Source organism: Ovis aries, chromosome 26, assembly GCF_016772045.2.
Source record: "Ovis aries strain OAR_USU_Benz2616 breed Rambouillet chromosome 26, ARS-UI_Ramb_v3.0, whole genome shotgun sequence".
Classification (NCBI taxonomy): Eukaryota; Metazoa; Chordata; class Mammalia; order Artiodactyla; family Bovidae; genus Ovis; species Ovis aries.
Window position 1 is genome coordinate 26205521 of NC_056079.1, and position 288358 is coordinate 26493878.

General features: G+C 39.4%; 2 protein-coding genes across 18 annotated transcripts; one reads left to right on the forward strand and one right to left on the reverse strand.

Moving 5' to 3' along the window:
* Positions 1 to 15118: 15118 nt before the first annotated feature.
* Positions 15119 to 55175, reverse strand: PURG (purine rich element binding protein G). Of its 2 annotated transcripts, XM_027962499.3 has the most exons (3): positions 55079 to 55175; positions 53881 to 54762; positions 15119 to 16016 (listed from the first exon to the last, which is right to left on the reverse strand). In XM_027962499.3, the coding sequence occupies exons 2-3, from the start codon at positions 54754 to 54756 to the stop codon at positions 15912 to 15914; spliced, it is 981 nt and encodes a 326-aa protein (XP_027818300.1). In that variant the 5' UTR covers positions 54757 to 54762; positions 55079 to 55175; the 3' UTR covers positions 15119 to 15911. The 2 variants fall into 2 exon arrangements, with proteins under 2 accessions (XP_027818300.1, XP_042097386.1); XM_042241452.2 differs by lacking the exon at positions 15119 to 16016 and having other exon boundaries at positions 45975 to 54762.
* A 196-nt stretch (positions 55176 to 55371) lies between these two features.
* WRN (WRN RecQ like helicase) lies at positions 55372 to 168416 on the forward strand. 16 transcript variants are annotated; one of them, XM_042241444.2, is made up of 35 exons: positions 55794 to 55949; positions 56390 to 56552; positions 73655 to 73756; positions 74410 to 74522; positions 78822 to 78967; positions 79501 to 79649; positions 80410 to 80559; positions 82574 to 82643; positions 89206 to 89320; positions 91378 to 91798; positions 93824 to 93904; positions 96333 to 96474; positions 98760 to 98835; positions 100508 to 100575; positions 100851 to 100959; positions 101546 to 101614; positions 105887 to 105969; positions 110760 to 110866; positions 116675 to 116862; positions 122206 to 122380; positions 127054 to 127235; positions 131670 to 131771; positions 132049 to 132144; positions 139790 to 139931; positions 144876 to 145046; positions 145124 to 145218; positions 146277 to 146349; positions 147133 to 147209; positions 153439 to 153514; positions 153747 to 153859; positions 157016 to 157130; positions 158042 to 158173; positions 160769 to 160931; positions 164306 to 164520; positions 167651 to 168416. In XM_042241444.2, exons 1-35 carry the CDS (start codon positions 55834 to 55836, stop codon positions 167768 to 167770), a joined length of 4515 nt encoding a protein of 1504 aa, XP_042097378.1. In that variant the 5' UTR covers positions 55794 to 55833; the 3' UTR covers positions 167771 to 168416. The 16 variants fall into 16 exon arrangements, with proteins under 16 accessions (XP_060263105.1, XP_042097378.1, XP_060263095.1 ...); XM_060407112.1 differs by having other exon boundaries at positions 160772 to 160931; XM_042241446.2 differs by having other exon boundaries at positions 147136 to 147209.
* Positions 168417 to 288358: the final 119942 nt, after the last annotated feature.

Genomic DNA, 288358 nt, shown 5'->3' on the forward strand with positions numbered 1-288358 from the left:
TCTAGACTATTGGACCACCAGGGAAGTCCCCCAAAGATGAAATAAAATCACGGAGATCCCTAGATATTCGCATACTCAGCTGAGATAGATCTGCGATACCAAGATCAGAGTCCAGGAAAAGCCTAGAGCCCTGAAACCTGGGAGGAGAACATGTAGGTAGATCCCCCGAGTGCGTTGAGTCTGCAGGACTACCTCCGCCCCCATCATTTAGGTTTGGAGAGCTGTCCATCCTTTCCTGGGAAGAGTGAGTACTTCCATCACAACGGAAGGTGCTCCAGAAACGTCTCCCTCAGGGAGGAACCCAGGCTCCCCTCAGTAGCTGCTCTCACCTCCTCCTGTCTGATGACCAAGGTTCACTCCCAGCATCTCTTGGGTGGTTATGTTGCTGGCCAAAATTGGCTTTCTCTGCCCACCGATGTGGAATAAAACATACAGAGACAGAGTTTGGAGGAAATAGATGGCTTTAATTCCCAGCTGGCGGAAAGGGGAACATAGTAGGCTCATGCCTCAAGAACTGTTGTCCCCCTTCCCCCATGAGGGGTCTAGGGGCTTCTACAGATGAGGGCTCGAAGTCATTAGTTGGTGATGAGGAACCAAGGTGTTACGATCTTGACTTCTTTCTCAAAGACAGTCACAGGCTGACGTCATAGCCCAGTCGTCGAGTCAGGCAGTTTGGGTGGCTCTGTGTCCTTCTTTCTGATACATAACTACAAGAGGAAGGGTGTTGGAAGGGTAAACACCAGATAGGGGATGTATTTAGCACAGAGTCAGAGGAAAATGGGTGTGAAGCGTAGCTCCTGCAGAGTTAGAGGGCAGAAAAGCAAATTTCGTTACAGACATTCAGAGTTAGGAGTGGTTAAAGTTAAAAACAAACTATGAATGTTCATGGTTTTCTTTATCTTCTTTGTTCTCAAGAATGGGAAAGAAGAAAACCTCATTCCTCTTTTTTTTTTTTTTCTTAAATCCTTTTCACTGCAACAGATACATGTTAGGAATGATTAAGATGCAAGGAGGGAATTCCCTGATGGCCCAATGGCTAAGATTTCTTCACTCCCAATGCAGGTGGTGTGGGTTGATCCCTGTTTAGGGAACTAGATCCCACATGCAGCATCTAATACTCAATGCAGCCATATAAATACGTATTCTAAAAAAAGGAAGGAGACCATACCCCAGAAGAACTGAGAGAATTAGCTGGTATGTAAAAGCAGGAGCAGAGGTGCACCCCCAGGGCTGTATTTTGAGGGTGATTGGTAAGGGGCTTAAATGTAACTTTCTCAGGACCGGAAATTCAACACGTTTGCGAGGACCCCAGGGAACGGGGCAAATTCACTGCCAGGGTGGTTCTTGGAAGTTTGGGCAAAGCAATGACAGCACTCAGTGAAGTGGAAATTTCCAAGCTGCACTCAGGAGGAAAGGATTCCACAGCAGGTCCAGGCTGCGGTGCCACGATGCAGCTCATTGGTCCAGGGGATCAGAGGAAGGAATAAGGAGGCTGAAGGAAGTGTGTACGCCAGCCTGCACCCCGTGGAACATGCAGACTCCTGCCTCTTCGGTGACGTTTTTAGGGGGTTCAACGATCAAGAGCGTGCCAGGATATCTCCTCAAAGTAAAAGGCATATGGGTACATCTTGCGTTCCCACTACGTAAGGAAGCCCCACCCACTTACGTAGCTTTTTTGGTGGTTCAGGAGACAACACACTCGGCAGATGAAAATGTGGCTCTGGCCCATAGATAAACTGCTTAGATAAACGCCAGCTTTGAGAGAGCAGAGCAGGAAATGCTCTATGGCAGGTACGGCAGCACTGCTTGCGTGGTCCTCGGGTGAACCCGAGGCTTTGGAACTGTCAGTGTTGGAGAAAGATGCAGGGGGAAAGAGAACTCAAGCCACCACTGGCTGCCTCAGAACTGACGTGATGGAACGGGGTGGCCATGGTAAAGAGACAACTAACCAGGGGACCCACTTCACCCTGAAGGAGGTGGATGGAGTTGGCCTACGGCATGAACATCACACCATCTAGAAGAAGGCAGCTTCGAAGAATGCAGAAAGGCTTCTAAAGGCACAGGTGAAGTGCCTGCTTGAGGCAATCCTCTGCAGGCATACGGTACAGTAGGGCCTCCCAGGTGGCCCTACTTTACAAAGAATCTGCCTGACAATGCAGGAGACCTAAGAGACGCAGGTTCGGTTCCTGGATGGGGAAGATTCCCTGGAGGAGGGAATGGCAACTCACTCCAGTATTCTTGCTTGGAGAATCCAATGGACAGAGGGCTCTAGTCTAGTCTAGTCTAGTCTAGTCTAGGGTCTGACTCGACTGAAGTGACTTAGAAGCCTGGATGAGAATCAGGAGTCCTAGCCACCAGGCCGGCAAGGGCTAGAGGCTAGAAGCTATTTCCCCCTGATCTTTGCCCCCAGTGAAAAATATACTTCTCATGGAGGCAAAAGCTGCAAATGCAGGTATGAAGTTTATTGTTAGAAACACAGCACAAGTGGGAGAGCACACAGAGAAACAGTTTATTTAGCTAGGACAGAAGCAAGGCAGAGATGGACACCTGGAGAGAAAGAGTGTGGGCATCCCCTCTAGTGAAGAGGAGCGCAGTAAAGAGGCAGGTAGTCACTTATATAGGGCAGTTCTTCAGGTGTGTGTTTACCTTTAGCCAATTATCTGGTTTCTTTTCCCACACCTGACCTACCCCTAGGACCCTCCTCAACATGCCATGCCTGCACAACTTTTTTCCAAGATCAGTTCCAGCCCAGAGACTTATGGGATCACATTTTGACCCTCCAAAAGGAAGGTACGTGTGAAATGTCTTATTGCCCCAAGGATGGGACTATATGACCTTCTGAACATTTAGTCAAACAAGGTTTAGCCCCGTTCTCCTCCGGCCATGACTGTTGCCTTAAGGTGTCCACAGGAGACAGCCTGTTATCCTTGTTTCAGCTGTTACTTCCATTTCAGAGAGCAAACAGGAGGCTGGCCATAAACGTCTAACCTGGAGTTTACCTACCTCCTGTTTCAGGAAATGCAAACAGGAGGGCAGTTGTGAATGCTTAGCCTGGGGCCCATCTAAGTCCCTCAGAATCAAAGGCCTCCATATAGCAACTGGGCACTCAATAGGACGAATCCGCGAATCTTCCTGGGAAGAAGTGGGAATCGAGGGGTGGAAGCAGGAAAACTGTAGGGGAGGAAAACTTCTCCTTTCTTCCCTCCTAGGGAACCAAAAAGCTGTCTGGTCATATCTGGTTCTTTTCTAATCACAGCCTTGGTAATATAACCAGTGTTTCCATCTGTGTCCTGTTATAACGAGAACAGATTCTTTTCAACTATGTAAACAATTATTGTGCCATAAAAATAAGAATGCTCACTAAGAGTTTTTGGATTCTGAAGAAATTGGGTCGGGAGAAAAAGATAAATATTTTTCATCTCTGTTCACAAAGGTGTATTTTCCCAAATCTCTGATTAATTAAGAGAAAAATATCCTTAAATCTGGGAAAACAAAATATAAAAGAATCAAAAATATTTCAAATACTGGGACTTCCCCCACGGCCCAGTGGTTAAGCCTCTACGTTTCCACTGCAGAGGGCCCAGGGTTCAATCCCTGGCCAGGGAACGAAAGTTCCACATACTGCTGGGTGCAGCCAAAAAGAAAAAAATAGAAAAGAAATTTTTGAAAAAAAAAAATTCAAATAAATAAAACCATGACAATTATAATCATCCTCATTGGTTCATGCAGCCCCATGTAATTAATTCTTCTTCATCTTGATCCTCTTTTAGCAGTTTTACAAAGCCATTTGTTTCTCCATTCTGTAAATTCTCACTGAATTCACCAGTAGGAAAATTATTAGTAATCTGTATTCCAGAGTATTTGTCCTTTTCGTGAGGTTCTCTGAAGATGAAACACTTTTGCAAAAACATCAGAGTAAAACAATAACTTGTGTAAATAAAAGACTTTAACATGACCTTGGGTAAAAATCTGATGAGAGCTCTCATTTCGATGTTGTTGAAAGCACGTTTGGCTATTTCCATGACATACATCTTAGGATAACAGCTAGAATTACAAGTGATGACATTATATTAGGACATATCAGATTTCTAGGAACTTCATAAAATTTCTGGAACACTTATACACCTCTACAAGTAAAACATAAAGCAGGCTTAGTATTAACTCCTTATTTGATAATGTTTCCCATGTACCAACATATAAAATAAAGCTTATTAGTTTAACCCCTCCATGTAGTTTAACATATCAAATAAAGTTAATTAGTTTAACCCCTCCCTCTCTCTCTTTTTTTTTTTTTTCCACAAGGAGAGGGAGCAAATTTTGTTTTTGAGATGTTCCAGAGTCTCCTGGAAATAAATCCCTGTAGTTTGAGGTCAGAAAAACTTCATTTAGAATTTAACTGGGGGGAGGGGGAGTGTGGGAAGTTTGCTAAGGTTTTTTTTATAAAAAAGTTTTAAAACACTTAAATGGATGGGTTCATTGATTACTGTGAAACAATACTTTATTACCCATTTAACCAAAGTGACAGAGACAAAATCAGAAAGTTACATAGTTGTCAAAAAACCTTAGCTCTTTTAATGGAGAAGACTTGGTTTTAGATAATCAAAGACCTGATAAAGACAATGTGAAGCACAGTCAATTTTTTCAGTAAGACAAAATCTTTGCTTTTCAAGCAGATTACTTAAAAGGTAAAGAAAACCTTTCTAATCTTATCAAGAGCTGACCAGGGGTCCAAGAAAACGTTGAGTTTTTAGTAGATGAAAGAAAATTAAGTTTTAGCTTTATGTAAGCATAAGTACACTATTTAAAATCTATGATAATAAATTTATTACATTTTTAGACAGCTTGAGTTACACGAAGTAAAATGCCCTTTCTTTCTCTCCTGCCAAGTTTTTCTATCAACTTAGTTTGTCCTTTACTTTCCTCTTTCTCATTCAGAAATAACCAGTTTGACTTTGGGGCAAATTAATTTCTTTCATCTTTACAAAAATGCACCTCCATACCTCATACCTTTCTTACCCCCAAACACATCCTATTTCCTTTGCATACAGTGTTGCTTCCCTTATTATTTCTAGTATGTGCGTTAGTCGCTCAGCTATGTCTCTTTGCAGCCCATGACTATTATTAATACATCTTATCCCTTAAAACCTTAATTTCTATTGAAAACTAAGAAATAAGCAACTGTGAACTGTGCTACAAAAACATTCTTTACACTGACAAATTTGTGAATGCATTTCATAATTTCTAGATGCATATACTTTCTCATAGTATAATTTTTCAATGTGGAACAAGACATGTTTACTAATGAGTCCAAGTCTCTTTTGTTTGGGCTTCCCTCATAGCTCAGTTGGTAAAGAATTTGCCTGCAGTGCAGGAGACCTGGGTTAAATTCCTAGGTCGGGAAAATCCCCTGGAGGAGGAAATGGAATCCATTGCAGTATTCTTGCCTGGAAAATCCCACGGACAGAGGAGCCTGGTGGGCTACAGTCCATGGGGTTGCAAGAGTCGGACACGACTTAGCGACTAAACTACCACCATGAATTTTTGTTTCTCTGTAATAGGCAACCAAAACCAAAAATCATGTTTAACATAATTAATGTACCTGTGTTTTATCTTACCTGGAAGTGATCTAGATATTCAATAATTTCTAGCATTTAACTTAGCAAAACTACATTATCATAGAGATTTGGGAAACTATTTCAGTAGACATACCATAAAACACTTATTGTTGAAAACTTCACTTAAAATTTTTAATCCTACTTCCATTTATTTAATTTACTTGCTCCCACCAATCTTCCTACTAATCAAACTTGTTCCCACCAATCAAAACAGTTTTTGATCAAACTTGTTCCCATCAATTAAAACAATTTCCACCAATCAAAACTTGTTCCCACCACTACCTTCATGAGACAACAAAGCACTAGTCATCACCTTAAGTTATTTTTTTGCTGATAAATTTGACAACAGAGTTAATATGAACTTTCAGTAAACCTAGGCAGAATAAAAGTATTATATTTAATGATAACTGTAAAAATATGCCCATTTTTATAAACTAAACAAGGTAACTTTTATTTAACAAAATTTATTCTAGATCATGTGAACTTGAAAACATTTGGGTTAGTTTGTATATTTCTGAGGATATACTTAATTTATATAGCACTTCATTGTCTTTAAGCCAGTTAAACAGAACTCTTCAGAAATTAATTTTGGCAATACCCTTCAGAGGTAGAAAAATATCCCATATATAAAACCTATATCCATAGATACAAAAACATATAGACAGACACAGAGACCCTATAGCTTTCATTCCCAAATTTTAGCTATGAATCAGGTCCAACAATATAAAACTCACTAGTTTATAAATAACAGTTGGAATATGTTAAGATTACCCACTCAGATGACTAAAGCTTTTACTATTTGTGGACAAGACTTTTAAGATTTGGATTTTCCCATGACAAATCCTGTAGTAGCTAGGGACCAGAGTTTGGGCAAAGGAGACTTTATGGCAGTGTGCCTATTTCAAATCCTTTTTTCCCCCTTCTGTCTCAGGTGTTCGTGTGCAATGTTTTAATTATCTCCTGGGGTGTTTATATTTCACAGACATGGTAAGATAGATGTCTTCAATGCATAGAGAGAATGTAAGTTTTCTTTTCTTTTTTTTTTTTTTTTTCTGAGAGTTTTGGAGTCATCAGAAGTCGAGAGTAAATCCTATTTAAAAATTTCCTTCTTTTCCTTATGTGCAGGACAACTGGACTTCCAATGTCCTATTTTTTTTTTTTAAATTTTATAATATGTGCAGATGTCTGAATGCAAAAAAGAAAGGGTCTGAGTGGACTTCGTGCTATTCTCAGAGTTGGACTTTTGTTTCTCTAAAGATTCAGTTGGCAATTCAAGGATTTTTTATTTTAACTTCTGTTTTCTCTTGCATTCCTGCAAGCTATCTTCAACTGGGTGGCTGCTTTCATGACCATGATAACAGTTTGACTTGCCCACTCAACCACACTATTTTGAATTTGTCTTTTTATACTTTGGAGAAAATTTCCTACTATAGCAGAAACGAAAAGATTTCTATGTTCTGGAGCTTCACGGTTTAGTGCAGTACGCCTTTGAATGGTCTGTACAAAGCATTCAACAAAGACTTTTGGATGTTCTTTCTGAGCACATAATTCAACCTTAGACCAGCTCACCTTAGGGGGGAAAGCCTTTTTTATGGCTTCTATTAGCCCCTGAACCTCTAGCTGATCCATTTCCTGATAATTTGTAGGAAGGCCTGGGAGAAACTTTGGTCATCGGTCTCCTCTGTGAAAGGGCTTTTGAATGACCACTAATTTTTCTAATTCCCCTAAGTTTGGTAGGATCTTCTGAAACTGGAGGTAAAAGGGCTTTATAATTTAAAAGGTCTGTCACTGTCCAACCAGGGTATATAAATTCTTGATGGTGGGGGGTCAAAGATACATCCGTAAAGGATATTGCATGGAAAGGACTGATGCTTGCAGAACCAGATTTAGAGCCCAGGAGGGCAGGAGCTGTACAAGACAGCAAAAGCAAGCTTTACTGATCTTCCCAGGTGCTTTTACTTAATTCACTTTCTGATTTTAAGCATTTACACTTGGCGCCTGAATACCCTGGGTGTAAAGAGCAGGCTGAAGGGCTACCTATAAATCTTGTAGAGAAAGGAAATTAACAGACAGCTGGGTGTTTAAGGGATTTTCTGGGGAAGATGGGGTAGTTTTGAGAATTTGCTAATAGATGATGCTGGAATTTATTTTGGATGTCAACTTTGATTTTTGTTCTAAATCTAATTTCTGTTCTTTCAGCTTGTGAAGGGATTCCCTCAAGTTAGCCTTTATAGTCTTTTCTGAACTCTTTTTAATTTGGTCTTTCCATAAGTAATTGTTGAGGATGAGCACTCTCAAAATCTTTTTTTCTTTCAAATATAGCCAATTCAAAGGATTCATCAGCCTGTCATTGATGAGCAGGATCTTACAGTAATCTCCATAGTGACTCAAACCAATAAGCCTTTTTATAGCTCAACCATGAACACAAGAGCCGTCCCAAAGGAGAGTGCAAAACATGCAGTCCTTGCAAGATCCAGAAAACTCCTTCCCAGACTTAGCCCAAGGAATCTAAAACCTCCCTTGTTATAGGCAGTAAGACAGATGGAGACCAAACAGGGTCTTGAGTCTCGCATGAGAATGTGAGACATCCGACCACAAAGCTGCTACTCTGTGACCCTGGACAGGAGCTACTGGAATGGGGCTTTTCCAGAAACAACAAGACAATGAAGGGTGAAATGACCACGGTCCCGTCAACTACAAATTGGCACTTGCCATCTACCTCTACAAGGATTAAATTATGAATCCACTGCCACGGCTGGTCTTCAACACCCCCTGAAAGGAGTTGATGGTGAAGATCAGGAATAAGGCACTCTGTGCTCTGGGAAAAACCACTGAAGACTGGTTGTCTTCAGATAGATATTTTCAGGAGATGATTTTATGAGCCCCGTTCTTGCATCTCCTCGTATCTAGAGAAGCACTAAAATCCTTTGTGGTGACATGTGCTCCTTATGATTAGCAGTGACATCCATGAGACTAGCAGAAACTTGTGCAAAAAAAAAAAAAAAAGTGCTTGATTGCACTTATATACTCCCTCTTCACCAAAATCGCGTGTATACTGACCTCCCACCACCTCTTTGGAGCAGTTTCTAAGAGCTATAGTCCTCATTTACTCCCAAATAAAACTTAACTCACAACTCTGACACTGTGGTTTTTTTTAAAGCTGACAGTCCCTTTGGGTCTGGGACCCCTTCTGACAAATTCCCCTTTGAGTTGGCACAACGAGAACGCTGCTTGCAACCTTGTGTCTCAGAATCCCAGTGTGTTTGGCCACCAAAGCCAAGCCAGCACCGCACCTTCCAGCTGATGGAGACCAGAAAGTATATCCTCATTGGTCACAAAGCCAAGCTCTCAGGACAGAGACCAAAATGAAAGGAAAATCTCTGGTTTTTATAGAGGTGACCCACAGCCAAGTTTGTCTAAGTAGATGCTGGTCGGATGCCACCTGTGAACTCACCCGCCCATGAGGCCGCCTTGAGTAACAGACTTATAGGACCTACACCTGTGTTCCACTCTATGGTTTTCCTCCTTACAACAAACGACACAAAAGAGAGAAAAGAAAACAGTGGCCATCTCTGGGGAGGAAAGGGATCCATAGAAATCAGGTGTACCCATCACAAATCTCAACCAGAGTTGCTGGACCCAAGTAACCAATTCACACAAATATTTTCTCCTGCTCATCTAAATTTAAGAGAATGAAAACGACTCTCACATGCTCACTTCCAACACACCCTTAGGCACAGATCCAGGAGACTGATGTGTTAAGAATTCTTACCTTCTGCCGGCATTTTTCAGAGGTCCCAGGATCTCTCAGTAGGCCCAGAGCAAATACAACCAGTCTGTGGAGAGTCCCACATTGGGCACCAAAACTTGCTGTTCAGTCGCGTCCAACTGTTTGTGACCTCATGGACTGCAGCACGCCAGGCTTCCCTGTCCTTCACTATCTCCCGGAGTTTGCTCAAGCTCGTCCATTGAGTGGGTAATGCCATCCAACCATTTCATTCTGTCTTCCCCTTCTCCTCCTGCCCTCAGTCTTTCTCAGGATCAGGGTCTTTAGGGAAAGAAAAACTTTCCCTTCTTCCCTTCCAGGTTCTTTGACTAGTCTGATAATTAAATTGACACAGGACAGATTAGCAGGAAAAAAAATGAACTGAATTTCATACATTTCAGAGTCCATAAAAATAGAAGACTCCAAAAAGTGACCAAAGCAGGTAACTTTTATTCCTTTTAAATAAAGAATCCATTTATGATAAATTGACTGAACAAAGGGGTTTGTACTTGGGGTAGCACATTACTGAAGAAGTGACAAGATATACAGCCTTTTGTGCCTTGAATTCCCTACTCTGATGATAAAGATGCCTGCTGTCTTGGTGCAGAGAGTAACTTCACATGAGATTGATTTCTTACTTTCAGGGGACAAAGGAGGATCAGAATGTCCTTTGTGTGCTGGCTGTTTTTAAAATAACTTTAATTCAAAATAATTCATATGCCAAAATGGTACATTTTGGGGGTGATGTACTCTGCTCTCTTTCATCATTACTGCCAGGGACCCACTGGGGAGTTTGTCTCCCTGTCCTCAAATTTCTGGACTCTGCAGAGTTGGAGGCTCTCCTCTCCAAATGAGGCAATTCCTGCCAAGAAACACAGCTAGGAGCCATTGAATTACAATGTAACTACAAGTTACAGCTGCTGTAGGGGGCACCCTGGATTCCTTTTGCTAAGGAACCAGCAGGTTGGAAGAGGAGTTGCCACCTGAGGACATAATTACAGATAATTGACTGATCAGTAGGAGATGGTGCTGCTTTAAACAAGGTGGCAAGGAGGGAGGAATTGTGTTAAGGAACCTACATGATCTACTCCAGCCACCTTTGGGTGCCCCCTTGCCCCACTGTATCTGCTCTCAAATGTCTGTAGCAACCACAACCTGAGAAAGGAATGCTGCTGGGTTTGATCTCAGGGCCACAACTGGAATGCATCCTGTTCCTCCATCATCCATTCTAAATTACCGCTCACCCCTGCTCTCACCTTGGCAGGAATCAGTGGCTTACCTGGTGGTATGATTCAAACCTTCACTCCCAAGTGGTCTGATCTCTTGGTAATCATACCTTTCTTAAGGCTGGAGGATCACTTGAGCCTAGGAGTTATTGGCTGTAGTGAGCAATGCCGAGCCTGTGTCCACACTACGTTGGTCATCAATATGGTGACCTCCAGGGAGTGGGGGTCTTCCAGGTTGCCTAGGCAGGGTGAACCTGCCCAGGTCAGAAACAGAGGAGGTCAAAACTCCAGTGCTGATCAGTAGTGGGATCACGCCTGTGAATAGCCCTGCTCTCCAGCCTGGGCAACATAGCGAGACCCCCGTCTCAAAAAAAAAAAAAAGAACAAAGAAGCAGATTTTCCTATGGAGAACTGCCAACCAGTTGATACAGATATTCTAATCTATCTAGAGTTCATTTCCTTCCTTTAAATAATCATTTTTAAAATTATAAAAATAATGATTACCACAAAATAATTTTAAAAGTATAAAAGCAAAATTTGAAGTCTACTTCTTGTGCAGTTTCCATTGAAGCAACACTATTTTCTGTTGGAAATTGTTTTCTCCGTTGGATATTGATGCTCAAGGTATGATTTTAATGATCTTGTTTGAAAGGACTCTCTTGTGTATTTACCCAGAATGAACTAACAAGACTGAATTTTTAAACACACAAAACTGAGGGCCAACTCTTTCATGCAGAGTCGTTTTTAATTTTCACATGCCAATCTTTCATTAAGTCTTTTATAATGGCAAACACTATGCTTTACAAAAAGTATAAACTTCAGTTACTACTTAGAATATGAGAGATTGTTTAGGGAGAGTATGTGTAGTGCTGTGCTTACTGCATTTTAATTTTTATTTACTCTTATGAACTGTGACTTTTTTTTCTAATTACTTAGATTAAAAAAATTTTTTTTAACTTTCTATTTTGTACTGAGGTTTACCCGATTAACAATGTTATGGTAGTTTCAGGTGAACAGAGAAAGGACTCAGTCATACATATACATGTATCCATTCTCCTGACTCATTTGTTTTTGTGTTAATTTCCCCCCTTATTTTATAGAAGTCTCCCCCTAGAGGGTAAGAAAAGTAACTGTAGTTTCGGTGTGAACTCAGTATGCACTTACTTCTGTAGTTTTAAAAAGAATGTGTGATTGTCTTTACTCCATTGTATATTCTTGCCTCCTTTGTCAAAGATAAGGTGTCCATATGTGTGTGGATTTATCTCTGGGCTTTCTATTTTGTTCCATTGATCTATATGTCTGTCTTTGTGCCAGTACCATACTGTCTTGATGACTGTGGCTTTGTAGTAGAGCCTGAAGTCAGGCAAGTTGATTCCTCCAGTTCCATTCTTCTTTCTCAAGATTGCTTTGGCTATTCGAGGTTTTTGTATTTCCATACAAATCTTGAAATTATTTGTTCTAGTTCTGTGAAAAATGTGCCTGGTAGCTTGATAGGGATTGCATTGAATTTGTAAATTGCTTTGGGTAGTATACTCATTTTCACTATATTGATTCTTCCAATCCATGAACATGGTATATTTCTCCATCTATTAGTGTCCTCTTTGATTTCTTTCATCAGTGTTTTATAGTTTTCTATATATAGGTCTTTAGTTTCTTTAGGTAGATATATTCCTAAGTATTTTATTCTTTTCGTTGCAATGGTGAATGGAATTGTTTCCTTAATTTCTTTTTCTACTTTCTCATTATTCGTGTATAGGAATGCAAGGGATTTCTGTGTGTTGATTTTATATCCTGCAACTTTACTATATTCATTGATTAGCTCTAGTAATTTTCTGGTGCTGGTGCATGGGGATGACCCAGAAAGATGTTATGGGGAGGGAGGTGGGAGGGGGGTTCATGTTTGGGAATGCATGTAAGAATTAAAGATTTTAAAATTTTAAAAAATAAAAACTAAAAAAAAAAAAAATAAAATAAAATAAAAAAATAAAAAGAATGTGTGAAGACAAGTTTGAAATAATTTAGGTTATAGATTGACTTTATAAAAAAGAAGGTCAGAGAATTCCCTGGAAGTCCACGTTGTTAGGACTCTATACTTCCAGTGCAGGTAAGCATGGGGTTTGATCCCTCGTCAGGGAACTAGGATCCCCCCCACCGCCACACACACACACAAAACTGAAAAACTAAGAAGAAGGTCAATATTATCATTTTCAAATTCAAAAAAATTCTTAATGAGAAAAACCAGTTCCCTAAGATGAGTGAGGTTAGGCTGTTAGTGTACACAAAATTTAGCTTTAACAATGTTCCTCAGTGGAAAACATTTGGATCTTTATTTAAGTTTTCATTCAAGAATTTACAAATGACACTTGAGCTTAAGATCTCCAAGGGAAATTATTGTTTAGGGAACAAAAAATGCAACTTAACAAAATAACGTTGATAAAACTGTAGAGGCAAATATAATTTTGTACCTTTTAAAAAACTTCAATGTTTTCATTCAATGAGGGAGGGACTACTTTATTTTCATAAACAACTAAACTTACAAAGTATAGTCATTGTATTACTTTTTAGTTATAAAAGGCAGGTGAGATTTTAAAAGTAATTTCATACTAAAAAAGATGATAAAGAATTTATGAGAATAATTTTTTAGGTGGGACAGACAAACTATGGTCAACTGTAATTTTAAATATGGTTGACCATGGGAATAAAAATTAGAGATCTTTCCATGTAGATTAAAAAGTAGATTGCTTTTTCCAAAATCAACTTATTCTCTTATTCTTTCATAAAGTTAGAATTTTCTTTCAATTTACAGGTAAAATATTATCACAGAGATAAAAATACTCTAAAATTTTCATACATTTTTCTCTTTTTGATGAAAGAAAACCTGGAACTATTTTGTAGTACATTTATTAGTTGCCAGTTTTCAAGAGATGAAATCTTGTAAAGGTAGTTATAAAAATATACAGTAGAAATGTCTTTGGGGAGAGCCTGTGATTTAGTACATATCGCATTTGTTCAAGATAGTCATGGAGATGAGCCTTCCCTGGTGTCTCAGTAATAAAGAATCTGCCTGCCAATGCAAAAGACATGGGTTTGATCCCTGGGTCAGGAAGATCCTCTGAAGGAGGGCATGGCAACCCACTCCAGTATCCTTGCCTGGAGAATCCCATGGACAGAGGAGCCTAGCAGGCTACATACAGTCCATGGGGTCGTACACAATTGAACACAACTTATTGACTAACATCAACCAAGTCATGGACATGCAAACCCAGTGTTCACATGGGCTCTGTTCTCTAAACTTCATTTCCTGACATTAGAAGTTAGACGTGATTTAATAAGTATTTGAAGCAAAATAACTGTAGCTTACACTTTTTATGTAATGAAGAGCCACAGTAGTATGGGAATGTCATTTCAGTCATGGACCCATTGGATTAGGTTAATAGGTTTGATCATCTTCTATTTGAGATCAATAATTGTTGCTTGAGGAGTTTTATAGATTTAGCTGGATCTTTTCTTTTTACTTATTTAAAATTAATTTATTTATTCTAATTGGAGGCTAATTACTTTACAATATTGTAGTGGTTTTTGCCATACATTGATATGAATCAGCCATGGGTGTACATGTGTCCCCCACCCTGAATGCCCCCTCCCACCTCCCTCCCCCGTGGTACATATACACAATGGAATATTACTCAGCTATTAAAAAGAATGCATTTGAATCAGTTCTAATGAGGTGGATGAAACGAGCCTATTACACAGAGTGAAGTAAGTCAGAAAGAAAAACACCGATACAGTATATTAACACACATATATAGATCTTTTCTTTTTAAATTTAAGGTTATCCTTGAGTTAGGAAAAATACCAAGCTCAGCATAAGAATTCACACTTTGCCATAATACTGAATTTATCTCTAGTTGAAGAGAGACAGCCCTCTGCCGTCATGAAGAAAGGGAAGCAACTTCATTTGTCCTAACGCTGTGATTCTTAGTGCAAATACTAAAGTTAAAAATCCAGTGAACCCCCTGCACCCCTGCATGGAGTTATTTATTATGCCATTCTGGCACATGATATTGGCTTTGTTTTGGAAAGTTCCAATTTGATTTTTTTTTGGTCCTATTTCATACTCATGGGGAGCAACTTTAAATATCATTTAGGAATGGTCTTTACAATGTTTTTGCATTGTACTAAAGATTTTGAAGGCCTACTTGCTTCTATATAAATGTTATCTCATGGACCAGGTGATAAAATTTTATTAATAAAATATTAAAATAGATACTCAGAACAGTTGTGTTCTTCTCAACTTACTTATTTCCACATTTGATCAGTCTAAGTTTTATAGCTCTGATCTAAACTTGATTTTAGAAGCCAGGCCAACTGTATTTAAATTCTTGAAGATACCATAGATTTGGGGGCACAAATAACATAATACACACTTCTAGTAAGATCTACTTTGAGTTGATATGAGGGCTCAGGAGAACTAATCTGCTTTCTGAAAAATAACCGAGAATCCAAACTAATCACACATATAAACCAGTTTATTAGATTGTCAGTGATACTTTGAGACAAATTCAAGTTATTTTTATTGTACTTTATATAAACAGAGGAAGGGAGGAAAGTTTTAAACTTCAAGCTTTGTTCAGCATGTGTGCAGTTAGCATCCACAGAAGCACCATCGGATATGGAAGAATTAGCACCACAGAATTTTCGGACCTAACTGTTAACATGCATCACTGAAAAATTTGGAACATGAAAACTGAAGTAGTACGTGGTATGGTCTATTAGAAACAATACAAGGCAATTTATGACTTGTTTTCATACAGTACAATACAATCACCAATCAATGAGAACCTTTTAAGTACAATAAAGGACAAGAAACACTTTGTACCCTGTTAACACTAAAGCAGTTACAGATTTAAAAACATGTTTTCTTGGAAGAGGCGGTGGATTGAAATGATCCCTCCTCCTCAATTTTTAAATTCAGAGTTATATGGTTACATGATCTCTTAAGAAAGTATTTTCAAATCTGTATCTCTCTACCAATGCCAACAATTTTATTTTTTTTGAAAACAGAAAGGTTTGATGAATTAAAACAAGACAAACAAACAAACAAAATAGAGTCTAGAAGTACTCCAGTGTGGTGGAAGATATTCCACATCAGATCGGTTTGAAAAGGATGCCAATGGTGCTGACACTTGTCTTTCCTTCCGTGGAGGAATGTCAAGTACAGAAGCCTCGCATTCACGATGAACTTCGGTTCATTTCTTTCACCGAATGCCTTTATTCTGGAGTGTAACATGAGAGATTTATTCTTTATTCCTCTACTGTTTTTGTAGTGTCATGGGGCTGTTCCTTTTGCTGGATTTGACAACAGTGAAAAGGGTTGATATTCTCTCTGGATTTAGGGTAATTTGTGAGCTAAAGAAAAAATATTAATTTAAATTTAGCACAGATGAAATTTTAAAGGGACTTTCACTATTTTCACAGTACAAACCCATAATGAATATCATTGAAAACCTTTCTGTTAGAAAACATGTAACAAACCCTCAATTTTAAGTCTAGGCCAATTTTGGCATATTTGAAGATACTGTATAAGAAATGTGAAATAAGAATAGATACAGGTATATTCAGATCTCAATGCGTTGATGCCAAGGAAAAAATATTTTTACTCACCAAGAGAAGAATATACCTTGAAGCATCTATGCAGACACATGAATCAATCATATATCTGCCCAACTTCTAATTCTGGAATAGTGATAACAGGGTCATTTAGGAAAAAGTACTCAATTACAGTACGGCAGCAATTTTATGTTGTATATATTTAACAGCAAAAACATCTCTGAAAATAGAATCAGTACTATACGGTAAGTTTACAATTCACCATTTCTATACTTGTAATACATGCATTTGTTTTCCCAGTTTTTAAAAATCTCACTAGGACCAACATCTTTCTGAACAACAATCTAACATGAAACAAAAACCTTCTAAGGAAAATATTTAGCATCACAGAGACTTGAGGAAAGTCGGTTACTCAGCATCACAAAATACTCCATAGATCTACATTTAAGATTGTTCATGCCATGACATTAACACACCTTTGGGTTAATATATCTTATTTAGAAAAACAAAACAAAACGAAGAAACAAACCAAAGAATTGACATGGAATTTATCTTTAGTCTCTTCTTGGTAAGAGTAGACTTCTAATAAACTTGACTCCTTTCTGTACCATGTAATGATGATTGCATCTATGAAGCAGCATTTACATGTAGTAAAACATTTAAGACTAGTGACAGGAAAATGGCCACTACAGAGGAAGAATTAAAAATAAGTAAAATTATGGAAAAATGATTTTTTTTTCTTAAGTGAACTGCCCTCAAACTAAACAAACAAACAAAAAATCACGAAGTCTGTTTGCTTTGAAATATTCTTGTGTTGAAAAACATATTTGGATACAAGTTAGTCTATCCTTACAAATATCAGAGAGATGTAAGGTGTACCTTGAGAAAAAAAATTAGCTTTTGAAAAAAAAAATCCTGTTTTTTTTTTTCTGCTGAATCAAATCTATTGTTTAAATCAAGTATTAATGTTCTAACGAGGAAGCACGTATACACGGCAGCACATCCACGTTACTGATTTAAAGCTGGTAATTCGCCAGGCATGGTTGATTTGAGCAGAGATGCAACACTGATTTCTTAATGTGTTAGGGTTACATTAAAAAAAAAAAAAACTCAACTAAAAATTGAGTAATGACATGCTGGCTTAATAGTTTTGATTGGCCTTATCTTTGATCAACATTTCAAAACAAGGTAGTACCAATTAAAAATAAGATTAAAAAAATACAAGCTGTCTAAAAATTGTTCAATGAAAAAGCCTTCAAATTTTATAACATTTTAACCTCAAATGATTGTAGACTAACTCAGACTAACAGTTTTGCCATCATCACAAACACTTCTGTTACACTTGAGTTTTTTCCTGTAGTGTTCATTGGTTGTACTATGTAATGCAATTTTGTTACATTAAAATAGTTTGAATTATTATATTTTATTATAAGAAGCTTTAGAAAAACACATAAGTAGGATAAATTTATAAAAGGATAAATAATATTTTATGGGATTTTAGACAAGTTCTATACAGACATATAGCTAGTTCAAGGTAATAAAGTGCCTTCATTTCCAGGTAATTACTTTTTCATTAAAATATTTTAAGGCTTTACAAGAAACTTAATGTTATCAGAAGTTTGATAGCATATGGGGTTATGCTATTAATTAGCATTCTTTCATAGTTTTCATTTCATTTAATCTTTTGATCCACATTAGGTAATTTTTAATATTTAACAGCTTAAAATGATAAAATTTGAATTGTGAATTCTGAATTCATTTTGTGAGGGAAAGGAAAGATGTATAATTTCTAAATGCTGTGATTTGAACATAAGATTCACATGTTTCTTGTGACTGATCCGTTTATATCTTAATATATAACGGCCGATGCCCCCCCAAATCCAACAGAATACTTCATTTCATGGCAAACAGGGCCAAGACTTCATTCATTCATATGTTCTGTTGTCTGTACATTTAAAATGATTGTGCAGCCTTAAATGAAAAAGGCCACAGAAAATCTAAGATAATATCTTCAAATACAGGCACAATTAATTTTATTGCAATAGCTTATGCATAATCTATATTGATGCCAATGCCTAATGTTAAAGCATTTATATTTGTTTTCATTTTGCTTCTAATACCCACAGATGTATCAGAATAAAATACTGGTAAGCTAATCGAAATATATACAATAGCCATAATCATACAGAATTCTATTTCTTCTTGTCATTTTTCTTTGGAGGATATGGGGGTATTTTAAACACAGCTGTGTCCTTAGTTCTCTTGGCAGCTCCAGATCTTAAGATAAATTATGTCTATATGGACATCAACTACTTGATTTTGCTCTAATGAATTAAAATGTTTAAATATTCTTTTCAGGCGTTTTGGTTATTTTTATCAGAAAATTGCTAAAGTCAGGCACCAGATTAAAGAGCCATGATATCTAAAATGCTTTCTTAATTACCACTGTATTAATTTAAACTGTTCCTTAAAGATTTTTGAGATTAGATATAAGAGGAAAGGTAAAACGCATTGCAAAAAATGGTTTAAGTTAATGCTCCATACAATTAGAAAAACAGGAACTACCAGTAGGACCAAAGTGCTAGTTTTAAAACTGGGTTTGGTTTCTAATTTAAAGCCTCGTAAGAGTCATTCCTGGGAATTAAAAAAAAATTACAATGGCATAAACTTTTATAATTGCACATTCCTTTACCAAAGTGCCACAAGTTACCAAAACATTTAAAAAATGTACATGATGCTACTTTTCAAAATCTAAGTATATATAAATTTACCGTTATTTTTAATAGTATAGTACAGACAAACAGCACAAATATAAGCAGGAAGATGAATTATAACTTTCTAGAAACAGTATAGTGTATTTAAAAAAAATAACTATTAAGAACTTTTGTCATTATGAAGATTCAAACCCAAGTATAGCCAAAGCATTTCCATAAAATCTGAAAACATCATGAGAATTTATGTAGGCAAATTTTAGTCACACCCTGTCATGCAATGCAGAGACATTAAGTGCTTTTTTTTTAAACACTGTTTTTTTTAAAAAAATTTGACTACATATTATACTTACTTTCTTCAAATGTTGAAGGGACAATATATGCAATAACTGAGCTTTGGAGACAGTACGAAACATAAGGTTTCTAGCCTTAAGTGTTTGTTCCTATTAAGCACAGCAAAAAAGGTTTGATGCATGGGTTATTAATTTTCATGCTTCTATCTCTTTATTCTAAATAGAAATGTAGAGAGATCATATAAGAAGGACAAAAGGTCATTAGAGACCAAAGCACAAACATTTGGAACAAACGTGGTGGAACCTCTCCATATGATTAAATTTGGTGAATTGGGGGAAGACAATAAAATAAATGATTTCTTTACCATGTAATAATTATATTAATATATATTTTAAAATAAATGCCCCCCACATAATATTAGAGTTTTAATAGTTTTGTAGTTTGAACATGATGACATTAAACTAAGGAGGTGTCTCTTTATAAATTGTGACCCCCCCAAAAGTTATATTGTTCAAAGGAGAGAACATGGGATTGTGATTGTCAACGACAGCCTCTTGTTTATTGTTATGCTGCAGGTTAAACACTGTGGTGGAGCGTCTCATTTAATTAGGGTGAAAATGCTCGGAAAAACATACAATAACTTATGTTAAAATGAGGATTAGTTCACAGTCGTGGAATATTAAATGACTAGCAAAAAAGGACCCCTTCCTTTTTCTACAGTTTGAGAATCTCCCTTGGATGTAAAAATGACCACATAAAAGCATATGAAAGAAGTGCCCAATTCAATAAGTTCTTTATCTTCTGAGGATATAGAATGGGATACAAATTGAGATTTGTATCCTCTGAAAAATCCTCTGAGAAAAGTCACAAACTTTAAAATCAAGTAAAATCAGAAAGGATCAATCATGATAAATCACTGATAACGACTCTCTCCAACCCAACATACAATAGATAAGTCAGAGAAACAACAAATATCCTTCCTATATAATTTAAAGGATCTTCTTGTGGTTTTTGAGTATGAAGATATACTCTCTTATTGGTAAGTAATAGTCTTGGATAGTGGTAGCATTTAAAAATTACTAGACAAATACTTCAAATAATGGAAATGCATAATATTTCTAATAGAAATTATAGATGTGTGGAAATTCCACACTATGTATGATAATCCAACTATATATTACCTCATGTAATACCCAGTATAAGATTCCACAATCTTTTTTGCTGACACATACACATATTTTTTTTCTTGAAAAACAGTTGTATTTACCTAATTTAGCTTTTCCCTGGGAGCAGTGCTATTGTGATGACGTAAGTACTGAAAATACCTATGAGAACCATTCCTACCATATACTTTAATCTTGCTTTCTGTTTCTACCGTATTTTCTACTTAGTATTTCAATATCATTCAGCTGTTGTACAGCACTTTTGATTTCCAAATGCCTTACAAATGATTAGAACAGCCACTTCTCACTTCATTCCTATGAGGAAAGGAAAGTTCATAAACTGCTTGAGCAGTGGTGTAACTATTCAGACTTTAGGTTTCTTCTCCAAGCCAAAAGCAGTTGTCCAATTCTATGTATCTATACCATACGATCCCTGGGGTTAAAGGCAAGAGCTTCTCTGCTCTACAGACCTAGCAACCTGTTGAGGTCATGCTGTATGCAAAATAAATATTTGTTGACTTAATGAAGGAGAAATGAGATTGGAAAAAAACAGAAGAAAGAACCTCGACCCCACCCCCAACTGAAACTGTGCGCTTGCCCATTCTTCCTCCTCTGCTACCAGAGGGTTGATAGTATTATGCGTCTTAAAGTGATGAAGTGGTATTACTCACTCACAATGGCAAAACCATGTTGTATATGCTCACCAGAATATCAATGACACAACCGTTATTACAATCACTCCTAAAACTTTGAATGAATCACCTTGCCTTTTGCCAAATATTTAAATGAGAAGTTGTACTTTCATGTACAGTAGACTATTCTTTTCCTAAGCTAATTCAGGCACAAAACAATCAAGGAAGTAATCCTTCCAGTGCAATCATTATCTTGAATATGGAGAATAACAGAAGGGAGTGGAAAGACAGCTACACAGACAGTGTGAAAGGAATCGGGGACTACTGGTTCTTCAGTGTTTTGGAAGTAAATGCAGGAAAGTTAATGTCCTTGAGAAGATAGAGATTTTAGTGAGCTAGGTGAATGGTGAGGTTCAACTAGATGATGTCAGGCTTTTCCAGCTCTAAAATTCTATGTTGTGCTGTGCTTCCTTCTCTGATATGATGGGAATGCGTATGGTAACCAAAATAAATTTTATTTTTAAGAAAAAAGAATAACTTTGTAACATTTAATATCCTGGATCTCTTGAACAACTGAGTATTAAGTTTTTTCTTTAAACCATCACTAGGCCTTGTTGACTGAAAAAAAAAAAAAAGCACAATGTGAGAGTTGTGAGTATAGTTTTATTTGGGGCAAAATGAGGACTGCAGCCAAGGAGACAGCACCTCAGATGGCTCTGAGAAACTGCCCCAAACAGGTAGGGTGGAAGGTCAGTATATTTGTGATTTTGCAGAAGGGGGAATATATGCATCAAGCAAATATTTTTTCCAAAGGTTTCTGCTAGTCTCATGACGGTCAATGCCAGTCCCAAGGAGCTGACATCACCATGAAGGACGTTAGTTCTTTTCTAAATATGAGGAGATACAAGAACTGGGCTTATACACCATTCTCCTGAAACTATCTTACTATCTGAAAACCTGTTCTGGCAGTTTCTCCCAGAGCACAGAATGCCTCATTCCTGATCTCCACCCTGAACTCCTTTTAGAGGATGTTGAAGGTCGATAGTTGCAGTGGCTCATGTTTTAATCCTTGTAGAGGTAGATGGCAAGTGCCAATTTGTAGGTGACAGCCTTCTTTTGCAACATGCCATGTCAAGCCTTTTAAATCCTAAATAAACCTACTTAAATTATGTCAACCCACTGTGGATATTATAATACTTTATATTATCAGCAAAATTAGCAGCTAAGAGCTTGCTCCTACTTCCACAACTTTACATGAATGTCTCTGAATAGGTCTTACCCACTAAGTGCGACTCATGACCTCATGTTCAATTTCAAAGAGAGAAAGGTGAAATTATTTTTTGTAAAAATGAAGACTTTTGGTTTTAAATCACAAATGATAATCATACTGAGCATGAATCTCTAAGCTGCTGTACATGTTAATAAAAACAGCACTCTACAATAGCTAGATTAATTGACAGAGAAGCAAAAACATTATTTATCCAAAATTAGGAAGCAAAAATCTAATTGTTATTAGCCAGAACATAAATACATGGGTGGAGGAAAGATGATTTACTATGAACTTTAATTTCTGCTAAGCTAGGACTTCCAAAACTCTTTAAACTGCATGTACTCACTGAGAAATCAGGCATATAACTTTTTATTTCACAACCTAAGACCACTCTACACTTTGAACATTAAAATCATGTCCTTGCACATACCAAAATGGGAACCAGGGCTATATCCTCACTTCTCCACATGGCAACAAACATATTGACAGTTAATTAAAATTACTTACTACAACCAAAAAAAAATGATGAACTGCTTAGAGAATTCATGCATACTGCTCAAAAGTGGTTAACCATCTTCAGAGTGTAGAATATATATCCTTGAAGCTGAGTATGATAGCACTTCAAATCCTCTGTATAGGTTAAATTACAGTAATAAGATTCTTTTGGTAATTTAAATGTAACTGCCTTTTTATGAGAAATAAGACTTGGGCCAAATTCTACATTAAAGTAGGTCATGTTAAAGGGGAGTTTCATTTCAGTATTTCTGGAATAATCAGAATGAAATATGAATGTGGTAAAATAATTTAGGAACCATAAGGAGAAAAATAGCTATCAGAGACAAGAAGGAAAGTATGTGTATTTAGTGGCAGGCAGAAAGGCAAAGGAAATGAGAAAATAAGTAGATGAGAGGGATTCAGAGACTGGGAACAGATGAAATGTTATTAATACTCTCTCATGATCTGGCAAATATTTCCTGTGAGTGTGTTTTTCCATAGAACTGATGCAACACTGTAGTACCATATGGTTTCTCTTTCCCTTGCTGAATAGTTGTATAAACTATTGTTGAAAATGACCTCCTACCTTCCCATAAAGTTAGGAGAGCACCCGTTGGGGGTGCTCCTCGTATAACTGTGTTCTGCAACCTCTTTGTGGTTCTGCTGCTCCCCATTTCAGAATCTTAAGGCGGGGGGGGGGTATGGCATGGATAGGTAAGGACTAAGACAAAGGCCAGCTCAAGCCCCTCCTTTTTCTAGTTACATCTGAATTCAGACTCCTCTTTGGCAAGAATAGGATTCTCTTAAAAAAGACAAAAGCAGATCTATTGGTACACAATTGACTATGCCACACCAGAATCACAGTATCATTTTTGCTTAAATATATTGCTGCTCCCCACAATCTCAGTGACTCTTTGCTTAAAATGGTAAAATTTAGGAATTTCCTAAATTTTTTCCTGGTGGTCCAGCAGTTAAGACTCCATGCTTCCAATGCAGGGGACACAGGTTTGATCCTTGCTGGGGGAACTAAGATCCCACATGCTAAGCAACCAAAAAACAAAAAAATCTCTATTTAAGAGGTGATAGTTATACAACTCTCTAAATATACCAAAGATAACTGAATTGTGCAAGTAAAGCAAGTGAATTGTATGGTATGTAAATTATAATTTAAAAAATTAAACAACAAATAAAATGGCAAAATTTTGGTAAATTCAATTAGAACTTTCAGAAAAACAAAAATGCAATCTGGTATTGCTTTCATTGTATCCATTCTCCTTTCATTACATAAAACATGGACCAATGTGAGTTTCCAGTACTAAAACTGAGTTTATAAGGTTTATATAATTTAAAAAGTATGTATAAGCAACTGAGGCATCACCATACTGGTAAACAATGAAAGCATTCCTTCCTGCATGTTTTGATAAGAGATATATAGAGATATCATAAGAAGTATCTCCTAGCCTGGAATTATTTTTCACATTACTTTCTGAGCTCAAAACAGAGCTATAACGTAAAAAAAAAAAAAAATAGTAACCGTTCATTGGCTATTGAATTGTTGAACTGCACAAGCCCATTACCTCTGTTTTTAATATAACAATAGCATAATTTAGGGTTTCTCAAAAGAGGACGAATATAACTAAGATAGAGTTGCCTGAATGTTAGGAGCACGATCATTTAATATTAATATTAATATTAGCAGATATTTTGTCCCTCCATCCTTACTACAGGGGTTGCTGCCATGATTCAGTTAAGATACTCAGAAAAGATCTGTGCTTATTTTTTGCCTGTTTAGCATCATTAGCAATAAAAAGGAAACATAAATTCAACAACAGGGATGTACCCGAAACTACTAGACTGAGTGAAGGAAGTCAAACACAAAAAATACTTGTCAACTTATATGAAATTCCAGAATAGATGAAAGTGACTTATGGGGTGAGAAATCAGACTGGTGACTGCTTCTGGAAGTCAGGATGGCGGGACGGTGTGTGTGGTGACTAGGAAGGGATACATGGGAACTGGCGTGAGAAAAATGTTCTATGTCTTGATACTTGCCCAAACCGACTGACTGGTATAAGAAGAACTGTATGTAAATTAAACTTGAATATAAAACATTCAACAGCATTCAGTTCAGTTCAGTCACTCAGTCGTGTCCGACTCTTTGTGACCCCATGAATCGCAACACGCCAGGCCTCCCTGTCCATCACCAACTCCTGGAGTTCACTCAGACTCACATCCATCGAGTCCGTGATGCCGTCCAGCCATCTCATCCTCTGTCGTCCCCTTCTCCTCCTGCCCCCAATCCCTCCCAGCATCAGAGTCTTTTCCAATGAGTCAACTCTTTGCATGAGGTGGCCAAAGTAGTGGAGTTTCAGCTTTACCATCATTCCTTCCAAAGAAATACCAGGGCAACCGCATTACGACTAAGCAAAATATACCCACTGAAGAACCATCATGAAGGTTGGTGTCATCTCTCTTTTTTCATGTCAAAACTTCTACCCTCACTGTGCCCCATAGAGAGCAACATATCCCAGAATGGGGTCTATGATATACTCTGTAGACAACATGGATTTTGTATCAGTGCACTAAACCCAAAGAGGCTCTTTGTAACTGGAGAAAAATTAAGACACATTCTTTTATGGACCATAGTAAATGTGTCTTTATATCTAAGAAAATATATAAAACATCTGTTTCAAATATACCATAGAATTGGGACTTCCCTGGCAGTCCCGTGGTCAAAATTCCATGCTTCCCATGCAGAGGGCAGGGGTTTGATTCCTGGTCAGGGAACTAAGATCCAGGATGCCCCGCCTGGTATGGCCAAGCAAACAAAAAAACCCCTAGAATGTGAAAGGTTTTCCAAGTCAGATTTATTCATGTGAAAATACTATACACACAGAAAAAAAATCAATTAAAATTTTGGCTCAAATGCTTAAAAGTAATCATGGCAGTATGGCCTTCAATCCTGTTTTGGCTCCCCAAGGAAGTGTGAATGCAGGTGCAGCAGTAGTGACCACTAGTATCTAAAGCAGGTCGATGAACTTAAAACATTTAGGTGGGAAGGAAACAAAATTTTATCTCATGTTGTGGTGGCAGTGAAGTTGCTAAGTCGCGTCAGACTCTGCGACCCTATGGACTGTAGCCTTCCAGGCTCCTTTGTCCACGGGGTTTCCCGGGCAAGAATACTGGAGTGGATTGCCATTTCCTCCTCCATTACCTTGTGCAACCTGGTGTGTAACCAAGCGTATACAGTATGCCGCATTTTAAAACTATTTAAATGCCACTGGTTGGGGCCTAATTTTTAATGATTAGCTCACCACTTCAAATCTAAGGGGCCAAGATCGTTGACTTTAAAGACAATCAGAGGTAAAATATTCAAGGAATTCCCAATTTCCTATAAAAATAATCTTATTACACTACTGGACAATTCTAAAAATAAAGTGAAGAAGTTCTACTGGTTCTGAGAAGAAAATAGTAATACCCGGACATATCCTGAAGAGAATTTATGTGCAAGTGACGCCAAGTATTCATAGGCAAAATTAAGACCATAATGAAAACCAGATACTTATTTCTCCAAATTATTTCTTGTTTTAATTCCATTTCTAACCCACCAAAGGCTTATGCTGTCCTAAACTGACGTGTTATACAAAGGCATCTAACATATCTAATTTAAGTGCTATTCATCATTTCCACCGGAGTAGAGGGAAGAAATGGAAAAAGTAAGCCATTTCCCTAGCACAATGCCTTGTCTGTAAGAGGGACTCAATAAGGATTCGTGGAAACAATGAATGAATGCTTTCATTTCCTGGAATTGTCATTTCTTACCTCACACAATGACTTCTTACTATACATTAAAACTTCAGTGTGATTGAAAAGGAAAAACATAGGCACATACTTAGTAAAAAAAAAAAAAATGTAATGCTCTGGGGGTTGCCCTGGCGGTCCAGTGGTTAGGACACCATGCTTCTACTGCAAGGGGCATAGGTTCAATCCTGGCTGGGGAACTAAGACCCCACATGCCACACAGTGCAGCCAAATAAGTTTAAAAAATTAAATAAAATGAAAGCAGTGCTCTGAAACCACATCATTATTGCTGCTATTGCTATTTTTGACCCCAAAAGTTGTATAAATATACATTAATGTAACTGGAAAACCACAACAATAAATTGATACATGATAACCTAGATGCTTAGCTATAAAAAATTTCCTTTTAAAAACTCAGTTGACATAAAGGACACCATTTGCTTTTCTAGAGGCAATGGTAAAAACTTATATAATTAATGGCCTGGGTAGTTGTATGATGCTTCAGATAAATATTTTCTGAGATAGTGAGAGGTTTAAAGGTTCATAAGCACCAAAGAAAAATAGAATGCCAGGTGCCAGAAGATAGAAGAAATATAGTCCAAGACGATATAAAATGAGGAAAAGCTCAGTATTAGAATGACGGTCTATGGGAGCCTCTTCATAACGGTAACTGGGACCTCAATTATAATGGTTACTTTCTGGTTAAATAAGGGTTAGAGTGTGTGTCAACTATCAAACAGCTATTTTTCAGAAGAAAAAAATGACTCACAAACATGATCTTGTCTGTAATAGCTTTCAACTTTAAAATAAATGAGTGAGAGAACTCTTGTAGCTGAGAGAAAACAAACACATATTCTAAATGAATCACATATACCATCCCCAACAGATTTTGAAGCAAAATAATAGAGAAGTAGGTATTAGGTAGTGGGAAGACCATTTAATAAGGTCTAGCTCAAGTTCTGAAATGACTAGTTAAGTGATTTTGAACAAGATACATAACATCTCTAATGTTTTTCCTATCTGGTATAAGAGACTCGGGTTCAATCCCTGGGTCGGGAAGTTTCCCTGGAGTAGGAAACGTCCACCCACTCCAGTATTCTTGCCTGGAGAATCCATGGACAGAGGAGCCTGATGGACTATAGTCCATGGGGTTGCAGAGTGGGACACAACTGAAGTGACTTGGCACAGCATAGCACATAAAATGAAGGTGTTATACTACTGCAAAGATTCCTTTGTTGGTTGGGGGTGAGGTGGGGGGAAGTTGAGGCAGATTAAGACAAGAAAATCCTAGGTTGTCAAGTCACTAAGGATACTTACACGAATACTAGGAAACAGGTGATTATAATCCTTTTAGCTGTGGGGCAATTGGCCCCAAATTATGCAAACTGCCAAATGATCATCTTTTAAAAAAAGTCAAGCAAAGCATTTCTGTTTTCCTCCAGCAATTAAACCATGCTTTGATACTTCCTTGTCTGCAGATAGATTATTCACTTTCTTAATAGTGTCTTTTGATGAGCAGAAAATTTTAATTTTGGTGAAGTCTAGTTTTTTTTTTCTTTTATAAAGTGCTTTTTGTTTCCTGTCCAAGAAATTTCTGCCTACACAGTTGTTGGCGTTTATATTTTACTGAAAACAGCTTCAACAGATTTTAACTAACCCAACTGCCTTGTTGCAGCTGTACCTGACTGAGAGTTACTCTGGTAAAAGGAAACTTCCACTTCCTTCCAATTTTACATACTTTTGTTCTACTTTCTGGAGAACCATCCACTTTAAGTGTTGGAAAGAGTTAATAATGAGGTTATTAAGTTTATTAAACGCTTATTATGTGACAGAAACTTTGCTAACTGCTTTATGTATGTTGAAAGTAAAGGTGAAGTCACCCCATTGTGTCCAACTCTTTGTGACCTTATGGACTGTAGCCTACCAGGCTTCTCCATCCATGGAATTTTCCAGGCAAGAATACTGGAGTGGGTTGCCATTTCCTTCTCCAGGATATCTTCCTGACCCAGGGATTGAACCTGGGTCGCCGTCATTGCAAGCAGACAGATGCTTTACCATCTGAGCCACCAGGGAAGCTCAGCTTAGCCACCTAAGCTTATGTATCTTAGGACGCTAAATTTTCTTGAAGAGCATTTTGGCTGACTATAGGTTCTGTGAGGCAAGGAACCTTATCTGTTTTGTTATTGATACATCCTTTGGCCCAGCACATAGTGAGTCATTATAAATGGAAAGCTGATTGAATAAATTCTCACAATGATTCTAAAAAGGTATAAAATTTGTCCCAAATTACACAGTATGTGACAAAATTTGATCTTGAACCCAGGACTGGCTGACATGAAAGTCTGTTCTATACTCTTTACCATTCTCTACTAGACTACTGATACTGCCTGATACCTCTGTGGGGAACCAGTACCTAGAAATACAGCTGAAACTATTGCCATAGTTTAAGGGGGTGGACAAAATGCACTGAAATTATTTTATTCCTCTGAAAACAAAAACCAAACATGGATTTTCTACTAAGTTCCTTCATGATAATCCTAGGTGTATAGACCTTCTTATATTTATAGCTATGTGATTATTCAAACAGATTGAGCCACATGATAGTTTTATGGTCACAGAAATATATGCAGAGATAAATTCAATCTCCAGGTGAGAATTTAGAATTCAGCCTGCTAATTCCTCAGTGAGGCTACAAGTGAGAGTGAAAGTCACTCAGTCACGTACAACTCTTTGCAACCCCAAGGACTATACAGTCCACGGAATTCTTCAGGCCAGAATACTGGTGTGGGTAGCCTTTCCCTTCTCCAGAGAATCTTCCCAACCCAGGAATCAAACCCAGGTTTCCCACATTGCAGGCGGATTCTTTACCAGCTGAGCCACAAGGGAAGGCCAAGAGTACTGGAGTGGGTAGCCTATCCCTTCTCCAGGGGATCTTCCCAACCCAGGAATCGAACCAGGGTCTCCTGCTTTGCAGGCAGAATCTTTACCAACTGAGCTATGAGGGAAGCCCCTGTGAAGCTACAAAACCATGGTTAACTGGGAATGCTAGGAACAATTCATTTATTCAATGGAACTTCCTAGTCAACAGTTTTAACCACAATGCTCTTGAGCCTGTTGAAATTCAAATATTCCTACTACTACTACTGCTAAGTTGCTTCAGTTGTGTCCGACTCTGTGCAACCCCATAGACGGCAGCCCACCAGGCTCCCCCGCCCCTGGGATTCTCCAGGCAAGAACACTGGAGTGGGTTGCCATTCCTTCTCCAATGCATGAAAGTGAAAAGTGAAAGGGAAGTCGCTCAGTCGTGTCCGACTCTTAGTGACCCCATGGACTGCAGCCTACCAGGCTCCGCTGTCCGTGGGATTTTCCAGGCAAGAGTACTGGAGTGGGGTGCCATTGCCTTCTCCGCAAATATTCCTAGTATGTATGATTGTTTTGATTTTCTGCTTCAATAAATATAACAGTGAACATGACAAAATTTTGTGTGTGGGTGAAGAAGATTACTGCACTGTTAACTATTATAATGATATAATGGAAGAAGATGTGGGTTCTTGAGTTAATTTGCTAAAAACTTGGAACATCTGTTTCAAATGGGTTTCCGAAAAAGCCTGCTTCCAACTTATTATGTGGTCATTTATCTCTTGTTCATGAGCTTGTAGGGGAAAAAAAAATCACTGGTTGACTTTTAATTATTAATTGAATTTACTGTGCAAATGAAGTAGTTTTCTCTCTTAAATTCTCCAAATAACATTGTTTGAAGTCTACAATGCAACGCAGTGCCATGACAGGACTCATGTCTACAGGAGGGGATTTGTATTCTAGTCAATAGGATCCAGTTCTGGGAGGTTCACTAAGGTGGGAAGCTCAGGAAAGAGAGTCAAATTCTCAGTAACTAGCGGTTGAATCTAGGCAGGTGCAGCAATATAATGATTTGACATGCCTTCCCCCAGGGCCAAAATAGATCAAAGATTCAGTGCAGAATTGCACCTAAAGATGTAACAAAAACAGGAAAAGTAACTAGAATGCGTTAAAAAATATTTTATTTAGCTATAAAAAACATGTACTTAATTTGAACAAATTTTAAGTTTACCATTTAAAATTTCTATAGTTTTATTATGAAGCCTTCTAACAAGCCGTGGGCTCCTTATAAACCTTGGTTATTTTAGTAGATCGCTAAGTGATTTACAGCAAACTGTTTAACCCGCCTGGACCTGTTTTCTTCATCTGTTAAGTGAGGTTAGTGATACTGATCTAAACTCATCTGAATTAGTATTTTCATCAGGATGAAATGAGATCCAATATGTGAAAGAACTTTGAAAAATGTCAAATTACATGAATATTATTATAATTTTAAAATCTCGTAATTCTTTTTTAACATTTAATTAGAAAATATTTTGGCAGCAATGACCATTTATAGAAAAACTTTCAAGATAAATGAATCTTTTATACCAAAAAATAATTGAATTTATCCATTAACGGCTCTTCATTGCAATGAGTCTACAGTGAAAATGGTTACAGATTGTGAGTTACACAGACACAGTTGAATTCAGCTAAGATATTGGTGAGTAATTCATAGTTGAGAACATGAATGGATTTTGTATATCAATCCAGACATACGGAGAGAAAAGGAGTGCATGAAGATATCGTATACATGATGAAAATGAAATTAAATTAAAGTGAGATGAATACAAAGATCTGGGGCAGGGAGGACAAATATTTGACATGAATGTTACTACTCCTTGCCTTCCTCATCCTCCCCCCAGCTCAAGCCCATGGACACACAGAAGTCACAGCAGTCTTAGGATGAGCCTGCCTGGGACTCCACAATCTCCAGCCTTAGAGCTCAGGAAGTCATCACCATTTGAACACAGCACATGAGATGAATCAGACTCATTATTTTCATCTGAGGACATAAAAAGAGACTTGGAATGGAAAACTGAAAAAGACACATGTATCCCATTGTTCACTGCAGCACTATTTACAATAGCTAGAACATGGAAGCAACCTAGATGTCCATCGACAGATGAATGGATAAAGTAGTTCTGGTACATATACATAATAGAATATTACTCAGCCATAAAAGGAATGCATCTGAGTCAGTTCTAATGAGATGGATGAACCTAGAACCTATTATACAGAGTGAAGTAAGTCAGAAAGAGAAAGTTAAATATCGTATTCTAATGCATATATATGGAATCTAGAAAAATGGTACAGAAGAATTTATTTTCAGGGCAGCAGCGGAGAAACAGACATAGAGAATAGACTTATGGACACAGGGAGAGGGGAGGAGAGGGTGAGATGTATGGAAAGAGTAACATGGAAACTTACATTACCACACGTAAAATAGATAGTCAACAAGAATCTGCTGTACGATTCAGGAAACTCAAACAGGGGCTCCTGTATCAATCTAGAGGGGTGGAATGGGGAGGGAGACAGGAGGGAAGTTCAAAATGGAGGGGATATGTGTACACCTATGGCTGATTCATGTTGAGGTTTGACAGAAAACAACAAAATTCTGTAAAGCAATTATCCTTCAATAAAAAAATAAATTAATTAAAAGAGAGACTTGGAATGGAGAAGACAGAGATATTGTTTAAAGTAGTATCATTGTAGTTCTCTAAATTGGCATCAATGAAATATATCCTAAATACCACAACAGATGCAGATCATTCATCACATTTAGAGAATAAACTGTTCAAGGGAAAAGTACATACAACTTTTACAACAGCTCCAAACATACTTACATTTACCAACACATGGCCAGGCCTGTGGCAGATAATCAGATGAGTATCCAGTGAATGGAAAAAAATGACAGATTGATTAGGCTCCAACAGATGCTTTGAATCAAATAACTTTGGACATGGCCCACTTCAAGCTAACGGTGGTGGAATATTATTCTTTCATAAATCACTGTATCTTGAGTTCTTAGCGAAAGGGCTGGCACAGAGTAGCCACTTAATACTCACTGAGTGAATATAAGAACAGGATCATTTATCTATTAAGCAAGGGACAAAATATTTCTGAAGTAAAATTTAGGATGGGCAGGAAACCAAAGATCTCATATGCTACAAAATTTGTGAGTCAGTTTTTGGAATAAGATGACATAGTATTTCTTATCAGGTTTTTAAACGATCACTTTCATTCCCACTTGTCATCATTCTGATTTGTCTGTTAAGTACTGTGATCTTCAGGCAACAAGATTTCAAAGGCAAGACAGGAAAAGGAACGCTTGTGATTAAATGAAGAGGGATGATTTTAGTCATCAGCCCAGGGCAAGGTGTAGAGGGGAATAAAAAAGAGGAAGAAAAAACAGCCTCTGGTTTTAAACTTAAATTCAAGTTAAGGAGATGGGATTTCTGTACAGGAAAGTTAAGTTTAAAGTTTTAAATATATTTAATCATGTTCTAGGCTGTGTCTAACAAAAAAAACCTTTTGGAACTAGAATGGCCTGTTGAAAGGTTTTAGTATACAGAACCAAAAGGTAAGTATACACTTTATTAAAGCAACTGTAACTAAACATGAAGGATGCAAGAAAGAAAAGATGATCAGTTAATGTCAGATGAAATGGATAAGACGTGGAGAAAATAAGAAAGGACCACAGAATGAAGTTGAAGGGAACTTTAGAAGTTCCATGACTCCATGGATATTGAAATTGAAAGGTTCTTCTGATTCAATGCCCACACTGATGGATAAACAAGCTGGGGTCCACAGCAGTGAAATGACCTGCATTAAGCCTACCTTGGAGAAGGAAATGGCAACCCACTCCAGTATTCTTGCCTGGAGAATCCCAGGGACAGGCGAGCCGGGTGGGCTGCCGTTGATGGGGTCACACAAAGTCGGACACGACCGAAGGGACTTAGCAGCAGTAGCAGCAGCAAGCCTACTGAGGGGCTTCCCAGGTGGCTCAGTGGTAAAGAATCCACCTGCAAGCAGGAGACTCAGGGTTCAATCCCTGGACTAGGAAGGTCCCCTGGAGAATCCAATATTCTGCCTGAAAAATCCCATGGACAGAGGAGCCTGGTGGGCTACAATCCATGAGGTCACAGAGTCAGACATGACTTAGCATCTAAACAACAAGCCTATCTTGAAAACACCAGAGCTGGGGCTTTAGAATGATAATATACAACACCGCACGCTCAGCCTCTGCACCACACCTCTGCATACCAGGAGAGCAAAGGCGAGACCTTAGGATTCTTTAAAGTCCATGAATGCTTAAAATAATAGTCCCAATAATACACACTTGAAAATTTTTTTTGCTTTATAAATTATAGCACAGATATAGTAATTTGGCACCACAGTCATTTTACAGTTATTTTTGAACAAAATCATTAAAATAAACCTGTCAGTCAGAACTGAACTATTAAAATCTAATAATCAAATTTCATGTTTATCTAAAATTAATTTTTCCATATAAATCATAAGTTTCCATCAAAGTGTAGATTTTCTATAATATGCCTCACATCAGAAGCAAATTACCTAATAATCAAATTTCATGTTTATCTAAGATTAATTTTTTCCACATAAATCATAAGTTTACATCAAAGTGTAGATTTTCTATGTCTCAGATCAGAAGCAAATTACCTAATGGAAGGTACTGCTTGGATCCCACCTTGGCACATCAGTAAATGTAATATTGGGAGTCTTTTTCCAAAAATGAGTCAAACAGTAAATGGTAGTGGTTAACAAACCAAATTGCACATAGTTACTTAATAACCCAAAAGACCCTTAAATAGAAGTACTGTTCAGCATGTTTAAAGAATATTAGAAATTAGTTTTAATTATTATAAGTCACACAGGCAGTACTAATTCTAAGTAAGTTTAATCTTATAATTGATAGAGTAAACAGCTGTCAAAAAATAAAAAAAGGCTCAGAACTTGGGGGAATTTTCAGACTGGAGTTTACTACATTAAAGATTCCCAACTGGCAAAACATTAATGCCTAGCTTATGTTAGAGACTTCGAAGAGAGGAGAGATTAACTTCTAGGTCATTAACAGCATGTGCCCTGAGGGTTACATGACACCAAGAGAAGTTCTGAGGGGTGACAATGGTGGGCAATAGAGAAAGATCATAAATAGTGATGGGAGGGAGTTCCCTGGCAGGCCAGTGGTTAGGACACAGCACTTTCACTCCTGAGGGTCCAAGTTCAATCCCTGGTGGGGGAACTAAAATTCCACAAGGTGCACAGGCTGGCCAAATTATATATACAGTGATGAGAGCACTGCAAAGAAAAAAAATAACTGCTTAGTATGTTACTGAACCAGATGCACTCCAACTCTTTCATTAAATCTTTTTAACTCAAAAATTTTTTCCCCTTACTGAGAAAACATTTTTGATTTTTAATAGAAATCAAAGGAGTAACAAAATTCAATTTTAAGGAATTTTCTTTGAAATATTATCACTCTTCTTGTAATGTCATTAAAGAAAAATCTAGGTGCTACAAAAAGTATGGAGATAAAACTCATGATACATTGATATTATAAATTAGTAAAATGAAGATTCAGTTATCATTATTCAAGAATCATGATCAATTAGTTTTTGTGCCAGTTCCAAGATATTTATTTATTTATTTTTATGGCTGCCCTGCACAGTATGTGGTATTAGTTTTCAATCAGGGATTGAATCCACATCCCCTGCATTGGAAGTGTGAAGTCTTAACCACTAGACACTACATAAGTCCCAGTTCCAAGATAATTTAAGCCAAAAAAATTGACTTTTTTCCTTATGTCAAGAACATAAGCATAATTCTTATAATTACAGCATTTTTGGTTATTTAGATGGATACTGCTTTATTGAATTCTTGAAAAACTTTAAGAACAGAGTAAGAGAAACTTTTTGAGGAAAAACTTAAAGCGTTTTGAAAATGTTTCTTGGGATTTTTCTCAACTGCCAATGATTTTGAAAATAGCATATCAAACACTTTACTTGCAGAAAATGTATTTTTACTTATGGCTATTCCTCCCAAATTATGTTTCTAATAAAGCTACTTAAAGCTAAACAGTTTTGTACTGTTCTAAGCAAAGATTCTGAAATCACCTAGTGAACATCAACACTGTCAAACACCAGAAAAATTTCCAGTCTATTGTAAGTAAAATTTCAATCTATTATATATACAAGTATATATTATAAAAGTAATCTATTATATTATACAAGAATTGTCTAGAAGAAGACAATTCTAGGATGTACATAGGAAAAGTCTAGGAAATTCCAGGATTTAGCCGAACTGCACTGGTAAATAACTGTAACTTCAAACTTCCAACAAACAGGCACAAAGATTCCATTGGAATCCTCTCAGTCTCAGGAAGAATAAAGGGTTACCTTTCCCTGTAAATCAAGATTCCAGAATAAAATATCCTCATTCATAGTCACTCAAAGATTATAAGGGGCTCTTAATAGAAGCATAATTGTCCTGTAATCATAAATCTTTTTGCAGGATAATTCTAACAATATAGAATATATAAGGATTCTACTAAGAGAACTAAGTAGCAATAATTATAAACCCATTATTGATGGAAGAGCAGTTAAGGAAATATCTTGCTTATTGAGAAAAAAGGTTGAGAAGACAGTAGAATGGGGGTTGCCAGAAGATGGGGATGGTAGGATGAGGAATGTTTAATGGGTACAGAGTTTCAGATTTGGAAGACGAAAAAGTTTCAGAGATTGGTTGTATAACAAGCTGAATATATTTAAACACCAATGAACTATATACTTAGAAGTCGTTAAGGTAGTACATTTCTTGTTATGTACTCTTTTAAACACACATAAACACAAGTTGAGTAAGATCAGAAGTGAGGCATTCAGATTGATTAAGAATATGTTTTTCTACTTCTAATAAATTGTAAGTTATAGCTGAAAAAAATAAGGCTGAGGAAAGTTATTCAAGACTTGGTCAACTTGTGAGAAGACAAATTACCTATGGATTTGATTTGGGCTGGAAAGACTCAGAGTATCTTGGTTGTCAAATCTGGGGAGAATGTAACCGGTAGGTACATGTCAAGAAGTCTGAACCTGAATTTCAGAGGAGGGGGAATTGACATTCCCAGTGATCACTGCCCAGAAAGCTAGCCAATGAATACTGAAGTGGGGAGCCATTCCCTCCTCCAGGGGATCTTCCCGACTCAGGGATTGAGCCCGAGGAACCCAGGTCTCCTCACTGCAGGCAGACTCTACCATCTGAGCCACCAGGGAAGCCCCTAATGTGACAGCACAAAGTCTTAAACACTTGGGTTTGTGTATTAAGCCTCTCTTAGAGAGCTACAGATATCACCTGTCAATAAGATAACCAAAAAAATCATCTTCCATTGTGTCATGGCTGACAGTATTAAAATTTAAGCAATTCCAGCTACAAAAATGATATGGAAGAAAGACTGTAAGTCTAAGACAACAAATGGCCTCCAGACCATCTGTATCAGAATGAAAAAAGCCAATCTCAAACTCTACTCTGGACCAACAAAATCAGAATCTCCAGGGATGGGGACAGAACCTGCATTTTAAATTGCTATATACGCTCATGTTTGAGAATGTCTAGGCTGAATTTTGGCTTCAATGCATAGTACGTGGAATCTTAGTTTACCAACCAGGAAGCAAACCCACATCCCCCACATTGGAAGGTAGATTCTCAACCACTGGACCACCAGGGAGGTTCTGGGCTGATTTAAAGGCAGAAAATGTTGTCATTTTAATGGAAGTTAGGATTCATTAAAGGCAAATATAAAGTTTAATACCGAAGGATATTCTTGATGACATCATCATGACCATGGTCCTTTGAGCTCTTCAGAGACACAGAAGAGATTCTCTGCTGTGTTAAAGGAGGGACCCTTAGATTAACAAAAAATTCTCTTGAAGCATTAGAAGAGACACATTTCTAGGTGAGTCACACGACACTTTTCTGCTCCAAGGGCCAGTTGTCTGGCTAAGTTTGAAATTTTCAGAACTACAATGAGAACTTTATAGCTCTAAAGCAGAGATGACTTTAGCCAAAATGCAAATATTTGGCATGAATGCTGTTCTCTCTTTCCCTCTAGATGCAAATATCAAATTCTCAATGCAGCACTTTAGGGCAGCCAACCAATTGTAGTAGCAAACAAGATGAAGCCAATTTGCCCTTACTTCTCCAAGGCATGGAAGGGGATGCAGAAAGAACTGGTCTCTCTTTATAATTTTATATACACACACACAATAATCTTGTAGAGTAAAATTTAGTTAGCTAAATAGTTATAAATATATAATACATATACAGTTTATAGACATTGGCATAATATATTTAATTGTATTCAGGTCTCTCTCTTAAAGGTATTAGTATGTGTCCTTTTGAAATCTGGATATGTTATAGTATCACAGAAAGCACAAATGGCTTAAGAAGTGACCAGAAAAAAGCGGACTCTCCAAGTGAGAACTGAGTTTCATATTGGTTTACACTAGATCCCTGAATTTAGATATTATTGCCACTAATATCCTTCAGCCTTTTGTAAAGCCTTGAAATTCTCCAAGAGAGAATCACACATATTATTTGCAACAATAATCAACTTTCTCGGAAGCCTAATCTCTAATACAGACTATCTGAGCTGAAATTAGCAAACTTCACGGCTTCTTTCCATCTTAAATTAGTAGTGCAAAAAAAAAAAAGAGAGAAGTGAAAATATTATTTTATAGCTTCAACCTTTAAACAGAATTTAATCCAGATTTCTATAAAGAAAACATTTGATAACATCCAATAATTTGGTTTTCCAATTTACCATACTGTTATGGCTTTCCAAATAAGTCTTTATAAGTGTTTTCAAAAAAGCAAAAATAAATATTAAATTTATTCCTTTAAAAAATCCTTTCTGAAAAGAATGATTAAAAATAAAAAATTTCTCATGAAAATTCAAGTTGGATTTCATTTTGAAGGGCAAATTTCACGAAACCTGTCTTAACTAATTCATCTAAGTAGTAAAGCTCATGAAAATTTGAAAGCTGGTTCTTGTTTTGCAATAACAAGTGGTGGGAGGAAGTGACAAAGTTCCTCTTTTTTCAGAGTAATATTAGAAAAATTGAAATCACACTTCTTTATCCTACCTGTTAAATTAACAGAGGACCTGACTACAAAAGTTCTAACCATTACTTCTGAGAAATTCACTCTAAGCAGAAAAGTTATCAAAGTTACAACAGTCCAGTTATTTTTCTGATTTATTAATTACCTTTATGCATCATGTGTGAGGGGATCTTCTCGACCCAGGGATCAAACCCAGGTCTCCTGCACTGCAGGCAGATTCTTTACCAGCTGATCCACTAGGGAAGCCCATCTCTGCTAGATCAGCAGTTAATCTTTTTCACAATTAGAAATTCCCTCATTGTGAATTCACTCATTCGCTCATTGTGAATTCACTCATTCACTCATTGTGAATTCACTCATTCACTTACTAATCACTGAAGCTGGAAAGAGAAGTCAATGAACTTGCAGAACCACCAAGTGAATACATATGAATTTTCTATTTCTAATAGGATGTGATCCACTAAATGACAGCTGCTAAGAGTTTATATACAGTCATATTTATTAATTATATTTATATATAAAATAGCTATTAATTTTGATCAACATGCTAATTATAGAATGTCAAGTTGGTAAACCTAAGATGAATTATTCTTAAATGTTAGTTATATTTCCAAATAATATTCCCAGTGAGTATTTAGGTGAAGTATCTCTAAATTTAAATCAGTGGGTCCAGTTGTTAATCTGAAAAAGTACTATAGTGTGTATTTCCTCTATCCTCTGCATATAGATAGGACTCAGGAAGATGGTGAAAATATTAGTCTTTCAAAAGAAATTATACTGTATCTCTTACCACTTTATGTATCTTGAGAGCTAAGGAGCATTTTAAGTTTTAACCTTTATTATCTGTTTACCTAGCCTATTTTAGTAATTATGAACCTCTGAAGTACATGGAAAGTGAAAGCGAAAGTGAAGTCGCTCAGTCGTGTCCAACTCTTTGCGACCCCGTGGACTGTTGCCCATTGAGCTCCTCTGTCCATGGGATTCTCCAGGCAAGAGTACTGGAGTGGGTTGCCATTTCCTTCTCCAGGGGATCTTCCCGACCCAGGGATCGAACCCAGGTCTCCCGCATTGCAGGCAGATGCTTTAACCTCTGAGCCACCATAGAGTATATCACAAAATGTAAATTTAAGGGACCAAACTAATTGCAAGGTCCCTTCAAGTCCTAATACTTAGTATTCACTAAAACTTGTATTAACAATTCTTGAGTATAGAAATTATTCACTCTCCTTTAGTAAGACTTGTCTAGCAGTTATTAATAAGTCAAAAATATGTTACAGTCTCCATAAATCTGAAAGCTAAGCTTTTCATATAAGGATTCATAATGGTTAATTCCAATCAGAATTATCTCAAGATAGCTGTCAAATAATCAGAGGGAACTAATAAGTTCTTAAATGTAATGAAAGGGTAAAAGGGGAAGAAAATAATTCTTTACCTAACCTCTAGTCAATTTATTCAAAAAGGTTAAGATATGAAAGTGAATGGCATAAAGCAGAAAGAGTAGGATGGCAGAAAAAGTTGCGAACAACCATCTTTTTGTCAACTTTGAGATTTGTAAACTTCTCAAAGCAGAAGGAATAATACTGGATCTTTTTCCCAGCAAGATGCTACAGTTGTCTTGACCCCAGTTTCTGCTTCAGCATCTTGTGTAGCTAAGGTAGAATCGTATCAGCCTAGAGTACTGGTTCTTAAGTGTGGTCCCCAGATTGGCCGCATGGGGTCACCTGTAAATGTATTAGAAACACAAATTCTTGGTCCTCTCTTCACTCCCCAAAGCTAAGGAACAGAAACTCTGGGGGTAAGGGCCACTAAACTGGTTTAACAAACCCCCTAGGTGATTCTAATTCTCATAAAGTTTGAAAACCACTGGATCTGTAAACAGGGCAGGCATCACAATTTATCCTTTTGGAGTTCAGAAGAAAAAGAGGAAACTTGGCAATTAAAATATGAAAATGAATGGAATAATGCAGAAAGAGTAGGATGACAGGAACAGCTGCCAAAAAAAAAAAAAAAAAAAGCCCAGTGAAACTCTAATATTGTTAAGACCTGTTTGACATAACCAGTTGACTTTGGATCATGAAAATTAAATTGCAGACCCACAGTTGCCAACAAAGCTTTGTCTAGTCAAGGCTATGGTTTTTCCAGTGGTCATGTATGGATGTGAGAGTTGGACTAGAAAGAAAGCTGAGTGCTGAAGAATTGATGCTTTTGAAGTGTGGTGTTGGAGAAGACTCTTGAGAGTCCCTTGGACTGCAAGGAGATGCAACCAGTCCATCCTAAAGGAAATCAGTCCTGGGTGTTCATTGGAAGGACTGATGCTGAAGTTGAAACTCCAATACTTTGGCCACCTGATGCGAAAAGACCCTGATGCTGGGAAAGATTGAGGGCAAGAGGAGAAGGGGACGACAGAGCATGAGATGGTTGGATGGCATCACCAACTCAATGGACATGGGTTTGAGTGACTTCCGGGAGATGGTGGTAAAGAGGGAGGCCTGGTGTGCTGCGGTTCATGAGGTTGCAAAGAGTCGGACATGACTGAGTGACTGAACTGAACTGACCCACAGTGAATAGTAATTTGTTTCTTCTGTGCACTTTGGGTAGAACTGGGGTGATCATCTACATTTTCATCATCTGCTCCCTTTAAAAAATTATTCACATTTATTTGAAATAATTCATCAAGATGAGAGGTTCAATCTATAATCTACACCAAAAATCAAGTAAGTTAGATTAGCATCATACTTTAACCAGCTAGATAAATGTTCATGCAAGTAAGTGTCTTTCGGTGGTACCAGCCCCAGGCGTAGGGAATAGTTTTGAATTAAAATTAATTCCCAGTAATGGGAGGCAGATTTATTGACAGTGGTGGCTGGGGTAGATTGTGCTTTATTAGTTGGGGGTTAAATCTCAGAGTAAGTCTAAAATGCAGTCTGGCCTAACTGAGCATACTCTTTGGCTTTGTGTCAATAAGGATCAAATATATTCTGAACCAGTTTCTAAGCCTCTGGAAAATTATATTAAAATGAGGATAACTGTAGAAGGTCAGGAAGCAACAGTTAGAACTGGACATGGAACAACAGACTGGTTCCAAATAGGAAAAGGAGTATGTCAAGGCTGTGTATTGTCACCCTGCTTATTTAACTTATATGCAGAGTACATCATGAGAAATGCTGGGCTGGAGGAAGCACAAGCTGGAATCAAGATTGCCAGGAGAAATATCAATAACCTCAGATATGCAAGATGATACCACCCTTATGGCAGAAAATGAAGAACTAAAGAGCCTCTTGATGAAAGTGAAAGAGGAGAGTGAAAAAGTTGGCTTAAAGCTCAACATTCAAAAAACTAAGATCATGGCATCTGGTCCCATCAATTCATGGCAGATAGATGGGGAAACAGGGCTGATTTTATTTTCTGGGCTCCAAAATCACTGCAGATGGCGATTGCAGCCATGAAATTAAAAGACGCTTACTCCTTGGAAGGAAAGTTATGACCAACCTTTTTAAGCATATTAAAAAGCAGAGACATTACTTCGCCAACAAAGGTCCGTCTAGTCAAGGCTATGGTTTTTCCAGTGGTCATGTATGGATGTGAGAGTTGGACTGTGAAGAAAGCTGAGTGCCGAATAATTGATGCTTTTGAACTGTGGTGTTGGAGAAGCCTCTTGAGAGTCCCTTGGACTGCAAGGAGGTCCATCCTAAAGGAGATCAGTCATTGGTGTTCATTGGAAGGACTGATGTTGAAGCTGAAACTCCAATACTTTGACTACCTGATGCAAAGAGCTGACTCACTTGAAAAGACCCTGATGCTGGGAAAGATTGAGGGCAGGAGGAGAAGGGGACAACAGAGGATGAGATGGCTGTGGCAACACTGACTCGATGGACATGGGTTTGGGTGGACCCTGTGAGTTGGTGATGGACAGGGAGTCCTGGCGTGTTGTGGTTCATGGGGTCGCAAAGAGTCGGACACGACTGAACGACTGAACAGTAGAAGATGTCTAGCAAAGCCTAGAGCATGGAAGACAATAGTTATTAGTACTTCCTAGAACATGGTACTAGTAGTTATTAGTACTGATAAATCTTATTTGACTCTCCCTTTTGTTAACACCTTCTGTTTGAAAATGGTCATGGTACAATTTTCCTAGAGGCTAAATTCATTTCTGAAATTACCTGTCAATCATGCTAGTCAAAATATTTTCTGAAGACCTTCTGGGTACTGAAAAGTGGGAGTAACTGACCCTTCAGGCTGTATCATCCCAAGTAAAATGTTTTCTCATCTTAAACTGTTATACAGAAGTTCTAATCAGTGTTGAAATTAGTTAAGTGAAGCAGCAGCCCTTCTTTGAGTCTAAAGTCAAGTTCATAGGGCCATTAGTATATTTTCAAAATGAGCTTTAGCCTTTCTTTGTGGTGTTTCAGTAGTCATTGGAACAAATAAATAGGATAGAGAGGGGCCACGGTGATAGTGAGAGAAAATGAGTCCTTAACCACTTTCAAGGAAATCAACACTGGATATTCATTGGAAGGACTAACGTTGAAGCTGAAGCTCCAATACTTTGGTCACCTGATGCGAAGAGCTGACTCACTGGAAAAGACTATTGCTGGGAAAGATGGAGGGCAGGAGGAGAAGGGAATGACAGAGGATGAGATGGTTGGATGGCAACACTGACTCAATGCACATGAGTTTGGGTAAACTCTGGGAGATGGTGAAGGACAGGGAAGCCTGGCATGATGCAGACCATGGGGTTGTGAACAGTCAGACATGAGTTAGCAATTGAACAACCACCACCACTTTCAATGGGGTAAAATGTACAGACGGGATGGGGAAAATAAGAAAGGTTATTTATAAGTGACAGAACTTAAAATTCTATTTTTATGCCTGATGATAACATGGTTTACCTTTATGAGGGAATTTACTAAACAGTGATTGATCTGTTTATGTGCTCTCAGTTGCTCAATTGTGTCTGATGCAAAAGTGTCTGACTCTTTGCAACCCTGTGGACTGACTGTAGCCTACTAGGCTCCTCTGTCCATGGGATTTTCCAGGCCAGAATACTGGAGTGGGGTGCCATTTCCTCCTCCAGGGGGCCAGGGATCTTCCTGACTCAGGAAGAGTCCTTGTGAGTCTAGAACCCGAGTCTCTTGCATCTCTTGCATTGGCAGGCAGATTCTTTGCCACTGAGCCACTTGGTAAGCCCTTTATGCATCCTACCCAATAGATAAAACCCCATAATAAATGCAACTGAAACTTCAGACTATTCTACTTATTGAAATTCTAGACTGACAATCATTGGTATAAATCATATTGCTAAAGGACCTAGATGTAAAATATAGCTGTTTCTGAAGTAAATTAGCAAATGGTAAGAAAAGTTCTGTATGTTTTGTACAAAAGTTCTGTACATACAAGGTGTTTTGTACGTATCCATATCTTTATTCCTAAGCCATTAGCTCAAGATTTCGTTGTTTCATTTGCTGGGTAATTCTGTCACTTAGGTGTGTTCTTTTGGTGAAGCTGCTTGGAGGGTTTGAAATGGGAAACTGAGAAAAATTTCTACAAAATGGCTAGGGTAAAGAACTGCCAAACTATTCTTTTTCATCTGAGTTAGATTTCAAACTACACTGAAGAAGAAGCAATCATGAATCTAAAATGGATCTGCTATTTTGAGGAGAGAAAAAAAAAACAAACAAACTTCTACAACAGCCAATTCACTCTACAGAATCTGTTGATCAGATTACTAGCGTGAACCACCACCAGGCTTTCATTAAATGCTTCTGCAATGGAATTTTATGTGAACAGGTATTTTTGAAATTGACAGATCACATATGTGTATATGCACTTCAAAATACACTTTCCTTGCTCTAAAATGCTGTCTTTGATAAAGAAATAGGCCTTCAAAAGATGGGTTTAGAGAGAAAGGTGTCACTTTTTGTGATTGCTGTTGTTTAGTCGCTAAGTCATGCCTGACTCTGCGATCCCATGGACTCTGGCCCTCTAGGTTCCTCTGTCCATGAGATTCTTCCATGCAAGAGTACTGGAGTGGGTTGCCCTTTTTTTCTCCAGGGGATCTTCCCAAGCCAAGGATCAAACCTGTATCTCCTGCATTGGCAGGCGGATTCCTTAAAGCTGAGCTACCTGGGAGGCCAGTCACTCTTTTTAACTTTTTAACTCCCCTCTATTGGCAGTGATGGTGGCAGTGCACAGTGGAGGACTGGGATGCCCAAATAAAAGCCTTTGAGACAAAAACCTGTGTGATGCTTCTTGTCTCTCCAATCACCAACCTCTGTAGTTTCTCAAGGCTAAAAACAAAAATAAAACAAACTTATTATGTTTTATCTTGGCACACGCTAGTAGTTACAGTCCTCTACAGCAGAACAATACTGTTGGAAGTTCAGCGTTCTTGATATTCTCTGTTAAAGGTCATGACTTGTAATATAGGACATTCAATAGGACCAAGGATATTGGGGTCAAAGAAGTATCTGATTGTCTAGAACAAATGTGATGATAATTGTAGTATATCATTTAGCAGTATAATTTATGGTCAATTCTAGAACAATGGCATTTCAAAAACTGATGTTAACTTTAATAATTCTTAATATAAAAAAAATGACTACGGTATATATAGATCTAGTGATGCTGCTTTCCACAAAGCAGACCTTGAATAGACAACAAAAATATTTGGTAAAAAATTTAAAGCCTAGGATAGTTACAGAGTAAGTATTCAACAATTTGGTTCTAAAGAAGACTAGGAACAAAATTTTCTCTTGTGTGGTTACAGGGATACACACATTCTACAACTGACACTTCTGCTGGTCTTTCGGGCATCCTCTCAGGTTGTTACATTATTACAGTTTTTAATATAAAGAGAGCATCTCTTACACTTTCTAGTTCAGGTATTATTCATCTATTTTTTTCTCTCACTCTCCTTCAATACAGAATTTTAAAAGTTTAGAGCAGGAGGGAACCCTAGCTTCTAGGACAAAATTGTTCATGTTTCACATAAAGAAACGATTGAACCAAACTTAAATGATTTGCTCAGGGTTCAGGCCATACACTGGCAGAATTGCTGCTGCTGCTAAGTCACTTCAGTCGTCTCCGACTCTGTGCGACCCTATAGACGGCAGCCCACCAGGCTGCTCTGTCTCTGGGACTCTCCAGGCAAGAACACTGGAGTGGGTTGCCATTTCCTTCTCCAATGCATGAAAGTGAAAAGTGAAAGTGAAACTGGCAGAATTAGGTCTTATTATTCTTTCTCAAATGCTCTTTCACAGGTTAAATAAACAGATTTCGTTCTAAGAAGGACTTATTTATCTCAGTTCTATTAGACTGACTTCTTTTGTTATAGTCAAGCAAAATAATCAGCCACCACCTTTCTCTTCTCTATTTCTTTTATATTTGTGACCTCTAGACAACAACTTCATCAAACCCACAACAAACCATAAATAAAATCCTGAATTATCCTACACAATTATTTGTTCTAAAAGAACCCAAATACTGAATATTTCAAAATATAGGTGTCTCAGATTAAGACATTCTGCCTCTACCCATATTAAATAATCAGATTTCTATTGCTACCTTGATAAAGACTTATCAAAAGATCTTCCCAACCCAGGGATTAAACCTGGGTCTCCTGCACTGCAGGTAGATTCTTTACAATCTAAGTAATTAGTATTAGTCGCTCAGTCCATTGTGACCCCGTGGACTGCAGCCCACCAGGCTCCACTGTCCATGAGATTCTCCAGGCAAGGATACTGGAGTGGGGTGCCACTGCCTTCTCCAGGGGATTTTCCCAACCCAGGGTTCAAACCCGGGTCTCCTACACTGCAGGCAGATCCATTACTGACTGAGCTACAAGGTAATCCCTTGATAAAGACTCAAACCAACAAAAGCATTTTTTCCACAATCTTACACTTTCAGTGACTTTAAAATTTTTAAATACCGTAAACTCTTTTCTTAGGGATTACTTTCCTTTTTCTTTACTCCTAGTATTTCCTGGGAACAATGAATAGTTTGAGTAGAATAATATGGAAACTAAGTATAAAGAGGTAAAAATCAAAGTACAGACAATGGCTATTCAATCTCAGAAAAAAGTCAACAACACTCAAGAAGAAATCGTATATCTCATTTAAAAGAGTATTCTCTCCATATTCACATTACAAACTACTTTCACTACAGCAGCACTAATTCATTTCCAGTAAGTTTATTTACTAGATGTTATTGGCCTCAATAAGGCTAAGCAATTTTTCACAAGGGATATTGCAAAGAAGGTAAAGTTTGGAAAAAAATTTACCAGAAAACATCAACATGGGACACTCTTTAATGAAGGATGTGCGTTAGTTGCTCAGCTGTGCCCGATTCTTTGCGACCCCATGGGCTGCAGCCCATCAGGCTCCTCTGTCCATGAGATTTTCCAGGCAAGGATACTGGAGTGGGTTGCCATTTCCTTCTCCAGGGGATATTCCCAACCCAGGGATCGAACCTGGGTCTCCTGCACTGCAGGCAGATTCTTTACTGACTGAGCTACAAGGATGGAAAATTATTAATATTTTTAGCCTAAACGTGAGCAAAACTCTTTCCAAAGGTGAATTTACCTTCCTTTTGATCCCTCTTTTTAAAAAAGGAACAATACCAACACACCATTTTAAGCTTAAACAAGTAAATACCTGGAAATCTTAACCAATGTTTTAGATTCTGCAAAGGATAGTGAGTTATTCACTAAAATGAAAGAAGCAAACTATTAAGCTTTAAAAATATACGTTTAAGACAATCTTGCTTTCTAACAACACCTTTCTCATGTTACAAACAGAAAATCATACCATCAATTATGATTATTCTAAAGATGAATTAAAGTGCTTTAATTTTCTAAGTCTTTAAACATTTTCATAAAGTTTACATATACTAATCCATAAAAAAATTCTTTCTCAACCCATATACTCTTTAAGATATTTCTAATAGTATTGGAGTTTTTACTTTGGTTGCTTTAAATCATAACTAGATAGGATCCTTCATGGTTCAAGTATGGGACATTAATCTTTCAGATCATAATCTTTTCCTATTGGCTATTAGAAAAGTGACCTTAAAATGCCTCCTTGATGCAACTAAAAAGAGAAATAAGACTTTTTGCAAGGAGGGGTTGGGGAACTATTAAAGCAACTTTGTTTATATTTTCAGGAATAGTAACTATGCTACATTTTTAAACAATTATATGTGCTATTTTATATTCTTCTGGCAGAGAATAGAAATGGTTTAGTTGTATTTTTAACCACATAGCCCTAAGGTATTTAATCTTTTTCCAAATCATCATAGTACCTTTTGGTCTCAAGGATGTCTGATAGACTCGGTCCAGGGACCCAATGCTTTAAATAATCAAAACTAGCATTTTCTGTTTTTTGTTTAGTCTTGGATTTGACTAAGTGCTAACTGAATGATTCATTAATAACTATACATTTCTTATTATACATATATAAACGCTCATGTTATTAAATCAACAATCTTCAACAGGGTTGTAACCTTTTGTGGTGGTTCTAGTATTGATTTTCTCTAATAATGGTAAGGGCTTTGTATAAAAATAATAGTAACATAATCAGTAAAAACTGATTAAAAGTGATAATTTATTAAAGCTTTTAAATATGGGTATTTTTCATGAGGACACAGTTAATTTAAAATAATCTTTGGATAAACAATTTCACATCCTGAACTGTATTACATCAAGAAAAAGAACACCACTTTTTTGAGGGGCAGAAGAGGGAGAGATATGAGCACAAGGTAGTTTCAAATAAGGACGGAGAACTGAATTTAAATACATTTAAAAATTGATATGTACATATATTTGCACTTTGAGTAAATTCCAATGGGAGTCATTTGAAATTTCCTTGGGGTTCCCTTGGTGTCATAAATAGCTCAAATTAAGTGCTATAGTAACTAGATCAAACATGGCATCTAAAGGAGAAGGGGAAAAATACACTTGTAATGATAGATCTAATATTGATACTACTGGGTACAAGAGAGTGTCTATATATTTTTAATTGTATGTTTGAAAAGAATATGTATATATATACATACGTGTATATGCAGAGTAACTCTAGAAGGATACACAAGAAATTGGTAACACTAGCTGCTACCTTTCAGTGTCTATCAATCTGGAGCATCTAAATTTTGTACTATATGCAGGTTTTCCCTATTAAAAAATATTGATCAAATAAATTTAAATTACTTAAAAAACCATGTCAAATTAAGAAGAAAAGATTAATTTTTGACATTACTCAAGAAAATACACTAACATATAAACTGTTTTTCTACATAAATTTGAGTATGACAGAGTAACTGTGATCTAAAAACTCAATTTTCACAAGACATTAAATTGGGAAAAACACATTTCCCTGTACCTCATTTCTACAGCATTGTGGACTATAGATTGTCTTAACAGCATGCGAACATCTCTCCTCTCTTCCTCTGATGGGCTAGCCATGAGCCATTATTTCTCTATGAAATTCAAAGAATCTTGAAGGAAACTCCAGAAAGATTTTAAGAATCTGAATTTGGCAGGGATAAATATTACATCTGTATTATTCTGTTGGCATAGAGTCAATTTTAAATTCTCTTTGTGGTTTACTTTAGATTTTTATCCTGCCAAAGATGTTTGGTGTTTTGGTAAAAGACAGACTTCAAACTATGTGGTGACTAAGCAAAGTTCTTATATAAAGCTTGGAATAAGATTTTATAAATAGTTTCAATGAAAGATACTTGGAAATAAGCAGGAAAAAAGAAACTCATACTTATGAAAAAATTACTTTCAGTACACTACTTCAAGTTTCCAATCAAGTCCTATTTAAATATTAAAATAAACATAAAATCTAAAGGAATGATAGTACATATATCAACTTTCCATGGCAGCTGCTTATTAAAACTGAATGTCTGAGGGTATATTCCAATTTCATCCTCTTCAGATTGTGCAGCTCAGATAAATGTTTATTTTACTGAAAATATTTGCAAAATTACAATATAAATACATGAGTATATTAAGATAGGATCACTCTATATAATGTATTCTTATCCACATATATAAAATGAATGCAGTAAATATAGTATACTCTTGATGAATCGTTAGTACACAGTGTTTCTTAGTAAAGTACATACAACCTATTATTAAGCAACAATTATCTACTTTTCAAATGTACATCTTAGGAAGTTTTCAGGATGGAAGGATACACTAAATCCCCTAATACCCTTTTCGGTTGGTGAAAGTTAATTCTTCTGCAAATTTTGAAATAATGTCATATTTATTTTGGCAATTGTTCTTAGTTTCTTTGCATTTCCTTAATTTGAACTTTATGTCTCGAGTCTGGTTATTTTCTTAATGATGCCATATCAGCCAATCATACTTTGAATTCTAATACAGTACCAGGTACTGTCTTTTCATTAGTAAGTGAAACATGCATCAAAAATGAAACGGAATCATTAAAAGGTTTTTTTTTTTTTTTGCACAAATTCCCAAAATTCATTTTCAGGGTATTATGGGGAGTGTCAATTAGATATAATCTCAACTGTAATACTAGTCTGGGCTAGAAAGAGTTTTATTAATTGATTCTAGTCCTTAAGAATACAAATATGAACTCTAAAATTCTTTGTTAGGTGTCTTGGGATTTACTTCAGAGGTATCTTCTAGCCTTCTCCATGACACTGGTTGAATGGAAACTTGTTACTACAGCAGTTCCAACACAAACATATGCATGCAAGAGCTCACCCTACAGATTCTAAACTACACAGTTTTTGAAACACGTCCCACCAGTCAAGTGGCATAAATGTACATCTTTTATATACAAAAGGTAAAGTGCATTATTAAATTAGTGAACTGACAGATTGTCTGCCTGGACCATATAGCTTTCAAATAGACAAATGTGAAATTCCCCCATTAGAACCCATTATTTCAAGAGGTTCCAACTAGCTTTTCCACCCTGTCATTTATTTTTTGGCCATGCTCTTTAGTGCAAATAAGCTTGTGTTTGACTCAAGTTTAAGGGACATGGCAGTTTGGGGCTTTAACAAGGAAAATTATAAAATGTGGCAGAAGTTGAATACTTTTATAATACATTGCATCTCTTGCATATAAGCAACAGATTAGTGCTGCTTTCAATTGGTAGGAGCACACTGCCAACAATGAAGAGGAACCCGTTTCCAGATTTCGTACTATCAGCTTATATGATTACAGTTTTGAGTCTGTACCACATTATGCTTGGATTATTATGTGCAAACATCATCAGTGTTTTAGAATTATATAGTGAAAGAGTAATTTTGGTTACTAACTTAAATGCTCACTTTTTGATTGCTAACATCCAGTTGCCTTAAGAGTTTTATATCTTTAAGGCAGGGATCCTAGTATTTTGAAGAATACCATGTACACTTGCAGCTCCATTTGTGATACAAATGACAATAAATAAAATGTATATTGCACAGATAAGAGTAGTAGCTTATTTTATAAGATACATGGCAATACATGTCCTAATACCAGAGTTTTGGACTGGATCTTACTGGATTATGGCTAATGAATGATTGGAAATTTTAAGTATCAAAAAATCATAGCATCATTTCCTTTTTCAGTGAACATTAACTTTGGGAAAAAAAGAAACTAAAGGACTGGCAGAAGGCTTAATGATTTTAAAGTATATTCAACTGCCGGTATATATGCATCTATGCAATCTATAGCTTTGAGATGGTAAAAACTTTGAAGTATATTTTCTACATATCACGTAGAAAATTTGGCTGCTTAACCCATTTTTAACTTAAATTGTTAATGAAAAATTAAACTAATAATATTTATATACAATGAGTTAAAGATATTTACGTCTGACATAGTAGTGTGTGTCTATATATATAACACATATATACATACACACACACACACATATATATATATATATATATATAGACACACACACTCAAATCTTACCAGAGTAAAATCCAAAAAGGAAATTATTTAGACTTAACGGATATAAATATATTAGAAGAGAAGGTTTTAAGAGAGAGTACACAGTCACAGCAATGGTGATAGGAATGCTCAAATAGTGGAATATTCACAGCTCCAGTTTGCCAAAATCTGACAGGTTAATTATTATTCATAGGCACTATGATGGGCAGCAAAGCAATCAGTAGTGTTGTAATTCAAGGGCACACCATTCCTTCCTAGACCCCAAAGCTACTTTTTATCAAGCCTATAATAGTTACTTTACAGTGAGGACTGTTTAAAGATCCTTGCTACTTTTAGAGTCTCAACACCCACCATGTGCTATTAACTCTAGTACTAACATCATCTTCTAACCTTCAGCTGTTCCACAGTGATCCAGATGGTCCACAATTATAACGAACTAGTGAGATTCCTTCACACTGTTTGAGGAAACCGGAAATACAATCCGTAAGCCAACACCAGCATATACGTCTGAGTTACTGACTGCTTGTTTTTAAGTAACATGAATTAGTGAAACTCATTTTCTTAATTCATCTCGTTTAGTGACCTTTCGGGGGACATCCTCTGGAGGGAAAACAACTGCTAAAATAATTGTGAATTACTTATAGCATATAGAAGAAGAGCTACATTCTGATCTCAATCCGTGCAGTCAGCTCTCATCAATGAGAGCTATATTTAGGGGTTGAAATCAGTGTTTGGCTCCTAAACATGATTATATGGACTTATTGTGTGGGAGGTGAGTAAAGCCAAGAGAAAAGACAGTAATTTCATTCAGAATAAAATGCAGCTCAACAGATAAAATTTCAGTCAGTTAATACAGGGTGGGTTGGTACACATATACATTATATCCACTTGTTTAAAAAAACTGCTTAGGTGTTGGAAAATTGCAGTGGCACTTTCTGGAAAGTAATTTTTCATACAAGTAAATGGGTGAGTCTTGTGTAAACTTTTTTAAGTATCATAAAGAGCACCTTGGAAAATGCCTGAATTTTCTTTTCAAATATGCTTATAACCAATCTTCAAATAGTATTTTTTCAGGCTGAAATTTTATGTTTATTCTAAACGCTTTTTAGAAAAGAGAAAACTTCTCCTGGAATTAAAACACCTGTAAAAGTCAGGTTTATACTGGAAGTGTTGAAATGGTCTTAAGGTGCTAAAAGTGCTACTAAAATATATTATTATAGATGTATTTTTATATATCAGATAACTGGTGCACCAACCCCTCTGAAATAGTGTTAAAGCAGCAGCAAAAAATGTAACACCTTGAGTCTATGATATATTTTGGGAAAGAACCTCTTACAACCTTCAAATTAGTATGAAAAGGTAAAATATCAAGATTTCCATAGCAAAGCCATAGGATGAAGCCTCCCACGCAACAGTGACATAAAAAGTAATTCCTGAAACTTTGGAAAGCCACTAATAATGTATGGTACAATCATCAGAGGTGAAGATAGGATTGTAACTAGCTTAGAATAACCAATAAAAACTTTCATGGCGTTGGTATAGCAACTATAAACTGTAGGGTTACCACAAAATTTGAAATTATAGCATACTATAGTAACTAAGATTTGATTCTTTAATGGGACTGTTTAATATTCAGCTATCCAGTGGACAATGAATATATTTCAACTTGTCCTTTTATAAATAAATAAATATAATTAGAATAGAAGTCAATTTCTGTTTCTGTGGTAACCGTCCTACAGGTAATCCTAGCAGCTTTTAATGAAGTAGGCATGGAATCCTTTTTGGGGGGAACTTATTAAGTAGAAATTCACACTTCCATATTAGGTATATGTATTTTTTTCAGGCTTATGTCATAGTGCAATGTAAATCTTAGCTAGGGTACTTAGAAGGTCAGAATGTCATACTTTGTGCTGATTTGCATACTTCAATAGTCTGGAGCAGTTGAAGCAGCTAAACTATTTAGCTTTGGGAAGGCAGGAGTTCCCATAAGAATTAAGAGTGTTCTACCGGTAACATAACATGAGAATCAGACTCCTTGAAGTATAAACTACTAGAGGTATTACTGATAACAAAGGGCCCCCAAAGAGGAGAAATTTCTTCAAATGAGTATGGATCAGTTCTTTTAGCCAATCTATGATTTTAACTTTTGCCTGATGGAGTTCATTTTCATCTTAGTCGAGGCATACTTGTTCTTCACCACTGGCCCTTCTGCCATCCATGCTCTTTTCTTTATGGCTGTTGCAAATTTTCCTCATCTCTTCTTCATACTTGATAAAATTCTCCCCAAACCTTGTCCAAGCTTTGAACGGAACGGTAATAGTATTACGGTAAGGTGGTCTCACCTCACTTACCTTCAGGAAAATTCCATATTTATTAGAGCCCACATCAAAGTAGAACCTTTTATTGTCCACTCTGAAAGAAGTCCCCTCAGGGAGTTCCACGGGGTCGTCGTCTCCACCTCTGCGTTCTTCGATGTCTCCTTCGCCATAGTCTTCGATGAGCTGAACCAAGGCGTCGCGGAACTCGATCATTCCTTGAGCTGGGAGGACAATAGTCTGCTCTAGGCCCAAAGTGTGGCCAAAATAACCTATCATGCCAGTCCCCCGCATCATGGTTTGTCTAATCCTTAGGAAGCGACCCCGCTGGTTTTCCTTCAGGTCTAGATAGTATTTCCTGTTGTCCCTCTCGATGTAGTCTGTTTTGAGGACACTGTGAGGGTGCTCTTCGGACCCCACCGAGACCGGCGGGGAGGGCGCTGAGTGCTTCTGTCTCCTCCTGGAGCTCTGCTCTTTGCCGTGACCGTGCTCTTGCCGGTGGCCTTTCAGGCCCAGGTGGGCATAGTGCTCGATGAAGTCCCCTAGACAGTCCTTCAGCTCCGCTGCCACCGACAGGGAGAGGGTCAGTTTACTCTTTCTGATATTGTCTTGCCGGCCTCTCCCTATCCAGACTTCGGCTATCTTGAGGAACCGGCCCCGCGAGCTCTGCTTCACGTCTAGGTAAAACCTCTTTTTCTGGATGTCCACTCGTTTGGAGGCCAGCTCCTGGATTTCGGCTGCGCCCCCAGCCTGATTAGGGGTGGCTGAAGCCGCGTAGTGGGGGTAGTGGGAGTGCTGGGCCTGGGGGTACAGTCTACTCTTGCTTAGGCCAGAGCCCCCTACATTCTTGCCGCCGCGGCCACGGCCGCCGCCGCCGCCGCCGCCGCCTCCCCTTCGCCTGGCTCTTTCCATCTTCAGCTGCAAGTGACAAACAGACACACGGGGTGGGGTGGGGGAGGGGGTGTTGAGAACAATCGCAGACGCCCCTCGGCCTGCGCTGCCCCAGCCTCTGCCCGGGACCCCCACATCGGGCCGCCGCAGCGCCGGGCTCCCCGCCTCTCCCGGACGGGCTGCGGCGGCCGGGCGAGCGGACTGGCGGGCGGGCGGCGTCTCCCGGGTCCGCACTGGGCGCTCAGCATCCCTCCGCCGCCCCTGGCCTCCCGCTCCCGCTCTGCGCCGGGCCGCCCGCCTCGGGCTCGGCAGCCCCCGGGTCCCCCAGTCAGCAGACACTCACATCAGCACTACCATCATCGCCGCCGCCGGTGCCCTTCACGACCGCCGCCGCCGCCAGTTCTCGGCCCCTCTGTGGCAGCCGCCGCCCCCTGCCTGCTCCCCCGCCGCCGCCGCCGCCGCCGCCGCCGCTCGCACCGCCCCGCGCCGGAGCAGCCGGGCAGGGGCATCGCCCGCGGCGCCCACCGCCGCCGCCGCCCCTCCAGCGGCCGCTGCGGGGGCCGCCGCCGCTCTCCGGGCACCGGCCCGACGCCCGCCAGGGAGGAGGGGAGGGGGCGGGGAGGGGGGCGGCGGGAGGCAGGCAGTGGACCCCGCCTCCTCCAGCACAGCCCGCTGAAGCGAAGATCGGGTCTCTGGCTCTCCTCTGTGGCCCGCTTTGACGGAAGCCCAGCGCGTGGGACTGGGGAGTGAGCGTGAGGTGACCGGACAGGTGTGAAGATGGAGACGAGGACCCGGCTGAGGCGAGGCTCTTCTGACTTCTCCAGGTACAGCTGAGATGTAGGACTCGGGCGGCCCACCGGCTCCCGCGCGGAGACTACACTTCCCATAGTGCTTAGCGGCGGGGAGGGCCCCCTCCGCTCATGCGCGCCGCCTAGCCAGCTGGGCTAGGGTGGGAGGGACTGCAGCTCGGCGCTCCGCGAGCGGAGGACTTGGGGGCGTGGCGGAGCCCGGCCGGGGGGGTGGGGAAGGTCTGTGTCCCAGGAGTGACGCGTTTTTGCGTGCGCCGTGATCCTCCCGTGTGGGCTCCGCAGCGCGGGAATGAGGTCTGTTGAATCGGTATCGAACCCGGATACCTGGTTCGAGGCTGTGGTGTTGGGTCGCTGCACAGGTCATCCAGCTGATGGACGAGTCCCGTTGAACTGGCTCATCTCAGGGTAACGTGTCCCTCCAACCTTACTTCAGGCTCCACGCCCTGGGGTATCTTTCTAGCCTTCTCCGACCAGGAGGTTCTCACTACCACAGAGTAGGTCTCTGGACTTTGGGTGGGAGGTTCCTTAAGGATGGACATTTTCGTTCTCCTTTTCCGCCTCCCTTTTGTGTAATGTAACAAATCATGTTGCATTTTTGAATTCAAAATATTCAGTCTTTAATTTTTTTTTTCCTGGTTAAAATTGAGTTGTTTTCTGGTTATGTGTCAGTATGTAAATATTCTCCCTACAGAAGCGGATATTAACATCCGTAAGATGCTAATTTAGTAGTGTTTTAAGTCAGAGTACTTAGGCATGTTAATTTTTAGGGAGTTGAAGTCTATGGGTAGGGCATTATTAGATTTTCATGCTATTGAACAGTGATCTCCCCTTTCTTAATTACACAGATATTTACCGAGCGCCGCTCTAGGTCCATCAGTGAACAAAACAAACACAAATCGCTCTGTTTTGGCAAGTTTGCATTTTGGAGAGAGAGAGGCTGTAAGTCAAATGCCTGATATGTCAGAAGGTGAAAATTCCGTGGAGAACAATAAAGGAAAGAGAGATGAGGTGTGTGGATGAGGGTAGGGAACTGAAATTTTACGGTAAGGTGGTCAGGCAAGGCCTGGCTGAGAATGTAGTTTTTTTGAATTAGTGTTTATTGGAGTATAGTAGCTTTGCAATGTTGTGATAGTTTCTACTGTACAGCAAAGTGAATCGGCTACATGTATACATATATCCTCTCTTTTTGGACTTCCTTCCCATTTAGGTCACCACAGGGTACTGAGTAGAGTTCTTCCTGCTGTATGGTAGGTTCTCATTAGTTATCTATTTTATACATAGTATCAGTAGTATAGTTGTGTTAATCCCAGTCTGGCAGTTAATCCCCACCTTCTCCCCACCTTAGTGTCCATACGCTTGTTCTCCGCGTTATGTTTCTGTTTCTGTTTTGCAAATAAGATCATCTGTGCCGTTTGAAAAGGAACTAAAAAGCCTCTTGATGAAAGTGAAAGAGGGGGGTGAAAAAATTGGCTTAAAGCGCAACATTCAGAAAACGAAGATCATGGCATCTGGTCCCATCACTTCATGGTAAATAGATGGGGAAACAGTGGAAACAGTGTCAGACTTTATTTTTTGGGGCACTGCGGATGGTGACTGCAGCCATGAAATTAAAAGACGCTTACTCCTTGGAAGGAAAGTTATGACCAACCTAGACAGCATATTCAAAAGCAGAGATATTACTTTGCCAACAAAGGTCTATCTAGTCAAGGCTATGGTTTTTCCAGTAGTTGGACTGTGAGAGTTGGACTGTGAAGAAGGCTGGGCGCCGAAGAATTGATGCTTTTGAACTGTGGTGTTGGAGAAGACTCTTGAGAGTCAGTCCCTTGGACTGCAAGGAGATCCAACCAGTCCATTCTGAAGGAGATCAGTCCTGATGCTAAAGCTGAAACTCCAGTACTTTGGCCACCTCATGAGAAGAGTTGACTCACTGGAAAAGACTCTGATGCTGCGAAGAATTGGGGGCAGGAGGAGAAGGGGACAACAGGATGAGATGGCTGGATGGCATCACGGACTCGATGGACGTGAGTTTGAGTGAACTCCGGGAGTTGGTGATGGACAGGGAGGCCTGGCGTGCTGCGATTCATGGGGTCACAAAGTCGGACACAACTGAGCGACTAAACTGAACTGAATGCCGTTTGTCTAGATTCCACATATATGCGTTACTATATGATATTTGTTTTTCTCTTTCTGACTTACTTCACTCTTTGTTAGTGTTAGTTGCGCAGTCGTGTCCGACTCTGTGTGACCCCACGGACTGTGGCCTGCCAGGCCCCTCTGTCCATGGGATTCTCCAGGCAAGAATACTGGAGTGGGTAGCCATTCCCTTCTCCAAGGGATCTTCCTTACCCAGGGATCAAACCCGGGTCTCCTGCATTGCAGGAGGATTCTTCATCCTTTTTGCCACCTGGGTAATTTTTGAGTAAAGAGCTGAAGGAAGTGAGAGAGCTAGTTTTGTGGCTATCTGAAGTAAACGAAAGTGCAAAGGCCCTGAGGGAGCCTGCTTGGTGTATTTGAAGAGCAGAACTCTATAACTGGTTAATTAAGCAACAACTTTCCATTGCCCTTCTGTCCAGCCCCAGGTAACCTCTCATATGCTCACTCTCTATGAATTTGCTTATTCTAGATAGTATATACAAGTGGAATCATATTTATTTTTTTGCATCTGACTTATTTCACTTGTCATAATGTTCTCAAGGTTCATCCACGTCATACCATGTATTAGAACTTAATTTCTTTCTATGGCTGAATGTGTTTCCGTTGTGTGTACATACTATATTTTGTTTATCCATTCATATGTTGACAGACAGTTGGGTTTTCCCCCCTTTTGGTTATTGTGAATAATGGTGCGCTGAACATTGGCTTACAAGGATCTACCTGAGTCCCTGTTTCCAGTTCTTGTTTCTTTTGGGTCTGTACCTAGGAGTGGACTTGCTGGATCATATGATAATTATGTGTTTAGCTTTTTGAGGAACTGTTTTCTATAGTGGCAGAACCATTTTACGTATGAAATTTTTTTTTTTTTTTGGCTGTGCTTGGTGACTGGTGAGATTTTAGTTCCCTGGCCAGGGATTTAGTCTGGGCCACAGCAGTTAAAGAGGAGTCCTAATCACTGCTACCAGGGAACTCTCAATTCCATATGAATTTGAGGATTACCTTTTCCATTTCTGCAAAAAAAGGCCTTTGGAATTTTGATAGAGATTGTGTTGAATCTGTAGATAGAAAGTCTTTCTTTCCATGAACACAGGTGGCATTCCATTTGTTGTGGTGGAACTTGTCTTCTTTGTGAATGAAATGTCTTCTTTAATTGGCAGCAATGTTTTGTAGGTTTTGATGTACAGGTTTTTCATTTCACCTTCTGGGTATTTTATTTTTTTAGATGCTATTGTAAATGAGATTGCTTTTTAAGTTTCCTCTCAGATTGCTCATTGCTGTTGTCTAGAAACTCAGCTGATTTTTGTGTCTTGATCATGTACCCTGTAACTTTGCTGAATTTGCTTATTAGATTTAGTAGGTTTCTTTGGGATTTTTTTTTTTTAATAGACACAGTCATGTCATCTGTGAATAGAGTTTTACTTCTTTCCAATTTATTGCCTTTTATTTCTTATTTATATCTAATTTCTCTGGGGCTAGAAATTTCAGTACTCTGTTCAGTAGCATTGGTGGAAGGAGTATCTTTGTCTTGGTCTTGATTTTAGGGGAAAAGATCTTCAGTCTTTTACTGTTGAGTATGATGTTAACTGCGTTTCTCGTAAGTGCCCTTTATTGTGTGGAGGAAATTCCCTTCTTTCCCTAGTTTTCTGACTTTATATCATGAAAGAATATTTGATTTTGTCAAATGCCCATGTCAGTTGAGATGGTCAGGTGTATTTCCTTCATTCTGTAAAAGTTACATATTACATTGATTGATTCTCTTATATTGAGCCATCTTTACATTCCTGGGATAAATCTCACTTGGTTATGGTATATAATTCTTTAAATTGAAACATTTTTTAACAGAATCACTCTGACTTCTGTTTTGAGAAGACAGTGGAGGTGACGGAAGTAAGAGGTAATGTGGCTTGAACCAGGGTTTTTCTGTGCAGGTGGTCAAAGATGAGAAGTGCCTCCTTTATCTTATGTCAAGTTTCTGTATTTACATGGCTCTGTTTCTGAACATGATATATTTTGTTCCATTGATTTATATCTATTTTTATACCAATTCCACACTATTTTAATTTCTGTTTTTGTGTACTGCATATGTTTAATAGAGGAATTCCCTGGGGCTTCCTTTGTGGCTCAGCTGGTAAAGAATCCGCCTGCAATGTGGGAGACCTAGGTTCAATACCTGGGTTGAGAAGGTCCCCTGGAGAAGGGAAAGGCTCCTCACACCAGTATTCTGGCCTGGAGAATTCCATGGACTATACAGCTCATGGGGTCGAAAAGAATTGGACAGGACTGAGTGACTTCCCTTTCCCTGGTGGCTCAGACTGGAAAGAGTCTGCCTGCAATGTGGGAGACCCAGGTTCGATCCCTGGGTTGGGAAGATCCCCTGAAGAAGGAAATGGCAACCCACTCCAGTATTCTTGCCTGGAAAATCCCATGGATGGAGGAGCCTGATGGGCTACAGTCCACAGGGTCTCAAAGAGTTGGACACGACTGAGCGACTTCACTTTAGGAGTTCTCAAACTGTTTTTTATGTTTAATAGAGTGAATTTTTCGTTATTGGTCTTATTTTCTCAAAAAATACATTTTTTTGAACGCTCTTGACTATTTTCTTCTCTTAGTGAGCTTTAATATAAGCTTGTGTGGTTTGTTGAAAAATCCTGCTGATATCTTTTCTTGCTGTTGCTTCTGGAGTGTATTGATTTAATTAAAGTTTTGAGTCTTAACTGTCCAGGAACTCGGTATGTCTTCTCTAGACCTTTTTTGATGTTTTACTAAGCTTGCCTAGTTGTCTTTAAAATGGGTCTTAGGTAGTTTACTTTAAGTTTATTCCCTGGCAGATTGTCATTTTTGCTGTTATTGAGTTTAGATATAAATTATACTTTTTAATTGATTCTTACTCATATATAGATAAGTCCCTTCATTTGGATATGCCCATCTTGAATCTGGTCATCTCCGGAGTATTTCAGTCTTTTAATCAAATCGATAAAGTTTTATAAAATCAGATTACCTCAAAGTGGTACTGGGGGACAAGTATTTCAGAGACTTTAGCCCTTTGATAGGAGTTAAGCTTACCTCTTGTGAAAACTGGTTAGTAATAGCAGTCAGGCGCTTACCCCCGCCTCTCGCCTTAAAATGATCGTCATCAGCATTATCATCAACACCATCATTCTTCTGCGCTACTTCCCTTAGGGATCATATAGGTTTACCCTGTATCCTCCTTCACCTGCAGAGCAGTCAGCTTCTTTTAAAGGTGATTTGCTTTCTTTTTTGATAAATGTTTTATATATGGGAGGATTAAAACAGAGGATGGTTTTGGAATAATTTCTTCACTGGGAAATAAGTGATTAGAATAATTTCACATTATCTCCCGATAAGTGGAACCAGTGACCTTCCCTTCCTTCCCTTCAAGCCTTTGCTTCTTTCAAACTCCAGTGTCTTGTCTGAATTTTATGATCTTCCACCTTTAGTCTGATAGGCTGGCTTTTCGGGGCAGGGCAGAGATTCACCCACTCTTTAGGTCTCTCTGAGGCCAAGAAGGTAGAGGTGTGGGATCTCCCTAGTGTATTGTAGGAATAGTAGAAGCCATTAGGAAAAATGTCAAAGGTTTGTTTCGTCTTCTCATTTTGATCTGTAGCGTGAGACATCACCTGTGGTCACGTGATCTACTTCAGCTATTCATTTTTGAAGTGAGGGCACCGGAGTGCGGTGGTAAGATCACTGGACTAGAAGATAACTTTTGCCTTCTGTACCATCACAGAATTGCTCGTTTTTCCTTTTACTCATTTTATATAAACTTTCCCTGTGTGAAGAAGTTAATCTGAAGTTCTTGGCATTGGATAAACTTATGGTTGCTTTCAGAATTTTATATTAATTTTCCAATTTCTTTTTTACTCTGTCTCTATTTTTACCTTTTGCTCTTCCTTCCACACTTAAATTGATCTTATTGTAAAATACTGCATTTTTCTTTCTATCTGAAAATCCTGCATTTCAGCCCAACGCAGAGCTGTGCATCCTAAAGTTCAATATCACCCCCGTTTATTTATTTAAGTTCTGATTTTCTGTTAATTGCTTTTTAATGTTATTTTAATTCTTATTTTGATTTAAAGATGATATGAGGCTCTGTTTATGAAATTTTGAAACTTTCAGTCTGTATACTTTGTGTGGCTAATATATATGTGTGTTTGTCTGGGGCTAGTATTTTTATACTTATAATTTATTTTTATTTAAGATAAGGGTTTAAAGAAAAGAATTGGCCACATACTCTTATTTTCAATTATATTTGTGTGTTAGTTACAACACAAGCACAGAAAACTTGATTCAAACAGGCTTAACAAATCAGGAAACTTATTTTTAAAATGAACCTTGAAGGCTAGGGGAGGACTGACTTGAAGACTAGTTTAGTGCATTGACTGTAGCTTCGTTTCTCATCTTTTCCATCTGCTGTGTGTTGGCTGCATCCTCCTGCTAATTTCCATCACTGTGGCAAATTGGCTGTTGAAGGCCCAGGCTTCCCATTCTCAAACAAGACATCTCTTGTGGTACTGTCATATAAGAAAAAAAAAATATTATTCTCAGAAGCCCCATAAACATCTCTTGTATCTCATTGGTCTCTCTTAGGTTGCAGTTTTTATTCTTAACCCAAAGCTAGGAGAATGCCTTGGGTTCAGGCCTGAGTTTCTGAATCATTGTAACTGGGGGAATGGGATTTATTTTAGATCAGTTGGATTTTCTATGGGAGCTGGCAGTTGGGGGCAGCTTCCTTGAAGCACATTGGCTTTACGAATAACTGGTCATTATCTGAATTAAATTTACAGCACTGTGCAAAAGGTGCAGGGTGGAATGGATGCTGGGTAGCCAACCGTCAATGTCCTTTTGATAATGAGTCTTATAAAATTTCATCTTAGCCCATATGAAGTGACAGGGAAAAATAAAAAGAAAAAATAGGCAGCCTAAGAAAGTTTTAAATTGACTTACCTGAAAACTTTCTCTGCAGTTTCCCAGTTTATAGTGGCTGATTTTAGCTGACTGGCTATAGCTACTTACAGAACAGAGGAAATTCATTAAAAATAATGAATTATTCAGTTGGATAGTGAAATTCAGTTATAAAGCACTTCGCTGTGCCATGGACTCAGTTCAGGTCAAGTCATGTTCCTGGTTTATGGGCAGTGCGGCTTCTCACAATGACACAGCATTATTCTTTTTCCCCTGTTGCTAGCATTTTAATGACATTTTATTGTATTTATTTGGTTCTATTTATACTTTATTTCAATTGACTTTATTAACGCAAGCTTTAACTTACACTTTAAAAATATAAATTATATATTACATGATGTTTGACAGTTATGAATATTTAGTAGATACCTATAAAGAAATAGGTCTCTCAAAAGAAAAATTTAAAATTGCTGTGATTTACTGTAGCTGAAGGAAATGCTAATGGTGGTTTTATTTACATTTGTAGTTTGTTTGCCTGGGTTATTTGGAGGGAAATTAAGATTCAATAGATTAATGAAAGCCTCTTTAATTAGGGAATTTAATGAGGGCTTTTTCATGGATTCTGTGGTTCTTTTTCCTTTGCCCCTTCCTATTCTTATTAGTGCACTGAAAAGTAGAAAAGAATTCTCAAAAACAATACAGAAAGATACCTTATAAGTTATATCCTCTCTGGTAGTTATAGATCGTGCATGCTTGTGTATAAATATGTGTGTACATGTGTCTCTATGGGGACTTCCCAGGTGGCTCAGTGGTAAAGAATGTGCCTGCCAATGCAGGAGACGAAAGTGCATTCCCTGGATCGGCAAGATTCCCTGGAGAAGGAAATGGCAACCAACTTCTGTATTCTTGCCTGGGAAACTCCATAGACAGAGGAGCCTGGCAGGCTACAGTCCTTGGGGTTGCAAAAGAGTTGGACACAACTAAAACAACAGTGTGCCTCTATATGTATCTGTGTGTGTGTGTATATATATATATATAATTTATTATTGTTAGTCTCTCTGTCATGTCTGACTCAAAGTGTCTAACCAAAATTTGGACATTGATAACCAGAGTGAATTGCTGAATCATTTAAGCTGCTTTGGTTTTATATTATGTATAACAAGGATGACTGTACTTGTATATAAATCTTTCTGGAGAATGCTAGTTATTTTTGTAAGATTAATTTTTAAAAATGTAACTATAGGTAAAATGGTGTGAGAAGTAGAGAAGTATTCTGAGCAGAAATCTTAGTATTGTGTGAAGAAATTTCCTTGGCCTGCCTTCATGAAGATGGCTTATCTTTCATTTTCCCTAGGCTCTATGTAGACATTCATTTTCACACTAGACCATCAAACTAGTCCTTTTAATGATTTGACTATTGAAGCATTTGATTGATGTTGATAGTTAATGGACTGGAAGAGCTGAGCTCGTGCCCCCTCTGGGTTCATTGTTTTCAGTCCCAGTTTTACAGATGAGAAGATAAATGACGGGCTCTGTGGGTGCTGCTCGAGCCATTGCGGAATCCATAGGGTGAAGTAATGCGCCAGGCCAGTGTGAGTTGACAAAGACTCAGAAATGGGGAGAAAAGGAGACTTGCTCCAGTCTTCGGATAACTTCCCTCCTACTCTACCCTGATTAAGTACGTGTCCCAGACTACAACCCTCTCTCCTGTTTTGGCATATTTCTACTGCTTCTCAACTACTCATTCTATAGTGTACCTCCAAAAATGTACCCAAGTATTTCACTCAAAGAATGTTTCATAAAGGGATACTGACTCTTAACATTTCGAGAGATACTCACACCAGCTCTGGTATTGATTTGTCTACAGCCGAAGTTAGAATTAAGAGGCCTACAGGAAACTGGGTCTTGGAAATTGGTATCAAATGGGAGATTGAGTAGCACATCCATTTCTTTTAGAAAATTGGAAGGTCTGGCAAAACTGGGACCATACTGACCATTGGCAAGAGTTAGCTGAAGCAAGGTTAGTGCCTTTCAGTTTGTGCTGCAGCATAATGATATAGGTTATGGGTAATGCACGATTTTGATGGTTGCATATTTTTTATAATTTTCAAACATAAAAGCTTTTTATAAGGCAAACATTCAAAGATTTGCAATAGGTTCAATTATGTTTGAACGTTCTTTATGTAGATCGTTTTGTAAACTACTTGAGATCTATAACGTGTATAGTTATGCACAGTAAACTTGGTTGAAAAGGGCTGTGTTGTGGCTGTATCCTTCTGTCTTAACTGTTAAATAATTTCCTATCTGTTAATCACTTTAATTGGGTATGTGTATGTTATTTATTCATTGGGAAAGTTATATGTGTTCTTTGAATTTTCTTTCCTAATTCTCATAGTTTTACTGGAAACAGAAAAGAGCATTAGTTATTATTACTATTATTAATTGATTGAACATATGCAACTCAATTGATTCAATAAAATATGTCTTTGTATCTTCAGAAACTCATTTAAAAATATATTTGATTACCCTGAAGTATTTTTTGTTTACTTTAAAATTTTTTAATTATTAAAATAAATGCAAATAAGTATTTCAGTACACTTAGTTTTTGTTTAATCTCCTTAATTAAAAAAAATTGTTTTTTTGGATAGGACTTGTTTAGAAATGTTCATAAGAATACAGATAGGCTAAACAACAGAAAACTTTTCCTGAGGAATTAAAGACCTGTAGTATTTTAAGTACTTTTTATGCAAATAGATTTAATTTCCTTAGTTACTTACTTTCCCAGTTTTGATGTGTAAGACTGATTAAAGCTGGAATGTCATCCAGTTTATGAGTTGAACATAATAGTAAATATTTATTAGCCAATAACTAAGTAGTAAAGGATTATCTCAGAATTGGATTTGGTATTCCCAGAATTCTTCACTTTTCAGCCTAAATCAAATGGAGTAGGGGTGTCAGGTAGAATATTCTGATACCTTTTCATAAAACATATATTTTACTAAACAAAAGATCTGATCGTTTGAAAGTGTCTATGAGCAAAAAATAAGAACAAATTTAAGAGACTGATAAAAGAAATAATCAGATTGAACTCAAGAAGCTAGTTACAGGATTGAACAGTTAATAGAGCCCAGATTACCTCACTAGTTTGCTAAATCTGCTTTTTTCCCTCCTGCCTATGTGGAATACTATGTTTGGGACCAGTGAGGCAAAGGAAGTAGAAAAGTTGCCATTTTTCAGTTATCTTTTAGAAGACAATGTTGAAGGTTTATGCTGAAGACAACATTAGAAGAAGATTAATGAAAAAAGTGTTCATTGCAGTTATGAATTCGTAAATACTGGCAGTGGTCCTCAGCAGGCTTTATAGAAACTTTGAAAAACGCCTGGAAGGACATTATTTGCTTGGCGCAGAAGTTCCAGAACCAACTGGAGATGAAAAATGAAGTGAAAAATGAATATTTTGAAACATATGAGAAATTATAGAAACTGGAAATGTGGGGCTGGTAACAATAGGAACATAGAAAGGCTTTATGTTAAGTTCAACGTAAAAAACCTGATATTCCTAGTTATATGTTGTTTTATTCACAGAGACTCTCTTGTATATTAAAATTTACCTGTAGTTCTGAATTCTCCATTAAATGATGTCATAAGAACGGTGAATCTACTGAAATCCAAGCGGCTACAATGCCATCCTTTCAGCTTTAGGTGAAGAAATCTGATTAGCTATTTCATTACTGAAATAGGTTGACAGTCCAAAGGAAGATTTATAAGCTAAAGGGAAAATTTCAAATTATTCTGTGTGAATGACTCTTACTTTGCAGATTTTTTGAAGTCTAATTACTGGCTTCAAAAAATGGTATCCTTAACTGACATTTTGGGCACTTGAATTAACTTAATCATCACTATAGTGATCATGTGGAAAATATATTAATGTGTACTGACAAAATTTATGGATCAGAGTAGAAATTAAGGTTTGGCGGAGTGAAGTTAAAATAACTTTTAGAAGTGATTGTTTAATTGGTGGTATTTGAATCCTAAAGAAGGATTAATATTATTAGAGAAAAGCCAGTGTGTGCCTGATAGAACTTTAGCATTGCAATTCTTGATATAGAAACATTCATTTGTATTTGAAGCTGATTTAACATCATCGGAAGAAATTAACATATTTCTCAGTAGAGAAACAGGAGAAGCATTAAAGACTTCCACCAGGCTTGAAGTTCAGTTTAAGGAGATTGAATTGTTGGAGTGCTGGTTAACAGTGAAAAAGGAGATTTCAGTATGTCAGAGCAAAGCTTCCCCTTTTGTCATTTGCTGCTGCCATTGGTGCTAACAAAGCTTGTTTGTGATGGTTGCTCTACAGAGTATTAAGAATATGTTGTTTAAAGATCTAAATCAAGAATTTTGTGTAACCATGCTAAACATAAAACCTAATATACAGAAGTATTTCTTCTAAATAATTTCAAGTTTGTTATTTTAAAAGTTTGAAAATTTTAATTTTATAAAGAAGGTAGAAGTTTCACAGTATATTCACATTCCCAGATCCCATACCCAGCATGCCATGAAAACAGTTTCATTTTCTGAATGTGCCATGAACTTGAAAATGTTGTCCACTTCTGATGTAGAACTTCATTTATAAATGAATCGGACAACTAAGAGTCATCATGTATTTGAGTAAAATCAACAGATATCAAATCACTTAGCTGAACAGTTGACTCTTGATAAAAAAAGAATTTTCACACAAAAAATAACTTAGAGTCCTTGTAAAAATGGATTCAGTGGATTCAATAGAAAATGTATTAAAGAACTAGAAATGGTGTAAAAGGAATATTGGAGGTTAGGAGAGGAATTAAAACATTGTTTCCTAAATAAAGTACTCTTTAGAATTACTGTGGTAAAACCAATGTGGCTGAAAATTAAATTGGTATTGAATGTACTGAAGAACCAATTGGACTTAGGAAGCCTACTTGATATTTCCCGTCTTACAGGACTTAGAGGAGTTGCACTGGTGGGTTCTATGTGCTGGTGAGCTAGAGCTTGAGATTACAGCTCTGGATACCTGTGAACCAAGGTATCCAGACTATATTAAGAAGACTTCATATAGTCTCTTGGTGCTCATTTTGCAGCTTTCTGATGGACCCTAAGAGCTGAGACTGCTGATGGTAAATAGAGTTACATGGGTAAAGTAAAATAACATTTTACCCAAGGAATTCAGCATGAGGAACGTCCAGAATAGGAAACTCCTGTTGAAACAGGTCTTTGAAATAATTAAATCATAACTTTTACTAAAGAAAGAAATTATAAGCACATTTGGGGAGACTCAACTAGAGTGCAAAGGAACTTTCTGAAATTAATAGTCCAAATCTTAACATTGTAAAAGTTTAGTAATGCAAATTATCAAAGGACTTTGAAATGAAAGGGAGAATATTGAGAAGGAAATTAGCATCTTGGAGATCAAGTAGAAGAGATGTCTTGTAACACTGAACAAAGTTAAGGACGTCATCATCAGGTAGAAAAAAATAGACACTAACAGAAGAAATTCAGGCACGTTTTCACTGGAATGTGAATAAGTGGTATAGAAGGAAAAAAAGAATAGGTTATAACAATTAATAACTAAACCAGTAATAGGAGTGTATTAGTTTGTTATAGCTGCTGTGATTAAGTACCACAAACTGGAAGACTCAACAGAAATTTAATATTCTGCAGTTTTGGAAGCTAGAAGTTCAAAATCACGTTGTTGGCAGAGGTTTTTTTTTTTTTCCGCCCTGAGGGCTGTGAGGGAAAGGTTTGCTTCTGGCCTGCCTTTGTGGCTTGTAGATGACTTTTTCCCTACACAGTGTGTTTTTTCACATCGTATTCTATGTATGCATGTCTTGTCTCTGTGTCTAGATTTGCCCTTTTTTATAAAGACATCACTCATTTTGGATTAAGGACGGCTCTAATAACTTTATTTAAATTTGGTTACCTCTGTAATGACCCTGTTTCCAAACAAAGTGGCATTCTGAGGTACTTGGAGATTAGGACCCCAACCTGTCTTATACTGGAGAGGCATACGGTTCAGTCGCCCAGTCGTGTCCGGCTCTTTGCGACCCCGTGAATCGCAGCACGCCAGGCCTCCCTGTCCATCACCAACTCCCGGAGTTCACTCAGACTCACGTCCATCGAGTCAGTGATGCCATCCAGCCATCTCATCCTCTGTCGTCCCCTTCTCCTCCTGCCCCCAATCCCTCCCAGCATCAGAGTCTTTTCCAGTGAGTCAACTCTTCACATGAGTTGGCCAGAGTACTGGAGCTTCAGCTTTAGCATCATTCCTTCCAAAGAAATCCCAGGGTTGATCTCCTTCAGAATGGACTGGTTGGATCTCCTTGCAGTCCAAGGGACTCTCAAGAGCCTTCTCCAGCACCACAGTTCAAAAGCATCAATTCTTCGGCGCTCAGCCTTCTTCACAGTCCAACTCTCACATCCATACATGACCACAGGAAAAACTATAGCCTTGACTAGACAGACCTTAATCGGCAAAGAAATGTCTCTGCTTTTGAATATGTTCATCCTATAACAAGAGGCAAATTTTCTTAAGACTTGGAATCCTTTCCACGGACTCTCTGATCCCAGGAAGAATAGAGTGAAGCGCTTTAAAATATAAAAATCCTGTAAAGTGTCTAAGGCTCCCAGATGGGAAAAATGTTACTCATAATTGAAGAAAGCCGCAGAAAAGCAATGGACTTCTTACTTGTGATGTTAAATGACAGAAGACTGTAAGAGAACATCTACAAACTGCTGAAAGACTGTTAGATGCTCCGTCAACACATCATTCTCTTATCTGTCTGAAAAAATAGGTTTTTATATATGCAAGGGATCAGCGCTTATCCCGTACATATTCTGCCTGAGGAAAGCAATTGAAAAGAACCTCTGAGCAAACAATTGAATTCAGAACAGAGATCCAGGATAGGGCAGGATGAATTGAAAAGGAAACCATAGTAAGCAATCTAAACACTTACATATCCTGGTGGCTCAGAGGTTAAAGTGTCTGCCTGCAATGCGGGAGACCTGGGTTCGATCCCTGGATCGGGAAGATCCCCTGGAGAAGGAAATGGCAACCCACTCCAGTATTCTTGCCTGGAGAATCTCATGGATGGAGGAGCCTGGTGGGCTACAGTCCACAGGGTTGCAAAGAGTTGGACCCTACTGAGCGACTTCAGTTCAGTTCAAACATTAAAATGGATGATGAAATTTGTAACAAAAATGTTCAGAAAACAGTAAGGATTCTTGAAATAGAAAAGTAGTACTAGAAAGCCAACAGGCTGTAATAGCCAAAACTGTATCAGCAAAAGACAGTGGTTAAGGGTGGGGAAGTCAAAACATTCTAAGAGTTTTCCGTTACTGGATGGAGAGACAGTGTAAATGGCAGGTCTTGATGGGGAAGGGATATAGTTTTATTATTTTGCCTAGAGAGTGGAGTAATAGTGGGATGTGTAAAAAGTGAAGTTTTAACACTGACAATGGTGAAAAAGAGTATGAATGGTAACTTCACCCAGTTGGGAAAAATGGACGAAGAGTAAGAGGAAACCGAAGAGAGGAAGATAAATATTAATCAAAAATGAAAGGGAAAGCACAAGTTCTTATACTAACTGTGAATGAGATGAATCTCTTATTGAAAGACAGCATGTTCAGGTTGGCGCTGTTAAAAACCAAAACCAGAAAGGTAAACCACAACAAAAATCCCAGGTGTATGTTGTTTAAAGCCAACCTTTAAAAAAGTGATAAAGGTGAAAAGTGGTAGATAGTGGTGGATAGATAAGTGAGATTATTCTAGAAAAATCCAAACCAAAGCAAATCAAAATACATTATTGATTTTAAAGAGGGACTTGGGATCCTTTAATGGCTCAAATAAGAAATGATAAGATTTGATTTTGGAAAAAGATGTGTGAACATTGTTCATACCTAACAAGGTAACAGCTCAGTATATAGTTTAAAAATTCTATTATTCAATGACTTAGATCCTTTCCAAGAATAACCTTTATCTGATCAATGATTAAAAGCCGCATGTATGCAGAAGAATTTCTCTACTGGGAATTATTCTCCAACTTTCCTTTTCTGTGTGCTTTTTATCTGGCCCAAGATTTAAGTATGACTAAGTTTGATAAAAATGTTAGGTTTGTAAACACGTTTATTTTCAAATTCTTAGCCTGGAGGCATCTAGACAGAATTTTCTGTGCAAAAAAGAGTATGTACATCTAAAGATTAGACATTTTAAATTAAAATGATTTCAGTCATATAGCTGGCTATAGTGAAGAGTTACTGAGGTTTATTTCTGTTCTGGCAGTATGAATAATTACTTACAGAATTACAAGATTTTATAGCTGTTTTAATAGAGTTGTTTATTATTTGCAGAAAACAATTTTCTGGCAGTTTTGCAAATGATCTACTCTGTATATAGCAAAACTTGTTTTCCAGTTTAATAAAAATGTTTTTAAGATTAAGAATAGATTCTTTTCCTATGTGTGTTGTGTGTATATACACATACTTTCGGATTAGCTTTCAACTTTCCTATTAAAGCCTTTGGATTTATGGCAAATCAGTTCAGTTCAGTCGCTCAGTCGTGTCCGACCCTTTGTGACCCCATGGACTGCAGCATGCCAGGCTTCCCTGTCCATCACCAACTCCTGGAGCCTACTCAAACTCATGTCCATTGAGTCAGTGATGCCATCCAACTATCTCATCCTCTGTCATCCCCTTCTCCCACCTTCAATCTTTCCCAGCATCGGGGTCTTTTCCGATGAGTCAGCTCTTTGCATCCGGTGGCCAAAGTATTAGAGTTTCAGCTTCAGCATCAGTCCTTCCAATGAGTGTTTAGGACTGATTTCCTTTAAGATTGACTGGTTGGAGCTTCTTGCAGTCCAAGGGACTCTCAAGAGTCTTCTCCCACACCACAGTTCAAAAGCATCAATTCTTTGGTGCTGAGCTTTCTTTATAGACCAACTCTCACACCCATACATGACCACTGGAAAAACTGTAGCTTTGACTCGACGGACTTTTGATGGCAAAGTAATGTCTCTGGTTTTTAATATGCTGTCTAGGTTGGTCATAACTTTTCTTTCAAGGAACAAGCCTCTTTTCATTTCACGGCTGCAGTCACCATCTGCAGTGATTTTGGAGCTCTAGAAAGTAGTCTGTCACTGTTTCCGTCGTTTTAGCATCTATTTGCCGTGAAGTGATTAGACCGGATGCCGTGATCTTAGTTTTTTGATCTTAGTTTTAAGCCAACTTTTTCACTCTCCTCTTTCAGTTTCATCAGGAGGCTCTTTATTTCTTCTTCACTCTCTGCTTTAAGAGTGGTGTCATCTGCATATCTGAGGTTATTGATATTTCTCCCGTCAATCTTGATTCCAGCTTGTGTTTCATCCAGCATATATTTTATCTTAGGACATATAATACAGGTGGTAGTGCTAACATTCGAGTTGTTAGTTGATTGACTGAATCATAGATCTTCCCCAATGCCAGACTTCGCTAATGACTCAAAGAGTACAGGCAGGCATGAAGTGCAGATGGAATATTATTTTCTTTTTGTTTTTTGGAGGATCCCCAAACTCTCACACACAGATTCCAAAAATGTCCTTTTCTTCTGCATTAGTACATGTTATGGTTTTGGATTAGCAGAATAGTTTTGAGTAGTTAAAAAAAAATTGCACAAAGGAAGTTGTCTTCATTTTGGAACTCTTCTGTTTTATATTATGTTAATTGTGCAGCTTGCTGACTACCTCCCATTTTCCAGACATGAATTAATAAATCCATCATTCCAAGCTTATTTGTGAGAAGCAATCTAGATAGGTTAGTTATAGCTGGCTAACAACATTTTCTAGATAGATGCTCTTTGGTATTTTTTGGCTAGTAGATACCATTGATAGGTGAGCCCTGGTGGCTGAGTGATTGAGGTCTTTCATTCCCATTTCCTCAATAGAGTGAGTGAGTTACCTTCTACTACTGTTAACTGTTTCCTTCTCAAGGTTTAAGAGTGAGTTTGTTCTGTATGACAGATTTGTTTGCCAAAGTAATCTTTAAAATTTTTCTTTCATACATAATTAGTGTTATCAGTTTTGGGGGTTTATGCTTGGGAAAATGAGAACTTAATGGATACTTGCTGGATGTTGTTTAATTTCAGCGTTTATAATATCAGTAGGGATGACAAGTTAACCCATAATCATAAATAGTTGCTTTGATTATTTTATGTTAATATCATCTTTCATCATAAGAATCTTCAGGTATGTATTAAAATCTGCTGTGCATTTACTAGAAATTTGAGATGTCAGGAAGTAAGGTTGGGGTTTGAAGAGCTTTATTAAGAACTTAAGGCCACTTCAGTTTATTGTATAAAGTGACATGAGGAGATGGCTCTGTTTTACCTTTAACAGAGTATGTCATAGTGTTTCTAGTCTTTGTATTTCTGTAACCATTCTTGAAGTGCAGTTTACGTTGAGGAGAGCCCTCAAAGCTCATAACAGATTTTTAAAAAAATGCTCCCAACGAAACTAGAGAGACTAGTTCACTTGATAGGTCAAGAGTGTAATAAAAACCCTTAATATAGAAAAGCTTTTCTGTCTTTTCAGGTAGATTTGTGAACAATTTAACAGTTTTGTGAGTTTACTTAGATCTTAGGAAATATGATAAGAAAATTCAAGTTATCAGAAATGTATAGAAATTTATATACCCAGAGATTCTCAATGTGAATGAGATAAAGATTATTTTTTGACGTGCTCAGAGAATAATAGAATTTTGAAACTGCTAGAAGCTTAGAATTTAGAACTCTATTAAACTGCCTCATTTTTTTTTTAAAAGAAGAAATACTAAATGAATGGCTTGTCGAGCTAGCATGTTGTTCTTTTGTGATTATGGCTCTTACATCCTGTATTTGGGTCCAGATGCCATAGCTTACTTTAAATGTGTGTGTTTGGCTCCTCAGTCATGTTGATTGGTCTGTCTGGATTTTCTTACAAAGACTGAGTTTATTCACAGAATAATTGTTCTTTGGGTTTTGCAACTAGGACCTTTTAAAGATGAGTGAACACACATTGGAAAGAGGACAGCAGCGGAAACTTCCTGAATGGATGTCTATGCAGAAGAGCTATACAGTAAAAGAAGAAAAGGTATGCAGTTCATCAGTAATTCTTTCAGATGGAAAATTTAATGTATATTTGACTGTAAACTGAGTTCATTCTCACACTTATAAACTTCAAGCCATTATTTACTTTTAGAGATGTTGTGAATGAACCAGGATCTAGTCATTGAATGGATGAGTGGGATTAAATTTTAATTGGATTTACAGTATAAGAATTCTTATTCTGTTTTCTCTTTTTATCTAGTTCACATGGCTGGCCTTGCCAGTTTGTTCCATTTCAGATTGTAATTTAGACAGTATTTATTTTTGTGAATTTTTTTATGGTCAAGTGAATTTTAAGCCCTGATAGATTTAAGCTTCACCAACCAACCAGTCTTCAGCATTTTAAGGCAACATTATTACATCTAGAATACTAATCTAATTGCAGAAAAGCATTAAAAAAATAAATGCTTTTATGAAAATAGAGTAGAAGTTTGCAAGTAAATTTGTTAGAAAAATATTTACAGTAGATAGCTTCATCTTTGTTAAATTGTCCATATGACTCATTAGTCTATAAAGCTTTAGTTGATAAAACTTAGAGCTATAATTTCCCATATTTCAGTGAATTTTATTATTTCAATGAACATTTACTACTTAATGTGACTTTTATTTGTGCCTTTTTGGAATTTCGTTTAACTCAAGGCATCTGTTCAGAAGAGTGTTTTGGAAGATCACCTGCCCTTCTTAGAATTCACTGGATCCATTGTGTACAGTTATGAAGCTAATGATTGTTCTTTGCTCTCAGAAGATATTAGGTAAAGATTTAAATTTCCAACTTTGATTTGAATTTGGACCCTTAGACTATAAGCCTTATAGTAGTATTTGTAAGTGTACTGAGTTTTATAGAGGAGGTGTGTTTAGTACATAGTTATACATGTAAAACATCACTAATTCTACATTTTAAATAAAAACTTAAAATTTCTGAATTAAATATGTAATGTCCCTGTTTGTTCATTCATAAACCTTTGTATTACTTTAGCTAATTTTTAATATTTTCAATACTTAAGATATTATATATAGAATACTGAACACACCAGTTTAGGAAAAACATGCAAAAGTTATTCAACCTCTAAAACGTCCCTTTCTATTTCATTAAAAATACCAAATTGTAATATTGAATAGTGACTGTGACCGTCTCTGTTGCATTTAATTAGCAACAATTATAGCAAATGATCCTTTAAGAGAACTTTAAAAATGATTATTCATATTTTTTAGTTTGCCAAATTAGTTTTCCGTAATAATCCAGTCTAAGGCTCTTCAAGCATTTTACAAGGAGAAGTAGTAGGAGATCCATTCAAATCTTTGACGTTACTATACTTGTCCTTTTTTTTTTTTTTTAATTACTGTTTACACATTGGACCTTCCTGGTGTCTCAGATGGTAAAGAACCTACCTGTAATGTGGGAGACCTAGGTTCAGTCCCTGGGTTGGAAAGATCCCCTGGAGAAGGGAATGGCTTCCCACTCCAGTATTCTTGCCTGGAGAATCCCCATGGACAGTGGAGCCTGGTGGACTACAATCCATGGGGTTGCAGAGTCAGACATGACTGAGTTTAGGACTCAAGCGATAGCACACATTGGCTTGAAAGAAGCAGAAGTAAGTTAAGCTGTTTATTAATGGTCTCCTGGTGGATATATTATAGAAAGAGTGGTCAGTTGAGCTCACTTCCACTGTAGTTCATTGGCTTTTTTTGGGTCTCTTCAAATAGAACTAAGTTTGTCTTACAGAGAAAATAAAATCTGTTGTTTATGTATTAACTCTACCATCTTACCTTTAACAATGCTACAATATGTCCTATCTGAAGGTAATAAGCCCAAGTGTCTTGAAGGGTGTAGTTCTGATGAATTGTGTTTTATGGAAGGTAAGCAAGTAGTTTGGGTTTGGTTTTTTTTTTTGGTCACCTCATTTCAGGTTTTCAGCAATTTGATTATGATGTGCCTTTGTGTAGTGTGGTTTGTGTTTGTCTTGCTTGGGTGTTCAGTGAGCTTTTTGGATCTGTAGATTTATAGTTTCATCATGTTTGAATAATTTCTTCAAATGTGTTTTCTCTCACATCCTGTTTTTCTCTTCTGCCACTCTGTATGTGTGTAGGTTACATTGCTTAATTCAGCAACTGTGTTCTTGGTCATGAGGCTCTTTGTCTTGAAAATTTTTGATTCTTTTTACTCTCTGTGCTTGGGCTCTGTCTGTAAGTTCCCTTGTTTTTTTATTCTGTAGTATCTGATCAGCTATTATGCCATCCTGTGAATTTAAAATCTTGTATTTTTCATGTCTGGAAGCTCTATTTGTTTCTTTTAAAAAATACCTTCTATTTTGGCTCTTACCATATTCGTATTCATAAAAAGCAGAGACATTACTTTGCCAGCAAAGGTCCATCTAGTCCAGGCTATGATTTTTCCAGTAGTCATGTGTGGAGGTGAGAGTTGGACTATAAAGAAAGCTAAGCACTGAAGAATTGATGCTTTTGAACTGTGGTGTTGGAGAAGACTCTTGAGAGTCCTTTGGACTGCAAAGAGATCCAACCAGTCCTTCCTAAAGGAGATCAGTCCTGAGTGTTCATTGGAAGGACTGATGTTGAAGCTGAAACTCCAATACTTTGGCCACCTGATGCGAAGAGCTGATTCACTGGAAAAAACCCTGATGCTGGGAAAGAATTAGTGCAGGAGAAGAAGAGGACAGAGGATGAGGTGGTTGGATGGCATCACTGACTCAATGGACATGAGTTTGGGTAAACTCCGGGAGTTGGTGATGGACAGGGAGGCCTGGTGTGCTGTGGTCCATGGGGTCGCAAAGAGTTGGACACGACTGAGCAACTGAACTGAACTGATATTCATATTTTCTTTTAAATCTTTGGACATATTCAGCATATTTATAATAGCTGTGTTAATATACTCTTCTGTTAATTCCATTATACTAATTATTTTTCTATTAAATGACTGTTATCCTGCTTATAAGTCATGTTTTCCTGTTTCTTTTCTCATGACTGACAATTTTTGATTAGATGTTATGAGCTTACCTCGTTGAATGTTAGATTTTGTTGTCTTCCTTCAAAGAAAGGAGCTTTGCTGTGTTGGGCAGTAAAGTCACCTGAAAATCAGTTTTACACTTTGAGGCTTAGTTTTAACTTTTTTTTGGCCAGATGTCAGTAGCCTTTATTCTGGGCATGATTTAGTCAGTAATGGGTGTGACCTTTCTGGAGTCTTTGCTGACTGCACCAGGTGATCAAAACGAATCTCTCTACTCCAGTTTTGCAGAACTCAATGCCTCTTACCTCTGTGTAAGCCGTAGGAGTTGTCCAGATTGCAGTTCCCTGGTTTTTCTTTGTCCAGCCTCATAGTTTCTCTCTGTGCTTGCATGTCCTTTCCTGCCTAGCTCCCTCCTCCCCAGGACTCTGCCCACGCCTTCCAGCTGCTTCCCCTCTCTGGCTCTGAACTCTGTCCTCCCAATTCAGTGCTCTGTTTTGGACTCTCCTTCCTCTTTGTTGTCCAGAATGTTCCAGGCAGAAACCTGGGGCAGTTTTTGGGCTTACTCTTGATTTCCTCCCCTCAGAGAGTACAGTCCTGTAGTGCCTGTTGTCCAGTGTCTGGAAACTCTTATTTATGCATTTTGTTTAATCTTCTCTATTTGTTCATGGGAGAAAGTTATGACTGATCAGTGTTATTTCATCTTAGCCCAAAACAGAGGTTGAGTTTTTTAAAATTTATGAAATAGGTTTTTCACTTTCAAAAACTATGAAGCAGGCAAATATAAGCAATAATTTAACACATACCCATAGTCCTTCCACTAACTTTGTCAAACTTTAATCTTCCTTTTCTTCAAATCTTTATTAAGAGAAAACAATAAAATACAGCTGACGCCTCGTGTGTGCTCTTTCTGATTCTCTTTTGCAGTCCTCTGAGCTAACTTCTATCGTGAGTTCAGTGTTTAGTATTCCCTCACATATTTTCTATAATTTTCATAATTTAGTGTCCCCCTCAATATCATATACTATTACTTGCCCATTAAGAAACTTTAAAAATAATGCTATCAAACTCTGTGTATTCTTCCACTTGTCTTTTTCATTCAACACTTTATATTCTTGTGAATTTTTCTTTTTGGTTTGGTATGTGAAGTTCTGTTTAAACTTTTATATAGTATTACATTGTCTCAGTATATCATAATTTATTCACTCTTGTTAGTGAATAAATGTAGTGCTTCCATTTTTGCTAGTTGGAATAGTATTGCAATGAACATTCTTAAATATTTCTAATTATGCACATGTAAGTTTCATATATTTATGAGAAAATCTTGTCAGGTCATACAGTTCATACATCTTTAGCTAGATATTGTCAGAGTTTTTCCAAGAGGATTATCAGTTTAAAAATTCACCAGTATGTTAGTGGTCCCACTGGCAGTTTTCTTTATCAGCATTCGGTATTGTGGAGCTTTAATTTTTGTTAGTCAGATAGATGTGAAATTGTAAAGGTTCAATTTACACTTCTCTGACTTCAGAGGAGATCTTGTATCTTCATGTATATATTTGAATGTATTGGCCATTTGGATTTCCTTTGGGGAATTATGTGGTTAGTCGGTCAGTCATGTCTGACTCTCTATGACCCCATGGACAGTAGCCACCAGGCTTCTCTGTCTATGGAATTTTCCAGGCCAGAATAGTGGAGCAGGTTGCTGTTTGCTGCTCCAGGGGATGATCTTCCCAGCCCAGGGATTGAACCCCCATCTCTCGCATTTCCTGCATTGGCAGTCAGATTCTTTTCCACTGGACCACCTGGGAAACCCTCCTTTGGGGAATTACCTGTTCATATTCCCCCCCCGCCCCCGCTTTTGAAAACTGGATTATTAATCTTTTGTATTGACTTTTCAAGGAATTTTTTAGTATTGGGTTGGTGAAAAAGTTCATTGTTTGGCTAACCCAATATTTTCTGACTATTCATTATCAGTTGTATGTATTACGATATGCTGTACAGTCTGTGGCTTGTATTTTAACATGTTGAATGCTGTCTTCAATGATGCAGAAATTAGAATTTTAATTAATTTATTTTATTTGCCCCCCTTTAGCATGAGCCTCTCTGATGGAGATGTGGTAGGATTTGACATCGAGTGGCCACCAGTGTACAAGAAAGGGACACTGGGCAGAGTGGCCCTCATTCAGCTGTGTGTGTCAGAGAGCAAGTGCTACTTGTTTCATATTTCTTCTATGTTAGGTTGGTATCTCTTGTATCTGTTTCATTTTTATATGGTAGATAATTGTATTATGTCAACTTTGTCCACATGAAATTAAGCTCTTGAATTAATGGGTGCCTCTCTCATCACCTTATATTTAAGTATTTATATTTTAATTTATATTTTATATTTATATTTTATTCACTCATAGCCCTGTTTTATTTAATTTTCATGTCATATCTGTCAGTCAATGATATTATTATTCCTGTTTCACAGGGTAGAGGACTGAAGTGTAGAGGGGCTAAATGTTAGTGATAATACAGTTATTAGCATGTAAATTAGCTGTTTTTCGTATCATTTATCTATCAGTCAGGACTTCTTGCTTTAGGTGAAAAAAAAAAAAGCTCTCAAAAACAGTCAAGGTAAGTGTTGGTTTCTGAATTTAAGCTTAAACACAAATTTAAATATAAACATGGAATGTGTATGAAGTAGAACATAAATCTGTCGTGTTTGATAGAACCTATGGAAATAAATATTATACATTATTATATAAATATTAATATAAAAATTATAGTTTTCCCTCAGGGACTAAAAATGTTGCTTGAAAATGAAGCAATTAAAAAGGCAGGTGTGGGAATTGAACAAGATCAGTGGAAACTTCTACGTGACTTTGATGTCAAGTTGAAGAGTATTGTGGAGCTGACAGATGTTGCCAATGAAAAGGTAGATATAATACATATATTATTTTCAGAATAAAAACAAAATAGATTTGTGTTTTACAGAATGTCCCTTCTGAGTGTTAGATTTTTTTTTTGAGAGAATATTTTAAGCTACGTAATGTTTTTATAAAAAAAGAAGTTCCTAATGCATGTCTCATAATGACAACTTTCAGTTCTAATCAGTTGCCTTAGCGGATAGTTTCTTTCAGCAGGCACCCTCTCCCATATTTGGTACTGTGTTACTTTGTTTTCTATATTTGCGAATTTAATTATTATATTTAAAGTTTTTCTCTTTAACCCATCTATATCAATATCCCCCCTGTTTTTTTTTTTGACGTGAACATAACACAGCTCTTGTGGTATGATCCTCTTAGTGGAAGTTTGACCATCATTTCCATGGCCCATATTTCACATATTTTATTAATGTAGTCATTTAAGTTACATTCTCACATTAGCCAAGTATTCATTTGGCTGAGAAGTAGGAAAATCACCAACTTATTCAACTTTTGTCCATGAATGATACTTTGACAGTCCAAGAATTGTAATACCTACCTTGAGGAAATGATAGAATTACATTCTTGTAAGGTAGACTGCAAATGAGGTTTTTAGTGACTGGAAATCTACTAAGGACTATCTCTGCCTTATATTTTGGTGTAACATTTTCAACTTTATGTGTGACATGGTCATTTGGTATCAGTTAGAAATGTCTAAGAATAAAAGGAAAGAAATCACTTTTGCTGAGTTGATTTTTCCATTATTTTTAGCTGAAATGTATAGAGACCTGGAGCCTCAATGGTTTGGTTAAATACCTCTTTGGTAAACAGCTTCTGAAAGACCGGTCTGTCCGCTGTAGCAACTGGAGTAAGTTTCCCCTCACTGAGGACCAGAAAGTGTATGCAGCCACTGATGCTTATGTATGTACCAAAGATCTTTTTCAAAAATTAATTTTTATTAGAATATAGTTGCTTTACAATGTTGTGTTAGTTCCTACTGTATAGCAAATGAATCAGCCATACATATACACATATCCCCTCTTTTTTGGATTTCCCTCCCATTTAGGTCATCACAGAGCACTGAGTAGAGTTTCCTGTGCTATACAGTAGGCTCTCATTAGTCATCTGTTTTATACATAGTAACCATGAAATTAAAAGACGTGTGCTCTGTGGAAGAAAAGCTATGACGGACTTAGAAAGTGTATTAAAATGCAGAGATATCACTTTGCCAACAAAGGTTCATGTAGTCAAAGCTATGGTTTTTCCAAAATAGTCATGTATGGATGTGAGAGTTGGACCATAAAGAAGGCTGAGCACTGAAGAATTGATGCTTTTGAACTGTGGTGCTGGAGAAGACTCTTGAGAGTCTCTTGGATAGTGAGGAGATGAACCCAGTTAGTCCTAAAGGAAATCAGTCCTGAATATTTATTGCAAGGACAGATGCTGAAGCTGAAGCTCTAGTACATTGGCAACTTGATGCAAACGGCCAACTTGCTGGAAAAGGCCCTGATGCTGGGAAAGATTGAGGGTAGGAGGAGAAGGGGACGACAGAGGGCAAGATGTTTGGATGGCATCACTGACTCAATGGACATGAGTTTGAACAAACTCTGGAAGATAGGGAAGCCTGGCATGCTGTAGTCCATGGGGTCACAAACAGTCAGACACGACTTAGCAACTGAGCAACAACAAATCAATACTGTATATGTGTCAGTCCAAATCTTCCAATTCATCCCATCCCCCTCCTAAGATCTTTAGACTACAATCTATTTTCTAAACTTTATAATAAATTATAGAATTTTTATTGTGTAAACTAAAATGTTTTAAGTCAGTTGGGCATTAAAAATGCTTAGGTAGAAATTTAGTGAAACTGTTAATTCTAAATATTATTAGCAAGTATCAATAGATTGTAATGCTAGTTATTTTTATCATCATGAAGCAAAAATAATGTCCAATTTTTATGTGAAAAAAAAAAATGAGTTCTTTGAAAACATGAGAGGACAGTAAGCTCAGACTGAACAAGCACAAATGGTGTTGATGATGTATTTGATTATAAGCCACTTCAGAATAAAAATAACTACAATGCAGTTTCTGTATCGAAACTGGCCTTATTTCTTATGTTTATATTTAAAATGTGGTAAAAATTTAGAAAATTGGCTCCACAATTAGCTCACCACTGCTGTTAGTCAGATGATTTTTATAGTTACCTATTTGTACATAGTGAAATTAGGGCTTATCTATCTATCTATACATACATATGTATATATAGCACTCTTTTCTTTTTCCCAAAAGTCTTATTTTATGTCCTAATAGACTTTTTCCCTCCAGCTTGTACTTTTATTTGTAGATTAGTATCTTGTTTCTTTTCTTTGCATCTTTTTTTAGAAATGGGAGCTTATTTTATTTATAACCAGAAGAAAATTCATCTGTGTGGGGAAATAAAAAGATAATTTTCCTTTATGTTTTGTTTAAGATAGAAACCTTGTTGAGAACTAATCCAAGTCTTGTAGCATTTTTTAGTCATGAGAAATCTGAACGACTTGATTGTTCCTGTTTACAGTAGCTAGCTGGAGGGCTGTCTATACACTGACTAACAGCTAATAAAGAGATGATGGGAAATGGATATCTGTAGCATACAGTTTTCTCTTACTTGATTATATTTTGTTAGATTCCATTTATGAGGTATTTGATTTTGGTACTTGGTCATAATATTGGCTGTTAAAATGAGAAAGTTTTTATTTTAAAGGTGTGCCACTTTCTCCATTCTCACAATAGGTGTGGTGAATTAATGAAGACAGATCTTTGTTTAACTTAAAGGGTTGCATTCAGCTTCTTGGGTGCTTTGGGAATCATTGTTTTTGATTTTTGTAAAGGTGAGGCATTGGATTTTATTCTGGTGATTTTAGCATACTGTTTTCACCTTTCTGTTTTCCTACAGGCTGGTTTCATCATTTATCAAAAATTAGCAAATTTGAGGGATCCTGTACAAATATTTGTCAAGAATAAAGGTATGTTACGGTCTGAAAATAAAAGGTAAAATTTGAATTTGCTCATTTGTGAGTTACGCTCCAAAAGCACAAATTTTCACACATGTGTATTTAGCATTATTACCGTGTGTTGGTTGTCTGAGAATTAGGATGAGGTCTACTTGGCCAAAGCTTAGTGTTTCAAGCTTGTTACTGTGTCAAAGCAGGACTTACTACTTATCCTTTGTGGCATTGCTGTTCACTAGGGTTCTAGAGTTGGAGCTTGGAGAACATCAGTGATACAAACAGCCGCCTCGCAGCCTGGAGATTATACATCTTTGCTATAAATATTTGGACTCCGTGGGTGGCACAGTTGGTAAAGATCTGCCTGAGCATGCAGGAGATGGGGGATTCGATCCCTTGGTTGAGAAGATGCCCTCGAGAGACGGCAATGGCAGAAGGAAATGACAACACACTCTAGTATTTTTGTCTGGAAGATTCCATGGACAGAGGAGTCTGGTGGGCTACAGTCTGTGGGGTCACAGAGAATCAGACGTGACTGAGTGACTGAGCACAGAGTACCCTGGTTTAAATTTCTAAGTTTTCCCCAGGATGCGATAATTCTGCTGTTTTTCTGCTAAAAGAATGGCCACTTGCAGCTTTCAAGTTCAGCTCTCAGATCTCTTGCTAGGTCAGTGATGGCAGATCTGCGTGTAGTGTCACATAGGCCAGTGGTGGAATCCCAGCCATGTGACCTGGAATTTACTTGTTTCCTGTGTTTGGGAAGTGAGTGATGGTGTAATAACCTGTTTCATAGAGTAGCGGTTGAACTCATGATATACTGAGCACCCATACTGGTCTCTGTATAGTTGTTACTCTTGTAGCTTCCTTTTAGAGATTTTAAATAATTGTGTTTGTTAAGGTGTTAGTTAAGGTGATTTTGCCAAATTTTTAAAAATATGGCATGACCTCCTTATAAAAAATTATATAATATCCTTTATAGCTGTTATTGAGAAGGAATCCATACCCTCTGTGGGTGATCCTCCTTTACACGTTAAGGAAGATTTCTTATACTTTGTCTCATTGGAAGGCCACATCTGTTGAGTGCCTGCTGGCTCTCTGTTGGCAATCATATGGTGGCTGGAAATTACCTTGATAACTGAGGCAGATGATATGTTTTTGAAGCTGGTGTGGAGAACAATATATAAGAGCTTATGTAACTCAGAATTCAACAGAGGGATTCGTGATTTTTTGATTTTGTGGTTTACAAGATTCCTTGTAGGTTATACTTGCTATTTTGTCTCTGATGAAAATACTTCTGAGGGCTGTAAGATGTTTCTCAAGTAAAGTAGCGTATGTTTTATAAGTTTTTATGCAAGTCCTGATACCTGTCATTGCAATATTGCATTCTTTGACCCTCACTTTTATTTTCTGTTATGTTATTTGTTTAAGTGTGTTGTGACATCTGAAGGGAAATAACTTGACTAGGATTCTAGTGAATTGTAACTAACATTACCATTCCTTTTTTTTCTACCTCCTTTCATCCCTCTTTCTTTCTTTCCTTTCTTCCTCCCTCCCTCCCTCCTTCTCTTCTTGTTACTAAACCAGCAGTGTCAACCTCACCTTTCTCAAATATAGATGTGTATATAGATGACATTTTCAAATGATATTTTTAAAACTTTTGGTTTTTATTACATTTGTTTTTTTTTCTTTTACTAAAACATAAAAGAAGATTAGAACGTAGTATTATTCAGCCCACTATAAATGGAGAGCCAGCAGTGAACAAGACAGGCATGATCTGTCTTCTGGGGAGGGGGAAACCTACAGCTTTATGGGGGATATAGGTGAATAACAGAAAAAAAGGGCACTGTAGGAAGATGAGGCTTATGATGTAGGGGGAGAAAGGTGTTATGGCCAGCATATAGAGCACCCAGTGAATATTCGGAGGTGTTAGAGAATATTTTCTGGAAAAAGTGCTGTTTATGGCAAGATCTTAAATATGAGCAGGAGTTAGTTGGCGGAAGAGTAGAGGAAGAGTGTCGAGAGGCACAGGCAATGGCAGGTGCCCAGTTCCAGAAGGAAGAGGTGTCTATAGGCAGTTGAAAGCAGTTTGGTATAGTCAGCTGTTGAACATGACAGGGTAAGGGATAGAGAAGAGGCAGGGGTTTTCATTTCCTCCTAAGAGCTGTTGAGAGTTTTAAACAAGAATGACATGCATTACATTAAAAAAAGTAGAACTTGAGCAGAATGTTGATTCTGGAGGGCAAGGGTCACAGTGTGAGACCTGTTGGGGTGATGTGCCCACAATCCAAGTGAAAGGTGATGGTGACCTGGCTTGGCTGGTTGCATTGTGAGAGGAGAGAAGTGGATAATGCAAAGTACCTTTAACAGAGCAGTAGAATCCACAGGATTTAATGTGACAGTGTGAGCCATGTGCACGGATCAGTCCTGTGTTGTCAGCGTGAGCAGCAGGGATGAGAGACATTGAGGGCAAGGAGCCAGATTTGGGGTCAAGGGTTTGTACAGTTGATTCTAGACACATTGATGGAAGGAAGCCTGCGAGATAGCAAAGTGGAGGTGGTGGCCAGTAGGCTCTTAGATATACAGCCTGTTAACTCAGGGGATGATTGGAGTTAAAGAATTAAGGGTTCTAGGTAGAGAAAAGGGGCTGAGTCTCAAGGAACTCTGAGTATTCCATGTTTGCGTGGGGAGGGGACCCTAGAGGAGTTGCCATGGGCATGGAGGGAAATGAGGAGGTGGACATGAGACAGGTCAAGTAAAGGACACGTGTTACAGAGGAGGGCATTACCCACTGTTTAAATTTTCTTGCAAGTTTGAGAAACTGAGGACTTAGAGTTAGTTCTTGGGTTTGGCAATGTGGCAGTCGTTGGTAACCTTTTACTACAGCCGCTTTGGTAGACTGGGTGATAAAAGACTGTATTGGGGAGACAGTGGTCATTGGGACACAAAGACAGGGTTGCAGGCTTGGATACTGTGCAGATCCCATAACTGGAGCCAGAATAGAGTAGTGGAAGGCGTGGGTGGAAATCGCATTAGCGTGAATAGAGGCCTGAGATCTAAGGAAAGTGAGAAAGCACCTGTAAACATTTTTTTTTTTGTAAAGAAGCTTGGTTCAGAAAGGGACTATTTATTCATCTAACAGAATTATTGGGGGTTTGCTAGGCATCAGGCACTGTACCTCTTGCTGAGGAAAGTGCACTGAACCAAACAGACCAAACCGCGACTTTGTTTATCTGAGTGATGGAATGAGCCACACGGATGCCTGAAGGGAGAACATAGAAGGCGTGAGGGGAAGAGAGAGCAAAGCTGTGAGGGGCAGTGCGTGTAACCGAGATGAAATGAACAAGGGTGAGAGGAGTCGGAAATGAGGCCAGAAAGGTAGCTTGGGCCAGATCATTTGGGGCTTATAGGCTGTGAATCTGACTTCATATTTTATTAGTTAAATACAAGGATGAGTGATGGGAAATACTTAGGATTTGGAGTAGCAGCATGATGTGATTAAATATTTATCTCAAAAGGATTTTTCTGGCTGCTACAGGAGGGTAAGTATTTAGGCGGGGAAATCGATTTGGAGGCTATTGTAATAATCCAAGCAAGAGCTGATTGGATTGAGCTGGTGGCAGCAGAGGGGGTGAGAAGCGATAGATATGTATATATTTGCTGATGAATTCTCTGTGGGGAGTGAGATGTAGAGGTGTTTTGGTTGGATCCACTGAGTGAATGCAAGGGTCAGTCACAGTGAAAGATAATGAGAAGAGCAGGTTTGGGTAAGAAAAATCTGGATTCCAGTTTTGGTCACTTCCCAGATGGCTCAGCAGTAAAAGAAACCCGCAATGCAGGAGATGCCGGTTCGACCCCTGGGTCGGGAAGATGCCCTGGAGGGGAAAATGGCAACCAGATCTCATGGACAGAGGAGCCTGACGGGCTATGGTCCATGAGGTCGCAAAGAGTTGGACATGACTGAGAGACTGAGAACACATGCATGCCAAGTTTTAGATGTTTATTGTCATACAAGGAGATATCTTAGGTGGGAACATAATTCTGGAGTTTGGAGGGAAGACAGGTTGGAGCTGTAACTTTGAGGGTCGTCAGTATACAGATAGTAGTTAAGCTTAAGAAGATAAAATAGAAGATAAAATAGGAAGTAAGTGGAATGAAGAATAGACGAGGCCCACATATTGACGTCAAGGGCACACCAGCCTCTATAGGTCAGGAAGACATGGAGTGTATAGTGAAGAGGCCTGTGAAGGGGCAGTGATGACGGAGGAAGTATAGCAGGGGTGGTGTTCAGAAGCCAGCCAATGTTGTGAGCTGGAGCAAGTTATCAACTATTTTAAATGCCTCTGAGAGTTTGAGATGTTGTTGTTCAGTCACTCAAGTTGTGTCCAACCCTTTTCAACCCCATGGGCTTCAGCATGCCAGGCTTCCCTGTCCTTCACTATCTCCCGGAGTTTGCTCAAGCTCAAGTCCATTGAGAAGGTGATGCTATCCAGCCATCTCATCCTCTGTCGTCCCCTTCTCTTGCCCTCAGTCTTTCCCGTCATCAGGATCTTTTCCAGTGAGTCAGCTGTTCACATCAGGTGGCTAAAGTATTGGAGCTTCAGCTTCAGCATCAGTCCTTCCAGTGAATATTCCAATGAAAGAGTGAGATGAACAACTTGGATGAACAGATTTGGCTATGTGAAGGCCATTGGTAGCCTTTCCACAAACAGCTTTTGGAAAAAGCTCAGTGGCAGGCAGTCAGCGTAGGAGAAATTGGCACTAGAAAGTTGAAGACAGTGAGTGTGGACAGCTCTTTCTTTCAAGGAATTTTGCTGTAAATGGGAGTTGTGATATGAATTAGCAATTAGCAGATTGGTGGCGGGAAGATAAGATAGTTCTCCTTTTGTTTCTGTTTCCTTAGTGAAGTAAGAGATGAAGTTGTTCTCTGACTAAGGAGGGACAAGTGTTGGAAGTGTTGGAAGCATGAAGAGAAAGAAAGAAGTACGATATAGTCCTCTTGAGAGTCAGAGAGTGGGAAATGTAGAATAATAATGAACAGTCATTACTGAGAGTTCATGGGGTGTGTGCATGAATTGAAAGCAAAATATCACCCTCATAATTGTGTTTTATTTTCGACTGTAGTCAACTGCTTGGGTATAGGCATCCAGTATGTGCCATGGAAGAAGGAAGGAACAAAAGAGTTGAGTCCACAGGAGCGAAGGATTAATATGGCTAAGGGAGGAGAGTAAGGCATGGGGGTATGGGGAGCGGTGAGAAGAGTAATGGGTAAGGAAAAGGCAGGAGGTCAGTGGGCTTGGTTCTGAAAGTGTGCAAGAATGGTTTTATTGCAGAAGTCATGCTGGTGTTCAGAGGATGGCATGCTTGCAGTTGGCGTTTGGAAGTGACGACTTTATTGACAATTTTAAGATCAAGGGTATGGTTATGGGCTTCCCTGGTAGCTCAGATGAGATATAAAGAATCCACCTGCAATGTAGGAGACCCTGGTTTGATTCCTGGGTCGGAAGATCCTCTGGAGGAGGGCAGGACAACCCACTCCAGTATTCTTGAGCTTCCTTGGTGGCTCAGATGGTAAAGCATTCGCCTGCAATGCAGGAGACCTGGGTTCGATCCCTGGGTTGGGAAGATCCCCTGGAGGAGGGCGTGGCAACCCACTCCAGTTTTCTTGCCTGGAGAGACCCTATGGGCAGAGGAGCTCGGCCGTCTACAGTCCATGGGGTTGCAAAGAGTCAGACACAACTGAGCGACTAAGCACAGCACACAGTTATGGGAAGGGTGGCTGAGATCAGTTGAGGAAAAGATGGCTGGAAATGGAGGGATTGAGGAACTGAAAAGCCCGCATTCTTAGGCAGAGAGTTTCTGTGAATGTTGAAATCACTAGGAGTTATCACAGAAGTAGAGGGAAGAAAGAGACAGTGAACCAAGTGCTGAAATCTTAAGTGATGTGATTTTGAAATCACAAGATAACTGCAACTAGTAGGAATAGCTGATGACATAATCCAATGTCCAGTGCTTCAGAGGAGCTGGACTTGTTGAAGGATACAAGAAGTGGTGATGAAGGGTAGAAATTGTAAGGGGTTTGGGAAAGGTGGGCAAGTTGGGTGGTGTTGGCGGAGACACTATCAGACAGAATGAAGCTGAAAGTTCGGAAGGTGATCACTTATGAATGAGAAAGGCTTGCATTTTATTTTGTGATGACTGGTAATGAGGACAGTGAGGAGTGTCTGTCGGGTAAGGTTATGTTTACCAAGCTGTTTTAGTAAGTAGTGTCCCATATGATATTCTGTTGGTTTCTGATGTTGAAACAGTGCAGGTGAGGTCACAGTCTCATTTCTACCTTCACCTTCTGCCAAGGTTGAGAACCACTGGGTTGTAATATGTATGAATGTAGATTAGTTAGAATTTAGTCTAAAATTTTAAAGCACAGAAATTTGGAAGGGATTGAGGTGATTTTGGGATAGGTTAAGGAAGTCTTTTTGTTGTAGTTCATTTAAAGAAACAATGAAAATTTAAGCCCTAATAGTGTTTAAATAAATATCTCTGCTTTGTAATTTGAAAATTAGTACTGATTCTTTTATTCCAGAGGAGGAAATACTACCTAGTGATGTGAAGAAACAATTGACTTCCATCTCCAAGGAGATAATGGATTTGGCTGAGTCTCTTCCTGATACTTTTGGAAAACTGGAAAATCCACAGAGGTTAAATGTTTCTTTCTTTTTTTTTTTTTTTTAATATAAAATCAATTCTGTTTGTTCTTATTGCATTTTTCTAAATACATTAAAGAAGTTCATTAGGGTGGACTCATAAATTTGCTTGAATACATGCACACAGACTGATGTATAAATTTAAGAAATATCTTCTAATTGTGAAATTGTGCACAAAAGTTGGAGGCTTCTCTGCTTTGTAGGATGCTTTACGAAGCAAAGCCAAATAAAACTCTTAAGTCCACTTGAACAAAACGTTGAAGATTCACAGTGTTCTTTTTCTTTCTGTTTATGGGCATTTTTCATTTAATTATCTTTATAGTTTGGTTACTTGAAATCAGTAAATAGCAACTTTTAAACCTATAACCTCATTTTTCTGTTTATTAAGTGAGTATTATATGAGAATTCTGCCTAATCAGTAGACTATTAAAACAAGAGGCATGTAGATTTTAAAGAATGTTTTATATAGCTGAAGCATTGAAAAAAAAAGTGAAAGTGTTAGTTGCTCAGTCACGTCCACATGGACTGTAGCCCACCATGCTCCTCTGTCCATGGAATTCTCCAGGCAAGAATACTGAAGTGGATTGCCATTCCCTTCTCTAGGGAGTCTTCCTGACCCAGGGATCCAACCCAGGTCTCCTGCATTTCAGGCAGATTCTTTACGGTCTGAGCCAAGCAGTAGATAACTTTGATATTTGAATTAACAGGTATTGGACTACTGGTTGTTGTTTAGTTACTCAGTTGTGTCTGACTCTTTTGCGACTCCGTGGACTGTAGCTCCCAGTAGCTGCTTCTTGGAATCTGGCTTTGCTCTGTCCTTAATGGATGAATGACTCCCTTATAAAACCTCTAAAAATAGGAGTACTCTTGAACAGTGATTGAGTATAACATGGTAATACAATTTTGAGGCTAAAATCCTTTGTAGAAATGTGAAGCAGTTAATTGAGATAGAATTCTGACTGAAAAAATGTAATGTTAATGTATTCTTTTTTGGATGAGATTTGTGATATATTTTGATAGATTTCAAAGTATGAGATAGAAATTCAGCTCTTTTTCAAAGTCATTTTCCTCCTGGCAATTTGTTTTAGTAGTTGCTATGTAACTTTGAGAATATCTGAAAGAAATAACTGTCAAATGGGGAAAGGTACTAATAAAGCTATTTCATATTCATTTTTACATTTTTCCCTCCATGAAAGAAGAAAATAACCATTTATATGAAAAATCACTATTCACATTTCAGGTTTTTTTCTAGGAATTAAAATAACTATTGAGTATAAATTATATGTGCTTAATACTTTGCTTTATAATATCAAAGCTAAGTAGGTTTTCTTAAATTTTGAGAATGGGCAACATTGGATTCATTTTTTAAGAAATTGGAATATAATTGTTTTACAATGTTGTATTAGTTTCTGCTATACAACAGCATGAGTCAGCTGTATGTATACATCTATCTCCTCCCTCTTGAGCTTCCCTCCCACGTCCCTGGATGCATTTTTAATAAAGGTAGATCTTATGAACTTTTAGTGGGTCAATACAAGAACTAGTTAAGATCTTTTATTTCAGATTCTTTGTAACAAGTCTATGCTCCACTTATTTAGATACATCTCTGAACTGGGGGAGAACAAGAGAACTGTGAATAGCTAAAATACATACCATAAGCATGAATTCACGTCCACTTAACTGAAGTTCCAGTGGAGTGCATGAGGCCACATTCAGGGCATATTTGCTTTGCAGTTTTGACACAGTTTGGCAAGCTTGGATGTATGCTTAACATGAAAATCAGGAATGGATAAGGAGTGACACCATAAACAAATTAGTTTGGGGCCAAACACTTCTGACACTTAGTAAGCATGCAAGTTAGGTGTTGAGTGTAGAAGTACCTTGCTGTACTAGCGAGGAGCCCAGAAACTATAAGCATGAAGGGCATGAAGAGCGAGTGTAATCCAGTGTGTCCTTTAAGTGAAGGTCTTCTTATTAAAAAGCATTAAAACTTGTCCTTAGAGTTAACACAATTAAAGTTGAATTCACCTTTCTTAAATATTTTTTTTTAGGGTTTCCCTGCTGTTGAAGGATATTTCAGAAAATCTGTATTCATTGAGGATGATGATGTTTGGCTCTACTGAGAAGGAACTGAGACCCAGCAGTGATTTTCACTTGTTACCACTGGAGGAGCCAACTGCTGGAGAAGCACAAGAGAAACAAATTAGAGCACATAACATTTTTCCTGAAGTTCAAGATGAGGCATGGGATGCCACACCTGATGATTTAATTGAACAAGATGGAGAACAGGCACTTGGAAATCAAATGAAACAAGAAGATGGATTGGAAGATGCACTGGAAGGCAATAACTTGAAAGAGAATACAGAAAGAAATTGTTTCATGTCATTAGATATTACAGAAGAGGAACTCCAACTTTTGGAACAACAGGCTCAGGAAAAGGATCTTATTGATGTTACTAGCACATCTCCCGAGGTACTGACTACAGTAAAGAGCAAACAGTTTTCATTCATGAAGGTGGTTGGCTGATTTTTGCTATAGATGGGCAGATAGTAAATATTTTAGGCTTTGCAGACCACCTGGTTTCTGCCCAGTTTTGCCAGTTTGGTGTGGAAGCAGCTGTAGACCAGCAGCCTGTCTGTATTTTAATAAAACTTGATTTACAAAAGCAAAAAAGTGGGCTAGGTTTGGCTTGTGAGCTGTTGTTTGCTACTCCTGACTTAGTATGATCAACAGCGTTTTATAGTGGAAAGATTTTTAGTGTCAGTACACATTTGTTTTCGTTTGCTAAGCATATAATATTTCTCCTGCTTTTTTACCTAGTATATACCTCTTCTTTTTGTAGATCCCTGTATACCTACTAGAGTTTACTTTTCCAAATGTGATTCTTAAGGGTAGTTTTGTCTCTTCATATGGGTTTTCTTTACTTGATATTCTGAGAAGGTTTCTAATAAACTCATATTTTTACTTGACATTCACCTATACTGTCATCTGGAGTCAGAAACGTCATTTTGGTCTTGATAGATTATTGTTAAACATTGTCTATTTTTTCTCAACTTCATGTTTAGGTTTCTAATCATGTTCTGATTTGATTAATTTATGAGATTATGTTTTTTTGTTTGCTAATAACTTAGGCATATTTTTTGAAATAGTGAAGTTGTTATTAGCGGAATTACAGTGTTTCTTTAAGATAAAAGAGACATATAGCGGTAAACTTTTTATCTCATTTGTTTTTCATTAATTAAAAAATTATCTGTATTGCCCATATTTGGCAGAATTGTACACATTTTAAAAATAATAACTGCATTTTAAAGTTTTAAAATTAGATTTGAAAGTCATTTAATAGGATTATTTCCTCAGTTTTCTAAGGACAGATTCTCAGTATTTCTTTGTATTTGGTAACTATACTAGTAATCACTTCTATCAGTATACAAATGGATTTTAGCATTGTTTTCAAACTATTTTCATACCAACCATTTGTAAAGTGGACTCCACTTTTGGGAAATATCTTTTGCTAATTCTGTAGTACCTTCTGATTTTCTAGAAATTTCATATTACATATTCACTTTAAAGTGATAGGTTTCATATAATGATATAGAATTATGATCAGGATTTCATGATCTGACTCACATCTTTTACCCCACTTATTGCCATTTTTTATTGTGTAATAATTAGCATTTAAAAAATTCATGAGACCCCATTAAAAAAATAAAAGTATATGACTTATTTTAAGATCTTTTTTAAAGGTTAATTTTTGTGGTTAATGAAGTCTGTACTTCCTTTTCCTATTTCCAATTTAAATTTTAGACTTTTTTGGGGTCCTTCTGTATTTCTTTGGTGGGTTTCTTTCATACAGGTTACTATCATTGGACATTTGCTTTGAAAGGATTGCCAGATTATTGTAGTTTTGTCATATCTCCACATTGGCAATAGCTAATTAAATAACTTATCTGACACTATTTTTCACATACCTGTAGGTGCTATTTGTAAAATATCAATTTATTTAAAGGTATTATTAATCATTGTAACTTTTTGTGATCTTTAAAAAATCGATGTCTATAAGAGAACAAGTATAGTTCCTGGCTTTGTACAGAATTTCTCAATATTGCGAAGAGGTTCCTGTACTCAAAAAGTTTGGGAACCACAGTTTGGGCTTTTTTTAAACTATAAATGAATTTGTCATTTGTATTCTCATTTAGAGAGTGTATACTATTGCAAGCTTGTTTATCTATCTTGTTTATTAGGTAAACAGATTAGTTTTTTTATTTGCTTCTTTGTTTCTATATTTATTCCTCCTTCTCTTTTTCCTTCCTCCCATCCTGTTTCCCTTCCTTTCTATCTACTTGTCACATAAACCTATAAATATATGTTGTAAATTTATTAGCGAAGAATAGGAGATGGTCTAAAGATATTTAATGTAAAAGAACTTTATTTTTAGAAAAGAGGGTATTGAGTCAATTATACTGGAAACTAATGTTTGACAAACTTTTTTTTTTAAAGCATTCATCTTCCAAGGATAATGAAGAGGATCTATCTTACATAATTGAGAGTGATGAAGATTTAGAAATGGAGATGCTTAAGGTATGTTTGCCATTACGGAAAATTACTTCTAGTTCTTTACAATGGACATTAATTAAGTAAAATATTGCCTGATTCTAAACTGGTCCTACCACAATGAGATTGCTGTCACTTATGTAGCATTAGATTTTGTTTTCCTTTTCATATTTCTTTATGTCTTTGTATGGCCTATGCATAATTTATTAGCAGTAGTGATGTAGAAGTTGTTAGGCAGTTAGTGTAGGAACTCTGAGACCTCCACCTGTTTTAATAAGCATCCCGCTCCATTAAACTAAGCCTATCTCCTTTGTCCTGAATTCCTGGCTCTTAGAGGAATGTGTCCTTGGTCTGATAAATTATCATCACTCAGACCCAGGAAGGGTAGTAATTAACTTGTGTTCCATATGCCTGAGGGAAAAACAACTGGTGATCATTAATCTTTAGTGCATACATCTGGTCCATTGTAAAATGGCTGGGAGTCATGAGAAATGGTTGCGGGTGGTAACTTAACATCTAAGAAGACTAAGAATCCAAGGATCAAAAGAAGCCATAAAGATGTCAAGTCAAACGTTGTGGTCTTTAAGCTGATTGGTTAGAAACAACATATGTTAAAAGTAAGAACCAATCAAAAGTGTACAAATCATTAAGAGTAAGGCTATAAACTGCTGTTAAGTCCCACCTTTGCGGGAACTTTACCCCCTCTCAGTGTCTATCCTGAGAGATTTGTACTTTTCTTTCTGAAATAAATCCTGTTTGCTCGCTCCTGTGAGTGTGCTGAGTGTTCACGAAGTTCATTCTTTGGCTCTGTGAATAGGAACTCGGATTCTCATTTCCTTAGTAACTAATTAGGTCACTTTCTTTTAATCTTTTCCTGGAATGTGGGTAGTGGTTCAGCTCTCCAGTATTAAAACAGGTTTCTCTTTCCTCCCATCCATGTGTGTCCACTTTTATTTGGAAGTTCTGTTTTTATACATTCCATCTTCTTTATTTCGGTTTTATTTGCTGTGGATGTTTTCTTTTATACATAATTTTCTAATGTTTTAAGTGATTCAGTTTCCCCCTATTACCAAGTTGAAAATAGTATTTTATAATTTATGTATATTCTACTTCACCTGACCTCCAGTTCCTTCATCAAATCTTATGAATCAAGGATGGACAATTAGAAAGAAAAGCCTAAACTTAGCTAAATTAAGGGAAAATGAAGAAAAACATGGAAGTTCACCATTATGCATACTCTTTAATTCTCGTCTTTAGGTCGATGTGATTTTTCTTTGTGAGAGGAATGTGGATTCTGAATGTTAATGTGGGTTTAAAGTCTTAACTTCTCCCTTAATTAGCTGTGTGACTTTGGGCATGTTTCTTAGCTTTTTGATACTCCATTAACAGTTGTATTTATTATTAAGGTGTTACTTGTGAAGGGTTTAACTAAAGAGTCTGGCGTTTCCTAAGTGTAATAAATATTAGCTAACAGTAATAAAAGGATATAAATACTAAATCATATGCCTTTATTGATGAACCATTTCTCTGAAGAGTCTTATTAAAGTAGTGGATTTATAGGATACTTGTGGACTTCTACAAATTTATGTTATATATTGAACCTCTTAGAAGGCAACTTGGGTGCACAGATAAAAGTACTTTTTTTTACAAGTATATTTGTTGACTGGAATAAAAAAATATGAAAGACAATATCTTTTTTCCCTTTTGAAGGCCTGAAATGAATACTTTTTAAAAAACCTTTTAAGTCAAACTTACTGAATAGAAGTTTTAATATAAAGAGAAAATGACAACTGTGGTTTAATAATTCTTCCTGTTATTTCTCATTAAGAAATTTTTACAGATGAAACAATTTTGAAATACCTGCAGATTCATTAAGCAGATAATCTTCATTTAGGGGAGGAAATCAGATACCAAGCTGACATGAAAGCATTTGTTTTGCATTTGTAATATTCCTTTCCTAAAATTATTTCAGTGTTTTTGTTGTTGCTTTGACAACTCCAGAGACACATTTATTGTTGACTTATAGTTTAAACTTTATGCTTCCTCAAAAAATACTGTCGCTGACACATGATACAGAGAAACTCATTACAAGAATCACATTAAAGCCCACAGTTACCACTTGGGAATTGGAAGCATTGAAGTATGATAAAGAAAAAAATGTTTTAAATAATCTAAATGCAAAATTTATGAAAACTTTCCCTAGGGCCAGTTCATCGTATGCTATTAATGAACCCTGTTTGTGCTGGCAGTATTCCATCTTTGGCCTTATGCCTGAGAAACCATTCTTGAGCACATATTTAAGCGGGAGCACACATGTTCTTTTGTGGTATTGCTTGCGCATCTGCCAGCTTTGAACAAAATTGTAGGCTCTGTTAATAATACTCCTTTTGTGTTTGCTGAAAAAGATACAGCACTCTCAATGCTTTTGCTTTGAAAAATTCTTTTAAATGTTCAGTCTTTAGAAAACCTCAAAAGTGGCATGGTAGATCCAAATCATTCAGAATGCATAGAAATGGAAAAAAATCTGGATCTTCCTTCCGAAGAAGATGATGAAGATGAGAACGAAGCTATTGAAGAGGAAAAAGAAGTTGAGGAAGGTAAGCACTGTTGTGTGTTTGAACTGACTCGTCTCTGATACCTATCACTGATTTTAATTTAGGTTTTAATTTTAAACATTTTGGACATCAAGGATTCTGTGGCATGTAGTTAATTAGGCCCTGAAAACTTGTCATTAAATCCTATAGTGCTTTGGTCTTCATAAAGGACAGTCATACTACTTAGAAAAGTAAGTGATAAGAGTGTTGTGTCATTTGGTGAACATGGCGACGTGAAACTTTTTCATCCTGAATTTTATACTTTGTCAAAAATGATAAAAAATCATTTAATAAGAAGCAGGGACTTGCCCAATGGCTCAGCGGTAAAGAATGTACCTGCGATGATGGAGACAGAGGAGACATGGGTTCAGTCCTTGGGTTGGGAAGATCCGCTGGAGGAGGAAATGGCAACCCATTCCATTACCCCAGTAATCTTGCCTGGAAAATCCCATGGACAGAGGAACCTGGTGGACTACAGTCCATAGGGTTGCCAAGAGTCAAACATGACTGAGCACAGTACAGAAATAAGAAATAATAAATTAATTACTTATATTAAACATTATTATAAATGGCATTGATAAATATCTGTTCTTCAGGTGCTTATTACTTAAAATAAATGGCAAAGTGTCAAATAGCAAAATGGACTAATTTTCATCTTGTATGTGCAAATTCTAGTAAAGAATCTGCTAAAAGAATCTTCTATCATTTAAGTATAAGTGATGATACTCATTATGGCAAGCTGTAGGCATCTCCTCAGAGAATAGAATGCTCTCTGGAGCTAGATTTCTTCAATGTTGTAATATGGAAAATTTAAAATACATTTCATAAATGGAAAGTATATGAAAATGTTAAAGTTTTTTCCCTTTGTTTTCTTGTATTAAAAATGGACAAATATTCATTTGTTTAGAGGTAGGTTTTCTTGACTCTTTGCTATTCTCTTTCTTGGCAACTCATGAATCCTTCAACTTGAGGGAAAAATGAAAATCAATGGGGTGAAGTTAACATAACTCCATTCTGCTTTGCAGTTGGATTTTTGATCAGAGATTTTTGGTGGAATGGTAATTAAAATGAAGGTTTTACCTATGGATTTTATTTGTGACAGTAATTAATTCCTGCTTACTGTTGACTGAAAATTGGTTATATTATAAAATTTGGATTGCTATTTTGTTGGCCATGGTTGGCTCTAAACGTTAGTTTTTAGAAGTATAACAAACTCTAAAACATTGTATTTATATGAAGCTGGCAAAAGTGTGAATCGTAGCAAAGTTCTTATCCTTAGTATTAAGAAATTAATCAAACAGTTTATCTGGAGTTGTGCCTGGTACCCAAAGGAAAAATAAGTGTCAGTTCAGTTCAGTACAGTCATTCAGTCATGTCCGACTCTTTGCGACCCCATGAATCGCAGCACGCCAGTCCTCGCTGCCCATCACCAACTCCCGGAATTTACCCAAACTCATGTGCTTCGAGTTGGTGATGCCATCTAGCCATCTCATCCTCTGTCGTCCCCTTCTCCTCCTGCCCCTAATCCCTTCCAGCATCAGTCTTTTCCAATGAGTCAGCTCTTCGGATCAGGTGGCCAAGGTGTTGGAGTTTCAGCTTTAGCATCATTCCTTCCAATGAACACCCAGGACTGATCTCCTTTAGGATGGACTGGTTGGAGCTCCTTGCAGTCCAAGGGACTCTCAAGAGTCTTCTCCAACACCACAGTTCAAAAGCATCAATTCTTCGGTGCTCAGCTTTCTTCATAGTCCAACTCTCACATTCATACATGACCACTGGAAAAACCATAGCCTTGACTAGATGGACCTTTGTTGGCAAAATAATGACTCTACTTTTTAATATGCTATCTAGGTTGGTCATAACTTTTCTTCCAAGGAGTAAGCGTCTTTTAATTTCAAGGCTGCAGTCACCATCTGCAGTGATTTTGGAGCCCAGAAAAATTAAGTCAGCCACTATTTCCCCATCTATTTCCCATGAAGTGATGGGACCAGATGCCATGATCTTCATTTTCTGAATGTTGAGCTTTAAGCCAACTTTTTCACTGTCCTGTTTCACTTCCATCAAGAGGGTCTTTAGTTCTTCTTCACTTTCTGCCATTGAGCAAACTCTGGGATATGGTGAAGGACAGGAAAGCCTGGAATGCTGCAGTCCTTGAGGTCGCAAAGAGTCAGACATGACTGACTGAACAACAACACAGTAACTAGGTTCTTTAAAAGAAGTCAATAAAATAAAACTTTCTCTCACTTTGTGTACCTTTATTTTAACATAAATGCCCATTTTATTTTAAGACTATCTGTTTCCAAGACCTACTGAAAAGCAAATTAACTGCCTCAAGACCTACTTTGGCCATTCTAGTTTTAAGCCGTGAGTATAGTCTCAGTTAATTAAATTACTTATTTACTGTTTTTTTTTACAAACTTAAAAAGACAAATAATCCATCCATTGAACAGTAAAAGTACAACTTCATTATAGTTTATACGTGCTACACTGTAATTTTTCTAAGTGCAGAATTGTTTTGAAGTAATATTTATATAAAATTCATATCTTCATATTGTTTTTATAAGTAAGGAAAATGGTTTTCCTTAATATAGAGTTCTGAGTTTAAATACATTAATAAATTCATCTTAAGTTAATCCTGAATTTTATTTTATTACAAAAGTATCTGTGTGCCTGTTTTGTGCATCTTACTGTCTAATGCATATTGATGTAATAGAAATTCATAAGACAGTAGTTTGAGAAACAGTGATAATCATATCTGTTTCTACATGCTGCTGCTGCTGTTTTTACATAGTCAAATGTATTTACATCCAAGGGAGCACAGTTATAAGTTTTAAAATGAGAGGAATACAAATGAGATGAAGAACAAGTGAATTTGAATAAAACTGTTGGTAATAGGAATGTAAAAATCTATACTGTTTTTTTTTCTATTCTGATCTTAAAACATTTTTCTTAGATTAAGCTGTGTCCTACGCATAGTACACATCAATGTACATATCTATGAATTTTCACAAACCAGACACGCTGTGTATCCAGCTTTCCGAAAAGAAAGATCAGATCATTATCAGCATACCAGAAGATCACCTTTCTAGTTGTTTTTCCCTCAAAATTTTATTAAAAGAAATTTCAAAGATACTGTAGTTTTTTTTTTTTTTACAATGAATACCTGTATATTCACTGTTAATTCACTATTAGGATTTTAGTATACTTGCTTTATCACATATTGATTATCTGTCTATCCACTTTTTAATCTATTCAATTTTATTAATAAAATGCATCTCAAAGTAAATTGTAGTCATCTTTTCACTCCACCCTAACTTCTTCAGCATGTAAATCATTAATATAGTTAAATATTTATTTTACTTTTTAGCTAAAATTTGCATGTAAGGAAATGGTTAAACTTAAGTGTTTAACATTGGCAAGTCTTAAGTGTACATGCACACCCACATGTAACCTAAACCCTTTAAAAAATATGTTACATTACAATCACTCCAAAAGGTTCCCTCATTTCCCTTCTTACTCAGTCCTTGCACCTAGAGCATTTCTCTTATTATTTAAATGAGTGACTCTGTTGGATATCTAGATTGAAGCTTGGAATTTATTTTATATTTTAGATAATTAATAAAATTTAATGCAGATATAAATGGAAATACTAGTTGTTCAGTCACCTTGAATGGGAAGTTGGTCAAGCAGGAGTTCTGTTTTAAAGCTCCAGAATTCACGTATTTTTACTGAAACTTGGAAATGTAAAAGGAATTCTGGAGGAAATGAAAAAATAAAATGGCTTTATCACATATCAATTATCTGTCTATCCATTTTTTAATCCATTCAATTTTTATTAATAAAGTGCATCGGCATAAATTGTAGACATCCTTACATTCCCTTCTAATTACTTCAGCAGGTAAATCTGTAGTTAAATGTTTATTTATTTATTTTACTTTTAAGTTAAAATTTACATGTAAGGAAATGGTTAGACTTAACTTGTCTCTTCCATTTCGTATTAGTAAAACAGTGCAGCCTTCTGCTTTTCATCCTCCAGGGTTCAGTGGAAAGTGATTCATTCTGTACTGGAAGAAAGAAAAGATAATGTTGTTGTCATGGCAACTGGTAAGTTGTACTTAAGCAAATAACTTATTCTTTAAAAAATAAAGCTTCAAGATTTTGAAATACTTGATCTTTCCATAAGGTATGTATGTATACAAATGGTGTAAATTGTAGAAGAGAATGAGCTGAGGGTAGATGCTTGAATTTTGCACGAATTAACTCTTAGGAAGGTAGCACATTAGTAGTGACTGTTCATCTCATGCAAGTACATTGTAAGAAGAAATCAGAATACCAACAATCTAATTTTATTTCTCTGAGTGTATTATTTTTATTTTAAGGGTATGGAAAGAGTCTATGCTTCCAGTATCCACCTGTTTATGTAGGTGGGATTGGCCTTGTCATCTCTCCCCTTATTTCTTTGATGGAAGACCAAGTACTTCAGCTTGAGTGAGTAAGGCTTTCAGAGCCACATTGCCACCCTTTTTTTTTTTTTTAACTCCTGTGAAGGAAATACTTGATTTATCATGTATGTTAAAATCTAGTTCCTATTAACACATTTCTATAAATGTTGCTTTGTCTTCACTAGTAATATATGACACTTTAGTGGAACAGCTTATCTTCTTTCTTGAGTTCTCTGTAATTTAGAGCTACCAGATGACCCCCCGCCCCCAAATTTTTTTAAAAAGCAAATTTTATGCTGGTTAACACTACATATCACAAAATTCTTCTCTCTGTTGGTTACCCTTCTTCTTTAGCTTGGTATGAAGTGTATACATACAGGTGTAGTTTTCATTTATGAAAACCATTTAAATTCCTTCAACTTGTGCTTGCAGTCTTTTTGGAAAATCCACCTTAACAACCAGTCTTCTAATATAGCCATTGAAGGAATTTATTTACCACGTTAGTGAGTTACAGAAAGAGATTGCAAAGAAGAGAAATGTACATCATAACTTTTTGTTTCTTCTCATTTAAAAATGAAGTTGATATTTGTAGTGTGTACATGCTTCCAGGATATTTGTTTTTCTTCTTACAGAATATCCAGTATTCCAGCTTGTTTTCTTGGATCAGCGCAGTCAAAAAATGTTGTAGAGGATATTAAATTGTAAGTTATTTATATGATTCCTGATCATGTTGTCAAGTGTCTGTGGTGTTTTTCTCAGTGGAAAAACCTGACTGAACTTATTAGCCTACCCAGTATATTGAGATTCATCCATATTGTTACATGTACCAATAGTTCATTCTTTTTTATTAGATTACATTATGTGGATATGCCATAATTTGTTTATCTGTTCACCTGTTGATAGACATTTGGATTGTTTCCAGTTTGGGGATTTCACACATAAAGATGCTGTGAGCATTTGTATGTGTTGTTGTGTTTAGTCCTGCGACCCTGTGGACTGCAGCCTACAATGTTCCTCTGTCCATGGGATTCTCCAGGCAAGAATACTAGAGTGGGTTGCTATGCCCTACTCCAGGAGATCTTCCTGACACAGGGATCAAACCAGGGTCTCCTGCATTGCAGGAGGATTCTTTACCCACTGAGCTCCAAGGGAAGGCCTGTGCTGAATTACATAGTTATTCTCTGTTAAGTTTTTGAGAAACTGCCAGAATTTTTGAGTGGTTGTACCATTTTACATTCCTACTAGCAGTGTCTTAGAATTCTAATTTCTCCTCATCTCGGCCATCACTTGGTATGGCCAAGGTTTTAATTTTAGCCATTTTAATACAATGTCAGTGTTTGTTTAAAATTTTTTTAATTTAGTTTCATCTGTGCTGGGTCTCTGCTGCTCTGCAGGCTTTTCTCTAGTTGCAGAAGAGGGGCTACTCTCTAGTGGCAGTGTGTTGGGTTCTCATTGCAGTACAGTGCAGTGCAGTTGGGTTCTCTCTTGTGGCTGAGCACAGGCTTCATGGTGCGGGGGCTTCAGTAGTTGTGGCACGTGGGCTCAGTCATTGCTGCTCCCAGGCTCTGAGCACAGGCTCAGCAATTTCAGCACGTGGCATGTGGAATCCCCCAGTACCAGGTATTGAAGCTGTGTTTCCTGCATTGACAGGCAAATTCTTTACCACTGAGCCACCAGGGAAGCCCCTCAATGTGTTTTTCATTTGGATTTCCCTATGAGTACGTTCGGAGAAGGCAATGGCACCCCACTCCAGTACTCTTGCCTGGAAAATCCCAGGGACAGTGGAGCCTGGTGGGCTGCCGTCTATGGGGTCGCACAGAGTCGGACACGACTGAAGCGACTTAGTAGTAGTAGTAGTATGAGTACGTTAAGGCTGTTTATTGTCACCCTGCTTATTTAACTTATATGCAGAGTACGTCATGTGAAATGCCAGGCTGGGTGAAGCGCAAGCTGGAATCGAGATTGCCAGGAGAAATATCAATAACCTCAGATATGCAGATGACACCACTGTTATGGCAGAAAGTGAAGAAGAACTAAAGAGCCTCTTGATGAAACTGAAAGAGGAGAGTGAAAAAGTTGGCTTAAAGCTCAGCATTCAGAAAACGAAGATCATGGGATCTGGTCCCATCACTTCATGGCAAATAGATGGCAAATAGATGGGGAAACAGTGGAAACTGAGAGATTTTATTTTGAGGGGCTCCAAAATCACTTTAGTTGATGACTGCAGCCATGAAATTAAAAGATACTTGCTCCTTGGAAGAAAAGCTATGAACAACCTAGACAGCATATTAAAAAGCAGAGACGTTACTTGGCTATCAAAGGTCTGTCTAGTCAAAGCTATGGTTTTTCCAGTAGTTACGTATGGTTGTGAGAGGTGGACCATAAAGAAAGATGAGTGCTGGAGAATTGATGCTTTTAAACTGTGGTGTTGGAGAAGACTCTTGAGAGTCCCTTGGATTGCAAGGAGATCCAGTCAGTCAATCCTAAAGGAAATCAGTCTAACACTTTGGCCACCTGATGTGAAGAACTGACTTATTGGGAAAGACTCTGATGCTGGGAAAGATTGAAGGCAGAGGAGAAGGGGACGACAGAGGATGAGATAGTTGGATCGTGTCACCTACTCAATGGACATGAGTTTGAGCAAGCTCCGGAAGTTGGTGATGGACAGGTGTGCTGCAGTATGTGGGATCGCAAAGAGTCGGATGTGACTGAACTGAACTGAAAGACTAATTATGTTGAGCATCTTTTTATATACTTATTAGCCATCTGTTTATGTTTTTTTTAATCTGTGTATCTTTGATGAAGTGCTTATATCCATCTTTTGCTTATTTTTTTTCCTCTTTTGAATTTTGATAGTTTATATTATACATTCTGAATATAAATCCTTCACTTGCTATGTGGTTACCAAACATTTTCTCTTAGTTTATGACTCCATTTTTCATTCTCCTAAGAGATTTGTGTGTGTGCGTTTGTGTGTGCTAAGTTTTATTTGGGGCAAAATGAGGACTGCAGCATGGGAGGCAGCATCTCAGATAGTTCTTAGAAACTGCTCCAAAGAGGCAGTGGAAGGAAGATCAACATACAAATTTTGGTGAAGGCGGACCATTCTCCTAACAGTTAGTTTGGAAAGTATCAGGTTTTCATTTGTACAACGTCCAGTTTGTCAGTTTGTTTTTTTATGGATTTTGCTTTTACTGTTGCTTTTGGTGCCTCACTTAAGGTCACAAAGACTTTCCTTTATATTTTCTTCAAAAAATGTTATAGTTCTGTGTTTTACATGTAGATCTATGACCCATTTTGTATAAACCTTGTATGTTATATCAGGTATTGACTGCAGTTCTTTTTTTGTTTAATCTAGGCACATCCATTTCTTCCAGCTCCATTTGTTGGAAAGATTATCTTTTCTCCACTGTGTTGCTTTTGCACCTTTGTAAAAACTAAATTGACTAAATATACATGGGTTTATTGTTACAGTGTTTAGTTTCTATTTTGTCACTCCGTTTGTCTGTCTTGATTGGTGTCTTGATTCCTATAGCTTTATAATAAGTTTTGAAATCAGGTAGTACAGGTCTTCCACTTTTGTTTTCTTGTTCTTTCAAAGTAGGGTTTGTTTTTTTTTTTTTTCCCAGTGTTTTGGGATCTATTCTAGCTCCTTTGTATTTCAATATCACCTTTTTAACTAAATTGCCAGTTGGGATTTGATTAGGTTTACTTTGAATCTAGATATCTAAAGAGTCAGCTGTCTTTATAGTTCTTATCACTGTTTTACCCTGAAGAACTGATGCACATTGAAGTTAAATACTTGCCTAAGATTACTTAGCTTGTAAGAAGTAGAACTGAGATTCAAACCGAGATAGTTCTGGCATCAGAACTAATTATACAGTTCCCTGTGTTAATTAGACTACTGAGTTAGTTTTTAATGATATGAAAAGCATAACTTTTTTTCTTAGTTGTTTTCTACCCATTCCTAGTGAAAGCACCATGCCTAGCACACAGTAGATTAAATATTTTGAAGTGGTTTCATAAAGAATATTATTTCATTTTATTTAATTTGATTTACGTCTTCATTTGGTAGAATGGAAAAGAGACTCTACCTATTTTGCCCTAGCCCTAACCTTCATTGCAAACATTGTCTTAATTAGGATTCAGTCTGCACAGAATAGAAATCAATCAAACTAGTTTAAACGAATATGAAATTTTATAGTAAGGATATAGGAATGGCTTGTAGATCCCTATGAAAAGAAATTAGCCAGCCCTCAGGAAGAGACTGGAATCAGTATTGAAAATACAATAGGGCATTTTTTAAAAAATCTAAATTCTCTGTGTGTCTTCCTCTTTCTTTCTCTCAGAAGGTAAGCATTCTGTGCTGTTCTAGTCACAAAATAGATTGCAGATATTTTTCATTTACATGTTACAGATCTTGCTGCTTGGAGGCTGACTGGTTGTTACTTGGTTAGACCCCCAAATTCTAGGATGGAGACTGACTAACTTGACCTTAGTATGCTTTGCATCACTGGCCCAAGAAGATGTGGGCAATAGAGCAGAATATACAGGAGAAACGTGGGCGTTGCGGGTTTCATTGTGGAGATGGGATCAATTGTGTAGGGTAATGGGGTTGTCGTTCTGCAAGGAAGGTGGCATGTAGGTGGATTGCTAACGTATAGAAGGTTTACTGTAGGCTCGATCAGTTAACTCAAGCGCTGCGATTTGGGGGCTAGACTGCTGGAAATCAGAATCTGGCTTCTAATGGCATCTTATACTGAGTACTTTCTGACTGGTGTTGCCATGTTTGTTTTGATGAATTGAAATGAAATCAGAGAACAAATATATGTGCATATGTCCACACATATAATATGCATTTTGTTTTTATTAAGTGGTGTAATGCATTATTTTAAAAAATTATACTGTGTTATGGTTTTCAGTTATATTCACTGGGTGATTGTTTTTACATTTCCTATTTCTTTGTTTTACAGAGGCAAATACCGGATTGTATACCTAACTCCAGAATTCTGTTCAGGTAACTTGAACCTGCTTCAGCAGCTTGAGGCTAATATTGGTAAGTGGGATGATAGAATCTTTATAAGTACTTGTTAAAGTGAGATATTCTTTAAACTTGTGGATGGATCCGGGAAATCTCTGCCTCTCCTGTCCTGTCCCACAATTCCTTTTGCCCTAGAAATTAAGCTCCTGGATTATAATTGCCTGTTTGTATACCTGTTTTCTTCTACTGGACTATAAACTTTTTAGGGGAAAATGCTCTTCTTATTTATTTATATTTTCTTAAATGGCACTCCAGTACTCTTGCCTGGAAAATCCCATGGACGGAGGAGCCTGGTGGGCTGCAGTCCATGGGGTGGCAAAGAGTTGGACACAACTAAGCAACTTCACTTTCACTTTTCATTCTCATGCATTGGAGAAGGAAATGGCAACCCACTCCAGTGTTCTTACCTGGAGAATCCCAGGGACAGGGGAGCCTGGTAGGCTGCCGTCTCTGGGGTCGCACAGAGTCAGACACGACTGACGTGACTTAGCACTAGCAGTAGCAGTATGTTGCTGGCACATAGTAGGCATTTAAATATGTTATTGAATAAATGTTGAATCTTGGATTCTATGATATTATAATTTCCTTTTTTTGGTATTCTGAATCTTAATCAATGTAGTGGTTCTTTACTCTTATTGTTCATGGGAATCACCTTTCAAACTTTAGAAAATTTCCGATCCTCCAACGTTGAAAATTGTGATTTAATGTACCTGCTATGAGGTTGTGGCAGCTGTAGTCTTCTCACTGGTGATTCTGATGTGTGATTTTCAGGTTGGAGACCACAGTACCTTTGATTATTTGTTGTCAATGAGTACGATTAATTTTAAAAATTATATAATATGTCTTAGCCTATTTCCTAGAAAATGGAAATAAAAAATTAGTCAAAAGCTGGTATCGTCTTTGATGTGTATGCTAAAAACATTCATTATGTCTTGTTTTTTCCCTTCTTGGTGGTCAGGCTCAGCTATCTAACAGCTACAATCACAGATTCTATTGCAATTGTTCATGTTTCAAACATTAAGTTAAACCAGACAATCTTTGCTTTCTAATGTAATATGATCACACTTTATATTTATATGTTAAGATAATTCCTAGCACGTAAAGTTTTTTTAAACATTGTGGCGTCTCATTTAATGGTTACTTGCAGATAACTCTGGGAAAGCATTTAACAGTTATTCTAATAATATAATGAAAACAAGTATTTATTTTTTCATATGTGTTGCTGCTGCTAAGTCACTTCAGTCGTGTCCGACTCTGTGCAGCCCCATAGACGGCAGCCCACCAGGCTCCCCCGTCCCTGGGATTCTCCAGGCAAGAACACTGGAGTGGGTTGCCATTTCCTTCTCCAAGGCGTGAAAGTGAAAAGTGAAAGTGAAGTTGCTCAGTCGTGTCCGACCCTCAGCGACCCCATGGATTGCAGCCTACCAGGCTCCTCCATCCATGGGATTCTCCAGGCAAGAGTACTGGAGTGGGGTGTCATTGCCTTCTCCTTTAATATGTGTTAAGTATCAACAAAAGAATGAGGGCAGAAATTAGCATTTGATAAATATATTATCAAAACTGTTAAACTCCCATATTGGCATGTTATATTTTTACCATTAAAACAAATTTAGTGTGTATCCTATTAGGTTGTATAAAGTTCTTATGAATATTTCAATTCAGATTAAAATCAACAACTCTAGGTATATAAACTCCATGGTTTTATTGCAAAAGTTAGGGTCTTTGTACCTAGTGGTCTGGGTATGTTTTGTTCCATTTTAACATTTGCTTTGTTTCTGTGATGGATTTAATCCAATATTTACTTAGAGCCTCTTGATAGGTTGTTCTAATTCTCTATTTTAATTTTTTGTAAAGGAATAAATTATGAACACTGCAATGATTAGAGCTGAGTATCTGCATAAGATGGATGAAAATGCTCTTTTTGGGTGGCTGTCAATGTTGAACAAAATACGATAAATTCTCTCAAGTATTTTTATTTAACTTTCATTTTTTAATGCTTGCAGCAGTGAATATACTCAGAATTTCATTGGTACAGTAGTTTTGACATTTAGCTATTCTGATTTATGATTTTTATGAAATGTTATTATTTAAGTAGTGTGGGTTTTTTAACAAAAGCAGCAAGCAGAATTTTATATAGAGACGCCTTAAAGGCAGATGTACCTGTAATTGTCTTGTAAATTTGGGAATAAGGCTTTAATGACTGGTATGCCAAAATGAAATATATCCTGGACCTGGGCAGACACCTGGACTTGCACATTTAATGGGAAAGTTGGCAGAAGCTTGCATCAGCTGGTTGTGAGGGACAAAGTTTAACTCCATTAAAAAATAGTAGTTGTTGTTGTTTTAGTTGCTCAGTTCTGTCTGAGTCTTTTCTTATACCTGCCTACCAGGCTAATCTGTCCATGGGATTTCGCAGGCGAGAATACTGGAGCGGGTTGCCATTTCCTCCTTCAGGGGATCTTCCTGACCCAGGCATCTTCCACGTCTCCTCCATTGCAGGTGGATTCTTTACCACTGAGCCACTGGGGAAGTGCAAAAGCTAGTTAATCAAACCTGTGATTTTAAGGAGGGTTTTAAAATGAAGGAGCTGTCATTCTTTGTTTTAACCTATTTAATTTAAAATCTGGGTCATATAGTTTCGAAAGCCAAATAAGTATAGTGGTAATACTGAATTTTTCCCACTCATCAGTTAATAGAATTTTGATGTGAATCAACCTGGATTTGCTCAGATTTAGCAGGGTTTTCTTTTTTTCTTTCCTTTTTCTTCTCCAACCCTGTTGTAATCGGTAATCTCAATGAATTGCAGTTATATGCATGTTTCTCTGTCTCTTCCTTTAGAAATGTGAGCTCCTCAAGATCATGAATTGCATTTTACTATTTTATTCCTAGGAAAGTGTCTGGAACATAGTATGTATTTCCCCAGGTGGCGCTAGTGTTAAAGAACTTGCCTGCCAATACAGGAGACAGAAGAGACACAGGTTCGATTCCTGGGCTGGGAAGATCCCCTGGAGAAGGAAATGACAACGTACTCCAGTGTTCTTATCTCAAGAACCCCATGGACAGAGAAACCTGGTGGGCTACAGTCCATGGGGTTGCAGAGAGTTGACTGAGCGACTAGCACAATAACTATAATAATAATATATATATTTTTAAATTGAGCAGTCTTTTAATGCCAGCCCCTATCTTAGCATTTTATGTGAATGATCTTAATCTTCAGAGTAACTAAAAAAATGTTAGCTACTTTTATTATCTACCGTATACTTAGGAGAAGCTGACGCTTGAAAGCTTAAGTAACATGCTTAAAGTAATATAAATGGTAAGCCAAGTTATGCATCTAGGTAGTCTGACTTATGTTTTTAAATAGGCCCCAGTGGCAAAACTTCCCCTGGGCCAGGAAGATCCCCTGGAAGAGGGAATCACAATTTACTCCAGTGTTCTTGCCTGGGGGCTTCCCTGGTGGCTCAGAGGTTAAAGCATCTGCCTGCAATGCGGGAGACCAGGGTTCAATCCCTGGGTTGGGAAGATCCCCTGGAGAAGGAAATGGCCACCCACTCCAGTACTCTTGCCTGGAGAATCCCATGGAGGGAGGAGCCTGGTGGGCTACAGTCCATGGGGTTGCAAAGAGTTGGACACAACTGAGCAGCTAACACACAGTGGCAAAACATAAATATGCAGATAAACATTAAATTGTGATCATCCCCGTTGAGAGGAAAAATTATTTTTTTCTTAAATATTAATTTGGTGAAAGTGAAGTCGCTCAGTCGTGTCCAAGCGATTAATTTGGTAATCAAGGGCAAAAGCTCTGCTGTCATTACTTTGAAATATCTGAAGACATTTTCATGGATGGTTATATAGTAAAGCCCTTTTCTGAGAGACATTACTATACATTATTGATTCTGATTCAGTGTGGGGATGGGGGTGGGGGCTGAGCAAAGGGGTTGCTAGGTGAAGAAGGAACAATTTGCCTTCCTTCTTACCTACTTTGTACAAAATGAGATATAGTTCTTCCCTTCCCTTTTTATATTAGAAACTGTGGATGTCATCCTGTCTTTCAGAACTGGCATTTCAGAAGAATTCTGTAGTGATCATTCACAGACAGTGATGAATGTAATCTCAGTAGAAATATGCTGACTTTTTCTCTTTGGATAGCTAATCCATGAGATAAAATTAAAAGTATTATGAATGAGAATTAGAACAGCTCTTCTTTTTAAGGTATTATCATTGCAGATGAGTGATAGCTTTGAGGACAGAGTAGTAATTAATTTCTCTGAGAAATAATGATGAAAACCAAAATTGAATAAATATATTATTTGAAAAATAGATATTAAATATTTCTTTCTTTTATCCATCTGCCTTTTATCCATATATCTCCTTTGCTTATTCTCAGTAATAATTTTTGGTGTACGTGCTAAGTCATTTCAGTCGTGTCTGACTCTTTGTGACCCCATGGACTGTAGCCCTCGAGGCCCCTTTGACCATGGGATTCTCCAGGCAAGAATGCTGGGGTGCGTTGCCATTTCCTCCTGAAGGGGATCTTCCTGACCCAGGGATCAAACCTCTGTTTCTTAGGTCTCTTGCATTGGTCTATTTGTTCTTTACCACTGGCACCACCTGGGAAGCCCAGTTTTTGGCGTTATCTGCTATTATTTATGCTTATATTTTTATATGACTCAATACTTTGAATTATTTTTCTCCTTTCTGTTATATTTACATATTCAAAGTGAAATTGGTGGTAAAACTTTCGATGAGTTTATTACTTTTTTGAGCTTTATCTTCTCCATTTACATATTTTTCTGTTTTGATAGGTATCACACTTATTGCTGTGGATGAGGCTCACTGTATTTCTGAGTGGGGACATGATTTTAGAAGTTCATTCAGGGCTTTGTGTTCCCTAAAGGCAGTACTCCCACAGGTAAGCTTTGCCAAGTACAATGTCTTGAAATGACTTGCTTAGCAAGGGAGGATCCAGGATTGGGGAATGGCCAAAAATCTGAAAATGTTTTTATGAAAGGGCAAATCATTGATTTTTAAGCAGGGGAAAGATTTTTTTACAGCATGGTGTATCTTTTACTTCTCTCAAGTCTTTGCTGAAAGAGTACTTTTTCATTTAGGCCTCCTGTCCACTGTAGTCAGATTTTCAAATTAACCCCCTTCCCACAACTCTCAGCATTCCTCATATTCCTTTGCTGTCTTTTAAATAACACTTATTTAGCAGTGTTAATGTACTTTAATATATTTTGTCTGTTGCCTGTGGGTCCCTACCAGAATATTCTTTGTGAGGAGGGATTTTTGCTGGTTTAGTTGATAAAATCTACAACAGTGCCTGTCACATAGTGAGTGTTCCGTAAATAATTGGGTAAATGAATAAGTGAATTCAGATGAGAAAGCTGAGACCCTGAGAAGTAACTTTACCGCACAGGCAGTGAGTGGTAGAGCTGGGCAGTGCCACAGTGGGATACTATATGGCTTCCAGAGTAAATGACTTGAAAGAAGTTTAAAACAGTTTCTGCCCCAAAGTAGCACAGAGTCCAGTCAAGGAGTTTAGATTCAGAATTACCCATAAAAGTGGAAGTAGTAGTACCAAATGAAGTGCATGGAACAGTATGAATAATATAGAAAGATTAGTAGTGTTAATAGTACCTGTAATACTAATTGAAAAAGAAGATTGATATGGTGAAATCCAGGAGGCTCAGATTCCTTGAGGACTGCTTTTCATTAATGTAGAACGGTTTAAAGTAAGCTTTTGGAAATTAGGAAGATTGCTGTCTGTAATCCTTTCCTGGCCCTTTGATTCTAGAGGGATTGTGTTAGAGGAGTTTTAAGTGTTTTATGCAGTTTGGAAATGCTTCTCAACATTGAATTAGTCTTTTATTGTGTCAGGCTGTGGATGCCATTGGATTCTTTTCATTTCTTGGGATGATTCACTGAGCCCAGGATGTTCGACAAGCAGTGGCTGAGAAACTTTTTCCCTGGTGTTTTCATGAAATCTCTTTGTTAGCTAGTGGTGAGAAATGCCCCCTGGTGGCTGTAGGGCTCTCATTTTCCTCACTGTTCTCAGTGCTTTTTTTTCTTTTAATCGCAGTTATAGCTGACTGTCACCAGTGCTTCACACTGAACTATTTTAATAAGTTCAAAAATAGCAAAAAAAAAAATCACTGACTTATTCCCATTTGGAGAGAATCTGACAAAATGAGTCTCCAAAGAACAACTTTGTTGTTGAAAGCTTTGTTGTTGTTGATTTGCTCAGCTGTGTGTGACTCTTTGCGACCCCATGAACTGTAGTCCACCAGGCTCCTCTGTCCATGGAATTTTCCAGGCAAGAATACTGAAGTGGGTAGCCATTTCCTTCTCCAGGCGATCTTCCCTACACAAGGATCAAACCTGGGTCTCCTGCAATGCAAGTGGATTCTTTACTGCTGAGTCACCAGGGAAGCCCTGGAGAGCTTTACATCAACCTTAAAGTTCTATAAAATTCAAGTAAGAGGAACTGTAAGAATGAGACATTTTGGATCTTTCCATGACATTCCTCCCAGCCCTTTTACAAAGATCAGCACATTGTAGACAGTAACTATTTGGAGTAAGTGAGTGAATGAATGAATGAAGCATATTATGGAGTATGTAGATTAACTGCACCACCCAATGGAGAAGGCAGTGGCACCCCACTCCAGTACCCTAACCTGGAAACTGCCATGGACGAGGAGCCTGGTAGGCTGCAGTCCATGGGGTCGCTAAGTGTTGGACACGACTGAGTGACTTCACTTTCACTTTTCACTTTCATGTATTGGAGAAGGAAATGGCAACCCACTCCAGTGTTCTTGCCTGGAGAATCCCAGGGACAGTGGAGCCTGGTGGGCTGCCGTCTATGGGGTCGCATAGAGTCGGACACGACTGAAGCGACTTAGCAGCAGCAGCAGGAGCAGCACCACCCAGATTCAGAGGCAAATGGAATAGTAACAGTTCTTGGAATTTGTAGTGGTAGCTCCATTGAAGTATATGTCTAAGGCATTCCCAGATTTATAGTCACAAGATTAATTTACATTTTATTGCTTTTTTCACCAAAACTTTGTACTTATTACCAAAGAAACCAAGATTTGCCAATTTAAAGAACAAGTTTCATGAGTTGTGAACTTGATAAAACTGAGTGACAAGGTAATTTATCAACCATACTAGTTTGCTTTTAAAAATTAAAAGGTTGAAGCTATTAAGAACTATGCTGTAATATAAAGAACAGACTTTGGACTCTATGGGAGAAGGCAAAGGTGAGATGATTTGAGAGAACAGCATTGAAACATGTATATTACCATATGTGAAATAGATCACTAGTCCAAGTTCAATGCTTGAAACAGGGCATTCAAAGCTGGTATACTGGAATGACCCAGAGGGATGGGATGGGGAGGGAGGTTCAGGATGGTGGGCACATGTACACCCATGGTTGATTCATGTCATTGTATGGCAAAAGCCACTACAATGTTGTAAAGTAATTAGCCTCCAATTAAAAAAAAAGAACTATGCTGTGATGACCAGATAAACTGAGAGCTTCCTAGTAAACCAGGATGTATGGACACACTGTTCTCCTAGCCAACCTGAGTGTTATTTCTAAGCTTTACCCTAGTTTACATCTTTTAAATATCATAAAGCACCAGACTTTCTAAGCAGAAATATTCTGTTCATTTCTGAAGTGAGAGTAAACATTGTTCCTTTAAATTTAATGCATTCCATTACTTTACTGTGTTTTCTAAGTTACGGAAGCAACATTCTTAACTTTGACTTTCTAGGATATCGGCAAAGGAATGAATCATTTATAGTGATTTTCTCTGTTAGCTAGTCACTAGAATAAGGAGTTCCTCGTGGCAAAGTGGGAATTTTTAAGTTAGAAGAGAGGTTAACATCCAGTAGCCCTCTCCATCTCATATTTTGATGAAAAAACAGAGGCCGAGAGAAGTTAGCTCTTGCCAAAGTGAATGGCAAATCTGAGAGAAGTGGCCGTGTCTCTGGAGTTCTTGTGTAGAATTCTTTTCAGATGTTGCCTTAATAATATCAGTAATAGCTGACACTTCTCACGTGCTTTCTGTGTACTGTGCCGTTATATTCGGCATAGTAGACCTTTTATCCCATTTGCTCTTCACGGTGACTTTCTGAGGTTGTTGCTGTTATTGTAGCCATCTTATAGATGAGGAAACCAAAGTTTAGAATATGAAGTAAATAACTCATGGGAATTCCCAGGCAATTCAGTGGTTAAGACTCTGCACTTCCACTTTGAGGGGCATGGGTTTGATCGTTGTACAGTGCAGCCAATATATCTAAAATAAGCAGCTCAGAATCTCACATCTCGTTAGTGGCGAAAGCTGGCTTTGAACTGAGGCAGCTGTTTGTAAGCCAGATTTTTATACTACTGTGCTGCTGTTTTGCCCGATTTTTCTACTAACGTCTTCAAAATGTGTCAGGTTCATGCTTATTTCCTTTTTTTTCACAAAGGCATTGCTTTTCTACTCTTACATGATACTGCATAGAAACAAACGAGGACCTCTTTTCTTATAGTTGCCATCCTGAAAATGTCTGTCTTTATATGTTCAGTTCAGTTCAGTTCAGTCGCTCAGTTGTGTCCGACTCTTTGCGACCCCATGAACCACAGCACGCCAGGACTCGCTGTCCATCACCAACTCCCGGAGTTCACTCAGACTCACGTCCATCGAGTCAGTGATGCCATCCAGCCATCTCATCCTCTGTCGTCCCCTTCTCCTCCTGCCCCCAATCCCTCCCAGCATCAGAGTCTTTTCCAATGAGTCAACTCTTTGCATGAGGTGCCCAAAGTACTGGAGTTTCAGCTTTAGCATCATTCCTTCCAAAGAAATCCCAGGGCTGATCTGCTTCAGAATGGACTGGTTGGATCTCCTTGCAGTCCAAGCGACTCTCAAGAGTCTTCCCCAACACTACAGTTCAAAAGCATCAATTCTTCGGCGCTCAGCCTTCTTCACAGTCCAACTCTCACATCCATACATGACCACTGGAAAACCATAGCCTTGACTAGACGGACCTTAGTCGGCCAAGTAATGTCTCTGCTTTTGAATCTGCTATCTAGGTTGGTCATAACTTTCCTTCCAAGGAGTAAGCGTCTTTTAATTTCATGGCTGCAGTCACCATCTGCAGTGATTTTGGAGCCCCAAAAAATAAAGTCTGACACTGTTTCCACTGTTTCCCCATCTTTTTCCCATGAAGCGATGGGGCTGGATGCCATGATCTTCATTTTCTTAATGTTGAGCTTTAAGCCAACTTTTTCAGTCTCCTCTTTCACTTTCATCAAGAGGCTCTTTAGTTCCTCTTCACTTTCTGCCATAAGGGTGGTGTCATCTGCATATCTGAGGTTATTGATATTTCTCCCAGCAATCTTGATTCCAGCTTATGTTTCTTCCAGCCCAGCGTTTCTCACGATGTACTCTGCATAGAAGTTAAATAAGCAGGGTGACAATATACAGTCTTGACGTACTCCTTTTCCTATTTGGAACCAGTCTGTTGTTCCATGTCCAGTTCTAACTGTTGCTTCCTGACCTGCATACAGATTTCTCAAGAGGCAGGTCAGGTGGTCTGTATTCCCATCTCTCTCAGAATTTTCCACAGTTTATTGTGATCCACACAGAATTTATGGATAGAGAATATCAAAATGTCAGTTAACTGGTCACATTGATTTTGGTATCATTTTTTTTTCTATTTAAAAACTGCTCCCAGACTTAATTGATTTTTCTTTGCATGAACTTTGAGATAGTTTTCAGTTCAGTAAAGCTATATTGATTATAAAAATAGTTTACAGTTTTTAATAAATTGTATCTTTTTCAAATTCTGTATTTGATTTTTACAGATTACACTTAAATTTTCACTTATGTACAGTAATTGCTTCAACTGATTTGCAGGGCAAATGTATTGCATCTGAAGAGCTGTGTTATGAGCATATTATTTACCATATTTTATAATAAGCCAAAATGTATTCAGAAAGTTGTAATTTTGGATATCAAGCAGCTAATTATATAGGAACAATTTTTCTGATTATGAGATGATTGCATAGTTGATTAATATACCCAATGATAATAGTGATGAAAAAATTAAATCTAGAAGTCTACTGTACTGAAAATAGAACATGACTTGGTTGCTCAAGGAATCAGTTAATACTAGATGTCTTATTTTCTGCATTTTTCTTTTATATTGTATGCTATAATTAACCATTTAAAACTGTTGATAGGTTATCCAGGTAATTGAGAGCTGTTATTTTAGATCTGAAAAGCCATATAGCAATGTATTTAATATAGGAGTAAAAAAAGAGCCATGCTTGGGCTTTGTATGGCTAAATTTTCAGTGATTGCTGGGTTTATAATTTGTGAATTATCATTATCAAAGATAAGACATAACTTACCCTCATTTGTTCCAGCACTGTTATAAATGTATAAATAATAAATGGAGAGGTAGATAGCTAATAAGTGGATTTAGCTTAAGACAGGAATTGCCTTAGAAATCTTATGAGTTTAGTGTTTGAATGATTTCTTAGAAGGCTGAGAAACAAGTAAGAAGAAAGTGTTTTTCTTCTTTGAAAGAATAATTTTAAAGTTTCATTTTTATCACTGTTCTCTACTCTTCCTGTAATTGTCTTCCAGTGTCTTTCTAAGAAGGTAGTAGAAATGTTGGGAATTAACAACCTCTCTCCTTTGTTAAAAATCGCTTTTACTTATTTCAGGTTCCAATTGTTGCAGTGACTGCTACGGCAGGTTCTTCGGTCCGAGAAGACATTGTACGTTGCTTAAAACTGAAGGATCCTCAGATAACCTGTACTGGTTTTGATCGACCAAACTTGTATTTAGAAGTTGGACGAAAAACAGGAAGCATCCTGGAGGATCTGAAGCAGTTTCTCGTCTGTAAGTCAAGGTGAGTCAAGGCCTGGAATGTTGCCGTCCATGGGGTCACAAAGAGTCAGATGCGACTGAGCGTATGACTGAAGTGACCCCAGGATGAAAAAGCTAATCCGACCACTGAGATATCTCATAGGTGCGACTTCCAGTCACCCAGGATCAGGGAGAATGTGTCCTCCCAGGCAAGTGGCAAATGGCAAAACACAGTCAGAGTGCGCATGCCCTCTCTTTAACTGATTCAGCAGAGTGCAAACAAAGACTGGGCCAGTTTTCTGAAAACCCTAGTAGGTTTACTGAAGGATTTCAGGCCCTAACCCTGGCATTTGATTTAGCCTGGAAGGACGGCCAACTAATATTCTCTACCTGTGAGGAGAAGCAGAGGGTTTGGACGGCAGCCTCGGGGCACACTGAGCAGCTTGCTGGGGCCCAACCTAGCGCTTGTGATACTGTGGGGATGCAGAATCCTGCTTGGGATGATAATTTCCTGGTGGGCATGAGGGCCAGGAACCACATGATTCAGGAATGCATTAGAAAACCAGTCAGCTATGAAAGGGTCAAGGAAGTGACCCAAGAGAAAGAAGAAAATCCAGCCCTCTTTTGGGGACAACTTGTGGAGGCTTTTAGAACGTTTACTAACATAGACACCTCCACTCCTGAGGGTCAGTCCCTACTGGGACTACCTTTTATCATTCAGTTCGCCTCTATGACATTAGGCGAAAACTTCAAATGTTACAATCAGGGCCACAAACACTGATGCCCCACCTGCTAGAGGTGGCTTTTGGGGTAAAAAAATCAAGCTGAGGATAAGGAAAGAACAAGCTCAGCTGATAACAGTTGCTGTCGGACACGCTTTGCAACTTCAGGGCCACCGAGAGGGTACAGCAGGTACCAACATCAGTCCAGAGGTAAGACAAACAAGGGGGAGTGCTTTGAAGGCAAGTCAACTGACCACTGGGCCTATGAATGCTGGAAGGAGCCTCCCAGGCCATGCCTAGTCTGCAGACAGACTGATCATTGGGACTACTCTTGGTCCTGAAGAGGAAGAGGGACTCCTGCTTCTGAGATGACCATGCTGGGCTCCTGAGGTGTCCCGGCAGCTTCCCCCACACCCACCCTGAGATGTCTATGTCCATCAAGGAGCCCCGGGTCATCTCTGATGTGGCAGAAAGAAGATCGATTTTTTAATTGATACAGAAGCCACTGTCTCTGGCCTGACTTCTTACTCTGGACCTTTTTTCTCTAAAAGCTGCACAGTGACGGGTGTCAGTGAAATGCCTCACACCTGTTACTTCACTAGAATCACACTTGCCAGTTTGAACAGTGTTTGGTCTCATCATTTCACATGGTAGCAAAGAAATGCTCAAAATTCTCTAAGCGAGGCTTCGACTAAACATGAACAGAGAACTTCTAGATGTTCAAACTGGATTTAGAAAAGGCAGATAAACCAGAGATCAAATTGCCAGCATCTGTTGGATCATAGAAAAAGCAGGAGAGTTCCAGCAAAACATGTACTTCTGCTTTAAAGACTACGCCAAAGCTTTTGACTGTGTGGATCACAACAAACGGTGGGAAATTCTTCAAGAGATAGGAATACCAGACCACCTGACCTGCCTCCTGAAAAATCTGTATGCAGGTCAGGAAGCAACAATTAGAACCAGACATGAAACAACAGACTGGTTCCAAATTGGGAAAGGAGTACATCAAGGCTGTATATTATCACCCTGCTTATTTAACTTATATGCAGAGTACATCATGAGAAATGCCAGACTGGATGAAGCACAAGCTGGAATCAAGATTGCCGGGAGAAATATCAATAACCTCAGATATGCAGATGACACAACCCTTACGGCAGAAAGTGAGGAGGAACTAAAGAGCTTCTTGATGAAAATGAAAGAGGAGAGTGAAAAAGTTGGCTTAAAGCTCAACATTAAGAAAACGAAGATCATGGCATCTGGTCCCATCACCTCATGGCAAATAAATGGGGAAACAATGGAAACAGTGTGAGACTTTATTTTCTTGGGCTCCAAAATCACTTCTGATGGTGACTGCAGTCATGAAATCAAAAGTCACTTGCTCCTTGGAAGAAAAGCTATGAATAACCTAGACAGCATACTAAAAAGCAGAGACATTACTTTACCATCAAAGGTCTGTATAGTCAAAGCTATGGTTTTTCCAGTAGTCATGTATGGACATGAGAGTTGGACCATAAAGAAGGCTGAGTATCAAAGAATTGATGCTTTTGAACTGTGGTGTTGGCGAAGACTCTTGAGAGTCCCTTGGACTGATCAAGGAGATCCAGCCAGTCCATCCTAAAGGAAATCAGTCTTTAATATTCATTGGAAGGACTGATGCTGAAGCTGAAGCTCCAGTACTTTGGCCACCTGATGCGAAGAGCTAACTCATTAGAAAAGACCCTGATGCTGGGAAAGATTGAAGGCAGGAGAAGAAGGGGACAACAGAGAATGAGATGGTTAGATGGCATCACTGACTCAATATACCTGGACAGTGTTGCCTTAGGGGTTTTGAGAGAGCCCACAGTTGCTCACCCAGGCCCTAGGAAAGGAACTGCAGGAAATATGCCTAAAAGAAGGGCCTGTTCTACAGTATATAGATATATTAATATGTAGCCCCTCCATGGAGACCTCAGATCAGAACACCATTGAAATTCTTAATTTCCTTGGGACTTGAGGTTATAGGGTCTCCCAGAAAAAGGCACAGATCTCAAATCAACAAGTTAAATACATGGAATATATTATAAATCCTGGAAGTAGACAGCTACGTCCAGATAGAAAATAAGCTGTATTAGGCCTAGATACTTCAAAGACAAAAAGACATCTCTATACCTTGGGCTTCCTAGGTGGCGCTAGTAGTAAAGAACCCACCTGCCAATGTAGGAGACATAAGAGATGCAGGCTCGATCCCTGGGCTGGGGAGATCCATCAGAGCTCCTGCTCTGAGTCTTCCCAGTTGACAAAAGCCGTGCATCTGGTATGTTAAGTTTCTTTCTTTGAGGTAGCAGCAGTTCCATGTCAAGATGATCGTGATGCAGGGATCCTAGCCACTCCCTGAGACAGATTCTTCTGGACCAACAGCAGAGGTCTCCCTGGGGCTCCGCGGCAAGGCAGGATGAGAATTCTGTGGCCCCAGTTAGGTAGGGTCCATGAGCCCAGTGCCAGCCTGAAGGAGCCACAGAAGGTGGACCTCTGCCCTGCACCTCCCAATAAAAGTTCCCTGGGGTCCAGGAACCTCAGAGGGGATATGAGGTAGGCAATAGACGGGCCCCAGGCTGAGCTGCTGCAGTCTCTTGTTGACACTTTGAGAGAAGATGCCATCATGAGCACTGGGCCCTGAGACCGCAATTTCCTCTTGCTGTGGTCAAGGGGATTTCTCATCCTGATGTGTGCAGAGAATGTCCTCAGTTGTCCTCTAAGGAATTCTGCATAATGCAACTCTAGGGGAGGGGAAAAGAAAGGAAGAGATGCCAGCCCATAATATGTCCTGCCAACCTCCCAGAAACCTTCAAGCTGACCAAGGAAGAACCCTGAGACAGGCCAAATATGGGAACAAGCAAGAAGACTGGCCAGACATAACCTGGAAGAGTGCCCTCATATAAGCAGTCTAAGCCACCCCTGTTGGGTGCAGCTCACTCCGCAAGTTTGCCTTTGTTTTCTTCCGCATGTGCTTTGCCTCCAATAAATGCTGTGTCTGCTGGTCTCCGATGAATTCTTTTGGCAGAGAAGACAAAGACCAAGGCCCTTTTACCAGTCATTTCACTGCCATAGTCAATAGGAATGTTCACTGCTTTGATTTTTTGGTTCTATAAATTCAGATTTTTATATTTTCTACTTTTTGTTAATGTAAAAAGTGATCCATATTGTTAGTATCATTTTGAACAGTACAGATGCATGTAAACTGAAGAGTACTTAGATTTCTCCAATCCCGTTCCTCAGTTTTCATTGTTGATATTTTTGCATTTAGCTTTATAGGCTTCTATTCTTTGTCTTAGACTGCAAATATGTGCTCTCCGTTGTTTTTGTTGTTGTTAGCTTGCCATAGAAATGGTGTTGTAGTATATCCGTTTGTCTTCAATTTTCTTCCTTTTGTATCTCTGTTATCTTTCTGTATATTGTGTTTTCTTAAATTAGGCCTTAATGTTTTAAGATGTTACAGTATTCACGTTTTGGTGCACAGTTCTTCCTTCTTTGAAAAATATTTTTTTAAATGAGATTCTTGTACATTAAAAAGATGATTTGCATGTTTCTTCACTCCATGGAGTTATCTACTATTAAATTTTGACATGGAAGCGCCTTGGGTCACTCTCAAAAATTACTTTGGGTAGTTTATTTAGTAAGACTCTTAGAGTAAAATTGCTGCATTATTTTTCTAAGTTTTCTATGATTTTTACTGTAGTCTTTCTTAAAGGTTTTTATACATTTACTTTTTAAACATTTGATTCACTTTCATAGTATGTGTATGATCATGAATATTTAGATAATTTTTCATTATCATAGTTTTGCCATGAATATTTGTATGTATCTTTTGGCTGATCTTTAAGTATACTTGTAAAATAGATTCCTAAAATTAAAATGGTATCAACTTTCTAAATCTAAGTGGTACATTCTTTTTATATTCATTGGATCAGCATAAATGAATGTATTTATGTAAATGAATATATTGAGGAATTAAATATTCTACGAAATCATCATTTAAACTTTTAATAAGTGCAGGTTTCTAAAATAGACTTTTAACATGTTATTTTCTATTAACATAGCCTTAAGATTACCAGTAAATGCTTCTTTGAACTATATAAATGATCTTTTATTATTACATGAAAGTTCTTGCTTTTTTGGTAAACATATAGATATTCAATTTTACAATCATAAGAGAGATAAGAATAATGTAAAAATTTTATTCTCCTATGTAAATATTACATTTCTTGTATAAATGAAGAGTAATTGTTAAACTAGTGTTCTGTATTTCCAAAAGGGTAATTGTATTGTATTTCCATTAGTCTGTCGGTTTTTAGCAAGGCTTCTGCATCAATAAATAAACCTGTCTTTGGTTTTAATTTTTTAAATTTGAACAAAAAAATGAAGTCAGTGGTGTTTGTGTTTAACATAATTTATTTCCACATCTGAGTGTCCAAAATGTTTTAGATTTTTGTTAAATATGTCATTGTTTTTTATATGCTTTCTCCTTTGAGTTTTTTACTAAAAGGAAAATGTAAATTAAAATTTAAAAATGAAATGAAATTAAAAATTTTAAAAGAAGGGGAAATTAAATTACATAAAACTCAAACATATATATATATATATATATATATATATATATTTGTTCTTTTGTTCTTCTTTTTCTTTAGTTCTGCTTGGGAATTTGAAGGTCCAACTATCATCTATTGTCCTTCCAGGAAAATGACAGAGCAAGTTACAGCTGAACTTAAAAAACTGAATTTAGCCTGTGGAACATACCATGCGGGACTGAGTATTAACTTAAGGAAACAAGTTCATCATAGGTTCATGAGAGATGAAATTCAGGTGTGAAGATGGATCATGATTACTGTCTTTTCCCCATGCTGGAAACACATGTTTCTATAATAGCTATTTATGAAGTCTTTATTGAATATCTTCTTTGTGTTCCCTAACTTCCTTGCCCCCACCTCCCCAGGGAGGGATAATGTTTTTTGTTTTCTAATTTAAATTTTTTTTTCATTTTTAAAGTGTGTCTTATAGTTGATTTACAATGTTCTGTTAATTTCAGGTATACATACTATATATAAAATAGGAACTAATAGGAACCTATGGTACAGCACAAGTAACTATTTAGTACTCTGTAGTGACCTATATGGGAATGGAATCTGAAAAAGAGTGGATGTATGTATTCCTGATTCACTTTACTGTACAGCAGAAACTAATACATTGTAAAAAAACATTGTAAGTCAACTATATTAAAAATTAAAAATTTCGTTAAAGTTGGAATTGAACTTCATAATTTAATCCTGAAATATTATTTGTTTAAAATTGCAGTGGTAAAGAATTCCCCTTGCCGATGCAGTAGATGTAAGAGATGTGGGTTCGATCCCTGGGTTGGGAAGATCCCCTGGAGTAGGAAATGGCAATCCACTCCAGTATTGTTGCCTGGAAGATTCCATGGACAGAGGAGCCTGGTGGGCTACAGTTCATGGGGTCGAGTTTGACATGACTGAGCACGAGCACAAAAATGGAAAAACAGCAATGTATATTAAAAAATTTTAGGTGTACATCCAGGTAATTCATTCATGCATATACATTTGAGTACCGTTTTGATGAACATAAAGCAGTCACTCTGATAGAATCAGTGTAGAATATGGGAGATAGATAGGGAAGAAAACTGTTGCAGGCTAATATAAATGGCAGCCTAGACATAGAATGGTGTTTAGGTTCACAGAGGAGGGAAAACTAGCTGTTAAGTTAGATTGTCAAATGGAGTTGTACACCCAGGAATAAGCAGTTTGAGTAGAATCTGAACAAGTGAATAGAAGTTCATCAGGTATGCATGGCTAGGGGGTGATGAAGGATAAGGAATTGATTATAGAAAAGGACTGATGTGTGCAAGGCACTTTGACATAAGAGAGCATACTGGGTTCAAGGAATTGTGAGTAGTTTGCAGTGGTTGGAGAAAAGGGAAGTATAGAGTAGGAGGGACACAAAGTACAGGTAAAATGGCAGGAACTGGTGGAGACTTAGGAAGAGAGTTGAATTGGTTGGTTGGCCAGGTTATAGAGGATCTTAAAACTTGCAGAAAGGCAAGCTGGAGTTGGTGTGAAGTTCCCTTATTTTTTCCAGACAAGCTGTAGGACTTTTTATTTAAATGACATTCCATCTAACAGGTAAAGCAGATTAAAGTAGAAATGGCCTTGTTGAAGTTGATGTGATGGAGAACCAAGTCCAGGAATGTCCCTGTCTCCATGTCAGTGTCTTGGGGGTTAGAATCTTAGAATCTTCAAAATTCTGCAGAACAGAACTTGAAAACCACCGTGACAGACTGCTCCGTGAGCAAGATAATAGTATTATAGAAACATTAGACTGGGAGCACTAAGTAGGATTGATCTGAAGGAGAGAAGAAAGGTATTGATGAAGTTCACAAGAGGTGCTGCATCTGAGATTCTTATGGTTAGGATCCTGGTTCAGTGGGTGTCACACGGATTATTTTGGAGGATTTCAATTCAAACATGTAAGTAGGTTTAAATCAACACTATCAACATATCCACCCCCTGTCAGTATATGCCTGGAATAGTCCTCATCTCAAATTGAGAGGAACTTAACTTCCGTTTTGCATTTTCTGTCCAATAGATCATCCATTTCCTATATATCTAGAACTCTGCATATGCAGCTCACTGTACATTGTCATGCTGCAGTGCATATCTGCCTGAAGGGTATCTGTTCTCTTTCTTCATCTTCTTTCCAAAGGCAAGAACAGCTGCCTGGAATAGAGGTTTTATCCAAATTCTTAAATGCTTGTATGTTTATTCTATTATCTCTGAAGCTTGAAAATTATCAGATAAAGTTCATTAGCTGCTGCTTACTAAATCTTAACAATTGATCTTTGAGTCAATAATTGATCATTGGTTTCTTCTGTCTTGTTGTATGATTACTAATTATTTATTTAGATAGAAACATCTCCCAGAGACATGAGGAAGACTAAGATTTTTTTCTTTCCTATTTTTCATGATGAAATCTAACCACATTTGGTTGTAGATTTGTGTTTTGAGTCTGTAATCAGTCTTTTAATCCTAACTTTTAATTTTATGCCCTTTGTATTTTATTTGCCTTTTCAAGATGGCTTGAATTCCTTTCCTTTCTGGGATGAGGTTATGAGTAAATTATTTGATAAAGTATTTTCATTTACACCTGAGAGGTTATAATGATATTTTGAAAATCATATCTGTAGAATAGGTTGATCTCTTTTAAAGACAAGATCATGAAAAAATTAGATCTTAAAAATTTTCATCATACAAACACACAGACACATACATTACACAGATTAATCATGTGAGGTGATGGAGGTATTAACCTTACTGAGGTTATCGATCATGTCACAGTATATATCAAATCATGTTATATATGGTAAACTTACACAATGTTATAATTCAGTTATATCAATAAAGTTGGAAAAATTAAGAAATAACATTTAAAAAATAAATATTGGAATTATTATTAAATTGCTTTTTTAGTCAAATATAGCAAAGCTGACTAGTTGTATTCACACAAAGCTTTTTTCTTAATATTGTTTCCATTCCTATGTTAATTTTTCTCTCATATTTCTCATACTTCCATTTATTTGTCCTTCCTTCCTTTCTTTTTTTTCTTTTTTTTTCTGCTCTTGGTACATCTTAACACGTGTTTTGTTTCAAATGGCACTTTATTATTTACCACTTATACACACACATAGTTTAACAAACTAAAATAGTTCTCCGGTGCTTAAAATGAAACGTGTAAGCCATCATTCCTTCCTGCTGCTTTTTCCTACTCTCAGCTTTTTTAGCTTATTCCTTTGGTGTTTGCCACTGTATCTTGCAGTAATTTCCTTGTACTGCTACTACTTAGTTTACTTATTATTTGCCTGTTAGATTTAGGCATTATCTCTCAATTCCCCACTATGAAAGGTGAACGCATAGCTCTTTGACATCCCTTCCTGCCCTTCTCATTGTGTCTAGAAGTTTCTACCCCCTCTTTTCCCAATATATTAATATCATAATTTTGATTAGATCAATATACTCAAATATTATGTGTATATATTCTTTATAAATGCTTTGTATATGTAAGGCATGTAGTATATTTAGAGTTACTTGTACATTTTTTTATATTCTAATTACTACTTTTCAAGGAATGTGGTTAGCTTTTTTTGGCAATTATCACTAATTTTCCCCTAAAATTTCCCCTAGTCATGTCAATCTCACCTCTGTATATTCATTCCTGTTATACCAATTTTATCCTTTTAAATTTGCAGAGAGAAATTCATATTTCATTCTATCTCTTTAATGAGCAGCTTCCTTCTACCTTTGGGCTTCCCTGGTGGCTCAGATGGTAAAGAATCTTCCTGTAATGCAGGAGACCCAGGGTTCGACCCCTGGGTTGGGAAGCTCCTCTGGAGGAGGGAATGGTTACCTGCTCCAGGATCGTTGCCTGAAGAATCCTATAGACAGAGAAGCCTGGTGGGCTATAGTCATGGGGTCACAAAGAATTGGACACAACTGAGCATGCCCCACACCTGTCTTTCTACCTTAGAATACTGCTAGAAAAATTAAGATGCAGTCTTGAAACTTCAGAATAACCCAAAGGCTCATTTAATGTAATAAAGATTTTAAGAGTCTCTTTTGTATCTTATATTTATATACATTCAGAAGAACCATGATATTTGCTCCTTTTTGTAGAGAGGGAACAAATCCTATTTGATGGTCACCAGTCCTAAATCTGTAAATCGGGCAGATAATCTCTTAAGCTGTAAGTGATTTGTCAAAATTATATTAAATTCCCTGGTGGTTCAGACCATAAAGAGTCTGCCTGCAATGCAGGAGACCCAGGTTTGATCCCTGGGTCAGGAAGACTCTCTGGAGAAGGAAATGGCAACGCACTCCAGTATTCTTGCCTAGAAAATCCCATGGATGGAGGAGCCTGGTGGGCTGCAGTCCATGGGGTTGTAAAGAGTCGGACACGACTGAGTGACTCACTTCCACTTTCTTTTTTTTTTTTTCAGTTTTTTAAAATTTATTTATTTTCTTTACAGTGTTGTAGTGGTTTTTGTCATACATCTGAGTCTGCCACAGGTGTACATGTGTTCCCCATCCTGAACCCCCCTCCCACCTCCTTCCCCATCCCATCCCTCTGGGTCATCCCAGCGCACCAGCCCCGAGCACCCTGTATCTTGCATCGAACCTGGACTGGCGATTCATTTCACATATGGTAGTTTACATGTTTCAGTGCCATTCTCCCACATCATCCCACCCTTGCCCTCTCCCATAGAGTCCAAAAGACTGTTCTATACATCTTTGTCTCTTTTGCTGTCTTGCATACAGGGTTATTGTTATCATCTTTCTAAATTCACTTTCATATTAAATTCAGTAGCATGCCAGGGACTGTAATGAATGAACTAATTGTACTTACCAAAGGGAAACATGTAAGGTTTTAATTCTGCTAAATGTTTGTCAAACTGTGTTGTTATTTATTCTCAGTGTGTCATAGCTACCGTAGCTTTTGGAATGGGCATTAATAAAGCTGACATTCGCCAAGTCATTCATTATGGTGCTCCTAAGGAAATGGAATCCTATTACCAGGAGATTGGTAGAGCTGGCCGAGATGGACTTCAAAGTTCTTGTCATGTTCTCTGGGCTCCAGCAGACATGAACCTAAATAGGTAAAAATACTCATTGCTTTCACCCTTACAGATTTCTTTCTTTCCATATAAACTTCAAAAGTATTTGAGGCAACATTCAAAATTTAAATTAATACGTGTAAGTGCATTTAAAACCAAAAGAAAACCCAAGACGTTCTTAAGATTTGTGGTGAGTTGCCACCCAGAGGAGATGAACTAATTTCATCTATACTCCTTTTAGTGTGAAGATTTAACTAAACCAGCACTACACTGGGAATGTAACGTAGATCTTGTGGAACACTTTCAAAGTATCATTTGTTGATGATTTGTTTTTTCACTCCCGTTCTCAAGTTTTGATATGTCTTCAGCCATAGTTACTTTAGAATCCATTTATTTTGTTTTTGTTTTTTTCTTCTCATGCTGCCATGGTGCTTATTCCAAATGACTTCTGTCAATTCCAGTTTGGCTCTAATTACCACTTTTGTTTCTTTTGTTTGTTCTGTGAGAGCATGTCCTCTCTCCTTGCCCATCTGAGTGATCATGTTGCTCTGTACTGACTGCCTGCCATGGAAAAATATTGTGCTTAGTGTTTAGAGGCAGGAAAGCCTTACTACTTAAATACTAAACAGGTGTTTTGTTGGCACTTATGTCCTGTGAGATTGATGTCGAAAGGAAAACTTCATCTTGCAGAATTTTAGTGGTAGGATTTACCAATTTATCCCTTCACCCATAGGGAAAAAAGTTAAGAAACATGTATATGGTGGACTTACTAGCTCATTTTATTAAAATGGTGAGAGTGCCTATCTAATACAGTTTTTATTTTTATTTATTACTCAGCAATTTTTTTTTAACACTGTGTCCCAAGCATTATGCTCTGTGCTGAGTATCCAATGGTAAATAAAAGCAGATATAAATAGTACCTGTTTTTTAATAGAGTTTACTATGTAATGGGAATGACAGATCTTAATCACAGAATCGTACAACTGTAGGTACATAGGGTTCGTTTTACTGCTCTCTTTGTGTTTGAAAATTTCAGTAACCAAAAGTTATTTTGGAAAGGATCATGCAAATACATGTAGTGGTATAGCTATTACATGCTATGAAAGAAATTTGCCTTGAGTAGCCAGTGTAATATTGGGTGTGTGTTTACCCATTTATAAAGATCAGATAAGGCTTCCTTGAGGAACTAATGAGTTAACTTGAGGTATGAGAGAAGAATAGGGATTAATTAGGTAAGAATGTTTGCTATAAATTTTAAGCTTCTTTTAGGAGCAGTCAGTAGCTTTTGTTTCTTCTTGTTGTGCTTTTGACACTAGTGTCTTTGTAAAGCTTTTTATAAACTAATTTAAAATAATTGGGGTAGAACACAGCTTTGTATACCACTATTAAATTTGGGGTTGTTAAAAACATTTGGGATTGTATCAGACATAAGTTGATTCCTACCAGTTCTGATTTTATTTATGCATTGTGTTAAAGATGCTGAAGACTTAACACTTAAGTTTTGTATCGTGGCTTGGCAGGTTCATCAGTGGATATAGTTTCTGTTTATCTGAGTCTCCAAAATATTTTAAATGGTTATCTCATAAAGATTTAACAGAGGTAAACAGTGAGTAGTAATCAAATAGTGTTGCCAGAAAACCCATACTTGAATCTTTAATACAGACAGGTTGTTCTTTGTATCCATACTAAAGGAAATAAAACTATAGGGTTAATCAGCATAAAAAAATATTTCAGCAATGGTTGAGGCCCAAATCTGTGCTATCCTATGACAAACCTCTTCTATTAGAGAAAAGAGAGTTTTAGAATAAATGGAATAGCTGATTTTCAAATGAAAAGATCACTGTAATTCATGAAATGTTTAGAGTCTGTCTTATGCTAGAATCCTGTGACTAAGAGAAGAAACTTGTCTGGTCGTCAGTGTAAATATGCAACTAAAATTTTTTTTATCGTAGAAGCTGTACCGTTGGCAAAGTCTCAATGTCTACAGTTGCTAGTCATTATTTGAAACAGTCAAAACCCAGATAGTTACTGTAATCTTTGTTTAAAGGGAATAATTTGCAAATTAATCTCAGTTTAATAAGTCTTCCACTGGCTTCAGCTGATTTCTAGTTAGGGTATTGCTTTCAGAATATTTATTCTTTTTCAACTTCTTTTTATTCTGTGGAATGTTATACTTTAACTATTTTGATGGTCCCAGAAGAACAAATATTCACTTGATATGTTGTTAGAAACTTGTTATTTTATTTCCTTCAATTTGTTAGCAAAACTGATGTGTTAAATATTGGTCATTGGAACCAAAAATAAGGGATCTTGTTCTCAGAGTGTGGGCATTTGCTTCCTTTGCTCTTTCTGAGGAAAAGGAGGTGACTTAAACAGACAAATCATTGCAAAATAGGGACCGAATTTTTAGCCCAGGAGCTAGGAATGAGATTGGATGGCTGAACTAGGAACTAGAGTCAGTTGTTGGAAGAGACTTTTTAGAGAAATTACGTGGAAGGGCACGGTGGTTGGTGGTGTCAAAGGATAAGAATGTTTTTGAATCAGAGGTCATTTATGTGTTCAGACTTCTAGAACTCTCTTAACTGGATTCCCTCTTGGTATCATCCTTAAGAATTGTACTTCTATCAGTACTTTTATCAGTCAGAAGGTTGTATAGTCAAAATATGAGTGAGTCATTTCCCTTTTGATGAGAAGTATTATCACCTAGATCTTGTAGGTTGTGTTGTTTTCTTTTGAAGTATTTGTAACCTGTTTAACCCAGACTTCTATTTATTCTTGGAAAGATATACAAAGACTATTTGGGAGATTCTCATCATCTAATATGTGATAGTCATGGAATTTCTTCACAGAAGGGTAAATTAAGAGAGTCAGCATAAGGTATAGCAACAGTACTTTAAAAAAAAGTCTTCCGTGTTATTTTAAAAGTTTATATAAATTGAGCATTATGGGGAAAGAAGTTTGAGGAAGGAACTTAATTTTGATAATTTTCTGATGTCTGGTCATTCAGTTCAGTTCAGTGGCTCAGTCTTGTGCAACTCTTTACAACCCCATGGACTGCAGCACGCCAAGCTTCCCTGTCCATCACCAACTCCTGGAGCCTACTCAAACGCATGTCCATCGAGTCGGTGATGCCATCCTACCATCTCATTTTCTGTCGTCCCCTTCTCCTTCCATCTTCAATCTTTCCCAGCATCAGGGTCTTTTCCAAAGAGTCACTTCTTTGCATCAGGTGGCCAAAGTTTTGGAGTTTCAGCTTCAGCATCAGTCCTTCCAGTGAGTATTCAGGACTGATTTCCTTTAGGATTGACTGGTTGGATCTCCTTGCTATCCATAGGACTCTCAAGAGTCTTCTCCAACACCACTGTTCAAAAGCATCAATTCTTTGGCGCTCAGCTTTCTTTATGGTTCAACTCTCACATCCATACATGACTACTGGAGAAACCATAGATTTGACTAGATGGACCTTTGTCGGCAAAGTAATGAATGTCTCTGCTTTTCAATATGCTGTCTAGGTTGGTCATAGCTTTTCTTCCAAGGAGCAAATGTCTTTTAATTTCATGGCTGCAGTCACCATCTGTAGTGATTTTGGAGCCCCCCAAAATAAAGTCTCTCACTGTTTCCCCATCTGTTTGCCATGAAGTGACGGGACCAGATGCCATGATCTTAGTTTTTTAAATGTTGAGTTTTAAGTCAAATTTTTCACTCTCCTCTTTCACTTTCATCAAGAGGCTTTTTAGTTCTTCTTTGCTTTCTGCCATAAGGGTGGTGTCATCTGCGTATAAGGTTATTGATATTTCTCCTGGCAATCTTGATTCCAGCTGTGCTTCATCCAGCCCAGCATTTCACATGATGTACTCTGCATTTAAGTTAAATAAGCAGGGTGACAGTATACAGCCTTGATGTACTCCTTTCCCAATTTGAAACCAGTCTGTTGTTCCATGTGCAATGATGTCCGGTAAAACCCCATAATACAAAGGGGAAGTTTTTAGAAGGCTGAGAAGTTTTCTGAAGAGCTGAAGTGGTGAAGGCTCATATTTGGATCATGAGTGTTTTCAGTATTCCTTATATAGATTAGATGCCTTAGTTTCTCATGTAAAATAACTTTAAGAATAATCTTTTACTGGAAAAATGTAAAAATTCATGAACAGTAGAATGATTGCCAAAAACGGAAGTAGCATATAGGCTAAAATGAAAAACTTGAGAGTGTTAACCAGTTTTTAATAGGCAATGAAGCTGTTGATATTCGGACATAGGTGACATTCTTTTAAAGGCAGTTTTCATAAAAATCAGAAAAATACCTAGCTTTTGTAGGGGCATTGACTGGAAAGGGATCCAATAACTTTCTGAGATGATAGAAATATTTTTTATCTTGTTAGTGGTGTGGATATTTTAGGTTACAAAAATTAAGCAGTAATAAATAAATGAAATAAACTGCTAATACAATTTTAATATTACTGTGATATTTTTAATTGACAGGCACCTCCTTGGTGAAATACGCAATAAAGAGTTTCAATTATACAAATTAAAGATGTTGGCGAAGATGGAAAAATATCTTTATTCCAGCAAGTGTAGGCGACAGTAAGTATTGTTTATTTTATATCGTTTAATAACAAGGATATATAGATGATACTTTTAAGAAAAATGTTTTACAGAATAATTAGAAATACTTAGAAAATATTTGCTGGTGTTACATATGCGCTGAATTTTTAAGGCAACTTTCTTTGTACCTCAATAAAGTGAAGCCAAATAATGAGATCCCAGCTGAGTCAGTTAATGTTGATTTCTCATTATTTTCAACAATGAATTTAACATATATGTTTTTGTGCTTTTATTTAATTTTAAATTTTCTCGTGAGTAGAATCATCTTGTCTCATTTTGAAGATAAACAACTACGAAAGGCCTCCGTAGGAATTATGGGAACTGAAAACTGCTGTGATAATTGCAAGTCCAGGTACCTTTTTCTTCTAGATGGACATTCTAAAAATCTTCCTTTGTTTCTTTCTTTTCCTTTTCAAATGATTTTAAATGGATTTTTTTATTGAGGGATATGTATTACAGTTTTTTTTAAAAAAATAAGTAATGAATTTATGTATTTAAAAAGAGGACAAAGCAAGCACTATTACAACAGTTTACTTTTATAAAGAGGTAAACCAATAAGATGGTAGACCTAAATCTAAACATATCAATAGTTACATTAAATGTAAATGGTCTAAAAACTCCATTTAAAGAAATTGTTGGAATTGGTTTAAAAATATGACCCAACCATATGCAGTCCACAAGAAATTCATTACAGATATAATTATATAAGTTGATGAAAAAAAAAGGGTATATACATTGTAAAGCAGTTAAACTCCAATTAAAAAATCAATAAGAATTTTTTAAAAAAGATAAAAAACTGTGTACCATGAAGATATGAATCAAAAGAAAGCTGGAGTTATTTTTAATGTCAGATAATGAAGATTTTGGAGAAAAAATATTACCAGGGTTATAGAAAGATGTTACATGATGATAAAATGGTCAGTTTATGAATGTGTCTGTCAGGGTTCTCCAGAGAAACACATCACATTTGTGTACACACAGATACTCGCACATACACACAGAGAATGAGAATAAATGAGAGAGAGAGGTTGATTTTAAGGAATTGGCTCATGCTGTTTGTAAGGATTAACAGGTCTGAAATCTAGATCTAACTGACTTTTATAGACCATTTGTCAACAGGAACTACACATCCTTTTCAGGTGCAAGTGTAATTTTCATGAAAACAGACTGTCTTTTGGGTCATAAAACCAGTATTAACACATTTAAAAGATTTGTATTTATACAGAATATATTTTCTAACTAAAATAGAATGAAACTACAAATCAATAGAAAGAAAGAGGCAAGTCTCCAAATACTTGGAAATTAAGCAACACACTACTAAATAATCTGTTAGTCAAAGAGAAAGTCACAAGTTAAGTCGGGAAATATTTTGAACTGAATGAAATGAAAATGCAAAATGTATGGGATAGAACTAAAGTGATAATGAAATGGAAAATAAGAGTATTAAATACTTACAATAGAAGAAAGATTTCAAATTAGTAATTAAGCTTCTACCTTAAGAAACTAGCACATAGGGGTAAAGTAAGCTTATAGGAAACAAAAAAAGGTGGAGGGAGAGTAAAGATAAGGGACTAAATCAGTGAAATAGAAAACAGGAAAACAATTGAGAAAAGAACTGAACTCAAAAGCTCATTCTTTGAAAAGGTCAATAAAATTGATACAGACTCCTAAAAAGGGGGTGGGGGAAGAGACAGATTACCAATATCTGGAATGAAAGAAGAATTTCACAGACATTGAAAGGGTAACGAGAAAACACTATGAATAATTCAGTAATTTAGATGAAATGGACCAGTTCCTTGAAAATTCTTATTGGCACCTTTAACAAGAAAACCCCTACAAATATGTAAAGCACCCAACTGACATAATAGCTGGAAAAAAATCAACAAATTTACCATCAAAGTAGGAGTTTAGTTCAGATCAGTTTAGTCACTCAGTCATGCGCGACTCTTTGCGACCCCGTGGACTGCAGCACGCCAGGATTCCCTGTCCATCACTAACTCCCGGAGCTTGCTCAGAATCATGCCCATTGAATCGGTGATGCCATCCAACCATCTCATCCTCTGTTGTCCCCTTCTCCTCCTGCCTTCAATCTTTCCCAGCATCAGGGTGTTTTCCAGTGAGTTAGTTCTTTGCATCAGCTGGCTATAGTATTGGAACTTCAACTTCAGCATCAGGCCTTCCAATGAATATTCAGGACTGATTTCCTTTAGGATTTGATCTCCTTACAGTCCAAGGGACTCTCAAGAGTCTTTTCCAGCACCACAGTTCAAAACCATCAATTCTTCAGTGCTTAGCTTTCCTTATGGTCCAACTCTCACATCCATATATAACTACTGGAAGAATCATAGCTTTGACTAGATGAACATTTATCGGCAAATTAATGTCTCTGCTTTTTAATATGCTGTCTAGGTTGGTCATAACTTTTCTTCCAAGGAGCAAGTGTCTTTTAATTTCATGGCTACAGTCACCATCTGCAGTGATTTTGGAGCTCCCCCAAAATAAAGTCTGTCACTGTTTCCTCTGTTTCCCCATCTGTTTGCCATGAAGTGATGGGACCAGATGCCATGATCTTAGTTTTTTGAATGTTGAGTTTTAAGCCAGCTTTTTCTTTTCTTTTCTTTTTTTTAAAGCCAGCTTTTTTACTCTCCTCATTTTAATCAAGTGGTTCTTGAGTTCTTCACTTTCTGCCATAAGGGTGGTGTCATCTGCATGTCTGAGGTTATCGATATTTTTGCCAGCAATCTTGATTCTAGCTGTGCTTCATCCAGCCCAGCATTTCGCATGATGTACTCTGCATATAAGTTAAATACACAGGATGACAATATACAGGCTTGATGTACTCCTTTTCCAATTTGGAACCAGTCTGTTGATCCATGTCTGGTTCTAACTGTTGCTTCTTGACCAGCATACAGATTTCTCAGGAGGCAGGTCAGGTGATCTGGTATTCCCATCTTTTTAAGAATTTTCCAGTTTGTTGTGATCCACACAGTCAAAGGCTTTTGCATAGTCAATAAAGCAGAAGTAGATGTTTTGGTGGAATTCTCTTGTTTTTTCCTGCAGTCCAACGGATGATGGCAATTTGATCTATGGTTCCTCTGCGTTTTCTAAATCCAGCTTGAATATCTGGACGTTCTCAGTTCATGTACTCTTGAAGCCTAGTTTGGAGAATTTTGAGCATTACTTTGCTAGCGTGTGAGATGAGTGCAGTTGTGCAGTAGTTTGAGCATTCTCTGGCATTTCGTTTCTTTGGGATTGGAATGAAAGCTCACCTTTTCCCATCCTGTGACCACTGTTGAGTTTTCCAAATTTGTTGGCATATTGAGTGCAGCACTTTCACAGCATCATCTTTCAGGATTTGAAATAGCTCAGGCGGAATTCCATCACTTCCCCTAACTTTGTTCATAGTGATGTTTCCTAAGGCTCGCTTATGCTATTCTTTTAACTCTGCATTCAGATGTATATATATTTCCTTTTCTCCTTTGCTTTTCACTTCTCTTTTCTCAGCTATTTGTAAAGCCTCCTCAGATAACCATTTTGCCTTTTGCATTTCTTTTTCTTGGGGATGTTCTTGATCACTCCCTCCTATACAGCATCACAAACCTCTGTCCATAGTTCTTCAGGCACTCAGTCAGCTCTAATCCCTTGAATCTATTTGCCACATCCACTGTATAATTGTAAAGGATTTGATTTAGGTTATACTTGAATGGTTTTCCCTACCAGTTAAAGTCTGAATTTTACGTTAAGGAACTCATGATCAGAGCCATGGTCAGCTCCCAGTGTTGTTTTTGCTGACTGTATATAGCTTCTCTGTCTTCGACTGTGAAGAATGTAATCAGTCTGATTTCAGCATTGACTGTCTGGTGATGTCCATGTGTAGAGTCTTCTCTTGTGTTGTTGGAAGAGGGTGTTTGCTATGACCAGTGTGTCCTCTTGGCAAAATTCTATTAGCCTTTGCCCTGTTTCATTCTGTACTCCAAGGCCAAACTTGCCTATTACTCCAGATATCTCTTGACTTCCTACTTTTGCATTCCAGTCCCTTGTGATGAAAAGGACATCGTTTTTGGTATTAATTTTAGAAGGTCTTATAGTGGAGGTGATGGAATTCCAGTTGAGATATTTCAAATCCTGAAAGATGATGCTGTGAAAATGCTGCACTCAATATGCCAACAAATTTGGAAAACTCAGCAGTGGCCACAGGACTGGAAAAGGTCCATTTTCATTCCAATCCCAAAGAAAGGCAATGCCAAAGAATGCTCAAACTACCGCACAATTGCACTCATCTCACATGCTAGTAAAGTAATGCTCAAAATTCTCCAAGCCAGGCTTCAGCAATACGTGAGCCGTGAACTTCAAGATGTTCAAGCTGGTTTTAGAAAAGGCAGAGGAACCACAGATCAAATTGCCAACATCTGCTGGATCATGGAAAAAGCAAGAGAGTTCCAGAAAAACATCTTCTTCTGCTTTATTGACTATGCCAAAGCCTTTGACTGTGTGGATCACAATAAACTGTGGGAAATTCTGAAAGAGATGGAAATACCAGACCACCTGACCTGCCTCTTGGGAAATCTGTATGCAGGTTAGGAAGCAACAGTTAGAACTGGACATGGAACAACAGACTGGTTCCAAATAGGAAAAGGAGTATATTAAGGCTGTATATTGTCACCCTGCTTATTTAACTTCTATGCAGAGTACATCATGAGAAACGCTGGACTGGAAGAAACACAAGCTGGAATCAAGATTGCTGGGAGAAATATCAATAACCTCAGATATACAGATGACACCACCCTTATGGCAGAAAGTGAAGAGGAACTAAAAAGCCTCTTGAGGAAAGTGAAAGAGGAGGTGAAAAAGTTGACTTAAAGCTCAACATTCAGAAAACGAAAATCATGGCATCCGATCCCATCACTTCATGGGAAATAGATGGGGAAACAGTGGAATCAGTGTCAGACTTTATTTTTGGGGGCTCCAAAATCACTGCAGATGGTGATTGCAGCCATGAAATTAAAAGACGCTTACTCCTTGGAAGAAAAGTTATTACCAACCTAGATAGCATATTCAAAAGCAGAGATATTACTTTGCCGACTAAGGTCCATCTAGTCAAGGCTATGGTTTTTTCAGTAGTCATGTATGGATGTGAGAGTTGGACTGTGAAGAAGGCTGAGCACCGACGAATTGATGCTTTTGAACTGTGGTGTTGGAGAAGACTCTTGAGAGTCCCTTGGACTGCAAGGAGATCCAACCAGTCCATTCTGAAGGAGATCAGCCCTGGGATTTCTTTTGGAAGGAATGATGCTAAAGCTGAAACTCCAGTACTTTGGCCACCTCATGCAAAGAGTTGACTCATTGGAAAAGACTTTGATGCTGGGAGGGATTTGGGACAGGAGGAGAAGGGGACAACAGAGGATGAGATGGCTGGATGGCATCAGTGACTCGATGGACGTGAGTCTGAGTGAACTCCGGGAGTTGGTGATGGACAGGGAGGCCTGGCGTGCTGCGATTCATGGTGTCGCAAAGAGTTGGACACGACTGAGCGACTGTACTGAACTGAACTGATAGGTCTTCGTAGAACCATTCAATTTCACCTTCTTGAGCATTTGTGGATGGCATATATACTTGGATTACACAGAAAACTAACCAGCTTTATCACATGGATCACTGCCTTCTCTAACTGAATACAACTATGAGCCCTGCTGTGTAGGGCCATCTAAGACGGACGGGTCATGGTGGAGAGTTCTGACAAAATGTGGTCCACTGGAGAAGGGAATGGCAAACCACTTTCGTATTCTTGTCTTGAGAGCCCCATGAGCAATATGAAAAGACCGAAAGATAATGACACTGAAAGATGAACTCCCCAGGTCAATAGAGCCCAATATGCTACTGGAAAAGTGCAGAGAAACAGCTCCAGAAAGACTGAAGAGGCTGAGCCAAAGCAAAAACAACCCTCTGTTGTGGCTGTGACTGGTGATGGAAGTAAAGTCCAATGCTGTAAAGAACATTGTTGCATAGGAACCTGGAATGTTAGGTCCATGAGTCAAGGTAAATTGGAAGTGGTCAAGTAGATGGCAGGAGTGAACTTTGACATTTTAGGAATCAGTGAACTAAAATGGACCGGAATGGGCGAAATTTAATTCAGATGACCATTACGTCTACTACTGTGGGCAAAAATCCCTTAGAAGAAATGGAGTAGCCCTCATAGTCAATGAAAGAGTTCAAAATGCAGTACTTTGCAATCTCAAAAATGACAGAATGATCTCTGTTCTTCTCCAAAGCAAACCACTCGATATCACGATAATCCAAGTCTATGCCCCAAAGTAGGAGAGGTTGATGTAATTTTTAGTTTTTGGTAGGCTAAGAAATAAAAAAGTAGGAAGCAGTAGGTAATCTGGTCAATACAGTAAGAAGTTTGATTTATCGATTTGTGGTATATAGAGAAGCTTGTATTAAGCAGTTAGAGTAATGTGTCTCAGACATTTTTACTTCATGACCCACGTAGTTAATGATAATACTTACATCACACATGAGGCTACTTGAGTCTAGATTGTGTTCAGAACCCTACGGTCTGAAGGGATTAGCCTTCAGCACAGCTATAATCCATTTGCAACATCATTGCTGGGGAGCACTGAATTAAAGACTACTTCTCACACATAGGTAGCATATTTATAAGCAGTGGTTGGCAAGCTGTGGCCCCTGGACCAAGGGCATTTGCAGCCGGTTTTCGTAAATAAAGTTTTCTTGGAACACAGACGTGTACTTTTACTTATGTGTTATCTGTGACTGTTTTGCAAAGTTGAGCTAAGTAGTTGTGACACAGAGCTCATATGGTTGACAAAGCCTAAGCTATTGACTGTCTGACCATTTATAGGAAAAGTTTTCTGACCTCTGTGTTAGACTGTTTCAAATTTTTAGTGTCTTGATATCAAACACACTATATTTTCTGGCCAGAATGCCACTGAATTAGAAGTAAACAGAGAGCAAGCAGAAAAATTCTCATTCATTTGGAAATTTAAAATACTGTTTTACAGTAACTCATCAATCAAGGGAAAACTCAAACTGGAAATTAAAACATTTTTAGAGCTTAGTGATCATTACAGTAATATACACTACAACTTGTATGCTGCAGCATAGGTGATACTTTATGGAAATTTGATAACTTTAAATACTCATAACAGAAAAGAAAATTAATGAGCTAAGTATCTTGCTAAAATAGTTATTGTAGAGAATAAACCTAAGCATAGCCTCTTTCCCTCAAATATATCTAGAATACTGACTATATTCTTACTGTTATTTCGAAGATATTTATTATAAAGAAAGCAACTGAATTAGATAGTTGAGCCGTGTTAGATTTTCTCTTAAGTTCTTTTGTTCTCAATGTGCTCTAAAGAATTTTCGTTTGTATTAATGATAATTTCAAATCTGCTTGAAGGATGGCTTAAGAATTTAACTTCTAAATGGTCTTAAATGAACAGTTTATCATCTTTGGTCATATTTTACAGTGGTTAGAGTTTAAACTAATGATTGATAGCACATGAGATTTGTTTGTTCAGTTCAAAACGTTTTGGGGGAGTGAGGGCAATAACCCTTTTTCTTCCACCAAAACCTAACGCAAAAATCCAGCGTTTATACAATCGATCAAGTGAAGCGCTTCAAGCGATAACCCTGCATTTCTGCCTGCTTGAACCTTTTTCTCTTCTGTTTTTGGGCTGAAGTACCTCCTGTGAAACTTGGGTTCTGGGGCGCTAGGGTTTGAGAAACATCAACATGACATAGCTGTGGTGCTGTATTACAGCTTATATTTCATGTTCTACATACTTCACATGCTCTTTGCTGTGTTGAATTTTATTTGTAGTTTCTGAAGCAGTTGGCACATTTGAAATATTTTTTACTGGAATCTTGTTTTTTTTTTTTTACAGTTTACTTATTTAATTATTATACTAACTCTTTAATTTCTAAAGGTACATGGCTTGACTAAACTTTCTTAACATATTGTTTTTATTTAGATTGGATCACTGCTTTTCCCTTGAAGACTCAGATGATATGTTACAGGACTTTGGTCCACAAGCATTCCAGCTCTTATCTGCTGTGACCATCTTAGGAGGAAGGTTTGGCATTGGGATTCCAATTTTGTTTCTCCGAGGATCTGTAAGTCTTCTTTTACTCCCATTGTACTTATCTTCAGAGGTTTGCTGTTTTGTGATTATAGCTTTGGCTTTAGTTATCAGAAACTCAGAGTCATACTAAGTTCCAGGTCAGCACTGCTTTAATTACTTTTGACAAAACCTGGGTGTATCATTAAGAATGCTTCCAGGCTGTCTGTCTTAGTTTATTACATTGCAGTCGGATGAATCCCTAGGCTGGTCTTTTTTCGGGATAATTAAGAATAAGTTAACTTTCATTGTGTCAAGGGACAAGTAGAACAAATTTGTGTTTTTTGGTACCCTGAAAAGTAGTAAAATTTTTGAGCATAACTTAAAATTTTAGTGATCTTTTGTAAATGTCTCAGTTTACTTATGATATTTTGTTATATGTTTTTTCTTTCCTTCTGCTTTTTTTTATAAGAAGCATTTAAAATTCCTAGAAAGTTTTCTGTTTCTTAACTAATGAAAAAAATAGTTAACTCAGCTACTTGTTTTCTTTTGAGTGATTAGTGTGCCAGCATTATGCTAACAGCTGCAGGTACAAATATGAGTAGGTCATGACCCTTATAGCCAAGGAGCTTTTTCTGTAGTCCTTTTGTTTATGTGATTTTATTCCTGATTTACAAGTCTGTAAAGTTAAGTTTTATATATTGATATTGGTTGAAAAAAAAATAAGTGGGAGATAGAATCCTTTGCAATTGTATATAATTATTAAAAATATATTAAGAGTAGAGATTAAAATTCTCGCTTTGTATGTAGAATTCTGAAAATAATTTAGGTCAGCATTTATTTGTTAAATTCTTAAATACCTCATGTAAATATTTACTTTCTGAGTTTTTGTTCTGTTTGGAAAGAGAATTTTGAAGGTAGTCAGTTGTAAAATATTTTTAATGAAAGATTGAAAGCATGTTACCTTCAGGTACTGATATTTTTAGATTCTGAATGGAGTTTAAAATTTGATTTGATTTGATTTGAAATCTCATGGTAGAAGTGTTGCCTGAGGAGCTTGGACTAGCAACTATGAGTGCTGCAGTATTTTTTTATATAAAAGAATTCAAGTTGCAAGGAACAGATTAAATATAATTGAGATCTATGAAAATTTTTTGTCTCTGTCATCCTCAAATCCTGTGTATCCCAGCTGAATGTATAATTTATAAAAATTAGCCTTGTTTTAATTTGGTATAACCCAGCAGTATCCAGTATCAACAGATAAGTGGAAGTGGGCTCCTAGACAAACTTGAACCGGTCACAAGAGGGATCAGATTTCACCTATTATTTAAAAACCAAGTCAGACCACTTACACTGACAGTCTCTTCTGGGAGTCTACAAATTAAGAAGTTTATTCTTTGTGAAATTTTATATTACCCTTGCTAGATAAAGGTGTAAAACTTTTTCAAAAGTACCACTTAACGAAAATTTGTACACATTAACTACAGTGAAAATAAGGCAAGTTTTTTTTCTGTCTTATTTCAGAGATCTTGGCATCTACTGGGATATTATTTAAAAAATTATAATTGTATCTCCTTTGAGAATTTCGTGAATTGTCCACCTTACCTAATTTAGGAAAAATTGATATCTTTATAGATAATTTTTATCTCTGTGATAATTAAACACCTTAAAATTGAAACTCTTTGAGTTTATTTAAAGAGATATTTGTACATGTAAAACAAGTATTTCAGCTATACATGATTTTCCTCTGTTACCTAAGATGTTTACAAATAGTATAAATGATTTTTTGGGCCATCCAGGTGTTTGTGAATAGTTTGAAATTTTTAAAATTAATTTATTTATTCTAATTGGAGGCTAATTACTTTACAATACTGTAGTGGTTTTTGCCATACATTGACATGAATCAGCCATGGCAGTACATGTGTCCCCCATCCTGAACCCCCCTCCCACCTCCCTCCCCATCCCATCCTTTAGGGTTGTCCCAGTGCACTGGGAAATTTTGTTTTTAAAGCATAAGTTTTGTTGGAAAATGAATAGTAGAGATGTTGCCTAAGGAAATTTGTTTTAGGGGTCTAGCTCACCACATAAAGAGATTTCCAAAAATCTTTAAACACTTTGTGAATAGTATTAAGATATGCAGTTATCTTAATTTTACAGATTAGAAAACAGATACAGTGATTAATTTGCATAATTAGGAGATTAAGTGAAACCTCTTTCCTATTAAAGTGCTGAACCATATCATGGCTCCAGAATTCGAGAACACTTGATAAAAGATGCTTTGACTATATGCGGCCATTGAAAAACTATTGGTAGTTTTAATCACCCTTTTTAATTTTCAAGCTTTCTAGCAGGAGAGGGTTATCCATTTAATTTTCTGGACAGGTTATTTTATCAGATTGATATATATGCCTAGAGATAATTATCTTTATATTTTGGTTTGATTGTTCACATAGAATAGCAGTTCCAGAAATGACTTTTTTAAGACCTGAAATGGTAGCTGTGAACTTTGACTTGAAGGGACTGGAAAAGAAGCAAAAGGAAAAAATTAGTTAATATAGACAGAGACTATGAACTTTGTACTTTAAGAACACAGGAAATTAAAACCTCAGGAGTGAAGAGTTTATAATTTTTTTTTCTGCTAGTTATTAAACATCTTTGGTGTGTGTGTGTGTGTGTGTGTGTGTGTGTGTGTGTGTGTGTGTGTGTGGCTGTGCCTCAGGGGCGTGAGAGATCTTAGTTCCTCAACCAGGGATTGAACCTGTGCCCCAGGCAACACAAGTGCGGAGTCCTAGCCACTGGACCATCATGGAAGAACCTAAACATCTATTTTTGTGTGAGGCACTGTACTCTGTTTTGTGGGGAGTTCAAAGTGAAATCAGATGAAACTTATCATCCAGTATGGAAGATGTTACTTGAGAAGAAATAAGTATATTGCAGCATAGAAAGAGATGAGGAGCAAAGGGATAGGTTAAAGTATTATTCAGATTCTGAAGAGAGAGTGGTTGTTCATAGCTGCAAAACTAGAGTAGTTTTTCCATTTTGTGGACGCTAAGAGTAGATTGGTGTGCTCAGAGATGGATCAGGGGAAGAAGGCATGGAGGGGAATGTGGCATTCCTAGCAAGAAGAACCTCCACAACAAGCAACTGTGATTTTTTTAAAAGACGTTAATTCAGAGAAGTGGCAAGTTTGTTCTCTGTATCATGATAGCACGTGTGTGTGTTCAGTTACTCAGTCGTGTCTGACTCTTTATGACCCCATGGACTGTGGCCCACCAGGCTCCTCTGTCCGTGGGATTTCTCAGGCAAGAGTACGGGAGTGGTTTGACATTTTCTCCTCCAAGGGATCTTCCCAACCCAGGGGTCGAAAACTGTGTCTTCTGAGTCTCCTTTCATTGGCAGGTGGATCCTTTACCACTGAGCCACTTGGGAAGCCTGATAGTGGTTTAAAGATTGGGGATATGATTCTCTTTATTCTAACACACATCCATCTGTTAGTAGGTTTCCACATTCCTTGATGCATCATTTGGTACCCTGATTTTTCCAACCTGCTTTTTAAAGGGCAAGAATGGGTTGATAATTTCCATTTTTGAGATGTTGCCCCATAGACGTAAAGACTCTTATTGGAGAAAAACGATTGTTTAACTCTACCACCTTTTACACAATGGCTGATACAAAATCCCAGAAGTTAAATGAGCTGCCTCAGGTCTGCTTTGTATCAGAAGCAGGATGAATGACAGCTTTCCTAACTGCTGTTCTAGGGCTGTTTCTGTTTTATTATGCTGTTCACATGCAGTTTTAAATTTGTATTTTTAAGTTGAATGATCTAGAGGTACTGGAAGAAAGGTTTATGATTGGTTAGAATGTGTGTGTAAAATTGTGTGCTCTGTAAAAATCAGTGCCCAAGTCCCCATGTCCTCTATAGCAACTTTCTCATCCTTAGCAGTTTCCTTTGTCTGTGGGTTAACCTGGAAAATTAAGTTAACTCGAACATATACGTAATAAATGGAAGATGCCTTGCACAGAGGAAAAAACTGTTAGATATTTGTTGCTGAAAAGTATTCTGACTTTTCAGAAATGTTACTTGGGTAAGTTTGGATTTCTAGTTGAAAAAGGAATATGGTTCCTTTAAGACAAAATGCTCCGTGTGGAAGAGCAGAAATATTTTCTGTGTGGGGATTGCCATGGAAACAAGGCAGTGTAAATTTATTCCCACCATACACAGTATTCACAGTGATTATTGCTCATGAAAGGGGAAGAGACAGTTACCCCTACTGATGAGAAGAGCATCTTCTTACTTCATACTAGTAAATGTGTTCATTCACTTCACGCGTTCTGCTTATGAAAGGGAAGACTAGAGGAATGATTTTTAGAGTCCAGATTGCTAATAAGTACTAGTCAGGCAACTTAATACCTTTGGTGTTATTAGTTTGCAAGCAATAGAGTCTCCTACTATAAAAGTAAGCCCCCAGCAAGTGTAGAATGCCATTATAAGTGTTCCAGGAAAACTGACTAGATACTGAGTCAGGGCTTTTACTTTTATGTTAAGGAATGCAGGTTAAGTTAAAGGATCAGCTGTTAGCTCATAAAAAGAAAGTTAGTATTATGGAGCCAGGCTCTGTCCTGTCCTGGTTACTGACTTAATCTTCACAACATCCCCAAGAGATCGGAATTATTATTATATAGCAGCCAAGGAAATAGAAACACAGATAAGTAACCAACTTGCCCCATATCAAAAAGCTAGTAAGTACCTATGCATTGGGAAATGCTTGTGATTTTTATATGAAATTTCCTGCCATTTTCTTTTAAAGTAGAAAAGGAACACTCTTTGAAGTGTATTTTTTGTGAGTTAGGTATTCAGAGCAAGCAGGATGGGTATAAAAATTCGTGGGTTTTTAAAGCTGAAACTTAAGTATTAAAGCCAAAGAATCAGTATATGGTTTTGTGTTTTACTTCTCCTGTTTAATTAAATAAACACTTTAAGTTTTATTCCCAATTTCAGAATTCCCAGCGTCTTGAAGATAGATACCGCAGTCACAGTGTCTTTGGTACGGGCAAGGACCACACAGAGAATTGGTGGAAGGCTCTTTCCCGTCAACTCATCATTGAGGGATTCTTGGCAGAAGTTCCTGGGCATAGAAAATACGTAAAGATTTGCACCCTTACAGAAAAGGTAAACCATGCAGAAGTCTGCCTGTTTGATTTAATGTTCTCACTGTGCATTAAAAAGAGTCTTCTTGTGTTCAATAGGGTAGAAACTGGTTTGCTAAAGCCAAAACAGAATCTCCTCAGAGGCTTTTACTTCAAGCCAATGAACAGTTGTGTCCAAGGACATTTCTACCAAGGTTCATTTTTCATTTTTTCTTTTAAACTTTCAGGTTTTTATGATTCATTTTATGCCAGTTTGCAGGCACTGCATGGGGTAAAATGAATAAAGAGAATGATTTTTGCATGCCTCTTTTAGTCAGTTTGGAGGTGGCCATCAGTAGGGAGAATAAATCATAGAACACTCAGAAGGTATTCTTAGTGTATAGAAAGTAGTTGACTATAATATTTAGAAAGCTGCTTTCCTATTGATTAAAGAAGTATATAGCAAAGGGAACTATATTTGATATCTTGTAATAAAATGTAATGGTAAAGAATCAGGAAAGAAAAAGAATGTAGACATATACATATATATATATATACATATATATGTATGTATAACAGAATCACTTCACTTTACACCTGAAACTAACACAGTCTGGTAAATCAACTGTAATTAAAAATAAATAAAGAAACAGCATTGAGATCAGTATGAAAGAATCCATATCCCTTATTGCCTTCTTCTATACAGAAGATGGGAAAGGAATACATGTGTTTTTGCCTACTTACTTTTATACATTATTTATACATTTTTATAATTTTTATACATTATTGATCATACTTTTATACATTATATACTTTTATACATTATTAATCATTTTTCAGTTTTTTTTTCTTTTTTTAAAGAAATGAGATATAATTGACATGTAACACTGTGTAAGTTTGAGGTGTACAAGTATTGGTTTGATACATTTACATATTACACTATGATTATGGCAATAGTACATAACTCATTACTTGAACATAAATTTTCTGTGTAGAGAGCAAGTAAGATTTAGTCTCTTAGTGACTCTGAAGTTTATAATACAGTATTACTGACTAATCACAATGTAATATATTAGATTATCAGTTTTACTTTTAAAACTTAAAAAATTTAAAAAGCTTAAGCTCTCTTGGGGTGGCGGGGAATTGATTTAAAGAAATCATCAGTCCTAAAAGAGTAATATAATCTCATCTGCCTCTCTAAGAGTAGAGGTGTGATGATTCATGTATTAAATAATTACATTTTAACATTTGAGAAAATTTTATTACTTTTCAGTTCTAAAGCTGTGTCTTCAGGCACTGAGGAACATGTCTCTGATCAAGTACCAGTTGAATTAACTTCAGAGAAGGTTTGTTTTTGTTAAAGAGATGGTTCTTATTTATTTCATTCTTCATTGGTGCAATTTCTATTTTAATTTTTATTTCCATTTTATTTCCACTCAAAGAGGAAAACACCATATAGAGTAAGAGATAAAATTTGGAGAGAGAAATTATATGAACAGAATAAAATATGCAATATATGATTTCTGGAATTAATAGAAGTATTTGAGCAAGTAACTTTCTTTTTCTTTTACACCTACTTCATAACTCATTTGGTTTGGAGTCTTTTTTTTGTTAACGATTATGATACTTTTAGTTGATGGAAAAACAAGCTTGATTCCTGAATGTTCTCATTAAAGTTACACACACACACATTTTCTTGCTTTGTTTTGGATCTTAGGTAACTATTACAGATTAAATACTTATCCACAGGCAGACTTCCACTAATTAGAATACTAGGGTGATGGGGTGATGGACAAATGAATTAAATTTTCTGGTGAATTTTTTCTGCTTTCTTAAAGTATGCAGAATGTAATTAGATCATTTTTATGACTCTGGCTCTTTCTATGTCTCTAAGAATTCTTTAGATCACATGTTCTCTAGATTTGGAAGGAATAGGATATTACACTGTATTCCAACTGCCTTTAGAACATTAGAAATTGATAATTCATGAGCTTATTTTCAGCTGATTTCTTTGATGAGGTGTTTAGTCAGAGGAAAAATTATCATTGTAATATTTTGTATTTTATTTTCTGCATATTTAAAAGATTTTTTGAAACTTTTTTTTTAATGGATCTTTATATGTTTAAAAGCAGTTTAACTTGGATCAGATGTATTCTTACAAAGCACATGATAAAATTTCTTCTGGGAGAAACAGTCCTAAAAACAGGTACAGAATTCACATTTTTATTCTCTATAATCACTGTGTTAGCACTTTTTCTTTTCAAGAGAGAAAGCTCTATCAGATGTTGGGTTATTTCATTGGCAGAAGGAAGTTTAAACATAAGCCTCCAGTAATACAATTATTAAGGCAGACTTATAAAATTATAGTTTTAATATTAAGAGCTAACACTTCTGGGTATTATTGTTTGCCAGGCTTGTGCTAAATGCTAGTCTTTATAGAAGTAATATCTCATTTAATGCCTACAACAACCTATGAGTTAGCTACTATTATTTGTCCCTATTTTACAGTTGAAGAGACTTAAGGGTTAAGTTAACTAACTTGTCAGGAGCATAAATTAATAACAGAGGTGACTTTCAAATCTATATTTGTTAACCTTTAGCATCTATACACTATTTAATTATAATTTGTATGAAATATATATATTCCCACTTCATTTTCAAGAAAGATCTTATGGCAACATACAATGGTGGATATTAAGGTGATACACCTACTGTGCTTTCAAGCTTAATATTTGTCTTTTGACTTAATAAAAGTATGGAGAATGTACCGAATTATAGAAGGTCTGAAAATAGAGAATTTAAAAACTTGTGAGGACATGCGCACCAGTTAAGTGGACTACATTTGCATACATATTAAGTGAGAGAAAATGGTTTATTCTTTCAATGGTGTGCTCACTTCAATAATATTGCTTTGGAGCGTATAGAAACATTTACTGTATATAATACCAGTCTTCCACACCAAATGATTTCTTTTTAATTGGATATATGTCATATGTGATTACTGTGTTTCATGTAAGCAAAAGGTTTAAGGAGTGTGCAGAACAATAAACCCATTCAGTATGCTGAAGCATTTCTTTACTTAAACATTCCCTGTGACTTCTTGGTGCCACGGACTACCTTAGGCACTGGGGTTGGGTGGAGATTAATAGAGACGTAGTTGCTGGCCCTCTCAGAGTTTGTATTCTAGTGGGATATACAGATGAGGGAACAGAAAATTACAATCCAGAGCTGTGGCACTTTGGAAACACACTTTGGAAGTGACACTTGAGGCTTAAATAGAAGTTAAGTGAAATGAGGACATGCTCTCTAAGCAGTGGAATGGCTCACACATTAAAACCTGAAAGCAGGAGAGGATGACATGATTGAGGAGCTCAGGAGTTTGCTAGCAGTTCCCTGGGAGAGGGAAGCAAGGGAGTGGTGACATTTAAGACTGGAAAATTGAACAGGGTCTCGACTATCTGGTGGGCTTCCCAGGTGGCACAGTGGTGAAAATATCTGCCTGCCTATCAGGAGACGCGGGCTCGATCCCTGGGTCGGGAAGATCCCCTGGAGAAGGAAATGTCAACCTCCTCCAGTATTTTTGCCTGGAAAAGCCCTGGTAGGCTACAGTCAGTGGGGTTGAATAGATTTGGACACAACTGAGCGACTAAACTGGAGAAGGCGATGGCACCCCACTCCAGTGTTCTTGCCTGGAGAATCCCAGGGACGGGGAAGCCCGGTGGGCTGCCGTCTATGGGGTCACAGAGAGTCGGACACAACTGAAGCGACTTAGCAGCAGCTTAGCGGCACAGCGACTTAACAACAACAACAATAACAACAAGAATATCCAGTTCCTTTCAAGCACTCCATTTGATCATAAAGGCAGTTGGAGCCAAGGAAGGGTTTTAAGCAGGACAGTGACATAATCAAATATATGACTGAGAACAGGTGTTGACAAACATTTTCTATGAAGGATCAGATAAGAAGTATTTTAGGCTTTGAGGGCCAGGTGGGCTTCCCTGGTAGCTCAGCTGGTAAAGAATTTGCCTGCAATGCAAGAGACCCTGGTTTGATTCCTGAGTCGGGAAGAGCCCCTGGAGAAGGGATAGGCTACCCACTCCAGTATTCTTGGGCTTCCCTGGTGGCTCAGCTGGTAAAGAATCTCCCTGGAATGTGGGAGACCTGGGTTTGATCCCTGCGTTGGGAAGATCCCCTGGAGAAGGGAAAGGCTACCTACTCCAGTATTCTGGCCTGGAGAATTCCATGGACTGTATAGTGCATGGGGCTGCAAAGAGTCAGACACGATTGAGTGACTTTAACTTTTCACTTGGTCTCCGTCTCAACTACACAACTTTGCCATTATGGCTTCAAAGCAGCCATGGATGATATGAAAATGAATGAGCAGGGTTCTTTTCCAATAAAACTTTATTTAGGGACACCGAAATTTGAATTTCATTTAATTTTCACATGTCACAAAATGTTCTTCTTTTGATTTTTTTTTTAACCTTTAAAAATATGTACAGAAGCCATTCTTAGCTACAAACTTGGCCAGAACAGACAGATTTGGCCCGAGCACCCTAGCGTGTCGACCTGTGGTTGATGACTCTGGCTGTGGATGGTATGGATTGCAGGAGGAGCAGCATTGTAGAGACAAATAGAAAGCCTGTTGGTGTGCCGTTTGCAGGAGGTGATGGTAGATTAGTCGAGGGAAGTGGCAGTAGGCGTGGAGAGAAGAGATCTGTGAGATATTTAGGAGATGGAATTGTTAGGACTCAGCGACTGAAGATACGGGTTGATAAAAATAGAGGACTTGACTGTGATGCTTGGATTTCTGTCTTTGAGAGTAGGTTAAGTGCTGCCATTTCCTTCACTGAGCCTTGTAAGAGGAAGCCCTTCATGTGACATGAAGGGTTGTATGTTAGGGGATGAGGTTAACTTAGGAGTTCTAGTGATAGACAAACCCAGCTTTGAGATACCTGTGGAGTGGTCCAGTAGTTAATTTTAATGGACAGGCTTAGTGTACAGAATAACTATTATTTTAAATTTCATTTGAATTTTCATTAAAATAATACATGTGAATTTTTAAAAAGTCGATTGGCACTTAAAGACATATAACAAAGCATAAGTTCACACCCTTCTCAAACCCATGTTCTGTTTTATAGAAGCAATTGGCCTCCATATTTCTTTTTTTTTAAAAATGCCTTTTCAACATATATTTTATTTTTATTGTACATTTCTCTTTGAAAGGCTGAAAAAGTGGGGAAAAGGCTAAGATAGGGGGCTATTGTTTTCAGTCACTCATCTTTCCTTTTTTATAAAATGGATGTATTGTTGATTTACAATATAATTTGGAGAATTCCATGGACTGTATAGTCCATGGGGTCCCAAAGAGTCAGATACGGCTAAGCGACTTTCACTTTCACTTCCTTCAGGTGTACAGCATAGTGATTCTGTATTTTTACTGATTATACTCCATTAAAGTTATTACAAGATAATGGCTACAATTCCTTGTGCTTTACAATATATCCTTGTTGCTTATTTATTTTTAAACATAGTAGTTTGTAACTTTTAATCCCATTCTCCTAAATTAGCCCCTCCTCGCCTCCCTCTTCCCTTTGGTGTAAAACCTGTGACTTTTCCATATACATTCATTTTGTTAGTTTTTAGATTCCACATATAAGTGATATCATGGCTTCCCAGGTGGCACTAGTGGTAAGAACCCACCTGCCAATGCAGGGGACGTAAGAGACATGGGTTCAATTCCTGGGTTGGGAAGATTCCCTGGAGGAGGAAATGGCAACCCACTCCAGAGAATCCCATGGACAGAGGAGCCTGGCAAGCTTAGCACATAAGTGATATCATCCAGTATTTGCCTTTCTCTTCCTGACTTACTTCACCACAGATACTATCCTCTAGGTCCATCCATGCTGTTGCAGATAGCAGAATTTCCTTCTTTTTATGGCTGAGTAATAGTCCATTGTATATCTGTACACCACATCTTTTTTATCCATTCATCTGTTGATGAATGCACTTGGGTTGCTTCCATATCTTGGCTGTTATAAATAGTGAACACTGGCATCTATGTAGCTTTGAATTAGTGTGTTTGCTTTTTTCTGGCTGTGTACCTAGTCGTGGAATTGCTGGATCATATGGCAACTCTTAAGTTTTTTGAGTGACCTCCATACCGTTTTCCGTAGTGGCTGCACCAGTTTACATTCTCACCAGCATTATACAAGGATTTCCTTTTCTCTGCATCCTCTTCAACATGTGTTATTCATAGACTTTTGATGATAGCCATTCTGACAGGTGTGAGGTTGCCTGCATGTTTCTGACATGCCTGGATTACTGTTTTTTGACTTAATTAATTTTAGAAATTTTCTGTTTATATTCTGTAATGGTAAACTAAAGGCTTGTTTCCCATTTCCACTTCCCTCGTTTCCTTACTTTCAATCCCTTTGCCTCCCTGGAACAAAATTATATTTCAAGTTTTGGTCATATAAATAATTTGTTTTTATTATATATGCTCAAATACAGTATAGTAAGGCAAACTGTGTTATTATGACCACCGCTCCCTTAATTATCTTCTTTGTTTTCTTGATTTTCAATGTTCCTATTACTAATTTTTAATTTATCCTATTTTCAGCCTGTTTTCATTTGTTTATTTTCTTGGAGAGTTCCTCGCCTTTGTATCCTTTCCTATCTAATGAGAAGCTTCTCTGTTGGGTCATTTGGTAAAGAATCTGCCTGCAATATGGAAGACCTGGGTTTGATCTCTGGGTTGGGAAGATCCCCTGGAGAAGGGAAAGGCTGCCCATTCCAGTATTCTTGCCTTTGGAGAATCCCATGGACAAAGGAGCCTGGTGGACTGCAGTCCATGGGCTCATAAAGAGTCAGACACGACTGAGCAACTAACGCATCTAGTGAGATTTTAGTTTTAGTTATCAAAATTTTAATTTCTAAGAACCATTTCTCATTCTCTGTCTTCTTTGTTGATCCATGTGTAGCAGTCTTTTCTTGATTCACAGGTATAGGATCTTCAGTTACCTCTTTGATGATATTCATCATATATTTTGAATTTTCTTCTGTGCACTTTCTTTTTCTAATTTTATTAACTTTTGGCTGTGCTAGGTCTTTGTTGCTGCAGAGGCTTTTCTCTTGCTGCAGCGAGTGGGGGCTTCTCTCTAGTTGTGGTGTGCGAGCATCTCGTTGCAGAGCACGGGCTCTGCACTAGAGCATAGGCCCAATTAGCTGTGGCACATGGGCTTAGTTGTTCCACGTCATGTGAGACCTTCTCAGACCAGGGATCAAACCCATGACACCTGCCTTGGCAGGCAGATTCTTTAACACTGAGCCACCAGGGAAGCCCTTCTGTACACTTGTTATAGCATTCATAGGGAAAATGTCTTCTATCAAATATTTTCCACATATATTTCTGCTTCCGGGGTATATTAGCCAGAATTTTGCCAGTGTATATGATAATAACATTTTTCTGAGAATTATTTTAAAGTAACAGTTTTCAAATAGTCCATTAGTATAAAGATTTCCATAAATACTAAGATAAAAGTAAATATATTACTTCAAACAAATTTATAATTGTCTTGAGTAATCTGATATGACTAATTCTTTGAACTGGAGTTGTCTTTCCTCATGTTCAAATCTGTTTTAGTGATAGGATCTGATAATTATAAAATTGTAGATATTGAGCCCTTGCAACTGGGAAATTTATAAGCATTTCTTAAATATCAAGCGTGTTCTTCTCTTTCACCCCTAAAAGCAGAAATTTGTTTAACTTTGACATCTTTTACGTATGCTATTCTATACAATTTCATTTTTATAACTTTTCCTCTTTATAAGTAATTTATCAGTGAGAAATGCCTCTTGTAGAAGTTGGTGTTCTGTCTAATGTGCTGCCTAACACCTTTCATATATTTGCTAATTGGGTGTTTTGAAGTCTTCTTTTAAGGAGTCAAAGGCAAAATTACACCTTCTGGCTTATTTTTGTTAGTTTGATTTTGAAGAAAATTGTCAATAATTAAATCCATGCTAATTTTCCTCAGCAACCAAAAATTATTATAATTTATTAACAGTGCTATCACAAGAAGGATTATAGATTGTATTCCTCTTGGTTTAAAAACATCTTATTTTACTTTGATGTAGATAAGGAGTATTTTCTTTCAAAGAATTTGATTGAGGAGGAGGAGGAGGCAAATGCTATTCTTAATTATACCAATTTTGTGATGAACTCAGATTACAGTTTTATCTTTACCTTTTTGTATGTATTTGATCCGGAATGTTTAAAATCTAGGCTGTCATTTAAGTAACAGTCACTTTACTGGTATTACGACATACAAGTGTTAATAGTGATTTGGAAAGATATTCTCATTTGGAAGGCAAAATAGAAAGTGAACTTGGAGAAAGAAAACCTTTTGTTATTAATTTTCTTTTCATTGTTTTAGCACCATAGTGTCATCACCAGGAAAATATTACAAGTCCTCAGAACCTGTTACTTCCACTCAAGAGCAGGAGACTCAGGTATGGCTTTTGTAGAGACACAGTTAGTTTTTGAGAAGATAGTTATGAATCTAAGGATGCTTTAAATTCTCTTGCCAGTATTTTAAAAATTGTTCTTTAACAAAGAGGCTAAGATACAGTTCAGTTTATTTTTTCATCCTAGGAGGAAATGTAATATCTGAAACTCTGAAATAAGGGACTGGATATTTCTAAGCTCATTTGAACAGATGTTGTTTATTTGCTTTTTGTTCAGACTGCATTATATGGCGAATTGGTAGCAGCTAGGCAGAAACATGCCAATACAATGGATGTTCCTCCGGCTATTCTGGCAACAAATAAAATATTGGTGGATATGGCCAAAATCAGGTAAACTATCTACATATTTTAACTTATTTTCTTCTAACATAATAGATTTGTAAAATATATCATTAAGTGATATCATGACTATGGCTCCAGCAGTCACACCTGAGAAGTGGTTCCCAAATCTCCCATGTTGATGCCAGTGATCTCTTCACTGAGCTTTAGTCCTACATTTCTACATGAAACCAGCTGTTTTCAGCAGTCAGATCCAGGATATATTATAAAATCTTAACACATTACCCACCAACCCCCCATATGTACGTGCATTTCATGCAAATACCAGAACTCTACTTTCTGAATTCCTTAATTTTGTTAGTCATACTATCATGTTCCTCATCACGCCTCTTTAATACCTCTGATATTACTTTTACTCTTCTAATATATAGCCCCGACTTTTATTATATAGTATTTAGACTTTTTCGCTTAATTGTTCCTTGTGTAACCCGTTTATGCTTTTCTTCATTTTTTTCAGTGACAGCATGGTAGTTCAGACCATTACCCTTGTACTATTGCAAAAGCCTCTAATTAGTTTCTCTTTCATCAGTCTCTCTCTCTATCTCATCTGATATATGAATAACAAATTAATCTTTCTTTACCATGCTTTACTTTTGTTTAACTAGTTTCTCAGTCTTAACTTAAAAGAAAGTGAAAGTGAAGTCACTCAGTCGTGTCTGACTCTTTGCGACCCCATGGACTGTAGCCCGCCAGGCTCCTCCATCCATGGGATGTTCTAGGCAAGAATACTGGACTGGGTTGCCATTTCCTTCTCCAGGGGGTCTTCCTGACCCAGGATCAAACCCAGGTCTCCCGCATTGCAGGCATACTCTTTACCATCTGAGCCACCAGGGGAATTTAATATAATTTCAACAAATCACTTACAGCTTAAAGGATTATCTGCGCAATTTACAGATTTAGGATTGGTGACCATCAAGTAGGATTTGTTCCCTCTCTACAAAAAAGAAGCAAATATCATGGTTCTTCTGAAAGCATATAAATACAGTTCACAAAAGAGGCTCTTAAAATATTTACTGTATTAAATGAGCCTTTGGGTTATTTTGAAGTTTCAAGGCTGCATCTTAACTTATTTAACTCACAATTCAAGGCCTTTCATTTATAGACTTAAACCTACTTTTCCATCTGAGTCACAGAATTTTGATGCTTTAACTTACCTAGGTTGTTCAGCATTTGTTTAAGTCTCCTTTTTAGCTTCCATATACATATTTACAGTGTTGCTTCTGCTTTGTAGTTCCCTTGATTCCCCAAAACTCCTTTTAGGAAATCCTTTAAGATCTGACAGTATTATTTACTCCATGAAGCCCTCTATGTTCTTATCATCAAAGTGATTCTTCTCTCTGGAATTCATAAAGGACTTTTAAATGTAAATTTAAAAGATGATTCTGTGGCACTTACTATATCATGCTTTATTTATGGTTTTGTTTTTATTGGTATTCATGTATTGTGTCCTCTAGCTTTTAAACTCTGATAAAGGTGTTACATTCTTCATCTTTTTGTGTTTTCCAAAGCAACTAGTGCAATGCTTAATAATCAGGTGGTCAATAAATGTTTAGAAGAAATTATTTCCAAAGAATCTCGTTGCTTGGTAATTGTACTCATCTTTTAGTCTTCCTTTTCAAAAATTGTTTCTGTTTCTAAATTTCATCCAAGAGATGTTACTTTAGGGAAGAATTTTCTAATAATATTACATAGTACATGTATTATATAATAATTATTTCATTAAAAATACATACTCAAAGGCCACATTGTAATATTAAGTAAAGATATTTAAAGGAAAAATAGTCATCATTAGATTGGCAGATTTTTAGAGAGAAGACATCAGACAGTTTCTTCATATTGGACACAATAAGAAGTATTGAAAGCCTGAAGTAGTTAGCAAGTTTATTGCTACAGGTAAAAACTTTGGAAATAATGAATGAAATTTTCTTCTGAGTTTCTTAGCCTTCTCAGTTCAGTTCAGTCCAGTCCCGTCCCTCAGTCGCGTCCAACTCTTTGCGACCCCATGAATCGCAGCACGCCTGGCCTCCCTGTCCATCACCAATTCCCAGAGTTCACTCAGACTCAGGTCCATTGAGTCAGTGATGCCATCCAGCCATCTCATCCTCTGTTGTCCCCTTCTTCTCCTGCCCGCAATCCCTCCCAGCATCAGAGTCTTTTCCAATGAGTCAGCTCTTCACATGAGGTGGCCAAAGTACTGGAGTTTCAGCTTTAGCATCATTCCTTCCAAAGAAATCCCAGGGCTGATCTTTAGAATGGACTGGTTGGATCTCCTTGCAGTCCAAGGGACTCTCAAGAGTCTTCTCCAACACCACAGTTCAAAAGCATCAATTCTTTAGAACTCAGCTTTCTTCACAGTCCAACTCTTACATCCATACATGATTACTGGAAAACCATAGCCTTGACTAGATGGACCTTTGTTGGCAAAGTAATGTCTTTGCTTTTGAATATGCTATCTACGTTGGTCATAACTTTCCTTTCAAGGAGTAAGCGTCTTTTAATTTCATGGCTGCAGTCACCATCTGCAGTGATTTTGGAGCCCCCAAAATAAAGTCTGACACTGTTTCCACTGTTTCCCATCTATTTCCCATGAAGTGATGGGATCGGATGCCATGATCTTCGTTTTCTGAATGTTGAGCTTTAAGCCAACTTTTTCCACTCTCCTCTTTCACTTTCCTCAAAAGGCTTTTTAGTTCCTCTTCACTTTCTGCCATAAGGGTGGTGTCATTTGCATATCTGAGGTTATTGATATTTCTCCCAGCAATCTTGATTCCAGCTTGTGCTTCTTCCAGCCCAGCGTTTCTCATGATGTACTCTGCATATAAGTTAATAAGCAGGGTGACAATATACAGCCTTGACATACTCCTTTTCCTATTTGGAACCAGTCTGTTGTTCCATGTCCAGTTATAACTGTTGCTTCCTGACCTGCATATAGGTTTCTCAAGAGGCAGGTCAGGTGGTCTTAGCCTTTTAGTTGTCCTCTAAGACTCAAAACCTGATTACTTGTTTTATACATAGTTTTTGGTTTCTGGAACAAACATTAATACATGTTTAATGAATGTCAGTATGAAGCTAAATATCTATCAGCTTTGTTGCTGGTGTAGTAATGTTTCAGTGGTTTCTTGACTTTTTAATTTTTTAAAATGATAGACCTACTACAGTTGAAAATGTGAAAAGGATTGATGGTGTTTCTGAAGGCAAAGCTGTGATGTTGGCCCCTCTGTTGGAAGTCATCAGACGTTTCTGTCAAATAAATAGTGTTCAGGTAAAATACTGTGGTTTGCTGGAGCTCTGAGAGAATAAACTTGTTTTGATGATTTCAAAACATGCTGCAAAAGCAGCATTTTCTCCCTTCATTTTAATTTCTGGACACTTAGAAAATGAATTTGGAGAGTTTCTTTATGAAATCAGTTATAAAAACATTAGTTACCAGTTTTTAAAAATTAAGTATAGTTGACTTACAGTATTAGTTTCATATGTACAACATAGTGATTCAATATTTTTATATATGATACTCCAAAGTTATAAAATACTGGCTATTTGCCCTGTGCTGTATGTTACATCCTTGTAACTTATTTTATACCCAGTACTTTGTACCTCTTAATCCCCTTTTCCTATCATGCCCCTTCCCCCATACCTCTCCCTGCTGATAATCACTAGTTACATCATTAAGATACTAAAGTAGTTATCAAGGCTGCTAGTGTCTGTTTATTTTGTTGTGAGGTTTTGTTTTAAAACTTGAATAAATACTGTATTTTAGATTAATAAATTATTTTACTTTCAAATGTACATAGAAATTAAAGCTTCATTTATTTATTCACTACTCACTTTCAGGGGATTTAGGGGACTAATTTAGAAGCAGAGTGGTCAACATTATAGTTCATCTGTATTCTCTCCTTTTGGCTTAAGGAGAAGACTAGGAATTTTTAGTTCTGTAACCATGTTTGCTATTATGAATACTTAATTCAAAGTTTATTCACTGTAGCCTATTTTACTTTTAAAAATCAATGTGTAAAAAAAAAAGTTCTTTTTTGAGCTTCTCATAAAAAGAGAATTTGGGGCTGTTCCTTGAAGTTTATGTTATCTTTTTTCCTTAATAGTTAATGATCATGTTTATATTCTGTCATTATATTGATATTATTTTTGATTATTTGTGCTATGTTTCAAATTGTGTAGACAGACCTCTTTTCAAGCACAGAACTACAGGAAGAACAGAGGAAAAGTTTGGTCCTGGAAAATAAAGCAAACTCACTTTCACCATCTGTGGCTGTCACGTATTCTTTTTTCCAAGAAAAGAAAATGTCTTTGGTAAGTGTTACTTTCAAGTTAGAGGGAATTTTTAAATTTATCTAAACATATTTTATCAGCTTTTCAGTATTAATTGGGATACATTTCTTATAATCATACAGTGTTTCACATTGGTTCATTTTATAATTAATTTTAGAACAAGGTCATTTTCTTTTTCTAAGCCTACTTCTAGTAAAATCAGCAAGTATAGTTTGAGCATGATTATCTTACAGAGGTTGTATCAGAGGTACTGATTAACACATTTATAGCTTAGGGATGTTGAAGCAGCCATATTTTGAAGCTTTTTTTTTTAATGGGTTTAATAGTTAAAAAACTATTACAGTATGTACTGATAATAGATAATCTCTAAGATACATTGTTAAGTAGAAAAAGGAAGGTGCCTAGTGGTGTGAAAAATTTACATAAATGTGTATATATATGTATGTATTTGCATGCTTATATATTTATAAATGGGTTTCCCTGGTGGCTCAGATGGTAAAGAATCTGCATGCAGTGCAGGAGATGGGGGTTCAGTGCCTGGATCAGGAAGATCCCCTGGAGAAGGAAATGGCAACCCACTCCAGTATTCTTGCCTGGGAAATCCTACAGACAGAGGAGCCTGGTGGGCTACAGTCCGTGGGGATACCAAGAGTCGGGCACGACTGAGTAATTCTTTCTTTCACTTTTACACATATTCATATATGTGTATGTATATGTATATAAAAGTGTAGGTATATACAAGTGCATAAATATCTCTGGAAGGATGTCCAGGAAGCTAGAAATAAGTTTTAAAAAAGCAACAAACTTGCTTTTCACTCTCCCCTCTAGTGTCGTGTTCTTTTTTTTTTTCCTTAACCGTATCTACTTGATGCTCTTTGAAAGAAATCTGACTGCTGTGAAAAATGGCCATACTTCCTGTTTCTTCATCATTATGGCAGAAGTCTTTAAGATTGTGGAGATTTTTAAAATACACAAAATGAAGAGGGTATCTTAGTGGCAGAAGGGCAGAATGAGGCTTCCCCATGAGTTTCACTGATTTGCATTCCTGTCCTCTCTGGTGTTAAATTGATTTAGATCAGGCTGTATGGTGCAGGGCCTCTTTTTCCTGTTCTCTGTGGCTCATGCTTTAGGCTCCATTACACACTTTGTATTCTGTTTAAGATTCAGTACAAATAAAAATAAATAGTCCTTAGCTTGTCTCAGTCATTAATAGATGTTCTACTCAGATAGCCAAACTCCTTAATTAAGTTTGAAAGCCATTACACAAAGAACCAAATAATTCCACTGTACTCTTTTTGAAACAAAGTACATGATAAAGAGGAATTATAAGTTCAGTCTCTTATTTAAACAGTTACTTACATATACATGTTAAACATGCTTGTATATATATAATTGGACCAAATATGTATGGCAAAACTGTATGTAATTACTAAGAAAATATGGAATAGCCTCTAAATTTTTTGAATAAATTATATTCTCATACTCAGCCAGGATATGAAGTTTCATATATTACATATTCATGGTTAAAAATATGAGGAGTGGTATATCTTCATTTGGGTCTTTTGCTATTATTTGGTTGTATATTATTGTGAAAAACTGTAGTGTAATTATCTGTGCCTCCTGGGAGCCTGAGGGGGGTCTTGCTAGTTAAGCACAAAATTAAACATGCCTAAGGACTAATTAATCAGGAGTTATAATACAATTAGTTTTCGGTAATATGATGCCTGGTATCAAATAACCCTGATATTAGGCAGACATGGCAGTAACTAAAAACCTTCCTTTGAGTGATGAAGAATATTGCTTTACATGCCCTGTTCTGTGAAAATATCAGCATTCATACAAATACAGTCCAAATTTAGACTTTCAAGGTGTGTTAAAAAAGAGTATCATGAAATAATTTAGAGCTGAGTGATTGAACTTCCTGAATGTTGAGAAGAATATTTTATCTAACAGACACCTTAACTGGATTTGGAGCTGCATTTGTTTAAAAACTACATAAATACGTAGCAATGTCCTTAACAATTCATGTTAAGTTTAGTAGTAGGCAAATGATGACAGCCACTTGTAAATTATGTTTGTTCTTATTTTATGAATAAAGTCCACTTAAAGCACTTTTTAAAGTCTTTTTGAGAACCTTTTATAGAATACATTCAGAACCTGATTTTATCACTAAGCATTTTGGCATTTGTCTTCCTGGAAGTTCATGTAACTGAAATGCCATGTGTTATTTCAAGTGTACAGTTTATTGAGTTATAGTTTACTGTATTTTTAAAAGGTCGTGGCAGCTATTAGACTTATGTAGAATGACTGTTCTCTGTTACTAATGGGTTTTTAAGGTGAATAATTGCAGAAGGGTGAGTACTGATCTCTTAGCTACAGCTGGGTGATTTTGCTTCATTCAATATAGTAAGTATACAAAGCAGCAGCACCTGTGGAGTTCTAGCATGTGAGTCATTTTGAAGAATTAGTTAAAATGAGAAATTTACATGAAGGTTCAGTCTACTGTTCTACTTCTCAGGGAACACTTGCTACCTGAAGGTTTTGGACCTTGTGTTTCTATACAGCACAGTGGAAGCTTAAAAAATCTCACTGGTGGTTTTGCTGCCTTTGCTCTAGAAGGATACAGCTGAGAAGAGGACTCTGCCTCTCACAACAGTTGGCATGCACTTATCCCAAGCGATGAAAGCTGGCTACCCAGTTGATACGGAGCGCGCAGGCCTGACTCCAGAGATTCGAAAGGTTATTGCTGATGTTATCCGAAACCCTCCCATCAACTCAGGTGATAACCGTGAGCCTTGTCTGCAGCCTTAATGACTTGAGTCGTTGAACCCAGATGAAGTAAACAAGCAATCTGCTGATATTTTCCACTCTGATCACATTAACCCTTTATGCTACTATGAAAACTTCACTTTTCGAATGCTTTGTCTTGTTTTAGAAATACAATCTTTCTTCCCATCATCACTCAAAGGAAAGTCTGAATCAGAGGAATTCTTTTTTTGTTTGTTTGTGTCAGCTTCTGATTACACCTTCAACACCCATCTCCAAAACAGAGCTCTTTTATCCTTCTCTGATTTCCAGTTCATCACTTGGAAAAAACATCCTTCCCCATAGCTTACTGACTCTTAGTTTCTTCCTACATCTTTTTGATTCCCTGTCATTGGTTTCACTGAACTAGCCTTTCTCGTCCAGGCAGTCGTGTCAGGCACTGTGAAGTTGAAGGGATGGACTTGGGTCTCTTGGGCCCTTTGTGGAAGGGTTTTCTCCTGTCATTATGCTGTGGAACCTCAACTGTGGTCAAGCCCCTTTGTCTGCCTTACAGAAAATGTTAAAATCTGCCTATTTTAAAATTATGATCCCTTTCTTACAGAAGTAAAGACGAAGTGCATTAGAAGGGTTTTCCTCCTCTAAATGTACAAACGTAAACTAGATGTATCATAATAATCCAGTAAATCTGATGAATTTTTTTGGGTTGTTAGGACAGAGCAGAGGACATAGCAAAAGCCTCATCTCCAGAGCTGCAGTGCAAATAGTTAATTAAGCTTTTTACTACGTCAGACTATTTCCCGCTCAGGAATAAGGATACAGTTCTCCCCCCAAGGTTAGAAATAAGGTGAAAAAGATCACAATTAATACTATACTTAATTGATAAGAACAAAAGTATTTAAGTTACCTTCAATGGCAGCCTTCATTCTAGGCCTGAAGAAGACTTGACTGAAGAACACCTCCATCTCTTCTGCTGATCAACCTAAGAGGCCAGGGGAGGGACAAACACAGGTTTGAGCAGGGAAACCTGCTCAAGGTTAGTTCCAGGGAAAAGTTTCCCTCTTTAGGGAACCTAAGTTAGTTCCAGGGAACCTGTTTCCCTCTTTAGGGTTAGGGTTAGGGTTGTTCTGCCAACTTTTATTTAAAGGAAAGACATACGCAATTTCTAATCCTGGTCGATGAGACCTTCAAGTATTTTAAGGGTTTGTTGATAAATTATGTCAAGATCTTATTGGAGGGAGGGGACACCTTAACAACTAATTCTGCTTCTATGTCACAGCTCTCTGGTCATGTTTTGATGTCCCATTTAGGGCAGTCTCTATAGGGAAAATATGTGCTAGGCTTGCTAATCTGTATAATAGTTGTGAGTTCATAACTGGAAATTAATGAATTGGCATTGTGTGAACTTGGTTCACATGGCTCTGTTAAGGTTAATACTGGTTTGTAAATCTGAAAACCTGAGGGCCAAATCCTGTCCTGTGATAAAATATCCAAGGTCACTTAGCTGTGAGTATCTTGTGAGGAAGCTAGCCATCTTAGCCGGTCACCCTCCAGTCTTTCTCACTTCAGCTGCCATTTTACTAGAAGTTAAGGCAGAGAAAGGACAATGGTAATTACTTGTGGGGTTAGAATCATGATTGTATAACATCTTTCTTTCTTCAGTGCAGAAGGAAATAGTATTTCAGAGGAAGTCAAATGCCTTCTTGCTCACATGCCTGCTTGATATTAACACCCTAGAATTACTTTTTTCCTTATATATGTATTGTCTCTTAGGATTTAGAGAAAGATGTGTCTCTGATAAGCAGTTTGATAGTATACAATATCATCTTAAAGAGCTTGTGCAGTTTCCCCCCCCCCTTTTCCTATTTTCTTTACTACTACATATTGAGTATAGCAAATTTTCATTGAGTTAAATATTAAATTGAAATTAATATTTCAATTGAATTAATAAATTCAATAAATTGAATTAATAAAGATATTAGCATAAACTGAAATTCCAAAGAACAATGAAATTTAAATTATACTTATTAAACACTTCATCTTTCTGTCCAAACATTATATATATATTATACAGATAATATGAAAATATATATTATTGTAGTTTACTTCCAAAGCCAAAATTAAGAACGTTAAGATTCATGTGCTCTATCTAAACTTTATTTCTTTCGATTGTACATTTATAGTCTGTAATATGTCATTTATTGATGTGACATTTTATTTTTGAATTCTTATTTTTCCATAATAAAATACTGGTTGTTATCTCACTGGAGGAAACACTGTTGAGTTATAAACTATAATAAGAAATGAAGATATCCATGTCACACTAATGATTCAGATAGGTTATTTCATCTTTTACTTAGCTGTAGCCATATCACATAATTTGGTGTTTTAATGAACCAGTTTGTTGGCATTTAAATTCTGCACAATCTTGAATTGATAATTTTCTATATTTTATTATGGCATAATCTTATACTTAAACATAAGAGTATTTGAGAACTGAGAAATTGTCTTATTATTTTCATGCTTATTTACTAAATAGATTTTGTCCTTGTAACTTAATATTTTAAGGAATTCTGCACTTTTTTATTCTTTTTTTTTCATATTTACATAATTTTAAGCTGCTTCTTTTATGGAGTTGAGATTGTAACTATGCCTACTAATAAATAAAGCAATGTATTTAATGATGTACCTGGATAATATTTTGAAGAATTTTGTTCTTTCATTCTTAATGTACATGTCCCTGGAAAATTAAGGGTGGCTTCCAAGGGACATGCCACAAAAATAAGGGTAATTTGATCTCTTTAACCACTGAAGGAGTACAGGCAGTGTTCATTGTTTCACTTGATTTTTCAGCCCTTATTTGTGTGGAAAGTTAGGGCAAATAAGATCTTAAAATAAAATCTATCTTTCTCAGAAAACATATTAAATTAATAGACATTTTAAATAGTTGATATGTTTTGTTATGCTTCAATATCTACTGAAAGAATCCTTTTTATTAGCATCTTATTTACAAGTATGATTAGCTTCTATTTTAAGAATAGATTATTTTCAAAAAAATTAGCTTATAATTGATATTTGGGGTTTGAAGCATAATTCCTTTAGAAACAGTTCTATGGATGGTGGTTTTGATTCTCAGTTTGAAACAGAAGTTCTGCAGAGTGGATGAGCTGACCTGATTCTGGCTCTTAGAGGCAGGGGTGCAGGAGTGAGGGGGGCATGTGCTTACTCCATTTCCGATCTGTGAGGGGGTAGGCATTTGCAAGAGGAACATCTTCTCTAACCACCTTCCTCCTTCCTCTCTACAAAATATTTCATTATTTCCAGCTCATAGATTTTTCTGTAGTGATCTATGTAATTTACTTTTAAATCTTTTTAAAAATTCTTTTACAGATACAAATAAAATTAACCTAATTAGAATATATGTTCCTGAAAACATTGACATGTACCTTATCCACATGGCAATCAAGATCCTGGAAAAAGATGGTGACCACAGAATGCGATGCCACTCTTCATGTGATCCCATCAAAAAGCGATGTTTCCCCAACCCTGAAGAGAGCTCTTCAAATTCTAAGAGAAGCAAGGAAGAAGTAGACACCAAGACCAAGGTGTTAATTATGTGTAGAATTTTCATATACTGTCAGTGTTCAATTTCCGTATCCTAATACCAGAATGTTGTAGTTTTTGATGTGTTATAAATTCTGATAGGTTACTTTTTTTAAAAAAAATCTCTGGGCTATGTTTCCTTTGGTTTCATAAATCTGATCTAAGAGATTTTTTTTTTAATGACAAGAAAGTGAAGTGAAGTGAATTGAAGTCGCTCAGTCGTGTCCGACTCTTTGTGACCCCATGGACTGTAGCCTACCGGGCTCCTCTGTCCATGGGATTTTCCAGGCAGTAGTACTGGAGTGGATTGCCATTTAGAATATAATCCCATCTATTCTAGCTTATTGTGTGGGAATGTCAGCTTAAATTTTACATCTACTTTATAATGACTGTATAACCTGGAAATTCCCTTTCTTTCAGGGACTTCCCTAAAATTTGGGAGTCCAATGGTTAAGACTCTGTTCTTCCAATGCAGGGGGCACAGAGTCAGTCCTTGTTCAGAGAACTAAGATCCCACATGCCTTGTAGCATGGTCAAAAAACAAAACCCAACTTCTGTTATAAATACCTCTTTAGATACTGGAATTTGTCTATCATTCTGCTACTCTTCATGCTCTGTTCCTGTTACACTGAATCTCTCAGGTACAAGGGTAGTTGTTTCTCATGGTCCTGGGCATATCCCAGTGCACTTTTGCATGATCAGAGAACGACCATGAGTTTAGTAGTATTTTACATGGTATATTTTATTAAAATCACATGCTTTGAAAATTATTGTTCTATGATTTATCTGAGATAAATTGTAATTAGAGAATAACTATTCTTTGACACTGTGACTCTACCAAATGATTACAAAGACTTGAAAATTTGACATTTAATTTCTTCTGGGCCTGAAGTTTGTGAGAATCATAATTAACTCATAAATTACTTTAGTTCCTGGATGATAAATTCAGCATAGCGGTAGGTGGTTGCTACTATTTATATTAGAGAATTAGGAACTTTATTTCAGTTGTAATCTTTACAAGATTTCCAACAGTTAAACTCTTTTTCTCTCAATAGCTTAAAAATAAGAGGGACTGGTTTTTTAAAACTGTCCTTCAGTTAGATGTGTATATATTCATGTCCCAGATAACCTAATGAAATTTGTTTACCTGGAATTCTTTACATTATTTTGGCAATTGATTAGCTATAAGAAGGACATTAAAGAAGATATATGTTGGGCAGTGGTAGTGAAATTTGGCTGCTATTCCCAGCCTTTTATTTCTGAAATCTGTATACCGAGTGCCTAAGACCTAATTTTTTCCCCAGCTGTATCTGTCAATACAGGAAAAAGTGTAACTTGTCATTTTTCCTGAATATTGAAGCACATTTAGAGTGAAATATTGTTTCAACCACACATTAACATTTTTGCTTCCCTCCTGTTCTAATATCATATTCTGACAACAGAGTGGAGGTATTTTTTTTAATCGGGACATAACTGCTTTGTGGTATTGTGTTAGTTTCTGCTCTGCAACATGAATCAACCACATGTGGATATGTAGAATGGAGCTATTGTGGAGACGGTGGGTAAGTGGGTGGAAATCATACTCAGCTTACTGCATTTAGCCTTTTCTTTTTCCCCATTTAGGGGAACAAGAATATTGAGGCTGGGAAGTAGATTATGAGATGAGTGAGCCAGCCAGACTGTTTTTCTTCCATCCGCCTTCCAGTATAGAAAGCTACTCTGAGCGCTGTAGAGTCTGTTGGAGGCCAGGTTTCAAGATCCTTCATGTGTTAACATTCGTCTTCTCTACCGCCCTGGGTTGTATTCCTGAGTCCCTTTCATTTTACGATTATGAGGCTTCTAATAAAAGCTAACATCAAAACAAATTCTCTTTATTAGCTGATGCACCATTAGGTTCACATCTGTTGTGACTGCTGTTTACTGGAGGAAGATTATGTCTTGATAATGGTAGTTCTGATTAATATACTGAGGCACACAGTAGATTCTTCAAATATGTTTTTTTCTTTCAGATAAGTTTTTTTCAAATAAGATTCTTCAAATAAGTTTTTTAAAAATTGATGGCAAGTTTTCATAAATTGAAGCTTTTAAATTTTTGTTTATTTCAGGATGTTTAAAAGATTTTTGCCTTTTACTATTTTTGTCCCATTGGTTTTTATTTCTTCTTAAGGGAGAAGAAATTTCTGCCCTCTATTGGATCTGCTTGTGCAAATCATATAGTAGGCAACCACTGCCTCTGGGTTTAATTTTTTCCCCTAAAAGTTAGAGACTTTTAACTTAGAATTCTGAGGCTTCATTTGGTGCACAGGACGCCCTAGAATTAGACAGAATATTGTGCCTGTGTACATTTGTCTTTTTTTCCTAAGTGGATCCCTCGTTTCAGCAGATCCTCAAAAGAGTCTACAAAACAAAGATCGTTTTTTTCCCTGTGTACGGAGCAAATATTTTTTGAGTACGTGTGATGTCTCAGCAATTCTGCAAGGTCCTGATGATACCTGAACTACTCCAAGTTTGTCCACCAGCGTAGATGTACACGTTGTACGCTTTTTTAATCGCTACTATAACTGTGTGTGTGTGTGTACACATGCTCAAGCAGATGCCTTCCTCCGAACATTAAATTCACCATTTTGGCCTACCCAAAGTTAATATGGATCTGGAATAATATCCAGTTCTTTCCTTCCCAAATGAGAGTCTTTTAGACACTTGAGTGTCTAAAAATACATAACAGGGTGGCAGGTAATTGCCTAAACAAATGATATAGTGATTTTGTCTCTCATGTGTGTACTTTTGAATCAGAACTAAACTCTATAGATATCATTATTTTGTTTTATTGAAAAGGGAATGATGATGGGTGTATATTTAGTAACTTAATGCAGGATATATAAGAGATGTGGGTTCGATCCCTGGGTTGGGAAGATCCCCTGGAGGAGGGCATGGCATCCCACTCCAGTATTCTTGTCTGGGAAATCCCATGAACAGAGGATCTTGGTGGGCTACAGTCCATGGGATCTCAAAGAGTCGGACATGACTGAAATGACCTAGCACACGGCACAGCACATGTTACTTGCCAGCAGTACAAATATATATATACATATATATAATATAGATACTTTTTTTGTTGTTTCTTTCCTACAGACTTCGTCTGAAACCTCCAAGAGAAAATTACCTGGGTGGTTTGCCAGAGGAAATGAGATCTTACCTGATAGCAGCAAGAAATCAGTGGCCAAAACCAAAACGAAGGGTCTTTTTAGTTAAACTGGCAGCTGTCAGAGGAGTTATGTGTCCTGCTGTATTATGAGAAGGAAGCTGTATATCATTTCTGAAAAGAGTAGGCAGTGTTTGTTTAAAAATTATTCTAATTTTGAAGTAAAACTCACCTATTTATTGAACAGCTGGCATTTTAAAACAGCCTTGGGCAAGCCACGTAAAGTTGAGTCTTCTGAGAGTCTGAGTGAGTACGTCCTAGGACAGAATCTTAAGTTACCTTCCTATGAGATTGCTTTAAGAAATCATGTCATTGCCTGTTTTCTAATCTCTTCACTTATTTCCATAGTATGTTTGGAATATGTAATGTGCAATGATTTAATACAGGTAACACATTAGGAGTTGTACAGTGATTATGTGTGTGATATGAAATATTCCTGTATTACCAAAATTCTGTCTTATATATGAAGAATGTGTAGTTATTTTACAATTTTTTTTTTTTAGGAGAAACTTGTGTGCATTTTAAAATGGTGCTAGTGGGCCAGACCAGTGAAAATGAAACGTTTAGGGTTCTGTGTAAATAGAGAAAAGAATAGCATAAAGGAGACCAAATGCACTAGGCAGCTATGCACTTTGTATCTTACATATGATTTCTATTATTTTTCAAATAATAATAAAAAGTCTTTCCTACTGAAAATTATAAAGGTATGTATTTTCTTAAACTTTCATTTATTTAATTATCACCGTGAACAAAGCTAGTGGAGGTGATGGAATTCCAATTGAGCTATTTCAGATCCTAAAAGATGATGGTGTGAAAGTGCTGCACTCAACACACCAGCAGATTGGAAAACTCAACAGTGGTCACCGGATGGGAAAAGGTCGGTTTTCATTCCAATCCCAAAGATGGGCAATGCCAAAGAATGTTCAAACTACCACATAATTGTACTCATCTCACACGCTAGCAAAGTAATGCTTAAAATTCTCCAAGCGAGGCTTCAACAGTATGTGAACCGTGAACTTCCAGATGTTGAAGCTGGATTTAGAAAAGGTGGAGAAACCAGAGATCAAATTGCCAACATCCATTGTATCATAGAAAAAGCAAGAGAATTCCAGAAAAACATCTCCTATTTTATTGATTATGCCAAAGCCTTTGACTGTGTAGATCATAACAAAGTGATCACTGTGATCAGTTTTCAACAAAGTGGAAAGTTCTTCAAGAGATGGGAATACTAGACCACCTGACCTGCCTCCTGAGAAATCTGTATGCAGGTCAAGAAGCAACTGGACATGGAACAACAGACTGGTTCCAAATTGGGAAAGGATTACATCAAGGCTGTATATTGTCACCCTGCTTATTTAACTTAAATGCAGAATACATCATGAGAAATGCTGGGCTGGAGGAAGCACAAGCTGGAATCAGGATTGCTGGGAGACATATCAATAGACTCAGATACGCAGATGACACCACCCTTATGGCAGAAAGTGAAGAGGAACTACAGAGACTCTTGGTGAAAGTGAAAGACGAGAGTGAGAAAACTGGCTTATAACTCAACATTCAAAACACGAAGATCATGGCATCTAGTCCCATCACTTCATGGCAAATAGATGGGGAAACAATGGAAACAGTGAGAGACTTTATTTTGGGGGACTCTAAAATCACTACCGATGGTGACTGCAGCCATGAAATTAAAAGACGCTTGCTCCTGGGAAGAAAAGCTATGACCAACCTAGACAGTAGATTAAAAAGCAGAGATATTACTTTGCTGACAAAGGTCCGTCTAGTCAAGGCCATGGCTTTTCCATTAGTCATGTATGGATGTGAGAATTGGACTATAAAGAAACTTGAGTGCTGAAGAATTGGTGCTTTTGAACTGTGGTGTTGGAGAAGACTCTTGACTGCAGGGAGATCCAACCAGTTCATCCTAAAGGAATCAGTCCTGAATATTCATTGGAAGGACTGATGTTGAAGCTGAAACTCCAGTAGGTTAATCTACCATTAATCTAGGGTTGTTAACCCTTTTCATATATCTGGCCAAGTCGTTTTATATTCACTTCTTTTCTTCATTACATGAGTCATACATGAATGAATATTCTTTGTGAAACATTCAAGCTACACTTAGAACATGAAAGTCCCCATATTCCCTTTTCCCTGCATCCCAGTACCAGCCCTTTTCCAGATAACCCCTATCAAATATGTGACATATAGTTCTCCATAATCATGTCTTTTGCACTATGTGCTTCTGCTACAATGGCAACCCACTCCAGTGTTCTTACCTGGAGAATCCCAGGGACGGGGGAGCCTGGTGGGCTGCCGTCTATGGGGTCGCACAGAGTCGGACACAACTGAAGCGATTTAGCAGTACCAGCTTAGCAGCTACATATGTACCAGACATGTGTAGCTACACATACATTCTTGTTTTCACTTTTATTTTTATATTGAAGTACAGTTGACTTAAAATTTATATTTGTTTCAGGTGTATAAAATAGTGATGCAATAGTTTTATAGATTATATTCCATTTACAGTTATTGTAAAATGTTGACTATATTCCCTGTGCTGTACAGTATGTTCTTGCAGCTCATTTATTTTATATATAGTAGTTTGTACCTCTTAATTCCCTAGTCCTATCTCACCCCTCCCCATCACTCTACAATTTTCTGCAACACAGGGTTTTTTTACTTGGTTTATTGTGAAGATCTTTGTATGTCAGTATATGTATCAATCTTGTTTTTTTTTTACAGCTATATACTATGTTATTTGGTGAATATACTATTATTTATATAATCACTGCCTATTAGTGAATTTGTTATTTTTTTCTATTTCAGATTATTTCAAGAAGCATAATTAGTATCAAATACAAACATGCTCTGTATTATATTTCACTTGGTGTAATATGAACATGTTTTTCCATGTCGTTAAATAGTCTTCCACACAGTCTTTTTTGAGGCCTTCTACAGTGCGGTGATTCTCGAAGTGTGGTCTGCAGACCGTTAGGAGTCCCTGAGACCCTTCTGGGGATCTGCAGAAGGGAAACTATTTTTATAATACCAGGAGGTTATTCACCTTTTGTAGCATGTTGATATTTGCATTGAGGGTGCATAGCCATGTGAGTAAAATCACTGGTACTTTACTGCAAATCAAGGCAATGGCAGCAAATTACTGGTCTGATTAATTCTCATTTCTTGAACACATTTTTCCAATATTCTGTGTGATAAAAAGGCAAATTCACACCTAACACCTGTGCTATATACCAAGGTATGATGGTTGATTTCCAGGAAAGCCCCCGTTTGGTTGTTTAGTTGTGGATTAGCTGCTTTTCTTCTGTGGGATATCGTTTTTACTGAAAAGAATGACCAAGAGAAAACACCATTGGTTACTGCTCCTAGTTGGAGGCATAGGAGTTCCTAGATCCCCCAGTTCTCCGCTTTCTGTGAGTACCTTCTGGGTTGGTTTCTTTTGTTTTGTTTTGTTTTAAATCCTCCCTGCCTCCCTCCTCCTGTCTCCTGACTCCTTGCCAGAGTGTGTTTTGGAAGCCGTCCCATACATATCTGCCTCATCACCGCGTATGAATAACTGCTTCAAAATGACCCTCGCACATTACAAAGTCTTTACCATAAGAACAGATGGACTGAACTGTAATTTCCTGGATGAAACATCTTTCTTCAGCAGGCTCAGGCCTGAAGTTGGCCTCAGGTTCATTCTTAGAAACAGGGAATTTCTTTTCTTTATTTACTTCTTTTTCGGCCATGTTCTGGGACTTGTGGGATCTTAGTTCCCCGACCAGGGGTTGAAGCTGGGCCATGGGAGTGGAAGTGCCGAGTCACAAACACTGGCCTTCCAGGGATGCCCCTGAGGAATTTCTTCAAGAATTCTGCTATGCTGTCTCCCCCCAAAACATGAATTGCTTTTTCTTCTGTGTTCTTTGTCACTGGACCTTAGGACTGTGATAACAGAGTCAAGTAAATCACTGACAGTTATTTAGAATTCAACAGAGCTGTGGTCTAGATAAAAGAAAAGAATAGAGAATTCTTCCTATTCAAATGGGTTGCTTTAGAATCAGCTGAGAGCATGAAAGATTCAATGGAATGACCTTAAAGTCGTTGTAGAGTTATCATTTATCTTATGAGAAGCAAAGAAATGCAAAGCCATCAAAAACTGAAGAAACTCAGCTAGTCTTGATGGCAGCTGTGAACCATGGCCATCTCAGCTGTCTGAGAAGACATTCCCATCATTCTGCTTGGAACGGCAGTCTAAAAATTACTTGGGATAATGTATTAACTTCCTTACTGGTTACATGTGCTTAAACCCTGGAAAAGGTGAGAAATAAGTAGAATGCAGAGTAAATTAAACCTTTGGTTATATTAGAGTTAATAAGTGCATATTTGATATCGTAAGCATTTGTAATAGTTGAGATATTTTACCTTATTAAAATAATAGATTATTCTTGTAAGTTAAAATCCTACCAAGTCAAAACATTATTGGATTATTTAATAAGTCCTTAAGTTTGTTATTGCATAGAAATAGTATCATCAACAAATTTCCTTTATATGAGTAGAAAAAAATCTAATATTATGCTTAGTATTAATATTAAGGTTAATACTAATATCTGCTCATTAAACCCAAAGCTTTCATTGTTTTTTATAAAAATTAGTAAAACTTCAGCCTCACATCCAGCTTCATTTTCTAACTCAACTTAAAAGGATTACTGAGAAGTACGTACTTATTATGTCTTCATTCAATAAACATTTGCATCTATAGTTTCCAAGACCATTTGCTGACTTCATAAGAGATGGAACAAAAAAGAGAAGAAAAAGCAACATGGATCCCATGCTTCCAAGATGGGAAGGTTTACTCTGTAGAGAGTTAATAGAAGAGAACATCTCACAAAAGTATTTTCTTACAGGAAACACAACAGTTTTAGGAAAATATTTACTTCGCATGCTCAGTAAGATGTAAGAAAAAAGTGTATGAAAGACATTTTCCTCTGTGAAGGAAAAAAGGAGCTCCTAGGAAGGGATCATAGTGATCGCATTCATAAGTAATAATTTACCAGGCATTTGCGACGTGTCACAGTGTGTACATTAACCTTTGGGATAACCTGTAGAGCTGGAGTCGTGTACTGGCCTTTCGTGTACGTAGAATATACAAACTGGGAAGGAGATCACGGTCTGTGGGCATGTTACCAGGTAGGTTAGAGACCAAGTGGGTCTTTCCCTGTTTTCAGATGGAACTTTCCTTTCCCCCCAACCCCTCCCCCCTGACTTTTGACTCAACCTAGAACTGATAACAGTTCAGTTCAGTCACTCAGTTGTGTCCGACTCTTTGCGACCCCATGAATCGCAGCACGCCAGGCCTCCCTGTCCATTACCAACTCCCGGAGTTCACTCAGACTCATGTCCATCGAGTCAGTGATGCCATCATCTCATCCTCAGTCGTCCCCTTCTCCTCCTGCCCCCAATCCTTCCCAGCATCAGAGTCTTTTCCAATGAGTCAACTCTTCCCATGAGGTGGCCAGAGTACTGGAGTTTCAGCTTTAGCATCATTCCTTCCAATGAATAACCAGGACTAATCTCCTTTAGAATGGACTGGTTGGATTTCCTTGCAGTCCAAGGGACTCTCAAGAGTCTTCTCCAGCACCACATTTCAAAAGCATCAATTCTTCGGCGCTCAGCCTTCTTCACAGTCCAACTCTCACATCCATACATGACTACTGGGAAAACCATAGCCTTGTTTAATGTCTCTGCTTTTGAATATGTTATCTAGGTTGGTCATAACTTTTCTTCCAAGGAGTAAGCGTCTTTTAATTTCATGGCTGCAGTCACCATCTGCAGTGATTTGGAGCCCCCCAAAATAAAGTCAGCCACTGTTTCCACTGTTTCTCCATCTATTTCCCATGAAGTGATGGGACCAGATGCCATGATCTTCGTTTTCTGAATGTTGAGCTTTTAAGCCAACTTTTTCACTCTCCTCTTTCACTTTCACCAAGAGGCTTTTTAGTTCCTCTTCACTTTCTGCCATAAGGGTGGTATCATCTGCATATCTGAGGTTATTGAGATTTCTCCCGCCAATCTTGATTCCAGCTTGTGCTTCTTCCAGCCCAGTGATTCTCACGATGTACTCTGCATTTAAGTTAAATAAGCAGGGTGACAATATGCAGCCTTGACGCACTCCTTTTCCTATTTGGAACCAGTCTGTTCCATGTCCAGTTCTAACAAAGGTACTAAAGATAAAGGTACTAAATTCTAAATTCGAGCAGTAGAATTCTAGCTGTTCAAGTGATAGTGTCTTTTTAGCAAAAATGGCCCCACTGTTTCTCATCGCTACTTTGAGAAAGAGGAGTATTGGGTGAGAGAGAGAACTTGCTTTGCAAAGGGACATGGAGAGCAAGACACCTTCCAACTTTCCTTTATTGTGAGGAAGGAGGCTTTTCACTTGGACCTCCATACTCATTTCTGGAAGACTGAAGGCATTGGAACTGGGCACTATATCGAGTGTGATGGTCTCTTTCTGAAAGTTCTGACCTGCTAGTCCAGCAGAGGACCTGGTGTTCCTGGAGCTTGCAAATACCTGGGGCTGAGAGTCCAGATGGAGCCCGCCCTCCACCATGCAATAACAGCAAGAATGTGTGTTTCCCAAGGGTGGAGTGGACCCCTTGGAGGGAGCTGGGTTTAAAGGCCATCCCTCTGGTACCCTCAGAAGAAGGCAACCTGAGCAGTGAGGGCAACCGAGCAGCAAGAACACACTTGGCAGGAGATAGAGAGGTGAACCCCCTTGAGCCCCTGGAAGGACCAACTAGCAAACCCCGAAGAGAGCCAACATTCAGGTGATCAGCCAGCAGACTGAGCGGCCGCTAGTCAACTAGCCAGAGAGGCAGCCCCAGCCAGAAGATGGAATAAACCATCCTGCTGGGCAGTGACATGCTCTTACTTTTCCCTGTCTTCCCAACTTTGAACTCCAGAGGCTAAGTGCGTGTAAGAGGGAGGGGGTGTGAAAGAGACAGCTGGAACCGTCGGTCTAGTGGGAGGTAGATGTGAGGAGAGCTGGGAATCAGACACACGACTGCAGACTCAACCTGAACGGACATTGTTCAGACATCCCGAAATGATAGAAAACTCTGAGATTGGACTGAATAAGCAAAGGGAGCCACCACCCAAGGGGGATGGGCGATTGGATACTTGGTAGAAGTTAGAAGAAGTACAAGTTTATACCCCAACGCGTGCACTTGTTATATGTTTGGAGGAGCAAAAACAAGCTGTGGACTGAAGCACTCCTCATTACTGAGCCAGTGGCCGGGTGTCCAGAGGCAGGCAGTCTACCTCCCTAGACAATGTTTGGAGGATGCTACTTGAACTCACTGGGGTCCTGCGTATGTTCCTTACTGTGTGTGCTCAGAAATCTGGGTGTCAACACCCCATAGTGTCTCCTCCTCTCAATGGCAGATTCAGCTTCTCATCCAAGTTGACGGAGATGGAAGTAAATATTCAACAAAGATCTACTGAGAGCTGGCTATGTGCCACAGTCCTAGATGCTGAGGGTACGACAATGGCCAAGAAAAAAGATGTTCTGTCCTGAAGGTGGCAAGGGGGTGGAGAGCAGAGCAGCTGGGAAGGGGTAGAGGGTTGATTCACATGGGGTCAGGTGGTTTCACAGCCTTGGTGAGCTTTGGAATTAGCCCGAGTGACAGTTTGTCACGGCAACCTTGAGCAGATCAGTCCCATCTGAGCCTCATTTATCAACGTTGTATAGAAGAGGAAACAGGCTTAGAGTGTTTGTGGAATTAAATGAAGCACAGCCTTTTTCATAGTTCTTGGCACACGGTAGGAATAATAAACGTTAGCTCTTCTCATTCGTTGCCTCTGGGAAAGCTATAGGGGAATCCCCATTAGATATAATCAGAAGCTGCTTAGTGGTTTGGTCAAAGAAAGGGGAGTTAGGTGATTTTAATATTTAAGGACACCGGATAGAGGGTACCAAAGTAAGTATTTGTCATTTGTTAAATGTTAGTCGCTCAGTTGTGCCCGACTCTTTGCAACCCCATGGACTGCAGCCCACCAGCCTCCTGTGTCCATGAGATTTCCAGACAAGGATACTGGAGTGGGTTGCCATTTGTCATTTAACAGAAGATAAAAAGGGATGGATATTCCAGAACTTTTAAGAAAATAATTGTAATAATAAAATATTTGGAAGTCGATGAAATACTCTGGTTCATGAATTGGTTATCCAAGGCCTTGTCTTAACATTTCGGAATATAAACCATTTTAAATGGTAGGGGTATTTAAGCTGGGGAGAGCAGAGTACCGAAGATGGGGAGGAACAAGAGGGGAGAAACAGGCTTTGCGAACTCTAAGCCTTGAAGGAGATTTGGGACTTGACAAGGCCTGCAAACCTCCTTTTGTTTTAGGTCCTAAGAGGATCAGGTTATTATTTTTACTGACTCCTTTGAATTACACAGTTTTAAGCACCAAAAACCCATCTGTGTCTTTTATCTTGCACCTTCATTTCATTCTGGGGAGTAACCAAAGGAACATTGATCTCAGTGGTTCAAGAGCACCACCAAGTGGTCAAATATGGTAATGTTAGGTGATAGGGTACACAGAAAAATCAGATGATTTCTTTGGGTTTTATCTTCATGGGGCTTCCCTGTGGCTCAGCTGGTAAAGAATCCACCTGCAGTGCAGGAGACCTGAGTTGGGAAGATCCCCTGGAGAAGGAAATGGCTACCCACTCCAGTATTGCCTGGAGAATTCCATGGACTGTATAGTCCATGGGGTCGCAAAGAGTTGAACTCGACTGAGCGACTCCACTTTATCCTCATGTGGGCTTCCCAGAGGGCGTCCCTGATGACTCAGTGGTAAAGAATCCACCTGCCAGTACAGGAGATGCAGGTTTGATCCTTAGGTCAGAAAGATCCCCTGGAGGAGTGAGTGGAAACCCATCCCAGTATTCTTGCCAGGAGAATTCCATGGACAGAGGAGCCTGGCGGGCAACAGTCCCAAGGGTTGCAAAGGGTAAGATGCAACTGAGCACTACGACTGTCTTCAGGTGGTGCTCAGCTAGTTTGTCAAGATTTGGAGGGAAAGGTGTTTACTCTGAGCCAGTTTTTATGAGCCACAGAGAAACTGGAATCTGTTTATTCATTTATGGAGCAGCCAGGATTTGAATCCAAGTCTGTTGGTCCGTTCTAAGGTCTAAGTTCATTGGTTCAAGGGATAATAAGATTTACTTTTCTACTCTCAACTGGAAATCTTCCTTGACCTGTATTGAGAAAATCTTGTGACTTCCCACAGTCTAGAAAGGGGCTTCTTAAATCTTTTCTCACATACTCCACCATCACCATAGAGAACTCAACTCACAGTTTCCTATACATAACAAGAGCAATGTGTAACCATCATTTAATGAATCTTTATGTATAGTCTCCAAACCTAGATTCTAGGTCTTGAAGGTGGAACTTCACTCTTTTAGAGAGGACCTGGGAAGCCTAGGGCTTAGCACTTCCATCTCCCCTCTCCTACTGACACCAAGAAGTGCATCACCCAGCCATTCCCTTTCAAGGACTCTAGATTAATTTCAAGGGGCAAGGTGATGGTGGTTATGATGGAAGGGCCTGAGAAGGATTGGAGAAGTGATTCCAACAGTACAGCAAGATCAGCAAAATGGAATCTAGAGGGATTAATGAGCAGCTGGGCTTAAAACCTGCTGGGGTAAACAAAATCTGAAATTCTTAGTTCTCCTGGATAACTGTCAAGTCCCAGAATTGCTCTAGGTTTCCTTCGTAATTTTCTCATTAATCAGGAGAACTCTGCCTTTTAAAAATGTTATGAAAGGCAGATTTTTATATCCTTACTAGTTAATCCTGCTGTGTACGCTGGCACGCACATCTCCATAATTCATATGCCAGGGTCCCCAGCCTGCTGGTCCTTCAATAAGTCTGTGCAGAGTTCTGTCAAGTGAACTGAGATATTTATAAATAAAACAATGTGCCATCTGACTTTAATGATCTTAAAAAGGTAACTAATTTTTCAAGTGTGCTAATTCAACATAACAGTAAAATTGCCTTGCATTTAGAAATATGTTATTTTAGAACCCACCAAATTAGCCTGCTTTCAAAAGTTCAATTTCCCTAATGGAGAAGAGCTTATTTAACTCAGCTCCAACCCTGACTTCTGGTGATAAAATGCCATGGGTATATTCATAAGCCACTAGTTTTATGGGCATTTTTTAAAGCGAAAAAAATGATCTGAGATGAGAAATAAAGTCAAGTGATCTTTATTATTTTTGCTGAGATCCAGTGTAGTGAAGAGGAATTAAAAAGCCTCTTGATGAAAGTAAAAGAGGAGAATAAAAAAGTTGGCTTAAAGCTCAACATTCAGAAAATGAAGATCATGGTATCTGGTCCCATCACTCCATGGGAAATAGATGGGAAACAGTGGAAACAGTGACAGACTATTTTTCTGGGCCCCAAAATCACTGCAGATGGTGATTGCAGCCATGAAATTAAAAGACGCTTACTCCTTGGAAGAAAAGTGATGACCAACCTAGATAGCATATTCAAAAGCAGAGACATTACTTGGCCGACTAAGGTCCGTCTAGTCAAGGCTATGGTTTTTCCAGTAGTCATGTACGGATGTGAAGAAGGCTGAGTTCTGAAGAATTGATGCTTTTGAACTGTGGTGTTGGAGAAGACTCTTGAGAGTCCCTTGGACTGCAAGGAGATCCAACCAGTCCATTCTAAAGGAGATCAGCCCTGGGATTTCTTTGGAAGGAATGATGCTAAAGCTGAAACTCCAGTACTTTGGCCACCTCATGCAAAGATTTGACTCATTGGAGAAGACTTTGATTCTGGGAGGGATTGGGGGCAGGAGGAGAAGGGGACGACCCAGGATGAGATGGCTGGATGGCATCACTGACGTGATGGACGTGACTCTGAGTGAACTCCGGGAGTTGGTGATGAACAGGGAGGCCTGGCGTGCTGCGATTCATGGGGTCGCAAAGAGTCGGACACGACTGAGCGACTGAACTGAACTGGACTGTGTGTGTGTGTGCACGCACGTGCGTGTGTTTGTTCGTGTACACAACTATACAGATTCCTATAAATCAAAATCCTCAATGTGAGCCAACCATGAATGCCAAAGCTGAACCATCCAGGTTAATTTCCTGAATAATGTATTGAATTGTACCTTCATAACGATTTCTTAAGCCCTAAGCCAATCCAATTGTAAACAAACATAGAAGTCCTAGTTTGATTTTAAGTGTATTTCTGCTTTGTTTTTCCTTTTCCTTCTCTTCTCCTTTTACCTCCATAACTTCCCAACATTGAATGCCTGAAGACAATGGCACAATATCCACAAAATTCTGAAGGAACGGAATTTTGATCTGAGACTATTATAGCCAATGAAGATGTCCTTCAGATAAAGATTTCTGGTATTTCTTGCCTAATACAAAGCATGTAAGACATGCAACACTCAAGAAAATTAAATTGCCAGTGAATGTAGAAAAGTAAGAGTTGACTCAAAGGACGTAAGAATAGAGACCCTGCGTTGAATCTATTTAAATGCAGATCTCACATTAAAACCGATAAGAATCATCATTACAGAATACAAAACAAATGATACAAATCTGAACAACGTAAAACAATATGTAAAACTAAGAAAAATGAAGCAGTTGGAAGAAGGGACATGGAAGAAAATGTTCTTTCATAGCAGAGAGTCAAGTCCGACTAAAACTTTTTTTATATATAAATTTATTTATTATAATTGGCGGTTAATTACTTTACAATATTGTATTGGTTTTGCCATACATTGGCATGAATCCGCCACAGGTATACACGTGTTCCCCATCCTGAACCTCCCTCCCTCGTAAGTCTGTCTAAAACTTAAGCACAGGAGAAAAGAAAAAACTAAATTTTCCTTATCCTTAGAAGAATATTTTACGAAACAATATCTCTTGAGAGAAAAAGAACATTGATTTGATATTGACAATTTTCTGTCCATTAAACTCAAGTGAAATTAAATTTAGTATATTTATAACAGTGGTGTGATGCCAGTTAAATAAATGTCATTTATTCTATGTTTTCATCCATCCATTGTCCATCAGTTAGATGAACATGTATGCACAGACACTTTCCGCCTTTGGAAACTTCGTGTTAGTCGCTCAGTTGTGTCTGCCTCTTTGTGGCCCCATGGACTCTTGCCTGCCAGTCTCTGTCCATGGGATTCTCCAGCCAGGAATACTGGAGTGGGTTGCCATTTCCTTCTCCAGGGTGTCTTCCCGACCCAGGGATCAAACCCGGGTCTCCTCCGTTGCAGGCGGATGCTTTACCATCTGAGCTGACAAAATCTTTTTTCTAATTCTCAATTTGCAAGGGCTTCCAGGGAGCCCGCTGGACAGGTCTGCGCTGTGTTCCCGGCAGCTGGGAGACACAGGGAGCTGGGGTCTGACCACCAAAGGGCAGCTCCAGAGAGTGGGAGAAGGACTCCCAGCTGCCCTGGTGGCAGAGCCGGGAGCGGCGCTTGCTCTGCAGGGAGCAGCCTGCTCTCCTAAGGTGCATCTGGGTGAGCGGTGTGCGCTTGTTTCGTGCGGACCAAGCGGGAGCGATGCCTGGTGTGGGCTCTCCTGGGAGCCAGTGGTCTAGTGTGGCCTGATAGACCGAGGACAGCTCAGCACGAGGAGTCTGGTCACACCCCTCTGGATGCCCAAAGGTTTTCTTTCTGGAGCATGGGAAATTCAGGGACATTCTGATGAGCCCTGAAAAGTACCACCACAATCTATGTGAAGTTAACAGCCAGACCCATCTGGAAATACCAGTTGAGCAAGAACCTCAGTTGACTGTAGCTTCACCGAAAGAGAGAAAGTAGTTAGGAGACGGTAGATGGCAGAAGAAGCCCCTCTTCTGAATTGAAGGCAATGAAATCTGAAGGATGGAGAAAATGTAACACTAAGTCAGGGTTGGGGACTTTCCACGTTATTATGTGACTAGGTATCTTAACTTTTGAATTGAGGCTTTTCCTATGACCAGAAGTCACTGGAGGATATTTTGTTATCTTCCAGGAGTTAAGAAAATTCTGTGTACCTGCATCCAGCCATATGTTTACCACAGTGTCTGGCATGTTTATGCTGCTCTGTCTTTCTCGAATGTTCTCCATCAATTGAAACTCTGCTCTCCCTTGAAAGCCCAGTTCCAATGTCACCTTTACCAGGAAACCTTCAGGGATCTACTGAAATGAAACTTCTGCTGACTCCTCTATACTCTCTGAGCACGTTCTTCTTTTTTTTCTCTTTCCTTGATTTAGCACCAAACAGACCCTCCCTAGAATTTCACCCACTGTCTAGACTAAGCTGCAGTAATTTGCTAACACTGAAACAAACCGGTTCTCTCTTTGGCATCTGTATTGGTCTCTCTATGCTCGTGGGAAAAGGAGAGCAGTTATCACTTCAAAACTTGATGGAAAAGCAAATTAAATTCTTAGCCCTGAGGCCGGTGAAATCATGAACCGCCACCTTCACCAGCCCAGCAAGGGTCCTCACTCCACGAGACTGGCATTCAGGAAACAGGAGCACAGCTGAAGTGATCATGTTTGATTTACCCTTTTCACCTGGGACAGGCTGCGCGCATCAGTGCAGCCCTGCCTTTTCTGTGGACTTTCGCCTTCCCTGTAATACGGCCCTTGGTTCTGTGCTGAGAGCCCCTTCCCACCAAGTGATGTCGCCCAGGGGCTACATGAAACTGCGGAAGATGAAACGAGTGCTAGAAACGGGTCATATACAATTTCAGGACCTTGTTGAAGTGAGAAGTCGCTAAATTAGAGACACGGAGACTAGAATAGCGATGGGACTGGGGTTTTACTTTGTGTGATATTTTATGGTGACTGGGAAATGGCTGCCTCAGTGAACCCAACTTTTAATATCTACAGGAACAGTGACAGTCCTGTCGGCTAACACTAAGTAGAGAAATGAGATGTGCCGCATTTGGAGATGATGGTGTGTTCTCCCCAGGATGGGCAGACTTGATGATGGCGTTAGAAACAGTTTGGTAAGAAGGAAAGGCAATGAGGAACTGTCCCCCTGCACCCCACCCCCAGGAAAATTTAGAGCAAATTCTCAAATGGTTCAACCTGATGAATTGCTTCAGTGAAATGTTCAGTTTAAGTATGTTAAAGACAAACAAAAACCTTCAGTGGCTTGATACAAAAATGGCAGCTTCCCTGTACAAGGGAAGGAGGCTCTTCTAATACCAAAATGAAGAGAAACAAAAGGAAACAAGAATCTTCTCTTCAGAAGTGACTACAAAGAATTTCATGCAACTAAGTAATATTTAATTGACTCCCAAATACCTATAAGCCTAAATATTTTGCTAGGTGACATGTGAAAAAATGAAGAAGTCCAAATCACTAATGATTGTACTTTCGGAAGAAATGTATGTTTAATATCCTGAGGGGATCTTTCAGTGCAATAAAGAAATGGACTTTCTATGCAGATATTTGGAAACTCTAGAAGATGCATTTAGAGGGCTTGCGAACACTTGAAAAATCCTGTTTTCTCCCATAAATGGTATAGTTTTTTGGTAGGTGAAGCATTTTAATAAAATACTCTCATATATGAATTTTCAAAGCTGTTTTCTGAGCTAGTAAGCATTATCCTTTTCTGCATTGAAAACTTTGTTGTAAAGAACAGACTGCTTGAAAAACAGGTGATTCCTTTTTATAGTCTTACTTTTAGTGTGAGTAGAAAAGATTGCTTTCAGCTTTCCCGACTCAGTGATGGGATGTTACTTTTCCTGGCTTTATCTCTCACCCACTTTATTCTAACTAGGGAGGGTTCGGTTGCAAGATTTGTGTCTTTCTATACATTATTTGCTAAAAGTGATGGGAAGAAAACATTATAACCTGATCATAAAAAGTCTCCTTTCCTAGTCTTATCAGGGGAGACAATCACAAACAGAACTAAAAAAAAAAACCAATTATTTAATTGGTTACCAATGTAACAATACACTACATAGTCTTGTCCTTTAGCATGCTGAAGCCAAGCTGTCATCTTTGGTTGAGCTGCAAAAATGGGTGGGTAGGAGCCCCAAACAACTGGGTGGAAGAACAGAGATCTAAACTTTTTCACAGAAATTTCCAGAAAGACCCCAACAGCAAGATGGCAACATTGGAGGCAGCTACCTGCCAGGCTATGGGCATAGACTGTAGACAGGGTGCCTTAGTTTGTATTCTTGGCTCTGCCGTTAACTAAGTGCGTTCCTGCATCATACTCACCTCATTTGTAAAATGAGAATAATAATAATGATTGTTGTTATTGTTCAGTCGCTTAGTCGTGTCCGACTCTGTGACCCCATGGACTGCAGGACGCCAGTCCTCCCTGCCCCTCACCATCTTACTAATAATAACCTACACTGTAAGGTTGCGAGAGACAATCAATATACAAACAGACCATATATAAGACCAGAACTCTGACCCATGATCCACAGCACCTGGCCGAGGAAACCAACCTGTTATCTACAAGAAGACAGCCTACCATCTCCAAGTCAGACTGGTGAGTATCAGATCACTTTTTCTAGCAAGGACTCCAGGAAGCCAAACAGTAAGCCCTGTAACAATTGGCCCCGAAGAGCCTGGACTTGATTGCTAACCTAATTTTTGGCCCTGCTTCCAACTGAGGACCATCCAGAGAAAAGCAAACAAACCCCTTGCCCATCACCTAGGATAACCCCATTCTAGTCTTCCTACAGCTGCCGCCCCTCCACTCCCCACCTTGCTCAGCCAGTAGCCTTGGATCAGGGCGTACTGGAAGCTGGCCCTTTTCCCACTGTCAACCCTTCCCACTCCTCTCCCTGCCTTCAAGCCTCCGCCAAACGCAGTTGACGCTGGCTGCCTGCCTTGCTCCACGGGATCCGGATAAAGAGTCTCTGCTTGCTCTGCTTTGGGTGGTCTTGGTTTATCTCTCAGCTCTCCTGAAGTCCCTCAGAACCTGGCTTGTCCTGTCCCTGCAGACCCCTGGCTTCACCAGGAGCAGAACCACCCACAGCGGCCCCATCCCTTCTGCTGGAGGCTTGTCCAATCCGGGAGGACACGGTCAGTGAAGAGCTGGGTCTTAATTCCGCTCTCTTTGCACTGAGTTTATTTATTCTCAGTTTGGTACCAGGTTTCGTACCAAACTGAGAACACATCGGCTCCCGTTTGTTTGGCGTCCTTGGTGGAGTCAGATCATCCCTTTGCGCCACTTGCTGCCCTTTGCATCGCTGTGTTGTGTTATGCTGTGCTGTTAAAACATTGTTCTAAGGAGACTCAGGTTAAAACAGGGGCACAAGCTCCGAAAGCCTGTTTGGACCTGCCTCATGGATTTTGCAGTTCTCACTGGACAGGCATCTGCTTGGACAAACTTCGCTGTGAATTTCATGAATAAAACCTTCCATGTCAGTTTTGTGTCCAGAGGGCTTGGCTTTCATGGAGAGAGAACATTCTCTGGTTTGCCATCTGAGGTCACCGGGAGGGGTATAGATAGGTCTATGTTTTCACTTTGCTGTGCTATTAGTTAACTTGGGGTCAACCTCGAGCAGAACATATTAAAAGAAAAATCCTATTAGTCTTAAATTGCAAGCTGTTGTGATTAGCTTGATGAAATCTTGCCAGATCCCACTTGGTCCTGCCTAGACGTGTCCTGCTGTTTGCCGTTTGTCCCTTCATAGCCCCCCTGGGTTATCAGAATGCCCGTTGTGGCATCGTGGTGCTCGCGTTCAAGTGACTTTGAAAGTGAAAAATGAAAGGCGCTCAGTTGTGTCCGACTTTTTGTGACCCCATGGGCTATACAGTCCATAGAATTCTCCAGGCCAGAATACTGGAGTGGGTAGCCGTTCCCTTCTCCAGGGGATCTTCTCAACCCAGGGATCGAACCCAGGTCTCCCACATTGTAGGCAGATTCTTTACAAGCTGAGCCACAAGGGAAGCCCTCAAGTGACTTAGTAATAGCCCCAAATGCCAGAGTCAGTGATGCTGGCAATTCGGATATGCTGAAAAGAAGCTGTAAGGTGCTTCTTCAAAGCAGAAAGATGAAAGTTCTCGACTTAATAAGGAAAGACAAATCCTATGCTGAGGTCACTGAGATCTACCGTAAGAAAGGATCTTCTGTCTGTAAAACTGTGAAAGGAAAAAGAAATTCATGAAGTTACAGCCACAATGCATGATGCATGCTTAGTTAAGATGGAAAAGGCATAAATTTGTACAGTACGATGTTTCCAGAGAGACCAGATTTATGTAACTTATTACAGTATATTGTTATAATTGTCCTATTTTATGGTTAGTGATTGTTGTTAGTCTTATTCTGCCTAATCAATAAATTACACTTTATCATAGGTATGTGCATACAGGAAAAATCATGATATATTTAGGGTTCAGTACTACCCATGGTTTGGGGCATCCACGGGGGTCTGGGGATGTATCCATCATGATAAGGGGAGACCGCTGCCTGTTCATGCCCACCGCTGCCAGATTTCTTGGGTTAGTCTAGGTCCACATCTGCTCCTCTGCCTGGAAAAACTCCTGCATCTTCCTGTACCCTTCTCGAAATACTGATTCTCATGCCTGTCTTCCTAGATGGCATAAATTTACCAAGGTTAAGTTGGGCTTTCAGTGGCCACTCAGAGAGCATTTGACTTGAACAAAATTGTTCATTTGAGAGATGCTTTAGAAAAGAAACAGGAAAAGTTTTTGAAAGCCCAGAAGGCAGTGTTGTTTGGATTGGTAAGGAGAGACCTCCAAAAAAAAAAATGGTTCTGAGTCAAACATTGCTTCATTATAAGATTCTTTGGTCAAGGCTAACAAGCAGTTGGACAAACGTCAGCAAGAACAAACTAGACTCACTCTCCTAGTTACGCCCTCACTCCTGTTTTCCAGTTGCCTCCCTGGATCAGCTCTCCTTCCCCCCCAGTCCTTCTGATCTCTCTTCCCTTCCCCATGTCCAGACCCTTCGTTTTTTCAACAATGCTCCTAAAATCCCCAAATGTCCATAACTTGTAAAGGTTCATCCTTCCCATGAGCCAGGTCTGAAAATAACCATAGAATTTAAGCTTTGGATCTGAGTTGAGGTAAGAGCTGTAATGAAAGATTTCCCCAAACCCAAACAAGACCAGAAAATATTCATAGAAGAATTTAGAATTCCTTTGAGTTCATAGGATCTAGGGTTATCTGACTTGCATCAACTTATATACATACATGTTAGCTGGAGCGTCAGATGCTAAATTCTGAATGTTGGAAGCTGATTGGACTAACTCAGAACCCCAGCCTGGTAGGGATCATAGGATTCCTCTTTTCACAATAAACCTTGAGGTCAAAACTGGGCTAGAAAATGAGGTCAAAATCTCTTAAAAGCTATCCCTGAAACATTTCCAATAAAAGATGATTGAACCACAAATCAGTCATGCAAACAAAAAGATGAAATTGCAAAAGAAGAGTTTGGCCATAGACTAGGAAGTAACTTCCAACAATATTTGGAAGCTACAAAATGTGCTGACGTCACAGCATCCTTTCTTCTCATTTTGTTAGGAGTTAAACCTAAAATTGGAGACTTCGTTCAAGAACAGAAATTAGAAAGTGTGATGGCTAATTTTATGTGTCAGCTTGACCAGGCCATGGGGTGCTCCGTTATTAATCATTGCTCCGGGTGTGTCTACACGGGTGTTTCTGGATTAGATGAAGATTTGAATTGATGGGCTAAGTAAATCAGATGATCCTCCTAGAGTGAGTGGCCTCACCCAGTGAAGAGCCTGAGTAGAATCAGGGGCTTCCCTGGTGGCTCAGGAGTAAAGAATCCTCCTGTAATGCAGGAGACACAGGTTCGATCCCTGGGTTGCGAAGATCCCCTGGAGAAGGAAATGGCAACCCACTCCAGTGCTCTTGCCTAGGAAATCCCATGGACGGAGGAGCCTTGAGGGCTACAGTCCACAGGGTCACAAGAGTCAGACACAGTTAGCAAGTAAACCACCACCACCACCACCATAATCAAGTTAAGAGCCTGAATAGAACTGAAAGACTTCCCTCGTCCCCCTCCAAGTAGGAGGGAATGTCTTCTGCCTGCCTGCCTTCAAAGTGGGACATTATTTCTTTCTCTCCTTTAAACTTGGACTGGAACACTGGCTCTTTGGGGACTTGCTGGCGTTTGAAATGGAACGGTACTGCCAGCTTTCCTGGTCCTCCGGTGTACTGACGGCAGATCTGAGGACTTGTCAGCCTCCATAGCCACACATGCCAATTCTTTACTGTGAACTTTCTCTCTCCTCGTGTTTATCTAATAGCTCCAGAAGGTCTGGTATCTCACCTTTCCCAAGGTACAGTTAATCGCTTAAGTGGCTGTAAGCACCTCTAGGGAATCCCAGAGGGGTGATTTATGATGAGTATCTGTGACCCCATTACAGGATCCTTCCCCAGAGTTCTGGGTGTTTGAACTTGTTTAGATGTGGGAGCTTGTTTAGATGTGGTTAACTCCTCACTCCAGCAACTGGAGTTAGGTGTCTTCCCAGTAGACCTGGGATTTTTCTACCTATAAATGCAAAGCAGCTGTGTAGGCTGCCCATCCACTCCATTTCTGGGGATTTCATGATTAATCAGACGATCCTGCAGAATCCTGTGACTCTAAACCCTGTGAGAACTACTCAGCCCTTGTGGCTGACTGTGGTAATCATGCCCACCTTGCCTGTGTGGGTGAAGACCACCGCCTGTCCTCTTCTATTCAGGGATCCCCTTATTTCCACTGAAACCAGGGCGCCCAGTTCCACTGTGGCATCTCCCCCTGTCATTGGCTTGTACAGGGTAGCTGCCACAGGCTTCTCAAGCATGCTGGATACCTCCTTCCCACCATCAAATAACTCCCTAGTGCCTTGGTGAAGGGAGTGTCCTCAGGTCCTTTTAGAGACTGAGATTAGGTTAGGGGTGGCTGAGTAGGTCAGTCCTAATAGATCTGGTCCAACATTTCCATCTCATTGAGGCTTTGATTTCCTTCTCCTGTAAACCAGAGAATTGGGAACATTTTAACCTCGCTGACTACCAGTCACTGTTGAATCCAGGCTTCAGTTAACCAAGAAGTAGATAGTTTTTTAGATTTTATAACGATTTTACTTTATATTGAAGTGTGGTTGATTCAGTGTTGCGTTTCAGGTGTATAGCAGAGTGATTCACTTATTCATATACACGTATATATTCTTTTTCAAACTCTTTTCCCATTTAGGTTATTACATAACGCTGAGCAGAGTTCCCTGTGCTATATAGTAGATCCTTGTTGGTTATCTATTTTAAATACAGCAGTGTGTACATGTCCATCCCAAACTCCCTAACTACCCATCCGCCCCATCCTTCCCCCTGGTAACTGTTAAGTTTGCTAAGTCTGTGAGTGTGTTTTCTAATCAGGTAGGTGGTTAACACTATTCCTGGGCACTGAAGCCAGTTCCTTCTATCCTAATTCCTGGGGAAGTGTACGGTTGTCAATACGTGCAGTCCAGTCCAGCTTTATATTTCAGTTTTCCTATGTCACTCTGTTCAGATCACAGGTGTTTGTGCTATTCAGAATCCTGTAGCAAACGTGCGCTTTGTCTGAGCTCTGTTAGTACTGAACTCTTGTTAGGAACACGAAGGCAAGAAAAAGTGGAAGGGCTGGGTCCTGAGTAGAAGAAACGTCCGTTTTTAAAGCGGGGACAGGAATGGCCACTGGAATTTCTTTCCCCCCAGAAGGCTGTATCCTTTGAATGGAGAGTGGGGAGGCATTGACCCCGCTCTTCAGGACGTTTCAACGTCTCAGCTTCATTTCCAACTACTCAGGGGACCCCTCTCTTGTATCTGCGGTCCCTGCTCCTTCACCACCAGCCCTGTCTTGCTGCGGAGGCATGGTGGGGTGGAGACCTCTTAGGTTTTATAACTGGCGTCTCCTAAGATCAGGCTTGCTCTCAGTCCTCAGTCCCATTTTCTGTCTGACTGCACAAGACAAGACACCCTGTAAATCCGGCTCTGATTTTCCACTTGTGTTTTGAGTTGAGTCACCACAAACTCCAATTTCTTCTTTTCCCTGGGTATGTGCTCCAGGGCCCTCAGAAGCCAGCTGGCCGGGCAGGTTCTTATAACCAACCCCTCACATTTTATGAGCACGGTGATTGCCACAGCAGTGACAGGTCCCATGCATTTTCCTTCTCAATAACTTGCCAACCTGTAGGGCATCCCATGCCTTGTTATAATTTGTGTAACTGTGATGCCAAAGCTGGCCATGGATTATTTGAATTCCATTTTCTCTGAAAGAAGTTTTCTGTGAACTTTTTGAATCCCAGAATTCCACTGTACGGCCTTTTTCCTAGGACCACTCCAGGCAACAATTACTGTATCAGTCAGGGTCCTGTGAGAAGACACAGGGTACCTCAAAATACTTATTTTGAGGAGGCTTTAATAAGTGGGTATTTGCAAAGGGGTAGGTAAGATTTAAGAGAATCGACAGAGGATAATGTCGCCTGGCAGGTGAGTAACTGTGGGGTGCTGATGCCATCCTGGCCTGGGGAGGCAAGGGGAGGAAATGGCTACTGGAAGCCCAAGAGGGGTGCTCCCTGAGGAGGCTGCCAGGCCTCTGGGCGGAGGAGGAGGAGGCAGCCGTCAGAGCAGCCAGGAAGGGAGGGAGTCAGGGGCAGGAGGAGAGATCGCACTTCTTCTCTCCTCTAATCTCAGTTGGCTCAGTCCTGCTGGAAGCCAGAAGGCAACCAACAAGGTCTGATTTAGTGAGTGTATGTAAATGCCAAGGGCTTCCCTGGGAGCTCAGCTGGTAAAGAATCCGCCTACAATGCAGGAGATCTTGGTTTGATTCCTGGGTCGGGAAGACCCCCTGGAGAAGGGATAGGCTACCCACTCCAGTCTTCTTGGGCTTCCCTGGTGGCTCAGAGGGTAAAGAATCTGCCTGTAGTGCAGGAGACCTGGGTCAGTCCCTGGGTTGGGAAGATCCCCTGGAGGAGGGCGTGGCAACCCACTCCAGTATTCTGGCCTGGAGAATTCCATGGACAGAGGAGCCTGGTGGGTTACAGTCCGTGGAGTTGCAAAGAGTCGGGCATGAGTGAGCGACTAAGCACAGCATAGCACATAAATGTCACGAATCATTTTCTGTTTCAGTTGACATATGTCCCTTGAAGAAGTTCTATAAGAAAGTAGTGTTCCTGTTTCTCAAGAGTTCCAGATGAAGCTTCACTAATTCCACTTTTAACAGAGAAATGATTAACGTCCAAAACAAAAATAATTAACCTTTAATTCTTCCAAATAGCAAAACCCCAAAATGGTAATACTGAGTTGGCCAAAAATTTCATTTGAGTTTTTCCAGAACATCATACGGAAAAACCCAAACAAGCTTTTTGGTCAACCCGATAATAATAATCACAGCTAAAGGGAATTACTTTAATTTTGTAATCTGAAAGATTCTCAGTAATGAGGTGATGGGGTTAAAGAGAAGAGATACATTTTAAAGCTATTACGACGCTATGATTGTTAGGCTTTGGGGACTGGATTGAGGCGAGTTTGGTGAAGGAAAAAATTTCCCTCCACTCTTTCTAGGTTCTTCTGGCTGGCATAAGAATTAAGTTGACTTGAGATAATTTAACAGGAGAAAAATCAGATTTAATTATGTAGGTATGGAAAATCTGCACAAACATTGGAGATCCCAAACATAGTCAGGCAAAATGAGGTGTATATGTCATTCTAGACTAAGGAAGAGGGCTTCCCAGGTGGCTCAGTGGTAAAGAATTTGCCCACCAATGCAGGAGATGCAAGAGACGCGGGTTCGATTCCTGGGCCAGAAAGATCCCCTGGAGCAGAAAATGGTTGACCTACTCCAGTAATCTTGCCTGGGAAATCCCATGGACAGAGGAGCTTGGAGGGGCTACAAAGGGTCCATAGGGCTGCAAAGAGTCAGACACAACCTAGCCGCTAAGTACGCATAGACCAAGGAATAAGGCAGCAGGGGTCTGAGACTTCAAAGAGAAGAAAGGCAAGTCACAGGAAGATTAAAAAAAAAGAACAACTGTCCGGTCAACAAATGTTTGCTGGGCCATGTAGAAACGAGGGGACACGGGGAAAATTTCACCATGCACAGTGTGCTAGGCTCTTCTCTGTCTGCAACACCTAATTCCTGTACTTTGGATGCTCTCTGATCCTCCATCTGAAATTTTCTAGGCAGTTAAAATGGAAGAGGTAAGAGTTGTTCCTGAGCCTCCCGCTTTTTTTCCTTTAAAACAATCAGTTCAAAATAGTCCTCATGCTAAAGAGACACATTTTGGAATGACGAATGTTACTTTCCTATAGAAGGAAATCTTCCTTGGTAAGAAGTTGGACGATGTTTTAACCAAGGCAGGGAGTTCTGGAGATGTTGTGGAGTTGGATTGGGGAGATATTCATTTGTGTCCAGGCTGAGTTTAGAGGTACTTCCGAGACCTACAGATAATAACGCAAAAGAGACAGACTATGGGGACACAGGAGAGAGTTCCAGCATGGAGACGCCGATTTGGGTCTCAGGCGTGCGTCTGTGACCCGGATAGAGGTGGTCCTGATGCTGATTCTCTTCTAAGCATCTTAGCGATGATGCAGAAAAACTGACAAAGCAGAAAAATCACGTTGTGTTCAGCTTCTGCTCGGGAGCCAAAAGGGGCTGGAAAAGAGGATGTTGGGAGGAGACTGGGACACCCTCATCTGGCTCCCAGTTTTGTCTTGGACTGGTCCAGGTAGTGGTTCCTGAACAAATGTAGTTTGGGGGGGGGGGGCTCTGAGCTGGGTTCAGCGTGACTCATTCTCTGCAGTGACAACATGGGCATGGAGACCAGGGAGTTCTGGCCACCTGCCTCCGTCCAGGCTGTAATTGGCTGAGGCTTTTCTGCCTTTCGTCATGTTCAGTGGTGCTGCATATCCAGGAAGCTGGTGCGTAATCTGGGAGAGAGAAGAGGGACTCCCCTGCCTTTCCAAGGCTGCTCTTAAAGAACTCAAGCCTTCCTAAATGGACCCCAGGGGAACTCCTCCCAGCTTCATCTGAAATTCACCTTCATTTCTGACTTACTCACTTCTTTCAAACTAGTTCCCATTTCCTGGAGACAGGCAGAGCCTTGCCTGTTTGATGTGTATTTCATGGTGGCGGGTGGTGGGGGATGTCCTCTGTGGATTTCTTCCGTTTGTTAGGGCTCTTCTTACACTCTGCAAGCTGAAGTTCTCTAGCTCTTGGTAAACAGCCAGCCTCCACATCTTTTACACTCACCAGCTGTTTAGTAGCCAGTTTATATCAAGCCAGCCTCCCAGCACTCCCAGGATGACGGCCACGGGGAATGGACTGAGAAGAGTCCACCTGTAGAACAAACGTCCATCTCAGTGACCACTAAGAGTCACCAGAAGGTTCGCTTTCTGAGGGCTTGGGGACCTATCTCTCCTTGGACGTACACTTTGGTCTCCAAGCTGGTTAGCCAGAAGAGCCTCACGAGCTCTGATACTGCTCAGGCATCTGCTTTGTGTACGCCTTACAGGGGACTTCCCTGGTGGCTCAGCAGTAAAGAATCCCCTTGCCAAGGCAGGAGATGCAGGCTCAATCCTTAGGTCGGGAAGATCCCCTGGAGAAGGAAATGGCAACCTGCTCCAGTATACTTGCCTGGAAAATCCCATGGACAAAGGAGCCTGGGGGGCTACAGTACATGGGGTCACAAACAGTCAGGCATGAGTTGGTGACTAAACTACAACCATGCCTTACAGAACCGGAATCTGTGATCTTTCGCTCTGCAGGGCTTGGGTCACCTTGTTTGAGAGTCAAGAGCAGAAAAGACAATAGCCTTGTTCCCTAGGCCCATGATCAAAAATAGCTTAATAACACTGACAATGCAAAAGCCTTCAATTGGACAGATTTCCTAAGGAGCCTCTTTTTAAGAGACAGGAATCCCACAGGATCCTCTGGGGCCTGCTAGAAGAGGCCTTCCCGCATATCCTCTGCTTTAGCTCCTCTCTGAAGTACCTGTTGAGTAGATAACAGTATTTGATGCTCATTTCCTGAGTTGTTTGGCAGATGTGAAAAAGCCCCACCAAACAAAAGATCTTGACTGCTTGATGACCACGAGCACGTGGCCCGAGGCCTCCTGGAGCCTAAGAAGGACTGATGACGTTCACCCCCGTGTACCACCTGTTGTCTTACCATCAGCCGGTCAGAGAACTGGGGTCCCATACCCTTGGATGCCCCACTCCTACCTGCCCTTTAAAGATGCTCTGCCGAAACCCTCTGGCGAGCAAGAGGCTTCTCAGGGCGTGAGCCACCCCGTTTCCTTACAGGGCCCTGCGATAAACCTTTCTCTGCTCCCAACTCCGATGTTTCAGTTTGTTTAGCCTCACTGTGTGTTGAGCACACGTACTTGCATTAACAAGACGACAGAAAGAAATGAGGGACTGTGCAATCTGGAACCTTCCTTTCTTAAGCCTCTGCTAGCAAGGTGATGGAGGTCTTTCCTTCAGGCCTTTCCCCGTTTCCCTATGGCTCAGAAAGGCTGCATTTCTGCCCGTGGAGAGTTACCGCAATGGGCTTTCTAGAGGCAGTTCCTGTGGCAACTTTAGTTGTAGGTAGAGTCTCCTGTGTTCTCTCACTCCCCAAATCCATCTACGTTTTCTCTGAGGTGATGGCCAGGAGCATGATAGAGGTGGGGTTCCCTTTGTCGTCAGAAGCTCTGGTTCATGATTAGTCACTGCTTTTTTAGGTAATACAAGCAGGCTTGACTTTAATAAAATGTTTTCACAAATAAACATGGAAATTTACCAAAGGTATAAATTAGGGGCATGACTTACCACAATTTTTGAGTTTTTGTTTTACAAAGTAAGTTTCCCTTGTGACGTCCCCTAAAATAGTTGAATTATTTGAATACAAAGAGTTATTTCAAATTTGATGTGTCTTGTAAAAACAGGTATATACTTTTAAGCCAAAAAATAAACAGAAAAGCGGTCTATTTGTAATTTTAAGGGTGTCAGTATTAAAGCAGTAGTTTCATGATTTATGCCCAGTTTTCTGATGTCTAAAACATCAGTTTTATGTTAACTAGCTAACAAATTGTAAAGGAAATTACTTTTCCTAGGTTCCTCCAACAATCATAGCTTGAACTCTGGTTTGGGTTTTTTGTTTGTTTTTTTTTTTTTTTCCATGAGCAGGCCTAAAGGTCCTATTTCCATTGTGTGATTGACTTCCTAGGAAGTAGCTGAAGCCAGGGACTGAGCGCATTTGCACTGATCTTGTTAGGGACCAAACGACGGTCTCTAGGACCTGAGTCATGTTTACCAGAAAGAGACAGGATATGCGCTCATCCTGCCTGGCCAATCATGTAACACCAGCTACTCCTGTAACTGAGAAAAAGAACTGCCTGTATATAAGTCGCCATACTCCTTTGTTCGCGGCTCTTGTCAGATTCCCTTGTGTGGGATGAGACTTGGGCCCTAGCGTGCTAGGAATAAACAAACTCCCTTCTTGCGTTTGCAATACTGTGGTGGACTTGCTCTCTCAGTCTGTTTGGAGATACGGGCTCAGAGCATAACAATCTGTAGTGGATGAGGGGGTTGCCTGTACATAGCTGATGTCTGTGTGTCCATTCATGGAACACGTGGGAAGAAGCCAGCTGCGCAAAGACACTTGGAAGGACAAAGATCACAACTGTCTTCTTGGTCTTATGACAGCCGCTTCTGTGCAACTTACTGGGAAATAAGGAGGGTGTTGAGTTTGTGGATGGACCTGCTGTTGGTGAGTTGGTAGATATTTATGCCTGTGTCTATTTAGGATTTGTTCACAGGGTCATGTGACTTGATTACAGAGGGTCTGTTGCTCTGAGTGGCTGTCAGAATACCTTTTGTCCTATGTCACAGGACAGGCCCCCATGAGAAGACTCCCACCTAACGTATGCCCCTTAGAAATGACCTCATCTCCCGCATGAAAGGAGACATTTTATATTTGTCCTAGAATTCCCAGTAGAGTCCTAGAAAAACTCTGAAACTCACGGAAACCTCCTCTCTTGAGAAGTTTTGCTTATGATAAAGGGTTATGTAGGGCAACAAGTTGAGCAGCCATTGCTTATATGGAAAAAAATCTAGTCTGATGTATTGAGGAAGAAGAGAATTATAAAAAGTGTTGAGTAAGGTTAAAAAAAAGCACATGGTATACTCAGTGCTGGAAGAAGAAATAGAATAACGTGAAAACACAGTGCATTTCTCACAATGATAATTAAATGAAATGCTGCTGATGATAATGAAATATTGATAGGCAGTGTAATGATATAGATGAAGTTGTTGGTGGGGTTTAAATATTTGCAACTGTGCATGTATGTGAATGTGTGTGCATGTGTGTGTATGTGATTGTGTGTGGTGAGTAGGGTGGGTAGAGTTTGCAACAGGTTAAAAAAAAAAAAAGCCACTGGATTTTCTCCCTAGGGAACTTTGCCCATGTGATTGAAGAATTGATTTATTTTTCCCTTCTCAGTGGTGGTACCCAGTTTTCTTTAAACATGATTCAGTTTCTACCTGCTGTTCTTATAGAGAATTAAGGTTTAATTCCTGATCTTAGCGGTTGGATAAATGTGCTGTTAATCCTGCTGTTTTATAGAGTCAGGCCCACCAGCAGCCCCTAACAGCTTTTATCCCTAACTGCTCTTTTGATGTCTTGAACTCACAGAGTGCTGTGTGTGTTCAGGACCCACATTCTGCAGTGCGGTAATAACTGGTCAGTTATTGAGGGAGAGAGCTGTTATCTGTCCCCACCAGGTCAGTGACCCCTTCAGTGGGTCCTTTGCCTAGAGTTGAGAATGCCCATCACATAAAACTAGGTTCCATAAATCAGAGCAGAAACTTTATTCATTGATCAAGGAATAGAGAAAGGAGAGTTGGTGTTCTAAAAACACCTTCCCTCTGAAGGGAGGGCAGTGAGGGAATTTTAAGGTTTAGGGGGATGACACATCAGTAAAGCTCCAGGAAAGGGGTGAAGATTTCCAGGGGCAGCTGGGCCCACGCAGTCTTCCAAGCTTCTTTGCACACGGCACTAGTTTTGACACTTTCTAACTGCTCTGTGATGGGACGATCAGTAAATGAATTCTCCTAACATGTTAATTACCTAGTTATTTACATTCTTTCCACAAGTATAATATCTTAACACAGTGAAAATGCACACTTCATCCTAAAAAGCTGGAAGGGATGTTGTTGGCGATGGGTTCCATCCAGTGCTAATGCTAGGTGTCTCTTTTATGCTATTTACTCTGATTCTTTGGACAAGCGGTTTAAGGCAGAGATGTGAGGCTGGTTAATTCAACTTGGAGGTGTTGAAGGAACCCATTCTGTGAAAGTTAGCCTATAGCTACTGAATCAGGAGCCTGAATCCACCAGGAGGTGAGATTCTCTAAGACAAAGCAGACTGAAAGTGTGGGAGGGGAACAGATTTGGGGACTGATTTTTTTTGGCTGTCATACATAAGAGGATTTTATTTCTAGAGTCCAATTTCTTTCTCAGCACTCACTCTGAGGGGATTCATATTGTTGAAATTTGGTGCATGTTTGTATTGCTGCTGAAGGATCTGGGGATTAAGAGACGTCCACTTTGTTCCCTGTTTCCTTCTGGGGAGCTATTACAGCACAGCCTGGCATCATTTGAGATGGAAACAGGTAGGAAGTGAGTTTAGGCTCAGGGTGCGGTTGGGCATTGAAGTTAATTCAGTAAATGTTCTGTTTCGGCCATTTCAGAGCCTTTAGGTACAAAAATCCTCTCCATGTGAACCCAAGGAAGATAAAGAGCAGTGATAGGTGTGAACTGAGTTGCTCATGGAAGTGGAAGCAAAACTACGCGGGTACGCTGCAGGCTTTCTTCCTTGAGAGAGGGGGAGTGCGAACCGTGTTCCCAGTTCATTGTGAATGCGGTTGTTCCAGCACAGTAAAGGCAGTGTGTGTGTGCGTGTGTGCGTGTGTGTGTGTGTGCGTGTGTGTGTTACCGGAGTTACTGGCCGTGGTAAAGAGGGAAGGCTTATCCATTATTATTTGTGCTTACTGTGAAGGGACTTTCTCCACCATGATTCCTGCTTTCAGGGTGTGATAAATATGCCAGAGGTCACTGATCTTGCGCCACGAGTTTCCTTGTCCCGCATCCTGTAAGATATTCCCATCAGGCACTGCACTCCTTGGCTTCCTCTAGTAGGTCTCCCAGCTCTGGGCTCCCCTAGTTCTCTGATTTCTCACGTTAAGTCAGCGGCTGGTTGAGTCAGGTCAGACCTGTGCTGGGGCCATCAGGCATCGTGGGGAGGTGATTACTAAACTTGATAATTTGGTACCTGCATCAGGAGACTTTGCTGGAAAATCCTGCACATCCAGGTGAAGACTCCTGCTCTGCCTTTTACGTCTGACATTCTTTCTTCCACCTGGAGACACAGGGGCCTGATAGGCTGTGACTTTTGTTCTCAGAACAAGGCCTGAGGACTTTCATCACCAAAAGTGGATTTATCCAAGTTGCAAGAAGAGAAAGGAACAGAAGAACGAAATACATTCTAAGTTTCTTCTGTCTTTTGCTCTTTGAGAAAGTGACCCAAATAAGAAAAGTTATAATTTCATCTCATCATTCTCATCAATTTGGATATAAAAGGGCACCAGGTAGCTTCAGTCCTGGGTTAGAGGAAGCAGTTCTCATACTTGGGGCTTGTTGGTGGACAAACTTGTCAGTTGATCCTTCCTAAAAACAGGTGGGTGAAGGTCTACACCATTTAGACATTTGAATGAAAGGAAACACCCCCTACCAGTGGTGGTCTGAGAAAGCAGATCTTGTGATACTTGATTACTACATAACGATTTGAGTGGATATTAATCATTTGAGTAGTAGATTCTGACTGATATCTGTCTTTTGGAATTCTGAATTTTCCCATCACAGGTTATATTTGTATTTGTTTAAAATGTGCCAAAGGAAGGGGATGCTCCCTGATCTTTGGTCAAGAAAGCCCCCAAACATTTATTGCATTATTTTTCTTTATCAAAACTTTAAGCTTGTCTGTAGTCAAATTAATCTTTTCCATGTGACTTATGGATTTTGTATTATTTTTAGAAAGATCTCCTCTTTGATGTATCTATGTATGTCTGTGTGTATTTATGCACTGTAAGTATATTTATATAAATATACATTCATACTCATATTTATCATCTACATTAATTTTGTTCTTTGGTTTAGCTTACATTTATTATAAGGAATCTTCTTAAATTATGCCTAGCTGCACTGTCTAATATAGCGCTCCAAAAATGCATGCGAAGAGTACAAGTTTGTAGAGTTTTTTTTGGCAGCGACATGGAGAATGGGTTGGAGGGATGCAGATAGGACATGAATGGGGACAGAAGAATCAATTCAGGCTGTAGTGATCATCACAACACAGAAGGCAGGAGAGCCGGAAACAGTCAAGTCCAGAAGGGGTTTTTGATCTGGGAGGTGGAAGTGGTAATTAGCAGTGACTCTGTTGTACTGTTGGATGCAAAGCTCTCCTTTGCGCTGTATATGCGGCGTGTCTGCAATTTCCACATTAGCCACTGGGTGGCGCGCTCAATCCACAGAAACACTCCTATCAGCTCCTCAGAAGTTTCTATCGCTGTTGACAAACGGAAGATCATTAGTAGAAGCCAAGACTGGCTGCTCTGTAGAAATGAGAGGTTAGAAACTTAAACAAACAAACAAAATTATCCTTTTATTGAATAATCCGTTTGAGCATTGACTGCTTGCTATGTGTCTTACAAAAGCTTATTGCTTTTTCATTCCTTCTTCCTCCAGGACGCTGAATTTGAGGAAGCAATCAAGCAACATTAGTTCAGACAGCCACAATCACATAGTGAGCGCATCCTGTTCCTTAACCAGACAGGTTGCTTCTTATTCCCAAACCCCACCTCTCTAATGTGTTCCGTAGTCCTCCCTGTGGGCTGAATTGGGTTCCCTCCCCACCCCCATTATGACTGTATTTGGAGATATGACTTATAGGAGATAATTAAGGTTAAATGAAGTTGTAAGGGTATGGGTACTAGTCTTGTACGACTCATGCCCTTAAGAGGATTTAACATTTCAGGATTATTTTAATGATAAGTACCAGGGAGCTGAAGAAACCCTAGATTTTTCTCATTCTCCCCAACTGTCTTAAACAAGACAAAACTCCCTCAGACTTGTCATATGTATTATTACATGGCATATGTAAAAGTTTCTATTTAGGAAATGATCAGATGTCCAATTGCACAGAGCCAGAGGAAAGCTGATAATCTGTGGCAAAACTTCTAGAATCTCTCCTGCAATTTTCCTGTTTGCTCAGGTTCCTTAACTGGGACGAGACCTTTGATTCTGCAGTTTGGAATGAGACTTAAAAGTGCGTGTCCCCAGAAAGTTAAAGTATTGTCTTATATTCCTTCCAAGGTATAAACCATGGATGCCTTTTACATGTAGCTGCTTCAAGGATAGTAGAGTGGTTGGTGGTCCGAAAGAAAAGGAGAAAGGTGGGAGCTTCTCTGGCTGTCCAGTGGTTAAGACTTCAAGTTTCCGATGCAGGGTACACAGGTTCAATCCCTCCCCAGGGAACTGAGATCCCATATGCCACACAGTGTGGCCAAAAAATTAAAGAAAAGAAAAGGGGAAAGGTGAGAAAAGGTATGGAGAAACACAGGGATACGGGTGCAAATTATTTTGTTCGGAAATAGCAAGGCTCTGATCTGCCAATTAAAAAGCAGAGACATTACTTTGCCAACAAAGGTCCATCTAGTCAAGGCTATGGTTTTCCAGTAGTCATGTATGGATGTGAGAGTTGGACTATAAAGAAAGCTGAGGGCTGAAGAATGATGCTTTTGAACTGTGGTGTTGGAGAAGACTCTTGAGAGTCCCTTGGACTGCAAGGAGATCCAACTAGTCCATCCTAAAGGAGATCAGTCCTGAATATTCATTGGAAGGGCTGATGCTGAAGCTGAAGCTCCAATACTTTGGCTACCTGATGGGAAGAACGGACTCATTTGAAAGGATCCTGATGCTGGGGAAGATTGAAGGTGGGAGGAGAAGGGGCCAACAGAGGATGAGATGGTTGGATAGCATCACCTACTCAATGGGCATGAGTTTGAGCAAGCTCCAGGAGTTGGTGATGGACAGGGAGGCCTGTTGTGCTGCAGTCCATAGGGTCACAGAGAGTCAGACAGAGCTGAGCGACTGAACTTAACTGAACTGAACTGATCTGCAAGTTAGCCTCCAGGTTTGTTATTTTTTTGTTCACTCACAAAAGGGATACACTTATAACATTTAAATTCTCCAGACTTCACTTTGAATCAGAATCTGAGGTCCACTGCTGACACTTAGGCCTTTAGGCAAGGTGCTATCTAATGCCTTTTCCTGATGTATAAAACAAAGCTAATGCCTACCCATGGAGGTGTCTGAAGATGAAAATGAGGTGATGCCTACAAAGCTACTGGCCTTGTGTGGTGCAGAACTGGGGCTTAGGATTGTTTGGTGAGGGATTCTCATCAGAGTTAAGAGTATGGCCTTTGAGGTCAGACCTTTTGGTCTAAATCCAGCTTGACCACTTCCTCGCTAGGGAATTTGAACACTTTGCCTTACAAGTTTCCTCATCTTGTAAGATGAGCCTGTATGCTCATCTGCGGCGACTGAGCACGCATGCGCCAAGCTGAAGGTTGGATTTCCCTCCTTTTTGTGAGAGTAGGACCACTTGCCTCAAGCTCTGTGTGTAGTGAGGGCTCCTTAGCAGGAGCTCCATGACCAGCAACTGACCCTGTCCCCCCATTAGGCTGCCACTGCACACGGGCCTGGGGGAGATACGCGGGGCAGCTGCTTCTGCTCAGGCTTCTCTCTTTCTCTTTTTTTAAGGTCTCCTGGGGATAAATGCTTCCAGCTTTAGTTTGAAAACGAGTCCAGCCAATTTTCACTTTGAAAAAGTATTGTTACTTTATATATAGGTGCTTCCCTGGTGGCTCAGCAGTGAAAAGAATCTGCCTGCAATGCAGGAGACACAGGAGCCCCAGGCTCAGTCCCTGAGTCTGAAAGATTCCCCGGGGGAGGGCATGGCCACCCACTCCAGTATCCTTGCCTGAGAATCCCATGGACAGAGGAGCCTGGTGGGCTACGGTCCACAGGGTCTCAAAGAATCACAAAGTGTGGACGTGACTGAATCAACTGAGCATACACGCACACTATGTATAGAATTTCAGGCTAAAATTCTTTGAAGATATTATTTCATCATCTTCTGGCTTTCATTATTTCTCTTGAAAAGTTATCCTCTGTCTTAACGTCATACCATTTACCCTTTAAAAGTAATCTTTTTCTTTTTTTAAAAAAATTTCTCTCTCTCTCTTTTTTTTTTTTTTAAGCACTTTTAGCTCTGTAAATAAATCTTACTCTGATGTACCTAGGGATTTTCTTTGTATTTTTCCTGCTTTGGGTTTGAATCTATGAATCTGTGTATTTCATTATCTTGGGAAAAATTGTATCGTTATTACTCCAAATATGGCTTTTTCCTCATTCTCTATTTCTTCTTCTAGGAGCCTGATTACATATGTTGCACATTTTTATTATATTCTGTTGGTCTCAAACTCTTTGCATTTTCCATGATTCACTCCAGATATTTTCTTTTTAAAAAAAGACATTTTGGGGGGGAGCAGTTTTAGGGTCATAGCAAAATCGAGCAAAAGGTATAGAGATTTCTTATGTATTCCCTACCCCTGTGGATGCTTAGCCTCCATCGTTATCAACATCCTCTGCCAGAGGGATTACATTTGTTACAGTTAATGAGAATAACCATCTGAAGTCCATAGGTGACTCTTGGGGCTGTGGGTTTGGATAAACGTATTATGACATGTATCCATCATTATAATATCATGCAGAGTATTTTTATTGTACCCCCATCCTCTGTGTTCCATTTATTCATTCTTCCCCCCCAACTGCCACCCCTATCCCACCCCGTGGCAACCATCTATTTTTTTACTATCTCCATAATTTTGCCTTTTCTAGAATGTCATATGGTTGGAATTGTACAGAAGGTAGGCCTTTTCATATTGGCTTTATTCACTTAGTAATAAACATTTAACTTTCCTCCATGTCTTTTCATGGCTTGATAGCTCATTTCTTTTTAGCACCGAACAATATTTCACAGTTTATCTATTTTCTCACGTAGTGGAGATTGTTGGTTGCTTCCAAATTTTGACAATTATGGATAGAGCTGCTATAAACATCCATGTGTAGGTTTTTATGTGGGCATAAGTTTTCAGCTTCTTTGGGTAAATACCAAGAAGTGCAATTGCTGGATTGTATGATAAGAGTGTGGTTAGTTTTGTAAGAAAACTGCCAAGCTGTCTTCCTCAGTGGCTGTGCCGTTTTGCGTTCCCACCAGCAATGAAGCGGTTTCTGTTGTTCTACATTCTCACTAGCTTTTGAAGTTGTCCGTGTTGCAGATTTTGGCCATTCTTAATAGGGCTTTCCAGGTAGCGCTAGTGGTAAAGAACCCTCCTGCCAATGTAGGAGACGTGAGAGAAGATGATTCGATCCCTGGGTCAGGAAGATCCCCTGGAGGAGGAAGTGGCAACCCGCTCTTGTATTCTCGCCTGGAAAATTCCATGGACAGAGGAGCCTGGTGGGCTACAGTCCACGGGGTCTCAAAGAGTCGGATACAACTGAGCACACACGAGGCATGCTGTGTTTCCTTTCACAGCACATGTTTCACTGTTGCTTTAATTTGTGTTTCCTGGTGTCATATGTTGGGAGTATCTTTTCACATGCTTATTTGCCACGTGTGTATCTTATTTAGTGAGGTAGCTCCTAAGACCATTGGTCCATTTTTCAGTCAAGTTGTTTTCTTATTGTTAAACTTTAAGAATTCCTTGTTTATTTTGGATAGCAAGGCTTTATAAGATGTGTCTTTTGCAAATATTTCCTCGCAGTGTGTGGTTTGTATTCTCATTTTTGAACATTTTTTGATGTCTTTTGCAGAGCAGAAATTTTAGTGAAGTCCAGCTGATCTATTGTTTCTTCTTTCATACCTCTGATGTTATCTGCAAAAAGTCATCCTCATGCTTAAGGTCATCTAAGATTTATCCTGTCTTATCTTCTAGGAGTTTTATAGTTTTGAATTTTACATTTAGGTCTCTGATCCATTTTGAGTTATTTTTTTGTGAAGGGTAAAGAGTTTGTGTCTAGATTTATTTGCTTGTGAATGTCTAATTGTTTTTTTTTTGTCATTTATGAAAAGATAATCTTCTCTATTGTGTGTGTCTTTGCTATTTTGTCAAAGACCAGTTGACTGTATTTATGTGGGTCTACTTCTGAGCTCTCTGCTCTGTTCCATTGATCTCTTCTTCTATTATTTGGCCAATGCCATGCTTCCTTGGTTACTGTAGCTAAAAGTAAGTCTTGACATTGTGTAATATCAGTCTTCCAACTTCTTTCTCCCTCAATATTGCGTTGACTATTCTGGATCTTTTGCTTGTTTATGCAGACTTTAGAAGTAGTTTGTTGGTATCCACAAAACAACTTGCTGGGTATTGATCAGGCTCACACTGAATCTCTAGATCAAGTTGGGAAGAACCCACATCCTATTAATGTTGAATCTTCCTATCCACTTGATACTTTCTTTTGAATTCCAGTCAGTCTTCCATATTGCGGATTCTGCATCTATGCATTCAACCAATTATGAATTGTAAATATTCAGAAAAAATTTTTTCAGAAAGTTTCAGAAAGCAAAACTTGAATTTGAGGCATGTCAGCAACTATTTGCATAATATTTACATTGTATTTACAACTATTTACATAGAATTAGCATTGTATTAGGTGTTATAAGTAATTGCTAGATGATTTATAGGAGGATGTATGTAGGTCATATGCAAATACTACTACATTTTATATAAGGGACTTGAACACTCATGGAAATTTAGTGTCTGCAGGGAGTCCTGGAACCAATCCCACCCCACCACCATGCATACCAAGAGAAGACTGTATCTTCTTGTCATTAATTCTATTTTCAATTGATTAATAATTGTGTTTTTCAGGTCCAGAATTTCTATTTGATTTTTTAAAAAGTTTACAGTTTTGAAATTTTCCATCTTGCTTGTTTAAGTTAAATATATCATCCAGGGTTATTTTAATTCATGTCTGACAAATTCCTGTCGTTTGTTGTTTTCCTTAATTTTTAGACAATTTTTATCTTTTTGATACCTGATAATTTTAGATTGTAAGCTCTACATTGTTGTAGTTGTTCAGTTGGTAAGTCATGTCTGTCTCTTTGTGACCCCTGGACTGCAGCACGCCAGGCTCCTCTGTCCTTCACTATCTCTGGAGTTTGCTCAAATTCATGTTCATTGAGTCAGTGATGCTATCTAACTGTTAGGTATTTAGAATAGGGAAAAGGAGTCCAAAATGGTGGTGGCTAAAGACAAGGAAGAGAAAAGCCCATGAAAATAGAACAGAGGAAGGTCAAAGGAAGGTCCGAGGACCAGAGTGAGGACTTCAGGTAGAACAGCACTCCCGACTCAGCCCAATTTGCATAGGGCAGGCCCAGGGGGAAGGAAAAATCATAAAAGCAGGAGCCAAAGGGCTCGTTCTCTCTCTCCTGGGTGCTGGGGTGCTCTTCTCTTCGCATCTTTGTTACAAGCGACCTGCCCTTGTGCCTCAAAGATGGATTTTCCTGCTATCTTCTAAATAAAATAGAGCTGTAACACTGAGCTGTAACACTGACTTGTCTAAGAGCTATAACACGGTCCGTTCGAGACCTGAGAGCTATAACACGATCTGTCCAAGACCCGAGAGCTGTCACACGCTGAGGGGGCTTTAATGTCCGTCACTCCAAATCTTTGTTGTGATGAGACAGAACCGAGGAGCATACACTCGCCTTACATAACCATCTCATTCTCTGCTACTCCCTTCTCCTTTTGCCTTTAATCTTTCTCAGCATCAGAGTCTTTTCCAGTGAGTCTGCTCTTTGCTTCAAGTGGCCAAAGTACTGCAGCTTCAGCCTCAGCATCAGTCCTTCCAATGAATATTTAGGGTTAATTTCCTTTGAAATTAACCTTTGAATTGAAATTGAAAGGAATTGAAATGACTGGCTTGATCTCCTTGCAGTCCAAAGTACTCTCAAGAGTCTTCTCCAGCACCACAGTTCAAAAGCCTCAATTCTTAGGTGTTTAGCCTTCTTTATAGTCCAACTCTCACATTTGTACATGACTACCAAGAAAACCATAACTTTGATCAGGTGGACCTTTGTTGGCAAAGTGATGTCTCTGCTTTTTAATACACTGTCTCGATTTATCATAGCCTTCCTTCCAAGGAGCAAACATCTTTTAATTTCATGGCTGCAGTTATAGTGTATGAAAAATTATGATGAGAAGTTGAGGATCTGGACAGTGTTATTTTTCTACAGTGATGATATACTTTTGCTTCTGGAAGGCAGTTAGGTCAGGGACTGATTACCTCAATTCACTCAGATTCTGAGATGTTTCAAAGGCTAACATCAATCTTTGTGAAGACTGGCTTCTATTGACTCTCTCAAAGGACTGCTGCTGCTGCTGCTGGCTTCTAAGTCACTTCAGTCATGTCCAACTCTGTGCGACCCCATAGATGGCAGCCCACCAGGCTCTCCTGTCCCTGGGATTCTCCAGGCAAGAACACCTCAAAGGATTGAGGGATCTTCATCTGTAGTAATGTCCCCCTCCCTCCCCCCAAACTAAATGGCCCGAATTGGGCCAGATGCTCATTTCTGAAGCAATCACTTTGATTTAGCAAGAAAACAGGGACCTCAGTCTTGCAACCCAAAGAACCTGAATTCTGCCACCACCACGTGAGCTTGAAGGATGCATTCATCTGCCAGCACTGCTATCGCAAGATCCCACAGACAGAGTGGCTTAAACCACAGACATTTATTTCCTAATAGTTCTGAAAACCAAGCTATTGTCATGGTTAGTTTCTGATGAGAACTCTCTAGCTTGCAAATAGCTGCCTTCTAGCTGTGTTGTCTTACGGCTTTTCTCTGCGTACACTCAGGGTGACAGAGAGAGATTTCTGTTGTCTCTTCCTCTCCTTACAAAAGGACATTAGTTCTCTTAATGGGGAGGGATAAACTGGGAGATTGAGGCTGACACATCACACCACTATATATAAAATAGACAGCTAAGAAGGACCTGCAGTGCAGCACAGGCAATGCTACTCAGTCTTCTGTAATGGCCTGTATGGGCAAAGAATCTACTAATAGAAAAGAGTGGAGATATGTGTGTGTGTGTGTGTGTGTGTGTATGCATGCATGTATAACACACTCTTATATATATATATATATTTCTGATTTACTTTGCTGTATACCTGAAACTAACAAAACATTGTAAATCAACTATAGTTCAGTTTAAAAAAAAGGCCAAAGATAGCCTAGAAATGTTGCACCAGCAGTTATGAGCCTGCTGCTGCTGCTGCTAAGTTGCTTCAGTCGTGTCCGACTCTGTGCAACCCCATAGACAGCAGCCCACCAGGCTCCCCTGTCCCTGGGATTCTCCAGGTAAGAACACTGGAGTGGGTTGCCATTTCCTTCTCCAATGCATGAAAGTGAAAAGTGAAAGTGAAGTCGCTCAGTTGTGTCCAACTCTTTGCGACCCTATGGACTGCAGCCCACGAGGCTCCTCCATCCATGGGATTTTCCAGGCAAGAGTACTGGAGTGGGGTGCCATTGCCTTCTCCAGTTATAAGCCTAGGGGGCAGCATAAGCTAATAAAATTGTAAGTGAACAAAAAAAGGGCACTAACCCTCTCAGATTAGAGCCCCACCCCTATAATCTCATTTAACCCTAATTACTTCCTAAAGGCCCTATCCCAAAATACAGTCACACTGGGGAGTTAGAGCGCCATGAGTTTTGTGGGCACACATTTCAGTCCATAACAGAAGAAGCCTCCAAACTCTAGATGAGAAACGCAGCCCAAGCTGACACTTGGATGTTAGCCCAGTGAGGCTCTGGGCAGAGAATCCAGCCTTGCCAAGCCTGGCCTTCTGGCCTCCAGAAACTGAAGTAACACACTTGTTTCCTTTCAAGCCACTAAGTTTCTGCAATTTGTTACAAAGCAATAGAAAACTAAGGACACCTAGAAATTCTAGGCTAATGTCACTTTTTTCATGAAGAAAATCATGCCCAGTGAACTACAAAGAGTGAAGCAACATGGTGACGTTTACTCTGCCCGTGTATGTTGAGGAGAGGCAAACACTCAACCATGTTAGGCTCCGTTGGACCTCTTTCCACTCTGGTTTTCACTTCCTGACCTCCTGCCGATGCAGCCAAAGAGATTTTATTCTTAAACACAGAACATTTTGGCCTCAAAATCCCCTCCCTCCTGCTTACCAGGACATGAGTCACTAGGAAAGCAGGCTCCCCTGTGCTACTTCTTTGGGAATTCCCACCATCTTACTCCAGAGATTTAGTTCCCAGCTTCTAGAAAGTTCTTCCTTCAACTGAGTTCATGTGCAGAATTTACATAAATATGGTCCGTCAGCCTCCTCTGTGTGAATCCCCTGTGGTGCTGGCTAAGAATGCAAGTTGTTCCCCCTCCCCCGGGACAGTCTGCTTCAGTAGGTGATGCTGATAAGCATGAAGTTGCAGAAACACTGTTACCTTCTTGACGCTGCGGTGTGTGCCCTCTCCCACTTGTTGGCTCCTCAGAGGAGATGGAAAACATCTGTTCATCATTCTGTGCATAATAAGCCAGAGCATAATTTTGATTACCTCATTCCCACAAGACTCCGGTGAGATGGGTTTATCTTATCACACTGGCACGTATCCAGTGTTAGGAGCCTCATATTCTTACCTCAGCACTTTGCCTGTTTTTCCCAGGCTGCCGGCCTGTCATCTTTCCCTTTGTTCTGCTCGCTCCAGCCAAACCATGACGACCGAAGGAGAAGGGCTCTGAGGAAGCACCTGCACGACTCCAAGAGCTTAAGTCTCTCCTATTGAACATTTGCAGTTTATAGAGAGACCCTGCTGGTTTGCTTTTCTATCTTATTTATTTATTTTAGCCATGCCTTGCAAACTGTGGGATCTTAATTCCCCTCCCAGGGATCGAACATGCGCCCCATGCATTGGAAGCGTGAAGTCCGCCATGGAAGTCCCATGCTTTTTGAGTGTTGTTGTTATCAGGACATTTGTATTTCTGAACAGAATATTTTTTAACATCATTGCTTAGACAAATAAACAGGTGCCTATGACACACTGAAATTAAAAAAAAAAGCTGAGATCATGTTAGTTAAGCACAGTAAGAGATAAATAGCAAATACATGGAAAACACATGAGTTCCAGAATGGAGATAAACCCTGTTCCCCACTGGAGAATGAAGCACTAAAAACAGCACTGAAAAATGCTGGAAAAGAAATATAATGAGACAGAAACAGTCATACTGGATTCTACTTAAAATATTTGCCATCACTTATTATAAAGCTATACCCTTTATATTCGTACAGTGCTGGTAAGTGAATAAATAGATAATTCAGAAAAATAACTTGATATAAAAGATTTAATGTTAAATAAAGGAAGTAAAATAAATCAATGAAAAGTACACCTTGGGGAGAAGTGGAAGGGATGAAGGAAGAGGGATAAGTTCCTCAACCCGCCTCTGCTCTACTGCCCCTCAGAGCCTCGGAGGTGAAGGATTCCAGGGGAAGGGGCTGACATAAAAGGGAAGTTGACATCCATGGGAACCACACAGCAAGAAGGTGCTACATGTAACTCGTGGGCTGAATACTTTGCTTGGGAACAGAGGTGGACTCAGAAATGTTTTAGGCTAGGGTCATCCCAGTGGAGAAGGCAATGGCACCCCACTCCAGTACTCTTGCCGGAAAATCCCATGGACGGAGGAGCCTGGTAGGCTGCAGTCCATGAGGTCGCTAAGAGTCAGGCATGACTGAGCAGCTTCACTTTCACTTTTCACTTTCATGCATTGGAGAAGGCAATGGCAACCCACTCCAGTGTTCTTGCCTGGAGAATCCCAGGGACAGGGGAGCCTGGTGGGCTGCTGTCTATGGGGTCACACAGAGTCGGACATGACTGAAGCAACTTAGCAGCAGCAGCAGCAGGGTCATCCCAGAGTTAAGGGCAGTGATGCTTGTTGGTAATAAGGGCACTCTGCTAATTTTATATTCTTATAATCATTACAAATCCTTTAGAATGGGTCATGACTGCAGTATAGTGGACTCCTGGAGGGAGAAGGCTGGTGGGCAGTGGACTGGTGAGGGTGGGTATTTAACGTTGTTGATCCAGGGAAAGGATGGACCACTGAGGTGGGGGGGGGGGTGGAGAGTGTCATTGTAAGTATCTTTTATATTAAAAGTCATTTATTATTTTTAGTGTACAGAATTACAGGACCAAGACAAAATGCAATATAATTATAAAATAGAATATAATTTAGTATATGACATAATGCAGATAAATCAAACAATATACTAAGGCCTGAAAGAGGAACAGAACATCCCTTCCCACTTCACCCTCAGTCTCTCTCTTTCTCACAAGGTTACCACTTAGGTATTTCTTCTGTATCCGATCAGGAAAAGTCTACACATATATTAGCACGTATTCATGCATTCACTCATGCATTTACCAAATGACTTCTCTATGTCTAACCTTGTTCTAGAATGGATGCTAGGAATAGAAGAGTGAACAAAATAATCACTGCTGCTGCTAAGTCACTTCAGTTGTGTCCGACTCTGTGTGACCCCATAGATGGCCTCCTACCAGGCTCTTCTGTCCCATCAGCTGATCTTCTGTTCTAATGGGGGGAGACACACAGTAAGCACATAGCATATTGATGGTGATGAGTGCTACAGAGGAACACTGGACAGGTTAAGGTGTGTGCGTGTGCGTGTGTTTATGTCCGGGCTGGGACATGGGGACTATTTATTGTATAAATTGGCTTCCTATGAATATTAAGAAGGCACTAGAACAGAAATTTAAGGGAAGTGACAAAATTATCCCTGGGAATATCGAAAGGGAGAGCATTCCAGACAGAGGGTTTAGCAAGTGCAAAGACCCTGAGGCAGCATTGTACCTTGTGTGCTTAACAAACAGGGAGGCGAGGCTGGAGGGGTGTAGGCAGCAGGGAAAGTGGTGGGATGTGGTAGCCAGATACGTGTGGTCTGTAGGCTTTTGCTCTGAGAAAGATGGGGATCCAGAGGAAAGTTCTGAGCACAGAAGTGACATGATCTGACTGAAATGTTGGAAGGATTGTTCTGACTGTTGAGACGAGACGACAAGAAGGGAATTTTTTGGTTTCTTTTTCTGTAATTTATATAATTTCCCCCAGTTTTATTGAGATACAGTTGGCATATAATGTATAAGTGTAAGGGGTACAACATGATGATTTGATATGTGTATGTATGGTGAAATGATTACCACAATAAGTTTGGATAACATCCGTCACCTCACATAATAACACATTTCTTTCCCTTGTGCTGGGAACTTTCGCAATCTACTCTCTTTCAGTATTGTTACCGACAGTCATCATGTACATTACATCCCAAGAACTTGTTTAGCTTGTAGCTGGAAATTTGGACCTTTTAACCACCTTCACCCAATGCCCCCAAGTCTGGTAACCACCAATCTGATCTCCCTTTATATGAGCTTAGGCTTTTGTTTTTATGCCACAGGTAAGTGAGATCATATAGTATTTTTCTCTGATTGGATTTTTTCACCCAGCATAATGCCCTGAAAATGCCGTCTGTGTTGTCAGAAGTGGCAGTATAGCCTTCATTTTTGTGGCTGAGTAGTCTTCCATTGTGTATATCTGTCAATGTGAGTGTGTGTGTTTATGTGTCTACACAGACATGGTTTAAATTCATTTGATTACAAGCCACTTAGTTGGCTTGGGCAGCTGGAAAGATGGAGTCGCAATTTACTCAGATGTGAAGATTATGAGAGGAACAAGCCGGAGGAAATGTGTTGGAGCTGAAGGCTTGGTGTTGGTCGAGTTAGACAACCAAGTAGCAATGCGGAGTAGAGAGCTGGACATGTATCTTGAGGCCAGAACTTACATGTGTGAACCAGCAGCACAGAAGGTTTTGAAAGCCAGAAGCTGTGTGAGAACTCCTGGGGAGTGAGTGTAGCTCCTAACTTGGTACCAGGTCATGTGCTTACCCAAAGAAACTTCCAGGAATTCCGGTTTGATATTTGATGGGATTAGAATACTGTCCTAAAGCAGCAAGAAATTTCAGAGAATTACAGAAAAGTTTACAGGCTTCAGTGCTCTGTTAAACAGCTAGAATGGAAAAAGTGAGAATCCATGGAAGTAGTTACCATGGAGACCTGAACATTCCAGGAATGATAAACTAACTGGACCTGAGTGTGTCCCGGGAGATGAGGGAATGGGCAGGCAGCGTGGGCAGACTAGCTCCCTAGAACTTTGACAGCAAGCCTCTTCTCAAGGGAAGGAGTCAGCTGATTTCTCAGAAAGCAACCACCAAATTCTAGAACATACTTAACATTTCTGTCTAGTCTGTTCTTAATCTGAATCTAGGTCCACTCAAAGAGGTTAGCAGGCGATCAAGATGGGAAGGATGAGGAAAGAATGGAGGTGGAGAGTTGACCATATGGGCTGGAAGGGAACCTCGTAGGAATACAGGCAGCTGGGGGAAGAACTGCAAGAATAAGTTCTTAGAGAAGGAGACGGTTAAAAAGGTAGGGATAAAAGTGCTGTGAAATGATGGATGGAAGCCATTACCTTTCTGCCCCTCTCAATTCACACTTAATGGATAGTAAAATGAGTAAAACCCTAAGACTTTAGGGCATGGGAGAAGAACTGACAATGGACAGATGTCAACACATTTCTGGAAGGCTGAAAACAAGACAGGGGAAGATGGGAACCAAATGCTGTGATGAGAATGCAGATATGTTCAGGATTTGCCAGCAACAGGTACCACGAGGATGAGCTTGGGTCAAGGGGCTAAACACAGGAATGGAGGGTTCCCTGAAGTCTCTATGTTATACAATCTAACCGCATCTCTTCTCCAACCTGAAAAGTCAGGCCTAATAAACTCCAGAGAATTTAAAATGGTGAGGGTTTGCTTTAAGGGACAAAGGTTGTATATATATGTATACAGTTGACCCTTGAACAAAATGGGTTTGAACTGTTTGGGTCCACTAAAACACATATTTTTTCAATAGAAAATGCTATAGCACTGCATGACCATGGTTGGCTGAATCTGTGGATGTGGATGCTCAGATACAAGTACATGGAATGGATACGGAGGGCTGACTCTAATAATAAGTTATATGTGGATTTTTGACCAGAGAGTCAGTGTCCCTAACCCTCCAGTTGTTCAATGTTCAACTGTATATATGATATCTTTTGTCTGAATTATGCATTTATCATATACTCCCCTAGACTATTTTATTATCTGGGAGGAGGAAGTCTAGGACAGATTTCCTAAGAGTATCCACAATACTGCCTGAATGGGTCAGTCATAAGTGAAGCATTGATCAACTGGACCACATTAAAATTAAGAATGTGCTAAAAAAAAATAATTAAGGTCATGAAAGGGCAAGCCTCAACTGGGACTTCTATCTGTAAAGTATATTGTATTGGCCAAAAAGTTCGTTTGGGGTTTCCCATAGCCTCTTACAGAAAAACTCTAATGAACTTTTTGGCCAACCCAATAATAGCGTCTACAGATTAATAAGAAAAAGGCAAAATGACTAGTAGAAAATGGAAGAAATATTCAAACCTAAAAGAGAATATCGATATGGCAAGAAACATGAAATAGAGGTAGAATTCACTAGCCATCAGGGAAATCCAAATTAAGAATCACAATGTGATACATACGTATACACACATATAGAACAGCTAAATTGAGAAAAGCTGTAAAAGTCAAGTGTTGTCCAGAATGAGAAGGGAGATGGCCAGCAGAATTCTCATACTCTGCTGATGGGAGTGTAAATTGGTATGACCACTTTGGAAATTATTTGAAAGTATCTACTAGCGTTGATCGCTGAGGAAGGCTTTCTTATCTCTCCCTGCTATTCTTTGGAACTCTGCATTCAGATGCTTATATCTTTCCTTTTCTCCTTTGCTTTTCACTTCTCTTCTTTTCACAGCTATTAGTAAGGCCTCCCTAGACAGCCATTTTGCTTTTTTGCATTTCTTTTCCATGAGGATGGTCTCCTGTACAATGTCATGAACCTCAGTCCATTGTTCATCAGGTACTCTATCTATCAGATCTAATCCCTTAAATCTATTTATCACTTCCACTGTATAATCATAAGGGATTTGATTTAGGTCATACCTGAATGGTCTAGTGGTTTTCCCTACTTTCTTCAATTTAAGTCTGAATTTGGCAATAAGGAGCTCATGATCTGAGCCACAGTCAGCTCTGGTCTTGTTTTTGCTGACTGTATAGTGCTTCTCCAACTTTAGCTGCAAAGAATATAAGCAATCTGATTTTGGTATTGACCATCTGGTGATGTCCATGTGTAGAGTCTTCTCTTGTGTTGTTGGAAGAGGGTGTTTGCTATGACCAGTGCGTTCTCTTGGCAAAACGCTATTAGCCTTTGCCCTGCTTCATTCCGTATTCCAAGGCCAAACTTGCCTGTTACTCCAGGTGTTTCTTGACTTCCTACTTTTGCATTCCAGTCCCCTATAATGAAAAGGACATCTGCTGGATCATGGAAAAAGCAAGAGAGTTCCAGAAAAACATCTATTTCTGACTTATTGACTATGCCAAAGCCTTTGACTGTGTGGATCACAATAAACTGTAGAAAATTCTGAAAGAGATGGGAATACAGACCACCTGACCTGCCTCTTGAGAAACCTATATGCAGGTCAGGAAGCAACAGTTAGAACTGGACATGGAACAACAGACTGGTTCCAAATAGGAAAAGGAGTACGTCAAGGCTGTATATTGTCACCCTGCTTATTTAACTTCTATGCAGAGTACATCATGAGAAACTGGGCTGGAGGAAGCACAAGCTGGAATCCAGATTGCTGGGAGAAATCTCAATAACCTCAGATATGCAGATAACACCACCCTTATGGCAGAAAGTGAAGAGGAACTAAAAAGCCTCTTGATGAAAGTGAAAGAGGAGAGTGAAGAAGTTGGTCTAAAGCTCAACATTCAGAAAACTAAGGTCATGGCATCCAGTCCCATTACTTCATGGGAAATAGATGGGGAAACAGTGGAAACAGTGTCACACTTTATTTTTTGGGGGCTCCAAAATCACTGCAGATGGTGACTATAGCCATGAAATTAAAAGACTCCTTGGAAGGAAAGTTATGACCAACCTAGATAGCGTATTCAAAAGCAGAGACATTACTTTGCCAACCAATTCCATCTAGTCAAGGCTATGGTTTTTCCAGTAGTCATGTATGGATGTGAGAGTTGGACTGTGAAGAAAGCTGAGGGCTGAAGAACTGATGCTTTTGAACTGTGGTGTTGGAGAAGACTCTTGAGAGTCCCTTGGACTGCAAGGAGATCCAACCAGTCCATTCTGAAGGAGATCAGCCCTGGGTATTCTTTGGAAGGAGTGATGCTAAACCTGAAACTCCAATACTTTGGCCACCTCATGTGAAGAGTTGACTCACTGGAAAAGACTCTGATGCTGGGAGGAATTGGGGACAGAAGGAAAAGGAGACGACAGAGGATGAGATGGCTGGATGGCATCACGGACTCGATGGACGTGAGTCTGAGTGAACTCCGGGAGTTGGTGATGGACAGGGAGGCCTGGCGAGCTGTGATTCATGGGGTTGCAAAGAGTCGGACATGACTGAGTGACTGAACTGAACTGAACTAGTGTTGAGTAGGCACATATCCTATGCCCCAATGGTTGGTGTAAATCCCCAAAATGCACACATATTTTTATCAGAAGACATGAAAATAATAGTAATAAAATAAATGATAAAAAGAAAACCGATGAGTAGATAATTCATTTCCCAGTGAATTCTCAGATGGAATTCTAGACCCCCATTGATCCATCTCCTCCATCTCATCCCACTACATTTTCATCACATTTTTCCTCTCTAGTTTTTTAAAATTTATTTTGACCATGCCTTGCAGCTTGCAGGATCTTACTTCCTTGACCAGGGATTGAACCGGTGCCCCTTGTATTGGAAACGTGGAGTCTTAACCACTGGACTGCCATCTTTAATTTTTTTTCTCTTCTGTCATGAGCACTAGCAGGTAGTTTTCCTTGGGGCACTACTTTTGTAATCACATGAGAAATGTTGCTTCATCTAGAAGGTGAACAGAGAATTATGAAGCTATTTTGAGACTTGAGAGAAGGGCTGTCAACTGTGCTCACTCATTACTTCAGTGACTCATTTCAGTTCAGCAATCTTACAAAGCATGCAATACCAATTTGTGTTTCAGGAGATGTTTAAGTTTTAGAATTTCAAGAGTCTAGTGTTCTGAAGTTAAAATATCAATTAGGGTTTGTTTCCTTAGTGGTCTGTCACTCTTAATTTATGTTGGTACTTTCTCAGTGGAATTCCAACATCATTCAGGAATAAAAGAGACAGGTCCTTTAGAGGAGTTTAAAGAAAGACGAAAGCCTCAGTAGAGAATGAGAACCATCATTTCTTGCAGGATCTGGTTCATTTATGCTAAATGCTGTTTCTTTGACTCATTTTTGGGTAAGTGCTGTTTCTTTGAATCTGTTTTCCACCTCTACTGGGACCTAAGGATCAGTAGTCCTGTGTTTTTCATTCTTCACTTTTAGGACCTAATCTCAGGCCCTGGATTAGACTTGACTTACATGATCTCCTATATTTTGACATACTTTGTAAAGGGCTAATAAGGCCAGATCTAAGAACAGCTGTGAAGCAAAAGATGTCTTCTGTGCCCACAGATGTGTTATTCATCGTGCCTGGCATTCTTCCTTTTTTTCCCTTCACATCTTATTTTAACAAGTATAACATGTCATACGATGCTTCTACCAGGAGAGCCATTCTGATGGTAGAATATGAAGTTATGGAAAGAGCACAGTTAATATCTGCTAATGGAACTTGTGTCAGAGGAGCTGATTCTAGATTGCTGGGTTGGTTTCTTAAGCAAGATCAAATGGGTAACCTGACCTCAGCCTTCTGCTTTTTCATTTACAGATGTGTTCTTATAAGAAACTCCAAAGAGGTATGTACGTGATGATTTCCGATTCATCATGGAAGCCAGTGGTCAGCAAACTTTTTCTATAAAATGCCCAGATTATAAATATTTTAGGCTTTACATATCATACAGTCTCTGCTGCAACTACTCAGCTTTGCTGCAATAGCATGAAAAAAAAAAATTGTGGACTGTGAAACTGAGTTCCAATAAAACTTTATTTACAAAAACAGATGGCAGGCAGATTGGCCAATAGACTGTAGTTTGCCAGTGCCTTTAGCTTAAGATTGCTTATTCTCTTGGGTTGTTCATTTCATCTCTCCCATGTCTCTGGTTCCCTTAAAGAGAAAACAATGTTTATAAATTAAAATATGAGTGTTCCACAGTGTAAGGATGTAATGAAACATAACATTGAACTTTCAGGCCTCTCAGGAAGTTATTCTCCTGCGACTAGGTCTAAATCTTAACTTTTGAATGAAGATTATTTCTAAGGCTACATTTCAAGTATCTAAACATGGCTTCTGGAACTGAATATAGTATATTCTCAAGGGAGAACAGATGACCCCCACATTGAATTCACCATCTGGTCAAACAGAGTGGGTACCAGTTGTCTTTGAGGGTGAGATGTGAACGCCTGTTTTTTTCTTGCAGAATGAGAATTTACTGTTGCAGGTATAAGAAGGTGTATTTGAACACAGCTATGCAGTTAAGCCTATTTTTAAAGCTTGAGCAAATACATCCTCAAGTTGGGCCATTGTACGTTGATTTATGACTCAAGAATGCTAAATTCCCATGTTGGAATCTGACCAGCAGTTACATTGTTCTGTACGCTGTCTGCTGCTTCCTACACAGATAATTACCAGAGGCTAATTTACAGATGCCAGCAGGAACGGAAATGGAGTGAATGGCTGCCCACAGAGATAGGAATTGGATTTTATCAAGAGTCGTGGACAAGCATGGTTGTTCTCAGAAGGAAAAAAAAGTCCAGAAGAGTGACTGGTTAAGAAATATGATAACAAAATGAATTATCCAAAGGGCAGTGCAGTATTTAAAACCATTGCTTTAGAGTTAGACTAAGTCTAGGTTTAAATTTTTGCTGCTCCATTTAACATTTGGAAACCTTGGCTGAGCTGCTTAACCTAAGCCTCAATTTCTCACCTGCAATGTCAGCGTAATAGAATCTGTCTCAAAGTTGTGAGGAAAAAAGAAACATGTAGAACAGTTAACTCAGTATTTAGAACATAATAAATAATGAATGTTAGCTCTTATTATTAATTAAATGCCTCCAGTTAAAGTGCCTCCAGTCTAGTATTTAAGTTTTCTTCCACATTCAACAATCATGAGTAAACTTTTTGCCTGCTTCATTTGCTCAAGGGTATCAGAGATTTCAAGAGTAATTGACTGCATACTCTATAGAATAGAAAACTGAGATCTGTGAATATATGCGAATTTTCCAAACTTAAAGCCTGATGAAACCAGAATTCAACCCCATCCACTGATCCTCTTGTTAATATAGAATTTCTCAAATTTGAAGGTGTACTTTTTTTTTGACGCAACTTAGTTCTCATGTGATTCTATGAAATTCAGTATCAAAGTCAAGTTTATAAAAGAAGTGACCTTAGGCAAATTCGCTTGTGGCTCAGCTGGTAAAGAATCCGCCATCAATGCAGGAGACCTGGGTTCGATCCCTGGGTTGGGAAGATCCCCTGGAGAAGGGAAAGGCTACCCACTCCAGTATTCTGGTCTGGAGAATTCCATGGACTGTATTGTCCATGGGGTCACAAAGAGTTGGACACGACTGAGTGACTTTCACTGTCTCTTTAGGCAAATTATGTCCCCCGATCTCAGGTTTTCATTTATACAAAGAGTAAGTTGGTATATAGAGGTGATCCCTATGGTTTTTCTCCGGTTCTGGAATTCTAGAAGTTTTGTAGAGAAACTCATCACTGAGGTAAACAGCCAGCGATGGAGACAGGGTAGACCATGTTGGACCCACATCATCATGTTCATTGGAGTGCTGGTGAGTAGATTTTAAAATAGACTCAGGATTGGAATTATCATGAAGATTGTTCCTGCACCTGCAAAATAGACTTGCTGTTGTCTTTGATGCTATGTATCGGTGATGATTCCAGACTATCCCTGGAATTGAAATCCTGCTGTTGCCAGGGATGAGCCAGGATTTTAGAGTTGGAGGAAAATTTAAAGTATATAATGAGGGCTTCCCTGGTAGTCTAGTGGTGAGGAGTCTGCCTAACAGTGCAGGGGCCACTGGTTTGATCCCTGGTCTCGGAGGATCCCACACGCCGTGGAGAAACTAAGCCTATGGACCACACCTCCTGAGCCAGTGCCCTAGGGCCTGGGAGCTGCAACTACTGAAGCCCACGGGCCTAGAGCCGTGCTCCACAGGAGAAGCCACGGCAATGAGAAACCCACACACCACAGAAAGAGTAGCCCCTGCTTGGCACAACTAGAGGTGACCTGAGTGAAGACCCACCACGCCAAAAATAAAAGAAGTCAATAAAGAAATCTTTTTAAAAAGTGTGTAATGAATACCTATGCAAGTAGAGAATCTCATAAATAAGTGCCTTCTTTTCACTGAATAATTACTTTAGGAAAATTCATTTTTAATCTTAGAAATTATTAGTCACATAGATTCTTAAATTTACAATGAAAACTAAACAAACACATATATAGTCCACTTATTCTGCCAGTTGGAGAAGGCAATGGCACCCCACTCCAGTACTCTTGCCTGGAGAATCCCATGGATGGAGGAGCCTGGTAGGCTGCAGTCCATGGGGTCGCTGGGAGTCGGACACGACTAAGTGACTTCACTTTCACTTTTCATTTTCATGCACTGGAGAAGGCAATGGCAACCCACTCCAGTATTCTTGCCTGGAGAATCCCAGGGACGGGGGAGCCTGGTGGGCTGCTGTCCATGGGGTCACACAGAGTCATACATGACTAAAGTGACTTAGCAGCAGCAGTAGCATTGTGCCAGTTACATTTCTTACTGTGCAGGGTATTTAAACTTATCTGCTTAATGTTTTAGGGGAAATTTAGTAATGGAACTGAAGAGGGGTGCTTAGTTTCCTAAATTCCAATGATTCTCAAATCACTGAATTCGGAAAATCTTTTTAAAAATAGCATGGGGGAGAACAGCACAAATATTTAACAAGACTCTTACAGAGCTGTTTAGAATTGTTAACTATAATTGGAATACTGTTCATGAATTTAAATAACTGAGTAATACATAAGTAATTATACTAATGCTTGTTCAGTTCAGTTCAGTCAGTTCAGTTGCTCATCTTTTAGGATTTGAAATAGCTCAACTGGAATTCCATCACCTCCACTAGATTTGTTCTTAGTGATGCTTCCTAAGGCCCACTTGACTTCACGCTCCGGGATGTCCACCTCTAGGTGAGTGATCACACCATCGTGTTTATCTGAGTCATGAAGATCTTTTTTGTATCGTTCTATGTATTCTTGCCACCTCTTAATATCTTCAGCTTCTGTTAGGTCTATACCATTTCTGTCCTTTATTGTGCTCATCTTTGCATGAAATGTTCCGTTGGTATCTCTAATTTTCTTGAGATTTCTGCTGCTGCTGCTGCTAAGTTGCTTCAGTCATGTCTGACTCCGTGTGACCCCATAGACGGCAGCCCACCAGGCTCCCCCGTCCCTGGGATTCTCCAGGCAAGAACACTGGAGTGGGTGGCCATTTCCTTCTCCAATGCATGAAAGTGAAAAGTGAAAGTGAAGTCGCTCAGTCATGTCCCACTCTTAGCGACCCCATGGACTGCAGCCTACCAGGCTCCTCCATCCATGGGATTTTCCAGGCAAGAGTACTGGAGTGGGGTGCCATAGCCTTCTCCCTTGAGGTCTCTAGTCTTTCCCATTCTTTTGTTTTCCTCTATTTCTTTGCACTGATCACTGAGGAGGGCTTTCTTATCTCTCCTTGCTATTCCTTGGAACTCTACATTCAAATGGGTATATCTTTCCTTATCTCCCTTGCCTTTAGCTTCTTTTCTTTTCTCAGCTATTTGAAAGGCCTCCTCAGAGAACCATTATGCCTTTTTGCCTTTCTTTTTCTTGAGGATGGTCTTGATCACGGCCTCCTATACAGTGTCATGAACCTCCGCCCATAGTTCTTCAGGCACTCTGTCTATCAGATCTAATCCCTTGAATCTATTTGTCACTTCTACTGTATAACCCTAAGGGATTTGATTTAGGTCATACCTGAATGGTCTAGTGGTTACTAATGCTTATAAGAATAATAAGAGCTTATCCTTGAAGTAAGTGTCCATGATACACACATTTCAAAATCAACAGCAATTTTCAGAGATTTATACATTTGAGTAATAATCTTAAAAAATAGGTAATTCTCTATCAAGTGGGAATACATATTCTATAAAATAAGATTCATAAATAACATGAATCAGGAAGTCAACACCCCAATTATAATTCTCTCTATTGGAGCCTGTCACATTTAGGTAATGTACTGTTGTGATTCGGAGAAGGCGATGGCACCCCACTCCAGTACTCTTGCCTGGAAAATCCCATGGATGGAGGAGCCTGGTAGGCTGCAGTCCATGGGGTCGCTAAGAGTGGGACATGACTGAGCGACTTCACTTTCACTTTCCACTTTCATGCATTGGAGAAGGAAATGGCCACCCACTCCAGTGTTCTTGCCTGGAGAATCCCAGGGATGGGGGAGCCTGGTAGGCTGCCGTCTATGGGGTTGCACAGAGTCGGACACGACTGAAGCGACTTGGCAGCAGCAGCAGTGCTGTGATTAAGACAATGGGCTCTGGAATCAGACAGGGTTGGATTTGATTTTGTTCTTTGCCCTTTACTGTGTGACCATCAAGAAAGTCCTTGATCCATCTAAGCCTCAGTTTCCTCACTGTGATATACAGAGAGTAACTGATTATATCATAGGTGGTCTTGAAATAATTGGGATATTTACCTGTAATGTATGAAGCACAGCATTTACCAAATGCTTTGTGCCATTTTTAAGTGACCACTTAACTTTTGGAGAAAGATACACAGCTCCTACTTTACAGCAACCTTTTGGTGGGGAGGGGAGGGCAGGGGGGCTGAGGCAGGTTCTCGCCCACCCCGTTGTCTGTGGCAGTCAGAAGCCAGGTGAGCTGTGAGCAGGTGATGGGTCACAAACAGGCGTGTCAAGTCCTTAAATGCATGGATGGAAAATTTTCAAGTGTGCATCTTGAAATGAGATGCTTTGTATTTGCTTTCTGTTAGGTATAGAATTTATCTCTTGGCTTTGGTGAATATTTCAAACCATCTACATTTGCCCACCTCTTTTTAATCTCTCTGAATCTCTGATTAATCTCAGTGGAGATATGTATTAGAAAATTAAATCTGATGGAAATTATTTGTCCTTTTGTAATTTAAGATACAGGGAATTCCTTATAGATTTTCTTAACTTTTTGGCAGAAAATCGTAACTAGCATGTTGTATTAATTAGAAGTACAATATATTTTTATCTATTTATATAAAGAAAGATACCCACTTTTTATTGTTTCTACTTCAGAATACCCAGCTATGGGTCTTCCCTCATAGCTCAGTTGGTAAAGATTCTGCCTGCAATGCAGGAGACCTGGGTTCGATTCCTGGGTCGGGAAGATCCTCTGGAGAAGGAAATGGCAACCTACTCTAGTATTCTTGCCTGGAGAATCCCATGGACAAGGAGCCTGGCAGGCTACAGTCCATGGAATTGCAAGAATCTAACATGACTTAGTGACTAAACTGCTTCAGAAATTTGGATTCAGTAATTATTTAATATTTTTACATTCACTAAATTACATACTATGCTAAGTCACTTCAGTCGTGTCCTACTCTGTGCGACCCCATAGACGGCAGCCCACCAGGCTCCTCTGTCCCTGGGATTCTCCAGGCAAGAACACTGGAGTGGGTGGCCATTTCCTTCTCCAATGCATGAAAGTGAAAAGTGAAAGTGAAGTCGCTCAGTCATGTCCCACTCTTAGCGACCCCATGGACTGCAGCCCACGAGGCTCCTCCATCCATGGGATTTTCCAGGCAAGAGTACTGGAGTGGGGTGCCATTGCCTTCTCCAAAATTACATACTATGGTAAGGATCAATTATTTTTAAATTTTTATATAAAACCTGAGGCAAAGTTAGTTATAGTCCTTTGGAGTTCATTTAAATATATGTTATTTCACTGTAGCAGGGTGGAAACCCCTTTTTAGTAGATGAGAACATTTTTCACTCATCCACAGAATGGGTGAAAATGTACATAAAACAAAATATAATGTGATAAAGAGAAAATCATTCCAAGTTAATTAGAATGGATGTGAAAACTCTTTATAGTTAATATATACAATATAGATGGGTTAACATGTGTAGAAAACTTAGAATAATGTCTGATACATAATATGTACATAATATATGCTGGGTTATATTACGATTATAATGCCCAAGGAGGATGCAATTGTAAATAGTAGAATAAAAGTGAATTTTCCTATTTACTGGATAATATGACTTTGATTTCAGCTTGATCTTTGATAACATTTAGCAACAGGTGCTGTTAGAATAAAAAACATTTAGGGTTCTAATTTACTGTTAAGAGTGCAAGTGCCAGCCTACTTACAGGGTTTGATATTTTTTCATTTGATTAAAGAAATAGGTATATATTTTTTATCTTTCAGAGAATTAACAATCTACAGGGACCCCAAAAGAATAGCTAGTATATTCTGCTTACCAATTTGTTAGACTATTTTGTTAAGTGTAATTGTAGTTGACAAATTTATTGAATCCATACACTAGAAATCTCCTCCATGTTTAAGCATTTTGATTGTAGACTTGTAGGCATTTGACTTTCTATCTAGTACGTGGTCAATACAAAATAGTCTCTTTTTCTAACACAACTTTATGGTGGCCATTAATATTCAGGGAGGCAACAGACCTTGTAGTAACAACTCTTTAATGTAGGTAGTATTTCAGAGTCATCACAAAGTGCCATCACGTCCCCTATCCTCAATTTCATACAAAACGGTCTGCATAATTTCCCTTTTAACTGTGCGTCAGATAAATTGTTCACTCTGGCTCCCTCTAGTGGCAAAATCAGGATTACTGCTCTTTCTACTCTCTTCTCACAAGCTTATGTGGTTAGATACATAGGGCAACACCTAAAAATAAAGAACAGCTTTAAATAGTCTCACGTCATTCAGTGACTTTAGCTAATGTATCTTTTCTGTGCTTACTTTCCACTTGAAAGTGTAGGGCAGATACTCAAACATCCCCTTCTTTCAGTATTATCTGAGGATGGAAGCATGAAAGCATAGGGAGGAAAGAAATCCCCCCAGCCCTCTTTTTTCCCCTGTTAAGAACTTGATTGCTCTCTGATAACAATATGCATTGGCATCCAGGTGGTCATGAGAAAATTTTCAGGAACTGGTAGACTGTGACCTCAGTAGGATCTGGGAAGCTGGCGATGATACAGAAGATACTACATTTTTAAAAAGGATGGTCAGTTAATGGGAATCTTTAGTGGAAGGCTTTTGCAGTCACTATTTTTATTTCTCTTTTAACCTTCTCAGTCACACACTATAACTCAATGAGGCAAGTCAGGAACGCTGTTCTTGGTTTCTTAACAGTGAATTTAACCACTAGCTCATTTGCTCTAACAGAGTCTGACACTAGAGTTGTCACCTGTTTTGAGAAAAGACATTCAATCAGTTGCTTTCCCCTTACTCCACTAGCTACTTTCTCAGTTTTTTAGAAAATCAAACCAAAGTACAGAAAACTTGGAACTTCACCGGCGGTACAGTGGTTAAGACTCTGAGGTTCCACTTCTGGGGCTGTGGGTTCGATCCCTGGTTGGGGAACTAAGATCCCACATGCTTCATGGCATGGCTAACAAAAAAAAAAAAACTCACAAAGTACAGAAAGTCTGGCAGACTTACTAAAGATGAATGTGAGAGTCAGGAAAAACTTAGTGATCATATTCTTTTCTCTCATAGAGGCCACAGCTCAGGAAAGCAGGATCTCTGAGTCCAGGGGTTATAGAAATGTCCTTTGTTTTCCGTAACTTCTTAGACCTGATTCACGATCGGTGGGTGCTTCTAGAATCTCTGATTTTTTTTTCTTTTTCTTTGACACTGCTTTTTAACTTCTTTACGCTTAAAAAAAGTCTTTCTTCACCTTTTCCCACTGACCTGTTACAAAACTAGATCAGTTTTCCTGTAGAATTTACCCCAGTTTGGTGTTTTCTTTATTCCCTTTGTGGTATTATTTAACTCGATCTGTTGTCCCTTGAATTTTCTATAATGGGAGTTATTCTAGAGGACTGATTCGATTCAAGTTCCACTTTGGGGGCAATGATATTACATAAGCGTTTCTGTGTACTTCTCAGTATGTACATCTGTAGGCACACAATTTCTGGTTGTTCCTGCTTGAACCCTTCAAAAATCCAATCTGAATTTGTAAGTAGCTAGCTCAAACTCTGGGCTTCACCATTCACTTTCTCTGCTTGCCAGTTGAAGTGAGGTATCAGCTCACTTAACCAGAGATTTTTAAATGATGTCCGAGCGAGATGTGAAGATTCATCAAGAGACTGAAGCTGAGGAGTCAAGACAAGACAAGAAAGCACTTAGTGTTCTTTAGAAAATGAATGTGGCTTTAAGGTCTCTGGTTAAGATGGTCCCAGAGGCTTCTCTGCTTCTTCAGATGTTTAATTCCACAAACATCTATTGAGAGCCAATCTATTTAGAGAATTTGCTTGGCTTCGTGGGACATTTACAAAGATGAATAAGCAAACATGTTAGTCTCCACCCTTTAAGATGCTCATAAGATGAAATACAGGGATGACATACACAAAGTAGCTTTCATTTAGGTCAGATGGTGTTAAGAGCTGTGTGTAGAAATGCCCACGTCTGGTCTCCAGGAGCACAAGGGAAGGAATTTACTTCTGACAGATAGGATAAGGGAATTTCACAGATGCCATGGTGTTTGAACTGGATTTGAAGAAGATAAATGGAGGAGAAGGGGCATTTCAGTCCATAGAAACAGCTTGAACAAAAGCTTAGCTGTTTAATTTATCCGTAAAATATTTATTTATTTTGGATGCACCAGGTCTTAGTCGTGGCACGTGGGATCTTTGATATTCATTGTGGCATGTGAGATTTTTAGTTGTGGCCTGTGGGACCTAGTTCCTCGACCTGGGATTGAACCTGGGCCCCCTGCACTGGGAGTTCAGAGTCTTAGCCACCAGACCACCAGGGAAGTCCCCAGTACATAGCTATTTTAAAGAGTTTGAGGTTTTCAAGGAATGGCAGAAGTTTCACTCTAAAGAATCACACAGTACATGTCAGTCCACAGAAATGAAGCTTAAAAACTAAATGGAAACACAGCTGTGGAAGAAGTGACCCAGACTGGAAATAGGTTCAGAAGCCATGTTATGAAGTTTAAAAGATTTTTCTGGACTTCCCTGGCAGTCCAGTGGTTGGGACTCCACCTTTCAAGGGGTGCAGGTTCAACCCCTGGTTGGGAACTAAGATCCCACATGTTGTATGGTGTGGACAAAAAAAAATCCCCCCCCCCCCGTGGGTAACTGGAACCTTTTAAAAGAAGAAATAAGATTCATATTTTATGAAAGATAACTTTTTGAGTAGCTTAGAGACTCAGTAACAACAGGTAGAATATGACTCATTAGGAAGTCACTTGAAATGTTTTGGACTTGCGAAGGAAATGGAAGGTGTGAACTGGAGATATTTTAGGTGTGGAATGGAAAAGCCTTAGAAAAATTGAGTGTGAATTGAGAGAGCAGGGAGTAAAGACAACTCATATTTTTAGCCACAAAGTAGATGGTTATGCCATTTAAATAAATCCTAACTTAGGTGGGGCTTCCCTAGTAGCTCAGTTGGTAAAGAATCTGCCTGCAAAGCAGGAGACCCTGGTTTGATTCCTGTGTTGGGAAGATCCGCTGGAGAAGGGATAGTCTACCCACTCCAGTATTCTTGGGCTTTCCTGGTGGCTCAGCTGGTAAAGAATCCACCTGCAATGCAGGAGACCTGGGTGCAATCTCTGAGACTCTATCAGATCTAATCCTTGGAATCTATTTTTCACTTCCATTGTATAATCGTAAGGGATTTGATTTAGGTCATACCTGAATGGTCTAGTGGTCTCTATTTTCTTCAATTTAAGTCTGAATTTGGCCATAAGGAGTTCATGATCTGAGTCACATTCAGCTCTGGTCTTTTGCTGACTGTATAGAGCTTCTCCATCTTTGACTGCAAAGAATATAATCAATCTGATTTTGGTATTGACCATCTGGTGATGTCCATGTGTAGAGTCTTCTCTTGTGTTGTTGGAAGAGGGTGTTTGCTATGACCAGTTCGTTCTCTTGGCAAAACTCTGTTAGCCTTTGTCCTGCTTCATTTTGCACTCCAAGGCCAAATTTTCCTGTTGTAACAGTTATCTCTTGACTTCCTACTTTTGCATTCCAGTCCTCTATGATGAAAAGGACATCTTTTTTGGGCTTTAGTTCTAGAAGGTCTTGTAGATCTTCATAGAACCATTCAATTTCAGCTTCTTCAGCATTAATGGTTGGGGCATAGACTTGGATGACTGTGATATTGAATGGTTTGCCTTGGAAACAAACAGAGATCATTCTGTTATTTTGGAGATTGCACCCAAATACTGCATTTCAGACTCTCTTGTTGACTATGAGGGCTACTCCATTTCTTCTAAGGGATTCTTATCCATTCAAAAGCAGAGACATCACTTTGCCAACAAAGGTCCATCTAGTCAAAGCTATGGTTTTTCCAGTAGTCATGTATGGATGTGAGAGTTGGACCATAAAGAAAGGTCAGTGCTGAAGAATTGATGCTTTTGAACTGTGGTGTTGGAGAAGACTTTTGAGAGTCCCTTGGACTGCAAGGAGATCCAACCAGTCCATCCTAAAGGAAATCAGTCCTGAAAATTCATTGGAAGGACTGATGCTGAAGCAAAACTCTAATACTTTGGCCATCTGATGCGAAGAACTGACTCATTGGAAAAGACCCTGATGCTGGGAAAGATTGAAGACAGGAGGAGAAGGGGATGACAGAGGATGAGATGGTTGGATGGCATCACCAACTCTATGGACATGAGTTTGAGCAAGCTCTGGGAGTTGGTGATGGACAGGAGGCCTGGCATGCTGCAGTTCAAGGGGTTGCAAAGAGTCGGACACGACTGAGCAACTGAACTGAATTGATCTCAGGTAAACGAACAGTTTTGATGCAGGCAAAAAACGAGGTAGATTTGAAATTGTTGAGTCCGGCAGTCTGTGGCATATTGATTTATTTGATAGATGAATGAGTGTCTTACCTTATTCAAGGTGCTGGGAATAAGAGGTTAAAACAAACAAAAACTGAACAGATGAAGAAGGCCTAGGCTTCATGGAGCATGTTTCTGGTAGGGAAACACTAACACAGACCAGACAAGAAAAAAAAAAAATTAGATCCTAATAAGCACCAAATAAAAAATTAAAAAAAGATGCTCGAAAAAGAGCAGCTCGGATAAGGGAGCTGTTGGAAGGGTCAAGAAAACATAGACCCGAGTGACGGGAAGAAGCCAGTCGTAAAAGGACCCAGCGTGAGAGAATGTCAGGCAGAGGGAGGAGCAGGCTCAAAGGCTGCTAGCGGGCGGGAACCAGCAGTGACACTTCAAGTCAGTGTCACGAAGGACGGGGAGGTGGAGGGGGGCGGGGTGCCGATCATGTGGGTTTTGTAACATAGGAAAATCCTCAACATTTTGTTCTTAACAAAATTCTTAATTTGAAGCGTCTACGGCATCTCCAGCATCTCCAAAATCGACGTGAAAAATTAAATTCGTAATTTCCGCCTCAGCTCCCCGCAGTCCCAGTTTAGCCCAATAGGTGGCGCAGCACAGTTGCTCACGGCACAAAGTGAGCGCCCAGCCTCACTTCCTGTTTTCCTCCGCTGTCTCCCACCGCCTGTCCGTCACTAACCCGGAAGCATTTCCCTCCCCAGTACATCTTCTCAGTCTATCGACTCCATCTGCCTGCCTCCCTCCCTCCCTCCCTCCCCACCCGAGACCAGGCCACCTAATGCAGCCTTTGAGTTGGTCCCCTGATGGGTTCAGAGCCGCGTTCTCAGGAGCCAGGGGCATTTGGTACCGTCTGAAGACGGTTGTGATTGTCACAGCCAGGCATGTGGCCGCTGCTGGCGTTGAGCAGGTGGAGACTTGAAGTGATGCCAGACATCTTACAATGCACAGGACAGTCCCCACAATAGAGTGATCTGGTTTAACTTGTCAGTCGTGTTGCTGTTGACAGGTGTGAGCAAAGGGACATCCACTTTTACCATCTGCCTTTGCTACTGATAAAATTTTTCCAAAGCAGTCTGTGTACTCTCCAAAATGAATATATAATTATCTTATTTAAAAAAGAGATATTACCATGCACCACTGCTACCCTAAATGGATATCCGTTTGAAATCCTGTTAAATAAACTCAGTTATTTCTGTAATTAACGATTGCTTCAATAGTTAACATTAGGAAAACGCTGGTTATCTTAACATCCACTAGTAGGCAATTTCCTCTGCATTACTGTCTCTATAATGAGGCTGTGTACCTGCTCTTGTTAATTTCTTTTATAAGTATTATGTTTTTTTTTTGCATTTGAGAATATGCTCACTGTTGGAACCTGCATATATAGCCTTCCAGTGTTTAGTCATTAAATTTAATTAAAAATCCCAACAAAACAGCAAATACCAAGGAAATGAAAACAATGCCAACATATCACATTCACTAAGCAAATGGACCTCATGGAAGGAACAGTAAATGAAATGAGCGCTGTCATAAACTGCTGCTGAAACTAGCTAAACACTAACACTCCAATAAGAGCATTGAAAATAACGTGGCAGGTTGTGTAAGTAAAGCTGACTGCATCGTGTTTTGCCTCTCCTAGTGGGATGGTGTGAACTCAGGCTCCCAGGAAATGAGGGGAAAATGCCTGAGTTTGAGATCAGGTTTCAAATGGAGCTCCAGATAAAGCTGGTTTCTCCTAACTACAACAGATACAGCTGGATATGACTATGTGAAATTTATGCTGTCTTTATATTAAGCAACAGTGTAACCATGAACGTAATCATGCCTTATGTCTGTTTAACATCCTTCAGAGGTTTTCTTTGCCCTTGAAGTCTAAATTCTTGACATGTGCTTACAAAGCTGTGCAGGATCTAATCTCAACACTGCCAGTCTCCACACCGCTCCAGAATTTGGTCTCCCTGGACGTGTTTCAGGTGGTTACATGCGTAATAGTCACTCATTCTTTTATCCCTGCCATTTTGCAGGTGCTATTTGCTCTGTTGGGATATTTTTCTCCACCCCAACCCCCATCTTTCCTGGAAGGCATCTTCATGGCCCTTATCCTACTGGCTTTCCGATTTAGAGTGAACTTATTGTTTTGTCTGCAGTACTGAAAATTCCCAGATGTTTCCGTGAGTCTCATTTGAATTTCCAGAAAGTACAACCTCCCTCTTCCAAAATGAAAAAAGAAAACTGAACTTTATAAGCAAAGTAATAGAAGTATTTTATCGTGATGGGTAAGTGTGCTCAATCAATACTTTGGTCGCTCAATCGTGTCCGACTCTTTGTGACCCCATGGACTGCAGCCCATCAATTTCCTCTGTCCGTGAGGATTCTCCAGGCAAGAACACTGGAGTGGGTTGCCATGCCCTCCTCCGGGGGATCATTCCAACCTAGGGATCGAACCCAAGTCTTCCTGCCTTGCAGGAAGATTCTTTACCATCTGAGCCACCAGGGAAGTCCAAGAATACTGGAGTGATTAGCCTATCCCTTCTTCGGGGGATCTTCCCAACCCAGGAGTCAAACTGGAGTCTCCTGCATTGCAGGCGGATTCTTTACCAGCTGAGCTCCCAGGGAAGCCCTAGGATGCGTTTTTCCTCTGTTATCCACTGACCTTCATTTGCAGTCTGGGTTTTCCACAGCACTGTTGTGCTATGCTAGTACACTCCTGAAAGAAGCCTCCACAGACTACCATTAATAGTAAAAGAATGCAATCTATATGAAATGAAAATAAGAGTGCATCTCCAGGAAAGTTGAATCTAGAATAGACTTCAAACTTTTTCAAACATTCCATATGATATTCTCGATCATTCTTCAATGCTTTCATAAAAGTGCCTAGAGGTGATCACTTTCTTCATATGATACTGGAGATACATGGACTTCCCAGGTGGCTTCAGTGGTAAAGGATCCGTCTAACCAATGCAAGAGATACCGGAGATGCAGTTTCCATCCCTGGGTCATGAAGAACACCTGGAGAAGGAAATGGCAAGCTGGTCCATATTCTTCCTGGGAAATCCATGGACAGAGGAGCCTGGTGGGCTTCAGTCCATGCAATCTCAAAGAGTCAGACACAAATGAGCACACACGCATAGAGATACTAGATCCCATAGTTGCTTTAAGTTATGCCTTTAAGTTATGCTATTATCTTCTCCAAGTTAATTGTTTCTGTGTCATTTTAAAAACAAACTTTTCCAAGGTGGAATTTAATTTTCATCCTGAGGATAATGCTTTGACCTTCCCTTTAAAAGAGAAAACGCAAATATCATCCCAATGCTTAGTGATTGGTAGACTGTGTTGCAGACTCACCCTGTGATATCAGGAAGTCCATTCTGGCTCAGTTTGAATTCTGGTTTCCAACAGGGCTGTGCCCTTGCTCTACAAGTCCTCTGAATTTTTAGCTGATAACTATTAGGGAGTAAAATATAATAATCTGTCAAACTGTCAATGAACGCTTTCCTTAGATGTAATAGGAGCTTTATGACCAAATGGCAACACTGCTGGAATTTTATTTTATTTGAACAGCAAGTCGGCATTTATGCATAAGACATTCTGCTGTACATATAAATTATGGTGTCTGAATAGGCACATAGAGGCCTTCTAGAGGTTTGCAGTTTTAGGAAGTAAATCCTTTATGTGTTAGAGAGGAGCATCCTCATAAGGTTCTGAAAGATGTCGATATTTGAAAGTGAAAAAGAAGCAGTATCAGAGGAGTATGAATTACATTATATGGAAGATAATTTTAACTGGAAAATGATTGTTGTATCCTAACCACTGAGAATGTTCATCAATAATTCTTCCAAGCACATTCTAGGCACTTAAGTTAGACATAGGTATAGGATTTGACTTGGCTAATGGAAAGGGAGCAGAAGTGATGAGGGTCCTTTCTAGGCAGGAGCCTGTTAGAACCATAACAGTCACAGTCATAACAGTTCAGTCACTCAGCTGTGTGCAACTCTTTTGATCCCATGGACTGCAGCACATCAGGCTTCCCTGTCCATCACCAACTCCCGGAGCTTGCTCAAACTCTTGTCCATTGAGTTGGTGATGCCATCCAACCATCTCATCCTCTGTCGTCCCCTTTTCCTCTTGCCTTCAATCTTTCCCAGCATCAGGGTCTTTTCTACGGAGTCAGTTCTTTGCATCAGGTGGCCAAAGTATTGGAGCTTCAGCTTTAGCATCAGTCCTTCCAATGAATATTCAGGACTGATTTCAGGAACCAAGATAGGATTTCCAAGTCCTTTCTCCATGTTCCACTGACTGGCAATGTTCCAGATGGTGGACACACCCCCAGCCTGTGTACCTCAGTGAGGACGATGAGGTTGTGTCATATTAAGCATCTGTCGTGTTGAGTCATGTGACTCGGAGGGACTTTGTTACAATAGCTGATCAGTAGGGTAAGCTGCTGTTACCTTACTTAGATGGAAAAAAATTTAGAATGTCAGAACACATTTGATTCTCGGAATTGTCACCATTTTATTGCGAGGCCATGGTTAGAGTGTTTGAGGGAACAAGTAATTGAGTATTATAGAGCTATGATTTTTATATGTGACATGTTTAGCTGATTAAGTTGAATAAAAATAGAGCTAAAATTATTTCTTGCAATTTAATCTACTAGATAATTATTTTAGTTTAATTTGGTACTTTCTTAAAATAATTATACTACTATTATTTGCTTATAAACTAGAAGTATTATATCTCTCCATGTGTTTAACTCATAAATTTTGAAACTCTCGGGCTATTTGGTTGCATATTTTCAAAGTACTGGAATATGTTAGCCCTTGGAGTTAGCATACAGAATGACTGGTGGAAATCTTTAAAAACTAGTTACAAACCATCAGATTCTCTCTAATCTTAAAATATGTTGCTTAAGGATTTTTTATACTCTGACTTATATTATCAATTTTAAAATTACACCTGAATAATTAACTCGATGGTCAGTTTTCTTTTGGAGGGTAAAGACTTTTCTTAGCTGTGTGCATGCTCAGTAACTTCAGTAGTGTCTGACTCTGTGGCCACATGGCCTGTATGCAGCCTTCCAGGCTTCTGTGTCCATGGCAAGAATACTGGAGCGGGTTGCCACTTCCTCCTCCAGGGGATTTTTTTGACCCAGGGATCAAACGCACATCTCCTGCATTTCTGGCATGGGCAGGTGGATTCTTTTACCACTGAGCCACCTGGGAAGCCCCTTCCTTAGCTGGGTACTTAAAAAAGATTCTAGCCCATAGAGTATACTCTGAAATGTGTTGAATATTTGAATGCTTAGAACTACATAAACTGGCAAGTGATAATAGTCATGCTATGTGAATGGTGACCCACAAAACTGTATTAAATGACAGTGTCAAGGAACTAGTGATCTTTCTTTCTGGAATGGAGGCATAGCGTAAACTGACATTTGGGGAGATAGCTATTAACAGTTTGGGGGAGCTCACTTGGATTAAGCTGTCATTCTGATCACAGACAGTACCTTTATCTTTTAATACTATGATTTCTTAAGCTCAGGGAAACATCAGAATAGCTAAGAGAATAGGAAGGGTGTCACAGTGGAACCAGGTAGGATGCCTTTTTATCTCCTTGTGGCAGTTGCTTAACTCAAAAAACAAAAATAAAAAAGAGTACTCAGTCTGGAGCATGGACCTCTAGGTCCAAAGGGATTAACATTAGACAGATGGTGAACTGGAGGGAACTGGCCAGCAGTTAGTAGTTTTGCCTTGTGATATAAACCAGAGTGAATTCTATGCTAATGTATTCACTCATGCATAGCAGTGGTTATTTGAGGACAGAGTTCAGCACAGACTTGGGTGATTTGAAAGAGAGTATCTTGTCTTCAGTACTGCAGACTTTATTCAGGAGTTATGATGTTCATATCCTCTTTCTCAGATTCTACAGCTTCATGGGCTCCATGCTTGGACGTGTTCTCTCAAGAATCTAGAATGGTGCCCTGTGGACAGTAGGAACAGCTGATTTGGGGGCCAGTCTATGCTCTAAGTCTATGCTCTAAGAAATGGAGTAGCCATCATGGTCAGCAAAAGAGTCCAAAATGCAGTACTTGGATGCAGTCTCAAAAACGACAGAATGGTCTCTGTTCATTTCCAAGGCAAACCATTCAATATCACCGTAATCTAAGATTATGCCCCAACCAGTAATGCTGAAGAAGCTGAAGTTGAACGGTTCTATGAAGACCTACAAGAACTTGTAGAACTAACACCCAAAAAAGATGTCCTTTTCATTATAGGGGACTGGAATGCAAAAGTAGGAAGTCAAGAAACACCTGGAGTAACAGGCAAATTTGGCCTTGGAATGCAGAATGAAGCAGGGCAAAGACTAATAGAGTTTTGCCAAGAAAATGCACTGGTCATAGCAAACACCCACTTCCAACAACACAAGAGAAGACTCTACACATGGACATTACCAGATGGTCAACACTGAAATCAGATTGATTATATTCTTTGCAGTCAAAGATGGAGAAGCTCTATACAGTCAGCAAAAACAAGACCAGGAGCTGACTGTGGCTCAGATCATGAACTCCTTATTGCCAAATTCAGACTCAAATTGAAGAAAGTAGGGAAAACCACTAGACCATTTAGGTATGACCTAAATCAAATCCCTTATGATTATACAGTGGAAGTGAGAAATAGATTTAAGGGCCAAGATCTTATAGATAGAGTGCCTGATGAACTATGGAATGAGGTTCGTGACATTGTACAGGAGACAGGGATCAAGATCATCCCCATGGAAAAGAAATGCAAAAAAGCAAAATAGCTGTCTAGGGAGGCCTTACAAATAGCTGTGAAAAGAAGAGAAGTGAAAAGCAAAGGAGAAAAGGAAAGATATAAGCATCTGAATGCAGAGTTCCAAAGAACAGCAAGAAGAGATAAGAAAGCCTTCCTCAGCGATCAGTGCAAAGAAATAGAGGAAAACAACAGAATGGGAAAGACTAGAGATCTCCTCAAGAAAATTAGAGATACCAAGGGAACATTTCATGCAAAGATGGGCTCGATAAAGGACAGAAATGGTCTGGACCTAACAGAAGCAGAAGATATTAAGAAGAGGTGGCAAGAATACACAGAAGAACTGTACAAAAAAGATCTTCATGACCTGGATAATCACGATGGTGTGGTCACTCATCTAGAGCCAGACATCCTGGAATGTGAAGTCAAGTGGGCCTTAGAAAGCATCACTATGAACAAAGCTAGTGGAGGTGATGGAATTCCAGTTGAGCTATTTCAAATCCTGAAAGATGATGCTGTGAAAGTGTTGCACTCAATATGCCAGCAAATTTGGAAAACTCAGCAGTGGCCACAGGACTCGAAAAGATCCATTTTCATTCCAATCCCAAAGAAAGGCAATGCCAAAGAATGCTCAAACTACTGCACAATTGCACTCATCTCACATGCTAGTAAAGTAATGCTCAAAATTCTCCAAGCCAGGCTTCAGCAATATGTTTACCGTGAACTTCCTGATGTTCAAACTGGTTTTAGAAAAGGCAGAGGAACCAGAGATCAAATTGCCAACATCCGCTGGATCATCAAAAAAGCAAGAGAGTTCCAGAGAAACATCTATTACTGCTTTATTGACTATGCCAAAGCCTTTGACTGTGTGGATCACAATAAACGGTGGAAAATTCTGAGAGGGATGGGAATACCAGATCACCTGACCTGCCTCTTGAGAAATCTGTATGCAGGTCAGGAAGCAACAGTTGGAACTGGACATGGAACAACAGACTGGTTCCAAATAGGAAAAGGAGTGCATCAAAGCTGTATATTGTCACCCTGCTTATTTAACTTCTATGCAGAGTACATCATGAGAAACGCTGGACTAGAAGAAACACAAGCTGGAATCAAGATTGCCAGAGAGAAATCTCAATCACCTCAGATATGCAGATGACACCACCCTTATGGCAGAAAATAAAGAGGAACTAAAAAGCCTCTTGATGAAAGTGAAAGAGGAGAGTGAAAAGTTGGCTTAAAGCTCAGCATTCAGAAAACGAAGATCATGGCATCCGGTCCCATCACTTCATGGCAAATAGATGGGGAAACAGTGGAAACAGTGTAAGACTTTATTTTCTTGGGCTCCAAAATCACTGCAGATGGTGATTGCAGCCATGAAATTAAAAGACGCTTACTCCTTGGAAGGAAAGTTATGACCAACCTAGACAGCATATTCAAAAGCAGAGACATTACTTTGCCGACTAAGGTCCATCTAGTCAAGGCTCTGGTTTTTCCTGTGGTCATGTACGGATGTGAGAGTTGGACTGTGAAGAAGGCTGAGTGCTGAAGAATTGATGCTTTTGAACTGTGGTGTTGGAGAAGACTCTTGAGAGTCCCTTGGACTGCAAGGAGATCCAACCAGTCCATTCTGAAGTAGATCAGCCCTAGGATTTCTTTGGAAAGAATGATGCTAAAGCTGAAACTCCAGTACTTTGGGCACCTCATGCAAAGAGTTGACTCATTGGAAAAGACTCTGAGGCTGGGAGGGATTGGGGGCAGGAGGAGAAGGGGACGACCCAGGATGAGATGGCTGGATGGCATCACTGACTCGATGGACGTGAGTCTGAGTGAACTCCAGGAGTTGGTGATGGACAGGGAGGCCTGGCGTGCTGCGATTCATGGGGCCGCAAAGAGTCAGACACGACTGAGCGACTGAACTGAACTGAACTGAACTATGCTCTAAGTACTGTTCTAGATATTTTACTTAACATTATCTAATTTAATCCTTCAAATTACTTCATAATGTACATATTTATTCTTCCATTTAATGAGTTGGTGAAATTTCTGTTATTTGCCAGGAATTGTTAGATACTGGTATAATCATCCCCATTTTACAGATGAGAAAACTGAGACCTGGAAAAGTTTATTTAACTTTGGTATGGTTACTATGGTAGCCACCCCCCCCTCCCCCGCCACCACTACACTCTCCCTGAAGATTTCCATGTCCTAATTCCTAGAACTTGTGAATATGTTACCATACATGGCAAAAGGCACTTTGCAGGTGTGGTTAAGGTTGAGGACTTTAAAATGAGAGATGAGCTTGGACTGTCCAGGTGGTCTCAATCATATTAGGTCTTCATGTGCAAAGAACTCTTCTGGCTGTGGTTATAAAGAGATGTAATGACAGAAGAAGGGCCAGAGATGTGACATTGCTGGCTTTGAAAATGGAGAAAGAGGGTCAGAAGCCCATGGATATGGTGGGACCTCGAGGCTGGAAATGCCAGGAAGCCATTCTCCTCTGTGGCTCCAGCAACAAATTCAGCCCTGCAGACACCTTGATTTTGGCCCTGTGAGACCTGTGTTAGATCTCTGGCTAATAGAACTATAACAGATTTGTGTTGTTTTAGGCTACTATGTTTGTGACAGTTTGTTATGGCAGTGTTAGAAGACTAACACGGTTCCACAGATACTGTTAGAATTTTATACCAGGTTTGCCTGGAAAATTCCATGGACAGAGAAGCCTGGTGGGTTGCAGTCCATGGGATTACAAAGAATCAGACACGACTTAGCAGCTCAGCATGCATGCTGTCTGACTCAAAAATGCTTTCTTTTTGTTAAGTAATGTTAATGAAAATATAGCCAACAAAGTGCTTTTCATCTAGTTTTTCACTAAACAACTTCCATTTCCCTTTTTGCCTCGTTCCAACTGCTGACAACTGTTTTGAACATTTACTTCTTACCTATTGGATGTGGTTCAGTTCAGTTCAGTTGCTCAGTCATGTCCGACTCTTTGTGACCCCATGAATCGCAGCATGTCAGGCCTCTCTGTCCATCACCAACTCCCGGAGTTTACTCAAACTCATGTCCGTCGAGTTGGTGATGCCATCCAGCCATCTCATCTTCTGTCGTCCCCTTCTCCTCCTGGCCCCCAAATCTCCCAGGATCAGGGTCTTTTCCAATGAGTCAACTCTTCGCATGAGGTAGCCAAAGTATTGGAGTTTCAGCTTTAGCATCAGTCCTTCCAATGAACACCCAGGACTGATCTCCTTCAGAATGGACTGGTTGGCTTTCCTTGCAGTCCAAGGGACTCTCAAGAATCTTCTCCAACACCACAGTTCAAAAGCATCAATTCTTTGGCACTCAGCTTTCTTTATAGTCTAACTCTCATATCCATACATGACCACTGGAAAAACCATAGCCTTAACTAGATGGACCTTTGTTGGCAAAATAATGTCTCTGCTTTTGAATATGCTATCTAGGTTGGTCGTAACTTTCCTTCCAAGGAATAAGCGTCTTTTAATTTCGTGGCTGCAGTCACCATCTGCAGTGATTTTGGAACCCCCCAAAATAAAGTCTTACACTGTTTCCACTGTTTCCCCATCTATTTGCCATGCAGTGATTGGATGTGGTAGATTTGTTAATTTTAAAAATCATACATTGCACAATTATCTCCAATAAAAAAAGAGAAGTTATGAGGCTCAATGAAAAATGAAAATGTGAGGTTTCTTGCTCAAGCACAAATATTAAAACATAAAAGTATTAAAAAGTATGTATTTGGTTTATGCTAAACTCCATAAAATATGTGGGAGGGCATTTTTTTGTTGTTTAGTTGCTAAGTCACGTCTGACTCTTTTTGACCCCATGGACTGTAGCCCGCCAGGATCTCTGTCCATGGGATTTTCCAGGCAAGAATAATGAAGTGGGTTGCCATTTCTTTCCCAACCCAGGGATCGAACTTGTGTCTCTTGCATTGGCAGATGGATTCCTTACCATTGAGCCACCTGGGAAGCCTACTACTAATGTCAAAACTGAATGCCTTATGATTGAAGAGATTGTTCCTGAGATTTTATTCTGATAAACTCACCAACAAATATTGTACAGAAAAACAAATCTCACAGGGCTCTAGAGGGATGGGAATGCCATACAAAGTGGTGAATTGCAGACTCTCTCCTGCAATTTCAATCTTTGCTGGCATATCAGTAACAGTATTTATGGCAACAAGCTAAATATTCATAGTACACTTTACTGATACTAATTTATGATGGATAAAAGTGAAAAAAATCTTTGCATAAGTGTACTTTTAGGAAAGTAAAGGAATTAATCAGTTTCCCAGACCCTCAGTTGCTTGCTCTACCTTGGCCGTTCTGCAGTCCTATGGCCTTCTCTCCAGCTTGTGTAGCTCCACTGCTTGGGGACTGCTGATGACTTATCCTCCTTGGCCACTGTTTTGCCACCAGGCTTACCAACTGCATTTGGTGTCTGGCTATTTCTGCCACTTTCAGACTCAGAAGAAACTCCACATGGCAGGGTGGGTGTCTGCATTCCAGTGTGTCACTCAGGGGGCCAGATGAGAAACCTGGAAGTTCAAGAGGAGTTAATTTCCTATGGGACAAACATTACTGTAACCAGGAGACAGAAAGCAGCCAAGCATATGACCTTCCTCTGCTTCCACGCTTCCATGTACTGTGCCAAGGGATGGTTTCCTCTGGCAGCCCTTGTGAAGCGGGAGCCAATGAGATAATACATCGTTTTTCATTGCTGTATATCTTTTCTTTAATCCCCTTTGGCTCACTCTTGATTTACTAATGTTTACTAGAGAACTCATGTTAAACAGAAACAATGAAGGCAAATCTATGCAAAGGTTGCACAAAATAATAATAATTATCAGAATAAGTTATTATAAAAATTAAAATTTATGGGGTTAAAAAATAAAATAGAATGAAAATCTAGACGGTAATTGAGGTTGGTGCTTGGAGTAAAAATTCCAAGATTCTGGTCTTAATATTGTTTAAATTTTGAACTTTGTATTAATTCCACTATAACACTTATGCAAGTGTACTTTCAATCAGGAGTATTAAAATTTCTAGAGTAATAAAAATATGGTGGAATAACATCTAATAATGAAAAAAAATACAGGGAAAAAAGCAATATTAAAATCCCCAGTCTATCCAAAAAAGACAAGAATGGGGAAGAAGCAAGTATGCCAAACAGGAAGTACAACATAAGATGGTTGTTTGTGATTACAGTCAATGTAAGTGGAAACTTCATACTTAAAAAAAAAACAACTCTTAGCCTTGATGAAAACATTGAAAACTGGGATGTATGCTGTTTATGAAAAACATAGTAAAATACTCAGGTTGAAGATCAAAGACAGAAAAAAGATAAAGTCACACAAATACTGTTCTCCCACAAAGAAAAAGTTGGCATAACTGTATTAACGTTTGACAAAGTAAATCCTTAAGGCATAAAGCATTTCCAGATTCAAAGGGGATCACAGTTAACCGAAGTTTTAAATAATCAGAAAGATGCAATTGTAAGCCTGAATTCTCCTAATAACATAGGTTTGAAATTTGCATAAACAGAAATCGAAAAGTCCACAATCATAGTGAAATTTTGACTCTTCTTTTTTCCTAAGTGTTCAGCAGACAATTTGAACATATTTGTTACAAACTTCGAGGTTCCAATGATTTAAAATAATATAGAGCTTCCTAGCTGGCACAGGGGTAAAGAATCCACCTGCCAAGCGGGAGACTTGGGTTTGATCCTTGGGTCGGGAAGATACTGTGGAGGAGAAATGGCAACCCGCTCCAGTATTCTTGCCTGGAGAATCCCATAGACAGAGAGGCCTGGTGGGCTACAGTCCATGGGGCTGCAAAGAGTCGGACAGGACTGAGAAACTGCCAGTCGCATCTGACCCTTTGGGACCCCATGGACTGTAGCCTGCCAGGCTTCTCTGCCCATGGGGTTCTCCAGGCAAGAATACTGGAGTGGGTTGCCATCGCCTTCTCCTGGGGATCTTCCCGACCCAGGGATTAAGCCTAGGTCTCCTGCACGGCAGGCAGATTCTTTACTGTCTGAGCCTCCACAGAGCTCCCAGACGCGACTGAGCACCCATGAACTCTCATGAGATATTTATTCCCATAGTTGGAACTCAGGAAAAAACAAATAATGTGAGCCCTTAGCTTTCTTTTCATAAGATAAGTTTATTTTTTTTCACTCTTGCACGCCATCCTCCTCCCATTCTTCTTCATCATCCGTCTTCCTCTTTCTCATCCACCTCTTAGCATGACAGGCTGTCAAGTAAAATGCAGTTTTCAAAATCTCAAGTGAGTTTGCTTCCTTTTTGAGAGAAAGTGCTGCTTCACACATGATTTGGGTCAATTTCCTAATTTTTGCCCTTATCTCAACTGAATAGGTCATGCTTGTCCATTCGATGGAGAAGAAAAGAGGAAATTGATCAGTTCCCATTGTCTAAAAATCACTGAGCTTATAGTTACACATCTCAAGCTAATCTGATTTTTAACAATAGAGAGACTCAGGTTGAGAGAATGATTTGGCTTAGTCTATTGATTCATGCCTGTGGCCTTTCATACATCCAGTTTTATGATTATTCCAGGAAACTAGTTTCTTGTGCTACCATTTGTCATTTTCTGTATGTGAACAATCAGTTCACTGTTCCCCCAACGCTTGAAGTTTTGACACAAAATCTGACACCATGGCTGCCACTTAAATTTTTATTGTCAAGAGCAAAAAAGAGTTCTGACTTTGCTATGAGAAGAAATAATCTGTCTATAATTGCTTACTTAGACAGTTCAAGTTCACTGGAGGGCCTCACCTTTTTTTGCTCTCAGGGCCTGGAATAGAGGAAATCTCCTGCCTCCTTCATTAGTTCTAGAGAATAAAGGTGCATGTTGTCACCTACCTGCTCAAGAGGAACTCTGTGAATGTTTAGTTAGTTTCCAGGGGAAAGTGCATGGAGGTCATGGAGGTAGGAAAGGAGAAAAGCATCATAATGTGTGACTTATAGTAAAAAATGGACATAAGTTGGTTTTTCTTTTTGTTCTATATTAAGTGATTTCTGCCATTCATAAATTCTATATTCTGGCTCTGCTTCCAGTTCATCATTCATTTAGTTTTCAACACATCTGTTGATCACTAATTACATGCCGAGTCTCCTCTGGGTGTTTGTGATACCTGAGTGAACAAAAATAACAAAAATCACAAAAATAACAAAAATCCATGTCTTCATGGGGCTTGCATTCTTATGGGGGAAGACTGGCAATAAATGATAAATATAACAAATAAGTTAATTTAATGGGATGTTGGGCATCAGTTTGTATTAGAGAAAAAATAATTAGAGCAGGATAAGGGACATTGGATTGTTGACAAGGGGACAGCAGTAATCTTCAAGAGGGTTTTTAAAAATAGATTTCCATAGAAAGAGGATGTTTGACTTAGAGAATGAATTTGTGGTTACAGTGGGTGGAGGTAGGGAGGGATGGTTAGAAAGTCTGGGATCGACATGCACACACTACTGTATTTAAAATAGATAATCAACAAGGACCTACTGTATAGCATAGGGAACTCTGCTCAATATTCTGTAATACCCTAACAGGACTGGAAAAGGTCAGTTTTCATTCAATCCCCAAAAAGGGCAATGCCAAAGAATGCTCAAACTACTGCACAATTGCACTCATCTCACACGCTAGTAAAGTAATGCTTAAAATTCTCCAAGCCAGGCTTCAGCAATACATGAACTGTGAACTTCCAGATATTCAAGCTGGTTTTAGAAAAGGCAGAGGAACCAGAGATCAAATTGCCAACATCCGCTGGATCATTGAAAAAGCAAGACAGTTCCAGAAAAACATCTATTACTGCTTTATTGACTATGCCAAAGCCTTTGACTGTGTGGATCACAATAAACTGTGGAAAATTCTGAAAGAGATGGGAATACCAGACCACCTAACCTGCCTCTTGAGAAACCTATATGCAGGTCAGGAAGCAACAGTTATAACTGGACATGGAACAACAGATTGGTTCCAAATAGGAAAAGGAGTACGTTAAGGCTGTATATGGTCACCCTGCTTATTTAACTTCTATGCAGAGTACATCATGAGAAACGCTGGGCTGGAGGAAGCACAAGCTGGAATCAAGATTGCTGGGAGAGGAATCAATAACCTCAGATATGCAGATGACACCACCCTTATGGCAGAAAGTGAAGAGGAACTAAAGAGCCTCGTGATGAAAGCGAAAGAGAAGACTGAAAAAGTTGGCTTAAAGCTCAACATTCAGAAAACTAAGGTAATGGCATCTGGTCCCATCACTTCATGGGAAATAGATGGGGAAACAGTGAAAACAGTGGCTGACTTTATTTTCCTGGGCTCCAAAATCACTGCAGATGGAGAGTGCAGCAATGAAATTAAAAGATGGCAATTGCAGCAATGAAAGTTATGACCAACCTAGACAACATATTCAAAAGCAGAGACATTACTTTGCCAACAAAGGTCCGTCTAGTCAAGGCTATGTTTTTTTCCAGTGGTCATGTATGGATGTGAGAGTTAGACTATAAAGGAAGCTGAGTGCCAAAGAATTGAAGCTTTTGAACTGTGGTGTTGGAGAAGACTCTTGAGAGTCCCTTGAACTGCAAGGAAATCCAACCAGTCCATCCTAAAGGAGATCAGTCCTGGGTGTTCATTGGAAGGACTGATGCTGAAGCTGAAACTCCAGTACTTTGGCCACCTCATGTGAAGAGCTGACTCATTGGAAAAGACCCTGATGCTGGGAAAGATTGAGGGCCGGAGGAGAAGGGGATGACAGAGGATGAGATGGTTGGATGGCATCATTGACTCGATGGACATGGGTTTGGGTGGACTCCGGGTGTTGGTGATGGACAGGGAGGCCTGGTGTGCTGCAGTTCATGGGGTCTTGAAGAGTCAGACACAACTGAGCGAATGAACTGAACTGACCCCTAAATGGGAAAAGAATTTGGAAAAGAATAGATACAGGTATATGTATAACTGAATCACTTTGTTATACACCTGAAATTAACACAGCATTGTTAATAAATTATACTCTAATATAAAAGGAAAAAAAAAGAAAGGGGATGTCTGAGCAGAAATTAAAGGAAGCAAGGAATATGCTGGGCTATAACTGGAAAGAGTTTTTCCAGGAAATGATCAGCTCCAAGGTCCTGGGGGAGGAGTGTGCTTGCAGCATCACGGGACCACAGAGGCCAGAATGGCTGGAGTAGAGTGAGCACAGGGGCAGTAATAGGAGATGAATTGTGAAATGCTCGGCAGGGAGTGGACAGAGGGTCAAGGTTGGGGGGAGGCGAGTTGGCAGAGATTTCCTGGCCTTGATATCTACTTTCATTCTAAGTTAAATGGATGCCAAGGTGTTGGCCAGATATAAAAGAAACAAATGCATTTTAAGGAAAAATGGCCTGAAGAAATAAGAGTGTGATAATCATGGTAGAAAAGGAAATAAGCATGGAAGACAACTCTCTTTTTTTTTGCATCATCAGATTTCTCATCTCTGTGGGATCATTCCCTTTGTCTGTTTTTATTTCTCTCTCTTATAACAATCAAATAAAAACAGACTAAGACAAAACAACACCCAAAACCTTCCCTTGCCAAGTGCAACCATATTTCTTTGTAAAAAAAAAAAATCTTCCAGAGCTGTCTGTCCTTGCTGTTTCACTGTCTCTAATTACTTGCTCCTATTTCTCATCAACTTACATATTTTGGGTTTTCATCACCCATCACACCAATAGAACTGCCTGTATTTATAGAGATTACCAGAATGCCTTGCTGCTAAGCCCAAAGGCCAGTTCTCAGTCCTCTAGGTACTTGACTTCTCACCAGTTTTGTTTTTTAATTTTTATTGGAGCTTAGTTGCTTTAAAATTTTGTGTTAGTTTCTGCTGTACAGCAAAGAAAATCAGCTGTACATACCCATATATCCCTTCTTTTTTGGAATTCCTCCCTGGTCACCACAGGACATTGAATAGGGTTCCCTGTGCTATAAAGTAGATTCTCATTAGTTACCTATATTATACATAGTAGTATATATATATCTATATATATATATATACACACACTGATGGGTATATAGATATATACAGTAAATATATCAATCTCTGAATTTATCCCATCTTTCCATATCCTGCCTTGGTGTCCATACATTTGTTCTCTGTGTCTGCATCTCTATTTCTGCTTTGCAAATAGATGCATCTGTACTGTTTTTCTAGATCCCAGATACAACATAGTTGAGTTCTCCTTTCACTTTGGTACCCTTCCTCCACTTGGCTACCAGATCCCACATTCACCTGGGTTCTATCCTACCACCTTGGCGCCTCCTTCTCCATCTCTTTTGCTAGTTGCCCTTTGTCACCCTGATGTCTCATCCCTGGAGTGCCCCAGGAACTCCATTACCTCTTTTCTATTCTTAATCACTCCCTTGGCCCAGACTCCCAACTTTAAATGCAATCGACATGTCAAGTGGATCTCTCCAGCCCACACTTCTCTCATCAGCTTCATGTAAATTCCTACCAGCACCAATTTAAAATATTCCAAACCAAAGTCTTGACCTTTCCACATCCCCCAAACCTGCTCTGCATGCTGTCCACCATTTCTGTCAAAGTCAACATACTGGCATTGGTCAGACCCAAAACCTCGAAGTCATGCTTGACTTTGATCTTTCTTTTAAATCCTGCATCCAGTCTGTCAGTTCCTTGCAGCAAGGAACTGTTGTGTCACCAAGGAGAGATGCTTCTGACAGAGGCTGGGGCTAACAGTGGAAGGTAAGAAGGTGGACAATGGCAGAAGGTGGGTGTAGACTTCACCTTCAGTGCTGGTGTTTGCTGTCACCATCATCAGTTACCAGAAGGTGGAGACAGAATTGACACCCTATAGAAGAATTCAGAGAGTGAAGACAAATGCCTAGAATAGTCTCATAAGGTCCCTGCTTTGTACCCTTTTCTGTGACCTTCAACAAGTCATTTGACCTTCATGCTGGGCAATCCATCAAGTTCACTCTTAGATCTGAGTTTTTCCTTCTTTCATGTCTCTGGTTTCCCATATTAATGCTGCTCAACCATTTGTGCACCTTAGGACACCACTGTCCTCTGATCATGGCAGGATTTTAGGTGCAGGATGTCTGGTGTATGAGTCATTTGATAAAATGTAAAAAAGGCTCACAGCTTTTTAAGAGCATTTTTGCATGGATATAGGGAATTTCTTGCCTTTTCTGTTCCTCTCCTCTTAAGGAAAATGAAAAATACCTTCAAGTTGAAATCTTAATTACAGAAGGGTGACTATTCAGTGACTGAGTTTAGGAGGCTCCTTTGGAAAGAGGTATTTCAGAGCTTTCAGAAAAGTCCTGTTTTCCATCCTGCTTTCAGTTTAAACATCTCAAAGCAGAGCATTAGCCATTTCCTACATGTTGGGAGTACATCTTGCGTTGTGAAACTTGAAGTTTGGAAGGGCTGATTAAAGACTAAATACATTAAGAATATGAAGAATAAGAATAACTTGTGCTGAGAACTATCATTGACATTACTTTTGTGAAAATAAATTTCACGAAGCAGCATCTATCCCCCAGTGATTATTTTACTGTAGAGATATGCTGGGAACTGTGAGGACCTTTTAATAACCTTCAATGCTTACTGATTCGATACTTATAATTTGATACCAGCCAAGTGCATCACCAGAGAACCCAGCAGCTGAGCCATAAAACCTTTGATTTACGTCTTGGGGCCATCTAAAGTGAAATTGCTTTCCCTTTGTGGGCTGGAGAGAGAAAGAGACCTCATGATTGGTAGGAAAGAGATTTGAGCTTTGTAGTTTCCAAGGAAGATCAATTTTCATTTATTAATAATATCTCATTATGTGGTCCTTAAGTGGAGGATAAATAATTCCTCCTGTATCATGGGTATTCCATGGCACTTATAAGTGCTTTTGTTAAGTGTTTTCTCATTTAGTTAGAGCAGAGTAAAGTAACTGCTGAAGAATCTTCATTTTTAGACCTGGTGATAAATTATTGCTCCCCTGTAGCTTTTCTGGGCATATGCTTAGGGAAAGTGGGGGGTGGGTAAGGTAGATAAGGATGAATGCAATTATGTTCTCTTTCCTTGGCTGGGAAGCACCAGTGTGCAAGCTTTCTTGTCAGCCTGATTCTTAAAAAAAAAAAAAAAAAAAAAGAAGCTTTATGGCAAGGCAGTTGATTAAGAGGGAAAGTATTGAGGATGATATGACCTTACTACAATGACAAAGAAAGATGAAACTGGTTTGAAGTTTTGAGAAAAAGAGCAAAAGTAAATAGATTCATTAGACAGTCTAAGGTTGCTATGGAAGGTGGCTTTTTCTTTTCCTAATAACTGAAAAAATTCTTGCAGTTCTTGGAATGGGCTCAGTACCATTATTGATAGTGTGGTTACCAAGTTCTAAGGAATCTCAAAGACAGAAGGGGAAAGCTAAATGATCCCTTGTGATTTCTACCAGCCCAGGGATCTAGTTTAGAAACTCAGATGTGTAGATAGTGTATCTAACTTAATAGAAATCTGGAAAAGATGGACAGTTTGAGAAAAACTTGAATTTAATTTTCAGGTATGTAGTTTGTGAGGAATGACATTTCCTTTCTGTTGTCCTAATGACCCTAAGAATTTATTTATTCCAAGCCAAGGGTGGCAGCTTGGAGTGGATATTGGTGTCCGTCTCCATTGAGAAGGATCCTGGGGTCACATCAGTTTCAGCAGGAAAAAGGCCTTGATTGATTAGTTACATCAGGAGGGAGGGGTACAGGCCAGTTGTGGTGGGTCTACTATCCAGGTTCTAGATCATAGCCTGGCAAACTTTTTCTATCAGGACTTCCTTGGTGCTCCCAATGCAGGGGGCCCAGGTTCAATCCCTGATCAGGGAACTAGATCCCACATGCCAGAACTAAGAGTTTGCATGCTGCAACTAAAATATCTTGCCTGTTACAACTAAGACCCAGTGCAGCTAAATGAGTAAACATTTTTTAAACAGGCCAGTTGCTAAATATTTTAGACTTTGAAGGGCATACAGTCACTTACTCAATGCTGCCATTGTAGTTGCAGAAATAGACACTATGAAAATGAAAACAAATGAGAGTAGCTGCATACCAATAAAACTTTATTTACAAAAACAGAGAGCAGACCAAATTTAGCCCATGGTCAATAGTTTGCTGATCCCGGTTATGTAAACTATTAGCTAAGACTGGCCTAAATCAGAGTTAATAGCTCTCGGCGAATGCTTTCGTATATTCTCCAGACATTCATCTTTGTGTAGACACGTCACACCCGATAGAATCTATCTTGCTTTCACCAAGATTGTTTGACACCAGATTATCCCAAGGGTAAATGCTACAAAAGGAAGGAAATTGTGACACAGTTGATGCTTCGTCGAGGGAAATATTTAGGCAGCATGACTTTAAATGCATGTGGACGACCCTGGCTACATTGGAAGCACATTTCTGGGGGAATTGTCAGAGCATAAAATTAGGTCTAGTTGAGAAGAAATCCAAGTCCCAAGGTAGGACTAAACCGAGACAGCAGAATGAAGAAAATTAACCGTGGGATAACTTATGAGCTTCAGAAGCACAGTATTTTTCATAGGAATCAGTGCCTCCTGAGAATATTTCATGCAGTTTATTCAATCTTTATTGCTTCAGTAGATTAGAAACTCATTGTGGACAATCTGAATGAAATGACTCCAATTATAACAATATCTCCTCTTATTATGCTTCCCAAGTCCTGCCAAGTCACACCTGCACAGGCCTGACTCTGAACACAGTGCCATCATTGTGAGCCTACTTTTTAGAGAGGAAAGTTTAATCCATTTCTAGTCAAAAGGAAATTGTCATTTGCTGCCAAGACAGTCATACATTTTGGCCTTAAGTTTAAGCTAGTTGATAAGTTTCTGTGTTACAGGATTTGAGCAATGTCAGCTAACCCACTGAAAATCTTCCTTCTCTAAAATGCTGGAGATTTCCAAAATTATAATCAGTCTTTAAAGCACTGCCTCTAAAACATATAAAACATAGGCACAGAGTAGGAAGGAAAGTAAGAAAGGGTGCTTTTGGAAAAAGTTTTCTGGTTTAGCAAAGAAAGAATGGGAATAATAACATGGCTATGAATTAGACTTGTCAGTTACAAGAAAGATGCCAAAATTCTTTTCGAAATGGGGAAGACTTCCAATTTCATGATGAATCCGATATTCAAGGTCTTCAGTTTTACTATTCTCATGGCCTCATCTTTCCAATTTCAATAATTCACAGTTGTGAAATAGAAATCACTTCTGATTGGAAGTGAAGGATATGTTTGGAACTAATACAGAGAACCGTAAACGGTACAGGTGGTAGAACTGGACACCATGGAAATTAGGCAGAGTTCATTTTTTTATATTGTGACTCAGATGTGCACTAAGGGCAATATCCTTCATTAGTCTACAGTTGGGGATGGTGGGGAAAAGCTATCAGAACCCTTATTTCCGCTACTTGAAGAAAAAAAAAATAAACTTGTCTTTAAAGGTCTTCAGTCAGTTTAATAGTCAAATTTCTTATTGGGGCTGTTGGTGTTTCTTTACTCCAAAAAAGGCTCCCTGTGTCTTTTTTCCATTGCAGCTTGACATCAGATGCATAGAAGATCCTCACAGTTGTAAGGAGAGAGCTTTTAGGTCCCAGTGCTCAGCTTCTCTGCCAAATACTGCTGCCACCCACTTTCCCCTGGGTCTCTGGGTTTGCTGTCTGTCTCTATTTTGTGCCCAATAGAAGGGACTATTGTTAGTTGAGGTCTCTACTATTTGTATGAGTCAGTTCAGTTCAATCACTCAGTTGTGTCCAACTCTTTGTGACCCCAGGGACTGCAGCACATCAGGCTTCCATGCCCATCACCAACTCCCAGAGCTTGCTCAAACTCATATCAATCAAGTTGGTGATGCCATCCAACCATCTCACCCTCTGGCGTGCCCTTCTCTTCCCACCTTCAATCTTTCCCAGCATCAAGGTCTTTTCCAGTGAGTCAGTTTTTCGAGTCAGGTGGCCAAAGTACTGGAGTTTCAGCTTCAGCATCAGTCCTTTCAGTGAATTTTCAGGACTGATTTCCTTTAGGATGGACTGGTTGGATCTCTTTGCAGTCCAAGGGACTCTCAAGAGCCTTCTCCAACACCACAGTTCAAAAGCATCAGTTCTTTGGCATTTAGCTTCCTTTATGGTCCAACTCTCACATCCATACATGACTACTGGAAAAACCATAGCTTTGACTACAGAGCTTTGTTGGCAAAGTAATGTCTCTGCTTTTTAGTAGGCTGTCTAAGTTGGTCTTTCAAGGAACAAGCGTCTTTTAATTTCATAGCTGCAGTCACCATCTGCGGTAATTTTGGAGCCCCAAAAATTAAAGTCTGACACTGTTTCCACTGTTTCCCCATCTATTTGCCATGAAGTGATGGGACCAGATGCCATGATCTCAGTTTTCTGAGTATTGAGCTTTAAGCCAACTTTTTCACTCTCCTCTTTCACTTTCATCAAGAGGCTCTTTAGTTCTTCTTTGCTTTCTGCCATAAGGGTAGTGTCATCTGCATATCTGAGGTTATTGGTTTTTCTCCTGGCAATCTTGATTCCAGCTTGTGCCTCATCCAGCCCAGCATTTCGCATGATGTACTCTGCATATAAGTTAAATAAGCAGGGTGACAATATACAAATTTGACGTACTCCTTTTCCTATTTGCAACCAGTCTGTTGTTCCATGTCCAGTTCTAACTGTTGCTTCCTGACCTGCATACAGATTTCTCAGGAGGCAGGTCTGGTGGTCTGGTATTCCCATCTCTTTCAGAATTTTCCACAGTTTGTGGTGATCCATGCAGTCAGAGGCTTTGGCATAGTCAAAAAAGCAGATGTTTTTTCTGGAACTCTCTTGCTTTTTCAATGAACCAACAGATGTCAGCAATTTGATCTCTGGTTCTTCTGCCTTTTCTAAATCCAGATTGAACATCTGGAAACTCTCGGTTCATGTACTGTTAAAGCCTTGCTTAGAGAATTTTGAGCATTGCTTTGCTAGCATGTGAGATGAGTGCAATTGTGCAGTAGTTTGAGCATTCTTTGGCATTGTCTTTCTTTGGGATTGGAATGAAAACTGACCTTTTCGAGTCCTGTGACCACTGCTGAGTTTTCCAAATTTGCTGGCATATTAAGTGCAGCACTTTCACAGCATCATTTTTAAAATTTGAAATAGCTCAGCTGGAATTCCATCACTTCCACTAGCTTTGTTTCCAGTGATGCTTCATAAGTCCCGCTTGACTTCACACTCCAGGATGTCTGACTCTAGGTGAGTGATCACACCATTATGGTTATCTTGGTCATGAAGGTCTTTTTTGGTATAGTTCTTCTGTGTATTCTTGCCACCTCTTCTTAATATCTTCTGCTTCTGTTAGGTCCAGACCATTTCTGTCCTTTATCGAGCCCATCTTTGCATGAAATATTCCCTTGGTATCTCTAATTTTCTTGAAGAGGTCTCTAGTCTTTCCCATTCTATTGTTTTCCTCTATTTCTTTGCATTGATCACTGAGGAAGTCTTTCTTATTTCTCCTCGCTATTCTTTGGAACTCTGCATTCAGATGGATAGGATATGTCTTTCCTTTTCTCCTTTGCCTTTAGCTTTTCTTCTTTTCTCTATTTGTAAGGCCTCCTCAGACAACCATTTTGCCTTTTTGCATTTCTTTTTCTTGGGGATGGTCTTGATCACTGCCTCCTGGACAATGTCATGAACCTCCATCCATAGTTCTTCAGGCACTCTGTCTATCAGATCTTATCCCTTGAATCTTTTGTGCCTTGGTCTAGTGGTTTTCCCTATTTTCTTCAATTTAAATCTGAATTTGGCAATAAGAAGTTCATGATATGAGCCACAGTCAGCTCCCGGTCTTATTTTTACTGACTGTATAGAGCTTCTCCATTTTTGACTGCAAAGAATATAATCAATCTGATTTTGGTACTGACCATCTGGTGATGTCCATGTGTAGAGTATTCTCTTGTGTTGTTGGAAGAGGATGTTTGCTATGACCAGTGCATTCTCTCGAAAAAACTCTGTTAGCTTCATTTTGTACTCCAAGGCCAAATTTGCCTGTTACTCCAGGTATCTCTTGACTTCCTACTTTTGCATTCCAGTCCCCTATGATGAAAAGGACATCTTTTTTGGGTGTTAGTTCTAGAAGGTCTTATAGGTCTGCATAGAACCATTCAGCTTCAGCTTCTTTGGCATTCCTGGTTGGGGCCTAGACTTGGATTACTTCTCTGCTCCACCCAATGAGCCCATCTTGGTTCTGGTTAGGATAGAGCTTCTGAATCCTCTCTCCAACCCTTGCCTGAGGCTACTGATGATGTTCAGTTGCTAAGGCATGTCCGACTCCTTCTGACCCATGGCCTGCAGCTCAGGGGCACTGACTGGCAGCAGCATCCTGGGAGGCACAGCATGTTGGCATAAGTTTCCTTGGAAGAGGTCACCATTAGTCCTACTATAGAGCCTATAGCCCTGCCACAGAGAATGCAGACTCCAGAACTGGGCAGTCACAGCCAGACTACTGGGAGGGAGCACAGCTTCCTCAGCAGAAAATTGGATTAAAGATTTTCTGAGCAGGGCCCTACCCACCAGAGCAAGACCCAGTTTTCCCGACAGCCAGTCCCTCCCATCAAGAAGTTTGCACAAGCTTCTTAGTCTCACTCATCAGAAGACAGACAGAGGAAATAAGAACTTCAGTCCCATGGGGTGTCTGACATGTGATCAGAAGCTATAAGGACTTAGGGCGCAAAGTAGGTAGATCTGTATAGTTGACTCCCATGTTCAGATTCGGTTCTCTGGATCCCTGGGACCGGATGAACCTTCAGTTGAGGAGAACCTGGAGTAGCATAGAAGACGCAGGCAGGCAAATAGGATTGGAGACATAGCTGCCCACGTGCCATTTTATTAAATTGCCTTAGAGGCTGCCTACAGCCACCAGAAACTTTGTTTCACTAGAACATTTATTAAAATGGTCTTTAAAAATATGTATATATTTATTTGGCTGTGCCAGGTCTTAGTGGTGGCACCTAGAATCTTTAGTAGCAACATGCAAACTCTTAGTATTATAGCATGTGGGATCCACTTCCCTGACCAGGGATCAAACCCAGGCCCCCTGCATTGGGAGCATGGAGTCCTAGCCACTGGACCACCAGGGCAGTCCCTCACTAGAGTACTTGATTGAGGTATGAATACAAGAGCTGGAAGGGATCCATCCGTTTATATGTGTGTGTTCGTTGCTCAGTCATGTCTGAGTCTTTGGGATCCTATGGACTGTAGCCCACCAGGCTCCCCTGTCCGTGCAATTCTCCAGGCAAGAATACTGGAGTGGGTTGCCATTCCCTTCTCCAAGGGATCTTCCTGACCCAGGGATCAAACCCTGGTCTCCTGCATTGCAGGCAGGAGCCTTTCTATTTAATAAGTATTTATTGATTCTCTATTATTTGCCTGAGTTGGGTGCTGAGGATATATCGGTGGTGCAAAGAGAGAAGTTAAGAATTGTTTTCCTGAAAGAGGGCTGACACAAATGCACAGATACTCGTGGAGCTGTGATAGGGGTGTGTGTGTGTGTTGAAGCACATTGGAGGGGCCCGCAGTTAATCCAGTGGATGAACAGAAAGATTAAATTGTTTCCCATCACCTAAAACATTGTCTTCCACCTTCTCCAGCGAAAGCCTTGTTCTCTTGGTGATGCTAGGGACTTGGTTAGGCAGAGTCTGGCAAACCTTTAGATGGGACCAGTGGCCCAGCCTTCTATCTATCTTCATCCAGGTGGGGCTGCACAAAATTCCATCTCCTCTCAAGTCTTCAGGTGACCTGAGCAAAGGCATGCAATTTCCACGCATGACTGGCACGTGAACGGTTTCTAATTTCCACGCATGACTGGCATGCGAACTCAGTTTCTACGTTCGCAAGGCTGCCTTTTCGCTTGTCCTGTAAAAGATGGTGGGGTTGCAGGGGAACAGAGAGCAACACGCATGACGTGTCCTGCCTCCAGCTAACCTCTCCCCATGTTGCTGACGACTTGGAGGACCATGTGACTGGTCTTACACACACACCCCCACCCCCATTTGTAAGTTTCCCTGACACCGTCACGCCTGCCCTGTGCTTTCCTCTGTCATGCCACGCTCCCATCTGCATCTGCCATAACATTCAACACATAGGCAAATGTTCAGGATAAACCTCTGAGCAGGTGTGTAAGCAAGCCAGCACAAATCCAGAATTAGATAAGCCCTGCACAGTGTTAGACACAGACGGGAAAGTCGAGCAGTGTGGCACGACTGCCATCTGGCCAACTCTGTCAGGAAATTAAATAACCCACAAGTATGTGCGAAGTGTTCTGGCCAGCTTAGGTGAGAAGAAAAAGTGAAAGATGTAAGCATATCCTCTTGGAGTGCAAAAGCCATTTAGTGGAACAACCATGTCGTGCTGGGAATGGAAGACCCAAGAGGAAGTTTCAGTTCTGCCACTCTTTGAGTTTGAGTCACTTAACCTTTTTACATCCTTGAAAAGGGGCTAAAACTAAGAACAGTTTAGAGTTGTTGTGCTAACTGAATAAAAAACAAACTAACTCAGGAGCAGAACAGAGAGTCTGGAACAGAATTAGAGCTTCATGAATGTTTACCAAATTCAGAACGCTAACCCACAGGCTTTAGTAGGAAAGAGCCACACAGCACGCAAGACAGCATATTACCAGGTGCTAAATTGTGCGGAACGTCATGAAGGAAGTCATGGAGGCTTATTCACAAGTGGGCTTGATGAAAAATTAGCTGTCGCACAAGGGTAATGAACTTCACATGGATTCAGTCAGGCTGCTGCCATTTGGATGCTGAACCCATAATTTTAGTTTTACGTCGGATAAATGTTATGTACATTTTTCCTGATTTTAAAAGCAAAGTGGACACACTGTAGAACATATGAGTAATACAGAAATGCTTAAAGTCAAATCAACTATGAAACTCATTTCTAGAGATAACTTATTAATATTTAAAAAACGTATACATATTTTGTATTTCGCCTACTTTTCATATCCTGCTTGTTTTTAACTTACACATTGCACAGTGAGAAATTTCTCATTTTTTAAAAAATTTTTGAAAAACTGTATTTTTATTAGATGTGAAATACAGTATTTTGTTTAAGAAAGTGCTAGTTGGTCAGTTGTGTCCGACTGTTTGTGACCTCGTAAACTATAGCTGGCCAGGCTCCTCTGTCCATGGGATTCTCCAGGCAAGAATACTAGAATGGGTTGCCAAGCCCTTCTCTAGGGCACCTTGCCGACCCAGGGATCAAACCCAGGTCTCCTACATTGCCGGCAGATTCTTCACCATCTGAGCCACCAGGGAAGCCTTCTGCTATATTATATTAATTAATCTCTTTTTCTGTTAGAAATGTTTCTTTTCTTGTCTCTCTTATTTGCAGCTAACATCTCTGGGATTAAGTCTTTTTCAGTATTTGAATAGGGTTCTAGAGGTGGAATTGAATTATCAGGCCAAGTGTACGAATATTTTAAAGGGTTCTTAATATGATTTTCCAAATTGCTTTCAGGAAGAATTGTACCAGTACATGTCTATTAGACAAAGTTTATGAGCTAGCCACACCCCCACATGGAAGTATAATTATTATTTTTAAATTGGTGATTTGGTAAATGAAACGTAGTATTTAAAAATGTATGTTTCCTTGGTTTAGAATGTGATTGAATATTTTTTTCTTAATTTTCTTTAGCCCTTTAAATATTAAGGTGGTACTGCTTTATTTTTGTTTGTGGCATATATTTACATAATAAGCCATTTAATTTTTTAAAAGGAGACATTGCTGTATATTTTTAACTGGTCAATAAATCATAAAATGTTATCTTTTGAGACTAAAGACAAGATTATACTACCTTCATTTTCTCAAGCCAAATGTAGAATTTATTTTTATAACACAGAATTTGGTCTACTTTATTTTATCATTATTTTCATTATATTTTGGATACAATATATAAAGTTATATTAATACATATAATATATTTATATAAAGGTAATGTATGCATTTACCTTATATATATATAAATATATACATTATTGACAATGTTCATTTCCAAACAAGCTTTATAACCATTAATTATTTAAACTTATTTTAAAACAGTAACATGGGCAGTTTATTTTATGCCTTTTCATTTTCTTTACTTATGAATAATAACTTAGCTAGGGAAAAATTCCTTAGACTAAAACATTTTCTTGCTAGAATCATGTTAACATTGCTCTGTTGAAATCTTGTATTTATTTCAAAGAAGTCTGAGGCCAATTTGGTTTTTATTTCTTTTCAGATAATCTTTCCTCTAAAACATCTGGATACTTGACATATTTTCCCCATTAACCAATAATTATGAAATATCTGCATGTGGGTCTCTTTTTCTCATTAAGTTTTTTTAATATGTGATGATCCCTTTGCATCTAAGTACTATGTATTTTTTTCTCAGATGTCTTTGTATTTTTTTTCTCAGATGCCTTTGTAGTTTTTCTCAGGTGTTATTTATTATTGGCTTATGGATTCTAGAGGTCCTTCTGATATATCTAATTATCACGTTTAATAGCAAATTTCTGGGAGCTTCTACTCCAGGATTGCACACTCTTAGTTCTAGCTTCCCCCTGTGGATGGGAAGCTCCACATCAAAGCTTTAGAGCACGTGTTTCTTGACAGTACAGGGGCAGAAACCTGGCCAGGGCAGGCCATGGAGGCAGGATTCAGTGGACGACTCAAACTCAGAGTCCTTCATGAACGACTGTCTAGCCATCCTCCACTCAGGAGGTAATGAGCAGACAGTGGTGGGAGGGACACTCTGGGCTCTGTTGGGAATGGGCAGGCCATGATCACAGGGGAAATTGGAGCTAATTTCCTCGATAGGAGCAGATCAAGGAGCAGAGGAAGACGGGAAGTATCTGGCTCCAGGGAATTAATGGAGACCAAGAACGAGATCCAAGAAAAAGTTTTGCATAGTGAGTTGATAAAAGGAAGTGATCGCGACAAAGAAACAGGCCTGCTAGATGCTGAATTGAAGGTGTTCCTGACCAATAGGAAGGACCTTAAGTAATGACGGGGATGCTCTAGAGCTGAGCCGTTCAGTATGGCAGCCACTACCCACTGGGACTATTGAGTGCTCAGGGATTTGCCTTTAAATTTTATTTAATTTTAGTAACTTTAAATATCACATGTAATAGTGGCTACAGTGTTGCTCAATTCAGCTCCAGAGTGGCTTCCTCTGACCAGGAAGAGAGCTATGGAGGTTGCCAGGGTCAGCTGTAACACATCAGCTTCCCAGACAGTGAAAATTCCTCCTGTAGTCGCAATAGATTGATTGTCAGGCTTGTTATTTGATATTCAGAAGTTTTATTATTTTCTGTGTTTTCGTAGATATTTTGGTGGAAAATTGGAAATTATTGCATGGAGGAATGTTGAATACTATTTTAGAGTATAAATCTACCTGTTTCCCTTCCCTCCCTCCCTTTCTTCCTTCCCTCCTTCTTCCTTGCTATAATTTTGCAAACAATGGTAAGAATGCTTTGTCCAGTTTTATAATCGCCTTTTGTTCTACTTTGTGCCCTTTGGGAATACACTTTTAATTAGATATAGGAAAATAAGTAAGTTTTTTTTTTTTTAATGGCAGGTCAGGAGAATGGCACAAAAGAAATTCTTTCAAATTCTCAGTTCAGAGCTTTTCTTCTTGGCTCTGATAATTTTTACTGTGTTATCTTGGATAACCTTTACAGTATTATCTTCCTTAAGGATAACTTGAAGGAAAATGTGAATTTCTGTTTTCCATGACAGGAATGAGTTTTTAGGGAAGTCACTCTATTACAAATTAATCCACTAATTGATTAGTTAAGTGATCAATAAACACGGTAAGCTTCTGTTTTATGCTGGTTTCTGTGCTACTCTGGAAGAGAAAAAGGGGATAAAGTGATAAACACACAATCTGAAGATACTTAAATTTTTTTTCAGTTAAACTAAAGGTCCAAGAAACATAAAAATTAAATAACACTTGGTTATGTATGAAGTTTATGACTTTATGAAAAAAGATTGTGGTTATATGAAATATGGACAGCCCTAGAAATTCTAGGACATATGGTTTTTATGTGGTTTCAAACAGTTCTTGCCTTAGAGAAGCTGACGTTCTAGCCGAGGAAATAAGATACACACACAAATCTAATCTGCCCAAGGAGCAGTGCTCAGCTCTAGCAGATTGATTTTTTTAAATTAAAAATGGATAGTTTCATGTTGTTTTGAGATCTGCTTTATACAAACAAACAAAAAACTTCTTTAGTACTCTCTTTATAATTTTTTCTCTCAGCTTCAATGTTTCTTTTACAAAATTGAAATCTGGGTTCATCAGGATGAGTAATACATTGACCTCTTACATTCCACACACAGGTATTGTATTAATATCTACCACATGCCAGGCAGCGAGCTAGGTGCTGATTAGGGGATGAGATGTCCTTCATCTGGACAGTACTGCAAAAACTGAGGATGGATTTATACTTGACACAGCTGTGTCTGCTACAGAGAGAGTACAGTGAATTGTCACAACAAGGCTAATGATTACTCTGAAGTGCAGTTGGAAGGCCTGGGTGTCATTTTTTTAAGTCCTCAAAAGACCTTTATTTGATTTTTTTCTGCTTGTGCCTTGGTTAGCCTTAGCATCAGATGGAAGCAATTTTATATTTCAAGAAAGAAGTGAAAGAAAGGGAAGGAAACCCTTAAAGGTCAAAGACTCCAATCCTCTGTTTGCAACCACTGTGCCATGTCAATTATAGAACAGTCAAAAAATTATGCTCTGACTATAGCTTTCTCTGTGCTGATGGTCACTGGTGCCATTTGGATACAATAAGATTTTTTCTTTTTTCCTGAAAAAGGGAAACAGTCTTGCTAAACAACATTTTTGTGTGTGTGACAATTATCAACAGATCCATGTGTCTTTTCTTCAGCATCCCCCAGGGAGAGTCTAGGTTATTTTTAAGAAGACAGCAGAGAAAGAGGGAGAAGAAGGCTGCAAACCAAGAGGATTCTGAAAGAAAGGAGCTGCAAGGAAGACTGCGCACAGCCTCAGCATCTTCTAGTTGTGGTGAGTTGGGATTCCCCGTGTTTCTTCATTCTTCTTCTAGATAAAACATGGGGAAGAATGTCAACAACTGGCCTCTTTCTACAGAAAGATGAGGAGTAGTGCCATTCAAAGTAGATGAAGGTTATCAGTTTACAGTTAACGAATGGTGAGGCTGATGGTTGCTAGGGTGGCAAGTAGTAGGTGATGACCTCTCACGCATCAAAGACTGAAAGACAGATGCCAAAGCAGGAGTTCATTGCCAGGGATCTGGAATGCAAGTCGAGACTTCAGTTCAGTTCAGTCCCTCAGTCATGTCCGACTCTTTGTGACCCCATGGACTGCAGCACGCTGGGCTTCCCCATCTATCATCAACTCCTGGAGCCTACTCAAATTCATGTCCATTGCATCGGTGATACCATCCAACCATCTCATCCTCTGTCGTCCCCTTCTCTTCCCGCCTTCAGTCTTGAAGACTGAAGTTGAGACTTGGCCCGAGGAATAATTCTGTGAGGTGGTCTCTGTCCTAGTAACTTGTTCTGTCTCTGCTGCAGTAGGTGATAGGATAGAGTTTTCAAACATATCATTGTATTTTCCTGTTACACTTGCTCCTGGCTTCAGCTGGCCTCACTCAGGGTCCTCTGTCCCTCAAAGCAGTGTTGGGAGGCTCTTTCTTCTAGAGTGGTCATTGATTAAACCAGTTGGTATCCAGAGGCTAACTAGTGACTCTTGGGAGGCTTTCAGATGGGGGAATCTTCACAGAGACAGTAACTGTCAGCTGAGACAAGTGATCTTGATCTCACAGACGTTTGAACCAGGAAATCCACAGGAACATTGTTACTTGAGATGGTTGTCAGAACTGAAATGGCTGGTAGTCCTGCTGATGTGGTCTTCCCCTGAGATGGTTGTTTGAAACTGAAAGAACCTAATCTAGATTAAATATTATGGAGATAAAGTAAAAATTGGTTTGATTTCTGTCCTCTAGTTCCCGAACTGGTCAATGAAATTGCTCACTTTTTTTCCTTTTATAGAGCTTTCCCTAGAAACTCAATATTTTTTGATCAGGACTTTATGCTCTTAAAAGTGATTGAGCAGCTTTAATTTTATACATGGCATATACCTATCAATACTTATTAACTTAAAACTAATTGAAAAATATTTTATTAACATATTAAAAATAATAAATATTCTCTATGCTAATATAAATAACATTTACTTTATGTAAAAAAAAAAAAAAATGATGCTTTCCTGAAAGAAAAGCAGTAAGTAGAGCCCCGTCATTTTATTTCTGCAAATCTTGTGGATGTTGGGCTTAATAGAAGACAACTGAATTGTCACATATATATTCAATCTGTTGCCATATGTTCTTTTGATTGAAGTATATGAAGAAAATCCAGCTATCCATAACCTGGAGGTGGAAAAAAGGAGAATTTTAATAGTCTTTTTAGATAGTTGTGGCTGTTCTGCTTTGAAACTATTTCAAAATTTGACAAGTGATAATTTCTTAAAGATTAATTGCAAAATAGGCTCTAACATCATATCAATGGATGTTTAATAATCTGTTGTATTAAAATCCATTGGTCTACATTACCTTTTGAATAGACCTTTTACCCATACTTGATTTTGTAGCCTTAGGGCTTGGTCATTTGTTGAAAATATTGGCTTACTGAGTTATTTGGATCTTTAAAATGTATATTTCATTCTAAAACATGAAAAAGCCACATTCATGAATATCAACCCTGGTCTCATCAGAAAAGTCTTTAAGATCAAGGTCATTGTAATGGACATATTTCCATAATTCCCTTTTTTTTTTTTTTGCTGGAAGGCTGCAATGTTATCATAGAGACAAATGCAGTCCACTTTCCTCAAATCAGCTGGCTTACTTCATTTTTGAGAAAAGATTTTAGAAAACACTCAAGTCTAAAGAACCACTGTTTGTCTGTCAGTCATTCTTTCCAGTGCATATGATGTTTCAGAAAGAAGCGGCTAGTTTCAGTTGCAACTTAATTGTAAGAGTGCTTTTTCTCAAGACAGTCATTGCATTAGATATGCAGCAGAAGAGCCTTATGAGTGCTTCCCACTTCAGCACATAGAGTATTAAAAAGTATACCCAAGAGCTGACATTTAGTAAGATTAAGAGTATTGCTTCAAGGACATTCTTAAGTGGAATAGGCTTGTTTTTGCAAATGCATGTTGGTGAAGGATACGATGACACTGGTACAGTCTGACGCCACTCACTGCCTTGGTTTAGTGTAAGGCACCAGCTGTGTTATCCACTGTTGCTTTTATACCCTCAGTGCAAATGTCGACACAATGAAATTGACAAAGAAGGCCTTAGTTTTATTATGAAAATAGTTTTGACCCTGTGGACCCCCTGAAAGTGTTTCACAAAGTCCCTGAAAATCACGTGGGGACCCTAGGACTCTGTGGGCCACACTTTGAGAACTGCTTTGAGAACTAACTGCTATACCTACCCTAAGTTTTAGTACGTTGACCTTTAAGCTTTTGTGTTGCATCACACTGTCAATTACTTGAGATGGATGACAAGAATGAAGGGATTAAAAGACATACACTGTGCTTTGTTTGTTTGTTTGTTTGTTTTTTCCAAAAGCACATTATTGAAAAGTTAAGGGAGATGCTAAGAGGCTAAGTAGATTTCCTTGAGTATTTTCTGTTCCAATCTTCTCTAAACTCTCCTGTGTAACTTTAAGTAAATATCATGTGAGCTGTTCCAAGGTATATGGCACCATAAACTTAGGAGAAAGATTGTCTCTCAGTAAGAGAAACAGAATCAGCTTCACACAAACACGTGCATTTCAGAGGGAATTAAAAGCAAAAAAGCCATAGAATTATAGAATATGTGATCTCTGTGTTACAGATGAATGACTAGAAAAGGTAAATGATTAGGACAGGTGGGTAAATAATCACAATACAGAGAAGGAAAATGTTCTTTAAATTCTAGGAGGTCTTAAAGCCTAAGACTGGGCTATAAAAATCTGAATGGATAGTTAGGATTTGGGGAGGAAGGAAGATTAACTTAAGCTCATTCATTAGTGCATACTTGTTAAGTTCACAATTTTGGCAAAAAAGAGAGAAGTCTTTAAAATTACACATGATGGAAAAATGCCTTCACAATATTGTATTATAAAGAAAAAAGTCAAATGTTAACATTCTCTATAAAAGAATGACATTTTAGTGTATGTGATTGAATCTAGACCATGGAAATAGTCGTTTTGGGGATTTGTTTTTTAAATATATAAGATCCTTGAAGTGATATCCACTCTAATAAAAGAGTCAATTAAATTTATTTTTTAAATCTTCCCCAAACCATGGAGTGTGACATTCATGCAAAGTTATCTCTACCCTCACTCTGAAAATAGAAGGTAGTTTTGGAGAAATCTTATTTCATACTATTTTATGTGAGAATACTGCAACCTACCTGTATATTTTGCTCCAAGTAAAGTGTGTTTTTTAATACTTTTTTTCAGGATAGTTATATACAATTCTCCTATTTTTTCCATCCATAAAACTGTCACAATGGCTTTCATATCTTAAGTATTTCTCACACCGTTAGAAGTGATGGCATACAGTATAGAGAGAATGATATAGAATTTACTAGTAGACTCTTAAGTGAATGAATATTTGTATGTATGCTCAGTAATTATTTATACACAAATATGTTAGTAATGTATAGAATGAGAAGGTACACGAAATGTTAACTGGTTTTCTCGGAGAGTGGGCAAGGTGGTAGTTTATAAAGAACTTTCACTTTTTCACTCTTCCATTTCTATGGTATTTGGTTTTTCTGAATAAGTATATATCCCTTCAAAAATCAGAAAAGATATTTAAAATAAAAATAAAAGTAACGTTGCATTTTGTTTAGAATAGAAACTTTGGAAAGCTGGAAGTAGAGAGAAGACAGGAAAAAATCATAATCAAGTTGGAAAGATAAGACATATAAAAGTAACTAGAACTTAACCATAGTAGAGTTACCCATTCATTGGTATTCCAGGACTCACTTTGACATCAGAAGCTATTTCTTTTTTTGGCTTTATTTTTAGAAGCTATTTCTAATAATAAGATTAGAAATTACCTTTTTCTACATTATAGTCATGGTGCCAAGTACAAATTTCACTCCCAGATGATTTTTCTGTCTTTTTGAATGAATAAAGGTGTGAAGTCAGGATGGAAAAGTCAAATGCTATGAGAGGTTTCAGCATATACTATTGGTAAACATTTTGCTTATCTCTGTTTGGAACTACTATGAAATCAGTTTGGGTTGGCGGGGACACCCCTTCCCCTCTCCCCTGTAAATGGACGAAACCATCTCATTTCTGAGACTCTCTTCACCTTACAGCATGATGTCATCTTCTTTCCCACAGTCAGAGTGGCAGGTAGGAAGAAAATGTCTTAAAAGGCTTCACCTGCACAGAAGTAAGAGAAGAAAGTGCCTCAGAGCTTTAGTTGCCAAATGATGCTAACAAAACCTCCAGCAGGAAAGTGGTCTGGCCTTCTCCAAAGCTGGGGGCAGAAAGAGGCATAAACAGGAAAGGACACTGAGAGACCCTGGGTCCACACTGAGAGACTGTACTCACCAGAGAAGCAGATTTTCCATTCTTCCATCAGATTATTGAGGGAAGAGGGACCACTTTCTCAAAATGTTTTGTCTATGTTGAGGGTGGCCACATACTCCCACTTCCCCAGGACAGTCCTGTTAGCTCCTGTTTCCTTGGCATAATTGGTTTTTTTTTTTTACTTTTAAAGTTTTATTGCTTATTTTTAATTAATTTATTATTTCTTAAATGATTTTTTTTGTCTGCATCAGGTCTTATTTGCAGCGTGCAGGATCTTCAGTCTTCATTTTGGCATGCGGAATCTTTCATTGCATCATGTAGAATCTAGTTCCCTGGCCAGGAATTGAACCTGAGTGCCCTGCATTGGGAGTGCAGTGTCTCAGCCACTGGACCACCAGGGAAGTCTCTCCTTGGTGTAATTATTAACAGTCTCCTCTTTTACTCAAACGCATTCTGAAAGATCAGCCATATGGCACCGTTGTTATGGCTGAGCCATTGGGGAAAATATCTTTGGGGACGTGGCAGACTGTTGATTGGTTGGCAAAATGGTACTTTTGTCACCTTCCACTACAGAGACCAGGAAAGTGAAATTCTTTCACAGCCTTCTTGTAGCTAGGATCAGCCATGTTATACTGTTTCAGCCAAAGAGAACTTTCCGGGGTATGGATGTGATACCTGGAGTTGCAAGGCTTTCCTGGTGGCTCAGTGGTAAAGAATCCACCTCCCAATGCAGGAGATGCAGGTCTGATCTCTGGGTTGTGAAGGTCCCTGGAGGAGGAAATGGAAACCCATTCCAGTTTTCTTACTTGGGAAATCCCAAGGTCAGGAGGAGCCTGGAGGGTTACAGTCCATGGGTTTGCAAGAGTTGGACACAACTCAGGGACTAAACAACAACAATCTGGAGTTGCAGTGGTCATCTTGAAACTGAATGAAAGGTCAAGGAGAGCTTAGAGACCCAAGCCCTAAACAGCTGTCAGCTAATTCTGAGAACAAATTACAGCTCTTACAGTTATATTTTCTGTTACTTTGACCTAAAGTCATTCCTGCTTTACACAATCGGTTGTTTCTTTCCCTCCTTTTAAATTACTCCATCAGGTGTGTTAAGCCTGGAAATCTCCCTCTCTTTTCGACATGCAGTTTACCGTCCTTTGGTGACACTGAATCAATCCTTTTAGTATCTTCCCATTTACAGGCCCTATGTCCAAACACCGGCACACACATTGATTGGCAGAGCGAAGACAGGGCGTGCAGAGTGAGAATTAGGGGAACTGGAGGGAAGGAACAAGTTTATCTTCTTTTATCAGAGGTAGTTCTTATTTTGGAAACACAACATTCATTTTCTGAGAACTCTAAGGACTGTGTATTTGGCAAGGACTATTCATTTTTCATCTTCCTCACTAATGTCTTAAGGGATGGAAAAGATAAATCTGAATGTCATCAGGATACATATGGAGCTGAGAGCCACAGTTACTAATTAAGTCCTCTCCCAAGACCCACTGGGATGTCTCAGTTCAGAGATGGAGGCCACCCCCCACCCCACAGATGTCCTTTCTTCCCTAGGAGTCAAAAGACCCCAAATTATCTTGTGTTAATGAGAGTGGTCTAAGAAGGCTAAGGTACTTCTTGCAACCCCCACATCATGCTGGCTATGTGGTCAGGTCCTGGATCTCTGATAACAACTCCTATAAGGATTTAGGGATTTGATTGTACTGCTACTAAGGAAGCAAAATTCCAATCACAGCAAGCCCTAAAGCAATTTAAGTTTGGCAACTAGCCCCAAGTAGAATTCACTTGAACCTTGCCAGAAATAGGAATGTCATTTTCCGGAAGCTTAAAGGAAGATAAAAGTAATTTGGGAAACAGAGAGTCCTTTGAAAGGTTCTCCTTTGCCTTCCTGAGGTTCGCTGAGTCCAACAGCGTGGTAGTTTTTAAAAGAATCTATTAATTTGATTCTATGTTTTGCCAAAGGGTTCTCTCCATCTCTTACTAGCTTCTTTTCATAACCCACATTGAGAACCTGATGGGAAGTTAACAGTGCTCCTACCAAGTCTGCTCCTGTTCCCACATTTCCTGCCAGAATCAAGCCAAAATGATTCCAGAATCCATTCAGTTCAGTTCAGTTCAGTCGCTCAGTGGTGTCCGACTCTTTGTGACCCCATGGATCACAGCACGCCAGGCCTCCCTGTCCATCACCAACTCCCAGAGTTCACTCAGACTCACATCCATTGAGTCTGTGATGCCATCCAGCCATCTCACCCTCTGTCGTCCCCTTCTCCTCCTGCCCCCAATCCCTCCCAGCATCAGACTCTTTTCCAATGAGTCAATTCTTCGCATGAGGTGGCCAAAGTACTGGAGTTTCAGCTTCAATATCAGTCCTACCAATGTACACCCAAGACTGATCTCCTTTAGGACAGACTGGTTGGATCTCCTTGCAGTCCAAGGGCCTCTCAAGAGTCTTCCCCAACACCACAGTTCAAAAGCATCAATTCTTTGTATAAGACTAAAGAAGAGTGTCTTTCTGCTCACATCTGACAGCTGTCATCGGATTTAATGACAGATCAGCAAAACAGACGGAACTCACACTTTTGTCAACTTCTTTTGTTTTGTTTTTTTAACTTGAAAGCTAGATGGACACTAAAAGAGATGATTCTTTTGGGTGGGGAAAGTGCCTTAATCTAGACATACAATTCATTCCCCTAAAGAAAGGAGATCAGTCACCAAATGGCCTATTTTTTTTTTTCATGATTTGAAATTTTCTCTAAAAAAGGATAAATATATGTAAAAAATTTCAAATCTGGTCACAGAGGATAGAGTCCTTTTAGCCCACATCTCTCTTCTTCGTTATTTATTTATTTGTGTGTATATTTATTTTTGGCTGTGCTGGGTCTTCGTCGCTCTGCACAGCTTTCTGCAGTTGCAGTGAGTGGGGGCTGCTCCCCATTGGGGCTGCTCCCCGTGGGGGCTACTCCCTGTGGGGGCTGCTCTCCAGTTAGGGTCCAGGGGCTCCTCACTGCAGCGGCTTTTCTTGTTGCAGAGCACAAGTTCTAGGCACTCAGGCTCAGTTGCCCCAAGGCATGTGGGATTTTCCCAGACCAGGGATAGAACCCACGTTCCCTACATTGGCAGGCGGATTCTTAACCACTGGACCACCAGGGCAGTCCCCATATCTCTTGACGCACCTCCCACTAGCTAACTTTTCAGGAAAAATTCAGAATCACTGAATTTTAAAATCAGATTCACAGGTCTAAGCAGCACCTTCCTGTGAGGCTCTGTTTTCCTGCTTGATTGAAACAGAGCGAAACATTTGCAATTTTGGATATTCTCTGTTTCAGCTAGGGGATGGTACTAGATGGTACTGCTAGCCCGTGGAGATTAAAAATGGGATTCACTGGGCAGTAGCTAACCAAGAACCAGAATGGACCAGGCCACACACAAAGGTGAAATCAGATTCTGTTTCAGCAGCAAGTCCAATAGCGACAAGGAAATGAATTATTCCAGTTTTGCTCCAGGATAAAAGCAAACATTTGTTTCATTGATTTTTGCAGAGCAGAAGGTGGTATTTCACAATTTTGCAGTTTCAACAGCAAGTTTCTAGTATTAGCTACATATCTATAAATCCTCTGTTCTTTGGAAGACAATTATTCTTTATATGGCAGATGGCATTCTATTAGATTATCGTTGTGACAGCAACAGATAATGATACAATTTTTCAATAAAAAGGACCCATTTGATAAAATTTCCAAGATGACTATATTTTTGCTTTCTAAGGAAATAAAGATTCTTTATCAATTTGTTTCTATTAAATTGAATTTGGTTGTGAGTAGGTAGGCATCTTCCTCAAATTGTAGAGATGGGGACAAGCAATATACATTGAAATAGAAATTAAATTTTCTTAGAGAATTTGTTTCGCTTGTATCTATGCATTCTATCAGCTTATTTCCCAAACTATTTGTCTTTATTTTTCTATCCTGCCCTTTGAGTTTCTAATGGAAATTAGAAGTAAGTAGAAGACTAATGTTGAGTTGATTGATGACAGTAAAAATTAAGATTTACTGGCAGATGGTAGAGGAGGGGGTCAAAAGATTCAGAGACGTGGGAATATGATAGTGGCTAAACCATTAAGGTCAGAAAATCCAATACCTGACAGTATTCTGTGGGAGAGTCCAGAAGACATTCAGTTTTCTCAGCTAAGCTAAATCACTTCAGTTGTGTCCGACTCTGTGCAACCCCATAGACGGCAGCCCACCAGGCTCCCCCGTCCCTGGGATTCTCCAGGCAAGAACACTGGAGTGGGTTGCCATTTCCTTCTCCATGAAAATATTCCATAAATGAATTTCAGTAACTCTTAAAACATTCCACAAAATTTCTTAAGAACCTGTGAGAGTATAATACCTGGCAATCCTCTCTAAAACAGAAATTCACCTATCTGCTACATTACTGCTGATGATCTGAAATGTACATGATCTCTAAAAAATAACAGTACTGAATAAAACTGAAAGGATCATCCAAGTTCCTGCATAATACCAAAGTCTTTATCCAGGATTACTGAATAAGTAACAATGAATCACTGAGAAGCTCAGCAATTCTGTAGCCCAGACAGACAGTAGGAGATGCTGTTAGAGCACTGGCCTCCTAACAGAAGTGGGGGTGACAAAAATCTGAAGTATTAGAGTCCAAGTGGCAGTATAACCATCAGAAGAAAGGAAAAACAACTATCACAACGAACAGCAAAATCTGAATTGCAGCCAAGGGTCTCAATCTGCAGAGAGCTATGAATATTCCGAATGAGAACTGTCTTCTTAGAGGCAAGACAGGTAGGCAGCCAACAAGGATACTAGTTAATGTAAACAGTCAAAATAAACTAAGAATAGCGACTTCCCTGGTGGTCCAGTGGTTAAGACTCCACCTTCTTAATGCAGGGGCAGGTTTGATCCCTGGTCAGGGAACTAGATCCTTATGCTTCAGCTAAGATTCTGATAAGATTCCGTATGCCACCACTAAAACAGGGCCCAGCCAGATAAATTCAAAATGAATAAGTAAATGAAGGATAAATGATCAGGAAGCTAAGGGTAATCACCCCAACAAAACTCAAGACCCTCTGCCCGGTTTTTGGACCTATGCCTCAAAGTTTTTGGACCTCAGAGGTTTTTGGACCTCAGACTCAAGACTCATTGATTGGAGGAGAGGCCAAGACAGCTCTGTGTTACATTTAATCAGTAGTAATTCTCAGCCTCTTCATCAAATGGATCTACAGACATTTACTAGGATAACTTGCATCAAGGAAAACGGAATACCTAGATTTTTGAGGATTGTTGGGCACAGAGTCTGATTCTCACTGGTGCTTGGAGATCCAAAGTGTCGCCATGACCTCCTTTGGCTGTGAATGGAGCCTTATCTCAGGACTGGCTTACTGTGAGTCCATGTGGTCTGTGAGCTCACACAGATGTTATTTCCTTGATCCATGAATGTATAATTCAAAGGAACAGAGTTGGCAGTTGGCAGAACTCTCATGTGGGGTAACGGAGAAGGCAATGGCACCCCACTCCAGTACTCTTGCCTGGAAAATCCCATGGACAGAGGAGCCTGGAGGGCTGCAGTCCACGGGGTTGCAAAGAGTCAGACGCGAATGAGCGACTTCACTTTCACTTTTCACTTTCATGCATTGGGGAAGGAAATGGCAACCCACTGCAGTGTTCTTGCCTGGAGAATCCTAGGGATGGGGGAGACTGGTGGGCTGCCGTCTAAGGGGTTGCACAGAGTCAGACACGACTGAAGTGACTTAGCAGCAGCAGCAGCAGCAGCAGCGTGTGGGGTAAGAGATCTCATAGAAGGGAAGGCCAATTGGAAATCTCCAAACCTGACCTCTCCTCCAAGCTCCCTACCCCTGGCTTGGGTAGTAAATCAGAATAAATACCATATCCTGTGGGAGATAGTAATGCAACTCTTAATTCAAACAACCAAGTAGTAACTGCAGCTGCAGTGGCTCTGCTGGATGTAGGATATTTTGGGGCAGCAAATTAATACAGCCTCTGCCATGTGCTAGGCAGCCATTTATTTAGCAATTGTGTTATTTTTCCACCCCTCTTTGAAAAGAGTCTGAGAAGCTCTCTGCATTCAAATGAGATAGAGAAGAGTATAGATTTAGTTTAGGGTCTTCCCTCAGATCAGGTATTCCCCCACCTATTGGGGACAATACTCCAGTTACTATTGATGTAACAGCCATCCCAAAACTTAGTGTTATACCAATAAAAAAATGAAATGAAACCCTGGTTTTATCCTAGTGAAACTCAAGTTGGACTCTGACCTATAGAACTGTCAGATAATAAATTCATGTTGTTTTAAGTAACAACAACAACAACAACAACAAACCACTTAGTGTTATAGAACATTCTGCTCACCAGTTCTATGGGTTAGTTGTTTGGACTGAGCAAAATGGGGATAGTTTGTCTCTGTCCCGCATGTTTCAGGGGCTAAGCTGGGAGTGTCTCGATAGTTAGAGACTGGAATCACCTGAAGGCATCTCTCCCTGTGTCTGGTAATGGACACTCACCTTTGCCTGGGACCTCAGTTGGTCTGTCCAGCCAATGGATGTACATGTGACCTCTTCATTGAATCTCCCTCCGTGATAGTTTGGGCTTCCTCCCAGCATGGAGGCTGGGTTTTCTGAGAGAACATCCCAAGAAAGTAAGGCAGATGTGTATGGCATGTTATGACTTAGCATCAGAAATCACATAGCTTCACTTTTATCTCTTGCTGCACCCTACTGGTTTTACTGCCCCAGACTTTAGCCCATATTTAAAGGGATGGGAACCCCACAGATCACCACTTAATGGCAGAACTGTCAAGGTTACATGGTATCTTAATTATCTCAGTTACTAGAACAAAATACGATAGACTGGATGGCATGAACAACAGACGTTTATTCCTCACAGTTTCAGAGGCTGCGAAGTCCAAGATTAAGGTACTGGCAACTTCTTGGTAAGAACCCTCTTTTGGATTGCAGATGGCTGCCTTCTTGTCATATCCTCATATAGCAGAGGGAGGCAGCTCTGGTTCTGTTCCTACTTCTAAGGGCACTAATCCCATCAAGGGTGCCCCACCCTCATAATCTCATCTAAATGTAATTAGCTCTGAAAGTGCCCATTTCCCAATAGCATCACATTGAGGGTTATGGCTTCAACAGATGGGTCTTGGGGGGACACAAATCGTCAGTCCATAACACACGATAAGGAGAGCATATGGGGTCGTAGGTGTTGCTGTGGTCATTTCTGGAAAATACAATTTGCCACAGATAACTTACAATGTTACTTCTTAAAATCTCTTCTCTTCCTTATCTGCCTCTTCTGTGTGCCTGAGGGGGGTCAGGATGTTAGTATGAAAGACTAAATTCTCCTTTTATATTAATTTGTTGAAATGAACCAAACTGAATTTGAGGGATTCCTAAAGGTCTTGCAAAAATCAGATGCACTTAATTAGGACAAATGACATGATACCTTGCTTTTTTTCCTTTGCCTTGATTTCTGTTTCCCTGGCCTCCAACCCAGGCTCCTTGGAATAACAGGCACCCAGAAAACTGGGATTTTAGTGGAACTCAAGTGTGATTGAACGTCATAGTACATTCAAGAATGGAGGTCCCTTTCCCTTAATAGAGTGACAACTGCTTGAAATCCCTGGGCTTGGAATTAAGAGAGCTGAGTTCTAGCTCTGAATCTTTCTATAACCTTGGAAATTTAAGAGACTTCATTTCTATCACCTGTGAATAAAGACAGTGATGCCTGATAAGAAATTCCATAGGATTTTTGTGAAGAAGAAATGAAATACAGTCATAAAAACGTCCTAACAGAGGTAAGGTGCTGGAAGGGAATGTTTCATGAGGGGGTTATTTCTTAACTCGTAGGCAGATTAAGGGCTTTCCAGGTAGCTCAAGTGGTAAAGAACACAGGAGATACGGGTTGGATCCCTGGGTCAGGAAGGTCCCATGGAGAAGAGAATGGCAACCCACTCCAGTATTCTTGCTTGGAGAATTCCATGGACAGAGGAGCCTGGAGGGCTGCAGTCCACGGGGTTGCAAAGAGTTGGAGATGACTGAGCACAGCACACGTACACATACAGACTAAAGTCTTCAGTGGCTAGGGATTCCTCGATTTATTAACAGTTTCTTTTTGGATATAACCAACCTGAGTGAAGCTCTTACTGCCTGACTGCCAAGGGGTTGACATTGGACCGGTTGACCTTGAACCTGCCTGCCTACTCTGTGTGGTACCTAGAGAGGCTCACTCCACTTTTTGGCCACACCAGCATGTGGGATGTTAGTTCCCTGACCAGGGATTGAACTTGCGGGCCCTGCAGTGGAAGTGCAGATTCTTAATCAGTGGACCGCCAGGGAGGTCCCCACTCTGTGGCTGTATTTTCCGACTTAACTGTGACCAGAATGAAGTCATGTTCACATCCTTTTGGGACTCATTTTTGGCTCTGGCCAGAACGTTACTTAGATATCAGTTCTTAACTTTATGTTTAGATATTTGGTATTTTAAGATCATTCAAAGGCAATTATGGTCAGTAGATGATCCCAAACAGACCTTAAACTTTGATTCTTAGAGCAATGAGAATGAAGCAGGTAAAAACTATGATTTTCTTAAGTCAAAGTAGTTTCATAAATTCAGTAGCTGTGTTTGGACATTACCACCAAAATAGAGAAAGAAAGCAAACACTACCACATCCTCTGCCTCCCTCATGTCCAAGCACCACCTCTATCTCTTTACTGACAAATGGAAAAAACAAACAAACAAACAAAAAAAAAAAACAATGGCATCTGGGCATGAGTAAGCATTCTTACCTAAAATCAAGAACTAAACAGCCCAGACTAATAGGCAGAAAAGAGAAACACTAGGTTCTGGAAAACGATCTTCCTGAAATTTCAATATGGATAATAAAAGCTATATATAGTAACTGCTTAGAGTGCATGTAATTCCACATCCAAACGAGCTGATGTTTAAATCAATAATTTGGATTGGTTTTCCAGGAAGCTCAGTCAGTGTTCTTTGTCACGCTTCTTTTAAAGCATTATGATTACTTCTTGCTGCGCTGTGTCCTTGTTGCTGCGCTCGGGCTCCCTCTAGTGGCAGCGAGAGGGGCTGTCCTCTAGTGGCAGCGTGGGGACTGCTCACTGTGGTGCCTTCTCTGTGTGCAGCACGGGCTCTCGGCGCACAGGCTCTAGGAGGTGTGCCTGGCCTCAGCATTTGCCCCATGGCACGTGGAATCTTCCTGGATCAGGGACTGAACCTGCGTTCCCTGCATTGGCAGGTGGATTCTTAACCACCGGATCACCAGGGAAATCCCTCTTGATCATTCTTTACACACACTGCTGCTGCTAAGTCACTTCAGTAGTGTCTGACTCTGTGTGACCCCATAGACGGCAGCCCACCAGGCTCCCCCATCCCTGGGATTCTCCAGGCAAGAGCACTGGAGTGGGTTGCCATTTCCTTCTCCAATGCATGAAAGTGAAAAGTGAAAGTGAAGTCGCTCAGTCATGTCCGACTCTTAGCGACCCCATGGACTGCAGCCTACCAGGCTCCTCTGTCCATGGGATTTTCCAGGCAAGAGGACTGGAGTGGAGTGCCATCGCCTTCTACACACACGTTTCACGTACACACATACCATATTCTATTTGATTGTTTGGAACTTTCTGGCATTATTTCCAGTTTTGTGAAGTTTGGATCTTTCAGGGGTATTTTTTTTTAAATGAGGATTGAGGGTTAAATGTGGCAAACTGAGGAGGAAAAATGTTACTGATGTATTGCTTTGGTGTGAAGAGGCAGTGACACTCCTGGGCAGGATGTAGTTTCAGGTCAGTTTCATGCTTTGAAATTTTTTCTGGAGATTCATAGAGATACCCGAAGCTTTGGTCACACTTTGGTATGTAGTGTTCCAAGTCTGCTCTTGCTCCTAGGGGGAGTTTTTTTACTTACAAATGGAAGATGGAAAATGTTTTTGTTTTGGACTCTAAAAATAATTTTGTCTTGTCATAAGCAAGCTATCAAACACATGAGCTCTGCCCACGAAGAAACCAGCTCTGCTACCTTTGGGGTCCATCACTGCAAATTATAAAACCTGATCCTTATGCAAGTATTTCACATGACATTGTTTTATTCTACTTGGAACATTTGTGAAGCAACATTTATATTTTATGTAGCTCTTTTAAATTCCCTTTCACTGGCTCTTGGAAGCCTAAGTGTTTCTTCATCCTAGGAAGAAATTATTTGATGATTGGAAGTTTCATAAATATCAGATCTAAGTTAAAAGCTGTTGTTTAGATAAGGAATGTGAAACTGATGTCAGGTTGTCCTGATTCCTCACACAATTCTTTCGATAATTCCGATATAAATACTAATATATGTTTTTGGCAGTTTCTTTGTTAAGTTCTTAAATATATTATTTTACTTTTCATCACAGTTCTACATGAAGTAGGTGCTGTAGGTCCATTTCACAGATGAAGAAGTAAGTCTCAGAGTTCATAAAAACCGTCGAAGTCACATACATAATAAGTACCTAGGCCTAGACTGAAGCCTCGATGGGCCTGATGTCAATCAGGACCAATCTCTTTCCATGTGAAGACGTTGCTTCTCAGGCCACAGTTACACATTTCCTTGCAAGTCCATGAGTCACCATATCAATGACACAGATGATGGATTCAGTAAACCTGGCTCCTCTTCCTCCTTGTCCACGTCCAAACTACCTTTGTAAGTCAGCCGAGGAGTTAGCTATGGCCAGATAATAGAGTTTTGGCTGATAGGCTGTACAGAGAGAAATTATATATATATATATATATATATTTTTTTTTCCCCCAGGCCTGTTCCATAAAACCTTCTGTATGACTCCACCTTTTCTTCTCTCACATTCCGGGGGATGATAACATACAGGGTAACCGTGGGGCTGATGCAAGCCTTGTGCAGAAGATGCTGGAGGCTTTGTCCCTCTGGGTCCCTGCCTGACTACACGGAATAGAATTCTCTCTTGGCAGCCACGGGGCTTCATGTGAATGAGAAATAAGCTTTTATTGTGAGATGTTTGGAATTTGTATATTGGAGCAGCTAGTGTGGATTTCGAGGTACGGATTCCTGTATCGTCTAAACAGCATACTGTTGTAGGAACTGAGGCTGTGTGAACTTGGCTTAGAAGTTGAGTGGTGAGAAAGCTGGCATTACGCACAGAAAGCCTGGAGTTCTGTCTCTTGCAGTGACAGTGTTTTTGGTAAAACTATCACCGTGAAAAGCTTGACGTTAGATCTCGTGTCTACTGTACCTCTTGTTCCAAAGTTCAAGATCAAAAAGCAGTGTGCTAGGAGCGTGCGTTGGTTTTTATTGGCTGCCATTATCAAGCTATTGCAAGAATGAGATGAATTCAGGGAAGACCTGGTTGGTTTGGAAGGAGAGACTGAAGGGAATGGAGGAAGTTCAGAACTCAAAGATTGTTGGGATTTGGAAAAATTTTACTGTGCCGGGCCCCAAGCAGTAAAAAATAAGACAGAAATGTTTTGAGTAACAGAGACTCATTAAAAATCAGCCTTAGGTAAAACTTCTTTCTATAATAGCCATCATTTGCATATCTAAAAACTCACCAATGTACTTTGCTAAATTTAAATAAATTGATTATTAACCTTGAGATACCTTTCATGGTTATAAAGAACTACCAGAAGCTATGAAATTTGAATTTTGTGAATATGCCCTGTATCAAATTCTCAGCATCTCTAATCTGACTTGAGTAAACTACAGTGGTGGTTAGGGTTGCAAATGATGACTTTTTCCCATGTAACTAAAAAAATACATGAGTTATATATTCAGCTCATGAGCACCTCCCATGATATTAGGGTGTGTGACCCAAATCAGTGTACAAAAGCAGAAGTGACACGGAGAGCAAAAGTACAAAGTAAAACACTGCAAACTGCCAGAAGGGAGATATAAAAAGTTATAGGATTTCAGAAGAGGGTGAAACAACTGTCGGCTAGAACATTTATGGAAGACAGATGTCAGGCAGAGCATTTGACCTGGTCTTCAAAGGACAGGTGGGACTTTGATGTCTATAAACAGTGGTAGACAAGGACGTTGGAGGTGAGTAGAAAGGCAGTGTTAAAGGCATGAAATGGGAACGCATCCTCTTGGGCTCACATGGATTTGGGTACAACTTAGAGAGATAAGTCAGGCCTTTGAGGACCTTGAATTTGACACTGAGAGTGCATTCTTTAGGCATATGGTGAATGTGGGGACTTTCAAGTATTATCAGCAACATAGGCGTGTGGTTAGAAGTAGGTAGTAGATGGCAACATCATTTGGAGGGGGAATACAATGAGCAAAGAAGACGTGTTTGCAGATCATCACAATAGTCTTGGCAGTGGGAAAGCAAAAGGGGCAGATGTGTGATAGAAGAAATTAATAGCGTCAGGGAAATGCCTAAATACAGGAGACAGCATAGGCTCAAAATGTAGAAAGAAAAATTGTAAGCCTTGATTTCTTGATCTGTTCTTACATTATGGAAATGTAAGAATGCATAGTATTTTGTAAGAATTTTGTGAGATCCAAAGTCCTGAACTGGTCATTATCTTTCTCAGTTAAAATAAGGAATGAAATGTTAAAACATATTTATAATCTGTTGTGTACAGTTACTGTAAATAAGGGTCTCCTAAGTGGCGCTAATGGAAAAGAACCCTCCTGGCAATGCAGATGTAAGAGATGTGAGTTCGATCCCTGGGAAGATCTGCTGGAGGAGGGCATGGCAACCCACTCAAGTATTCTTACCTGGAGAATTCCATGGACAGAGGAGTCTGGAGGGCTACAGTCCATGGGGTCCCACAGAGTTGGGCACGACTAAACAAATTTGCATGCACATGTGCAGCGTAAATGAGTCAGGTAGAGCAAATATGTCATAAGATCAAGATACTTTGCTCTCTCCGGATAAACATCTGAGTACACATCTTAGTAAAAAAAATCTATATGTTAAATGATGGTTAAGAAGAATCAGATTGTAAATATAATCTATATGTTAAATGATGGTTAAGAAGAATCGGATTGTAAATATAATATATCCAGTTAATGACTTGCATTTCTAAGTCATGGTTGCTGTAGGGAGTTATGATTATTCACTTTAATGTTATTAAAATACTCAAAAGAAAATCTCTTCCAACCACCACCAGTTTAGGGCTAGCAGGAGGCCTGGGAGGTAGAAAGCCACAGATGCGGCCCCGTCACCAGAAACTGGAGCAGCCTGGCCATTGGCAGGTGAGGGACTCTGACCCATACTTTTATAGAACAGAGACCCCACACCAAGACTGTAAGACTCAGATTTGGAGATAGTCGTAAGAGATCCTGAGTGGGGAATGGGGTGCAGATGAAAAATAAAATAATGAACAAACTACAATGGCCAGTATAACCTGAAAAGGAAAACTGGACTAGGGCAGATATAAAGGAAATAGATACATGATAAATGTAAATGCAGAAGTATTCAATGGTATTTTGGTAGATTAAATCATAAGTAAATTATCATCAAATCAAATTCAGTGCTGATGAAAAAAATCAAAGCTATATTAATTAAAGTGAAGCAAAGCTGATGGACTAAAAAGACCTCAGTGACTTAAAGAACATAGGCATTTCTTCCTCTTTCATGTTGATGCTACAGGGCTCCAGGTTTGCTGGCTGTTCCTTTTGCTCACCCAGGGACCCAGGTTCCTTTAATTACATTGTTTCATTATTACTTAGGAAGTGGGTTTCAAACTTTAGTGCAACTCAGAAGTCACCTCAGTTCAGTTCAGTTTAGTCGCTCAGTTGTGTCCGACTCTTTGCGACCCCATGAATCGCAGCATGCCAGGCCTCCCTGTCCATCACCAACTCCTGGAGTTCACTCAGATTCACATCCATCGAGTCAGTGATGCCATCCAGCCATCTCATCCTCAGTCGTCCCCTTCTCCTCCTGCCCCCAATCCCTCCCAGCATCAGAGTCTTTTCCAGTGAGTCAACTCTTCGCATGAGGTGGCCAAAATACTGGAGTTTCAGCTTCAGCATCATCCCTTCCAAAGAAATCCTAGGGCTGATCTCCTTCAGAATGGACTGGTTGGATCTCCTTGCAGTCCAAGGGACGCTCAAGAGTCTTCTCCAACACCACAGTTCAGAAGCATCAATTCTTCGGCGCTCAGCTTTCTTTACAGTCCAACCTAGAGAGCCTTAAAAAATCCAGGCTGCTGGCTCTCACCCCCAGACTTTCTAGTTAGTTGATTTTGAGTGGCCCCTGAGAATTCACCTTAAAAGAGATGCCCAGATAATTACAGCTGGTCTGGCATCCTACTTTTACTAGAACATCAGTATCATCTACATGGTGAAAAATGGGTCACCGTAGGTTCCAGGTGACAGAAAAAGAAAAAGAGGCTGTGTGATTTGTTTGATTACTATCTTAAGGTAAAAGAAATTTCACACATCAATTTCCTTCTCATATTGTTGGCAAGACTCTAGTCATCTAGATTCCCCCATTGTGTGTGCATCTAAGTGCAAATGACACTGGAAAATATGATCTCTAGACAATGGCATGCTGGGAAAATCTCTCCCAGTTCTTTATTTAGTGATAGCACAGTGGTGGCTTGAAATTGACCATCGGGTAACAACAGCACGGAACTGGCAAATGCTATGAATCATGGCTCCTCCAATACAGGGACCACTTTTTAAACATTTACCCACACTTTCTTGCCTATATCTCAGCTGCTCCAGCCCCAGTTTCCACTCTTTCACTCTGGATGTAGGGAGAATAAATTTCGGTGGACAGTTAGCAGCTTCTGCCACAATGATCAAGTAGGATTAATCCTAAGGATGCAAATATAGATAATATCTATTAAATAAATGATCTAAAAAGAAAAAAATCTATTAAAGCAATGATTCAGTTAATGCATTGAATTACATATGATCATCTCAATGGATTCATAAAATGTACTTGATCACATTTAACACACATGTATGACAAATCCAATGATCAAACAAGAACAAAAATATAGATAATGTCTAGGATGGAAAACTTTCTCTCAACCTCTTATGTGAAGGTAAAGAGGGCCTGTGAATTAAATCAACAACAGTCAAATTAGCAAGAGAAAAGACGTTTATTTATGTAGGTAAATGGGAGCTCATGAAAAATGTGACTCAAAGAGGCAGATAGAATTTGGGGCTCATACACCATCCTAACTGAGGAAGGGGAAGGGTGCTTTTGGGAAAATAAGGGACTTTTAGGAAGATAAATGAAGCCTTAGGAAAACAGGTGGAAGATATGACAGTTTTGAAACAATTGCCTGTTCAGGTAATTTCTTACTCCAGTGCCAATGTCTCTAGTGATAGGAGCCAATTTTCTCTGATAGCTGTAAAAATCTATGATATTTGTTCCTAATACAAACAATAATATCCTAAACCAAGTGTGATCAGTGACTAGAAATATATATCCCCCACCCCAAACATTAATATTTGTTTCTTGAACATGCAAATTAAAATTGACTTCTGAAAATTCTGGATTTGGATTTTTGATGCTAGCATCCTCTTTTCTAGGGACTGCCTGACTGATCAAGCACAGAAAAAATGTCCTCAATAATTAGCTAATTGTGGCACACGCAGGCACTTGCTGGGTAATTGAGACACTTCTCTCTCATTTCGAGGGTGAAACATGTTGACTGCGTTTCTAATGAGCCAATTAAAGGTACACACTCCTCAATGACCACTTTTAGCTCACTAGGAATTTTGTTTCCAAGTGTTGAATAAGGAACAAGTACAACCCAATCATTTCTAGGTTCTCCCACTGTACTTTCTAATCCAGTTTGTTTTTAAAGTTCTCTTTTAAATTCTACTGTAAGTAAGGAGTTAAATATTTTTAAAAAATCAAGTCAAAAAACCAAAATAGAAATAAGTATTGCACTCCTGGATGGCAAACAAATATTTTAATTTGGAAGAGCCCAGTGAAATTTGATGTGGGCGAGCACCACTGGGTGCCTCCCATGCTCCTGGCCATGGCATGCTGCAGGCCCAAGCCCAGAAGAACCTGTCGGCTTCCTCCTTTCCTCCTGCTCTCCCTCCCTCCCTCCATCCTTCCTTCCTTCCTTCCTGCCCACTTCCACCCCTCCACTGTCTCTCCTTTCTCTCTTTTAGCCTGTCTCCTCTGGGCCCCTTTGTCATTACTCAGTTGCTAAGTCATGTTTGACTCTGCCACCTCTCGGACTGCTGCATGCCAGGCTTCCCTGTCCTTCACTATCTCCCGGAGTTTGCTCAAGTTCACATCCATTGCATCAGTGATGCCATCCAACCATCCCATCCTCTGCCATCCTCTTCTTCTTTTGCCTTCAATCTTTCCCCAGCATCAGGTCTTTTTCAATCAGTTGGCTCTTCGCATCAGGTAGCCAAAGTATTGGAACTTCAACTTCAACAACAGTCCTTCCAATGAATATTCAGGGTTGATTTCCTGTAGGATTGATTGGTTTAATCTCCTTGCTGTCCAAGGGACTCTCAAGAGTCTTCTCCAGCAACACAATTTGAAAGCATCAATTCTTCAGCGCTCAACCTTCTTTATGGTCCAGTTTTCACATCTGTATATGACTCCTGGAGGAACCATAGCTTTGAGTATATGGACCTTTGTCAGCAAAGTGATGTCTTTGCTTTTTAATATGCTATCTAGGTTTGTGGTAGCTTTTCTTCCAAGGAGCAAGTGTCTTAATTTCATGGCTGCAGTCACCGTCCACAGTGATTTTGGAGCCCAAGAAAATAAAATCTGTCACTGCTTCTACTTTCTCTCCTTTCTATTTGCCATGAAGTGATGGGGCCAGATGCCACGATCTTAGTTTTTGGAATGTTGAGTTTTAAGCCAGCGTTTTCACTCTCTTTCACCTTCATCAAGAGGTTCTTTAGCTCTTTGCTCTGTGCCTCTTTGACCAGAGGCATTTTCTTCAGAAGGCTCAGCACACTTCTGTGAGTTTGTCTGTCATACTTTATCAATTCCTATGAATATATTAGGGGGCTTCCCAGGTGGCTCAGTGGTAAAGAATTTGTGTGCAGTGCAGGAGATGCAGGTTCAATTCCTGATCCAGGAAGATTCCCCTGGAGAAGGAAATGGCAGCCCACTCCAGTATTCTTGCCTGAGAAATCCCATGAACAGAGGAGCCTGGCAGGCTACAGTCCATGGGGTCACAAAAGACTGGGGCATGACTTAGCGACTAAACAACAACAAATGGGTATATTAAAACATCAGCTTCAAAAATGAAAAGTAGAACTGGCTTGTAGTTAGCCCTTACACCGTATCAGCTGATAGGAAATAGAACTCAAAAAATAGAATAATGCTTTGCATTAGATTAGCTTGAAGGAAATGGCAACCCACTCCAGTACTCTTGCCTGGAAAATCCCATGGATGGAGGAGCCTGGTGAGCTGCAGTCCATGGGGTTGCTGGGAGTCGGACACGACTGAGCGACTTCATTTTCACTTTTCACTTTCATGCATTGGAGAAGGAAATGGCAACCCACTCCAGTGTTCTTGCTTGGAGAATCCCAGAGACAGAGGAGCCTGGTGGGCTGCCGTCTATGGGGTCGCACAGAGTCGGACACGACTGAAGCGACTTAGCAACAGTAGCAGCAGCAGCAGCTTGTCCCTGCTGTGTGCACATGGGATCAGGTTTTCTTATTTCAAGTTTTGTGTAACGAGCAATATTTCTACAGTGAGATTTATGTAAGCGTGAAGAGCACAAATCTAAGAGACACAATACCAGCTTCTGCCACCACATAGCACCATGAACATAAGTATATGCGGCTTTCTACAGACTTCAGTGTTCTCATCATTCAAACAGAAATAACCTTCACACATTCCCTCATTTGTTAATTCTTTCTGTAAACATTTTTGAGCACTTGGTTGTAGCAGCCACTGCGCTTGGTCTGCAGATTGGTTGCTTTGGGAAGAAATGATCGCTCTCCTTGGGGAGTTAGCGCAGGGTCCTGAAAATGAAGCATAATGGCCCATTGTAGAGAGTTCTCATAAAAGTCAAATGAGATAACGGGTTGTAAGCACTTTGAAACAGATTGAAAAAAAAAAAAAAAAAAAAAACCTTCTCTGCAAACATGAAGGGATGTCCTAGTATTGACATCGTAGTTGTTATAACCTCAGGATGACAAATAGCTTATTGTATTTTTTTTAATCCATGAATGTGTGGGCTAAGAGGAAGACTGTGAGTAGTTCAGGTAAGACAAGAGAATCTGTATTCCTAAAGAATGTTTCCCCGCAAATTGACAGTCATTAAAATTAACCTGTGAAGTTAATGGTGGTGTCTGACATGGATGGCTCCAGCTCTAAGTGGTTGTGTTCTTCACCAGGTGAGGTCTTCCTTTTATTAGTTTGTGAGTCAGAGGGCAAGTGTGGGTGCTGAACAGTGAATGCTAAATCAGGATCGAGGAGCCACTGTTGCTTGTTGCCTTGAAAACAAACACACACCTTTTGGCATCCCTAGTTTTGATGTTTATTGTGAACGCAGACACCCTTTGTGGCTGGTTGCTCAGGGGACAACCAGCTTCTCAGACACCTGGACCCGGGCTGTGCTGTGACCACCTCTTTTCATCTCCAGTGCCTTGGCTTTCCAAGTTCTGACAGCATGCCTGGTCTCCTTCGTTTGTTCTTGTTCCTCTTCCCTTTCTTTCTCTCTCTCTTTCCATTATCAAGGTCTCGCTGGCTCTCCGGGAGGAAGATTGCATCATTCTTAGCACAAGACTACCCGGAGCTTTGGGTGCCCTGTAACTGCCCACGTCCTTTCCTCTCCCTTCAACTGAGAAGAGTGGCAGATTGCTGGCTGAGAGCACCACGGTGTCTGCTGCCTAATGACTGCTATAAATTCTGATAATCACAGTAGCTATCATAAATAACATAAAACAATAGCGCTGCAGCAGCTGAGACTCTTGCTGCTCAGATGCTTGTTTAAAGAATTTTTAAACACTCCTGAGAATACTTGTAAGGATTTGGGGTCAAGGGACGCTGCTTGGGCACAAGGTCTTGGCCAGTGGCAACAAGCCTGTTGTTTCTTCAAGGGCAGATGCAAAGACAGGGACAGCAGTCTGTCCTGGAGAGTCCCCCAGCCTACATCAGAAGTGTATGAATGAGAAGTGAAGGCTTCGTTAGGCCTCTGAGATTTGGGGTTTTTGTTTGTTACATGGGTGTAGCATAACTTACCCTGACTAGTATCATTACTCATATCTCCACTATTAACTTTTCTCACTGGAGATGCCATGGGCAAGTTAACTCTAGTCCAAAACATCTGTCATCCATTCTGCTTTTATGAAGATAGGTGTGTTCGAAAACATCTTACAGTCACATAGTGAGTGACTTTTAGAAGTCTCTGGATAATTGCATAAATTCTAAATTCCAAATGGGAGATGGTTTCAGTGAAAAAGTTAATTAAGCAGTTGTCCAACTCCCATCCAAAGTGTATTCTTGTGAGTTCAATGGAAAATTTGACATAAGAAAAATCGTCTCCCTCACATTTCAGGAATAAAGCTTATTGATCAGGAGGAGGCATTTTTTTCTTAATGGAGTATCACTTTATATAAAGGGTATATTAAAATATAAGATAAATGCTTTTCAGATTTAGTGTCGGCAGGGGATTTTTTTCCCCTCAAACCAAATCCTTCAGAGAACTCTGATGCATCAAATAGAATAGGTGTGGAAAATCAGAATCATCTGTCCCTGCTTCCCAGTGGCCATGAGATGCCTCATCAGAGCTCCTAGGCCACTGTTTGAAAACTGCTTGTCAGGATGACTGCTTTGAATCAGGACTTAGATCTCTGATGCATTGAACCTTTCAGCTCCCCTTTCTTGTCTCCCTCTCCAATGTGTGTGTGTATGCTCAGTCGTGTCAAACTCTGCGACCCCAAGGACCGTAGCCTGCTGGGCTCCTCTGTCCGTGGGATTTTCTAGGCGAGAATACTGGAGTGGCTTGCCATGCCCTCCTCCAGGGGATCTTCCCAACCTGGGGATTAAACTCATATCTCTTGCATCTCCTGCATTAGTCGGCAGTTGAGCCACCAGGGAACTGCCACCCCCCGCCTCTGTACCGGATGAAACTAAAAAAGAGGAAAAAAGCCAATGTCAAAAATGCCCCAAAGCAAATCAGAAAGCCAAACTCAAACCTGTGCTCTTATCTATTCAAATGGCAGTAGGCCAAGAAAGAGAAAGGAAAAAAAAAAAAAACAACCCTAAAAAAGAGCAATTTTCCATTGAGGTTCTGAGTAAGCTGGCATCTTCTCTTTTGCATTTTAATTGCAGTTTGGATTTATGATCTGTGATAGTGTGATTGAATCGTCTTGGCTGCATTTTGTAGATGGTGACGCTGCTGGTACCGGTGCTGGGCTTGCTGCCTCCCAGTGACTCTTGTCATTTCTGGCACATTCTGCAGGGCTGTGCTTGGAATGACCCTGTTGCTCTTCTCTCTGCTAAGCTGCCGTGTCGTCCACCTCAGCATGAGTCACCAACAAGGTACTGACCCATTTAGGAATCTCATCCTCTGCAGCCTATTACCTAGGGCTATTCTCAGTCTCTCCATCCCTGCAGACCCCACTTTTCTAGAGGAAGAGTCAGAGGAAAGGACACAGGAGGGAGGAGTGAAGAGAGAAGAGGATGTGAAGGAGAGGGTGGAAGACCATGGTCGAGGGGATGTCGGTCATCTCTGGAGCCACAGCCCTCGGAGAGCATGGCTACAAGTATGCACTTAGGATTCTTCTCTCCGGCTCAGACTTTCCTGTTCAGCTGAGAGTATAATTGTAGTAAGCACTTGGCAGGTTTGCTGCAGGGTCATCCAGGAAACCTCCCAGCACTGATGTTTCGCTGCTGTTCAGGTTACAAGCCACCTTCCAGCATAGGAGATGTGAGATCTCTGCTCGCTGGCGGCAGCCTGGGTGCTTCTTAGAACCCGTGGGTATTCCAGTCCAACTGAACACAGCAACCAGCCAGTTTTTCCTTTCCTCCTTCCCCAGCTCCTAGGAACCTGAGACCAGGACCTGGGTGCAGGTAGCTGAGTTGGGGGGTGAATCCAGGAAACACAGGTGAGGAAACGACAGTGTGAGACAGAAAAGAGAGAAAATCCAACAAGAGGGTGTATTCACAAGTGGATCACTGCTGGGGGAAGTTGGGCCTCAGTTCTCGTGGGGCCCTCAAGAAATTGTGTCCTGTGAATTGGAGGCTGGGACACTGATCCGCTAACTTATGCCTCCAGAAGTATTAACCCTGCACTTTTGGTTGTAACTGAACGGAGCAGTGCAAGTTTTGTGTCAGAGAAAGCACTGTGGCTGAGAAGAGAGACCATGAGCTAAACAGAGGTGGGAAGCTGTTGGCGGGTAAGGGATTAATTATGGCTATTGATCTCCTCGGGGTCAAGGGGTGTGAGCTGAGCAATGACACTGGCTGCTATAGCCTTGCCTCTAGAACTGTGTCAAAATAGTAGGGAGTCAAGAAATATTTATTAAACCAAACAATATGCAAATGTTTTATTATAATCTAGATGAAAGCAGTTTAAACCTAGATGATCAGTCCGATTGGGCAGAAGTTATTGGACAGAAGAAACAGAGAAAAGCATAGAGAAAGAGGACAATAGGAACAGTTTCTATGGGTCGAAAAAAGATCTGTACATTCAGAATGTATTTATTGAGCATCTATTCTATTCCAGGTGCTGTTCTAAGCTGCAGAGAATAGAGCCATGTATAAAAACCCCACAAAATTCTATGTCCCCATTCTATTCTAATGAGAGGGAGATAGATTGTTAGAAAGAAAAACAAGTTAGGATTATAGCACACCTGCTGCTTCTGAGTGCTAAAGATGGCAGAAGAAGGATCTAGGAGGTGTGGGGCTGGAGAAGTCTCCAGTTTCATTTTATTTTTAATTAATTCTTATTGGAGTATAGTTGACTTGCCGTGTTGCATTAGTTTTACTGTACAGCAAAGTGAATCGGTTATGTAGATGCAGAAGTGTGTGCTGTTGCTTTAGTCATGTCCAACTCTTTGCAACCATATGGACTGTAGCCTGCCAGGCTCCTCTGACTGTGAGGTTCTCCAGGCAAGAATACTGGAGTGGGTTGCCATTCCCTTCTCCAGGGGATCCTCCTGATCCAGGGATCGAACCTGCGTCTCTTAGGCCTTGTGCATTGGCAGGCAGGTTCTTACACAGAGCCACTCTCTTTTAGATTCCTTCATATAGGTCCTTAAGAGAGCATTGAGTTCCCTGTGCTATATACACAGATGACTCATTAGTTATCTAGTCAATATAGAGTTGTGTGTATATGTCAGTCCCAATCTCTTAATTTATTCCTTCCCCCTACTTTCCACCTTGGTAACCATACATTTGTTTTGTACATCTTGTGACTCTACTTCTGTTTTGAAAATAAAGTTCATTTCTACTATCTCTTTTTTTAGAGTCCACATCTAAGCGATGTCATATAATATTTGTCTTTCTCTGTCTGACTCAGTATGGGCAAGGGAGTCCTCACAGATAAGATGGTTGGAAGGGGTGAGGGAGTCCTGAAGGGAAAAAGCCTGAGGGAGCCTTTTAGGGAAAGCGTTTCAGGCTGAGGAACAGCAGGTACAAGTCCCCGAGTAAAGGAACGTGCCCGTGTTGGGAGGAAAAGGAGTTTTCTCTCTACGCTTCTGAGTTCCTGACTGAGACCCCCCTCGTAAAACATAGATTTACAAAAGTAAAATAAACGGAACGCAGGAAAAGTGAGTAACCCAAGGAGCAACTTTAGAATGCAGGCTTAAATCTTAAGAGGAAAAGGTGGGAGGTCATGTGGGTTTCTTAGGGGACTCTAAATGATTTTTAGAATGAACAGGCTTTTGGACAAAAAGATGGGAGGGATGATAGTTGTGACAAAGCCTGTCTGGGTGTGGTGATGTAGACAGAGTGTATTATTATTTCCATTTTATAGCAGAGGAAATTGAGGGCAAGACAGTTTGAGCAACAAGCAGTAAAGACCACCCAGTCAGTCCGAGGTCACAGAGCCGGTTCTCGGACCCAGGCTCCCTGCCTCCCAGGACAGCATCCCTCCTACCAATCCTGATTTAGAAACCCAGATAACGCATGATGAGTTGGAAAGTTGCTTCTCAAGCTATTAGAACAAGGAACAAATGTTTTTGTTGTCACAGCCTGAGTCCTTATAAATATCCCCATCAAGGAAATAACCATGTGTCTCTTTCAAGTTGTCTTTTATGGGGCTTTTAAAGGCTCCTTTGTCAAAGGGAACTATGTACTCAAGACATAATATGTAGAGGGAACAATGGAGAGGAAATACTTTATCACAGCCTGGCGAAAAAAGTGCTGCTCAGACTGCTCTGCCCAAGTGGGCGTGGATCCTGGAAGTCTGGGGTCCCAGAGCGAGAGGCTGCCCCCCAACACCTGGGTCTTGTGGTTGGAAGGAACAGGTCGTTTCCAGGGCTGTAGCTTAAGGTGGAGCTTGTAGGTTTTAGAAAGCTCAAGCTCTTAGGGCTTCCTGGTGGCTCAGTGGTAAAGAATTCGCCTGCCAAGCTGGAGACTCAGGTTCAATCCCTGGATTGGGAAGATCCCTTGGAGGAGGGCATGACAACCCACTCCAGTATTCTTGCCTGGAGAATCCCATGGACAGAGGAGCCTGGTGGGCTACAGGCCATGAGGTCACAAAGAGTCAGACATGACTGAGTGGCTGAGCATGCACGCATGCAGAGCCTTTGGAATGTCATTATAGATGGTAGACTTATTCCTATAAGACAGAATTGGACCCACTGACTTGTGGGACCAGGGCCAAGACTGCGTCTAACTGTTTCAAGGTTAGAAATCAAGACAGGCCCATGGCCCGAATGACGGTCTGCCCTGGCCGAGTGGTGGCCCCTCTCAGATCTTCCTGGAGACCTGCAGGGGACTGGGCCTCACTCTCAGGCACCATCTGCCTGCCTGCATGGCCATCAGATCCTCTGGGTCAGAGTTGGAGGGCGCTGGGCCTGTGCCTGGGTGGAACTGGACATGTCTGACTTGTTCCAGTGCCTCCCGGAGCCAGGGGGCCATTCCCCTTCTGCTCATGTCCCTGTTCTGATGAAGGACCTTCCGGAGAGTTCTAAGCGGCTTTCAAGCAACACACCTGCAGAGCTAGGGGGTGGCGGGGGGAACTTAGTTCTGCGAGAATCAAGGCTGCACAGACACCCAGTTCAGGGAGACTCGGAGCGGCCAGTCCTTCTCCGGCTCCCGGGCAGGGGCCGCCTTTCCTCGGCTCCCTGGAGCTTCCCTGCCCCCAACACACTCCTCCAGTCCCAGTCCAGACCTGGTTCCGCTTGTCCCAAGCCTCTCTCCCAACAGCTCTTTTGCTCAGTAAATTATTGAACTTCCCCCATTTTTCTTAGAAGGCCAACAAAACAGATCCACACAAAGCAAACCAGGACACATGAGTTGTTGCTGGTGGGATGAGGCACCCTCCAAGCAAGGGGACCTGTGGGGGCAACCTCCTCAGCCCTCTCCAGGTCCAAGGCCTGAATTACTCGAAAACTGTTTCAGTACTTTGCATTCGTACTGAAGGACAGTTTATTCCAGTGGTGACTTGTCATTTTGTAGTATATTCCGCTCAGATCTAGTGTTAAAAACGCACTGTTATCTTTTCATCCAAATGATGCTATATCTTCACCTGAGGGAAACCACTGCTGCTAAGTTGCTTCAGTCGTGTCCGACTCTGTGCGACCCCAAAGACAGCAGCCCACCAGACTCCCCCGTCCCTGGGATTCTCCAGGCAAGAACACTGGAGTGGGTTGCCATTTCCTTCTCCAATGCATGAAAGGGAAAAGTGAAAGTGAAGTCGCTCAGTCATGTCCGACCCTCAGCGACCCCATGGACTGCAGCCCACCAGGCTCCTCCGTCCATGGGATTTTCCAGGCAAGAGTACTGGAGTTGGGGTGCCATTGCTTCTCTGAGGGAAACCACACTAACCCCATTAAACGACATTCTGGACAAGGGCCGGTGCGCCTGTTTGCTGCCTTTCAGTGGCTCAACTCACGGTCGGCACAGGACCCACACAGAGAGGAGCCACAGCCCCTTGGGTGAGAGGCGCGGCTGTGTGCGTGTGGAGGTGTGGGGCCGCTGAGGCAGACTGTCTCCTTCCCCAGGGGCCCTCGACACCCTTCACCACGGCCGCTTCTGGATAATTTAAAGCCCAGCCGTTTAGATAGCACTGATCTGATCTTACAGAACATGGAGTCTCCTTTTGCAATTTTTTTTTAACCACTGAAGGTCACTTAGCTAGTTTTGTAGCAATTTTAACTCTATTATCAGGTGGTCTGAGCATCTTAGGCAGCTCAGGCTGCTCTAACTATATGCCATAGACTGGGTGGGTTAAACGACAGGCATTTATTTCAAACAGTTCTGGAAGCTGGAAGGCTGAGATCAGTGTTGGCAACTGAGTTAAGATGAGATCCCACATAGGACACACACACACACACACACACAGGACGGGAGAGAGAGAGAAGAGAGAGAGAGATGAGGGGGAAAGAGAGAAGGGAGGAGAGAGAGAGGGAGGAGAGAGAGAGAGAAGAAGTAGAGAGAGAAGGGAGAGAGAGAGGAGAGAGAGAAGAGGGGGAGAGAGAGAGAAGGAGAGAGAGAAGAAGTAGAGAGAGAAGGGAGAGAGAGAGAAGAGAGGAGAGAGAGAAGAGGGGGAGAGAGAAGGAGAGAGAGAGATAGAAGGGGGAGAGAGAGATAGAAGTAGAGAGAGAAGGGGGGAGAGAAGAGAGAGAGAAGGGGAGAGAGAGAGAAGGGGAGAGA

What these genes read in the sequence shown, in the direction of transcription:
- PURG (XM_042241452.2), bottom strand. Translation starts at nt 54,756, where the DNA reads ATGGAAAGAGCCAGGCGAAGGGGAGGCGGCGGCGGCGGCGGCGGCGGC.
- WRN (XM_042241444.2), top strand. Translation starts at nt 55,834, where the DNA reads ATGAGGTCTGTTGAATCGGTATCGAACCCGGATACCTGGTTCGAGGCT. An exon ending in GACCAAGTACTTCAGCTTGA is followed by an intron (nt 100,960 to 101,545) that starts GTGAGTAAGGCT and finishes TTCTTCTTACAG; the next exon opens with AATATCCAGTATTCCAGCTT. An exon ending in TTTCTCGTCTGTAAGTCAAG is followed by an intron (nt 116,863 to 122,205) that starts GTGAGTCAAGGC and finishes CTTTTTCTTTAG; the next exon opens with TTCTGCTTGGGAATTTGAAG.